The 264,383-nt window shown below is 38.2% G+C and overlaps 13 protein-coding genes, 2 long non-coding RNA genes and 1 other non-coding gene across 21 annotated transcripts; 10 read left to right on the forward strand and 6 right to left on the reverse strand.

Moving 5' to 3' along the window:
• The first annotated feature begins 7,102 nt into the window (after positions 1–7,102).
• LOC136251155 (alpha-glucosidase 2-like) lies at positions 7,103–15,775 on the forward strand. 2 transcript variants are annotated; one of them, XM_066043546.1, is made up of 14 exons: positions 7,103–7,229; positions 7,337–7,427; positions 7,669–7,747; positions 8,903–8,989; positions 9,792–9,901; positions 9,976–10,084; positions 10,134–10,327; positions 10,376–10,503; positions 13,235–13,418; positions 13,474–13,591; positions 13,642–13,743; positions 13,805–13,928; positions 14,323–14,491; positions 15,391–15,775. In XM_066043546.1, the coding sequence occupies exons 1-14, from the start codon at positions 7,187–7,189 to the stop codon at positions 15,638–15,640; spliced, it is 1,788 nt and encodes a 595-aa protein (XP_065899618.1). In that variant the 5' UTR covers positions 7,103–7,186; the 3' UTR covers positions 15,641–15,775. The 2 variants fall into 2 exon arrangements, with proteins under 2 accessions (XP_065899618.1, XP_065899619.1); XM_066043547.1 differs by lacking the exon at positions 14,323–14,491 and having other exon boundaries at positions 15,391–15,551.
• Positions 15,776–23,851: 8,076 nt separating this feature from the next.
• Positions 23,852–46,280, forward strand: LOC136251157 (uncharacterized). The gene is made up of 4 exons (XM_066043549.1): positions 23,852–24,079; positions 33,977–34,037; positions 42,825–42,986; positions 45,957–46,280. The coding sequence occupies exons 1-4, from the start codon at positions 23,969–23,971 to the stop codon at positions 46,181–46,183; spliced, it is 561 nt and encodes a 186-aa protein (XP_065899621.1). The 5' UTR covers positions 23,852–23,968; the 3' UTR covers positions 46,184–46,280.
• A 4,649-nt stretch (positions 46,281–50,929) lies between these two features.
• Positions 50,930–57,964, forward strand: LOC136251158 (uncharacterized). Its single transcript, XM_066043550.1, has 4 exons — positions 50,930–51,181; positions 55,585–55,645; positions 56,085–56,246; positions 57,665–57,964. Exons 1-4 carry the CDS (start codon positions 51,071–51,073, stop codon positions 57,889–57,891), a joined length of 561 nt encoding a protein of 186 aa, XP_065899622.1. The 5' UTR covers positions 50,930–51,070; the 3' UTR covers positions 57,892–57,964.
• Positions 57,965–58,845: 881 nt separating this feature from the next.
• Positions 58,846–70,205, reverse strand: LOC136251160 (serine/threonine-protein kinase/endoribonuclease IRE1-like). Its single transcript, XM_066043552.1, has 22 exons — positions 70,042–70,205; positions 69,871–69,982; positions 69,709–69,815; positions 69,588–69,660; positions 68,128–68,262; positions 67,061–67,103; positions 66,629–66,687; positions 66,087–66,146; positions 64,909–65,095; positions 64,739–64,820; positions 63,961–64,440; positions 63,128–63,260; positions 62,913–62,991; positions 62,614–62,743; positions 62,489–62,548; positions 62,339–62,438; positions 62,044–62,237; positions 60,654–60,795; positions 60,174–60,301; positions 59,672–59,795; positions 59,253–59,320; positions 58,846–59,197 (listed from the first exon to the last, which is right to left on the reverse strand). The coding sequence occupies exons 1-22, from the start codon at positions 70,117–70,119 to the stop codon at positions 59,018–59,020; spliced, it is 2,754 nt and encodes a 917-aa protein (XP_065899624.1). The 5' UTR covers positions 70,120–70,205; the 3' UTR covers positions 58,846–59,017.
• Positions 66,192–66,275, reverse strand: Trnal-cag (transfer RNA leucine (anticodon CAG)). The gene has a single exon. It is a non-coding gene; the product is annotated as a tRNA-Leu (tRNA).
• LOC136251159 (testis-expressed protein 2-like) lies at positions 70,184–77,039 on the forward strand. The gene is made up of 4 exons (XM_066043551.1): positions 70,184–71,714; positions 71,812–73,478; positions 73,629–73,749; positions 76,820–77,039. The coding sequence occupies exons 1-4, from the start codon at positions 70,236–70,238 to the stop codon at positions 76,916–76,918; spliced, it is 3,366 nt and encodes a 1,121-aa protein (XP_065899623.1). The 5' UTR covers positions 70,184–70,235; the 3' UTR covers positions 76,919–77,039.
• A 1,205-nt stretch (positions 77,040–78,244) lies between these two features.
• Positions 78,245–97,394, reverse strand: LOC136251163 (trinucleotide repeat-containing gene 6C protein-like). Of its 4 annotated transcripts, none has more exons than XM_066043556.1 (10): positions 97,259–97,394; positions 96,577–96,608; positions 95,782–95,825; positions 93,639–93,684; positions 93,461–93,572; positions 82,485–83,599; positions 82,268–82,318; positions 81,849–81,906; positions 79,516–81,635; positions 78,245–79,257 (listed from the first exon to the last, which is right to left on the reverse strand). In XM_066043556.1, the coding sequence occupies exons 3-10, from the start codon at positions 95,820–95,822 to the stop codon at positions 78,751–78,753; spliced, it is 4,050 nt and encodes a 1,349-aa protein (XP_065899628.1). In that variant the 5' UTR covers positions 95,823–95,825; positions 96,577–96,608; positions 97,259–97,394; the 3' UTR covers positions 78,245–78,750. The 4 variants fall into 4 exon arrangements, with proteins under 4 accessions (XP_065899628.1, XP_065899627.1, XP_065899630.1 ...); XM_066043555.1 differs by having other exon boundaries at positions 79,516–81,725; XM_066043558.1 differs by lacking the exons at positions 93,461–93,572; positions 93,639–93,684; positions 95,782–95,825; positions 96,577–96,608; positions 97,259–97,394 and adding exons at positions 83,971–84,064; positions 84,271–84,447 and having other exon boundaries at positions 79,516–81,725.
• On the forward strand, positions 97,319–105,555 carry LOC136251162 (serine-rich adhesin for platelets-like). 2 transcript variants are annotated; one of them, XM_066043553.1, is made up of 7 exons: positions 97,319–97,460; positions 99,773–103,645; positions 104,153–104,224; positions 104,538–104,659; positions 104,875–104,949; positions 104,996–105,072; positions 105,227–105,555. In XM_066043553.1, the coding sequence occupies exons 2-7, from the start codon at positions 99,779–99,781 to the stop codon at positions 105,409–105,411; spliced, it is 4,398 nt and encodes a 1,465-aa protein (XP_065899625.1). In that variant the 5' UTR covers positions 97,319–97,460; positions 99,773–99,778; the 3' UTR covers positions 105,412–105,555. The 2 variants fall into 2 exon arrangements, with proteins under 2 accessions (XP_065899625.1, XP_065899626.1); XM_066043554.1 differs by having other exon boundaries at positions 105,154–105,487.
• LOC136251165 (RNA-binding protein with serine-rich domain 1-like) lies at positions 105,426–106,954 on the reverse strand. Its single transcript, XM_066043560.1, has 4 exons — positions 106,810–106,954; positions 106,542–106,721; positions 106,311–106,488; positions 105,426–106,262 (listed from the first exon to the last, which is right to left on the reverse strand). Coding segments are annotated over exons 1-4 (1,002 nt in total). The 5' UTR covers positions 106,812–106,954; the 3' UTR covers positions 105,426–105,620.
• LOC136251166 (large ribosomal subunit protein uL16-like) lies at positions 106,812–107,557 on the forward strand. The gene is made up of 2 exons (XM_066043561.1): positions 106,812–106,947; positions 107,002–107,557. Exons 1-2 carry the CDS (start codon positions 106,933–106,935, stop codon positions 107,482–107,484), a joined length of 498 nt encoding a protein of 165 aa, XP_065899633.1. The 5' UTR covers positions 106,812–106,932; the 3' UTR covers positions 107,485–107,557.
• On the forward strand, positions 107,518–146,343 carry LOC136251164 (endoplasmic reticulum lectin 1-like). Its single transcript, XM_066043559.1, has 14 exons — positions 107,518–107,714; positions 107,761–107,877; positions 116,441–116,524; positions 126,113–126,190; positions 126,246–126,536; positions 127,498–127,580; positions 128,849–129,029; positions 144,207–144,296; positions 144,343–144,402; positions 144,519–144,566; positions 144,624–144,670; positions 145,921–145,998; positions 146,059–146,134; positions 146,197–146,343. The coding sequence occupies exons 1-14, from the start codon at positions 107,565–107,567 to the stop codon at positions 146,260–146,262; spliced, it is 1,449 nt and encodes a 482-aa protein (XP_065899631.1). The 5' UTR covers positions 107,518–107,564; the 3' UTR covers positions 146,263–146,343.
• Positions 146,344–147,289: 946 nt separating this feature from the next.
• Positions 147,290–148,652, forward strand: LOC136251167 (uncharacterized). The gene is made up of 2 exons (XR_010698962.1): positions 147,290–147,624; positions 148,374–148,652. It is a non-coding gene; the product is annotated as an uncharacterized lncRNA (long non-coding RNA).
• Positions 148,653–149,560: 908 nt separating this feature from the next.
• LOC136251168 (uncharacterized) lies at positions 149,561–160,160 on the forward strand. The gene is made up of 5 exons (XM_066043562.1): positions 149,561–149,616; positions 149,668–149,763; positions 158,636–158,839; positions 159,039–159,290; positions 159,780–160,160. The coding sequence occupies exons 2-5, from the start codon at positions 149,668–149,670 to the stop codon at positions 159,870–159,872; spliced, it is 645 nt and encodes a 214-aa protein (XP_065899634.1). The 5' UTR covers positions 149,561–149,616; the 3' UTR covers positions 159,873–160,160.
• Positions 160,161–161,354: 1,194 nt separating this feature from the next.
• LOC136251169 (carnitine O-acetyltransferase-like) lies at positions 161,355–200,510 on the reverse strand. Its single transcript, XM_066043563.1, has 14 exons — positions 200,358–200,510; positions 182,064–182,366; positions 177,970–178,088; positions 173,461–173,514; positions 173,254–173,413; positions 163,923–164,109; positions 162,717–162,910; positions 162,567–162,667; positions 162,387–162,518; positions 162,221–162,343; positions 162,022–162,157; positions 161,908–161,970; positions 161,713–161,856; positions 161,355–161,657 (listed from the first exon to the last, which is right to left on the reverse strand). Exons 1-14 carry the CDS (start codon positions 200,376–200,378, stop codon positions 161,442–161,444), a joined length of 1,953 nt encoding a protein of 650 aa, XP_065899635.1. The 5' UTR covers positions 200,379–200,510; the 3' UTR covers positions 161,355–161,441.
• Positions 200,511–209,393: 8,883 nt separating this feature from the next.
• Positions 209,394–231,563, forward strand: LOC136251171 (uncharacterized). The gene is made up of 4 exons (XM_066043564.1): positions 209,394–209,516; positions 218,663–218,875; positions 227,585–227,842; positions 231,222–231,563. Exons 1-4 carry the CDS (start codon positions 209,439–209,441, stop codon positions 231,402–231,404), a joined length of 732 nt encoding a protein of 243 aa, XP_065899636.1. The 5' UTR covers positions 209,394–209,438; the 3' UTR covers positions 231,405–231,563.
• A 9,605-nt stretch (positions 231,564–241,168) lies between these two features.
• On the reverse strand, positions 241,169–242,650 carry LOC136248601 (uncharacterized). Its single transcript, XR_010697772.1, has 2 exons — positions 242,305–242,650; positions 241,169–241,809 (listed from the first exon to the last, which is right to left on the reverse strand). It is a non-coding gene; the product is annotated as an uncharacterized lncRNA (long non-coding RNA).
• Between the last annotated feature and the right edge of the window lie 21,733 nt (positions 242,651–264,383).

Genomic DNA, 264,383 nt, shown 5'->3' on the forward strand with positions numbered 1-264,383 from the left:
GTGGCTGGCAGCATGCTATGACCCATACACTTAAAGCATGTAAATAATTTAACTGCATGTCTTAACAGTCAAATTCAGTGAACCAGTTATCACATTTATGTTTCATATATTATCATCATTCCCATGCATTTCATTGATACTTTAAGTGCATTAAAATCATACTCTAAGAATCAATGAATACTGTTGTATGCTATCCAGCTGAGATTACCAACAACAGCTGAGATTACCAACAACAACTGAGATTACCAACAACAGTAACACTGAAGTTAGGGCAGACAAGTGTAATTGCTGGAAAAAACATGAATCTAGCAGGGGACAGTCTAGGATTTTGCAAAGGGGGTGCTAACAAGGGTATATTGCTTTAAGATTTGTGGCAGGGACTAAGAAAAGTGTTACTATTTCATACAACGCATATGGAGTAGTTATGCTCTATCTAAGGCACACCCCACATGTAAATTTTGATCCTTCTGAATTTGGCAACAATTTTGACTAATCTTTATTCGGCAAGCATATACATTGTGAGCTACTCCATGTTAAAAGAAAGTGATTTTATCATCAGCTTCTATAGCAGTGGTACTACTAAAGCTTTCACTGTATAAACGCTGCAATGTGATCTACATTCAGTAAAAGTTGATTTTCAATAAGTCTGTAGTGGTGTAACCCCCATTTTTATTAGCTAATTCACTAAAATGCAACTGCAACCAGCATTATCGATCTATGTTGCAGCTGTTCTCAATGATGTTCAATAATTATTTCAGCAAAGGAAGACGATACCCTCTAGAAACACTTATAGTAGGTTTAATTTTTTCATACCGTGTTGATTCTAGAGCATTGGTAGCTTAGAATTCATTGGGGTGGTGAACCAACATACTTCAAATGCATCTGACTGGAGTACATGTATGCCATTAGAGTGCTCTATTAACCTTTACGAAATGTAGCAGTTAGCTATAAACCCAACTTAAAAACATATGCATACGTAATATTTAACTTCAAGCAATTGAAATGGCAAAATGTTTGGTACAATTTTGAGATAATAGTGCATGTTAAGAAGGAGCAGTTCAATTTCAGCTCACCAAATCATCCTTTTCCTTACATAATTTAAGAGTTTTAATGAAATCATTTTGGGTGTTCTATTACAGTAGTTGGCTGTTCTATTAGAGTACTTAAATTTTTAGCAATTCAGTTCAAACCTCACTTCTAAAATGCAATTAAGACCATCTCTTATTCTAAAGAGATTATCCCTTTCCTTTTCCATATTTCCATTATAATGCAATCACATACATCTGTAGCCTCTACAAGTTTCTAGATATTATAGTAAAAGTAATAGAGAAGCACATGAACCCCTTAACACCACTCTTGTCTGGTGATTATAAAAATAACAATAATGTCAATTTTATACTGCTGTAAATGAAATGCAACACAATGACTGATGTACTGTGTACCATGCATGTATATGATGGGTAAACAAGATGATGCTTTACTTTGACATGAGGCCGCATAAATATTTTTGAGATTGATGATATGTTTCAGTCCATATAATATACAATATGAATTGTATAATTTTCATCAATAATTTTATTATGGGGAGTATCAGACAGCAGTTCAATTAAACTGGTATGTACCACTTTTTCCTGTGCTTCTACAACAGAGTCATATATAGACATTTATCAGGCAAATATCATGATGCATGGCCAACCATAATAAACCCTGCATGACAAATTGTCAGATCAAAATACAAGGAGGTTATAAGGTGTCTATAATGAAGCATTGTCAAATAGCAGAATAATTGGACAACAGTTATTGTATATCTACGTATCAATGTACCATAGGAATTCCCCGATATAGCTAGTGAATTTTATAAACAACAGTATATCAGTTTGTGTGACTGGGATTTGAAAAATCATAATTGTAACTGCTCTTCAAATATTACAAAACTTTTATTTTCTACTGTAGTTACACAGTAAATTCTACATGCATCTATGATGTCTACATCATGCCTTCAGCCCATGCAGCATTATGATTAGCAATAACAACAACCAGCTAATGCTATACAGTGCACATATGATGGACTTACCATTGACTTCCTTTAACTTCCATCTCTGTTGTTTACTAGTTAAAATGTTAATTCACAGGTATTTATATAGCATGTCAATGACTTCCAGGAATCATCTGTGATTTTTATACCACACGTAGCTATACCTCCTACGGTTAAAGGGACCAGATTGATTGCAGAGGTGCCACATGTACGTATCAATGTACGTAGCTGAATCCAAGTATAGGTAAGACATGCAGTGCTAGGATTCTTCAGTGGATAAACAACCCAAAAGGAATGATGTAATAATCACCTCGGCCCTGAAGGGTGTTTATCCACTGAGAATCCTAGCAATGCTATTTAGATAATAGCCCCTGTAACTGGAATTTCATTAGTAATCCATGCACAAAGTATGCAATTTGTCTGTCAAAATTTGTGGCTAGGTGTCTTACCCAGTAAGACACTGGGAAAGGAAATTTAACAGAAACGGTGGAATTGGCAGAGACAGCTAAATTGTCTTTTCCAGACTATGAACAACCTAAGAGCACTATAGCTACATAAGTAGCATGAAGACTAGTACTGTTAACACAATGTAGCTAGCTATAACTCACCAAAATTCTCTTGGAGCACCAATTTCACCAGCGTATAACTTGCAGCTCAGCTTTGTTAGACATAATAATCCTTGAGCTGCTCTTAAACTGTACATAGCTTTATTGATCTGTCACTTTGCAGCATATCGTATTTGAAGCATATGTAGCCTAGCCAAAGTACATTATCAATGAATACACATAACCATCTACTAGAATGTTTTTAAAGTTATTATTATTATTATTGCTTACTGAGCAGTCAGCCCTGCTGGTGTGCTCGGGAATCACGTAAACACAAATACATTAGGTACAGCAATTACATTGGAGTCTAGTCATAAATAGATCAGTATCTGCAATTTCAGGTGGTAGTACGTTCCAGTCATTCACTGTTCTTGAGAAATAGCTGTTTTGGTATGCCATGGTGGATGAGGTAGGTGAGATAAAGTTCTCATGAAATTAATTGCCACTCTGTGTTGCAAATGTGCATGTCATCATGGTCTTCTTTCAATCACGTGAGAATGTTGGCTAGGCACTTATTGTAACATGCCCTTTGAATACAGTGTGCCACAAGGTGACAGATTAATGAGGCTATAGTTTAAGAGCAAATCAAGGATTATCTATTATGCCTAACGTTGTGTCTATGATGCTAAGATGCTAGTTTTACATTGGAGAAATCAATGCTCCAAAGAGCATACGCTACAATTGTGGTGAGCACTTTAGATGAAACCACAAGCAAATAATACTGATCATCAAATTAATATTTCTATCCAGAGCTGATAAACCAAAAAAAAGAGCTCTCACCAGAAGCTGCAAACCAGTCCAATAATAGAACTTGATTTGTAAGTGTAGTGTGATTACTGGGTAGGTGAGTGACTGCACATGAGGTGAAGGAGAACAAGACATTTGATACAGTTAGTAATACTTTAGTATAGGACAATAGGAATAGTGTAACAAGTATTGGTAGAGCTCTACGTTCTGTATTGTAGTGGAGTATCGACTTGTTGTGATGAGTAATATAGCAATGAAGATGAGGCAAATTCGGAATACTAGCTAACTGTAGCCACATTTTAGTATAGTCATCCATTCCATTGTAGAAACATGTTTCAATTCCTAATTCAAGGTTACCAATTGAAATGAATGCATGAATCACTGATCTGTTTTTTTGGATAAAACACTGAAAAGTTGATACCAATAATGTTTGTATACAACAGTACACTGTAGATTTCTCATCAGTTGTGGTAAGACTTAGAAAACGTTATAAACTAATGCAAGCCCAGCTATGCCAATAGGTATAATGATCAACAAATAGATATATATTTGAACAATATTTAAAACCAAACACAGTACTGTGACCATGTTGGCATTGTCCATACAACACATCAAACCTGTTAAACTGACACTGTGAGTCAGGTGTGGACAGGTTGAGTTGCGATAAGTGAGGTAGACAGTGGTCAAATGGACAATGTAGGGAGACATGGTAGGAGTGTTGTTGATAGTATGAGCAGATATCCAAGTGTTAGCAGCTGCAGGACGTGGTATAGTTTGCTAATCAATATCCCAAGTAGATGTGATGAGAGGATGGGATCACATTGACAGCATCCTTGTGGATGTAGTGAGATTCCTTTACGACAAGGTTGTAGCAGGATTGTGTACACCAATGGCACATTACCCTATTCAGTATATCAGTTATAAATATACTGATTGTACTGTCCTTAGTAGACCGTAGGACTAGTGCGAACAACACAATACACCAATAAGTAATTTGAATCACTATCATTGAAAAACTCTGAAAAATATAGATTACAACTACATTTATATACACACAAGCAATTACACAATTTAGATTACATCATAATCATAAAAATTTGTCCAGTCACTACACTGATGATGACTTTCTTGCTGAAAAAGAACTATTATATTTTCAAATAATCATTTACAAAAATTATCATACACTGATCCACGATATTGTGGGTGGAGCTCAACTTCAGCATTTTTACAGCTGAAACCTTCACAAGTAAATAAACGGTTCATTCATTTTATCAATACTTCTGACTCAATTGATACTAACAATATCTGCCTGTGCAATTTCAGTGAAGAATTTGACTGCACACAAAAGGAAATCAGACCTTACTTTCCAGGGCAACTGTAACCATAAGCTTTACATTTGTCCCTTCAGATGATTTTAAGAATAGTACAGTAATACTAAGAAATATTGATGATTATTTCACCTCACCATTTCTGTGCAACACAAATGAGAAGCTGGTTCAGATACAAATGGAAATAAATAAGTGTGAAAATTTTACCTACTTGATTAAGCACAATAGAACTTGGTGTACATTAAGGCTATTAGTCGAAGCATTTCCACCATGGCCAATGGACAGAAATGAATGTGGCATGTCAAAATATAGCACATAAGTGAAGGAATTGAGAGTAAAATTTAGTGTAACCTTTTCTTTTAAAAATATTGTCTCAGTTGCAATAAAGTGTAGTGCCTCATTGTACCCAATCACATTATATTATGTATTTTAGGCTGCGAACTTTCATAATGATTACTCTTTTAAAGGTGAGGTTTACTTGGTGTAAATATATTATGACTGACAAAGCAGTAATTTGAGATAATGTGGTGTTAGTAATAAACACTGCAACCTGGTATCGTCTATGGTACATTTTGTCATTATAGAATTTTTGACAAATGTTATGGAAAGTACACTTGATAACAAAAATCAATGTATGAAAGTTTACATCTGCTTTGTTATCCTCATTAAATATTATTACAAATACCGTAGTTTATGGAGTTTTACTAACATAGCGCTGGAAGGTGCAGTGCAGAAACTAAGTCAGAAGGAATCCATACCATAGTTGAGATTTAATTAGTTCAATAGATTTCTTTCAAGAACTTTATGAGAGCAACCATGCAACAACTCCAAGAGTCACTTGCGAGTACTACTGTAATAGCAATGTAGTTTTCACATAAAATTGTCACACTGACATGACAATAGCAATTAGTTTGCACCTTTGGAGCTGAATAGCAGCTCGACAATACAGAATAGAAATTTTACAGTTTAGGAGCTTTTTTTCTCTGGCTGAAGAGTTATTGAATCGTACATGTCGCATCTGCATTACAAGCACAGATGTAAAGATTGCAATTCACAGGCCTACATTTTTGCCCATAACTCACCCAAACCGTTGACAAAAAATGCTGAGCTCAAAAGAATACCAAGAGATACCCATGACAATTGAACAAGCTGTGGGAACCTTGCCAAAAGTACAACTTAAGAAACCACCTAGCTATGAAGTGCAATAATATACTCACCCATACAGTTACAGTGAAGAGTACGGGGCAAAGGACTCAAAGGATAACCTTTTAGAGAGATACAACAACACTGCTTACCACTTAGGAGCATTTTTACTGCCCTTAAGGAACAGCTTCAAACTTTTTAAGCCATACCACCCTGTTTCCTTCCTCCATGTCATCCACCTTGATTCTTCATTGTCCTAGTCAACCATGGCGCAACTCACTACAAAACACTACAAGGAGAGGAGACTCTTGAGAAAGCTGCTTAGTCCATTGATAAGGCTTTGCTAAGGCACTCATTCACTAATGCATGCACAATCAATTCACATGACAGCTAGGTAACCGACACTGCTGGATCATGTTGTAGAGAATTAACTGTACCTATTTATTAGTAGTATATTATGTAATGTATATGACATATATCATCACATGTTTTGAAGACTTTAATTAGAATGCTAGTAGTTGGATCCATGCATGGTCGGTAAACGAGTCAGAGTCAGCTGCTGTCAGGAACGAACCGTATCACCCTCTACCCAACACATTTGAGGCAGCTTTTATAGTCTTGCTGAGCTGTGAAGCTGAATCGCCATTCCATTGTGCCATGATGAACAGCTGAGAGGAGAGCCACCCATCAATTAGCTAACTAGGTTAAACCCCAGCTTTAATCAACAGAAGTTCAACAATGTAACAATAGGATCAATTGCGCCAATTATGCTGGCATAATTTCGAACGTAATAGGCAATAGCATCAACATTATGCCAGCATATGAGACCAGATTTTGAAAAATCACTCTTAATGTCACATTTGAAATACACAGGAATCTCTTTGCTGCATCGCCATTAAAGCACTTGTGCACTTATTTCACAGAATTTATAATTCAAAATACTGACTAATGATTCTAATGATTCTGAAGCTGATTGGCAGTTTGGAATGCCACATTTTGATCATAAATATTTGAGTTATAAATGCCACAATGCTGTGTGACAGGTGGCAATAACAAGGTTTTCAGTCTCACAGGAACAAAATTTGTTAGTGCTTGCACACAAGGCAACATACAATACTCGGGGGTTGTACCTCAATAAAAGTTGTATCGATGTAATCTGCAGTCAAATCGGTAATGAGCCCCACAGCCAGTAAACTATAAAAAAGGAAACGTCTCCACGGATTACGGACTGGCTGCGCCCGCCTCTTCATCTGGGCGCGGCGCCGCGAGGCTAGTAGATTATCGTATATACACCGCATTTAAGGTACGAGAATAAATCTGGAAATAAGATGATATTTTCGCTTGGACTAGGGATTTCTCTTTTCATTATAGGTGAGTGTGTATTCACATGTGTACACCTTTCTAAGCGATAAAACCTAAAAAGAAAATGGGCGTGGCTCTTACGCTTTACTTATTAATATTTTAATGTCATACCTTAGTTGGTGACTGCAGCAGCCCTACTGAGGAATATGTTGTTGCTCCGGCTATACTGGATCCGGCGCCATATCCAGAATGGGCTCATTACCACTGGTGGGTGTTTGTATAAAAAAGTTTGAGTGTATAATCATAGATACTATAGCCGTACAGCTATATAGTATCTATGGTATAATGTATTTCAATCTGGTGTCTGTGGTACATGCTCGAACCTATATAAAAGCGTATAATTAGGTGAATGAGTGTGGTATAGCTACAAAACCAGCTGATCAGTAGCTACACATAATGAATGTGTTATGGCAGACAAAATCTATATACTGGGGTTATTATACTGCAGGGTTTGGCTGTCTCATGACAGAGCCAAACAGTCTTCCATGATTGAATATGTGCAGGAATACATGAAATATGACATTAAGGTAAGTGAGTGTATATGTCTCTATTAATGATGATAAAGAAAAGGAAATGACCCTGTTGGCAATAGCTACATGCATATTAGCTTTCTCTCTCCTTTTCATGCACTTTGTGTTGTTTACAGTACAACTGCCATACCAATTGTGTACCGTACATGGCTAACACCACATGTATATAAGGCAAGTAAAACCTTAGGAATTTAATACCATAACACAATGATGACCACCAGTGTCCAGTCCTATGATGACCAGTGCCTGATACAATGAGAACAGTATATACACATACAGCTGTGAGCTTTGTTTACAAACATTGTTACATGCTATTAACGATTTGTTTGGGTAACAACCTGATTAAGCACCAAGTTATACTCCAAATGGCTACATTATCACTAAGCTTGAGCCAATTATGCTTTTGGACAATGCTCAAAAATCAAGTCTGTTATGCTTTCAAAATCAAGATTATGCTCAAGAGCTGACTGTTTTATTAGAGTATATTAGTATTTCCTGACTGTTGTAATAGAGTGACTGCACTATTAGAGTATCTCAATCTTATTCTACAAAGTGTAGTGTTTCATTTCTTTCTTTTTTTGATTTGGTTTTTGGCATTGTGTGTTTAAAATATTGAAAACTGTCCTATTATACTAGCTTAAAACTTTTGCTAGTCTATATTGTGCTCGAAATTATGCCAGCATAACTTAAACAGTACAATGAGATGCAATACAATCATTCAAAACAAACAAACACAACATGTATACCATACAGTTAAGCTTGAAGCCTTTATGTCAAGTTATCTTACCTTAAGCTTATGAATAATCTCAGTGGTACATATTCCTGCATGCACTTAAGAGAATTTCATGTGATTTCTGACTCCCCATTACTTACATTTTCAGTAGTACTCTTGTATAGGTAAGTCTTTAGTGGGATAGTCATTACAATTGCTTATTATTTTACTGACCAAAAATTAAAGATTACTGAGTGTTTAAATACTGTAAACCATACTTTAGGTTCTACATGGGGTTATAATTGGGTACTGCATATTTTGTTTAGAGTCTTAGACACCTTTTGTAATGCAACAGCATACACAGTTTGCACATAATAATTACTGTGCTAATAATGTATGTAACACAATGATGTATAATATTGTATGGATGATATACGTAGGTTGGAGCAGTGGACATTGACTCTGGTTGGTCTACAGGCTACAATAACTTCATATTTAACTCTAAATATCCAGACCCACAAGATATGGTATGAATGCATGTAGTTAATAGCTGGGGTATGTTCTGCATGCAGTGAAACCCTTGTTTAATATGGAGAAAACATATAGAGTTGATACTTTGCTGAAATGTAGCAACAATGTTAACAATTAATGACATAGCATGCCATATAGAGGGAAAGTTTGATGGAGGTAAACATCAGCGAATAGCAAGCTAAATAAATTGCAAAATAAAATTTGGCAAATTCAAGCTCAATGTTTAGATATAAAGATGCTAATCTGAGGCACTACGAGTAATTGGGTAAATAAGTAAGTAATTGGCAGACTAAACTTTGGAAAATTTGTAGCAAATTGCCAAATTCGCCAAAATTTTCTTCGCCAAAGTTTTCCTCTATATAACAAATTACTCTCCCACAAGCATGTTTTCAAGGTAGAAGTCCTTTTAAGTGTTATGTAATGCTACTATACAAGCCATGTACAAAGAAAGTTGTATTTATGTTAGTTTCATTTAGTGGATTTGGGAGGACACCTGAATGGTGACCTGATCTATAAAGAAATCAAAATAGTCTAATAGAGTAGTCAGAGACCTTTTAACACTATAGTATTGGAAATACCATGTGCTTGACAGTTCTATGTACAGTCTAAGAACTTTTTATCTGACAACTGGAATTTGGGCCTAGATCTATCCTTGACCTTTAAAATAATACATTTGAAATTAAATTGTTATAATTAAAACTGTTATAGAGATATTCTATGGAGTTTCCAACTATTTGTTACAAGAGATTTTAATGTAGAACACTACTACAGTTTATGACTATTATTATGATCCATCAGGTGAACTTCTTCCATAACAACAGTATTGCAATAATACTGTGGGCCACATCCATGGTGGATACTGACTCTCCAAATTTTAATGAGTCCTACAATAAAGGTTACTTCATAAGGTAACTATATTATTAGTAAAATAAGTTGAAATTATAGTAAAAATAGACAATGTCATGGTTACCATATATAATAGAGATGTATTTGGCAAGCAAGTGATTTTCAGTTGGTGGCATGGTAAGGGAGGATTACTGGATTACACCAACAAAGAAGCAGTTGAATGGTGGCATTCACAGATGGATGAGGTATACTGTGTACCAATCCACTGTATATTATATACCTACCATATGCTAGGCACTAAAATATGGTATAGATGGGTGGAAATGTGATGGCACTGATCCATATATACTGGAGCTGATTGTTGCTAAAGGGAAGTCTGGTACAGTTACCAGGAAGGAATATTCAGATTATTACTACACTGACTTCTATGAGTACACACGTACCAAAAATGGCAACAACACACTCATCATGTCTAGATCTGTGGATGGGTGGGTATATGTTTTCCACAGTTGTGACATATGGTGCTAACAATGCAGATTTGGTCCCATATATCTTGATTTTACGCCAAAGAAGTTTACGTTTGCTGGATGGGTAGGAGATGCAGACCCCACCTTCCAAGGATTAGAAGTTGTTCTTAAGAAGTACTTGCAATCTGCTTGGGCTGGTAAGCTGGTTTTTAGCTATATATATATTGTTTGCAAAATTCATGTGACTGCATGTGCAATATTTTACTGGTAGGTATGATTAAAATTAGAAACTTTGCAGGATCATCATGTGGCTGAAAATGTACACTAGGTGTTGATGACCTCCCTTGTTTCATTGTTTTACTCCCTTACATTTGTTGGTTTATAGCATAATTTCTGACTGGTGAACCAACACATATCCCATCAAAGCAAATAATGGCACTTGTCAGTAGTAGTGTTGTTTTAGTAAGGACTTTCAGTTTTAGTTATAGTTAGTCAGTTTTGTCAATAATTTTAATTTTAGTTTTAGTTATAGTAATTTTTCCCTGTAGTTATTGATTTATTTATGGTTATAGTCTCCATGTTGTTTTGGTTTTAGTTATAGTTTTAGTTAAAAATGTGAAAATCTTTTAGTTATAGTTATAGTTTTAATAACATTTATAAAAACATTTTAGTTTTAGTTATAGTTTTAGTTGTGCGTAAGAAAATTTTTTGGTTTTAGTTGTAGTTTTAGTTATCTTTCTCAATTCTTTTTAGTTTTAGATTTAGTTTCAGTAAATTATTCTGTTGTTTTTTAGCTATAGATTTAGTTTTAGTTAACTAATACATATTTGCCTTACTAAAAGTACTTTTAGTTTTAGTTATAGTTAACCAAAACAACACTACTTGTCAGACAAGGTCAATTGATTGCACCCTAACTATCGCTTACTGGACACATAATGTGGCCATTCATCTTTGGTTTCATCTTTGGTTTCAGCTTTGTTCCTCCCAATTATAAATGAAGAACAGTATACCTCCGTAATCACATGGAGATTGCAGGTAAACACACACCTTGACTATCAATTATTGAGAAGTGAATCCACTTCCTTTTCAGGTATGATCTACCTGTTGGACAGAATTCCAAGCAAAGAACAATATGAGAAGTGCCTCTGCAATCAATCCAGGCACTGCAAAAAGTATGTACAATTCTTGTCAAAGTTGAAACCACCATGAATGAACACCTATGCAGTACGAATATAATAGTGGAGACACAAAGTAGGAGAAAAGTAACTGCACGATGTATGATGTATGCGCTGTAACTGCTGCACTAGACAAAAATGGTATGTCTCACATCAAACAGTGCAGAAATCAATCCTGTAGCCTTAAACATGGTTGAGTTATGTTTGGCTGAAGGCATCAGCCAGTTAGTCAGTAGAAAATTAGAAAATTTACAGAAACTTGTTGGAAAAGTTAATTTAGAGCAACTCCAAATGGTTTGGGTTACTCTGAAGGAATATTATATCTAACAAGTCCTGCCAGGCCATCATGAAAGAAGATTGAGACTGGTGTAGAATGATACTTTGGCCTAGATCCCTAGCTTACTGTACAGTGCTACAATAACATCTATAGGCTTCTGTGCATGTATGTTGGTGTATCTGTGTGTACATGCACATTTACATGTGTACAAGTATGCATACACGCATGCATATGCTTGTGTGTGTGTGTGTGTGTGTGTGTGTGTGTGTGTGTGTGTGTGTGTGTGTGTGTGTGTGTGTGTGTGTGTGTGTGTGTGTGTGTGTGTGTGCACGTGTGTGTGTGCACGTGTGTGTGTGCACGTGTGTGTGTGTGTGTGTGTGTGTGTGTGTGTGTGTGTGTGTGTGTGTGTGTGTGTGTGTGTGTGTGCACGTGTGTGTGTGTGTGCACGTGTGTGTAGTGTGTGTGTGTGTGCACGTGTGTGTGTGTGCACGTGTGTGTGTGCACGTGTGTGTATGTGCACGTGTGTGTGTGCACGTGTGTGTGTGTGTGTGTGTGTGTGTGTGTGTGTGTGTGTGTGTGTGTGTGTGTGTGTGTGTGCACGTGTGTGTGTGTGTGTGTGTGTGTGTGTGCACGTGTGTGTGGTGTGTGTGTGTGTGCACGTGTGTGTGTGTGCACGTGTGTGTGTGCACGTGTGTGTGTGTGCACGTGTGTGTGTGCACGTGTGTGTGTGTGCACGTGTGTGTGTGCACGTGTGTGTGTGTGCACGTGTGTGTGTGCACGTGTGTGTGTGTGCACGTGTGTGTGTGCACGTGTGTGTGTGTGCACGTGTGTGTGTGCACGTGTGTGTGTGTGCACGTGTGTGTGTGCACGTGTGTGTGTGTGCACGTGTGTGTGTGCACGTGTGTGTGTGTGCACGTGTGTGTGTGCACGTGTGTGTGTGCACGTGTGTGTGTGCACGTGTGTGTGTGCACGTGTGTGTGTGTGTGTGTGTGTGTGTATGTGTGTGTGTGTGTGTGTGTATGTGTGTGTGTGTGTGTGTGTGTGTGTAGCTATGTAGGTGTGCAAGTGTGTATGTAGTGTACTACGCATATAGTATGGTATACAAGTGAGTTTTATGTCTGTCTCTGGTGAAACTGGTATTATTGCATATTTGTAAGCATTGAGAAATAGTATTCCAATACCACGGATTTGTACAGTCACTTCCAGCCATCCCCAGGTTGACCAGAGCTCCATCAATGAATACCTCAGACCACTCATACGGCTTGCCACAGAGATTGTAAAAAACACCCAGCAAAGCAGACCAGGAGACCGCTTACGTACATGTGCCTCTGACTGATTTTCACAGAGAAATTTAACACATAATAATGCTTTGTGTTTGTGGTGAAAATCATACTTGCTGTCATGGGCAATTAGACCAGTTTACCAGACCCATATGTAGTGTTTATAAGTCTTATTAACAAAGATGTACATGTACAGGTTATCCAAACTTTGGTTCAGACATTGGAGGGTACAGGGTGGGTAAAGGAGATCTTGGCAGAACTAAAGAGCTCCTCATCAGATGGGCTCAACTTGGTGCATTTTCTCCACTGATGGAAAATGGCGGCAACCAAGAGCACAGACCATGGATCTTTGATAACCAAACACTTGAAATTTATAGACAGTATGCAGACCGTCATTTCAATTTAGACTTTTTTTACATTAAATGTATTAAACAGATATGTTGATATACACTACCAGCTGATCCCATACTTACTGACTACTGGATCTGATGCATATAGACATGGTACAAGCTCTCTCACCCCACTTGCTGCTCACAATAATTTTATTGAGAAGGTGTATACGCATTACGTTTGAATAAACTTAATTACACACACTTCTTTCAGTATATTGATGACTTTGTTCCTGAAACGTACAACTACCTACTGGGCAAAGACATCTTGGTTGCTCCAATCCACACCAATGACACAGATAATCATCCAGTGGAGGTTATAGATAAGCTATCCACCCATAGTTGCACACACATAATGATGCATATCTGTTGTATAGGTGAAGTTCCCCAAAGACAATAACTGGATCAGTTGGTGGAACTCTTCAGTCATTTATAAAGGTGGAGAGACAATGAAATTCAAGAATATACCACTGGAAATGTACATGGCATTTTGCAAGCAAGGTTTGTATGTCTGATATTGTGACTTGTAACATAGTTTGAATTCCTGAATGGATTCTTGCCACTATAGCATAACCGTCAGCTATAAAACATTTTAAATTTTAGTGTGTTTATATACCATGATTGCTGTTAGAATGTCTACTTACTCTTTAACGCATTGAAGTAATGGACAACTCAAGTACAAACATATATTATAATTACTTTGTGGTAAGAATTCATATAAAATAGAGAGACCCTATAGTATACGAGAGTGATTGCTCTATTAGAGTATTTGATTATTTGTAGTGTATGTATTTCACACGCACTGGTTAAGTTTTTGTATCCAAATTGTGTCCATTGAACAAATATGGCTGGTGATTCTTTGTGGTAGATACAAAGATAATTTACATCACTAAAGGTACAATAATACCACTACGTGTGACTGAGATGACACCTCATTGGGGGCACCATCATAATCTCATTGGTCATTTGAGACTGTTACTTCACACACCTCCAGTGCCAGTGGAGTCACCCATAGTGACTGAAGTGACTGAGAGTAACGGACATGGAGTGGTGGCCAGCTACTGGTAAAACATTATTTCAAATAAACACAGGCACTATATATATATTACGACTTTATATAACCATGAACAAGCAAACACAAAATTATATCAGTATAAATTGGCTTTGGTATCAGATCAGTAAGTATTTTTCTGGTCACTAGTTATATCATCTTCATTGCATCTGTAGATAAGAACAATGATTTGTGTAAAAACAAACTTCAAACCCAGTTTATGGTTGGCTTTGGATATTTAAAGTACAAAAAGAAGTGAAATCCTCAAAACGGCCAAGCTGTATAAAAAGGTGCAGCCTCCAAAATGCCTGGATGAAACAAGTTGTGAAATCAAAGATGGCGGCCACGAAATGTCAGCAATGATGTGGAGGATAATAAATTTTAATAATGACCTTTGTGCACTAATAAAATTTATTATCATCAACATCATTGCAGCCATTTCATGGCTGCCACCTTTGATTTCACTACTTTTTCATCCAGGCTTTTTGAAGGTTTTATACAGTTTGGTGTTTTTGCGTGGACTATATTAACAGCTACAGCAGTGTGCATGCTGCTATATGGTATGCAATGCTGCTTGGAGTAACCTTGTAGTTTTTTGACGTTACTACTAGTCTAGACTATTATTAACCTTGTAATTTTATCACTATTGATGGACTTAAATTCTGATTTTTCTTTACTTACACTAGTAGCTATTATAATTAAAAGGAAACTTAGTGTAATAACCATCGGTGTGACTGCTGCTATTATTGGAATGGACCCGGCAAAAGGCTAGAGTATCAGTCTTAGATGATATATAACTGTTTGCTTGGACTGAGCTTTAGATCCATTAAATGTATGTATGCACATTGATGTATATACATACACATACCCAAGATGAACCTTTGTTTAAATACATATACATGTTCTACACAGGATGTCTGATGACTCAGTGTTATACATCAATGTGACAGCTCACAGCATCATGAATGTAGTCATTGAAGTACACAATACTCCAGGACCAGTTGATACAGTCATCATGCACACCACTACTACACTACAACAAGTCTGTCCTGATATGCTAGTAAAGGAGGGAACCTACCATTATTGTATTAACACTAGTAGTGTATATGTCCACCCACTAAGCAATGTGTTAGGTACCTCCCTAACAATGTACTTTAAGTGAGACACTTGACTGTCCTATATTAGCTCTGTACTTTTCCTAGGAACACACATGCCAAATGCATTAGTTTCTTTGCACAATATTTTGTGGTGTTGTATTTGCTGCTGCTGTTGTATGAAAATCTATGGTATAGCTATGCACCAGAACTACTATTGTTGGTCAGTGTTCCTAAGAGCAAGAGTACATAATATTTATATGGGAGCCCCATATAAATATTATGTACTCTTGCTAAGAGTAACCAATGTACAAATGATGAGGTGAGAAAATATAATCACAATTATAATCAGCAAGAAGTACATGTACATAATATACTATATAACATCTAGTGGAAAAATTCTAAATCTCCATCCTTTTGCACATGTGTAATAACAGCATTGGACATCTTGAGGTGAAGTAGGACACATACTCTTCAGGGATGGGCCCAGTTCAGGCAGTTCTTGCAGTGGTGTTTTTGTATATAGACCATACACAATGAGGGTAAACACGTATACACAAACTGGGCTCCACACTTCCATTTCTCATTGCTCTCAGCAAATCTCTCATTGATGTTCCCATGTAAGGTCAAAATTTGTATCTACATGTAATGACCTATAAGCCATAAACGCATATCATACCATCAGGAATAAATAAGACAATGAAAAGTGTTCAGATACGTGAAGGTGATTTATTTATGATCATGCAAATAGAACATTCACACTTATTGTAATAGAACACGCCTTTGACAAAGTACTTTAATAAATTCAAGTGTGTGGGAGTGTCTGCTCAGTAACAACTACCATACAGCTGTACAGAGCGGCTGCACTACTATATACAATAAATTAGTTATCACCCAGCTGCAGCGATAACTTACTTATCACTCCACTCAAACTAGTTCGTGACATCATAATGACTGCGAATGGTATTGCTTACCAATGGAGCAATAGCCAAATATGGAAATATTACAAAACAAACACCAGTACAGCACTTATACAAATGCTAAATCTTACAATATAATATGGTTAATCCTTTACACAGTGACATCATACTATTGTGGTGGTTTAAGCAAATGTCAATAATAGTCAGTGTTAATTTTTGGTCCAGTCATTAGTCCCAGCAAAGTATGATGAAGAACCAACAACCTCTGGTCTATCTTGGAGTAATCCTCACACACCACTTATCAGTTCTTGCACACCACTCCACCAAACCCAGATAAAGGCGAATCATACCTGGACACTGCTGCTTCGTAAATCATCCATCACTATAGTTTATAGCCTGTATATCTCTAGTAGCTACAAAGTTAAGCTGCATTTAATTAACCCACGAAACTATGTATTAACCAAATCAAAACTATTGCAAAATCCCATGTGAAATGCTGCAATTCATCAATGAAAACTACGTTTAAGTCATTGTTGCTTTTCAGTCTGAGATCATGAACTGCCATACTATCTACATTGTGTAAACACATCAAACTTTAACACAACACAATTACACTATTTCTACACACATAAGTAAATCTTGCTTGGTCTCTGTAATGAGCGCTCTTTGAGTGAATAGTGGAGCTACCCCTGTAATAAGACCACCTGGCCGTATCAAAGTATACAAATCCTAAACCCAAGTGTACTTTGGTGACCATGTAAAGGTAGTCCCAAACCTGTACTTCATGAGTCATGACCTCATTATAATGAGACCATCTTATCATTCATATCAAGATATTCTATTATTACATTGGTATACCGGTTTCTGGTCCCCCACCCACACCAAAATATTAAAAATCTCTAGATTAGTCATGTCATACTCTACTTAATGTCTATCCTGCTTATTGGCACATGTTGCATTGCTTTCTGGTACGTATTATTGTTGCTAATTGTAAGTGACAACCTTAGTATCTAGATTTTTAGAGTTTGTTTTTAAGAAGCCATTTAGTTTGTATTTCATGATTGGTGTCTAAATTTGTCAGCATTTGGAGGTTTTTATAATACTTTGTTGTATATAAATAATGCATGTTTTATATATAGCCATGTTGACATTGTTTGTCGTATATAGTTGTAGTTGTTGTAGGAGGCCATTCATGGTTGTTATTTCACACTATGGACCTTGGAAAGTAATGCCCCTGGCATTTATTTAGGACAGGCGTTCATGGCTTTTATTTAATTAGGACTGGCATTTATGTCAAGTTATGTAACAACACATATCGAACTGGACAAACCATTTTATCCTCCTACTACTTTTAGGTTTCCCAAGAGGACATAATATGGTTTAAGGAATCACTCTTGCCAACATTCATGGTTTACAGAGTTTAGCGCCTGATGCAGTGCTTTGCCACCTTTGCCAGAACACTATCAGGGAGGAGAAAATACATAGGTCTGATCAAGCTTTTATAAGTTTAATATTAATGGATTAGGTGGAATGTATTTCCCTACTAACACCAAATATTGTTCCAGTCTACTCAGCTGTACTAATGGCCTGGTGTCAACTGGGGAAGCACCCCACCTAGCTGTAGCATCAATGGGTACCTGGGAAAGCAAATACATACACACACACACACACACACACACACACACACACACACACACATACATACATGCTATATACATAAATATATATGTACCATGAAGTCACCTAATTTCGAAGGTGCATATCTCATAAACCATGGCTGGCCATGGTATATTTTATGTACCGTGGTTATAGTACTGTTGGTTTGGCCTAAATTGATTATGGAAATTAATTAATTAATGATCGCACAAACGGCTATGATTTGCCATGAAAAGCAGCTCATTGTTGCTTAAAGTGAGCACTAGTGTAATAGCTTCTTTGCAAGTGTTTCAGCATATTTTTAGCATTATAGATCTCACCCACTTTTGAATAGCATGAGACAACCACTCTACAGTAACTCTTACCAATCTATAGAGGATTGGCTTTAAAACACATGTTACATCAGTCAGGGGACTTTTCCAGGCATTCATGCCAATAAAGGTAGTTACAATGCACTTGCTCCTAACCCATAATTGAATTTTCCATACAATAAATTCAGTGGTTAGCCTCATATTGGGTTGGGTGATTGGTCACTTGTCACAGGCAGACAAGCTATTGATTGGGTATCATCTGCCCTCATGATATGAGCATACGCACAGGGCCTCCTCCAGCCTCCAGCAGCCATGCAAAACACAGCTATTTCTGCCCAGTGAACCAGCACTGGGATACCTGTGCATCACTAGGGCACTTAAGTCTTGTGATTTATGTACAGAAGTCTTGTGCAGGCAAATTCTCCTGGGACAGGACTAGAAACCCGCAGGAGGACTGTCCAGGTCTCACAGTGAGAGGGTACAGAACCCTATGTTCCCCAATACTGCTAAGTGATACAAGGACAGTTATGTATGCATGTATGTACAGTGATCTGACATAATGAATGTCAGCACGTGACCAGCTAAATTGTATCAAGTTATATTTTTGTGTGTCTCTGCAGCTGGTTATGTAGCTAGTTTTCAATATCCAATGGTTGTAGACAACAGTTATCATTAACACTTTGCATTTCATAAATGACAGTACTCTCTTTTCAAATGTCTATCTGTGCAGATTTTGATTATGTCAGACCAAGGTGAAATATGTCTGACTATTTTTGAATTTGTTCCGACATTTTGTCAAGACAATGTTAAGTCATAATTTCAGGCTCTGTATGTATGTGTTCGTGTGTGCATGCGTGCGTGTGTGTTTGTGTATGCACATGTGCACGGGCGGATCCAGGAGCTGGAAAGGGGAGGGGCACAAACAGGCTAAGTTGTAGGTGGTTGGGGAGAGCCAGATTCTCTTGTTAGTTGCTGCATTTTGAAGCAGCAAATAATCACCTCTTAATAGTGTCTCACAGTTGATTTTTGCCATTCTGGCCTTTTTGGATGGTTGTGAAGTCTTAAAAGCTATTTAAAAGGCTCTGAATATCTTTTTAATAGCAATACGATGATTACTTTTAGAGGCACTTAGTATGCACGAAGGTGCTGGGTGACAATTTTACAGCTAGTTTGACTGGTTTGCTTTGGTTTCAGATTTATGCTAGTAAAATGTGCACATTTTCATGAGTTAATAAACTGATCTTGCCTGACACAAAGTTTAGTAGCTATTTTAATCAGAAGCATGGCTCAAGTGGCATGGCTCCTCCACAAGGTGGGGGGGGGGGATTTGCCCCAAATGCCCCATGCTGGATCTGCCATTGATGTGTACATGGATTAAATTTAAGCATAAACTACCTTCCATTATCCTCTTTGCAGGAAAGCTGCATTTGCTGAGTTTCACTGTTACTGCAAATTTGATACTATTAGGGAGAGGTAAATATGTGTCCTGAGTTGTGTGGTCCCAGTTTATGGTTTGTGTGCGCTGTTACATGCATTGCTATCATTGTATAAGTTCTTAAAATACAGTTATTGAGTTTCCTAGTAATATTTTTGTTGCAGTTTGTGCACTGTCAGTAGTCCCCAACACACATAGCATATACACTTGGTTACATCACCTCAATGACTCACTGTTAATGTATTTGTGTTGTACTGTTTATTACCTCAAAAGGTTTGTACTTGGTATACACTGTAATACACAAAGCTTTTTTTCTTCTGTGAAGTGTGATGGTGTTTCAATGTCATGCTAATGATATAATTATTCACTACATGATATTCCCAGCTCATTTTGATGTTCCAATTTTACAGTGTCTTCTCATTTTTAGGAGTGTGAAGAATGATTGCTGGGTCAGTGAAATTGTTTTATATGTCTCTTAAAGATGTTTTTGAAGACCGTGATGATAGCTATGAGAATACCGTTTGCCACACTCTGAACACTTCAGTGCCACTGACTACCGACAAGGTTCTTAGTCTTGATTGAGTACTTGTTTTATTAGTACTAAGCTAAATTATTCACTTATTAAATGTGCTCAAGTATAAAGGTACTAACATACCCTAGAGCAAGAAAGTTAGCTAGCTTACTTATGAAGTAGAGAAGCCTCTGAACGGATCGTTCTTCGTCATTATATGAACTTGTCAATTTCATGCCCCACCCCCCGGATGTCCCCACACCCCCGGGCGTCTCCACACCCCAAGTGGGGATTTGACATTGCTTCTTGTCCCCACCCCTGGGGCAATTGACAGTTGTCCAATTCACTGACTGATTTCGGTAGTTGCATTTCTAAACAATAAAATCGCATTTTACGAGGTAAATTCAGCACTAGTCGCATGCATGAAATATGCGCTTAGTCATCCTTGAGGTGTTGTCAAATCCCCTACTAGGGCCTGAGTAGGGGGTGGGGGACATAGTGGGGATTTGACAGCCGATTTTGCCCCAGTAGTGGGGAATTTGACACCACGATTTGTCAAATCCCCTGTATTCCCCTAGTCTGGCGCGGCCGCCCCTTCGCAAACAGGAAGGGTCTGGAGACTCTAGCATAGTGTACTTGTGCGAATGGAATGTAATTAGTGGGAGAGACGTGGTTTTCCGTAATTAGATTGCACCATTATCGTTAGTCATTGTGATATTCATATCCAGTGGAACGTGGCAAGCAAAACAGAAGCCATAGTTTGCCGCCTATCAAGTTAGCCCAAAACGGATATCCACGTCACTAAATGAGCAGGCAAGCGATTTGATTGGACGCACCAGTTTTCGGTAAGTTCGCACAAGTACACAATGCTATAGAGTCCCTGTTCTATACCATATGCGTATTTTGTACCATACGCGTATGGTACATACCATATGCGTATACGCGTACGGTACAACCATACGCGTATGGTACGGAAAATCGTACCATCTGAGTATAGCTAACCTGGTATGCGTATAACATCAAGCAGAAGGTTTTTGCACTGCCGTACCTATTGACTACCCCGGATGGCACTCTGCTTTCATTTATTTTAGGGGAAGAGGGAGGGGGGAGACGCTAGTCTCGCTTAGCGGTTTCTGTTCAGTGAAGATCGAGAATTCGAGATATTCTAATAGAGCAATCATATTTAGCTATTCTATTCTCTAGAGCTGAGATGTATTTAGCTTTACTGCGATTAAGATATAATTTGCTTTACTGCATGATGCAAATTAACCACCTTGTTGATATCCCAGCAAATCCATTTCTGACACCCATATCCACTCATAGTACCAGAGGTCATAATATGAGATTTATGCAACCAATGACACGGATTGATTCTTATATGTACTGCTTTTTCCTTTTGGCAATCAAAATCTGGAATGATCTACCCCAAAATGTGATTGACTCCAATGATATTGATCAGTTCAAACAAAAACTAGCTATTATTTAATTTGTATACTTGCATGTATGTTGTGACCTGTGCACTATACTCTATAGTAGAGGTCTGCACAGTATTACCAATAATAATAATAAACCTATTTAAAATAAAGCATTCCTTAAAATAAAAGAATATTGATGGCATGATATATTGCATGACTACACTGTTAAAATGAAGAGTAACCACAACTCTCAAGGAGTTCCCAGTGTAGGGAGGATTTAACACCCCTGGAGAGTAACCATTACTCCAAAGGAGTAACTGGGGAGTAACACATGCTCTGAAGGTGGTGTCACTTACTCTTCAGAGTAATGGTTATTCTCTTCAGGGTGTTGGTTACTCTCCATGGGGTGTTAAATCCTCCCTACAATGGGAACTCTTCAGAGTGGTGGTTACTCTTTATTTTTAACAGTGCATGCTGGAGAATGCATGCTGATACAATAACATTGAGGGAGGTAGGAAAGAGATATATAACTGTAGAGTCAGTTTGCAAATTAATGTAAACCTACATGGCTGTAGCTTATAGCAATATTAGACATGCTATACTCTAAGACTGATGTGCATATGAATTAATTGTGCAATAATTTTTTTTTAAATTGTAGTTTGCTGAATCTTTGCTATTGAATGAGGCATGTGCATTGCCTACTGAGATGAAGTAGGAAACATAACATGGAAAAGATTTTATAGCGAGTTTATGAGGTCTAATGAATAATTCAGTAATGAATGTATATTATCTAGCATTGTTTATTTGTGTGTTGTATAGCTACTCACTACTTACTGTCATGCTTGTGGATGGGAAGGCAATGCATGTTTAGCTACTCTTATCTGAATGTACTCTTTAAAGTTAACAACATCCACATTAATTTTGCTTTAGGTCCAGTGTGATGAATGTGAGTGGTGGTACTATTTACAGTATGTATAAACAAGAAAAGTATGTAAACAAGAAATTGGATCCTCAAAAGAAGAGTGTACATAGTACAGTATATCAAAGCCATGTTGCACAACTGATGACACTTACGAAGTTCATTCAGTTTTCAAATTATTAGCTTTGCACAAGCAGTATATGTATAATTCAGTTAGAACTTACTAGCTACCATGCATGTTGTAATTGCTCTCCTTGCTTATTTACCCAATTGTGTTGTAAATTGTCAGATATCCACACTTATAATTGAGTATGAGACCATGCATCTGCATGCTTCTGATAGCTATAAAGTAGCATACATGCACAGTACCATTCATGTGAAGTTCTGCAGACAAAGTGAGATAATGTACATAGGATTTAGGTACATCAGTATAGGACTATATATATATAGTGGGAAATGCATGAGCATGGTAAGGATAAAATGCATGTGTGTGCTGATGAATAAATCTATAGTTACAGCTCAGTGGTAAGCAGATTATTATGTTGTGTTCTAAGTTTGCTCAGCTAGAAATGCTTGTAAAGACAGCCCATTGTAGCTAGGTGATGGCAAGGCTAGAAGACACTGAGAAAAGGCATAATACGCATACGGTACGTACCATACGCGTATGTCTATACCGTACGCGTATGGTACGGAAAATCGTACCGTACGCGTATGGTATGTATACGCGTATGGTACATACCATACGCGTACGGTACAAAATACGCATATGGTATAGAACATCCCCAATGCTATAGAGTCCCCAATGCTATAGAGTCCCCAGACCTTTCCTATCTGCGAAGGGGCGGCCGCGCCAGACTAGTATTCCCCCACCACCCCACGGGGGGGGGGGGGGGGGGGGCATAAAATTGACAAGTGCATTTCGGGTGGAGCCAATGATGGCTTGCAATCGTTGTTCGCATGAACGTCTTCGAGGTGAGTAATACTGTAAGTTATACATGTTGAGACCCATTATAACTTCTCGCGGGTAGGTTAATCAAGATCACATGATCGTTGCTAAGCAACGTTTAGGGCTTCAACCCGCATGTGTGGTGATCACGTGATACGCGTTTTTTCGTATTGGTATAAATTTGTCGATTGAACACGTTTCTGAGATCGGTGAAGTTGGATTCATATTAAAGTTAACAACTCTTGATCTCTGTGAAGTTCATGTAGTCTACCCCTCGTTCACTATGTACATTGTCACTTGGCTGGTTGTTGTTCTGGGAGCTACACAGTTTGCTTTTGCTACTGACACTGTTCCAGAGCTGCAATTTGCTCGCTACGTTGGAAGGTGGTATGAGGTAACTTCATATTAAATGTGTTTTAGTAATATCTTGTGTCATAGATGTACTAGAGCACAAGGGGACCACACTTGCACAAGACTTTCGATCGTCAAAATTAGGCTTTGATTGCTTGACTTCACGTCCTCGAGTCTTGATCGTCTACCGTAAAGGCCTAGCAAATTCCCGTGGTGCTAGCCTAAATGGCTTTCACAGGTGCTTGATCGCCACTTTTGCGGACATTTTGATCGCCACTTTTGCGAACATTTTGATCGCTTGATTCGTAGTAAAAAAAGGCCCCTTGATCGCTTGATTGAAACTTGATCCTGGTAGAGCTTCAACAGACAGTATTACTGAGTATAGAAGTGACTACCCCCAGCATTGTTAAATTGTACTCATTCAATGGTTCTCTCTGAGGGTTGGCAATGAAAAAAAAACCTCTATGAAATGAACCACTTCTAACTTTACAATACAAAAATGTGATCAAACCCAGAAACCCGTTGTCCATTATCTTACAGAGTACAATTTACAAGTGTGTGCGTTGATTGTCACAAAGGCTATGGGATGGCATCCACAGGTTTGCTCCACTATCCCCTCCTTTAATTAAGAGCATGTCCTCATGTACATTACCAATCAACACTGTCCTCAGCACCATCACAATACCAAAGGGATCTGTGGTGATTAGTCCTAAGGGGATATCATGTTCCTTGTAAAGCTGTATCGTCTTTCTTGGTCTGTTTCCTCTGTTATCACCCACAATGTGAAGATTTGTTCCTGGGTGCAGTGTTGGAGAGGTCAGGGTCTGAATTTGTTGATGGTGAATTTGTGACTGTTTGATCTTCTTGTAGAGTGTTCCTTGCTAGGTAAGATTGAAATGTGCTACCTTGCGCTTTTGCCTGCCCCTATAGTACAGCAGTGTAGCCCCCAAAATTGGCAATATTGTGCACTTTTTCATAAAGCCATGAAACTTTCCACATAAATAGTGCTCCTCATGACATGTAATTTTAGATATAGTGCCATCGCTGATTTGACCTTTGGTGACCTTTACAGCAATTTTTGTACAGAAAATTGATCATTTTTGTCTTTAACTCCCTGAGGCAGTAATTAACTTGTTAAAACATAGTACCAAACAAAAGATCTTGCTGATAAAAACAGCTTGGTTTTTATTTGAAGTCAATAGGTGATTTCATTACAAAGTTATGATCATATTTATTAGCTGCAAAATTTGATATAATTTACCTGCCCTCGAGGTGTGAATTACCTGTGGGTAGATAATTATGCATAAATTTATCAAATTTTGCAGCTAATAAATATGATCATAACTTTGTAATAAAATCACCTATTGACTTCAAATAAAAATCAAGTTGTTTCTATCAGCAAGATCTTTTGCTTGGTACCATGTTCTAACAAGTTAATTACTGCCTCAGGGAGTTAAAGACAAAAATGATCAATTTTCTGTACAAAAATGGCTGTAAAGGTCACCAAAGGTCAAGGTACTATATCTAAAAGTACATGTATTGAGGAATACTATTTATGTGGAAAGTTTCATGTTTTATGAAAAAGTGAACGATTTTTTGGTTGTGCCACTATACTACTAGGATCTTGAATTCGGTATACCACCAAGCCTAGCTTCTTCACTGCTTTGTGTGGACCTGTACAAGAACAATACAACTTATGGGCATCACCTCTTGGTTTTGTAGCCTCACTAAATCACTTATGAACTCTTTCATCATACACATCTTTCTGCTTGTAACTGCATCCTGTAAAGACTGACCGAGGGTCCACACATATTGGTTAGCATTTCTGATCTCACTCACAGGGGTCCTGAACATCAGGTCTAGGGGAATCCTGGTTTGTCTTCCAAACATATATCGATTCCTGTTCACTGGTGTTGTGCACAAAATAGATTTGAGGTGAATTATCCTCCCAGTCTCATCCTATGTACGTCATTCACTACTGTGGCCAGAGTTGGGGGTAAAGCGTTACATAATAATATTACTTTTACAGTAACGAGTAATATAATGCATTACATGACAAAGTAGCGAGTAACATGTAACGGATATTGCATCCGGAAATTGTAATGAATGTGTAACACATTACTTCCTTTTAAGGTGCATTGTATCTAGGCACATGGTGGTTGATTGCATTTTAGGCAGATAGCAGATAGCGTTATAGGCATGAACAAAGAATGATAATGTATGGGGAGTGCCCTTGAGGCCAAGATACAACAACAAAGTATGTATTTGTGGCTGAACTACACCAGAGAAACACATGTCTCGCTTGTGTCACTTGTAGTTGTAGGCTGGTAGCTTGTATTTAGAAGGTTGGGCTTACTTTATAGTTAGTAACAAACAAATGTAATATGTAATATTATTACTAGTTACAGCCCTCAGAGTAGCTAGTAATATGTGATTTACTTGTTTCAGTAAGTAATATGTAACCATCGCGAGCTACATCGCGTAAAAGTAACGAATAACTAGTTACACTTTTAGTGTAACAACCCCAACTTTGACTGTGGCCAACATAGAGATGATGGTATGGTTTAGTCTCTCCACAAGTCCATCTGACTGGGGATGGTAAGGAGTTGTATGGGTTTTCCTAATCCAGAGGATCTTGCTCAGCTCCTTATCTCCAATTCAAACTGAGACCTCATGTCTGAATGTAATTGGTCTGGTATAGAAAATCAACAAAGCATATTGTCTATGAAGGTATTAGCTACTGTTACTGCTCCCTGATTTGGGATTGCAAATAGTAAGAAGCTACAAGGATATAATCATTTGTTTTCGCTTTTGCTGGATGGAAATGGTCCCATTATATCTGTGGCTACAGTCTGCAGGGGGTAGCCAGCTCTGATGTTTTGTAGTGGCCCTCACCTATGTTGTGATGGGTTCTTCCTAGCAGCACAGCTTTGGCACAAGCAACACCATTCTCATGCATTGGAGGAGTAGCCAGGCCAGTAGAATCTCTCCTTGAGGTGCTTAAAGGTTTTGTTATCCCACAAAACATTCCCTCATGTGCCTCCTGCAAAATGTGATCTCTTTTTCTGAGACCTTGGAACAACGAGTTGTTGGTGGAAGCTCTGCACTGGTCTTCAACCTTCTGGCATAGTTGGCCATCTTGGACAAGCAGTTGCTCCCAGTACTGATACAATTGGCGTGCCTCATGACTCATCCCTGCTAGTGTTTTTGTCTGGCCGTTGATTTACCTGTCGGAGAATGGGGCCAAGTGTGTCATCATTCAACTGTGTCATGTACATTCCTTTACTTCCTGAATGGTGGGTGCATTTGCCACTGGGAGGGATGTTAAACTGTCTTCTGCTGAGCTGAGTGCTTGTGTTGTGGTGTTGGCAAGTAGGGCACTCACTAGTCAACTCTGGGTGATCAGTCATACCCAAGTCTACATCAAAACCATATATATGCTAATAATTGTTCCTGCCCATTTTTATGGATATGAGCAAAAATCTGTCAAAATTTATGACATGACTATATCCCAAGCAGAAGGTATTTACTCTACTAAACTCACCATTTAAAACTAGACCATCTCCATCCCCTGAAGTACAAGTTAATCTAAAGAGGGTTGAATTTTTCATTGCTAAGCAGGCAAAGGAGGAGGGTTTACCTTTTAGAATTTTGCCAGCATGTTGAAACATCTATTTTGCTGTCAGTTAGTAGCTCATTCAAAATGGGAGTCAGGTACTAGTTTGTGGTTAGCAGTTCATTAGGAAATTGAGTAGTACCCGTATATATATGGCAAGCATTATATTTGGTGAATTAGGGAATAAAGTATACAAATAGAAAATTTGGTGAATAGCTGCTTCTCCATAGGAAAAGTATATCGGTGGGGTCTTGTTTTGATGAATACCACTAAATTAAAGTCCTTGCCAATCATACAGTACTTCATTAGGGATTCAGCCAGGTAGAAGTTCATTAGGATTAGGGTTCAGCTTACTAGAAAGTGGTATACTGATGTCTTATGAACTTGAAGTGGCAGTTGGGTTGCATCTAAGAGAGTTGTGGCTAACCACCAATCAGCAAATTACACCCACCATTTTCCTTAAGATGCAGGCAACTAACATCTTTTTTGAAACACTATTTCACATGGACACCCAAAATTGTGGTTTAATAACCCACATTTAACCCAGTTTCTGCTCACAAACAATCATCAGATGACGATGTCATAATTGTCTTCTAAAGGGCTCTGTCTCAAAACATCTTATGCACAGATTATTTAAGCAGCGTCATACAATATCACTGTATCATATTATGTACATATGAACAAAAGTGGTGTCAAATTACATTAGAGTCGCTATGGAAAACAAGCTTACTTTAGTGAGAAGCCAGGCAGTGCCTAAAGACCACTAATGTGTAGCAGTGCTATCAGAAGCCAGCCTTGATGCACACACTAATACCTGATGTGATATCCTGCTTGTATGGGTGTCTCATTGTATTTCTTGTTCAGTTCACTCCAAATTGATATCTTGTTTTCTATCCACTGCCCACATGGTTATTCTAGCAGTAAATTAACTGAATAGTCCATTTCCACGCAAGCTAAAGTATTCATGGTATGGTAATGAATACTAATTTATTACACGTTGTGCAACATCCGGTGTCCTTTGGGAGGCCTTAAAATGTATTGAAACCTATGGGACTAAGGTCTTTAAACTTCACGGGAGTCCAAACCATACCGTTTATTCTTATTATAAGAACGTACTTTTATAGCAGCCACTATACTACAACGATGACGTGAAAATTGGAAAGATATGCTTGTTGTGATCGAGAAATCAGCGATCTTGTGTCAAATGGTAGTGATATCTTAAGTTTTAAAGGCTGCATCTTTCCTAAAGTGAGGTAGTTTTACTCTTATAAGTATAGAGGATCATTAGGCAACAAAACATGCCCACTAAACCTACTGTAGCGGGTGAAATAATCGCCTAGTATTGATAGAATCACAGCGATGAAAGATCGCCTATTTCAGCGATAAAATTTTGCATAGCGTTGTTCCCAGCCTTGTAGAAACGTAGTAACAAAGTTTATCTCACTAAGTAGACTTTCTAGATGCTGAAAACAAAGTTACTAGAGTCTTCTGCCATGCTAAAGTCGTTTCTTTCCGCTTTACAACACAGCAAATCTTCACAAACTATATACCATCGTGATGCTAACAATCTGAAGATTACAATTTCGTTCTCATAATAAGAATAAACGGTACAGTTTAGGTTCCCATGAAGATTTCTTACCTCACCCCCATAGGCTTCAATACATTTTAAAGGACACCGGATGTTGTGCAATCGCAATTATTAACCACCACATTCCTTAGCCATTTGAGCGGATTCTTGCTAACATTAAAGTCCATGGAAAACAGTAAAGCCTTACAAGAAGCCAAAAAGTGCACCACTTACACAATACTCTGGTAGCACACCTATAGACCACTAATCAGAAGTCATCCTTGATGTGATGTTCTACTTGCATGGGCACCTCATTGTATTTCTTGTTCAGTTCACTCCAAATTGATGTCCTGTTTCTCATTCGCTGCCCACATGGTTATTCTAGCAGTAAATGAATTGGAGCTAGCTGTAGTCCAGATTCTTGCAGGGTGGCATAATGCCAACTAGTAAGTGATTTTGTGATGTAGTTTGTGATGGAGGGACATTTAATGCATTTCTGTGTATTACAACATATTAAGTTGGATTAGAGACCAAAGAATAAAACAGTAGGAAACAAGGGAATAACAAAAGGTAAGGAAGGTTGCTCATACCTACAGATATACTAATGGACATTTTAATCCCTGTACTTCAGTCTATAAACTGTGACTGAATTAGGGATCAAATGTCCATTGGTATATCTGCAACTGCACATGACAGATCATTTTTAGTACACTGTTCTGAGCACTGTTCTAGTTATATAGTAAGATGCTGGAACTAGCATCTTTGAAGTATAGCTAAAGAGGTAATAAAATGATGCAATAGAAACTGAAGGTTTCTATGCATCATTCTTACATGTCTTCTGAAGTGGCTTATACTTTAAAAAAAAAAACACCTTTTCAAAAGGTCACTTTAAAACCAAATCATATCTGGGTTGAACCTCGAAGTCATATAATGTCATAAGCAGGTACAACCCTAGGGTTGAACTGGTTTAAGTGAGTTGCAGTTTTACATATTAGAGTAGGTTCTCTATTCTCAGACAACTCTCTGTATACAAGTTACAGGTTTTGGCAAATTGAATTTGTCATTTTTGCGATTGAATCCATCACTATTCCAAATTGAATTTGTCCTGTTGGCAATGAATTCATCCTGGCAATTGAATCAGTTGCTTTGGCATTAGAATTCATCCATAACAAGATTAGCACCTGGTGAAAACACAAAAACAAGATGTAGCAGCTGCTCTTGTTCAGGTACAACTGTAGTAAACTACTCTTATAATTCTTCATTAATTATTATTTAAATAGCTACATAACATTCTAATGCAACAGACTACAGGAAAGAATTCATAATAATATAAAGGGGCTCTTGCTACAGGTATTGAAATGAGGGAAAGGGACAATGGGAGTAGTAGGGAAGGGTGTTAATGGGGAGGTGCAGTGATTGGTAACTAATACCCTTGAAGCAATTGGTGAAGGAGTTGACAGTGCGGAAGCCAGAAATACACTGTGCTGGGTAACTGAAATCATTCCAGTAATTTTTCTGCTACAACCTCTTCAGCAACTTTTGCAACTGTGCTTGCCATTGGCAGTGGATGTGGTCATTTGTTGACAAGCTAATTAATATGCCAGACAGCTCTATCAGCTTCGTGTACAGCCTTCAATTACCTAAAATGTAACACCCCATGGCAAAAATGAGCGGTTGGTTCCTTGGAGGCAGTTTAGAGTGGCGAGTACCCGATAACCCATGTACATAGTTAAAAATATTGGATCAGAGTAGGGATTGTTTGTTTTACTGTGTCTGTGCAAGATAGTAAGTGAAATTATCAAAGAAAATCTAGGCACTATCTCCCATCCTATCTTGAAATACCGGGGTGTTTAATAGTACTGTTCTACTGAAATAACTTGTTAACTGCGCTAGATAGGCTTTTCATTAGAACATGGTATATATGCGTTCTTTACACTTTGCTGAATCATATTTCCAATCCACAGAAACATTTTAAAAATATCGATCCATAGAACTGTGGAGATTAGGACACACGACAGTGTGCTGTGCAGCCAAAGAGAAAGCCAATGCATCCAGGCATGTGACAGACAAGTGTGTGTATATATATATATACAGGAACCAAGAAAACATGACTTTCACGTAATTGTACCTTGATAATGGCTAAAGAGAAATAGCCCATTTTTCCTGTGAAATATTCCTCGGGATGGAACATCTTTCATACCAAATTTGATAGTTAAACCGGTGCAGCTGTCTGAAATACATGCCTTCAAAGTTTGTCTTATTTTATTTTTAGCTTAAAATCAGTCTGTAGATAGGCTAACCATCGTAGAACAAACCTTTTGTGATTGTAATGACTGGGAGTTTTAGCTAAGGAAAGCAAAAGCCACATATGCGAAACAAGCTCGATTGAGATACTCTAATAGAGCAGTCAATGAAAAGTTTTTTTACAACGTGCATAAAAAATGTTGAAAAAATATTTCCAAGGTTTGACATGACTTCCACTCCTACATTCCCAAACCCTTTACCACTCAGCCACCATTGTCAGTTACTCATGTCATTTTATTTGTACCTTTTACATGAAAGTTCTGGTTTACTATACCAGAATGGTATTGCTTTATAATTTCATAGATCTATCAATGGAAATTCTGTGTGCTTTGTATTAGAAGTGCTCAGGAAAAAATGTGTGCTCTATCAGAGTGCTATAAAATATTAACAAATAGTTGAATAAGATAGACTACATATGAAATAGATGTAACAATCATGAGATCGAGAAACTCTAATTGAACAGTCGATGATTATAGATAGTGCGATTTGTTGTCGTGCTTACCAGCTTAACTGTCTATGCAAAGTAGTCGAATTTTCTTGCACATATCAGTAAACTATCAAGGTGCTTGCATATACAGATGCAAAAAGAATTGATATCTTATCAAGCTGTGACAAAGGGGTGCATGTGGCTTTCCAAAAATAGGCTAGCATGAAAAAGATATCAAAGGCGGTGGCCAAGAAATGGCTGCAATTATGTTATAACGTCAATTGCTTTGTTACATGATGTTGGCAGCCAAGAAATGGCTGCAATTGCTTTACAAAGTAGTTGACATTGGTGTAGCTATGTGAAGGCATAATATTATGACATCATTTATACCGGTTGGCTTTCATTCCCAACCAACTGGTCTTGCACTTCAGTAACTGCTCAAGGGGCCAGTAAGATGATACTCCACACAACCTCTTAAATGAACACCCCTAAGATGTGCAACAGGTAGCTAGTTTAAACAAATGGACAGACATGCACAGTGTCAAGGAATTTGTGCCAAAAAGCTGAACTAATGCAAATCTTAGATGAGTCCTTTACTGTAGAGAAGTGTATAACTGTCTATACAGAAATGTCACTGCAATGAAATCCATCCACAAAAGTAAGCGTGATACGCTGCACCTCAGTTTCCTACCAATTGCATAGAAACATCAAAACAAAACCGAATTAACCACTTCTTCTAGCAGCATGGTCTTTTGCTACATAAATTCACTCTTTAACAAGTAGACAATGAAATAGTCAATAGTTTTGCTGCATCAACCAGCTAGGACATGGAGTGCATAGAAACAATTTTAGAATGTACGATTGCTATTGGAGTACTAGCCTATCCCAGGTAACAAATATATAATCTATGCCCTATCAGAGCAACTACCTCTCCAAAACAACACCTAAATTTTGACCGATGGCAGGTAAAAAATATCTAATCCAAAACAGCTAAGCTGTGAAAAAAGGTGTGGCTTAGGTTAGTATGAGAAAGATGTAATATCAAAGGAGGTGGCCAAGAAATGGCTGCAATGATATTATAATGTCAATTACTTTGTTGCAATTGAAATATTTTGGCAGCCAAGCAACAAATTTGTTTGCCAAAGTGAGGGGATTGAATTTCCAAAACCTGTATGGAGCCAAAACCAAACAACTATGATAAAGTTTCTAATAGACTGGTCACCATTATGAATGGAATCTGAACCCAGGAACCTCCAGACCTAAGTACACCAGGAGTCATATACTGAACCATTGCTGCCAGCTGTCCATCCTCACCAATGAAAGTTTTGGTCTAAAGGTTTTAGTAAGTAGTAAAAGGCTCTAGAAATGATAAAAAAGCGTAAGTGAGAATTGTAAAAGTCTGTTTGAGCAACTGAATGAAAAATATCCTGCAAAGCAGGCTTTGGGGTTTGCTAATGTAGTTACAACTATAATGTTCACGTTGAGCTGAACCCTTAAAAACAGTTAATAACTCATGGATGCAATTACACACGATCCTGAAATTTGGCTCATTTGTAGTACTGCTTGACCCGCTAAAAATATTTCAAAATCTTTTTGTTCAAATGTTTGACATAATATTTATGGCCGATCAAAATTTTCACAATACATTTCCTATGGGGAAGCCATATAAATACAATGTCCATTACAGCCCTTTCCCAAACTTGTAATGGAGCCAAACTGTACGTGTCTGTTGCTGACACCTTTGCTGTTACCAATAATCATCTGGTTGGCTGAAATGTTAACTCTGTTGAGAAAAAATCCACTTTTAATTTTTAGCCATTTTTCAGGATTCAGCTCAACGTGAACATACTATAACCTTCATAAAATCTTAGATAGCAAGTAGCTGCAGTGATCTTCACATATCTCTTTTTACATTAATTTTGTTAAAAGGATGCACCCATTTTCACAGCTCCGGTTTAGATTTAACTCTTACTGCTACCATAAAATTTTATGTTATTTATTTCATGCTGTACTTCTCTGTACACAGGTATATGCTGACCGCTACTCAAATATGATCCATGGGAAGTGTATGTGTGCTCTTACCGATAGTAAGTTGTACATCAGTGATTGTGTGTTGTTGTTGTGTGTGTGTGTGTGTGCGTGCGTGCGTGCGTGCGTGCGTGCGTGCGTGCGTGCTTGCGTGTGTGTGTGTGTGTGTGTGTGTGTGAGATGCCAGGAGCTTATGAGCTGCCGAAAGTGGCGAAGGAGCATGAAACTCGGTTCCATCACAATACAAATTACGTCACGTTTTTGATTAAATTGCTACGAGTATCACGCACAATTAGTATACGTCGTCGATTAGTGAGATTTTGCTTTCTTTATATGGAAACTAGTCGCTAATGAACTTGTATTTTGATGGCACCCAGCCCTAAGTTTCATGCTCCTTTGCCACCTTCGGTGGCTCATAAGCTCCTGGTGATGTGCATAGGTTTAGAGCTGGAGCCTAGAAATAAGCCCTATTTCAAATGGTGTCACATAAATTTTCTAGTTTGGGGACTCCTATTTTTGAGTATTGTTACCAATGGCAATTGAGATTCAAGATTTGTATTGTGACTAACAAACAAGATATCGCAATGAGACCTACCATAATAATATATCTATAGTATTTGTACTCAACTTGGGAAACCAGCTGAAAATTTTAACCCAGCGTTACAGAATGAACTTTATACCCTCATAACCATAACTATACCTGCTAGTTTTAGGGTGACATCTTCTTTCAAGATTGAGTAGCCAATTGATTCATATTATGCCCCATTAGAAGGCCTATACTGGAATATGCAGTTACATATACAGTGTGGTCACCACATTTACACCATCAGATAAACAAGATGGAAAAAGTGCAACAGAGTTCAACTTGCTTTGTTATGAATGACTTTTTGTATTCAGTGTAAATAACTTGTTAAATCAACTTAAGTGGCCATCACTTGAGAAAAATTTTTAAAGCTAACAATGTTCTACAAAATGTTGCATAGACTGGCTGAGACCAGAGGAGGGTGGACACGATATAAGCGCTAATAAAAAGTATTACGTTTAATTGAATATTTCTAATACCAAGACTAAAATGAAGTGATTAAAACTATTTAGCAACAGCCACACTAATTTATCTTGTGCTTCTTGTGACAAACGGAAGAAAATGAGTACAAAGGTATCCTATTTCCTGCTTGATTCTCCATGAGGACACGCTAGCAGCGTCTGCTTTCCTTTCTTTAATTCCATGGGAGTGAGCATAGGAGGCACATAATACCTTCTTCGACAATTTTTGGGTTCGAGTACAAGCTTATAAGATGTCTCTAGAGTGCAACGCATCAATTCCACCGACAAACTTACTGCACACGTGATCCTCTATAAATTCAAGAGCGATTTATGTGCTGGAAATAGCGGGGAAGAGTGGGGCAGACCAGCGAAATATACTAAACATCCAGCACACTTTCGATTGGTACTTATTTAAACTTTGCTGAAGGCTTAGTTATACTTTTAATACAAATGTATGCGCTCAAGTGCGCGTGTCCACCCTCCTCTGGGCTGAGACTTCTATAACTTTCACATCCCAATTATTGACAACCCGTGGACACAATCAGCGTTTTGCAATTCCTTTCTCTGAAACTGAATCCTGATTTTTACCCACAACCATCAAATTATGGAATGAATTACCCCAATCAATAGTTGCACTGGACTACCTTAACCAATTTAAAGATGATTTATCGGCTCACCTCTTCCCCACTGACTATAGCTACTAACTGACAGTGTATAATTATCTGTGTTTTTATACTCATCCTGTGAGTTTTATACAGTAATAACAATATGTAGAACTCATGCTTGGATACGTATGTTAGAATTCCTCAAATCCATTTGCAATTTTTGGGATATTTAGTGGTCAACAAGCAAACTGACTGCTCTATTAGAGTACATTGATTTGTGTACAGAATTTGAACAGCTGAAAAGAGCAAATATATATACATCACTGATGGAATAACACAAGGGCTTGAAATTTGGCTCATTTGTATAGCTAATTGATCCACTACAAATGTCAAATATTTCCCCATATGTGAGACAAAACCAAGCTTCCACACACATCCAATTCTTAGACTTTGACCAACTGTAACTTGACCTGCCAGCATGCTATTAATCTGAAATTTTCACACAATGCTTCCATAACATTACAAAATGACAAATGAAATACTATAGAAGAAGATGGCATATGTACAGTACCATCGTAGGATTTGCAACAGCGACATCATTGCAAACAATGCTGAATAAACAAAATTTTAGCAATCTATTGGAAGCATTTCAGTTCATCACACTTATGTGCTTGCTTGACTAATAATGTCTAGGTGCCATGAAGGTATTGTGAGGCTGGTTTCTGCTCAGTAATTTTTTTTGAGAAAATGCAAGCCTCCATGATTCCTACACAGTACAACCATACTGTATGATGAAGTCACTGTTGCAAATCCCAATATGGAGCTGTATATAGGCATACCCTTCGTATCCTTCAACCCTTTAAAAGATAATGAAAAATTATTATAACTATCAGAAGGAATAAAGATGGGAAAATCCAGGGGGGTACACAGACAACAGTAGACAGCAATGTTCCAAACACTGTTTCCAACTGCCCTGGCCCCATCCACCCTTGCTCCAACACTAAAAAGACAACCAATACTGAGATGTTTAATCTGAAGAGATATCCAGTGATGTCATTATCCTTGGTAGTATGGAGACCTTAAAACATTTGGGAGGAGTTTGGTAAGAAAGCTGGGTATTGCCACAGAAGGAAGCATTTTTGAACAAAGACTGAACCATAAGCAGATCCAGGGCCATGCACAATTGCAAGGAGTAAGTGCATCCCCCTCTAAAATATATTGACTTGACCATTCAATAGACATTAGAGCTATTTATGTTACTTTAACTTACTAAATGATTTTTAACCAAACAAAGATTGAGATAGTCTGATAGAACAGTCAAATACTCTGATAGAGATAATCTTCCAAGTGTATCCCATTAACAAATATTTCCTTAGGAGGCTAAGTATGCACATGGCATGGTGCATGCTTTTATACTGAGCAGAGTCTGTCCTTTGTATACTATCATATCGTACTGTATAGTAGGGACCACAATGAGCAGAGGCTGTCCTTTGTATACTATCATATGGTACTGTATAGTAGGGACCACAATGAGCAGAGGCTGTCCTTTGTATACTATCATACAGTACTGTATAGTAGGGACCACAATGAGCAGAGGCTGTCCTTTGTATACTATCATATAGTACTGTATAGTAGGGACCACAATGAGCAGAGGCTGTCCTTTGTATACTATCATATAGTACTGTATAGTAGGGACCACAATGAGCAGAGGCTGTCCTTTGTATACTATCATACAGTACTGTATAGTAGGGACCACAATGAGCAGAGGCTGTCCTTTGTATACTATCATATCGTACTGTATAGTAGGGACCACAATGAGCAGAGGCTGTCCTTTGTATACTATAATATGGTACTGTATAGTAGGGACCACAATGAGCAGAGGCTGTCCTTTGTATACTATCATATAGTACTGTATAGTAGGGACCACAGTGAGCAGAGGCTGTCCTTTGTATACTATCATATGGTACTGTATAGTAGGGACCACAATGAGCAGAGGCTGTCCTTTGTATACTATCATATGGTACTGTATAGTAGGGACCACAATGAGCAGAGGCTGTCCTTTGTATACTATCATACAGTACTGTATAGTAGGGACCACAATGAGCAGAGGCTGTCCTTTGTATACTATCATATGGTACTGTATAGTAGGGACCACAATGAGCAGAGGCTGTCCTTTGTATACTATCATATCGTACTGTATAGTAGGGACCACAATGAGCAGAGGCTGTCCTTTGTATACTATCATATGGTACTGTATAGTAGGGACCACAATGAGCAGAGGCTGTCCTTTGTATACTATCATACAGTACTGTATAGTAGGGACCACAATGAGCAGAGGCTGTCCTTTGTATACTATCATATAGTACTGTATAGTAGGGACCACAATGAGCAGAGGCTGTCCTTTGTATACTATCATATGGTACTGTATAGTAGGGACCACAATGAGCAGAGGCTGTCCTTTGTATACTATCATATGGTACTGTATAGTAGGGACCACAGTGAGCAGAGGCTGTCCTTTGTATACTATCATATGGTACTGTATAGTAGGGACCACAGTGAGCAGAGGCTGTCCTTTGTATACTATCATATCGTACTGTATAGTAGGGACCACAATGAGCAGAGGCTGTCCTTTGTATACTATCATATGGTACTGTATAGTAGGGACCACAGTGAGCAGAGGCTGTCCTTTGTATACTGTCATATCGTACTGTATAGTAGGGACCACAATGAGCAGAGGCTGTCCTTTGTATACTATCATATCGTACTGTATAGTAGGGACCACAATGAGCAGAGGCTGTCCTTTGTATACTATCATATGGTACTGTATAGTAGGGACCACAATGAGCAGAGGCTGTCCTTTGTATACTATCATATGGTACTGTATAGTAGGGACCACAGTGAGCAGAGGCTGTCCTTTGTATACTATCATATGGTACTGTATAGTAGGGACCACAGTGAGCAGAGGCTGTCCTTTGTATACTATCATATCGTACTGTATAGTAGGGACCACAATGAGCAGAGGCTGTCCTTTGTATACTATCATATGGTACTGTATAGTAGGGACCACAATGAGCAGAGGCTGTCCTCTGTATACTATCATATCGTACTGTATAGTAGGGACCACAATGAGCAGAGGCTGTCCTTTGTATACTATCATATAGTACTGTATAGTAGGGACCACAATGAGCAGAGGCTGTCCTTTGTATACTATCATACAGTACTGTATAGTAGGGACCACAATGAGCAGAGGCTGTCCTTTGTATACTATCATATCGTACTGTATAGTAGGGACCACAATGAGCAGAGGCTGTCCTTTGTATACTATAATATGGTACTGTATAGTAGGGACCACAATGAGCAGAGGCTGTCCTTTGTATACTATCATATAGTACTGTATAGTAGGGACCACAGTGAGCAGAGGCTGTCCTTTGTATACTATCATATGGTACTGTATAGTAGGGACCACAATGAGCAGAGGCTGTCCTTTGTATACTATCATATGGTACTGTATAGTAGGGACCACAATGAGCAGAGGCTGTCCTTTGTATACTATCATACAGTACTGTATAGTAGGGACCACAATGAGCAGAGGCTGTCCTTTGTATACTATCATATGGTACTGTATAGTAGGGACCACAATGAGCAGAGGCTGTCCTTTGTATACTATCATATCGTACTGTATAGTAGGGACCACAATGAGCAGAGGCTGTCCTTTGTATACTATCATATGGTACTGTATAGTAGGGACCACAATGAGCAGAGGCTGTCCTTTGTATACTATCATACAGTACTGTATAGTAGGGACCACAATGAGCAGAGGCTGTCCTTTGTATACTATCATATAGTACTGTATAGTAGGGACCACAATGAGCAGAGGCTGTCCTTTGTATACTATCATATGGTACTGTATAGTAGGGACCACAATGAGCAGAGGCTGTCCTTTGTATACTATCATATGGTACTGTATAGTAGGGACCACAGTGAGCAGAGGCTGTCCTTTGTATACTATCATATGGTACTGTATAGTAGGGACCACAGTGAGCAGAGGCTGTCCTTTGTATACTATCATATCGTACTGTATAGTAGGGACCACAATGAGCAGAGGCTGTCCTTTGTATACTATCATATGGTACTGTATAGTAGGGACCACAGTGAGCAGAGGCTGTCCTTTGTATACTGTCATATCGTACTGTATAGTAGGGACCACAATGAGCAGAGGCTGTCCTTTGTATACTATCATATCGTACTGTATAGTAGGGACCACAATGAGCAGAGGCTGTCCTTTGTATACTATCATATGGTACTGTATAGTAGGGACCACAATGAGCAGAGGCTGTCCTTTGTATACTATCATATGGTACTGTATAGTAGGGACCACAGTGAGCAGAGGCTGTCCTTTGTATACTATCATATGGTACTGTATAGTAGGGACCACAGTGAGCAGAGGCTGTCCTTTGTATACTATCATATCGTACTGTATAGTAGGGACCACAATGAGCAGAGGCTGTCCTTTGTATACTATCATATGGTACTGTATAGTAGGGACCACAGTGAGCAGAGGCTGTCCTTTGTATACTGTCATATCGTACTGTATAGTAGGGACCACAATGAGCAGAGGCTGTCCTTTGTATACTATCATACAGTACTGTATAGTAGGGACCACAATGAGCAGAGGCTGTCCTTTGTATACTATCATATAGTACTGTATAGTAGGGACCACAATGAGCAGAGGCTGTCCTTTGTATACTATCATACTGTACTGTATAGTAGGGACCACAATGAGCAGAGGCTGTCCTTTGTATACTATCATATAGTACTGTATAGTAGGGACCACAATGAGCAGAGGCTGTCCTTTGTATACTATCATATGGTACTGTATAGTAGGGACCACAATGAGCAGAGGCTATCCTTTGTATACTATCATACAGTACTGTATAGTAGGGACCACAATGAGCAGAGGCTGTCCTTTGTATACTATCATATAGTACTGTATAGTAGGGACCACAATGAGCAGAGGCTGTCCTTTGTATACTATCATATAGTACTGTATAGTAGGGACCACAGTGAGCAGAGGCTGTCCTTTGTATACTATCATATCGTACTGTATAGTAGGGACCACAATGAGCAGAGGCTGTCCTTTGTATACTATCATATCGTACTGTATAGTAGGGACCACAATGAGCAGAGGCTGTCCTTTGTATACTATCATACAGTACTGTATAGTAGGGACCACAATGAGCAGAGGCTGTCCTTTGTATACTATCATATGGTACTGTATAGTAGGGACCACAATGAGCAGAGGCTGTCCTTTGTATACTATCATATGGTACTGTATAGTAGGGACCACAATGAGCAGAGGCTGTCCTTTGTATACTATCATATAGTACTGTATAGTAGGGACCACAATGAGCAGAGGCTGTCCTTTGTATACTATCATATCGTACTGTATAGTAGGGACCACAATGAGCAGAGGCTGTCCTTTGTATACTATCATACGGTACTGTATAGTAGGGACCACAATGAGCAGAGGCTGTCCTTTGTATACTATCATATGGTACTGTATAGTAGGGACCACAATGAGCAGAGGCTGTCCTTTGTATACTATCATATGGTACTGTATAGTAGGGACCACAATGAGCAGAGGCTGTCCTTTGTATACTATCATATGGTACTGTATAGTAGGGACCACAATGAGCAGAGGCTGTCCTTTGTATACTATCATATGGTACTGTATAGTAGGGACCACAATGAGCAGAGGCTGTCCTTTGTATACTATCATATAGTACTGTATAGTAGGGACCACAATGAGCAGAGGCTGTCCTTTGTATACTATCATACAGTACTGTATAGTAGGGACCACAATGAGCAGAGGCTGTCCTTTGTATGCTATCATATAGTACTGTATAGTAGGGACCACAATGAGCAGAGGCTGTCCTTTGTATACTATCATATAGTACTGTATAGTAGGGACCACAATGAGCAGAGGCTGTCCTTTGTATACTATCATATAGTACTGTATAGTAGGGACCACAATGAGCAGAGGCTGTCCTTTGTATACTATCATACAGTACTGTATAGTAGGGACCACAATGAGCAGAGGCTGTCCTTTGTATACTATCATATGGTACTGTATAGTAGGGACCACAAGGTGTGAGTGTGACCCATGAAAAAAATTATAAAATGGAATTTTCTACTGACTAACTGACTGATGCCTTCAGACAAGCGTAACTTGATAACAGCTAAGGCTACGGGCTTGATTTTTCACTGTTCGACGTCGCTTAGGCCCAAGAGGTGCCTTTTGGCATACCGCAGTACGTACAATGCATTCTTCATGGACTTACCAGTGTCCTCTTTTGTGTCTCATTCATCATTGCTGACGGCGAAAGGTGTCTATTTGACGGTAGCACGTGATGGCTTCCATTCATAACAGAAATTGTCCATATTTTCATAGTGGCTACTTTGACTGCAGAGGTGCTTTTCGAATAGTTCTTGATTTGTAATGCTGCGTAATGGGTTGAATATAGCTGACAACGAAGCATAATGGGTATCTCACTTTTCAGACAATAATTGACAACTGGGGTGCGCGGTGCCATTTTTTCTTTTGATGCGGTATGCATGGGTTTACCAGTCATAATAATTTTATTTTACAAAAAAAGTTAACAAACAAGTACACAAAAAATTGGAATTTTCAATTGGAGTAGGGACCACAGCACATCAATAAAATGTACTGAAACAAGCTGGAGTAGTGCACAATATTAAATCACAGTAAAACAATAAGAAGTGTCATATCCCTACCGTGCATTTCCATTGGGATATAACACTTCTTATTGTTTTACTGTGATTTAATATTGTGCACTACTCCAGCTAGTTTCAGTACTTTTTATCGATGTGCTATGGTTCCTACTCTAGTTGAAAATTCCAAATTTTTTTGTGTGCTTGTAAATATATGACACAAACTATATAAAGTAATTAATGGGGTTAATGATGACTACTCAGAAAGCATAATTTATTTGTATACAAACACTTCTATATATCTTTCCAAAATCTGGATCTGCCCCTGTGACCCTATCAAATTCATAACTGCAGTCCTGAATGTCAGTTTGTATTTGCCTTCCTCCTGTAAACCCTCTCAGTCTGTGTGTGTTGTGTATGTGTGTTGTGTGTGGTGATGCATTCAATTGTGTTATTCACTTACAGTTGGTCCACGGTCCAATGATTCAGTTACTATACAGAATTTTTGTCGTCTGAAGTCTCCTGATGGAAAGCTAAGTACCATCAAGGGATATATTATCAGACCTGATGATAAGGAGCAGGGTAAACTGAAGCTTCATCTCTCTGGTAACCCTGTTGGCATGAATTGTAAGTTATGGGTATATTGACAGGAAGAAAATGTGATTTTCACACATGCATAGCTCCATGATCCATTCTCAAAAGTGCATTTGTGGCTGCCCTACACCTTTGGCACCCCATGTACTAAATTTAAGCGTGCTTTATAAAAATCAAATGAATAGCTTGAAATATGGTCTACTTTAAGGATGCGTTAAGTCACATTCATTGGTGCTGTATCATACAGTACGATAGTACTGCATAGTAGGGACCAGGCGTGGCCCACAAAATGATATCACCCAAACAACAGCCACGATTTCCGAGGCACTATTGGTGAGGTAAAACTAAGTCCAAACAAGCTTTCAGATCGACCCGAAACACTTTCAACAAGTTGCTATGGAATTTTTAAAATAATCTATTTAATGGAATTTTCTACTGACTACCTGATGCCTTCAGACAAGCATAACTCGATAACGGCTAAGGCTACAGACTTGATTTTTTCACTGTTTGATATCGCTTTGGCCCAACAGGTGCCTTTTGGCATACCACAGTACATACAATGCATTCTTCATGGACTTACCAGTGTCCTCCTTTGTGTCCCATTCATCTTTGCTGACCACGTAAAGTGTCAATTTTGTGATAGCACATGATGGCTTTGCTTTGTAGCGAAGATCATTCATATTTGTCATAGTGGCTATTTTGATTGCAGAGGTGCTTTTCAAACAGTTCTTGATTTGTACTGCTGTGTAACAGGCTGAACATAGCCAACAAGGAGGCACACTGGATACTTCACTTTTCAGATGATAACTGATATAATGGAAAGCACGGAACCATTTTTTTCTTTCGGTATGCGTAGATTGTAGAGATGCTTTTCGAACAGTTCTTGATTCGAAATGCTGCATAAAGGGTTGAACATAGCTGACAACGAAGCATAATAAATACTTCACTTTTCAGACGATAATTTGGGGCACGTGGTGCCATTTCAGATGTGGTATGTAGGGCTGAGCGATACTACCGTTTTAGCGATATATCGTGATATTTTGAAAGTGTCGATATCACGATATTTTAACTATCATGATACCATGCGTGTACATTACTGTCATTAAAAAGCCATTTGTTATGCAGTACCAGGCTCAAGAATCCTTGTAAGTCATAACCTGGTTACCCCTGCAGAGAGGTGTGAACACCATAACATAACTTCAAAGCATGTGTTACAATAACTGTTACTGTAAACAAGGTTGACAGTGGCTAGTTTGATGCTTTTGAAGACTTCCTGCAGGAATACTGAGGAATACTGAGGAATACACTATGTAGCACCAGCTATGATTGACATATTTGTAAGTATCGTGAAGTATTCAGTATTGTGAATAGTGGCTTTAGTATCGATTGTGATACTAAAATGGCAGTATCGCTCAGCCCTAGTATGCGTGGGTTCACCAGTCATAATAATTATTTACGAAGAAAAGTTAGCAAACAAGTATACAGAAAAATTTGGAATTTTTAACTAGAGTAGAGACCATAGCACATTGATAAAAAGTACTGAAACAAGCTGGAGTAGTGCACGATATTAAATCACAGTAAAACAATAAGAAGTGTTATATCTCTACTGTGCATTCCATTATGGTATCTTGAGCGCAGTAGGGATATAACACTTCTTATTGTTTTACTGTGATGTAATATTGCGCACTACTCCAGTTTGTTTCAGTACTTTTTATCGATGTGCTATGGTCCCTACTCTAGTTGAAAATTCCAATTTTTTCTGTGTACTTGTGACACTTAGTGCAATGCTTAGTATAATTGCTTCCAGTCCCATTGCATGGCATTGTCACTTAGATCCTTACCAGCACCACACCACAGAGAAGTGGCTTCTAATATGCTCAATAAATAACTCTCACTTGCTAAACACAATAGCTCCATAGTCGCAAACTAAATCTTGGGGCTTTATGTAGTCACAAAACCAACACCTCAGTTGAGGAACAAGCAGTTAGCCACTTAATTTTGCCCTTGGCAGTTCAAATAGTTGAAGCTAGCAAGCTATGTTTGCAGTATGGATATGTCTCAAGTGTACTATAATAACAACTCACCTCTTGCTACTTGACACTTTTTTCACAGCTTGTCTGTTTTGGTACAGATGTCATTAACTGTGACCTAAATACAAGTGGGTGAATTAAACTGAAAGCCGTTCTTGGCTTTAAGGAAGGGCAACAAGTGGCTGGTATTAATCAACACTATAAGATGACTCCTGTCCTTGTTATAAAAGCCCTTCATGGTAACTTGGCAGTATTGGTTAGGTATATACACACCTTCAGAGCGACCCAAAACACTGCTGATGAATTACTACAGAATTTTCATTTCTTTATTTAGCAGAATTTTGTACCAACTAACTGATGCCTTCAGCCAAGCACAACTCAGCTATGGTGAATGCTACAGGTTTGATTTCTTCACTATTTGACATTGCTGACATCCTAAGTGTACCTTTTCACCTATAATGCAGCTAGAATACAAAGATTTACCTTTCTTCTCCACTATTGTTTAGGTGTTGATTCATGGGTAGCATGGTAATGGCTTCTTGTACATTGTCTGTGTAATGTCCATAGTGTCCATAGTGAGCGGATAAATTGTAGAGGAACTTCTTGTACTTTTCTTTGTTATAACAGAATAATGGACAGAACATACTTAGCTAAAAACAAAGTGAAATAGCCACTTCACTGTTTATTGATAGTCAGGGTGTGCGTTTAGTCTCATGATTACTTTTATATGAACAAGTCTGGTGTCATTCTTTCATTTGATGCAGTAGATGCTGGTTTCAGCAGTCATAAATCATGTTGCAATAAAAAGAAACAAACAAGTACCAGAAAAGCCGTGAAACAAGGGAGATGCAGTGTTACTCACTAGTAGACATTTAATCCCTACAGCAGTCATGGCTATAGTATTGACAGGCCATGTATGACTGAAGTAGAAATTATAGATATCCGGCTTTTTTTTTTTTAATGTTTCTTACAGATTGGGTCATTCAACTTGGTCCTCCAACCTACAATGGAAGCTTATACCAATACCATGTGATCACCGACGGCTCTGATCGCAACATGTTTGTGATGGTGAGAAATGTCACACTATTCAAAGAGAAGTTTGAAGCTACTGTACTCCAAAAACTGGAACAACAAGGCTTCAACAAGTCTTACAATAAACCAGTAGCAGAATATCAAGGAAATGACTGCCAGTATCCATAAAGTTATGGACAATGAAACATTTACTATAGTATGTAGACTGAATTTAATAATCACTGTTTGCAGTAGTTAATTGCTGAGAGTAAAATAATCCATTTGAGTGACAGTTCTATAGCTCCCATGCAATATTGCATAAAATTAACATCCTGGGACTAACTACTGTATAGCACAAAAAATTAGACTACTGAGTATTTTAATGAAATGCTTCAACATTTGTATTACAGAATACACTTAATGTAACATTTTAAGGGAGAATTTTTATAGTAGAGCAGCCAGCGGCGGAGGAAGTAGTTGATATGAGGGGGGGCTGGGCTGACCCAGACTTATTTCTATAGTTTGGTAAGGTGAGACCAAAAAAAAAAAAAAAAAGTCACAACCAACTGACAAGAGTTTTTCACCTCACCAGCTACCATTTCTAGTTGATAAACTACATAAAAATCCTTACATAGCTCGCTACACACTGACTACTTTATTAGAGTGACTGCTCTATTAGAGTATCTTGATCTTTATCACGGTTTTCAGCCCCACTCCAAGAAAGATAATTTTGGTGTGATATCATTCTGAGGGGGGGCTACAGCAGACCGAGTGGGGGCTTTAGCCCCCCCCTTTCCGCCACCTATGAGAGCAGCTAAGCAACAAATTTTGATAAAGCTGTTCACTTTGTGAAAAAGCACCAAATTTTCTGTGGAAGTTGAGTAAGGTATAGTAAAAGTACAATGCCACATTAAAATCATTGCCTTAGGTTAATGGCAAAAAATTTAATAATGACAATTCAGGTGATATCATTATTCTTACCTTGAATACAGTTGGCTTTTCACAGTAAAACATACCTAGATTTTCAGTCAAGATCTATTGTGTAGCATCCTTGTTCCTACCTTGGCTTTTCACAGTAAAACATACCTAGATTTTCAGTCAAGATCTATTGTGTAGCATCCTTGTTCCTACCTTGGCTTTTCACAGTAAAACATACCTAGATTTTCAGTCATGATCTATTGTGTAGCATCCTTGTTCCTACCTTGGCTTTTCACAGTAAAACATACCTAGATTTTCAGTCATGATCTATTGTGTAGCATCCTTGTTCCTACCTTGGCTTTTCACAGTAAAACATACCTAGATTTTCAGTCAAGATCTATTGTGTAGCATCCTTGTTCCTACCTTGGCTTTTCACAGTAAAACATACCTAGATTTTCATTCATGATCTATTGTGTAGCATCCTTGTTCCTAACCTTGAATACAGTTGGCTTTTCACAGTAAAACATACCTAGATTTTCAGCCATGATCCTTTGTGTAGCATCCCTGTTCCTACCTTGGCTTTTCACAGTAAAACATACCTAGATTTTCAGTCAAGATCTATTGTGTAGCATCCTTGTTCCTACCTTGGCTTTTCACAGTAAAACATACCTAGATTTTCAGTCATGATCTATTGTGTAGCATCCTTGTTCCTACCTTGAATACTGTTGGCTTTTTACAGTAAAACATAACGTAACATACTGTGTAAAAGCCAACAGTATTCATGCACTATAGCTAGATCGAACCTGCATGGCCTAGCTATACTGCATGCACTGACACTAGATTACCTAGGTTATAATGAATCCTGCATGTTGGCTAGCTAGCTGTTAAGAAACTAAACCATTCTACACACATTCTATAGATCTATATACACGTACACAATATGATTACTGACTCAGTGTTGGGAGTAACGCGTTACTTATGCAACGCATTATGTAATATTACTTTTGTGGTAACGAAATATGCTATAAAAACAGGTAATATAACTCAAGTTACTTTGCTTACAAATGTAACGTGTTACCTAAGTAATATAGTTACTGTAACGAATTTAATATTATTACTACAAGTAACGAAGTTACTAATCTCGTTAGTAATCCGTTAAGTAACGCCTAGCCACAACGAAGTAATGAAGCCTACTGAATGAAGCTTATTCACCAGCTTCTTACTTATAACCAAGATTTGCACATTGTCCAACAACCCAATCATGTCACGTGATAAAGTGGTAGCTTCACACATGACAGCTTAAGGCTGTGGACACAAAGTAATATAATATGTAATATTATTATAGTTACTTTATTTTTGGGTAATATGTAACTGTAACTAAATAGTTCAGTTGCAAATAATATGTAACTAGTTACTTTTAACAAGTAACTTGCCCAACACTGATTACCGTATACATGAAACCTGTCTAATCAGGTCACTGCATGCATAAAGAGGTCACCTGTCTATACTGGCCATTATAAAAATCCCCACATGTGCCAACTGTGTACAAAGTGACCTGCTTAATGCAGCCACCTCCTTACTGAGGTCAGAAAATTTTGTCCCTATATGATGACCGGAATATATAGACAGGTAGAACAACACCTGCAGGAAAGCAGAAGAGCTATATTAGATGAGGATAAAGTTTCACACCAGCAGCTTTTCTGCCACTGCATGCATGCATGGTGTTGTTACTTGATTCAGATTTAGCTACTTCAGATTTAGCAGATATATGCTGCTAACATGGTGATGCATGGTGTTGTTGCACTGATGCTTAATATCATGCATATTCTTAAAGAATTGTGATCATAAACATCGTCAAACATATGACCTAGCTGTGTTCACATCCCATAGTTTTATATGGTTGTACATTAACAAAGACACAATTGATATTGTTTGCAAACTGACAATAGGTTTCTTGTGCCCCTCCAGTACATACAGAGGAGACTGAAAATTACAAACATTGATAATTTGTACCTTGTGTTCTGCACATGCATCCATAAAGAAGCAGCCATGCAAATGCATCCACTAATTCTCTGCCCAGTGAACTAACACTGGAATACCTGCATGTGCTCCACCCAGGCACATAAGTCTATGCAGGAAAATTGTCGGACTAGTAACTCACAGGAGGTTAACACAGATAGAGGCCGTGGAACCCCAAGTCCACACTGACCCAACACCACTAAGGACAGCTGGGTTCCCAGGTCCCAGCAATACAGCTAGTATTGTGAGCAAACTTTCTTGTCAAGGAAACAGCAACAACAGCATGAGCTAGCTGACATCACAAGAGCATCAAACCTTGAACCTCACAATTACCAAATTGGTACTCTAGCCACTCACTTGGCTATGTTACTTCACCTGCGGGAAAGTGCAGTATAAGCAACAGCAAAAAGCAGGGATTTGTACTCATCAAAAGTTCTAATCCCCATCTTGTCCCATACATATATATACAACATTCAGTACTTGGTAAGGCTACTTATTATTAATTTTATGTATCAGATCCCCCACCCGCATTGCTATGTCTCACTGCCTAAATTTGGTTACTATTATGAGTTTTCACCGGTATTTCATCATCTCAATGTTTAATAATTGTATAGAAGGTATAAACTAACTTGCTTTCATAGCTAGGCACAGAGGAAGGAAGGCTAGATGGGCTGAAGACCAATCCCACTGTCTGACTTTAACCTCGACTTTTAACCCTTTCACTTCAGAGTCTCAATAAGTCAAAATCGAGATACTCTAATAGAGCATTCAGCTAACTCTAATAGGTGTATGTAAATTAATTGTAATGACGAAATAAAGATAAATCACGTGAGATATTAAAATCCGCGTGTCTCTCCAACAAGGGAACTCAGTTCCAAACCAAGGGTGGTATTAGTGAATAAATAGCCACCCACCCACATTAATTGGTTTAAGCTAACTTTCTGATCTGAATCATAAAAATTAACAATAAGGCCAAATCAATCATATATTGCTTTCCCACTATAGTGACCTGGCAGGTCGAAAAATAAAAATTGTCAATCATTCAGCTGTAACTGTTAGAGTTTAATGACTGCCTTATTAGAGTATCTCAGGTGCAGAAGCTAAAGTCCTTCCGAAATAAAGTGATGGAGCTCCATTTCCTTCCCCTTTGCTACCACACCTGTTACTGCTTGTGCAATAGTAAAGAGTCCACAGCCATATTCAGGGACATAGGTAACATGAGCCCTCTTCAAAACCTGTTAAAAAGATCGATATACTCTAATAGAGCAGTCAGGTATACTCCCATATAAATATCCATATAAAGTTTTTCAACATTAAATGTAAAACTGAGCATACTGCTGTAGCTTTAGTGTGCAGTGTTTAAAGATATAGAACTCCAGTAATTCATCGCTTGTGTTATGCAAAATGCTACGCATATTTGTAGTTATAATATTTTGATTGTAAGTCATGACATTTGTATCATATGCCAGTGAGATAACTACCACTTACAGATTACTATATGTGTCTCTATGTGTTATGCTGTGTTTCCACTAGGTAGTTTTATCTAGTACTATATAGCTTCATCCCAGGGGCACTTATATGCATTATAATTAATGTACTTTTTGCATAAAATATAGCAATTTGCTGAGTTTTGATTCATTAAAATATTGAAAGTCTCTCAGTGTATATAGCCCCCAGCTTCTGGTAACTCAATATTGCTGTTGGAACCCCCTTTCAAAAAAATCCTGGCTACGCCCCTGCATATTAACACTTTTTAAAGAGATCACGTGATTTACATTTATTTTTGCAAAACACTGACCCGCCACATCCGTGAAACATAATTTGTCATGGCCTAAGTAAGTGTCCTAAATTTGATTGAATGTAACCATATAGCCATTGTCATGCATTAATATTGATAAACCTTTCACTCACTACGTTAGACTTGAGTTACAGGGTAGAAGCTAGCCTGAATCACTTGCGAAATAAATGATGCGGTACAGCCGGAGAAACACGGTTTTCATGTGCGGGGATCACGTGATACACAGTTTCCTGGCAAATTTGTGGTTGAGCAAGTCCGTACAGAACGAGACCACTCGTTGTGTAATCCTAGGTGAAGTTTAGCCTCTTGATCTCTGTGAAGTCATCTACCCCTCGTTCACTATGTACATCGTCACTTGGCTGGTTGTTCTTTTGGGAGCTACACAGTTCGCTTTTGCTACTGACACTGTCCCGGAGTTGCAATTTGCTCACTACATTGGAAGGTGGTATGAGGTAACTACAAATTAAATATGCATCATAGATATAGATAATAGACTACACCACAACTCGCACAAGGGATAGTCACTTCCACACTGCCGATACACTTGCTACCGCGAGGGATAGGTAACGGCCTGAAATTTCGTAGGTCACCTCTGAAAATATTGCCTGAAATTTTGCACATTTGAAAGATGACGATCGAACAGATGTAACGAGAATTTACGGAAATCTAAAATTACGGATTTTGTAATTTGGAATTACTGAATTTTACGGTGAATTGAAATGTTCACAAATTTCATAGATGATTTTGGCTCGTTACCTACCCCTTGTGCTACAGGGATCAAGTGATCATCAAAAAAATTAAGCCTTGATTGCTTGATTTCACATCCTCGATTCAACCGTAAAAGCCTAGTAAATTGTCTATTTTTTTATAGACTGACATCGATGTCAGGACAAAATTAATATCAATGTACAGCTTTTTATGCACAGAATTCAAAATTAACGAGGTAACACAAAACTAACACCAACATGTACAACTAGTTAAAACAGATAACTAACTACAAATAAAATAAAAATTACCGTAATACAACTTAATTACAAGTACAATTATGAAAGGGGGGAAATCAGTGACTTTGCACTGCAAAGTCCATTATCTTAGTACAGGGCCGTAGCCAGACTTTTATCTGGGTAGGTTCTTTTAGAAGAAAAGTGGACCTTTTTATATGACATGATTCAGATTATATTATGGTGTGCGCACCAACTAAGGGGGTCTGGGGGCATGCCCCCCCCCCCCCCCCCCCAAGAAATTTTTTGAAAATAGATACTAAAAGGTTGGATTTAGTGGTATTTCAGTCAATAAAAATTAACAATTTTGTTAGGTAAGCTGAAGACTAGCTGTATGGATGATATCTGGAAAAATATCTCTACTGCTACTATACTAATTATACCATCTGCACATAGCATGTGTCTAAATATAATATTATATTGAAATATCACAGTGAATAAGAAAGGGAAAGATTGAGCACTCTGCCATGATCAACAGGGGCAGTGGAACAGAACAAAGAGTGTCTTAAACAATGAAATTTACACATTGCATGGAGTTGAAGCATGGGTGCTATTCGTGGGCTCTGCATGGAGGGACTTGTCCACTAAAATCTTATATTTTAATGAAAGCTCGGTTTAGACAATCTACATGTAACTTAAGTAGCTTTTTAAAAAAAATGTAATTGTGACTGCTCTATTAGAGTGATTGTTCTATTAGAGCGGTTGACTGCTCTATTAGAGTATCTCGATCTTGCAATGCATTTAATACAAGCACTGAATGAGTTACTCGGAGCACTTAATTTAGCTTTTTATTAAAACTGTAGCTAATGGACTTTTCCTCCTGAAAATTGGACTTGTATACTAAAATTGTGAACCTTTTTGGTTAAATTATGAACCTTTTTACTGAAATTGTGGACCTTTTTTCCAAGAGGGCGGTTCTTCAGAACCCCCCGAACCCCCCCTGGCTACGGGCCTGTAGTATCATACATGCATTATTTGTCCATAAGGAAACTGAAAGTTGTTGCAACAAATTTTTCCAGGCTTGTTTGGTAACTTGACCATTTCTGGCAATCGTGTGATCAGCAATGGAGTGGAAAGTATGAATCACGAAGGGTGACCAAACACCAAACGTTTCTGCTACAAGAGGGATAAAATGACACCCTGCCTCCTCTACAACATCTTGATGTCTCCGATCTTTAGCTAACTCCCCAGCTGCAGCAACAACCCTAGCACTAAAAGAAGAGTAAGAAATATGACAAGGCTGGGTAGTGCATGAACTGATAAATCAAAGTAAGCAGGATGACCATACTGAAAATCAGGATGGTACACATCACCTGGACAGCTCACAAGGAATACATTCCTTAAAACTCCCGGGTGACTTTGGGACAGAGCACGACAGGCAATATCAACTAAAGCGTCATAACAACAAAATATCATGGGAACATTCTAGAAGGTGGTCACCAAATTGGCCAATACTGTATAGTAAAAAACTTTGGTGGTAAAAAAGTTTGGCAAAAGCCCACTATTGCAAAATTGGCAAAAAAAAAAACTTTTGTGAATGGGTCTTTACCTTTAATTTTTTTTATAATCTATGATAGAACATACTTCAACGTAACTACCACGTGCTATACCGCTTGAATGCAACTTCGCTACACGTGAGTGTGGTTAATTAAACAACTCACCAATGAAAGGGCATGGCAGCCATTTCAATTGAGGGTCTTTACCTACACTTCTGCGTAGCGACGTTGCATTCGAGTAGTAGCTACCGTACAAGTGTAAGCATCGTTGGCTGGTTGCATGTCACAAATTAAATATTGTACAATGATACTGGTGGAAACTCATAATAGTGATCAATGTGACACAAATAATTAACAATAAGTGGCCTTATGTGATTTGATTAGCAAGTATTATATTTGACAAATCTAATAAAACATATTGGTTTGGTGAAGAGATCATAGGCAAAGTATATTGGTGGAGTCTTATTTTGGTGAATGCTGCTAAATTTTTCTAATCACCGAATTATAATCCTCACCAGTACTTCATTAGGAATTCAAGTGGAAGTTTTTAGGATTAGAGTTCAGCTTACTAAAAACATCAAACTACATGTTAGAATGACAAATCATGGAGGACTATGTTACACGAAGCCATAGATATGCAACACAATATTTCTTGCCGGTTGTGCCTGTATTTTGACACCTTCAGAAGAGTAACCACAACAGTTAATTTTACCACATTTTGAAAGATTTAGTCAAGAAAATTTAGTGCTTTTATCACAAAGTTAACAATTCTTGCAAAATTGTTGCTTAGCCGCTTAACTATTTTTTACAGCATGAGCACAGTCAATTGGCATACATGATGAGGGCATGCCAGCAGTTGATGAAGTCATTCCAGGAGCAGTGATAATTCTTCCTCTTCAGCAACATTCACAACTGGCTACTTCGCCATTGGTGATGGATGTGGTCACTTGTAAACAAGCTTATTAACTTGCCAGACAGCAGTATCAGCCTCATGTACAACTAGCTTCAATTATCTCAAATGTAACACAGTCCATGGCGAAGATGATTCATCAGTTGCTTCCTGAAAGGTGGCTGCTATCCAATGACCCACCCACATAATTGGATCATGTTTGTTGTTTGTTTCACTGTAAACTTGTAAGATGTTATCAAAGAAAATCTCAATGCCAGTCCTCATCCGATACCAGGAACTTTAATCAGTACCGTTCTACTGAAATAACACGTGTTAGGCTCTTGAAACTTGCTTAATTGCCAGCTGTGTGGATTAATTAACAATCTTTCATTAGAACATGGTATAGAAGTGATCTTTGCACTTTGCTGAATATTATTTCTGATCCACAACAATGCTTGATAAATCAATCCATAGAGCTGTGGAGATATTGCCATCAATCAAAATTTTGATCACCTAGTATGCTGTTTCGGAGAATGTACTAGTCCATTGATGAAGCAAATCTATTGACTCTACTTTGTTGTGTGCTTATTTAAGAGTGATTTTAATTACCAGAAAGACCATACTACTAAAACGAAGCAGTTAATTCAGCCTTGTTTTGATGTTTCTATGAACTTTGAAGTGCAGCGGATCACACCTACTTTGTGGACAAATTTATTGCAGTAATTAATGTTTCTACTTAGACAGTTATGTACTTTTTCTACAATAAAGGACTCATCTAAGATTTGCATTAGATAAGAGTTGCTATTAGCAACAAGAAATTTTTTGTGGATCTGCCAAGCTGAAGTACTGGTACTTTTTATATTACAAAGTAATCTACTGTTATTAAACTTTTGCATGAGTGTAATATGGTGACACACAATTTGTGATGGTTTTTACAAGTCAAAGAAACCACTCATTCTGGATGATGATGTATTCAGTGGTACTATAGTACTTATAGTAGCTGGTTAAGAAGAAAAAAATTAATTTGAAGGTGCATATCTCAAATTTGGAATAGGAAGTACCCTACCCTGTTGGATTTTTCACAACAAAAACAGTTGATTTCCATTCAGGCACTATTGAGTAACAGTTGTGTGGCACTATTGAGCAACAGATGTGTGAATATGATGTTTTCTAGTTTCTGTAAAATACACACTTGTTTGTCGCACACCCACACTGGCTGTACTTGGCCACATGACACACTATTATGTGTCTTGATTTTGACCACTTAATATCTTGATTTTAACCACTTAATATCTTGATTTTAACCACTTCATATCTTGATTTTGACCACTTCATATCTTTTTAAAAATTTTTGAAGGCTGCACCCGCTGGTTTCGATTTAACTGTTACTGCAACCATAAAATAATTATGTCATTTATTTCACTAGCTATGTATATAACATTCTACTGGTGACACTTCTCTGAACACAGGTATATGCTGACCGCTACTCAGATGTGGCTCATGGGGAGTGTAAGTGTGCTCTTACTGATAGTAAGTTATACATAAGTAACTCTCTGTGTGTGTGCGTATGGTGTGTAAATAGGAGTCATCTGAGGCTAGGGGGTTTAGAGCCGGGGCCCAGAATTATTTAGTGGTCAACAAGTAAACTGACTGCTCTATTAGAGTATTGCAATGGCTGCTCTATTAGAGTACATTGATTTGTGTAGGATCATAAACTAGCAGAACTACCTATGGAAATCAGCACTGTCACTGATCCCTACAACTCATATTTAATGATAATCATTCATAATTTATTAGATATCTCTATACAAAAACCTTTCCGAAACCTGAATCTGCACCTGTGTCCCTATCAAATTAGTCCTGAATGTCAGTTTATATTTTCCTTCCTCTCCTTAAAATAAATTCTGTACGTGTGTGTGCATGCATATGTGTGTGTTGTGATGTATTCGATTGTGTTATTCACTTGCAGTTGGTCCACAGTCCAATGATTCAGTTACCATACAGAATTTTTGTCGTCTGAAGTCTCCCGATGGAAAGCTAAGCACCATCAAGGGATATGTTTTCAGACCTGATGATAAGGAGCAGGGTAAACTGAAGCTTCATCTCTCTGGCTTCCCTGGTGATTTTAATTGTAAGTAACCATTAATGCTAATAATTACAGGTAGGCATATAGCAGGTGTGTAGTTTAGTGTGAGCTACCAGGTATCAAGACACACAGTAGGCCAGAAAGCTGGCATACCACACCAAGGGTATATTGACAGGAAGAAAGAAATCACAATGTGATTTTCACACATGCGTAACTAAGTATTTACTCAAAATTCTTTTGATGTAGTAAAAAGAATGTATACAATTAACAAATTGACTTTGTTTCAAGGCAATCAAGTTGTGCATTTGTGTTTTGTAAAATGTGCAAAAAGAAACCCTCCCCCCACCAAAAATAAGCTGATTTATAATCATTCACTTTGATTCCTTAAAAATAAATTAGAAATTTTCCTTCTAATTGTCGTAATTTGCATGTGTAAGGTCTCTATTTCCATATTGCTCACCCTTCAGGCCTTCAAAGTCTGTATTGCCCATCAGTGTTGTGTTTACACTCATATACAGCACACACTTCATACAGTACACAAGTCAACCAAACCCAGACACATCATCACATTCCTTTCACAAGACCAACCACTGCAATGTTTATGAAACCATTCAACAATTATGACACTTAGCACAATGCTCAGTACAATGCCATTATGTAACTATGGCGAATTAACCTAAAATCCATTGAGGAACAAACCAGTTCAAACAGTTGAAGTTAGCATAGTTATGTTCGCGGTATAGATAAGTCTCAAGCATACTAATAGCAACTCACCTCCTGCTACTTGATATATTAATTTAGTACAATACACCAGTTAAGGCACCACCAGGTCATGCATGTAATATGAAAATTAGCACTTGGTCTCTAACTATGTAGCACTCAGCTTTGCCTCACCTCTCCTGTGTACTGTTTTTTTTTTTGTTTTTTTGTTTTTTTTCCATATTGCACTCATGTCAGTGTTTTATCATTATAGTAGGGGTCATGAAGGTTAGCATTTTTAAATCACCCATAAACCAGTCTCACTTTTTACACTCAAGCCCAAACGTGCCTTCAGAGTGACCCTAAATGCTTTATATGGATTTTAAAATCAGTAAAGAGAATTTTCTAACTAATTGATACCTTCAGCCAAGCATAACTCGACTATGGTTAATACCACGGACTTGGATTTCTTCACTGTTCGATGCCGCTTAGACACAAGACATACCTTTTCGTCTGGTGTCAAAAAGAAGCTCCATTACTGTACAATTATCACTCCTCAATTTGCAAATCTGTTGAGGATGCAATCATGATGACTCAGACAACAACAGCAAGAACATGAACCTACATCAAAACTACTTTCTAATACATTCATAAATCCCCTTATCCACTAACTTTTTATTACTCAATACCAAGAGTTCATAATATAAAAAGAGCTTTTATATTACAAACTCTATATCCAGCTAACATTCTAATGTTTGTTACAGATTGGGTCATCCAACTTGGTCCTCCAACCTACAATGGAAGCTTATACCAATACACTGTGGTCACCGACAGCTCTGATCACAACTTGTTTGTGATGGTGAGAAATGTCACACTATTCAAAGAGAAGTTTGAAGCTACTGTACTCCAAAAACTGGAACAACAAGGCTTCAACAAGTCTTACAATAAACCAGTAGCAGAATATCAAGGAAATGACTGCCAGTATCCATAAAGTTATGGACAATGAAACATTTACTATAGTATGTAGGCTGAATTCAATAATCACTGTTTGCAGTTGTTTTGAACGATAGCTCTATAGCTCCCAATATTGTGTATAATGGACACCCTTACTGTATCGTACAAAATATTAGACTACTGAGTATTTTGAGGAAATGTGTCAGTATTTGCATTACAGAATACACTAAAATTTTAAGGGAGGACAAATTGCATAATATTATTATTGTCAAATTTATCGACCATAGATAGAATGCTTTTGGATATTTGAAATGTATACCACTTTTAAGGTAACTACATGTGTTATTTCTTGGCAATTAAGCATGCATAATTTATATACAAATACTGACTGTATTTAGTCCGCCTGTTTTGGTGTTGAAACTAATAGTCCAAATATTTTACATAAGCTCAAACAAAAACAGACCACAGCCTACAATAATGAATAACATTATTTGGAGTGATTTGTAGATTTGGGGTCCATTTTGTCTCATTATAGGGAATAGTTGTTTCAATACTGACTAAAGACGGGCTTCATATAGATAGTATTGGAACACCTATAGGTAGTATTGGAACACCTATAGGTAGTATTGGAACACCTATAGGTAGTATTGGAACACCTATAGGTAGTATTGGAAGTTTGAAACACTATTTTTGCTGTGATATAAGTATGCAGGTTGTACCTTCAAGCATAATTCATGCATTACCATCAGATAAAGCGTGTACCATATCCATTAAATCTGTGTGACAATTTCAAGTGTTAAGCTCCATTATATATGGTTTATCATGCTGAGATGGTTTCTTTTTTTCAGTGTCCTCTGTTCCCTATTTTTTAAACTACATAGTTATAGTACAAGCTTTAAGTGACTGCTCCACTAGAATATAAATAACGTGTCAGTAGGTGATTTCCTGTAACAAGACAGCATACATACCTGTTATCCTCATAATCTCCACATTCCTGTGATAGATTTAGATTTTAATGTGAACAACACATAAGAAAACAATTTGCCTGGCAAATACAAAAATGGACTCTACAAATCAGCCATAAGATATGTATAATACAATGTACAAAATTACTGATGAGATGAGAAATTATAATTACAAAAAAAATCACATGTAATAAGACACTATTTAACATCTGGTGGATAATAACGTTGAAAAATTCTCTCCTTTCTACAAATCTCCATCCTTTTGTAAGTGTGTAACAACAGCATTGGAAATCTTGAGGTGAAGTAGGACACAAACCCTTCAGGGATGGGCCCCAGAGATTGCTTGACATGTTCAGGTAGCTCTTGGTAATGGTGTTTCTGTACAGGATATACACAATAGGATTACATGTATACACATAACTGAGCTCCATACTTTGTTCCTCATTGCTCTCAGCAAATCTCTCACTGATGTGCCCATGTAGGATCTGAATTTTCTCAAGTCTACAAGTAAGACAACATTATTGTCTGATAAACTATGAGCCATAAATGTATACCATCAGAAATAAACAAGATAGCTAAGTATGGTGGAACCTTCACTATATGAACAGTCGTAAAAGTGTTCAGATACGTGAAGCTGGTTCATTTACTATAAAGGTATCAAGTTCAATTACTCTAACAGAACATACATGCTTACTCTAATAGAATGCACACCCTGTTGACTGAACAAAGAGTTATTGACTAGTACCAATAATCTACTTCAAGATGTGGATGATTACAGTATGAGGTTCTACTGTACATCCTCACAGATGGATTATTCCTTAAAGTGCTTACAAACTACAAAAGCGTGGTCACCTTGTCGAAGATCCTCCCCGATGTTGTTTCTCCAGTCACCTCTCACAACTGCAATCCCTCCAGCCTCAAGACTCTGTACAACTGGAGAAGTCATTGGCTCCTTCTCGATACGATCACTAACATCCTGTGTGTGATGGGAAATATGAATACACTGAATAGTAACAATACACCATTATGGTTTGTGCAGGTGGCTCTTTATCCACAACACAAAATGGCAGTATTCGATACTAAGATAGAGGCATAATATAGCTATTCCTATAAGATGAATGTAGTATTCTTAAAATGACACTTAACCCATGAAAATTTCTTATTTACAACCCATGAAAATGTCAGTTTCAATGCTATGTTTAACCCACAAAAACCTAGTTCTAATGCTCTACTTACTACCTTTATTTACCCGTAAAAAAAGCTATGCATTAATGTATAAAAATTGCTATGTTCAACCAACAAAAACTGCACTATAATGTATAAAATGTAACAATATATTATGGCATTAGCATACCTGAAAGAACCCCAGTTGTTTATCAGGAGCCCAGAACAGACAGTGGAAGAGTATCTCGAGGGCAGTTGGTCTGAACAAATGATTGTTACTGATCATAGCAGTGATGAGATCACGAGCTGCCATACTATCTACATGGAATATACATACCAAGCTTAAACAAATCATGATTATTACTGTTATATCATACAGGTATGTAATACAGTGGACTTGTTCTCAAGCCCCATACATTGGACACATCTGTAATGAGGAGTCTCTGAGAGATGATCCCAAGTTCCTTGGGCATTGGGTTTCTACAATAAGCAAAAGTACATCAGTAGCCACTAGCCACTTCATTATAGTGACCGTGTCAAGTACTACAAGTAGGTCTCAAAAATGGCTAAGATATACTACATGACCTCATTAATATCACCATTGTGGATATACTTTTAGTCAGAGATGGTCCATTAATGAGTTTTCTTATCACAAACATGCACCACTTACAAGGTCCTGTTAGTAAATCAAGTTTGGCATCACCAGCAATGATGTTGGCCTGTCGTTGGAACGGTGGACCAAATGGATGGTGTCCTCCAGTCAACACATAGTAACAGAGACAGCCAGCTGAGAATATGTCTACTGCTACTGTCTGTTGGTAGAATAATATACAATGATGTCATACTAAACAGTGAAACTCCTATCTTAAGTAGGGATTCCCCCGAAAATGATGCGCCGCCTTTAAAAATCATCCTAGAGACATCTTATGCCAATGAAAATCACCTTTACGGAATAATATTAATCCATCTATCATGAAATGCAGCATTAAAAACAAGAAAACACTTACCAGTGACCGGATATAGAATTTTTTTTAAATCTCCAAAACTAAAAATTTCATCTCACTCACTCACCCAAACGAAGCAGCGCACGGTCACCATTTTACGTCACAACAGCAAACTCACCAGTGGGATGTGCCTTTTAGAGTTCTGACGAGTGTACGCCCTGTGTGCCTTGTCTTTCCTTTTATCTTCATTCAGGTTGGTTGTCTTCTTCTTCAAGCATCGAAACCATACTGAGGCATTAATTTTCCATATCAACACTTTTCTGTAGACACCACAAAATTATAATTATTTCATAAAACGCTTATGCTGCTGAAAGAGCGGGGCACTTATAATTTCTATTGTTGCATGTCAAACATTAAGGCTGCTGAGTTGTCACTCCGACTTTTGCCAACACCTGGACTGCAATTGACGAAGAGATTTACTGAATAGACGGACTGATACTTGATGGCTTGTTCCTCTGAACACATTGACTCAGCCACTCAGTGCCGGATGGCAAGATCAGCGAGTGACTGGATAGTACGTGGACCATCGTACTAAGACAAGTCATAGATCTGAGCGCCACTACTACTGTGATCAAGGGTAAGCTATGCACGCTACTACGGGCCTATGTGCTTCTAGTTTTGGCACAGTATGTACTTTAATGAGCTGTACAGAAACTTAATGGCTAGCTCACAAGTTACACTGTAACTAGCTGTGCTTCAACAAAAAACTAAATAAACTAATATTTTTAATTTAAAAATGAAGTAGGGATCTATGCAATAAAAAGTTGTGAAACAAGAGATGAATGATGGTATTACAGCATAGCTCGGTGAGAAAGTCCCTAGTTTGGCATTGAGTAAAATACCATCATTCATCTCTTGTTTCACTACTTTTTATTGCATAGATACCTACTTCATTTTTAAATTAACAATTTTTAAAAATACTAGTGAGTACTTGAGTGGTAATATACAAGATATTAAACAAAACTGCTTTATCTCAGGTTTGTACATTGATGCCATAGTTACACATGTACTTTCAGCCAAATCAGTTTAAAAACATGTACATAATTATGGACTTACCGCTCGCATCTCATTATTCAAGATTTCTGGAGCTATCCATCCTTCTGTTCCAGTGATTCCAGACTTGATAGAGAAAGAACCTTGACCTCTTGGCAGTTGTCTACACAGACCAAAGTCTGAAATGAGCGCCCTCACTTCTCCCCGATAGTTTGGCTGAGACAACAGCACATTTTGTGGCTTGATATCTCTATGAACTGTGGAACAAGAAGGGAATAGATATAGTTTAGTGGAGCCTTCTTAAATGACACACCCCAGAAAATGATTTAATTGGTCCCTACATTGTATATACCCTTACCGATGCCAAGCGAGTGAAGATGACATATCCCTGCCATTGCTTGATGTAGTAAAGTGAGCTCCCCAATCTGTCGTCTGTCAAACCTCCATCCTTCTACATACTAAAGAAATGATGAGATGGACATTGGTCAACATAATACACTTAACATACTTCATGTAAAGTAGCCTGACATAACTCCAGTGCAATGTAACGAAATGTGTTATCTTGTTCCTAGGGAAAACAAAGAACATATTATGTATGTGTGTGCACAGATGGACAGACGTTTGCACGCATACCATACAGAAGTATCTGACCACGTTGGGGTGCTCATCAGATTGTCTCAACAAATCCACTTCTCTATCAGCCAGTGTGAAACACTCAGGTAGTATCCTCTTGACGGCAACTTGTCTCTTGTCAAACTGACCCCTATATGTACAACAATACTGGTGGAGTGATATATATAGAATATGTATCTAACCAGTGATATATATAGAATATGTATCTAACCAGTGATATATATAGAATATGTATCTAACCGTAGCTGTACTCTGTTTACTTTACTCCCCCCCCCCCAAATTCCTCTCTTTACCCTTACTTAAATACTGTTGTTCCTTGACTGCCACGACCAACAATCTCTTGAGTGGAGAACTCAATCTTCCCAATAGCAACTGAATCTAAAGAAAAGTCAGCAACAACAAGTCACTTGTTTAGTTACTATATGGAAATGTGGGGAAACTGATTCATAGGACCACCTCTAGCATAAACAAATATGGTCTCAGTATTGAGGTGGTTTATTACAGAAGTTCTCACCTCCTGTCTCACCGTCTTCCCTGTTGACAGAGTCTCCATTAGCTACACTAACACTGTTTGTTGATGAGTTGTTGTTCCCTACAGATCCATTGTGTGAACTAGTCTTAGTGTTACCTCCACCTGTGGACACCACCTGTAATGACATGTAGAACTAATGACATGTACACCGATACAACATTATGGCTGACTTTAGCTATAAAGGATTAGAGTACCAAAATTTTACAATTTAATTCATATAGCCACCTATACATACTGTCATTGTCCAAGTGTATGCACATTATCTGACTACTTGTAAGTCTTAACAATATCTTACAAGAGAACACTGCAACTTCATTAACAAATACAGTCACTATAACAAACATGCATACACTGGAAAGAACCTTTACATAAGACCACCTCTCTATAAAGGCCAACTTAAAATTCCCTAAATGAAGAAATTCACACACCCATCCACCCACACCACACACTAGGGGTGGGCAATTATTCAATTATCGTGATAATCGTGATTATTTTATTGGCAATAATCGACATCGTATACTTTTCATTGACTAATGATAATCGAAATCGGCAATTATCGTGCAATATTCCTGATAATCAGAGAAATATTTGTTAATTTTCAGTGTAATTTTGCCATTTTATTAGCAATTCATGATGTGTTTAGTATTTTTTATAACAAGAGTTGAGTGGACAATAATCATGATAATCGTTATATTTGTTTATGACAATAATCGTATAGCAAAATATCAATATCGCCCATCACTATCACACACACACACCACACACACACACCACACACACACACCACACACACACACCACACACCACACACACACCTGTACAACTTTGTTTCTGTTGGTTATATGAGCAACAATAAAGGCAAGAGCACCAGACAAGATAATGGTTGCTATGGAAAATATCCACAGGGAACTGGAGTCACTCGTTTGAATGTAAACTGGTTCTTCTCGATTAACCAGAATAGTTGACTGTGGAGACATGTAACGCTTAAATGGATTGACACCAAAATGACTGGAATGAGGATCAGAATCCATATCTTCATCTTCTGAGTCAAACTCAATACCAAAGTCAATACCACCATTCATAGGTTTTCCAGATTTGTCACTTCTCACTGAAGATTTTGTATCAACATCATTATCTTCACGTACTAGAGGTATTATTTCTATACCAGAGTCAGGGGGTAATACATAATGACCCAGGTCTGACACTGTTGACTCGTTATCATCACTGAGTGAAGCCTTGTCACTCTCAGTTTGTTTATCTACTGGCTTAGGTCCCTCCAGCAATGGCACCGATGACTGAAATAATAAGAATACATCAGCGTACCGGTGATGTAACAATAAAGTAACAATAATGGAGAGGCTATGAGGAAAAAGTAGTATTTAAAAACCCTTCTTAAAATTTTCCAAACTTGGTTTTAGATTCAGTTACGTGTACACAATATATCATATCATTAGCCATAGTCACACACACCCAGTGCATACGTGTACATACAACTTGTACTATTTCATTACAAATTTTATTTATACCCAATTTTGAAGTAACAACACATCTAACCTGTTATAATAAAGGTACAATATTATTGCAATGACTTACTTCACTGCTTATACCTCCTTCCTCTATCAGTGATGGTAGAGCGTACACAAAACCATTGAGAGCTCCCACATACAACGAAGACCTGATGATGTACAAATCCATTACAGGATTAAAATAGAAATATCAATACAGCAGACCATTGACCACATTCAGCTAACTATTCCACTCACTGCAAGGTGCTGTCTGAAGCTTTTAGAGCAGAACTGGCTGTCTTAATGGCAAGAGCTGTGGACCCCGTAATGATGTCAAGGGTCTTACGAGCAACACTGGTCACTGGAACCTTCCTCAGTGCCTCTCCCTCCCATGAGTAAATGGCGACAACAGGAGAAGAGTAAGACTGCTCCCACAACTTTTGACCTAACAGAGTAAATAAACTAATGTAGGATGCTACTAAAATTTTAAGTAATAGTTATACCATGGCTGTAAGGGATTTTGCTGATATATACACTCAAAGCGCGTGGGCCGTAGGCCCGAGGGCTGCAGGTGTATATGTCAGCAAAATCCCAAGCAGCCACGGTACAAGTGATATATATCACTTGGGGCGCACTCACCTAATAGGTGAAAGAACTAACGAGAACTCATCCCATTTGTTTTATACAGTAGCATCTGAAGATCGATTGTGGTTTTAATAGCGTGGGCTAATAGCCATCAAAACGTTGTCCATACGTTAAAACGTCATTAATACATTACTATGCTTCAACACGCAATGTTAGAAAACTTGCGATAGTGGGATGGAGTTTATATTGTTATCATTTTTGTACTAAGTTAAGCCAACTAACTTCGCTATTGGGACAGTAAGTAAGTTATTATATTAAGTTAAGTACTTAGAACTGTAAGTTACTAACCTATTTCAACGTAGCAGTAGTAGCTTTGCTGTTCCATGGTCTGTTCAAAGGCTGATACGCGGTGGGTAGAAATACGCATCCACAATCGCCCAAACAATTATCTTGTGCCTTCATTATCCTTTAGTAACAACCAACTACTCTATCTTAGCCTATGTACTAAGCTTAGCAACCTCTACAAAACCGAGTCCCACAATACAAAGCTCTATGTCGCTCAATATAACGAGTCAAAGCGCATCGATTCTTTGAACTGGCTGGGTATCAAGGTCATTGGCAAACCGCTTTCCCATGATATTGCCCGGGGAATATGCGAGTTAAACACCGAGCGGCGCCTTTGAACGCCCACGCTAAAGTGGTATATGAGTACCTATAATACATACATTTATAAAGCTGTCCTAGGCCTAACATTTTAATGACAGATTTCTCTCTTCATCCTTAAATAACGTTGAAATTTAAATGCTAAAATTTTGCTACGCTGCAACAGAGAAGTCATACACAACACAAACCTGTTAATGAGTCCATGGTCAGCAGAGCTCCATCTGATGTCGAAGCAAAATGAAGCATGTCTGCAAAGTGGAAGAAAACAAAAACTTGAAAAATGAAAACACAAATGTCAGAGGTGGGATTCGAACCCACGCCTACAAGTGTAGACTGCAACCTGAATGCAGCACCTTAGACCGCTCGGCCACTCTGACACATGCACAACACATTTCTTACAAACTATTATTATGTCAGTGCACTGCTATACTGCAACACCAACATGTAATTATTGAAGAACCGTTTTAGACAAAACAATATAATATACTTCTTGTACCAATTACTTAGGGATACACCCAGGCTTCTCATACATAGGTCCTAGTGGATAGCAAGTACAGTATGATTTGATAAAAGAAATAACAACATCTTCAAGGAACATTTGACATGCACACTATTCAATACAATGGACAGAGTATACCCTGTACATGCTTGAATCCATGTACCCTCTAAAAGTAAAGCACACTGAAAATGGCTACAGAACTTTAGTACAAGCCCAACAGATAACTCTCACCTTGGCTGTATCGTTCGGTCACAGAATTAGCGGCATATTCAAAATATGTCACGTTCCACCTGTAATGGACAACATGTAGAGTATACTGCTACACAACACTAAAGTGCCTAAAATTCTCCTGTATTGTAGCATGTAGAGTTACAATGAATGCTAGGTGCATCCAATGCACCTTGGAGGAATTACACTGCAAGAGCGATACATTTTTTTTAGAGTTACAAATGATTTCTTGGTTAAATTTTTGAAAAGGGATGCTGCACTGTAAGTTAAGTATCCATACAGCAGCTATAAGTATCTGATAAATTGCTAAATTTTCAAGAAAGCATTTCTGTTTGCAAATATTTCACAAGTTTAACCTTCAAAAATACCCGTAGCACCTTAGTACTGCACACTGCATACTACTAAACAGAAATTATTATTTTTAATGCTACTCACTTCTTTTCTCCAGTCTGAGCATCAAACATTGTCACAGTGTAGGCTACACACAGGAGGACAATAGAACAATGTAACTAAAATACACAAATCATACTTTGAAATTTCATTGCGACATGCATGCACAACACGTACATATGCATAAGCATAGTAAAAGCAAACTATTGCTGCCAGCTGACCACTACTCAGGCACTTGTTTTCCTGGAGTAGGACTAGTAACCGGCAAGAGTCCTTCAAGTCTCACAGAAAGAGGCAACAGTTCCACAACCACCCCAACACTACTAAGTGAGACAAGAACATTTGCTACCCCAGTTGACATAAGCCACCAGGTCCCCACTATACAGCTGGATAGAGTTTCTATACTACATAGCATCAAACCTGGAACTGATTAACAGGCCAGCGCGGCCATGCTGCCTCACAAAGGATTTGATAGCAAACCACTGTAAAGTGGTGTCCTTCTGCCTCACAGCAGACTGATTCGATGAATCATTACATGCATAGCCTTACAAAGCAAAGCCTATGGCAGCTATGCGAAACACAGCTATTGCTGCCCAGGAACCAGCACTGGGATACCTGTACACCACTCAGATGCTTAAACCTTTTGCAGGCAAATCAACCTGGGGTGGGGCTAGGAAGACTCCCCAAGTCTCACAGAGAGAGGTTGTGGAACCCGAAATTTCACAACCCCCAACACTGCTAAGCGAGACAAAGAATGAACAGTTGGACATTTGCCTCCCCAGGTACCATTGATGTTATAGCTGGATGGGCTGCTTCCCTGGATGATATATATAGCTGGGTAGACTGGAGCAATATGAATAAAGTATCTTGCTCAAGGAAACAACAACACCAAAAATGGCGTAACAAGGCTCGAACCTGGAACCTTTTGTGAGATTGAAAACACACACACACACACACACACACACACACACACACACACACACACACACACACACTTACGAGAAGGGTATTTATGCTTCTACAGCATGCAAGCATATTTAGACCACCACAAGACAGTCTTACAATCGCAAATTGTCACACTACAGTTACAAGCAGTACAAGATTATCCTTACCACTGCGGCCAATGTACAGTGTTCTAGCTAGACTGGTTAATATGGGACAAGTGCCCAGTACTCCATCGGGAGTAAAACTGTGCAACTTCACACCAGTAGTCGGGTCAACAGCAAACCATTGGTCACTTTTACGTGCTACGAGTAGAAACAGACAAATATTTAGACATGCACATACACAAGTACACCATTTCAGTTACACTACAATGAGTTGCCACCTACTAAAAATTATAAAATTTAATCAAAAGGAATTTTCCTACCCTACTAAAGGTGAGTGGAGAGGTGAACAATTTCCTATCAATTAAATATTCACTAGTACATTAAAAAATTATTAATTTATAGGGATCCAAGCGATAAAAAGTAGTGAAATAAGCAATGAATGATGGCATTACAACATAGCTCTGTGGGAAAATCCCTGCAATGGCATGTTATATGAAATTATTTGGTTCATTGTCAAAGTAGGGATTTTCTCACGGAGCTATGCTGTAATACCATCATTCACTTCTTGTCTCACTACTTGTTCCCTAACTCATTTTTAAATTAATGCATTAATTTGCTTTTTTGTTGTAGCTACAGCTACATATGATATGCACAATGTGACTGTTTTATTAGAGTATCTCGAGTGGGCTTCAGCCAACTGGACTATACGCTATATTTAAGGGGTGTGATCATGACAATGCCTTGTTTTTCACTGTGCTACCAATAAAAAGTGTGTATTAATGATTAATCACTATAAGTACAGCTAGATCATTAAGAAGCATGTCCCTTAATCGCTTTGGGCCAGCTGTACTAGATCGTAAAGGGGCATGTCACTTGAAATAAATTTGTGCCATCTAAGTGTTGATACGGAAAAATAATGCCTCGATACGGTTTCCTAGCATGAAGAAAGGCTACAAGATAAAAAGAAACACAAATCAAGCACTTGTCGGAACTCCAAAAGGCACATGCCACTGGTGAGTTTGTTATTGCGGCAAAAGTGGTGGATACAACGTGTCACTTAGCCTCTAGCCTTGTGACTGTGGTCAGGCTGGCAGACCAAACATCGGGTTTGGACGATTTAAAAAAAATTCAATATTATGGCTTATATGGTTTTCTTTCTATGTTTAATTATTCGACTTTAGATACACTTAAGACTCTTCTATGTAATTTTTGCCCCTTAAGATGTTTTGGGTGGTTTATAGAGGCGGAATTTTGGCGGGCACCACTCAATATTGGATCCCTGCTGTTTGATACGGCATACATGCATACACCTAGTACAGTCCAAGCCCTCACTGGAGCTCAGCCTGAAGTCCAGGTAGCTCTAAGTAGGACCAACAAAAGACCTGGTATCTGCTACACCACTGATGAAAAATATATACATATTCTTCAGTCAAGCCATTGAAATGAAATATTATCATGTGCTTTTATGTGTGTATACACCATTAGGTTACACCTTTTAAATTCAATTTATATACATCACTCACCAGTATAAACGGTCCCATCACTGCTCTGACATGGCGATGCCTGCACTAACTCTGGGATAGTTAATGGCAGTTTCTTTACAATAGAAAATATTATTAGATACTTTATGCTGCAAATGTATACCTCCAAATTGTCTCCGTTCATTGACAATGCATACAATGTCCCATCACGAGGATTTGGGAAGAATGGAGGAGATGGTTCCCTTGTTGTAGGGGTACCTAAAATTGGATCTTGAAGCATACAAACATGCGATTAACGGACTAGGGTGGTATATATGGTTCTCACCTTCCTTTAGAGACCATATCACTCGACCCGTGCGCTTATTTACAGCGGTTAATGTTCCATCTAATGTAGACAGCAACAAGAACGAGTGTTGGCTTGATTTTGATAATGCGTGCTACAAGAAAACCGCGCACAACACAATACCATCATAGCTAGCTACACGCAGAAACTTACGCGTAAATCTTCATCAGATGAACCGTAAGAAACTATGAACAAAACTGTAAGCAGGGAATTCCACATAGCGATCTTCATTGTATTAGGATAAGCGAGATTAACTACATGACTCTCAATTAAAATAAACCACTGACGTGTCCTTTAACTCTAATTAAAACACACCATACAATATAATTTTATTATTGAGTATTGTAATGCCTGGCAAGCGAGGGAAAAAGAAGAGCCAAGATAGGGATGTGTCGTTTCACTTTCATAGTGGAGGGAGTTTAGAGAAAGGGGCTTACTTAAGCGAAGGCAGGAGTGACAACCCAGTGTTCTCCGACGAGTTTGAAGAAGACGAAAGCGGTGCCGAGGCGCCAGTAGTTGAGACCACCTCTAATATTGTCAGTGGTACACGTGAAAAAGACCAAGAGGAGATACAAGAATTGCTTGAAAGTGCCATAGACGATGTTACGATAGATAAAAGATATTCTGAACACCCTCTTGGGGGTGCCAGTAGTGACGCGTTGTTTGAGATGGAATACGAGCCGAAAATTCAAATCGTCAGCAACAAGGATAGTCAAAGAGAAGCCCCAGTTGAAACAAACCGTGTTAAAGAATTAGAATATGAAGAAGATACTATTGTTAAACCCGAGCAACCATCAGATAGTGATTCTGATGATTTCTTTAATAACAAGGCTGATGAAAGAGACACCACTCTTCGATTTAATGAAAATGATCGACTCTTGGATTCTGACGATGAAGAATTGTTTTACTCTCTTAATAAACCACCAACTAGTAATAATATTAGTGATGAAAATGAGATTGATTATAGTGAGGTGAAGACCAATGCTTTGGAGAAGGACTTACCAGCAACAGAAGAGGAAAATTTACCTATCAATCAAGTACATGACAATTCTGTAATTCCATCTGTACAAGTAAATGACTTTGAGGATGAGGAAGATAGCAAAGCTTTTTCTGAAGTAGACACACATCCGTTAATACCTACAGAACCAGGAGAAGTTGAAGACAAAGAACAGACAAAGGACGATACCTCACATGATAAGTGTCACCAAGAATTGCCCATGTCAGAAGAATACTTCACTAAAGTTGTAGAAGATCAACAACGGAATGTCCCCCCTCGTCAGAATATAAATAAAAATGTATCAAAGAGGAAAGTCCCTCCTCCAAGACCTCCACCGCATATTAGGAGAGGACCAGGTGTAGCAGTTAGGAGTCAAGATGAAGTTTCTAATGTGCCACAAAGTAGCAATAGCCACACAGCCCTACCAACAAGTTCTAAGAATGTCATAGTGACAAAAGAAACTCAAGAAGCAGTTTTACCTCTTCCCATTGAGAAAGATGAAAGTGCCAAACCCTCTGGTGAATTAAACGAAGAGCAAATATCTACTGAACTTTGCGAAGACAACTCACTTTCACTGCGGTATTTTGTGATTTTCGTAGTTATCGTTTTTCTCTATTATTCACTCAACTTTTCGTCCTACTTGGCTGGTTTCATGACAGGATTTTTGTTGTTTTTTGTCACAACTGCTGGCAGTTTTATCCTGTATGTTAAACACCTGCAAACTAGGCAACATCAAGAAAGAGAAGCAATCAAGAAATCAATGGAAACATCCAGCCAGGAGTTTATTTCTCAGCTTGGAATGGATTTTGATGAACTTATTTTTATGAAGGTAAATGTGATGTACATATATCAGTTATATAGCTATGGTTTTTTTTTGTTTTTGTTTTGAGTCAGTTAACCATATGTATCTATCATTGTATTTACAGAATAACAAATTTGGTGTAAGATGTGAGTATGACTTTAACACACATCGTAGCAGTGACATTACTCCTGCTTATATCAAGCTTGAGGATTTTGTTCTTACCCTCTCAATTAAGAAACCAAGTGCTGATGAACCTCCTGGAAGATTTTGGCACTTCTGGACACAGGAGAAAGTCAGTGATCGCACATTTAAGGATGCTAATGCAAGTGTGAAACAATTTGACATTAAAAAATGTAGTATTACACTAGTCCCTGAAGATATAGCACAAAACCGCAAGCGTCGCTGGGGCAAAAAATATCCCATTTGTCTCCAATTTGATAAACAGGTCAACCACAAGAGGCAGTACACCATGTACCTCTTCTCTCCAAATGCGAAAGACAAAGAGTTCTGGTATCGGCAGATAAAACTGTCTTCAGAAGGACACACAAGGCAGAGTATTATTGAAAAACAAGAGAGGTTCTATGCTTATATGTTTCATTACATGCCACAGAGCATCGCTGAAGGGGCAAATAGAATAGGTAGAAAAGGAAGAAGAAAGAAATCATCACTCTATGATAGTTCTGTGCATTTCAGTATGAAATCTGTTGATGAAGGAAATGAAGAAGTTGAAGAAATGAGTACTAGTGTTAGTATTACTAAAAAGACCAAGCTTTCCACTGCTGCTACAGCTGCATCATCAAACATGGGTGGGAGTTCTGCAACAAAGTCAGCATTGTCTATACCTCCTACTGTGCCAGATAACATGGATTGGTTGAACACAGCTCTTGCCCGCCTCTGCTGGGACGTATGGAACGAGGACCACTGGCTTGAGTGGATTACCAAAAAAATCCAACGCCGCATTAGTCGCATAAAGACTCCATCTTTCATGGAACCACTTTCAGTTTCTGATGTCAACTTAGGCAGTGATATTCCTGTTGTGAGACGGATCTATGCCCCTCCATCTCTTGACTATAAGGGTGTTTGGATATACCTGTTTGTCAGGTATAAAGGTACTTTCAACATGACACTGGAAACAAAGATGAGGCTTGGTAGAAACTCTAAAGATGAGTCAGAGTCACAGCAACCAGCAAAGCCGTATGTGATATCTGGTCGTACCTCCTCTGGTATAAAGAGTTCCTCAAGAGGAAATGCATCACAAAGCAACTATTCTAATAACTTAACAGTTCAAGATGGCGGTGTTGATGCAGATGACACAGATGCTTCTAATACTCTCAGCAGTTTGGAGAATTCTACAGAAGAACCACCACCCAATTCACGCCATCCATCTGCACCACGTTCTATTCCATCATCGTCATCATCCTTATCTTCTGCATTATCACAAAACTCATCAAAGCTGGCTGGTGATTCACCAGATAGTGAAATAGACAGTGGATCAGATGATGACGATACATCAGCATCTTCCCTTAGTAGTTTTCCAAGCATTCAAGCAACTACGTCCATTGCTACTTCAACAAACACTGCTTCAGCTCACTCACACAAGTCAGGAAGGTGGACGAGCATGTTTGATCGAATTAAGAACTCTTCCATAGTCCAGAGGGCTGCTAACTCTCGGCTGGTCCGCATGGCAGCTGATAAGGTGTCCAGTTATAATCTCTACCTCACTGTGGAGGTGAAGAGTCTGGAAGGATATCTTGCTGTCAATATGTCTCCTCCTCCGAGTGATATGATCTGGTTAGTAGTCTATTGTTGGGTAATGGGTGGCCTTTCCTATGTGTATAGTCCTTAGTTGCTATGTCATAGCCAAGGCAGTAGGTATAGTACATGTTTATATCCTCCATATTATTATGTGATCCATTGGTGTTACTGAATTGTTCCACACAGGTATGGATTTCAAGGGAAGCCCATACTAGACTTATCTGCTAAACCTAAACTTGGTCACAGAGAGGTAACCATCCACTACGTTACTGAGTGGATAGAGAACAAGCTCAAAGAGTTAGTTGAGGTAAGCCTATACTAGCAAAGTGACATACAATATAATCCTTTAGACATCTTGATAATCAGGGTTCTTGACAAATTGAAATGTGACCGGATCTGCAAGAACTTCACACGTTCACACATTTTTCAAATTATTTCATCTTCTTTATTTAGATAGTTATAGGAATAGTCAACCAAAGTTGCAGCCCTAGAAGCCAGCAACTTGCTTACCTACAGCGCTACAAAGTGGTAACAACAAAAAGATAGATTTGTACAGTGATAATGCTGAAAATAAATAAACTACAGGTGTTTAATTAAGCGGTCATAACTTACGAAAGCAGTTTTCTATAGAGATGCTATTTTCACTCCAGGAACAGGTCCATTGCTAGTAACTGTGTCTTCCAGGTCCTTCTTATGACTGGGGCAGAGGAAAAAACTTGAGTAAAAATGAGAGTGAACCATTTGTCCATTGTCCGATGCAAGGCAGACTAATGCTCATATCTTATGTATTCTTGGGAAAACAAAGGTTTTCAAACTTCTATTGCTATCGGAACATGATGCTGCCACTGTTTTTTTCTGTTAGCACCTTCCTTCATTGCAAAAACAAGTGCTCAAAAATTTTACAGAATGCTAATTCATAAATATTTCACCCATTGTGTTTAAAGGCATGTCCACACGAAGTTGCATTAGGAACCAGATGCAAAAGGAATTCAGGCAATGCGCATTGAATCCATGTTCACATACATTATCACTTAATGTGCATTTTTGAATTTACTAGTGTGGTAAATAGATAACTAAACGGTTGAGAAAACACTCATTGGCGCCAACTGAGAAAGTTTTAATGATAGAATGAAAGAATAGTTTATAGTAACGTTTGTTTTTGTGTTTATAACGTACCGCAAGAATTTCTATGAGTAGGGTGCGAAAGACTGCTGGTGGTGGCATGGGATCATTGTTCTTTCAAACTCTAAGAACTAGCTACGATGATGAAGCACTGCTTAAACACGTTTTTGTGCTTATATCACACCGAGTGCTTCTGTATTTCTACCTCTGTTGTTTACAAAGGTCACATGCAAATGTGTCAAGCCCTCTCATGTGCTTTGCAATGTTATGACGTTGATGAGTAATATTGAATTATGTAAGGAATGATTACAGAGTTCACTATTTAAAGACCTAGTATTTATTCTAGGGCTGTTAGGGGGGGGGGGGGGGGGGGGGACTTTCTCCCCCTAAAATCTCAGACTCACCCCCTAAAATCTACTACACTATACTTTAGCTTGTTTTAAAAAGTGCCTTCAGATTTCAATCTCAGAATGTTTACTACAGTATGTAAAACTTTCCTAGGTTAGAAATTACTGACACAGCCTTAATTAAAATGCTCTCAGGTTTAAATCTCTAAGCGTACTGTACACTTAAAACTATTAAAAACTTCCTACTTAAAGTGATGGCTATATGTGATAGCCTATTTCTTAGTTGTTTCTATAAATAGCATTCTTAGCTCTCAAAATTGTCCTTAAATTCAATCTCATTTTCTAAGCCAGATTGCTTCCAAAATACAGCCAGCAAAATACCCCCAGATTTAATTTCAGAAAGCATGATTTTGAAGAAATTCCTTGTTTTTACTATAATTGTGGTATATTACAATTATGGCCAATACAATGTCTCATAATATTTGTGATTCAACATACACAGTACACTACTAATAAATAATTCACATGCATCAATTGTTCTAGATATTACATCATTACAACACTCATGCATCAAGCCCTACAACCATATGATCTGAATCTCAAAAATCAACACTCGGGATACAGCTAAGTAGTTTGGAACTATTCAACTGCTTTACATAGTTATGAACTTGTAGCTACTTGTCAATCACTAGACTTTCACCTGGTCACCTCCCAAATTCCTGATTCACCCCCAAAGGTTATTTCGTGTGTAATTCATGTCATCAGCAATATTGGCTTGTTCCATATTTGAAAACATGCGGAAACACTTGTGAATAAGTTATAGCACTGGTTGTGGTTCACACTTTAGCCCAACCTCATAGGATCACTTTCTGTCTGAGTGGTTTTCATGGCCAAATCCAAGTCTGCATACTAGCCACGCGATCTGAGGCATGAAAGTAATAGTTGTATTATCATGGGCTCAAGTGATTTGCCTGATATGTACACACAAGCATGAAGGTTGCAGGCCCAAGGATGTGGGCGTGTGCAAATCACAAGGGCATGTGATACAACTGATATGTGCCATGCCTATTGCAGGCTAATAGCCCATGGTGGGTGCCATTCAACATCAAATAAGCAAGAAAATACTTACAGGCAACTGGAAAAAGTAACAATAAAAAATCACGAAAACCCATATTTTGGTCTGCTTGCCTCATTGCCTGCCTGACCACAGTCGCAAGGACACATCCGCCACAACAACAAACGCACAGGTGGAATGTACCTTTTGTGGTTATGACAAATGTCTGTCTTCTGTGTTTCACCATTCAATTAAATGGTCATCTTCATGCCAGAAAACCATACCAAGGCATTAATTTTTCGTAGTAACACTTTCCTTGAGGGAGCATATTTAGATGCCACAGAACTATTTGAGATGCTAAATGGATTGTAGTATCCTTGGCAGCAGGGCTTATAAAAATGATTGCAATGGCCCCCTTAAATGATCAGAATGGTCAACACGCCTCTCTAATAATCAATGCTGAAGCCATGGCTTTGCCCCTCAATGATCTGAAAAACTGTACCACGCCCCCTAGCTTAATCTACTGTGATACTCTAATACAGCAGTCATGACCACACATGTACTGTATAACTATGCTCTTACAAAAAAAGTTAATAAACTAGTGTAATAAAATATTAATTTAGAAATGAAGTAGATTTTCCAGTGATAAAAAGTAGAGATAATGGTAGCTATGAGGGAAAATCCCTACTTGGCATTGTAGCAATGTGGGACATTGAAAAGATGGTGAAAATGCCAACTTTGCCACATTGCTACAATGCCATAGCTACTTGTTTCACTACTTTTTATTGCTGGAACCTTATTACACTAGTGTATGCATGTATGTTCATACATATTCACTAAGTTCCTTTCTATAGAAACAACTGGTGCTACCGAACATGGAGAGCATTGCTATTCCAGTCTTGAAGTCAGCAATACCAGAAGACTCAGTTAAATTGTTAACTTCACCAAAATGATATTAAATTGTATTTAAAATATTTGAATGAATATATGTGTTTGTTATAATTTGTATTTAAATTGCTGCATTTTGTATTGAAGATACATTATTCTATTGCTAATACTTTATTAATAGAGCAATCACATCAATTTTGTTACCCACTTGTGGTTGAGTTGAAACCATTTAACACCAATGGGTTACATTAGCAATTCATAGTATTTACTTACTATACACAAAATTAGATATTCATAAATGTAACAATTAGAAAAATCCACGGAACCTATAAACTTGCTGCCATCCTTATCCATCATCCACAATAAATTCTGCATGCTTTATGCTAGCTACTCTTATTGTGATTTTACTGTGTAGAAAGTATAGGAACACAGGTAATTATATGTAAATAGAGGAAGTGGTGTGATGATAATACTCATTATTAACATCATCCAGTTTAATGAAAGAATTGGGTAAAAAATTCCACTAGAGGGTAAGAAGGAATTAATATGTATCACTTCTGGCAAAAGGAATAGTGAAGTGCTGGCTGTGTTCACTGGTGGATGGGTAAGGGCAATTGCAATGTCAAGAAGACCATGTAAAGCATTACCAGTATTAAAAAATTCAATGTTCAAGCCAAGTTGCTAATAGCTCTTAGTAATTGCGTGTCACAAGATCGGCTTAACCATGTTGATTTGCATTTTGCTACAAGTACTGAAAAAACCATTAATATTGGCCTTTAGCTGTGAAATCTCGGCAGATTGATCTTCATTGGAAAATTGATTGTTTAGCTATAGAGCATTGGCTTTATCATCACTGTCTGTATAATATTTATGTTTCTCCATCGGCACTGCTCCTTTCGTGATATATCAACTTTTTCAAACAAAAACTGCTCAACTTATCATAATGAAGGAGTTTGTATCTCCCACAATACATTATTAACAAACACAACAAGTGGATGTTGGACATATCAAAAGCTGATGATCCATCAACTTTTTCTTTCATCAATATTTCCTGTCGTATGGTGCACAAAGAAGTTAAAAGGTGTGAGTGATCTGTGCGGCTAGTGACCATTGTTACTAATAAAAATTTATACTAGCTAGGACACACACACACACACACTTCTTGTTCTTACATCAACTGACAGAAAGTCCCTTGGAAAGGAAGACAATCCAAATGCTTCACCACACTAATTATTCAGACTACTACAAAGCCACCTTGAGTGGGAATGAAAGCCAAAAACTATAAATATTGTAAGATCCCACATTTATCAGTATACTCACATACCTAGTTGTAAGATAACCATTCCTTAGCAACAATGGAAAAGTGATCTCAAGATCAGTATGTCTATATATCACAAATACACAAAGAGGTATTCAATAATAAATCCAAACACACATAGTCAAATTGTACAAGAACTTCCAAGTTTTGCTATATACACAACACACAATACAATAACATGTAGAAAGATGAATAATACTGTAAACAAAGTCGACTCTAGTTCATAGTTACAATAATGAAAAAGAAAGTATAACGGCAAATAATATACAAGGAACACACACACATTTACCAGTAGAGCTGAGAAATAATATTTTGCACGGCAGAAATATGTGGCTATAATTATACACATCTTGAAAAATTACAATGTACATTTACAAATTAAACACAAAAATTCTCTCACTACCAAATAACGAAATGGCATCCAATAGCCCTATAAATTGAGTGATACTGCTGACAGTTGACAAAAAGGTAAAACATAAACACACTAAAGTAACAATCTGATAAGAAACTTATGACACACACAAAGAGTCATGTAGATATTAAGCGGACAACATTTCTAAAATAGTAGATCTATCCAGTTCAAAGTAAGCCATTTGGCAAGAATGTAGCCATTGAGGGGCTGGTGGCAAGATTACTGGTCCCATCACTGTTGTTTAACGGATCATTTGACTGAGACCATGGTGCAAACAGGTCACCACCTTTCCAAGCAGCTGCAGATGGTACATCTTGATTAGGGGCAATATCAAGAGGAGCCGTTGCAGAAAACCATTTTGAATCTGAAGCAGATGGCTTGTGGCTGTCTTCCCAACATTCATCATTTGTTGCTGGTGCAGTGAAGGAAAGAGGAGGAGGGCTGCCCTGTCGAGGACTCATTGAGTCAATGAACTCTCCAATATCACTATCTGAAGCAAAATCAACCACAAGATTGATCCCATGGACACCGACACGTTCTAGTTTTATCTTGGCTTCCATCGCTTCTGAAGAACTAGAGTATCGCACTAATCCACTCTGCATCGTTTCATTCATAAAGAAAGTCTGGACTAAACCATTCTCAGAGCATAGGTCCCTCAGTGTTGATTGATCAAGCTGAAAAAAAAAAACACCACAGTAATTTTACATACAATATGATTACGTACAGTTACACAATATCTTTTGGATGCCATTCCCTACCTGATCTTTTATGAAACCCATCACATTAAACAGGCAGGGAACCACAAAATGCCAATGTTGAAAGAGGAAGGAAACCTCAAGTATACACATTAACACAGCCAAAAACAATAACACCAGTGTTTAACTTGAGTAGTTTAAACAATAACAAAGCTATTCTTAACATATAATGTTTACCTGAGGTGGTAGATTCCTGAGGACCAACCAACATGATGGTGAGTTTGAGGGCAGTTTAAAAATGTGAGCTTTCTTGCCAGCTTGCCATTCAGCAAATGTAGGATCAGGGCTAGTAACAGACACTGGACTGTGTGGGTTATCACTCCACAGTGACTCGCCAAATCCTAAAGGAGCTGTCAACTGTTGGTCAACTGCTCCACTAAGGCCAGCTATTGATGGCGGCTTCTGCTGTTGAACTGGTGGTCGGAGGGAGTCAAAACTACCAAACTTGCCACCATCCCATCCTCCTGTTTGTTGATGTCTCACAGTGGATTGAAGAGCTCCTGTACTGTGATAAGTCCCCCCAAGTGTAGGACGGTTAGGCTTGTTCATACCTCCTTGATAATTGAAGATAGGCTGTTGGGGCACTTTCTGCTGGGGCTGCATAATAGGTACAACTCCAGGTGGTACCTTTCCTGAAAAACTGCTGCTCTTCTTCATGTTGTGTGGAGAATATGACTGAGTCTTCATAGGGAAACCAGTGGCGGCCATTGGTCGTGGTGGGGGCATGGGTTGCTGTGGTAAATTAGGAAAACTGCCAAAGCCATTGAACGGTGGCGGAGGAAACTGTGCCATTGGTAAACCTTTCTTGCTTGGTCTGTAAGCTCCCGGAATATTTGCTGGTGGAAAATTTCCTTTGCGAGCAGCAGCAGCGGCGGCAGCATTGTTCCCCAACTGAGCAAACATTAAATTATTGATGGTGCTCTGTATTTGTCGAGTGCTAGGAGGTGTAAACTTGTTCCCAATTGGTGGTGGTGGTATTCCTGGAGGTCTTACTGCTGCCTGTGACATCGGAGCCATCCCAGAAGGCAACGCAACTTTAACTGTAGTATTGGGTGGCATTGTGAATGGACCTGGAAACTTGTTGGCTTTCACTTGAGTTTGACTTTGCTTGGGAATGTTTGCATTGGTGGCAGAAACACTTTTGATACTACTACTGAAAGGCTGAACAGTGTTTGATTTTGATGAAGCATACAACTGGCTTGGCTCTGTTGCCTGTGATCGTGGAACCCATGGCTTTCCCGGCTGAAACTCTGGTGGAAAATTGTCATCATCATAACTGGCAACAGATGGCAAAGTTGAAGCGGTGACTACTGTTGGTGCTATACTACTACTACTACTTGTGCTTGTAGTTGTGAGTGACGCTGATACTTCTGATACCTGAATGTTCTCTTCTTTGCCAGTATCTTCATTTACTGATGGTGTTATCTCAATAACCTTTTCCTCAACGATTTCATTCACTTCATCAGTCTTGCTATCATCAAATGGTTTTGATTGTTCAGTAAAGTTCTCAGTTAATGACACAGCTTCCTTCATTGGATTGCTACTGGTTTCATTCTCAGAGGTAAGCATTTCAGCAACCTTATCTTTGCCTTCAATTTCCTGATCTGATTTTTGATCTAAGGAATCCAGAACAACTTCCTTGTCAGCATCGGAGTTTACAGCCGCACCAGTGGTAGCCTTGCCCACCTTGGCACTAGATTTTGTTCCATTCCCACTACCATTAGCATTGTTAGTTGACAGTTGTTTCAATAGCACAGACTGCTGGCTGTATATGACAATCATTGTGTTGACTTGTTGTAACTGCAAAAGCACTTCTTGTTTCTGTTGCTGAACTAGAGGAGGTGGTAAGCCAGATATCATCGCAGACGTATCATTGAGAATAGACAGTTTCTGAAACAATGTCTGCTGCATCTTTGTCAAAAACTGAAGGTGATAGTTCACCAACTTTAGATGTGATAGCAGTTGCTGCTGCTTTGGTTGGCCAGCGGCACCAGAGGAATACTCAGTCAATAGCTTCGCTGGCAGCACAGGAGGTTGTAGCATTTGTGGATTAAACTGTCCCTGAACAGAAGGCAGCGACTGCACAGAAGATGTAACAGCTTGAGACAATGATCCTGATGACAAGGGTACCGCTGCATTTAGTTGAGATGCCAAACTGCTGATGCTGCTTGTATTAACAGTTCCAGCGGTTGTGGTGGCAGCACTTGAAACAGACATTTGAGTAGTCGTTGATACTGCAGTACTCGGTGTCATCGATGTCTTGGCAAGCATGTTAGCCAGTTGTGCAGTAGTAGCCGCTGTAGTGGTGGTAACAGATTGGAGAGTGGTAAGTTCAGCAGTCGTGGACAAGTTCATTTCTTCAGTACACTTAAGGGCCAACAGGTCGCCTACAAAATAAAACCCAAAAAATAATGATACGGACCAAACAACCCTACTACAGTATCTAGACCACAGGGTGCCAGTTAAGGAGTACGTTATTAATAGTGTATTTAGTGTGTGTAGTGACTTACCTAATGCATGCTCCAGATTGTGATTGTTCACCTTGAGGACTCTCTCACAATCTTCTTTCTGTGGGTTAGTTAATAATAAACAATGAACTAGTGTCACTTTACATCATGTTACATTACTACCACTAGTACCACACCCTACACATACCACTCATAGCACAGACAAAGAGCTAGACCACACCAAACATACAAATACACACCACAAATACACACTACACACACACACACTACTACTACTACTACTACTACTACTACTACTACTACTACTACTACTACTACTACACACACACACACACTAAAGTACACACACACACTAAAGTACACACACACTAAAGTACACACACACTAAAGTACACACACACTAAAGTACACACACACTAAAGTACACACACACTAAAGTACACACACTCTACACTACACACCTTAAATCCCATTTCCACAAGAGTCTGAACATGACGATTAAATATTTCAGTCTGAAACAGTAACAACATGTAATACACACAAGTCACAAACTGATAGGACAAATAAGGAATGGAATCCAAACACTACAGCACCATCAAAATACACAACAATAATATGAAAGAGCTACACAAATTCTCACTATCAAAGGCTTCAAAACACTTAATATGATATCATTACCTTAGTGGGTTTCCCATTTACAGTGCACCATCCTTCAGAGTCTTCGCCATTTTGTTGTATTATGTCAGCCCAGGCAGTGGTCTTTGTAGAATCACTCCAATGATGTGGTACCCCTGCAGTGACCCCAGTGTCCCAGCCATTAATCCCATCAAGTTGGTTCTTAATCAGCATACGCTGCTTCTCTCTACCATAAGGTCTAGCCCAGTCTGAGGTACCATTGTCAACAGGATCAGCATTAGGGCTGGGCAGGTCGCCCCATCCAGTAGGTTCCTTGTCCATTCCAACACTGTCCTGAGTATAGATACTGATATTTTTGGGTTTGTTACTTGTACGATTGTAACCGCCCATTTTGTCTCCTCTATTGCTGGTGGATAGTTTTGAGTGAGGGTTGCCTAATTTTCCTTGATACATTCGATTGCTGTTCATGTTGCTACGTTGGGGAGATTGAAGACTGCTGCTACCAGAGCTGCCTGTTGAAGAGACGCTATCTTTTGACGTGCTTGTCCACCGTCTGTCAGAGCTATGCACTTGCTTTAAGGGGTTCCCGAATGGAATGTAACCAGTTTCTGCTACCCCCTTGGAATCTACTGTAGAAATAATGTCAGCTACTTGGGGTATTTTTGGTGATCGGCTAAATCTAGGTGACGCTAAACTAGCCATGGACATATGTTTAGGGTCAACCTCCTCTGAGTTCCAATTCATGTCTGGAAAGAATGCATCGTCTTTATCAACTGGGTCTAGTTCAAATGTCATTTCAGTGTCTAAGTGTTTACCAGAAGATTCTAAGTCTTGAGGTAGGCTCCAATTAGAATCAGATGTGACATTGTTCATGTTATTGCTACTATGGTCCATCCAGGCTGTACCAGTGGCAGAAGAGCTGCTCTTCACATTGCTACTACTACCAAGAAGTGGCCATTCTTTAGACTTGTCCTCTCCATTCAATGACAACCCTGTACTGTTCAAAGGTGTCGTGTTACCTTCCACAGCAGCCTGCCAACTGTTCATACCACCATCCATTTTACTACTACTATTCCACCCACTGCCTTTGCCAGGTGCACCCAAAGACCAACCACCATCGTCAGATGTCTGAGGATTCTCCCAACCTCTAGATGAATCTACAAGTTGACAAGAGAAAAACACACATAATACAATTAGCCTCCCTAAAATTCCTACCAGCAAAGATCACTCATTACTATGCTAATATCATCACTGTATAAAACACATTATTGTACCTGTACTTAACTCTATAATACTATTTTAATAATATTTTACCTGGAGTACAATATGGTTTACAGAGGTCAATACCAGTTTTCCAACAGATAAATCATCCATAAGGCTGTAATTTTTGTCTGTTAATTATTTTGTAATGGAGTATATACTGTAGCTTAGTAATAGGGAATAAAGCTTGCAGAACACACACAACATCAGTAACCAGTCTAAAAGAGTAGCTATTTTAGCCAGAAGGCTGTGACATGCAATAACTTACTCCAACAAATGTTATGGTGCCACGAGGGATTTGGGAAAGATCCAGGAATTGCACTAATCATGACACAATACTGTTGATGATGCTAATGCTTCTTCTACAAGTGACCACAATTCAAACTAAACTATCTTCTCAAGTCCATTAAATAGTAACATATATTAAGTTATTAAGTAATCTGAAAGCTCACACTGAAAGTCAGCAAACAATTCAATACCTTTGTTCAAATGTATAACATAAGTGATCTAAAGCTAAACTGAAACAACTTCATCAAAGAAGATATCTACGAACAATCACTCATTCTACCTGTGTTCACTTTCATCACATCAATACAACTTATAGCCTTCTCTCTACGCTCACTCACTCTACACAACCACACGACGACAGCTGGCAAAGAATTGAAAAGAAAAACTAACCACCAACTGATAGTGCTTATAAGCATCCCCCACAAGTGCATAAATGGCTTCACATTTGTAAGGTTTGTCAGCATACAAAGAATAGCGGTGAAGCCAAGTTGTGGTGACGTGTGAACATCCACTTAGCAACACCAGGGCACAATGTTATCACCTGACACCAAACCTGGCCACAAGGACTGCCCATGAAGTCCTTATGGCTAACGAAGTCCTTATGGCTAACAATGAATGTGATAGCTTGGTTGAACAGGTGTAGCTTGTGGTCGAAGCACGGTAATAAGATTAGAGCTGTGTCCTTACACAGAGATGATGGGGTACAGTTTTTCTACTCAATAACGGGATGTTCTAATATAAAACATAAATAGTGACATATCTTTTAGACAGCATGACAGTGCAACACATCCAAGCCTTACAAAAAAGCCACTATATTTGCTGAAATCATTTTAACAACACATTAGTAGACATGGATTAGCAAGCAAAAACTATGTGGTGTCAATCCTTGTCACAAAGATCACCTATTAAATACCAGCACTGTACACAAGTCCCAAACCTCTCCAGGAAATGGTTGGTATGTGTTACAATAAAAAGATTAATGGTTACTAACCTCAGTCCGAACCCACCGAATCCCACATGCATACCGGCAAACCACCAGAAAAACCCCAAACACCATAGCCTTTTCCTGTAAGCATCAAGGGTTGGTAGTAAGCCATTAAAGATTAAAAAGATACAAGTGCTAGTTAGAGAAAAATGCTTAACAATTATACAAATGCCAGTGATTCTTTGTGTCTTGTTCACAAAGTGTCATTTTATGTCAAGAGACTTTTACACATCGTAGTGACCAAGTTTGGTAGTGTATCAATTCACCAATGCAACTTGAGAACAGTGGTACTAGAATACCATCACACACAAGTGCCGACTGAATTATGACAGAATTACAAGACATTAAGACAGTAGATAACATTCCAAATACTGCAGTAAGACGGTACGTAGCTAGCTTGTTAACGCTACATTACAACAGCATCTCAGGTAGAGTACTAAACTAAGGATTGTAGCAAAGAACAAAGAGAGATACTCTTTCAAGTTAGTGTCATTCAATGCTGTAAATTCTAAACTACAATGGGAAACATAGTCCAAACTATCCCACACAATAAGACAATGAAACATTGCTACAATAGCTACGAAATGTGAGAATGTGATTTGTGTACGATGTACACAAGTATCCCATAATATCGTGCAACACATGAAAGCAAAGATAGAACAGAACATTAATTGAAATACAACCTATCCACTTCTCCTCCTAGATCCACATATGTGAATGTATGTAACTGTAACATACATGAGTACATTATTGTGTTATGCTGACTAGTAAATCAACAGAAACTAGCTAGTACAATAAATATAAACTACATTCCTCTGACAGCACTATAACACAATACATAGCCCATCATGGTGTGAAGATGTCACTAATGGAACTAACTGTATGATGCTCACAGCTTCATATGCAATATGTGATCACCAGTGCTTATTAGAAGAAACAACCAATTGCTTCACAAAACAAATCATTTTCAGTTGATTACACTACAGCCGAACAGTTATTGGTTACATACACTGATACATGAAATCATTATCTCCTAACCACACACAAAATCATAAAGTCGACATACAGGTGGCTATGAAGGGGGCTACAAATAAATAACAAACTAACTATCCTACTTACCAAGTGTAGACAGACACAACCCATTGCAGTATTCATTGGGGATAGCACATTGTTTGGGGGACAACCAACTATCAACAGAGTGATCATGACCTTACCCTCACACACACACGCACGCACGCACGCACGCACGCACGCACACACAGAGTGTGCAATCAATTCAATTTCCTACATCACTTCATTCAATAAGACTGATGTACACCATATCTAATAATAGAGCATATGGCTCCTTGCTACTGCTGCCAATGACGTATGACACCTAGTAAGTGTTGGGAGTAAGATATGGAGTACAGTGGGACACCTTGAAATGTCGATACTTTTATAATCAACACACTTGTCCACAGTATGACTTGTATTAGTGTACACACACATTTAGACACCTGATACACTTCAGTGTGATCCCAAGGTACTTGGAATAGAGGTGATTCACTGTATTTAACTTACACAAAATTTTACCTTCCTGATTTAAACTACCTTCAGTCATACACAATAAAACAGTTTCAAAGACATGACAAAAATTTGATATTACTATGACAAATAAGCTGCTTCATTGTTAAGTTGTGCAAATGGTGAATCCATCTATGTAAGCATTCTTGGGAGGAAAATGATTATAAAACAAGTTCTCATTGTTGTATTATCAAGAGTACATAATATTTTATATGGGGCCCCATATAAATATTATATACTTTTGGTATTATGATATACACATAGTAGTTTGTGGGGATTGATGATACGTAGATTACATAAGTAAGACTTCATCATGATCAGTCACACATGCATACAGTTATAGGCAAGAGTTCACCCTTTCACCTCTTCAACCGGATTTATCCAGTTTGGTGCAATAAAAGGCGCTTAGAGTACAATTCTAATGCACCACTTCTATCATGCGTTTTATAGTACGATGTGCTTACATTGAAACGGGTATGCCCAGTTTCTGGGATAACTGGATCCTTCACGCACTATTGTGGGTTTGTTACATAATACTGCAAAGCTTTTCTTGTTAGAAAAGACAACTGTCATGAATCCTTGAGTGGATAGTCACGTTTTGAAGTCCACTGGATTGTTATTGACAGGCAAGGATGACCGTCGGACGTTTTTCAGAAGTGTGGTGTGATTCACTCGTGTGCATATACGCATGCGTGATACAAGATCTTTATTTTATTTATTTATTAAGGCTTTACAGCACAAGTGCTGAAGGTCTGTAGGATACCTGGTCCTACAGCCTGTTTAAAGTTGTTATACATAAAGTGTGTTTGAAAAGGTGGAATTTGGGATAAATCTTGAAGAAACCAGCCGAAGAAACGATTGCTTAGTAAGGAGACTGTTTAGAATAGTTGTATGGACTGTAATACTTACCAGTAACAACTTTATTTGTAACTGACTACTTATTTAAACTGCTTTTACCGTATTTTTAAGTTTTGTTGTCTTGAATTACTTAGCGTTTTTATTTACGTAAACAAAAACAACCTAGTCGAGGTCCTTAGTCTATAGCGATTACTTAGAGGTATGGTAACAACGTACTATAGTGTACAGTGAAGCTTGTATAGCGCGATTTGGTGCAGACTGTAGGTCCACTGGAAAATTCAGCGGTGAAAAGGTTTTAAATAAATTATTAATTAATTAATAGAGGAGAGCTCTATTCTATTATTACAGGTATTATTAACCCTTGACTGTAGGTATTGTGATAACTGTATTATTTTCTAAATCATACAGCTCCTCTGAAAGACAACACAATGAAATATGTCATGTCATGCCACCAGTGGTAATAGACAATACACACTGTTGCCCTTGGAGATTGCATTAGTAAACCCAAACGTAATTCAATTATCCCCTTAATGCACTAAAGTCACCATATGGCAAGTTTGGCTTAGAAAGATATGCTGCCAACTGTGAGCAATCCTGTTTCTGAAATTATCTAATCCCTCCCAAACAACAGTGTTTATTGTATCATTTTAAAATAGATATGATAACATTTCAAGTTGGAAACATAGTCACTGATAGGGTACAATTAGACAGATAAGCACTACAGTATAGCATACAAATAAAAAAAAAGACGCTGGGTTGAGCCATCTGTAAATTACATACTAACAGCTGAGGCTACGGGCTTCCTTAGACATTGCTTCAGTCCGACAGTGGCATACCACGTACAGTAAGCCATCATGGACCAACCTTTCTCCTTTTTTGTGTCCCAATTCTCTTCACTGACAGCTCAAGGTGTCAATTCACGGTAGCATGTGATAGCTTCCTGTAATGGTATTTGTCCATATTTTCCACAGTGACTGGATTGATTGCAGAAGTGCTTCTCATACTGTTCTTCATTTATAACGCTGTGTAACAGGCTGAACATAGCTGAAAACAAAGCGTAATGGCCACTTTGCTTTCCAGCAGTAACTGAATAGTTGGGGTGTACGTTCAGTCTGATGCTATCCTTTTTTTTGAAGCAGTGTGAGCGGGTTCACCAGTCATAATTGTGTTACAAAAAAAAGTAAACAAACAAGTACAAGGAAAACTAGCCGTCTGAGTACACAAGTGACACTCTCTGACCATGGGTCCGCCATGACAGTGAGCACTGCACGCAGTAGGTATTTTTTAAGTAAAAGATAGTGAAATCCCTTGTTTCACTACTTTTATATCTATTACCCTAAAATTCCTAGTAGTGGTCAGTAAAGTGTTTGATTAGGTGAGCAGTTAGTAAATACGTACAAAGTTTAGTGTTTAGCAAAGCACAATTTTAAATTCACATAATTCAGCTGTTGAGGGGACAGTACCCTATATCCTTTGTACCATTGTACTGTGAACTGTTACCGGATCATAGTAATACACTGTGGTTTTGTGTATGAACTAAACAAATTACATAACCCAAAAAAAGAAGGTACTTCAAAGCATTCGTACCAGCAGGTACACACATACAAAGATGTGCCCATAACAGAGACATCACTAATGGTAACTTTAATAATTCAAATGATCACCACGACAATTTTATTTGCCTGCAATATAGACACAGTGACCACAGAACAGTTTCTGTTAGAAGATAGAAATTTACTGTAAGTAATCACAAACCATTAATCATTGTCTAGCAAAAGTTGCCTGCTAGCTCTTTCAACCTTTATGTAGTAGGCAAGGTTTAAAATCCATTCTATACAGAGAATTCTAACAGTTCTATTGTTAATGTTTGCTATAAATCAACTGCTTGACTATCATTGATGTGACAGCCCATTGGAGAAAACAGTCAGTAGTAACAAATAGACTACAATGCACATCTTTAAAATTAAAAACTTGGAAATGATATTACAAAAACATAACAATGAAGCAATCAAACAATCTACAGGTATAATAAGGCTACCAGCAAACTTCAAATTGTCAGTTCAAATGGTGACTGGATTATGGAAAGTTTGTTGGATTAAGATACAACATTTGTCTTATAACAAAGGTGTCTGGATTTGTCTGAAAATAGAATTGCCTGTTTGAGGATCATTCGTTTTCAGTGTCATAAGAATGCAAACCATGTATGTGGACACCCAATAAGTGTCATTAACTGAAGACGGCAAGAAATGTAACATGTAGGTTTCTTGGGTCAAACAACACTTACTCATTGAACACTCCAAAAACACTGCACGGTATGCCAGGAGTATAACCCACCTCAGGTCCCCATGACATATGCATAAACATGGTAGACACTTATTAGGTCACAGGATGAGCTGGCAAAGATGCAATCCTCAAACACATTACACTAACATCATGTGACTGGCTATCTAACTTAAGGTTAATAAACAAGAATACTGTCACATTAGTACATTTAGTATAGCTACTTATATCTTTGCTTCATCATTGACTATAGTAACGGCTATAAATTATTAGCAAAACAAACAGGTTGTTACTGTCATACAACACCTTAATTTTAAGACTGAAAGAATGCTCATAACTCAAAGGTAGAAATCAAAATGGTCAACCCATAGGCTTAGCGATATTGTAGATATGTAATTTTAAGACTATGAAAGAATGCTCATAACTCAAAGGTAGAAATCAAAATGGTCAACCCATAGGCTTAGCGATATTGTAGATAAGTAGCAATATGATCAGATTGCTGATATCAGCATTTGGTCTCAATAGATATGTTTTGGCTTCTTGCCCAGTCACAAAAATGTACTAGTCATTATTCCTACAACACAAGTAGTAAGAGCCACTAAGTGTCACCAATTTATGTAGTTGTGTAGTATGCCATGTAACACAACAAATTGTACTACACAACAATGTACAAATACAATAACTGAGGATGCTAAGATGACAATCATGGTGTAATTACTGTAATACAGGTTGCTTGCAAATGCATTTGAACAATTTGCACACATGATTGTTCGAACACGTGAGCTTTTTTCTTTCAACCAAGCTCCTTTAATAACGCAACTACATTTTAAGTCTTCTTAGATCGTTAGACAATGCCAGAGGCATACTGAGGTAGTTATTCAACATTATAGAACTTTGCGTGGGCGAGATCAAAGGGAAAAGTGTACTTTAAATTTCATAAAGTACACTCTGAGCCGGCCAACTGCTTCATTGACCACAAAGAGTGCTTTATTGCACCGCAAAGAGTGCTTTATTCGCTCAATAAAGCACTCTTTGTGGTGCAATAAAGCACTCTTTGTGGGCAATGAAGCACAGTTGCTCATGTGCCTTAGCCTACAGGGCTTGCGCCAGTACGACTAATCACCCAAGCCGGTGAAGGCTGATAGCCTCGCCGCGCTGAGTAATCAATCACCCCAGCCAATACGAGTTCCACCACTGGATTGCTTTTATAGACATACCTAAATGCTTCGATGATGGGTGGGAGAAGGTAACGTTGCTGTTAAGTTTGTTAATGTAAACGGACAAGTCCTGGAGATATCACGGAAATACTTCACCATGTGACTCACAATAGAATCGATTGTGGGTTGCGAGCAAAACCTGCCAAAAGACGCGATGAACGTCTACTATGCCAAACTATGGTGAAATACGCGTGAGTTACTAGTTTGTGTGCGTTCAGGCTGCTAATAGTTTGTGCAACGTTTGTTAATTACGAGTCCTAGTGTATGGTGAAGCTACATGACTAGAAAGTTCCATAAATCATTTAAAGCATAGCCTTGCTCGTGCTATATGAAAAATAAAGTACTCGGCGCTTGGTCTCGATGCTAATAAAGCACTCGGCTTCGCCTCGTGCTTTATTAGCATCTCGGCCGCGCGCCTCGTACTTTATTTTTCATATAGCACTCGCGGCTATGCTTTAACATATACTTAAAGCACTGCATGTAAGCATTCACATGATCACGTTTGAAAATCACGTATGCGAATTGTTCAATTGCATCCGCAAGCAACCTAAAATTGGCTGTACACACATCAATCACATACATTCGTGACACGTACTCAAGGTACAATTAATGTATACAAATGTACATAAAGTTGTGTTATGTGCGTGCTTAGGGCACACACTCAAACACACAAATGCATGCACACACACCTAACATAAAAATTGTATGTCACACTACACACAAAGTTTGAAAACATCAAATAATTACTACAGTACAAGTAAGGCTGTGCATAATTCATTACACAAGTGAACCAGATGTCAGGACAATATTATGCTATTGATGCAGACATCAAATAATTTCATCAGTAGTGGTCAATACTGGGTCTCCATATAATTGAACCAGAGTGTAGAAGGAATAAGCATGTCTGAAGAGAATGGTTTTATGGTGGAACAACAATTGGACTAAGGTGTAGGAGGAGACTTTTTCTAAGAGGCATTCATGTACGACTTTGTGAAGTGTTAGTACATTCCAGCCTACAACCATTGGTGTTTCTAGACCAAGCACAATTTGTATATGTTAAAGCATAGCCTTGCTCGTGCTATATGAAAAATAAAGTACGAGGCGCGCGGCCGAGTACTTTATTTTTCATATAGCACGAGCAAGGCTATGCTTTAAATGATTTATGGAACTTTCTACTCGTGTAGCTTCACCATACACTAGAACTTGTAATTAACACACATTGCACGAACTACTAGCAGTCTGAACACACACAGACCAGTTTAACAAAGTAACTCACGCGTAGTTCACCATAGTTTGGCATGGTAGACTTTCATCACGTCTTTTGGCAGGTTTTGCTCGCAACCCACAGTCGATTCTATTGTGAGTCACATGGTGAAGTATTTCCGTGATATCTCCAGGACTTGTCCGTTTACATTAACAAACGTAACAGCAATGTTACCTTCTCCCACCCATCATCGAAGCATTTAGTTATGTCTATAAAAGCAATCCAGTGGTAGAACTCGTATTGGCTGGGGTGATTGATCACTCAGCGCAGCGAGGCTATCAGCCTTCACCGACTTGGGTGATTAGTCGTACTTGCGTGAGCCCCGTAGGCTATTAGCCTACACTAAGGCACGTGGGCAACTGTGCTTTATTGCCCACAAAGAGTGCTTTATTGAACGAATAAAACACTCTTTGCAGTGCAATAAAACGCTCTTTGTGGTCGATGAAGCAGTTGGCCGGCTGAGAGTGTACTTTATGAAATTTAAAGTACAATTTTTCCTTTGATCTTGCCCACGTAAAGTTCTATAATAAAAAATAAAGTGCCACTTTAGGTATTGTGAGCTAATTGTGAATTCCGTCATTATCCTTACAGCAATGTTATAACAGGAAACATGGGCCTCCTTTTGTTCAGTAGTGTACTTGTATTAATGCTGATAGCTGTATGATCCCAACAATGTATGTAACTGAGTACAAAAATAATGATGGTCCTTAAAACTTCCAAGATGGTGCAAATGCAGGTACGTACATGTGTAACTGATTTGGCTAAGTACAAAGTTATATTGTATTGTAAGAAGAGCCCTCAGGGATCTCATTACATGGTCACTAGTGCCATCTCACCACAAGCTAGCAAAACAAAATCACCACCATCACCAGTGTTGGATAAGTTGTTTACTTACAGAAATATCCAATCAGTCAGTTGAATACAGTAATGATTAGCATGTCTCTATTGATCATGGGTCGAATGAAATGGACCGAACAATAGATACCACATGTGTCAACAAGACAACAGAAGAGTGACTGTCTTTGGAGTCATAATTCTCTGGTAGAAACATACAAGCACGTCAGAAATCTTTATTTAACAAAGGGATTTTGAGTTGGACAGTATCTTGCAGCAGATAACTTTCATAATCTTATTTATGTAGGTATGCCTGCAAATTTAATATATACATGTGTCCGATGATATATTGCAAAGTCAGTAAAATGTAAAAGTTGATGAATAATATTCAAATACTGCTCTCTCTCTCTCTCTCACGCATGCACGCACGCACTCCAAAAACACACTACACAACACACTTCAACTATACCTGGTTCTTTGCTAGTGTCATGAGGTTTCCTGTTGGAAGGTGATGTTGACTGGGTTAGCCTTGATGAACCACCATCTTTGACTGGCCTCAACTGGCTATAGAAATGACCGGACTATATAGCCCAGGTGAAAAAAACAATGTCAGAACTGCCATCAATACCAACATGTAATGCACCCACCTTGGCTTTCCCCTGAGCAGGAGCCTTTGAAGCATGACCATCAGAGCTACATGAGGGAAAAACAATGGGATTACAACACACGCAAGCTCATTCATATAGACTTGTGTACACAATACTACACATAGCAGAGTAACACAACAATACGCAGTAAAACCGCCTAATCAGGTCACTGTATAATAAGGTAACCTAGTTAAATTAAAAACCCCAATTGAATGATTAAGATATGTACAAATTGACCTGCTCACCTCCTGTATATGGAATTTTAACCATATTCACTGTACATCTGGATGTATGCAATAAATCTGCACGTACAACATGTTCATACATACATACCCATATGTGACCATCTCAGTGAAAAAACCCATCTAGTTCACACAACCTCTGAAATATTTTTTAATTTCTCAGTATTATCTGCATTGTTCAAGAAATGGTTCACCAAAGTTTCAGCCTTCTGTGGTGAGTAGTTTTGGAATTACAGCGCTAGAAAGTAGGAAGAACAAGGAAACTGATTTGTACAGTGACTATACTAAAAATAAACTACAGGCGCTTGCATTCGCAGCCATAACTTCCGTTCGGATTAGTCTACAAAGTTGGGATTTGGCTTACAATGTTCACCATGGATTGGCAGATCAACCAAGGTATAGTTTTAGCCCTGCAGTCACTTGCGCATAGGCATATGAAGGCGGTTTTGTTGAAGAAACGGCGACTATTTTGTTTATGTCTACTGCATTGTAAACAAATGCACGTGACACACAAACTATTGGGGCTACAGAAATGAAACAAAGATTTTTGAACTACCAATGAGTAGGAGAATAAGATAGTGTATAGTTTTAATTGATTTGAATCTTCCTTCTTTGAGTACTGGCCCGATAAAAACTTGCATATTTTTTCTTGTAGCATGTGTAATTTTACGAATTATTTTTAAATTTCAATTTTCTCAATACGCATGCTTGTGCGAACTAGACGGGTTTTTGCTGAGACAGTCACATATATACCCACAGGTATACAGTACATCATTGTAAATGATCTGCAGCAAGTGTGCATATACACACAAACAAAACTGCATCATGTTCCCATGTACTAGAGGTGCACCGATATGACTTTTAGCCGATATTCCGATAACCAATCAATCCGATAAACAAAGCCAATCCAATATGGTGGCATAGACCTCTTCTCTAACAAGTTACATTCTAAATTCATTTTTAATCAACAGTTGACATTACATAAACAGATGTTACTTGACATAAATAGATGTTTATGTATATCTGTATCTACTGATTGTTTATATAGGTTACCGATCCGATACCAACAAGGTCGATATAGCCGATAACTGATAGCTGATCCGACAATTGGTGCACGTCTACCATGTACATGTATAACCAAGAGCAAGCAAACTAATCAATAATGGAGGCAAAAACCACATCTTATACTTAATTTTGTACAGGTAAGATAATCTCAGTCATATCTTATTCCAATGCAACAAGTACCCAAAACCACTAGTACCACCATTAAGGTATATTATCACACTCTTTCCCTATTATATCATTACATGTTGCATCCTTGGTATATCTAACATATTGCGAGCTGTTCATATTTTGTAAATGTATCATCATCATGAAGTGGCTAATAACACTATAATGCGTTGGCATATGGTTGCATGACCAAACATGGCATCCAGTAATGACATCCAATAATAAGTCATGAAATTCATTTGTTACACTCATAAATTATGTTCCTAATATATTGAGGCAGTTGAAAGAAGGTTTGTAAGGACTCTTGTATAATGCCAAGGTGATACACATAAAAGATTGAACTCTCTTTTGAAATCACAAGATGTTTGATGATGCATGCATGACCATAATCACACTCCAGCATTTGGACAGTCACTTTCAGTACAACCAGTTGCAGATATGTTTGAGTGTCTGACTGACTTGTAACTCTTCACATGTGTGCTACTACAGACAAGAACTGTGACAGCAAATTTACCTTTGCTTTACAGATAGTATTTGCATAGAAAAGGTTTAGCAGTACAGCAACATAAAGTCATTACCATATGTGGCAAACAAACAAATGGATACAAATGATCAATTAGGTGGTGTACACTTCTAATTATAACACTTTCATAGTGGAACTGAATACTCACCTTTTGTGATGAGCTTTGGCAGTAACAGCTGCTTCATCCATTGCCTGTAGCAACATGTGCAATAATATGGAGTACATATTGTACCACACACACACACGCACGTACTACACAACACATACAAACGTATGCACGCCACAACACACACACACTACACGCACGTAGGCACACACACACGCGCGCACACATACACACTCACGTACGCATGCACACGCGCGCACACATACACACACACTCACGTACGCATGCATACACATACCACACACACTACACAAAGTTACCAAAAAATTCAAAGTTATCAAAAAATTCAAAGTTACCTATTACCACAAAGTTATAAATCCACTAACTGTAATAATTATATAGAATACACTCAAGTGTAGCCATTTACACACAACCATACACAACACTGTACCAGTGTACACAACACAAGTGTACTTGTGTAGCACATTGACCACAAGAAATGGGACCTCTTAGTAACAAATAAAGAAGCAACAAACTTAGGACATCAAAAGCTTGGTATAATATACACCCTGTGTCTACACCCTGTGTCTTAACCACCATATACTAATAGGGAATACAGGAATGATGCAACACTAAGGACACTCAAGATAGCACAATACAAAAGGTTAGTTCAAGCTAACTCTCCAATGTTGTGAATGGTGTAAATTGTCATGTTAATTTTAGCACCCATCAACACCCTACCCTCTAACAACATGGTGACAAGAAGTGGTTTAATATGTACAAGTATGAAAGACTTCTTAACCAGCAACAAAACAAATAGTTGCACAAAAGTCTTACCTAAAACCTTCAGTATCTCAACACCATCCCAGCTAAATGTGTACAAAACAAAACTAATAAGACATGTCTCTTTTAAATTCACAAACAAAACACTGAAATAACTTTTGTGATGTTAATTCAAATGTGTGCGTATGTGTGTAGTATCGTACATCCATAACAGCACCAACACACACACACACACACACACACACACACACACACACACACACACACACACACACACACACACACACACACACACACACACACACACACACACACACACACACACACACACACACACACACACAAACGTACAATACTGTCAAGTACATATCCACAAAGGTACGTGCCTTGGCAATACAAACATCACACTATACACTACACAAAATATGTTGATACAAAGTTCAAGCAACCAGTCCCGCGCTTTCAATATGAAAATTCAGTTCAACGTACACCAAACTAACATCACCTACCCACTAAGCACCATTAACAGGTTATTCACTACAAACTAACATGGTCTTGTTTAAGAAGGAGGCTTTATTATCGTGTAATATCGAAGGAATGTGGCGATATTAAAAATAGCACATTTATATTTGCGAAAAAGCCCCACAACGGAACAAACATTTCATACACAAAATCATACAACCCCACCACACACTACACTACAACACGATAGTATGGTTATCAACAGATGTCTTACCTCAATCCCTCTGTGAAGAAGTGTTGTTTTTTCTGATTATTTACACACGCGTAATGGCGTGCTCCACCGGAAGTTGCTCCCCTTTTAGCTCGCGTGATTACGTTCCTTATCGACCTTTTTGATATCAATGAGACAAGTACCGGCCTTCTGGTTGATTAGTTGAATTCGTTACTGTGACGTTGTGAGTCCTAGCAAGCATCAGGTATAGCTGGTTTTTGCAATAACGTGTAAATAATGTCGTTTTGTTTTATATAATGCACACCTATCATGCAAGTTTGCTAGCCACGTAAAACAAAAGTAGATGAATTGCAGTGCTGTCTTGTATGATGATTAGGCAGCTTATCATGCATGACTACAAGTTACGGTGCCATGGCTCTCGTTACTAAGTTACTTTTTTGGATCCTTCGACCATATAGTGTTCCTACAGGGGCAGATGATTCTAATAACATTGTTTTATCAATCACTCATATTGTGTTTACAACTTTGAAGAGTAGGTGACTGGTTAGTTTGTTGGGTGAGCTATATAGCAGTCTTGTTCAAAGAAATTTGCAAGTGAACAGTTCTACTTGACTATAATGATCCCCTGACAGTACTTTCTTTTACCATTGTAAATTGTTTTCTTCAGTTATTGCTTGTGAAAGGTGGGCATAAAAAGGTAAATTCATGCAATATAATATTGGTCAGTTCCAAGAATTTTCATACTTATATGGATATACAGTATGGTAGTACTGTGTAGTAGGGTTTGCATGAATTAATTGGACTTTCCTGCCAAAAATATCACCCAAAAGCCTCAGTTCTTCATGCCAGTATTGGTTAGGCATAATCAAGCACAAAATACCATCAGAACATCCTCACACTCCTCCTGCTAGTTTCTATGAAATTCTACTAAATGGCTGACCTAGCCAGGCATAACTTGTCTTTGGTTAATGCTATAGGCTTGTTGTCTTCACTGTTTGACATTTTCCGCTAACCGCAGCAGCTACAGTATGGATTTACTACATTTCTTCCACAGTATTGGTATTTAATTTCATGATCAGACAACTGTGAGACTGATTTGGATATTGTAACCTAACAACATGTACATAGCGTGTTGAAACTGACCTAGATATAACTCTTGTACCCGCAAAGAACTTTTGGGGAATGTGTGTTTATACACAATATGGACACTGGGGTGACTTAATTCTTATAGCCTAAAACAACACATTGTTCAAAAGTTTGTTAAATGAACACTGTCTCCATGTTTTGACTTCTTGCTGCACCTTTAATTTCGATTGTGCGTTTACTCACATGAGTTATATATGGCCTGATAGAAAATTTTATGACAAAACGAACAGAACTTGTTGCAAGATGATCACCATCGAGTTACGGATGATTAATATTAAGGTATGTAAAGGGTTTGCATGTTTCCTTACCGAAAATTTACTTACTGGCTAATTTTGGCCTCACCATTTTAGCGTTAGGGTAAAACCCTAGGTATCATTTTAATCCTTGTTGCATCACAAATAGAAGGACGTAAATTACTTAGCCATAGGATGGATGCTTCGAAAGTTACAGCGCTTTGTGTAAGGCATGCGTATTTCTGGCCTATGGAGATTAAGGAGATATAAATAAACCCTGTGGTTATTAAAATTAGATGCTACGTACTACTTTAAAGACTGTTTGTTTTTAATGACTCTATCAAGTAGACTGCTAAAATTGTATTTCATAATCTCATTGATTGGGCTTTATCACTACTGATCCCTCATTCTCAGTAATGAGGTTTCACTGTAGAATCAGCCCCTTATATTGGGATATTTACTGTATTGCATATTTACAGTCTAAATCATGAAGACCTACCTTAAAAATACAGTTGGTCCCATGTGAATATAATGCCTGGTCCTGTTTAGTTGCAGAGAACTCCTTTTCAAATATTGCTACACTTGCTTTGTGTGTATTCTTATAAATTAGAGCATGTGATTTAATGACAGCTCAGTTATTCTTCAAAAAGAAGCTAAGAGTTTTATGGTGTTTGCAGTAGTATATAAGCAAAATATATTGAAATGTGTCTGACTTCCAAAGATGGATTTTTATACTTTTCTTGGCTTCAATTCTTTAGTATTGGTAGTGGCTGATGATTTCACTACAAGTTCTGGTATCAGAAGTGTCGGTAAAAAGTGGTATCAGTACACCTCTAATTACAGCAGGAATAAATGATGCCGAATAAATTCTGGTTTTAACTACTCACTTAGTTCAGTAGTTTCTAGAGTTCTATGCAATATCCGTCTATGGATTTCCTTTCAAAAACACCAAGGGGTGTCAGTGTACACCATTGATTTTATGAAGTTGATTGCTAGGGAATATGTGGATATTCTGGTCCCATATATAAATACCAGCGTCGTATAGTAGCCAGTCTTGTTTAGTGGCCAGGTAAATTTTGTTTGTGAAATAAATACTGGAATATATAAGACTTGGGAGTATCTTATTTGGGGACTTTTAAATGTATGTTGGCCTTGAGATGACGTATCTTCTTTGCAGGTCACAATGGATATTAAATTGTATGAAGGTAAATCACTAGACTGTTTTGCTATTGGTAACACACTGGGACATGTCACTGAAACAATATTGTCTATTATGCCACCTACTACCAATAACCTCTTGTATGAGCAAAGTGCCCCTATTCTTCATGATATTTATATTGAGGCTAAAGGTGCAGAGGGACAACAGTATTTCATTGAAATTGATCCATATTTACAAATAGTTCGTGCGGTGAATTACACTGTTCCCATAGTGAAGCAGCAGTCAGTTTGGAAGATTAGTGGCTCACACGTTATCACTGAAAAGCGACCATTAGCTGTAAAAGATATTTTAAAGCTGTTTGGAAAGGAGAGTGTAAATGTGTTTACAGCGGCACATGGAGAAGTCCTGAAGCTGTTGTATGATGGAGTGTGTTTTGTATTTAGTGTAGAGGATAATACACCACCAAAAATAAACTCTTTCGAAGTTATTGAAACACTTAAATCACAACTGACAAGCATTCGTCTTATCCCAACAAAAGATTCCCCTCACTTTAAATGTCTCATTAATAGAAAATTGTTCATCAAACCAAATGTTGATCTGTCTCTGTACAATCTTGTTCAAGTTGGGTTGATCTTTGAAGAGAATTTCAATCGTGTCATGGGAATCAGTATAATTTTTCCTGCCACCAATGATGTGACTGCATCAGAGCACGAGGAGGATGCCTCTTCTAAGAGACTAAAGAGAGTTTACTTTGGTCATAGTTGTCAGTGTGTTCTGCAGACCCTTGGTAGCCCGGACTCTGTCTACTATCAAGAGAGGCCAACAACTAAGCTGTTTCTCTATGATGATCAAAAACGTGTTAGTCAACAATTTGTGTACAACTATCTGTGCATAGGTGTAGACATTGTATTTGATACTGGAACTAAGCGAGTGAAGAAATTCATTTTTCACACTAACCTTCCAAACCATGTTGAGTTTAATGCCTACAGTAGGTGCTTTTTTAAGTTTGGAGTCTCTAATGAGAAGAGATATGCAAAGAAAGGAAAATGCTTTCTGATTCACCCTGGGATTGATTGGAAAGAGGTTGAGAATTTTTTTGCTGGTAGTCAAATGCTAACATTCCTGTCCAAGCTTCACCGGAATGAGTCAACAAATGCACTTTGTCCATTCCCTTTGTCGTCCACGTGGCTGTTGTTCAATCAGCTACTGTTTGAAATTACACCAAGCAATAACATAGCAACTGTCTATGTATGTTCTGTCCCTGGTGATGAGCACCTTGCTCTACAGGGAAGGGATCGAGGTGTGCTGGTAGAGACAAATTTTCAGGAGGAAGCTACAGAGAACATGACTGAAGACCAGATGTCGTTATCGTTGAACGATGGCCAGACACATACCAGTGATGTTACTCCATCTTTGCCAGAAGACGATAATAACAAACAGTTGTCTACCCAAATTCTCTCTCGTGCTGACAGTGCTGAACCGACTAGCATAGATCCTTTAGAGGAATCAGATAATTTCTTTTCATTTAAGGAACAGAACGACAACACTCAAGATGACCAGAGAGGAAAAATGTCAAAAGAAAAACCTAAACAACCTTTGTTACCTTATCCATACCCATTTCAAGCCTACCACCCTACCAAGCGTAGTGAAGTGTATTATTCCTCCAGCAATGCAGTGATGACTTGGTCACAGCAAGCAACTACTTTTGGGAAGGAAATGCAGTGTATACACATTGAGGTGGTGACAGAAGAGGAGAACACTTTGTGTACAGAAGCATCATCTGACCATGTCTTACTCCAGTCAAATCAGTGGCAGGTTAGGGTGTACACCAGAGAGGAGCAGGAAGCTATGGATGCTGCTGCTATCGCTGTCAAGGAGGAAGAACTCCGTCTTGCTCAACAACAAAAAGACGAAGAAGACTTTGTATGTGACACCACAATGACTGTCAGCAGTCCACCACCATTAAACATAGAGTATAATTCGATTGCTTCTGAATTTGAAGAGATTTCGTACCCAACAGAAAGCAAATCTCCAATGATTGATGAATCCACTTCGGATCATGATCACAATGAACCGGATGAGAAGTTATTAGAAACAGAACCAACTGGAACACAAGAAAGTATTGTTATAAAGGACGAAGTTGTGCCCAGCGAGCCACCACTAGAGAGTAGTCAGTTAGAAGGAGACTCCATTGATGATGGTATTAATGAAAATGAAACACAGTCACAGTTAGTTTACAAACCTCAGCCATCAAGAACTGCTGCGTCTCGTACCAGGGGAATTATTAAAACTGTCACTGTACCACCAAAGGCACACCTTGAGAATCCTTCCAGAAAGAAGAAACCCAGCTCAGAGCTGGCTAAGAATCTAGATGGTGTGCCCGGTTCACCACAGAATCAAAGGCACAGCAAGACTTCACCAAAAACAACTACCAAGTTTAACAGTAGTTCCACAGCTACAAAAGTAGACCGACGTAAAGTGCATTTTTATACAGATGAAAAGAGTAAGGCTATTGCCAGCAGCTTTAAGCCCAAAGAGAAGATTGAGATTGTCAAAAGGGCACACAAGGATGGTACTGCTTATCTTCATCACCATTTTAAATCTAGCCAATTATCTGCCCTCTTGCAACATGATGATACCTCTAGTGATGACAGTGTGCAGAGTAAAAGGCCAAGTGCAAACCTGCCAAGCACGTTTAACAGGATATTTGCTGCTGAATCAGGTCAAGAAGTGATGAAACCACAACCAGTTGTGAGCAAGTTGGACACTCCTTTTGCTACTGAACACAATTCAACAGTGTTTACTGATCAAAGTGATAGTCCATCCCAAGGAGAATCACCATCTCAAGGGGAATTATCTTCACATCCACCAGTTGATGACCAGGTCAACAGTGTTGTTGATGCATCAGATCAAAGTGATCAAACTAGAAATTTGGATGGTCATAATAGTGATCAAAAAGATCAGGCTGATAAAGATGATGGGCAGGCCAGTGATCAAAGTAGTCAAACTGGTGATCATAATAGTGAGACTGGTGATCATGATGGTAACCAAGACAGTCAAACTGGACGTCAAGACAGTCATACAAGTGATCGAGACAGCCAATCTGGTGATCAAGACAGTCAAACTGGTGAACTAACAAGTCAAGATGGTTATCATGGTATTCGTATAGGTGATCAAGATAACAAAGCTCCTGATCAGCAGCATGTGACCTTTAGTCAAGAAGATCTAACCAGTCCAAACTCTAGTGACCATCTTAATCAAACCAGTGATGTTCAAAATCAGAGTGATCAAGCTTCCAGTTGCATAGATAATGATGAAGATAGTGAGATACACAAATCATCATCCCAGTCCAGCAAAGAGCAGTCAACAACAGACAGCAGTAATGTCAGTACTATGACAGAAACTACTGCAGAACCAGCAGCAGATCAAACAGACACTATTACACTATCAACTAAATCATCATCACCTACTAACAGTATCGGTGATAGTCAGCCATCGTTGGTAGACGCTATTAACTCAACATCAGAAGATGAAGTACATGCTAGCAGTTCAACTCAGTTAACTGTTGATGCGACTTTGGAGCCTTCTGATAATGGCCTTAATTTATTAGAATCATCACAGATAAATGATAAGTCAGATAGTGGCAATAGTGGCAATACCCAGGGGACACTTCTCACAACAATGGGGAATACCCTAACTGATAAGGACAGTGTGATGCACAATGACACTCCAGTTACTAGTGAGAATGTTCCCTCAGAGGATAGCAGTGAGGAAGATGGATCGTTAGGACATCATTCTTCCGATGATGATAATGAGGGGCAGCAGCTGGTGTCTCCTAGGAAACAGTGGTCCACATCTCAACTAGTGTCTTGTCCAGATAGTCTCAATCAGGTATGTTGTACTAGATGAATGTGTGTAGTAGTGTTTGTTTCTCATCGCATGTTTTCATCTGAAGGATGAATGAGTTTTGTTTTCATAGCCACAAATATGTAATTTTCAAAATGTTATATATCTCAAGCTTTCATACATACTGTTACACTTCTATCTGGAACACTTAGTCATGGTGTCATGGTGCCCAGAATACATAGAGGGGTAATTACACTGAAAAAGTCCATATTGGAAAAGTCAAGTCTATGGTATAGTGAAGTGTCCTGATTACTGGGGTGTACCATATAATGGGTTAATTTTGAAGGGGAACTTTCAAAGGGCAGCTGGTAATTTTGAAGGTCGTGAGTAGCGGTGAAGGTTCAATCTTGTGACTTGTAAAATTACTGGAATATATTCTTGGAAATTGTTGACCTTGTTATCACTGTAGTGGATTAGTAGTTTGTTTGGTGGCAAAAAAATTTTTCTTGACCTTTACATACTGTACAATGGTGCTTGATTTAATTCTTATAGGAGCATATAGTATTTGAGCATCTACTGGATGGTCATGATGATGTGTGTGATACACTGGAGAAGAGGATTATGGTTAGTGTGTAAATGTGGTGCACGTGCAGAACATGAAATGTTAGACCAAGGTCCCATGTTGAGTTGTTGATTGTGCTTTAATGGTTCATTACATTGTTAAGTGGGAAAACTCACATACCTAGGTTAGGACTTGTCACCTGTGAAACATTGTATGGGCCTCTTGCAAGGTACTAGTTGAAAGAGCCAAAGTGTCCGACTGCCTAAGGCCCAGGTAGCATCAAGAGTTAAATAAGCAATTGTTAGTGGCAAGAGTTCATATTAAAACTATTATGGTAAAATTGTCTCTTGATGTACTAGTGGCTATTGTTTACAGTTCCTTGGTCGGGTGAAGAAGTGTTTAGAGGATGGAGATGCGCTTACCACACTTGACCTTGATGCTTGTGACCACTCCCTGTTGGTTGATGTCTTATCAATGATGTGTTCAGCTAGTGACAGGTCAGTTCATAGGAGTCTTATCTGACCAGGCAGTAATCACCATCACCTGTTACACTATTCAACCTGGTGTGTGTGGGGTAGAAAGTGCTACTAAACATACTTGGCATGGTCATGGAAGTATTTTATAGCTGTTTGGGACCTACTCAATACAATCACTACAATATGAGATACTTGGGTCACAAAGTACTATGTGATGTGTGTTTGTCCCACACCAGGGTACTATCACTGGAGGATATGGTGGAGTTGTTAGCACATACTAAACCATTACTGTCATCTAGCAACAGTGACCGGTTAGTCCAGCTGTGTTACCGTGTGATTTACATGTGGTTCATACAGGGATATAGACACTGCCATACTGTTGGCTGCTCAAGTGGTCGATGCTCATGGTCCTTTGTTGAACAGATACAAGGAAGGTGTGTGGCACTAATTTATTTACTGCAAATACATTGATCAATGTGTGGGTTAGGTTTAGTGTTTTCCCTTACTTTCACTAGCAAATGCAGAAGGGATAATTTTAAACAAAGTGGCTATGTTGGGTATTGGTATTAAAGTTATCACTTCCTCCAGGACAAATGAAGACCGACTCAATTGAATACTCTCACTGCCAACGATGTTATGATAGGCTGGAGGACATTGCTCAACTGGTTGAAGTACTTGTTCACTCTGGGACTACAGGATCAGACACGAACCACAAACTGAACAAACTAAACACCAAATTAATCAAATTGTTTAGGAAGCTGGAAACTTCCTGATACTTGCTGAGGTCTTATAAGGGTGTTAATATTGTAATAACTTCTTTGTATATTAATATATGGTGCTATCACACTATATGAGGCATGGTGCAAATGTAATGCTTTTTTTTTTAAATTGTGCAAGTAGTGTTTTTATACATTCAATTCAATACACTAATGTATAACAACACAGTTTTTAAACTAATACAACTAGCAATAATATAATACAACTATCTTGATCCAGCTGAGCCTGATCTGCTACGTCGCCGATGTCTACGAGTCCTTGGGCTAACAGATCTTCTTCGTCGTGGGGACCGGGACCGTGATCTTCGACTGCCTCTCCAAGATCTTGGTGGAGGTGTGCGTCTTCTAGCTCTTGGTGGTGGCGAACGTCGTGGCCTCTCTCTGGGTGGTGGTAATCGAAGAGGTTGGACTAGTTGCACACTCACTTCTTGCCCATCAACCCAACCACCATTCATGTATTTGAGAGCATCTTCAGCTTCCTCTGAAGTCTCATAATCAACATAGGCTAATCCTCGTGATATACTGTTGATGTGTGGTACATCGATAGACCTCACTTTGCCGTAGTTGGAAAATATTTCCTCCACGTGTCCCTTGTTGACATTACGAGTTAACTTACTGACGCATACCTTCGTTGGTTTTGGAGTTGGGCTTCTTTTCCTTCTCTTAGGAGAAGCTGATGGTGACTTGGAGCGCCTCTTCTGTGATGGCGAAGGTGACTTACTGTAACGCCGCTCTGGTGAACTTGACGGTGATCTTTCTTTTGCGCCTGCTTGAGCTTTCTCCTTTTCTTCTGGCACTGATGTAGTCACCTCCATTTCAACATGAGCAGGTGACTTTGTTTTCTCTTCCTACATGACTAGCAAATAGACAAGTTCAACGTAACACAATAAACTTACTCCATTCTGCTTTGTCTTGGCTGCTTCAGTGCCATTTTTAGCTTTACTGCTGGCACTACTCGCGCTGCTACCGCTACTACTGGAAGAACTGGAGGAGTCACTACTACTCGATCTGCTGCCGCTGCTCGCAGAGCTACTACTGCTACTTGAACTACTGGAACGGGACGAACTGCTAGAACTAAAAAGGGTGGTGCGAGTTATTTAGAGTGTAGGCGCCAGAGCTAAGTGTACCTTTTGGAAGGCGACTTTCTAGGTCGTCGGCCTCTATCTCTTTCCCTCTCTCTTTGTCGCTCCCTTTGCCTCTCTCGGTCACGATCTCTGTCCCTGTCTCTTCTATCTCTGTTGCTGCGAATTGGGCTTCTGGATGGCGGTCTCCTGCGTCTTCGTTCTCGACTCCTCGACCTTCCACCCCTGAGAGAAGCAGCAGGTTAATTTACTTGCGATCACCACAAATATCATAGTTATGAACGCTAGCAAGCATACCACAAGCATAGCTTACATGATGGCTGAGAATTCGAGGGATGAAAACTGAAGGCGTTAAAGTTAAAGTTTTACTCCTAGTTGAAGCGCACTCGAATGTTACCCCGCGCTTTACAACTAAGCACAAGTGAAGATTTCAAGAATGTTTAGTTTCCGTGTGAGTAATGAAGACTGAAGTATAGATATCTTAAATAGTGTGTAATTATCACAGATTTTGTACAGAAGTTATGTGACAGGTACAAAGAAGTCTGGTTCATGGATACGTGCACGACCTACACCACAAGTCACTGTTGCTGGTATTAATGAAAAAGTAGCTAAAAGATTCAAGTACCTTATCTACTCCACCACGGATGGCCCTATCAAGGCTTGTGCTATTGAGGCTGCCCGTGTAACACTAAAGAGAAACAGCAAGACACCTGAAATGTGGAAGATTGAAGCAGATACCCCTGTCACCAGAAAGCCCATCGGTTCACGAATGGGAAAAGGAAAAGGGAAAATTGATCATTACATTGCCAAAGTGTCAGCAGGTTCACATTTATATTTCTTCAACTGTTCCGATGAGTTTGTTGCCAGATATACTTGTAGACAAGTGGACTATAGGCTACCAGTGAAGGCCAAACTGATAGAAACACAGACATTGCTAGAAGGCCAAACTGCTAAATCTGCTAAATCCAGTAAAAGAACAATCAAGTGAAAAATCATAATTAAGAAATACATATTTATAAATACATTTATGAATTTACAATTCGATTGCGCTTTATAAAGAACCAAGTCATGTTGCGGAGTTGCTTACTTAGTAGTTTCATAATATATTTACTCATAGTTAGGTCATACGGTGATTCGCTAGGTGTATTCGATGATAGCGTGCTGTTTGATGTGTCTTGGCCTGGTCTACTTCCAGAAGATAGCCCGCTGACGATTGAGGTAAAAACAGTTAATTGCATGTGTTATTATGGGGTCTATTGTGTAGCAGAAAGCTAGAGGAGAAGGTGTAGACATCACAGATGATGATAGCGATCCGTTCATAATGACTACTCTGAGAAATGAGAAGTACCAGTGTATGTATGTGCCTGAACGAGCTGATGAGGTTTGTACTATGTTATTAACACTACTAGGTCTAGGTACTGGACTAAGTGAAGGTGAAACCCATAACAGATAATGTGTAAAGCATCAAATATATTGCTATATGTGGAATAAATCACTCGGGGCAAGGTCTTGAAACCAATAGAGTGCTCGTCTCCACCTTGTACTTGACCATACTTTCATGCTATATTCCATGTATACATGGTGCTTTAACTAATACTTATAATGCTCACTTTGTACAGCCTTAGTATGTATATAACTGTGTGCTTCAGTGAAACTTGCTTGACATAGATACTGTTAAGTTATTCTGAACAGTTTATAAGAGGGGATACTTTGGGACCTTAGCTAAGCATCTGGATTATGTCAGTGTCTTCGGCACTTCATGAGTATTCCGTGCCGTGCTTATTTTCAAAACATTTAGCCAGCAATATATCAAATCTAGTTCTATCTTAAGGAAGGTCTAGCTGAGTAGTCACATCAGTAGGTTTGTTAGTAGCAGCACTAACCATCTGGATTATCTTCTTCCCTAGCCAAGGACAAATCTAACTAGGAGTAATCACTTTAACTTTGTGTTCTTTCTCTTTCTTCATCATGTTTGAACAGAGAGAAAGCTACTGTGTGAAGCGAGAAAAGTCAATCATTGGTATTACGCATTACTGTGCAGTGAAATGAGTAGGGCAGCAAAGTGCTAACAAACTCTGTAAACTGCATCATTTAGACTATAATTAAGAGCAGGGACTTCCCTGTAGAGTGGGGCAGTGCCAGTCTACTGAAAATTCTTTTGATGTAGTAAAAATAATGTATATAATTAACTAATTGACTTTGATGGTGGTAGCAAATTGACAGTTGTACTGCTCTACTTTATTATTAACTCGGATATGATTTCCCATGGAGTCATTCATAACATTAGCAAGTATCTAATTTTGACTGTCATTTGATTGTACACACTCCTTGAAAGGAGGGGACAAAGCCAAGCACTTCTGCTGAGCAAGCCAAGCATGTACTAAATCTTTCAAACATGTTTGAGACTATATTGGCTAGGTCTTCTAGCCCCTTAGCCCCACACCTATCTTTCCCCACCTGAGTACTTTATGGATGGGATACTGATAAAAATGATGGCTTCGTACCAAATTACATCCTAGACATGGGGCTAATATACTCTAATAGAACATTTAGGTACCCTAATAGAACAGTTCAGACAGGAACCCAGAAGCACCATATGATGCTTATGGGCTGGTGCTTTACAATAGTGTGTTTCTAATAGTAGTCTTACTTATACAACAAGAAAATGTTCTTATCCGGTATTAAATCACTTAAGGCCTATACCTCTCAGTTCAACAACTATTGATGGCAGAGAAAGTTGTAAACGTGGAGGGCTGACCTCTCTGGCAGCAGGCTACTTCGGTCGATAATAACTTTATTGCACGAATTTTTAGTGTTACTATGAGTGCTTTTATAGCTTAATAGTTGTTTATGGGATGGATATAACAATACAAGCCATAGCAAAACTTGTACATATGAATATACGCAGCATGATTTTTCTTATCAAATGGTATGGTAGTACCGATTTCCCAGAAAATTTCACACGCCACCCAAAATTCCGCCTTTTAAAAATCACCCTAGAGACATTTTACGTGACGAAAATCACCTTTACGGAATAGTGTTAGTCCATATACGTAAAATAAAACAGCATTAAATATAAAAAAACACAGGTGGCATGATATAGAATTTTAAAAAACATCGCCAAAACTCGAGTTTTAGTCTCACTGCCTGCCTCACTGACCACAGTCGCAAGGCTAGAGGCCAAACAAAGCAGCGCACGACCACCATTTTACGCCACAACAACAATCTCACCAGTGGGATGTGCCTTTTGGGGTTCCGACGAGTGTAGGCCTTCTGCGCTTTGTCTTTTCTTTTATCTTCAATCAGGCTGCTTGTCTTCTTCCTCATCCAACAAAACCATATCGAGGCATTAATTTTCCGTATCAACACTTTCTTCAGCAACATATATAGACGCCACAGAATTATTTCAGAGCTGGATTTCAGAAGTGCTTCAGTCCCAGTGATATACTAGCTAGATATCTGCAAGTTCGTGATTGAGATCCTGTTCACGATAGGTTTGCAACCACGCCCATCAATAAAGATCTAGGTGGACTAATAGCAATAGAGTACGGGGACCACACCTCTTAACAATCTAACTGTTTACTTAACAGTAAACAAGATGACCTCACCCCTTATTGGTCTAGCTAGCTGCACACCTCTTAGCTGACTCGAGATATACTCTAATACAACAGTCATGTATGATATTCTAATAGAACAGTCACAAGTTACATTGTAGCTAGCTGTGCTACAGCAAAAACTAAGCAAACTAGTATTTTAAAAATTGTTAATTTAAAAATGAAGTAGGGATGAATGATGGTATTACAACGTAGCTTAGTGGGAAAGTCCCTACTTTGGCATATTTTGCTCAATGCCAAAGTAGGGACTTTCCCACTGAGCTATGCTGTATTACCATCATTCATCTATTGTTTCACTACTTTTATTGCATAGATCTCTACTTCATTTTTAAATTAACAATTTTTAAATGCTAGTAAGCCTATAATATCGCAATAATATCGATTTTCGTGATAAATGCTTCCATGATGTAGCATGGTGCACTTTTTCAGTATCGCCCAACCCTAAGCTATGCACGTGTGACTGTTCTATTAGGGTGACTGCTGTATAGCCTTCACCTACTAGGGTGTGTGTCACTATTTCATATTTTGTGCTACTGTAGGCCAATAATAATGGGCTGTGTCATCGTGATAGATTGTTAAGAGGTTTGGTTTTGGTTTCAGTGCTCGATTAACCAAGATTGCATTTAAATTAATTGATAGGCGTGGCATTGAATCTATCATGAAGTTACAGGTATCTACCAAGTGTAAATATTTTAATAAGTTTACAGCATCTAAATATTATGCTGCTCAAGGAAAGTGTCGATAGGGAAAATTAATGCCTTGGTATGGTTTCATTGCAACAAGAAGACGATCAGCCTGATTAAAGATAAAAGAAAAGACAAGACGCAGAGGGTACAAGCTCATCGGAACCCCAAAAGGCACATACCACTGGTGAGTTTGTTATCGTGACATAAAATGGTGGCTGTGAGCTGCTTTGTTTGGCGTGCAGCCTTGCGACTGTGGTCAGGTAGGTAAGCAGGTAGGCTGGTAGCAGTCAGATGAAAATTCGAGTTTTGGTGATTTTCCCTGTAAGTGTTGTTGTGTATATAATGTTAGATAAGCTAATATTATTCCATAGAGGTGTTTCTAGATTTTTTAAAGGCAGCATTTTAGGCCGCCTGCGTCATTCGCGCATCATTTTTGGGGATCTCTACTTAAACAGTACTGTTGATATTTGAAAATCTTTTTTCCAAATGCCTGACACAATATTTACAATCAATCAATATATTTCCTATGGGAAAGCCATAGAATTATTCATTACAATCTTTTCCAAACTTCAGCCAAACCACACATGTCTGTGGTTGACACTGTTACTGTCACCACTGGTTGGCTGATTTTTCTTGTAACCACTTTTCATTTTTAGCCATGTTTTAGGATCCAGCCCAACTTGTACATACTATAATGCAGCCCATTTCTGCTAGCACATTTAAGTGCTCAGCCTCTGCACATTGCCTTTGTAGCAAGTAGCAATGTAAAACACTTTAATGAGAATTTTATATAGTTGAAGCCTGCAGCTATACGATTACTAATTCTGACATTTCATGTTGGATCAGTGCCGATACTGATACTAGAATATTGGTACAATCCTAGTCAGTAAGATTGGGTGATAACGTGGTGTACACGTACCAGTGAAATGATACATAATATTGTTTAAGGATGCTCGCTGATATTTGAAGCCGTTTAAGTGTCAGCCCAGAAACCACATGCGGCTATTGCATCATAATTGGCATTACTACGCATACTTGTAGTATCCGTGTTAAGCGGACATGTTTTGCGCCAGAGAACACGAGGAAGAATAGCATGTTTTTTCGCTTCAGAATCGTCACTGAAGTGTTAGCAAATGATTGTCTGATGGATCAACAGTTACACTAACATGAATTAATCTAAAAGTAAGTGTTATTTAAGGCAACAAGTGTGAACGCACTTTTCGCTTGTAGGCAACATGCGTTCGTGCCTTGTTTTCTCGAGTGATAGGGTATGCTGGTAGTTAGTGTTAGTATTGTAATTGTAAGCTGCTTATGTAGGGGACAATGTTACCAGCTGGAATCACAAGGCGTTACAAGCTGCTGATGATGGCATGCCTAGCGTAACCTATCCGAGAGCGACTTGGAGACTCCAGGCTGAGCAAAAAGCTGTTCCTGTGTGTGAAGAAGAGAAAACAGAGTTTTTTGTGTTTAGAACAGCGTTTATGACATGTTATTTTAAAAAGTTGGTGATTGCGGTCAATAGGAATTTGTGTGGTTATTGTATCAATAATGTTGGGCGCACGCAATCTTTGCACATGTTTACTAAAAATACAACTAGTTTTTTAGTGATGGCCGTGAAGGCTTCAAAGTTTGTAGGGAGATTTGCTGATAAATTCTCCAGAGGTCTATGTTTAGATTTTGTCCGTAGCGTTATGGCTTCATGAGTTACGGCACCGAGAACATGAGGTTTTGAATGGTGTAGCACACTTTTAGTACTAACTTAAGTTCTATGTACGCTGTGTACTAATACTAAACATAGAGTTGTGAGTTATAAGCTGAAGTTTGTTCAACGTGGTTTCCAGTGCGCTACTGTGAAACATGGAGGACTAGTTTCGATTTAAGCGCTTCATAAAGAACTACGCATAGTTATAAAATGGTATAGGCTAGAAGAATTCTGTTTGGTTTGTGTTGAAGAGAAAGAGAAGCACTTCCAACGTAAGTAGCATATGGATTCATTTTATACATTATGTGAGTATAAGCAACAATACAAAAAGTGCATGTTGTATGGCTTCAAATAGCCGTGAGCACCCTTAAATTTTAGTGAAATAGTATCGATATTACCAGCACTAGTAATGTGACATCATTGCTATTATTGCAGTTAGGCCACATAGACTTAATAATTAGTTTCTCATCCTCATCCATGTTGCTGTTTTCCTTACCACATCAATTACTTCTTTGTGCTATATACTGAAGGCTGAATGCAACTACTGTGTTGTTACAGGTACAGTAATAATTAAGTTTTTGTGGCCTTGGTGATATTGTGAACAATGAAGTTGTAGATAATCATGATACTCTAATGTTGTTATTATATTACAGAGCCTGAAATTATGGACAGACATCTGCCATTTTCTGACCATTTTTGGCTAATGTCTGAGCACTTTTAGATTTTTTTTGTACAGTACTATTGAGTATGTCTGACCAAATAGCAGGATTTGTCAGATCATTTCCAAAACATAATTTCAGGCCCTGATATTATATTTATTACTGTGCAGCAATCAAAAGATTATAACGCACAGGTGTGATCATAAAAGTTACTTAAGTTATTACAAAACTCTTTAGGGGTAGAGGAATTAATTACATCAGCAGGGAGTTGGTTCCATAATTTGATGGTTGATGGGGAAAAGGAAATTTGTATGCATCAATTAGAGTCATTGGTTGGTGATAGTAGCCACTCCTTAAACTTGAAAGTTTAGGGGTAAGATCATCTGTAGGCACAATCAAATATCCGTTAATTATTTTGTAAAAAGTACTTAATTTAGCTTGGGTTCTTCTTGCCTGTAACAATGGTAGATTAAGAGAAGACAACATGTTAGTAACACTTGAATATCTTGAAAAGTCATTAAAGCAAAATCTAGCAGCAGTTCTCTGAATTGATTCTAGCTTGTTTATATTCAACAAGGTGTGGGGATCCCAAGCAGACGCAGCATATTCAATGATTGGACGAACCATAATCTTGAAACAATTACATTTAATGTGAGTAGGACATTCGCGTAAGTTATGATACAAAAAGTTGTTTACTTGTTTGGCCTTGTTGGTAATCCTTTGGACATGCTCATTCCATGAAAGGTTGCTTGAAATTGTTTCGCCAAGGTATTTGGTATGAGCAACTTGGGCAATAGGTACAGCTTCAATGCAGTAATTAAATACAATGGGGTTTTTCTTATTGGTAACTCTCAAGAATTCACATTTGCTGGGGTTAAACTCCATCTGCCAAATACGTGCCCATTGTGCGAGAGCATCTAGGTCTTCTTGTAATGCATGACAATCAGATTCAGATTTAATGTAGGAGTAGAGTAATACATCATCGGCATACAACTTTACTTTAGAGCGTACTCGAGAAGGTAAATCATTTATATACAATAGAAAGAGCAGTGGGGCTAGCACTGTGCCTTGAGGAACTCCCGATGATACTGGGGTTGGATGGCTCTTTTAGTTATCTAGTATGACATATTATGATCTATCGGTTAAGAAAGATTTAAGCCAAAGTAGTAGTGCTCCATGAATTCCATAATGGTGAAGTTTTTGGAAAAGGCGTGCATGAGGTACCTTGTCAAAGGCCTTACGAAAGTCTAACAGAAGGACATCACATTGACTCTTCTCATTAAGGCACTTGGCAAAATCATTAATGGTGGTGATCAGTTGTGATTCACAGCTTCGTTTCTGTCGAAATCCATGTTGTCCATCACATAAAACTTCATGGTACTGTAAGTGTTTGGTAATGCTGGAATATACAATATGTTCTAAGATTTTACAGCAAATACAAGTTAAGGATACTGGCCTATAATTGCCTGGATCGGATCTGGCACCTTTTTTAAAAATTGGGACAACTGCTGCTGTTTTCCAAATGCTTGGTAAAACACCTTGGTCTAATGACGCTTGAAAGATAACAGTAAGGATTGGTGCAATCTTATATGCAACTTCTTGTAGGAAACGTGTTTGAAGGTTATCAGGTCCAGGTGCTTTGTTCTTAGATAATAGCTGGGCTACACCATCTGAATGCACTACAATCTGTGGAATACTAGATAATGTTTCACCACTTAGGTCTGGGATATGAGATGTATCTTCGTGGGTAAACACGGATGAAAAGTAGTCTGCAAGTAAATCTGCCTTTTCCTGTGAGTCAGTATAGGTAAATAGAACAGTCAAACACTCTAACATAACAGTCAGTTACTGATGTACTCTGTATTTACACTTTCGAATTGAATCAATAAGTTGAATTGTCAACCACATGAAAAATAATATGATATTTAGTACTATTCTGTAGTACTATGTATATGCTATTAATTAATTTGTAGTCGTAGTTGACTGTTCTATTAGAGTATATGATTGCTTTACTTGATATTGGCACAAATTATTCTAATACATTCACCCTAGTATGCAATTTCTACATGTAAAGTGTAAGTATATAGTTTTTATCTTTTAGGTACCTACTGGCTTTTTGTATCTCAATAAGGTGTCAGTTCCCAGTCGATTTTTTAGTGTAAATCTTGTCCTAACCATGGCCAAGAGGTTCCTCTTCAGATCCACCTATCACATGCTAGTGCACTTCAAATGGTACCTACTGTACTTTGATTAGTGGCCACAACACATTCTTAAAATTGTAGTATAAACACCATATGGCTATTATGTCCGTACAGAAGCATTATTGTTCTTAAGTTACTCATCTGTAGATATGACAGAGATGAGAAGTCCTGTTAGTAATGGGAACAAGAATGGTAACATCATTCTTGTACATCTTGTGTATTGAGGGTAGTGGAATTTGTTGTTCCTTTTAATGCACATTACGGTGCCATATAAAGGGAGTACTTACGAATACTAGCTACTTGTAACTGTATGTGACATGCTTTTTGTATGAGCAGTTTGTAGCTACCTCTTTAAAATTACAGTAATGTTACACACACCAAAGTACCCAAGTGTGCTGTCCCTGGCACAGAACAATATCAAATTGCCTGTGTCACTTCTTGATGACAAATGCATCATGTGAGCTGATAAAATAATAATGGATCACATGATCTTAGCAATTACTCAAGTATCGACTTTTGCTGTTGAAATATCAAAATCCTTAGTGAGTATCTCATAGGTGTAGCGCGATATTATTAGATAGGGGGACTCTAGTTTGGTGTTGAGCAAAAAAAAAAAAGGTCAACACCTGCTAAGAATGGCTGCCCTCCACCAAAATAATAAAAGTTTGTATCATTGATAAAGCATGTAAAATCCTTATTCACAACTTCATAGTTTGCTACACTGCTTCTCTGAATACTGTGACTGCTTTATTAGAGTAACTGACTGCTCTATTAGAATATCTCAATTTTTTGAATTTACAATCAGAAAATCGCAAGGCCCCTTGCCCCCCTGGGTTGCTACACCTATATCTGTGTACTTGCAGTGTATATTATAGCCTTCTTGTCATGATTGAATTACTGAATATGTGATTGCTGACACTTTATTTTATGTTGCCTTCCCACCCTTGAATAATAATGCCTCAAATATTCAAAGTATGCTTTAATAGTAGCTGTACCATTTAATCATGTACACACATACACACATGCACACATAGAATGGTTTATGATGGATACATGTGCTTTATTTGTGTGTTACATTGTAGTCTGATAGTGATGCTACAACTTCTGATGCTGATGCTATAGTACTACTAACCCCACTATTTTCCCTTGGACAGTGTCTTTATCGGGTATGTATGTGTGTAGTGTGTGTATGTGTGTGGTAACACTCTTACAGATATCTAGCTGGTAGGATAGTGACTAGTAAATAGAGTAATTCACTTGTCCAATACAAACAGCTATTTTAGCCCATTGTACTGTATAGTGTTTTTGTGATTGTCACAAATATTTCTGTAGAACACTTAAAGACCAATAGTGGGCTAGTTGACTAAGGCAACTGTGTGTCCCCACCTGCTTAGAAGAATTTTACTGTAATTGTTCAAGGCCGGGAAATTTCTTACACCTTCTTAGCAACTGGGAATTCTGTGTCATTTGGCTGACCTGACAATGGCTTGTTGTGTTTTCCCAGATAAATTGTCTATTTGCTATTTGTTTCATAATGTTGTGTACAAATGTGTTCTCATTGTTTGTATCAGTTACTGTGACAGAAACTGTTATGGTAACCAGTGGGATTTTAAGGTGGTGTTGAAGTAATTATGTAAAGTCATTTAAACAAGCGCCTGTTTCACCCACCTAACCAGTGGGATTTGATTTTAAGTAGCCAGTGGGATTTGATTTTAAGTAACCAGTGGGATTTGATTTTAAGGTGGTGTTGAAGTAAGTCATACAATTCCCATTAAACAAGCACCTGTTCCACCCACATGCTTAATTGAAAATGTTTAAGTGCTAACTAATAGTGCGAATTCTACAGGAATTTGTATCTAACCAACCTAAGACCATCTACATTACCAGATAAAATTGTTCGAGATAGATTGATTTCTTTACAAGGATACATACTGCGTAAATTACAGCCTTCTCCGTTTTATTTCTCTACAATGGAGCAATGCAGTGCCTAGCTGTTTGACTTACAAACATTTCTTACTTTGTAGAAAAATATGACAGAGTCCGAATTGTGTATAAAAGTATAACAGCTTGAGAAAATACATCTTCACGGCTTCCGTGTAGGGTAAAACGCCATGGAAACAAAGATCGTGTGAAAAATCTTTCTGTAGCCTTTTAGAGGCACACTTTCCCAATGCCTGTACCAAATTTTGATGGCCTATGGCACGTAATTTTGAAGATATTAGCAGGATAGTGAGACTAGTCGACTGGCAAAGGCATGCTCCATATAGCACTAATCACAAGACAGCAGTGTGTTCGTTCGCCAGTGATTTAACCAAAGTTTTGACAACTGAAGCCTTCTACACGTGTGAATATCATTGCTTATATCAACAGCAGTAGCCCAGAAGTCTGATGAAGTTAGTTCTTTCAGGCCCTACAATCAGGTTTGAAACAGTTTACAGTTTTCTGGGTTTGTTTGTGTATGACCACCATCATCCGGTTCAATTAACTTTGTAAGGCTTCTTCAACCCCTGTGGCAGTTATCTGGAAGTCCTGGTTTTGAAGCCAAGGCCATACGTTCTGCCACAAAAATTCATTTATTATGCCATGTGATTAGTGTTTATGTAATAATTAAAATGGCAGCTGAGGTACTAAGCCCATAGCCTTGTAACAAGAAGAAATTTGTTACTATAGTGAGAGGACATTCACTAAAGTAAGTAGAGTAGTTTAGAACCTTTGTTCACTGGGATTCGCGAAATTTATGGTATGCGAAAGTGTTAGCCACAACTTTCTGCGTCAGTTTTTTCTTGTATACTAGTGAGGGAGACCTCTGTATTAGCGTAAAATAAGCGATTGGTTATTGTAGCAGGGCCGCATGTCGAGAAAAAAAGATTTTTGTACTGCCTGTCGATGTTACAGCAGGTTTTAGGTCCCTTCGCGGTGGCCAATAGGGTTTCAAAATCCCATAGCTGTGTTTCAGCCTGGCATAGGCTGAAGTTGTGTTGATTGTGCCTTGCTTATGCTGCTAAAGAATAGATTACACGTTTTACTTCGCCATAATGTGCAACAAGCTTTGCGTAAACTGATGCCGAAAATATTTTTGCATGCTCTTACAATTGGCTCTATAGCGTTATAGTTCAGCATCTAATGGCCGTACAAATCATCATGTAAGTAGAGGAAGAGTTGGTCTACGATGTAACGGTATTTGCTTTCTCATAGCTCTACAAATGTGTTTACAACTGAATTTTAAAAATATCCTTCAAACCGGAAATTGTGAGGTAACCGCCACCTTAAAACTGTTGTATTAGGAATCAAGAAGATTTGCAGCTTTTCTGGCTAAAGATATCGCCCTAAAACCAGCCTCACAATATGGGCTTTGGCAGTATTGGTTAGGTATAACTGAGCCCAAAAGTTCCTTCAGTGTGGTCCAAAATGCTTCTGATACGTAGGTTTCTGCAGAAGCTGTAAAAAATTATTTAAATAAATTTTCTGCTGACTGACTGACTGACTGATTTATTGATATTTGGGGTGCGTGTTCAGATGAAACATCAACTCCAGTGACGTTCTTTATTTTGATGTAGTTTGTGCAGGTTCACCAGTAATGTTACAAAGTTCAATTACAGGGATCATGGAAAAAAAAAGTTGAGAAGCAAGGGAGGTTGCCTACACCTGCAGATACGTATATACTAGTGAACATTTAATTTTTCAGTTTAGTATGTATATCTCCAGATGTAGGTGACCTCCGTTGTTTTGCTACTTTTTTCTATGATTGCTAATCGAACTTAAAATTCCTAATTTTCCTTATACTTGTTAAACTAGATGTGTGCCCTTTGGTTGGGATGATCTTGTCATATCTGCCCACACATTCATGTGAACAAACCAGCTTTAAGCTACACAAAAGCCTGTGAATGAGATAAAGGCTATATATTTACGGATTGTATTGAATTCAGGTTAGCCTCCTTATAACCCATTTTTGTTGGAGGGAGGTGTGGAGAACATTTACCAATGTGTAGTTAAACACTACTATACATGTACAGAAAATACAGCACGAAGGTGTTTTATAAGTGTATTGTTCTCGTACTTGGAGTGTTCATCTTGATTGCCTGAACCACTTCAGTTTTCGGTGATCAAATTATAATCTATTCAGTCGTAGAACAAACTGGCAGGATTAGTGCTCACTTTACTAAAATAACTATAATAATATTACATATTATATTACTTTGTGTCCACAGCCTTAAGCTGTCACGTGTCAAGCTACCACCTTATCACGTGACATGATTGCATTGTTGGACAATGTGCAAATCTTGGTTATAAGTAAGAAGCTGGTGAATAAGCTTCATTCAGTAGGCTTCATTACTTCGTTGTGGCTAGACGTTACTCAGAGGATTACTAACGAGATTAGTAACTTTGTTACTTGTAGTAATAATATTACTTTCGTTACAGTAACTATATTATTTAGGTAATGTGTTACATTTGTAAGTAAAGTAACTTGAGTTATATTACCTGTTTTTATAGCGTATTTCGTTATATTACTTAGTTACCACAAAAGTAATAATATAACGTAACGCGTTACTCCCAACACTGGTGGTACTACTTATCAATTGTCATTATAAGAGTTGTGGTGATACAATTGGCTATCATCAGACTCAGAATTCTAAACTACTATTGATTGTACATGTTTTCAGTTCAGTCGATCACAGAAAAAAACTCTATTCTACTCACCATCTCAACGTATGATAAGACAGTTAGAATTATGTGCCAAGAAACAAGGCCATAAAGCTGTTGTCTAGTTACTGTATTTTACAGACCTCATAAACTCTATCATCAAACCACCCATTGATCCAATCTGGTATAGTGCTGTGAACCAGAATGCAAAAAACTGGTTATTAACTGGTATTGTCTAGGTCAGCCAATTAGTGGTTAAGAAGCCTTTAAACTGGTTTTTCCCACCCACTTGGTAAACCATAAATTACCCCTGTTGACAAGTGTTAACATCATAACATAACCTCAAAGCATGACAAGTGTTAATCTCATAACATAAATCCACTCAAAAACAGCCAAGCTGTAAAGTAAGAGTGCTGCCCTCAAAAGCACTCTTTTTTACGGCTTGGCTGTTTTTGAGGGGAGTGTATAAACAGTGGAATGGAATACTGGAATGGTGGAATCCTGGAATGGTGGAATGAAATTTTTTAAAGTTCAATATCATTTTTTACATCCAAATAAGTACAACTCCTCCCCTTATGTAAGCAAATAAATAGGACTCCCCTTGAAGTCAGCTTTTTTAGCACAATTCACCTCACCATAGCCAAAGTTTACCAATATAGCGGTGTAAAGTCAGTTATGAACATGCACAATAACAGTTTATTGAGAATACCAAGAAGACACCTGACTTAACCCTTGTTCCCAAATGATAAAAAGTTAGCTAGCTAGCTGATTGCATGAATGCATTGTAAAAGTACATTTACTATATAATGAAGTATTCATTTATTTATTATCAACTTTATCAGTTAGGCACTGAAGGGCAAACACAGAAGGCAGAGCCTGTACGAGGTGTTTTCCACTAACCTAGGAGCCTAAGCAAAAATCTTTGGGAAAAGTGAAATGCGACTATCTTGTAAGCATTTATAATGAGCCTTTTCCACAATTATGTCAGAAAACAAAATTTAAGCCAAAGTTCATTGTGGCAGTGCCACATTGCACACTGAACTGAACCACAGTTAGAAGTAATAAGTATTGAGTTATAAGTCATACAAGTGTTATGGTGAGGAAAAGTTTGCCAAAAGAGCTGACTTCAAGGGGAATCCTATTTACTTGCTTACATAAGGGGAGGAGTTGTACTTATTTGGATGTAAAAAATGACACTGAACTTTTAAAAATTCCATTCCACCATTCCAGTATTTCACCATTCCAGTAGTCCATTCCACTGTTTATACACTCCCATTTTTGAGTGGATTTATAGCAATTTTTGCAAAGTGTGCGAAAAGAAATCGAAGCCCCCGTAGCCCCCCCTACGGCAAAGGAAAAAAAAACCGAAGAAATTAAAAAGGTTAGTAGAATTATGTATTGCTAACAAATTGATTAATGGACTACCAAGAAAACTCTTTATCAAACTATGCAGAGCAGTGAAAACACTCTGTACCAGAACATAGGTTCCATCTAAAGAATCACGGTATGGTAATGAATACTAATTTATTACATGTTGCACAACATCTGGTGTCCTTTGGGAGGTCTTAAAATGTATTGAAACCTATGGGACTAAGATCTTCACACTTCATGGTAGCCCAAACCATACTGTTTATTCTTATAAGAACGTACTTTTATAGCAGCTACTATACTACAACAATGACATGAAAATTGGAAAGATACCCTGTGTTGTGATCGAGAAATCAGCGATCTTGTGTCAAATGGTAGTGATATCTTAAGTTTTAAAGGCTGCATCTTTCCTAAAGTGAGGTAGTTTTACTCTTATAAATATAGAGGATCATTAGGCAACTAAACATGCCCACTAAACCTACTGTAATGGGTGAAATTTATTATTTTATTTATTAAGGTTTTACAGCACAAGTGCTGAAGGGTCTGTAGGACACCTGGTCCTACAGCCTGTTTAATAATCGCCTAGTATTGATAGAATCACAGCGATGAAATGTCTCCTATTTTTGCGATAAGATTTTGCATAGCGTTGTTCCCAGCCTTGTAGAAACATAGTAACAAAGTTTATCTCACTAAGTACACTTTCTAGGTGCTGAAAACAAAGTCACTAGAGTCTTCTGCCAAGCTGAAGTCACTTCTTTCTGCTTTACAACACAGTGAATCTTCACAAACTATATACCATCGTGATGCTAACAACCTAAAGATTACAATTTCTTTCTCATAATAAGAATAAACGGTACAGTTTAGGCTCCCGTGAAGATTTCTTACCTCACTCCCATAGGCTTCAATACATTTTAAAGGACACCGGATGTTGCACAATCGCAATTATTAACCACCACATTCCTTAGCCCTTGTGTGAAACTGGGCTATAGAGCTGAGAATTAATTTCTTTTTGTGTGTATCTGTTTTGTTATTTATTGTGAACTTAACTGAGTGGTAATTATATTACAGGTTTTTGCAATTGAATTCGTCGCCTTTGCGATTGAATTCGTCCCGTTTGCAATTGAATTCGTCGGTATTGCAATTGAATTCGTCCCGTTTGCAATTGAATTCGTCGGTTTTGCAATTGAATTCGTCGGTTTTGCAGTTGATTAGTCGGTTTTGCAATAGAATTCGTCGCGTTTGCATTACAATTCGTCATAAACAAAACGGCTCCAAGAAACCAACCCGTTCATTAAGAGATGAACTATTTATGCCATGGAGAGTTACACTTGAGACACTAGAAGGTAATTGAAGCTGGTAGTACGCGAAGTTGATAGCTGTCTGACAAGTTAATTAACTTTCTCGCGAGTGACCACACCCATCGCGAATGGCGTAGTAGAGTTTGGAATGTTGCTGGATAGGCTGTAGAGGAAGAATTATTGCCTTATAAAGAGTTGTTTACTACCGTTGTACTTGAACAAGTTCTTGTAGCAGCTGCTACATCATGTTTTCGTGTTTACTCCAGCTGCCATTCTTGTTACGGACGAATTTAACTGCAAAAGCGACGAATTCAATTGCAAACGGGACGAATTCAATTGCAACAGCGACGAACTCAATTGCAAACGGGATGAATTCAATTGCAACAGCGACGAATTCAATTGCAAACGGGACGAATTCAACTGCAAAGTCGCCGAATTCAATTGCAAAAACCTGTAATAAACAAGCTAATATCACTGATTTCAAATGGTACAGCAGGCATCTGGTTCACTGAAATTATTTTCGTAAAAACGTGTGTGTGTGTGTGTGTGTGTGTGTGTGTGTGTGTGTGTGTGTGTGTGTGTGTGTGTGTGTGTGCGTGTGTGCGCGCCTACCTATGTTTGTTTGTCCGTACGCACCCACGTGAGCAAAAACGTTTAAAATGATAAAAGCAGCCAGCAAGTAAGAATTGAAAGTTCTGTATTAAACTTCCACACACATAAACTTGCTTTGAGGTGGTTTCTTCTCGGCGGTCTGAAATACAGGTATGGCGACTCTTCATATTCTTCTTGAACAGCCTTCCCTTTCGGTTTTATAGACATTTAACAACTTTAAAACAACACTGAAGACCTCTTAGGTAACCAGAGGTAGCATATCCTTCGGGTTAAAGGGGGGTGTTACCCATACTTACGCGAATGAAAATGAAGGGTAGCCTCGAGGCTTTCTCTATGCAATTCACACGAGAAAACATGATAGACACACTATGAAACAGTTGAGAAGATACTTTTGTGCGTAATTTGTGGTTTAAAGTGGTTTATTATAGTTACGCTTCCTTAGCAGTGCATAGCAACCCTTACAAAAATTTAGTCTTGTACAGGCATGGGATTAGTTGTTTTTGTATGTTAGCAGGCCTGTAACTGTGAACAACAGCCCTGTGTTGCATTTTATATATGCCTCTATTATAAACTGGTAGTAAGCATAGTCAAAATATGTGGCAGGCCTGTAAAGATTCGTTCATTTTGAAGTGTGGATGTAAAGGCCTGTACTAACTGATACAGGCCTGTAAATGCTGCTGCATTTTGAATCCCACAATGAAAAGTTTACTTGTTAGCAAGATTATAAATGCAAAATGAAATCTTTAGTATAATAGGAAGATGGAGAGGCAGAGGAGGTGGACATGCGCACGTGAGCGCATACATTTGTATTAAAAGTATAACCATAGATAATAGAGTACTTAAAAAGGGATAGGAAACGCAATAAGGGATAGGAAACGCAATAACGTGACATCACAAAATATGTACATTTCCATTGGAATTCCGTGTATTACATCACGAACATACCCGTTACGCCTGCTACGCTTGTATCAAAGAGAAACAAATTGTTGTAACGACAGAATTTTGCAACCAACAACTGTGAAACTTCGCTACAATGAACTCTAGTAAGTAATCGAGGGAACTAGGATGGCACCAGCCCCCAAGGAAGCCACGCACCGGCTATAAAGAAGCGGCATGGCATGGAGGCACAATGAGCGAAAGAACGACAGCGCGCAACAATCGCGGCCAACGCGACATGCCCCGCCACAAAACCCACCGCCCGAACCCCCCCGCCAAAATCTCCCACAAAGGCCCAAATACCCGCTGTAGTCTGTTGAATTACCATTTACGCTGCTTAGAACACCAATCCCCATGCCTGAGCACATAACCATCTTGTCCTTTCAAGTCACGCGTAACGGAAATCAAACCAGAAATCGCTTGCGTTTCCTATCCCTTTTACTCTATTATCTATGGTATAACCAAGCCTATAGTGAAGTTTAAATGAGCACCATTCGAAAGTGTGCTTCACATTTAGTATATTTAGTCGGTCTGCCCCACTCTTCCCCGCCATTCCCGACATGTAAATTGCCCTTGAATTTATAGAAGATCACGTGTGCAGTAAGTTTATCAGTGGAATCGATGCGTTGCACTCTATAGACACCTTATAAGCTTTTATTCGAGCCCAACAATCGTTGAAGAAGGTATTATGATATACAATAAGCCTCCTATATGCTTGCTCCCATGGAATTAAAGAAAGGAAAGCGGACACCGCTAGTGTGTCCTCATGGAGAAACGGGCAGGAAATAGGACACCTTTGCACTCATTTTCTTCCGTTTGTCACAAGAAGCACAAGATAAATTAGTGTGGCTGTTGCTAAACAGGTTTTATCACTTCATTTTAGTCTTGGTATTAGAAATATTCAATCAACAGTAATAATTTTCAGTAGCGCTTATATCGTGTCCACCCTCCTCTGATGGAGAGGCAAGTTAGCCAGTATGATATAATGTATAACTGCTCTCTATACCCAGGAATGGTACATGTACAACAGTATAATCTAGAATACAGTACTGTGACAGGCTAGTGACATTACAACATTGACAGGCTTGCAGAAGGCTGATAAGAGGCAATAATTTTTATAAGGGAATGTAATTACTGCATTACAAAATAATTCATGAACTATGAAATACGCTAAATTACAGTATTAACAAATTCTAATTATCTAGCTGTAATAACTATAAACTAAAATTATATGCATGACTAATTAATTACCTATTTAGTTAGTATTAATTGTATGGGCGCCTGGTTTTTAGAAGTAGTACAACATCAAGTAAAGTGAATGGACCTTATCTGCATTAATCTCATGACATAAAAATGGGGACTTTGTTTCAGAGGGATACAGGGAGAGATAGCATTTTGCTATCATAATGATTACATATTCCAGCAGGGGCAAAGGTGAGGCATACATACTTGCAATACACACACTATTTTACACAGCATCAATTTGTTTTCTATATGGACCTTATCCCTATTAGTGATGTTATAATTGACAAAATAACTGTGTGGGGACTTTATGATGCAGTAACAAAACTAAACTGTGTTTGTAGCTTTCACAACATGGAACAATTGGATAACAAAGGTAACAGACTAGTACGCTTGTTGTGGTGATGCAAAAAATAGGCTCATCTGTCTAAACCAGACCTAACTTATGATATGGATACAAAATAGTGTGTGTATTATAAGTATGTATGCCTCACCTTGCCCCTGCTGGAATATGTAATCGTTATGATGCTATCTCTCCCTGTACCTCTCTGATACAAAGTCCCCACACTATCGCTGTCATTTTTATGTTACGGGATCAACGCAAATAAGGTTCATTTACTTTGTTTCACTGTGATACTGCTCTTATTCCTGATGTAGGTGGAGTCATATTGGTCATATGAGTTATGTCTTGGGAAGCATTTGAGACAGTATCATGAAGAGAGGGGCCCAGGACAAGTAAGGATAAACTAATCTCTGATCTTCCTTTTATTTTATTTTTATTTCACTATAGACAATTAAAGTCACAGAGTACTATTTAGGAAAAGTCGGAGTGCTGGAAGAGTCTACAAATTTACTGAATGTTGAAGAGCCTATAAATAAAGAAGGAACAGAGGGTGAAGAAGAATTAGAAGATCTAGAGGTTGACAGGAGGACAGAAAATTTTCCCACTTGGCATTATGATGGTAATGAGTATCCTTATCATGCTGTAGAGATGAGAGGAGGAACACCATGTGATCTTAAGCATAATGAACCACGATTTACACGCTTGCTGTTTATATGTTTAGAAGATGTCGTTGCTGAAGTAAGTTGTGTGCGTTTGTCTATGTGTAAGTGTAGTGTGTGTGTGTGTGTGTGTGTGTGTGTGTGTGTGTGTGTGTGTGTGTGTGTGTGTGTGTGTGTGTGTGTGTGTGTGTGTGTGTGTGTGTGTGTGTGTGTGTGTGTGTTGTGTGGACACTCATTATTTGATTATGTTATGGCATGGCAAAGAACCAGTGCAGCATGACTAAGAGCCACTGAAGGTACACTGTAGGTGTTAGCGGAGGTGTGACATGTAGCATTGACTCCCAAACTGTAACCAATAGCAACTCTCATAAACATAAACTTATGCATGCGTGTATAATAAGTTTTCTGAAGTACTTTCAAGCATTGAGTTCCTATTATCAGCTGCCCCCACTGCAGTTGCTAGGGCAACTGTGACCAGCTGAGGGAAAACCAGTTGTTTTCATGAGATTTAGTTTTGCCATGAAATAGACTGGGTAAAAATACACGTGCCACATAAAAATTTACATGTTTTTATTGTCTATACAGTATTGGTTTCATGTGTCCAGAAAATCTTTATTTCTTGTTCATAATTACGATGAAAGACATGTGAGTTATGGGTGTTTATTTACGATGCTGTAGAAATAGAGTTTCCTGTCATTATTCCTTTGTTGAAACTTGAAATGATCTTCCTCTTTGCATATACCCCCAGAAAAATTTATGAAATATAGTATACCTTGATGGATTTGCCAGTTCATGATTGAGCCACTTCATAGCTTGTTGTCAGTCGTGAGTTTATTAAATGCCCATATTTTATTTGCCGTATTGTTGCTTTACAAATCAAAATTCTTGCTGTTTGCACTATACTCCAAGGCTTCACTTCGGCAGTTCACTGCTTTGTAACTATAGATAACAAAAATACATTTAAATGGAATTTGGGGATTGTGCAAAAATGACTGGGTTTTGCTCAGCCAATCACAATTATTGTTTTTGTTTTGTTGCAGTTGATTTACCTGAAGGAAGTGACCACTTGTGAATATGAAGCTGTTGTGGCCACCAGTGCATTATGCTTTAATAAGGTGTACAAGTAAGTCATCATCCATTATCATGTAGTAAAGGTTCTGTAGAACTATATTACACAACTTGTTAATGATTTAGTGATTCATACAGCATTAGAAACACCATAGATATACAGGCAAGTACCTGGGATTGGAATCATCTCATGTGAGCCCATTAGCTTCAATACAAACACGTTTGCCAGATCATTGTTACCCCCTTCGAGAAAGGCGGGATAGTGAAATACGCCATTCACAATACGTTTCTGTAAAATGTTAGTATGTGAGAATGTTTGTTTAGTTGTTGGTAAGCCTTCCTCGTGAAATGGGGTTGTTAATTAGCAATAGGACCTGGTTTGTAGGTGTGTCTCTTGATGCGGCTGGTGTGTCTCTCGATGCGGAAGGAAGCAGACTTATAATGCACAGCAACTAACTATGAATCTTGTAGGAAGTAGTCACAAGAGTACAAACTAGTCTTCTGTATGATATTTTCAAAGTTATTATTACTTCTGGTAACAATGATCCAGCACGAAAAACCGGATGATTCCGATCCCGGGTACTTGTCTGTATATCTATGGAAACGCAATATTTTTTTGTACAAATTCTTACAAAGTGCAAAAAGCCAGGGTAGCTATGTATATACAATCCTTGTGCTGATATCAATATCACAACAAGCTCAATGTTTTTTTCCAAGACAAACACGATGTTATAAAAGTTTGCATGAATTGTTATCCAACCAGTAGTAATACTCACCATTAGTTTTCTATTAGTGCCTCTTACTGAGACTCATGTCAAAGGTGTGCATTTAATAACTTCTTGGCTGTTCTCTGGTAGCAACGGATTTTTTTCCATTGGTGTAACATGCTAACCCATCTGAAACCAAACTCTATTAGTGGCCACACAGTAGCACACTGTTATTGCCACCCAGCGAACCAGCATTTGGGCTATAGTCAGTAAAAGGACAAATCTTTCTGGAGAGGACTACTGCATGAAGATCGTGCCTTTTATCACAGATAGAGGTTGTGTCCATAAGGATCCCAAGTGAGACATGGACAATTGGGCATCTGCTTTCCCATTATACATGTACAATTAGGTAGATTAGAGCAACGTGAGCAAAGTATCTTCACAACTACCCTCTCTCACATACATACACACACATGAGCGCGCACACACACTACACACACCACATACAAACACATACACAGGCAACACTACACGCAACACACTTAGTAGACACATATACAGAGATACGCTACACACGTACTGCACACACTCAGAATTTAATTGTTGTTTTATGCAGGGTTCATCAAGAGCAAGCCTACAACATCAAATGTTTTGCACTTGATGATACATCTGCACAGCCTGCCAGTTTGGTGAGTCATTTAAAGTCACTATCACTCACAGCTGTCAAGGAGAGAGGAAAACATGCTGGTCAGCAGGAGCAAAGCCAGCATCCAGTAGACTTGGACATACCACTTAAAGTATGTGTATATAATAGTGTGTGCTTGTGTGTGTATAGTGTGTGTGTACTCTGTGTGTGTGTGTACTGTGTGTGTACTGTGTGTACTGTGTGTGTACTGTGTGTACTGTGTGTGTGTGTGTACTGTGTGTGTACTGTGTGTGTACTGTGTGTACTGTGTGTGTGTGTGTACTGTGTGTACTGTGTGTGTACTGTGTGTACTGTGTGTGTACTGTGTGTACTGTGTGTGTACTGTGTGTACTGTGTGTGTGTGTGTACTGTGTGTACTGTGTGTGTACTGTGTGTACTGTGTGTGTACTGTGTGTACTGTGTGTGTACTGTGTGTACTGTGTGTGTACTGTGTGTACTGTGTGTGTACTGTGTGTACTGTGTTTGTGTGTGTAGTGTGTGTGTATGTGTACTGAACCATGTTTCACACCCTATTTCATTATAGCACCCTTCTGATTGTGGGATTTATCAATGATCACTTATGTATATGTTAAAGCATAGCCACGAGTGCTATATGAAAAATAAAGCACTTGGTGTGTGGCCTCAATGCTAATAAAGTACTCGGCGAATAGCACGAACAAGGCAATGATTTAAATGATTTATGGAACTTTCTACTCGTGTAACTTCACCATACAATAGGATTCATAATTAATACACATTGCATGAACTATTAGCAGCTTAAATGCACACAAACTAGTTTAACAAAGTAACTCACGCGTAGTTCACCGTAGTTTGGTATGATAGATGTTCATCGTGTATTTTGGCAGGTTTGGGTTGTAACCCACAATTAATTCTATTGTAACACATGGTGAAGTATTTCCGTGATATCTCCAGGATTTGTCCATTTACGTTAATAAACGTAACAGCAGCGTTACTTTCTCCCACCCATCATCGAAGCATTTAGGTATGTCTATAAAAGCAATCCAGTGGTAGAACTCGTATTGGCTGGGGTGATTGATCACTCAGTGTGGCGAGGCTATCAGCCTTCACCAGCTTGGGTGATTAGTCGTACTGGCATGAGCCTGCACCTACGTAAGGCACGTGGGCAACTGTGCTTTGTTGCCCACAAAGAGTGCTTCATTGCAATAAAGCACTCTTTGCGGTGCAATAAAGCACTCTTTGTGGGCAATAAAGTACTGTTTGCCCTAAAGTATACTTTATGAAATTTAAAGTACACTTTTCCCTTTGGTTTTACCCACGCAAAGTTCTATAAGTTATAGTTAAAGCATCACTGTGCATGTGTATGGAACACGTGGAAAGTACCATGCAAGGAGGCTTGTCGAGAGGTAATGCTTTAAGTGTTAAATTTTACTTCTTGATTGGTTGTCTTGCTCAGATCATTCACCTCGACTGCCCAAGCTGCTCCTTTTTTCGTTAATCAGTAGGCTTGAGCCTATTGTGCTCAAAATTTACTGATTATTCCTTCCAGCACTTTCCTCGTATTATTCTTATTTTAATTCTCGTATCTATCCTATCATTCCCACATTATTCTCTTACTTTATACCATTTCATTAGAGTATATCTGTCTTTTAGAGGTTTTCAACTTGTACTTATAGATACAATAATTTCAACAATTTCTCATTCTTAGTAGCTCTGATATTTATTTAAATTAAAAAAAAAAGAGTTGTGCCACCTATGATGTCCAATAATTCTAAATTATTCCTGCAAATCTATATATAAAGCTAAAAAGCCGTCTGTCTGTCCATCTGTCACGCCACTTACTCACCAAACTTGGCATGAATTGACACAATCTGTGCTGATAATGAAGCACTCATCATCCGGCTACTCTAAGATTGTTGTCACGAGTTCATGCGTACTTCCGTTCGTTCTCTGCAGTGCGTAGAAGGCCAAGGTGTAGAGAAAACTTGAGCAACATTCCTTTGAATATCACAGCACATACTGTTCAAGTGTTAGAACGCCTGACTAGCATGTAAGAGGTCGTGGGTTCGAATCCAAGTGTTGGTAGATTTTTTTTCTTTCTACTCAGTACCTTTTTGTGCACACCTTTTAAAAACACGACTTAATTAACTCTTAATTAGCTCATTATCTATAGGCAGCTTGCATGATTGGACAGATACTACTGTGCATCTGAAAATGACAATACTGGAACTATGCAGATACCATAGTTTACACTGAGGAACTACGTCTGACTTGGCACAACTGTTTCACTATAATCCTGCTTACATGCTTTCACTCTACAGGATCATACATTACCTTAATGGTCAATTACACTTCACTGCAGGTGTTTTAAAACTTGGTTTTTGTATGGCAAGCGGTATTATGTGTCACTGCAACATCAGAACTGAAAATGCATAGCATTTGACAAGTTCTGAACCTTTGCTTACCATGCAGTAACTATATAATTGCAAATTGTGTTGGCTTTAAATTATGCCCAAGTTTTTGTGACAGTCAGTAAGGTAAACATCATGTAGAAACTGAAACTGTACCATGTGTACACCACCTGTAATGTAGGTATACTGTATATACAACTGCCTTAGCTCGCATGCAGTTTAACTAATTAGTCTTGCATGCTCATTATTTCACTATATGTACTGCATAAGGATCATGTACTTTAAAGCACTATTGACATGTATGCTACACAGCAAGTATAGGACACTAACATTTATGCTTGGTTCCCAATATATTAATTATTGTCGCATTAGTTGTCCTGCATGTAAAGCAGCGATGGTTTTGTTTGTTCTTTACAGCACATTGAAGTCACTGGTAGGGAAGACAATTGAACTACATTCCTATCAAAACCACAAACAGTAAACTTTAGTGTTTTACATCATTAATTTCAGTGGGAATCTCATGCTCTTTAAAAATGTGACATCACTATGTACTCTACATAGCGACATGAGCAGTGCTGGTGTTTAATGCTTGGTCCGGCATTAAAATGTTTAATGTGGAGATGGTCTTGCACATAGGGTAGGTACCAATGCTAGTATCCTATAATTCCAGATTTATTTCACAAAATTAGTTACCTATAATTCTCAAAATTATGCTGTAATGCAAGCCTAATGATCAGACTATCAGTGGTGTTCGTATAATATAGGCCTAATGTATTTCATGGACTGGACTCGTGGACTCACAGTTTCTTAGCAAAAATCCAGGAATTATCTATCTCTTGCAACACTAGAGACACCACTATTGAGCTAAACTACCATTACTGCTTTTCCTTACAAGTAATAAGGTCACACACACACACACACACCAATTTGTTAGAATATTTACAAACATGTGTACTCGTGCATACTAGTAGCGATAGAGGCTGGTGTTGTAGTGTAGAACCTGATTAGTGAACTGACTATCTGGCACATTAAAGCCTGACTTTGAAGTACATATAACATATAAGATGACATAATCTTTGTGACAACAAAGGCAACTTTCCATTACTATCTCAAGTGGCTTGTGACATTTTAGCAACCACCGCTCTGGAAAGAATATTGTCTTCTGGTGGAGAGGTGACAAGGGAGGAAACAAAACCGTATGACAGACAAAGGTCTTCATAGAAACAAGGAGTATATTGTGTAGCTATAATGTTTCTTAGATCTTTGATTAGGTCTTACTTCTCAATTCTTATACACATAGTTAGTGATCAATTTTTTGTAATAGCAATGAATATGTACGTAAGTATGACAAAGTATATATTCTTAGCAAAAGAATTTTAAGTAAAGTAGAGTGGTGCTGCACTGCTCTACTATTTTGGGAAGCCCCTGAAATGTTTTACGGGCTGGATATGCAAACTGGACTCACAGACTGAGCTGGAAACAGCTTCTTAACAATAATCCAGGAATTATCTATCTCTTGGAATGCTCCAGGAATTATCTATCTCTTGGAATGCTGAAGACACCATTTATCAAGCCAGTGCTCTTCCTTACAAGTCAGGAAAGTCGTGCATGCACTAAATTATTACAAATATCATATGACAGTAGTTGTGCTATATCGTTTTTCTGTGATCCTTAATCGAACATACCGTAGATTCTCTAAAATTTTGGCATCTCTAAATATTCGGCAATCCCTGTGCTTTGAACGTAATGTGCTCTAAATTTTGGCAAGCGCAGGAATGTTTCTAATTATAAGCGCACTAATTTTTCGGCACTTGGAGTACTGTACACAAGGAAATTTTGACGTCAAAAAAATTAGACGAATTCAGACTTCAGCAGATTTGACGAATAAAATGTTGACGAAAATGAAGAAATTGTAGGCAAAACCTGTACTTTTAAGGGCGCTTATAAACATTTGACAAATTTAAATTTAACGAATTAAACAGATTCGTGATATTTTTTTGACGTCAAAATTTCCTTGCATACGGTACTAGTTGACGAAGGTCTCTTGAGTACTGAGGATTCCCAGTGACCTCACACAATATGCTACCTCGATGCTGGATGAAGCACAAAGTGTGAAATTGTTCAGGGAACGTACCCAACGATATCATCGTGTGACATCACGGCTACCACAAAACGATCTTCGTTTCTGTTCACAGAACAAAATCTTTCCTGGCTCCACATCTCCTTGTAACATGATAAACCCTCAGATAACGCTTTGTTAAGCCATGGAACACTTCATGCAGCATCTGGTAGCAAGATTTATCACGAGATCATTTAATAATATTATTGATTGTGGTTTCTATTTTTATTAATAATAATAATTGGTGAAATCCTTAATATTAAGTATGGGTGATTGTATTCAAAAGTGATGTAGTAATGACATTGACCATCCCTCCTGGATAATTTAGGCAATCATAGTACATAGCGCTGCGGCCAAGTGAGCTTTATGGTATCGTCAGCTCCGCCTCAAGGCGTTCCTGTTAGTCCCTGTAGAAAGAAATCCAGAAATTAAGCAGTAAACGGATCGCAAATAACATAGCCATGAAGCGTGCAGACTGTATTAGGGGTAGATCCCTAAAAATTTGACAATAGCACCAGGTTGGTACATTTTTTTCCTAATTGTTCGGCCAGACACAAACGGAATTAATTTATTTCTGCCAAATTTTTAGGGAATCTACAGTAAATTCTAATTTTCCTTATTTACTTTTTATAACATTATTATGACTGGTCATACCACATCAAAGAAAGAATGGTGCCATAGTTAATGTTTTCATCTGAACATGTGTCCCAACTGTCAATTACTGACTCAAAAGCGTGAGGTGGCTATTATGCTTCAATTCCAACTATGTTCAGTCCGTTACACAGCGTTTCAAACAAAGAACAGTAGGAGAAGCAGCTCTGCAATCAATCCGAAATACCCATTTACAAATGTAGGAAAGCCATCACATGCTACCGTGAATCGAATCTGCTGTCAACAAAAAGAAATGGGACACAAAAGAGGACAAAGGTAAGTCCACGATGTGTGTATTGTACGTACTGCAGTATGCTACAACTGTTGGGCTGAAGCGACGTAAAGCAGTGAAAAAATCAGGCCACTAGTCGTTATGTTTGTATGAAGGCATTAGTCAGTCAGTCAGTCAGTCAGTCAGTCAGTCAGTCAGTCAGTCAGTCAGTCAGTCAGTCAGTCAGTCAGTCAGTCAGTCCAACCAGTTAACCAGTCAGTCAATCAGCAGAAAATGAAATATAGAATTTTGTAACAGCCTATTGAAAACGTTTAGATTACACTGAGGGCGATTTTGGGCTCAGTTATACCTAATCAATACTGCCAGGGCACCATGAAGGTATGTATTGTAAGGCTGGTTTAGGGGTGATATTTGTGGCCAGAAAAGCCCAAATCTTTACTATCCCTAATTTCTAGCCATAGAACAAACTTGTAGGATTAGTTTGGCTAGTTTTAATGATTTACAATGTCACACATGGGGAGTAATCAGCTAGCTAGCTTTCTATCGTTTATTTCACAGCTGTTAAAAGTTTTTGTTTTGCATTCCACCATACTTTTTAGTGATGTACTGTGTTCACTACTGGTCCGATACTGATACTTTACCACATAGGCATTACTCACAAGAAACATCTAACAATCCATAAATGTAGCTCGGTACAGTTTCCGTATGGCTTCACCGTGAAATTTGTAGGGCCTGAAACAATTAAAGTTACCATAAAGCTCCTTGTGCTAAGCTACTACTAACAGAAATCAATGAAGTATTTTGTTTTATAACAAGCAGGAACTCTTTGGTGGGATGCGTGCAGTGTGAGTTTCAAATTTAATGCTTCAGAGTGAATACTTCCTTTGCACTTGGTACAATAGTAGCATTGGATTCACTGTTAGACACCATTTACCAGATTATCTACCATTGTGCGGAGCTACTTTTCTTATCAGGTCTTTAGTTCGTGCTTAATTCTACCCATGTCACACGAAGATTTGAAACGGCTGTTAAAACCAGGGGTGGGCCCAAGCTGGCCAAGGTGTGCACAGTCTGGCTGTGGGCACTTGCATGATTTTCTGAAATTGGTTTGGCAAAAACCATGTGTCTGTGTGTCATGTCTGTCCAACATTTATGTGAGCAAACAGGCTTTGAGCTACAGAAAATAGACCATCATTCAATGAATGAAGTCTGTTTGTGTACTGTATTAAAGCTTGACTGTGTCAAGGCTTGTAATGGGAGTGCTGGCGATCTCGTTAAGGTGGCGGAAGTGTATCTCCGCTGTGAGCACATCTAACTGTGTATGCCAAAACACTTAACACCAGATGATACACCAGATGATACACCAGATGATACACCGATTCTTATATTATTCCTACGATGATTTGTACAGTGATGGCTTGATGTTATAAGCTGAGCATGCTTTCAGCATCACTTTACACGAAACCCATGTCAAGCTCTACTATGAATCCATTTCCAATAGTATATGCAGGGTGCAGTGAACATCATTTAACTATGTGCCAAGTAGAAACAATGCTAAAAGATTTCAAAAATTTTGAAAGGAGCCATAAGCCACTATAATATTAACAGGCAGTGCAAAAAACTTTTTCGTCGACATACTACTCTATACCTACCACTAATTACTTATATTACACAGCAACAGAGGTCTCCCTCACACAAGAATACAGAAAGTGTTTCAAACTCTCTAGCATACCATCCTAAACTACTGGCTATTAGAAATCTTATAACCTATATCCCACAAATATACATGGTTAGAGATTATCAATGCGGGCTCATCTTGTACTAACGCAGTAGCGACAGTGGTGATAATCCTTGCTGATGTGTTTCACATGTAGAGAATAGATTGTAACAACCCCTCAGTACCAGCTCTTGTGAAATAGTAACTCTCACAGAATGCTATGTTGAACATGCGCTGTGAAATCCGCATTGATTATTTAACAAGATGTAACTCGTGCAATCGAGCACCCATTCCACAATGGCTTGTTGTAACAGGCCCAAGTGTTGATGCTACAGTAGTTGTCGACAGGCTAAGTAAGGAATGTTCCCTTGTATAACCATCATGCTGCATTTAGGTGTTTAGCAGTAGAGCTGTTTTTCCTGAGCTTAGTGTGAGTTTTGTGCATTCTGTAGTGCCAGTGTTGACGATAATATGTAGTAGGAACATGAACACTATTAAGATTTACTGGTGGGGATGAATATCACTTGGTGTTTGTTTATAAACTTACTTCAACTAGTGTGAAACAGTCTCATAACATAGCTCCGAAGATGAAATAGTATTCTTTACAGCAGGAACATAGGTCCATGTTGTCATGGAGGAGAGCGTTTTTCTTGCTAGCACTCGTATCAGGATTGTGTCAAGACCAATGATTTAAAACAAACATGGCAATTCATACAATAATTAGTAATTGTCATAGTTTCATAAGTACAATAAAGAATTATAAATCTGTTAATTATCAAGTCCAGCTTGAACTCCACGACACATGTCTCCTTGTTGTTAGTTCTGGTAAAATTTCCTGTATAGTGAGAAAGATGCAGTGTTTCAAAAAAAAATAATACCGGGTGACTGCTGACAGCCGCTTGACCACCAGCTTTGTAAAAATGGACGGAATATCATAGTTACTGAGCAGATCACAATTGTCGGTTATCTGGTTAACTGAATTGAATGACATTTCCTGCACTTTTTATGCTGCACCTAACATGTAAGCTACAGCTACATACACCTTCAGATTGACCTTATAGTGGCCATTGTAATTGGCACCAAATGATCATATCTATAGCAGAATCCTAATACAAATTTAATATAAGTAATAACTGCAACTTCAATGTGCTAATTTCTTCAGTCATGCATGAGTTGGAAGCTGTGTGGGTGAGATGTAATCATTTCATTGAACTGGTCCAGTCACATGTTGTGCATCTCGATGATGTAATGGACTGGGAAGGGAAGCCATATAATAGTTCTTAGTTCGATGAAATGATTTAGCCATATGTGGTAGTTTGATGAAGTGATTTACATCTCACCATACAGACAGTTAGACATACATGCGATAAGTTAATATGACAAATTATATTTATGATCCATGGTATGGTGTCCACTATTGGGGAGGTGTTATTGTAGTGCCATATGTAGGTACTTTGTTGAAAACTATATCAAGCCAACTTTGTTTACTGATATAAGTCTGATACTGCCATAATAGAGCCGATACTGTATCGGTATCAATACAGCACTAATGCTTTTCTCATAAGAGCCCTCTACAAAGTTGGTAAGCCAGAGGACATTGGAAGTGTAACAAGCATTATGAACATTTTTTTCGTGTTAATTGCATTTTTGAGATTGCAAGGTGGGGTATAGCGTGAAGGAGGGCAGCAACATTGAACAGGGCCGCCCACAGGGGGGGGGGGGGGGGGAAACTGGGGCATTTTGCCCCGGGCCCCAGCCTGAAAGGGGCCCCAGGAGGCCCCATGAGGGGCCCCCTGAATACCTGTTTAAAAGATCGATATACTGTAATAGAGCAGTCAGATCTAAATACTCTAATAGAGCAGTCATAGTATTCTTCAGAGGAGCAGTGTAGCATGATGGGTAGTTATTGTCATTGCCAGCAGGTTGTGACCTTTTTTTTTTTTTTTTGGTCTTCACCTTACAACTTGGGTCAAGGGCCCCACTTTAACTCTTTGCCCTGGGCCCCTTAATTTCTCTGGGTGGCCCTGACATTGAATGGTGGCCTTGATACTCATTTCTATCCTTCTTCATGGCAGCCAATTGTTGATATTGTTCGTCTAGAGGCTTTCTTCATCTTTTTAGCCTCGTGTGATCACCAACTAGGGCGCACACTATTACTGTCTCAGTGAAGTACGCTGCATAGGGTGACTTCTTGAGTGTTTATTCATACTGTTTTCTAGTGCTGTACACCTACAAATTTTTTGTCACTGGTTAATTGAATAACTGATTAATTGGTTTGTTTGTATATTGGCAGACATAATGGGAGTCAACAAGCCTGCTGGAAGGTTTAGGGTGGTACCAAAGTGACCATCAACATCCTGTCTAGCAATAACAGCTATTACAATCACATATTTACACATTCTAGGTTATGTTATGATGTTAACACTTGTCAGCAGGGGTAATTTATGGTTTACCAAGTGGGTGGGCAATAACCAGTTTAAAGGTTTCTTCACTGGTTAATAGGTTTCTTCAGTGGCGTAGCCAGACTTTTCGCCATGCCTGGGCAATGGGTGGGCAAGCCATTTCCCATGCAACACACGTACACATGCCCATCTTCATATGGACATCAATATAACATTTAAAAAATGCATTATGTATCATCCTACACTACTGCATGCAAGATGACTAATATCAAACTAATAGAAGCGAACGCCTAGCTAGCTATTGGCCTTCTAACATATTACATACATTTAGCTACATGTGTCTTAATACCAGACTACAAAGATTCTTGAATTAAAGCACGAGGCGCTCTATCACGTGATGACTATGCTCTGCCACTACAGTTGTTAGCCTAGAAAAGTGGAAACAAAAAGAAAAGAATTGCTGACTGAACAAGTACTCCATACTGTTTGAACTGAACAGTATCCACACGGATAGATGGGTGCTAATTTCACAAATACCTCTAGACTGCTTTGCCTCCCGAGTTTTTACCACACCAATAGCTACCGTGATCACTTAATCAAATGTAAACCGTCCATTCTTTGTCTTTCACTCCTTACGACAATGCTGCGCGGTTTTTTGTAATCACGTGATCTTGCTTCTATTTATTGCCTCCTCTACTTGTGCATAATCAAGTTACTCGTAGGGAAAATCCCTTGGATAACCCATCTCTGTTTAGCCAAAAAGAAGGAAACCATCGGCGATAATGGCACGGTGAGTGTTGTATAAGTTGTGCTATACTTATTCTTGTACAGTGACTAGTTAAGTAACTTTAGCAAAATCTCGAGCTATCCAGCCCACGTCTTTATAATTACTCTAGGAGCTGATGGTGGGGCAAAGAAGTCTGATGCCCGGGCAATGCCCTGGCTTGCCCGGGTTTGGCTACGCCACTGGGTTTCTTCACTGGTTAATAGGTTTCTTCACTGGTTAATAGGTTTCTTCACTGGTTAATAGGTTTCTTCACTGGTTAATAGGTTTCTTCAAGTTAATAGGTTTCTTCACTGGTTATTGGCTGGGGTGTCACTAAAAAGAGGAATGGGAAATTAGGAAACCGGAAATGAGGAAATGGGAAACGGGGTATTTCTCTATAGTGCGTTTTCGTCATATTTGCAGTATTGCTATTAACTGAGGGCGTCTCAAAAGCCGTCAGTGAAGGTACAAGCTGGACCGGGCGAGCTGGACACAAAGTCGAGTGCATGGTCGAACTCGAAACTTGATGAATGCATTATTTGGCGTCTACACTACAGTCAGTGCGATCCTGCCAGGACTGATTGAAAGCAGCTCTTCAAGTGTTCTCACTAACATTGGACTCATTCTTCTGGCGTGTGATCTCATATTTGTGTAGCTACCTCCTGCTGTGATTATACTATAGTGTGGTTCAGTACTCCGCTACCCAGTGTCAGTTTGGCACTAATCAGAGATTATGATTCATTAAGAAAATTATGAATTAAAGCATATGATAGTCACTAATGGCACATTATGCATGGTCACATACGTAATATGATTATATGTACATGTATGTGACATTATATGCTATCAGCGTAGCCTGGTAGTATAGCTTGGGTAGTGATGGTGTCAAGACACCAATGTACTACCAGTATATGTTCAGCTCCCTATGCTACTGGTGCTATCTATCATAACTGTATGGTGGGCTAGGGTAACTTATAGTGTTACACCTTGCAATGTTTGTAGTAGCTATAGTACATGTGATCATGATGGCCGAGTGTAAGAGATTCCTTTGGCATTCTACCATATACCACTGACTACTTCACCGACCATTACATCTGATAGTTACAACATATATCAGTAGTGACAGGATTAATTATTGATTTAACCTCACAGTAAGCGGTTCTTCCTTACCAGAGTGCACAAGTAGCTACATACACAGTACAAAAACCAACAAAGGAATATGTAGCTAGCTATACAATTACAACTACAAAGAAAAACAAGACATGTACATAACAAGCTGATTACAGGAGAACTTGTGATCCTGGGTAGAGTAATCACACAATAATAATCACAGCAGGAGGTACACACAAATGAGATCACATGATGGAAGAATGAGGTTGAGTTTGCACAATGCTGTACTGAGAACACTTGAAGAGCTGCTTTCAATCAATCTTACTCATTGCCAGTCACTCTAACTACCTCACTAACTACTAGCAAATACTGGAATGCCAAACAATGGATTGAAATACTAAGTTTTGACCATGTACTTGGCTCTATGTCCAGCTTGCACCATCACACTGATGGTTTCTGACTCCCTCACTTGCTAGCAATATCGCTGATACGACAAAAATCCACTATAGAGAAATACTCCGTTTCCCATTTCCTAATTTCCCATTCCTCCTTTTAGTGACACCCTATTGGCTGACCTAGACAACACCTGTTAATAACCGGTTAATTGGACACCAGTGTACAGCACTACTGTTTTCTCAAGTGGGGCTCCTCTCTCTGTCTTTCTAGCTCATCAACAAAGGTACCCATGGCCTGGCGCGAGATCTTGCGTGATTTATACGTAGCTCAAGTTTTGAAAAACTATCTTATTCAGTGGGGCTTAACGGGGCTTATTGTGTTCCCATTGTAACTGAACTCTCTACGAAGTAACTTCTTCTAGCTGATCTTTCTACAGGGTGATTTGTTTGTAGCTGAATTCTGTACAGGTGATTTCTTTGCAGCTGAGCTCTTTATAGAATGGTTTCTTTGTAGCTGAACTCTCTACAAGGTAACTTCTTCTAGCTGATGTCTCTACAAGGTCACTAGTTTGTAGCTGAGCTCTCTACATGGTGGTTTCTTTGTAACTGAACTCTCTACAAGGTGACTTCTTCTAGCTGATTTTTCTACAGGGTGATTTGTTTGAAGCTGAACTCTCTACAAGGAAACGTCTTCTAGCTGATCTCTCCACTGGGAGATTTACTTGCAGCTGAACTCTCTACATGATGGTTTCTTTGTAGCTGAACTCTCTACAAGGTAATGTGACTTGTTTGTAGCTGATCTCTATACATGTTACTTGTTTCTAGCTGATCTCGTGAATTCTCTTCAGGGCGACTGCTCTATTAGGATGACTGCTCTATTAGAGTATCTCGATCTCGCACTTGCTGCACCAAGTTGGATTTCGTGTTATAACTCCGTGGCTTTGAGTCTGATTCTTCTACACCATTGATGAGCCTTTCTAAGATGATTACTCCATCTGTACAACAATTTTCAAAGCATTACCCCAAGCGGTTTGTCTGGTAGGCGTGGCAAGCAGTCGTTTTTTTATTAGCTAATCTTGATTGCATAATTGTTACACACTGTTGGTTTTTTCGTTCTATCTTCCTGGTTTTTAGCTCGATTTCTTTCAAACCACAAAAGGTTTGAGGTTCAATAGTTAACCTATTCACCTGCCGATTTTCAGCTTCTTCCCATACGTGGTTTACCCTGTAGGCGTGACAACATATTGGTGTTATTTTTCATGAATAATCGCTCATAACTCTTTGCCTGTTTATTGTATTCCAGCCAAAGTTGGTACCAAGATGCACCTTTATACCCCCCTTCTGTGTGCCAAATTTCAAGGCAATCGGATATGGCGTTCGCGTTTTATAGCAGTTTTTGTAAGTGTGTGACAAGAGGAAGAAAAAAAATGAAGAAACTAAGCCAATTTTTGAAGTCGCATATCTCGGGAACGCGTGAAGCAATTTCGCTCAAATTTGGAATGTGTAGTGCTGACGTTGGAGAGCATGTCCACAGCAAAAATCGTCTTGTTTCATCAAGGAAGCACAGAGCTACGGAGGTGCAAAAATTGCGTTTTCTTTCTTCCTGTCAATATACTCACAGGTGTTGCGCGCCGGCTTCTTGGGCCGCACGACACACTACTGTGTGTCTTGATTGTGCACTACTCCAGCTTGTTTCAGTACTTTTTGTTGATGTGCTATGGTCCCTATTCTAGTTGAAAATTCCAAAAAAAAATTTTTTTACATGTGAAAAATGCATGATTTTTGTGCTATGCCACTATATTATAGCTCCAAACAATCCAAACTGATAACAAATCAACTACCACTATATTCTACTACACCAGACATACCCCAAGAAACGCTACATTTTATACATGCACATCAGAAATGGACACTGTCTTTGTCACTCCTTCTCACCATACCAGAGGTGAGCCATACGGTTTAAGAACCTATTTCAGAAGGGTGCTGCTAAAAACTAAGTACCAACTGAAAGCTTTTCTTATGCTGAATTTAATAGTGTAATCAACCCCAATGGTTTGACCTCAGTATACACAATCTATTGGAGACCTTGTCACATGATAAATGACTTGATGTTCGAAAGTGAGAACTGCTGATAATGAAGTAAAGGGTGTCCAGGGAGCCTTAAGGCCTATCAAGAAGCTATTTTTTGTGATAAAAGAGTATACAATTTCTTTCCGATGGTGCTTATTATATAGTTACACAACGGGCACGAGTGCTCTGCCTGATATAAACGCATGAGCCTGAGGGACGTCAGGCCCAAGAGCAAGTGCATTTATACACAAGTGCACATTGTATAACTGTTATGTACCACTCACCTAATAGGTGGGGAGAGTCTCACAAGACAGCTGTAACACTTATAAAGGCCAGGTTTCTGACATTGATTGTGGGTAACCAAGGCAAACATTGTGATGATGTTCCCTCTACAGTACTGCAGCCACCTGAGATATTGAAAGCTAGTACTCTACGGGATAATTATATCACTAACCTGCATTTGCTGTTCGACTCTCATCATATAGTGCTCAGCATGCCAGCATGATCACTCAATCACCATATAGACTAAGCACCAGACTAATCGCCATAGTGATTCTCTCAAGTGACAAAAAAAGCAGCTAATAGACGGTTTAAGTAAACAAAACCTAACTACTAAATGATACTAGTCTAATCCTTACTATTCACACTGGCTAAACTCGAACCTGGTGGCATGACTAAAACTGGTTACCACAATTGAACATAAAGGTGAGTATTATTTAGAATATAATAGTTTTATTGAGTCATAGTCGAAGTGGACTACAGTTTAATCTGGGCTCAGATGGCACCAGACTAGTAAGGTGTATAAGTACATTTTTATATATGTAGACTAGAATTGTGGCCACCTCGTCGGCTTTTTCGATCACCATTGGCTGCTTGGTAGTATTGGTGATGTTATGGCCCTCAATCAACCTTTACATGTCAGGCTATAAAAGAATTTGAGTGATCTGTGAGGTGTCTTTCCACCTATTAGATGAGGTGTCATAGTGGTCTTGGCCGCCGGCACTTGTTCATTGCTGCACAAAACCGCAGCCAGTGCAGTATCTGTATATTGCACTGTGGTCAGTGCATTATAACTTATAATGCACTCGTTGCGGTCTGCAAAACCGCAAGCAGTGCGTTATAAGCTATAATGCACTCGCTGCAGTTAGCAAGAGTGCCATATACAAATGGCACTGGCGGGACCTTTGAACTGCCCACGCAGAGTGGTACATTTTGTGTTGTACCTCTTCTGCCAACATACTTAAAAAGTAAACTCCAAATCTTAACAACTATAGGCATAGTGACAAAGGTACATGTATTCTATTGCACACATTACAATCCAGGTTGGGCATGTCTATTATCTGTGGTTTAGTGCACACACGTGTAATTGAGTGTTTTTGTGTACCATCAAGTGTTATGATTTTCTTTTTAATTACCTTCTGTTTACTTGTTTTGTAGACATTGTTCACTGCAGCTCCTCAAGGACCAATGGAGGCAGATCCTAAGCTGGTCCAACAGTTTCTCTCTGGGGAATACTGTATTACTGGAGTGAGTTGTATATCTGTTGGCTGTTGGTCATGTGACATCATGTCAGGGCACCGGATGGTGGAAACATGAATTTTGTTACGAGAAGCATGTGAAGCAGTTTCATAGGGTAAAGCACTGTCAGTCTATGTGTAGTGTGTCTGTGTTGTGAAGCTGCATGTAGTTTGTGTGTGTTGAAATTCAAAAAATTCTCACCTGCAAGTTTCACAGTATTTGTGATTTTAGGATGCCCACGGAAAGACAGATGTTTTATTAGGCAGGTGGAATAAGCAGGTGAGCAAGGGTAATTACTCCATAGAAAGAAAAATAGCTATCATTTTTTTGATGTAGAGACACACTAGTTGGATATCGGAGAATACTAAGAAGCTTTCTACTACGTATGCTGCATAATGAATGTGTTGTGGATGTACTTGTGTGTGGTATATATTAGGAAGGTAGCCTCAATGGTGATTTAGGAAACTTGATTACTGGCTCACATACACACAACTTGCGCACAAAAATGCACACACTAACTTGAATGAAGACCACCTTCTCATGGTGATGTATTTCCGCTACACATGCATGTGCGCATACACACACAGATGCATACCTGATTATAAAGTTTAATGTACAAACACAATATAATGGCATCCATCATATAGTATGATTGTACTGTATAGTAGGGACCAAAGGTTTGGGCATAGCCCATGAAGAAACATCACCCAAAAACCAGCCTCACTTTCCCTGGTGACGATGAGGCAGTATTGGTAAGCCCAAACAACCCTTCAGATTGACCTGAAACGCTTTCAATAAGTTACTACGGATTTTTTTTTTTTAACTTATTAAATGGGATTTTCTACTGACTGACTGAGTAACTGACTGGCTGATGCCTTCAGACAAGCGTAACTCAATAACAGCTAAGGCTATGGGCTTGATTTTTTCACTGTTCAACGTTGCTTCAGCCGGACAGGTGCCTTTTGGCATAGTAATGCATTCTTCATGGACTTACCAGTGTCCTCCTTTGTGTCCCATTCATCTTTGCTGACAGCAAAAGGTATCAATTTGGTGGTAGCACATGACAGCTTCCCTTTGTAACGGAAATCATCCATGTTTAGTATATAGTGGCTACTTTGATTGCCAGAGGTGCTTTTCAAACAGTTCTTGATTTGTAATGCTGTGTGACGGGTTGAACATAGCTGACAACGAAGCATAATGGATACTTCACTTTTCAGATGATAATTGATAGCTGGGGCGTGCAGTGCCATTTCTTTCTTTTGATGTGATATGTGTGGGTTCATCAGTCAAAATTGGAATTTTCAACTAGAGTAGGGACCATAGCACATCGATAAAAAGTACTGAAACAAGTTGGAGTATTAAATCACAGTAAAACAATAAGAAGTTAGTGCTAATCCCTACTGTGCATGCATTTCTATTATGGTATCTTGAGCACAGTAGGCATATAACACTTCTTATTGTTTTACTGTGATTTAATGTCGTGCACTACTCTAGTACTTTTTATCGATGTGACTCCCTACTCTAGTTGAAAATTCCATTTTTTTGTGTACTTGTTGCATATAAACTTTAAGGAGGTGGTTATGCTATGCCTTTAAAATTTCCACTGTATTATATGTGAATTATTATTAAACAGTCAGGTAGTACACTATTACACTGGTGGAGATGTCTGTGATATCACCAAACAGCCCAGAGAATGTCAAGTAAAAATCAAGTGAGTATTCCCCTTTAGTTTTCAGGAAACAAGTTATGACATTCTTTATTTCTATTATAGGTGTGTTAAATCGATGCTTCAAACTCAAATTAGTATTTTCATTCAAGAGCCATCAACCTGCAAGTACATCCTTACTGTAAGCAAGCTCATAATTATGTAACCCAAAAGTTTTTGTCTATTTTCTTGTTTACTTGTCAGGTTGAAACTTCATTCCTCTGTCCACTAATAGAGAATGCTGATGAACATGGAATGCTTAGATCATAATTTGTTTTAGCAGTTTTCATCATTTCTATGTCATACATATTTCCACTATTTAAACTGAATTATCACTTGTTTCCATCTCAAGTGGAACTGCAAACCACCCAAATTTTTAAGACATTATAAGAGATTCGTTATCGTACCCTTGCACTTGTACCAGTTTCCCACACTCCCAACTTGGAGAAAAACTGGTTAAAAAGTACTGATGGTGATTAACTACATACCACTACATATACTTGCATCACTCTGATAGCTACTTTTTGTGCAATTATTATTTTTTAATGACATACCTGAAAGCAGTGGGTTAACTTTTTTTTTTTTGACAATGATAATAAATTTTTTTAAAAACTTAAACAGTGGGCAGAGAGGCTAACTCTGCCCAGTCCTGGGATGATGGTATTGTTGCCATTACGGAAGCAGCATTGCCATGTTGAACATCAATGGCAACCTTCTGAATCAAAAATTGGGTGGCCCTATTATCACCAACTGTTCCATCACCCGGGAACCTATCCGCCTCACTAATGAGCATCACCCCTGAAGCAGTTGGGTTTGCTGACGTCAGGACAGAGCAGCTACCGTAGGCGGGGAAAGTTTCGCGAATTGCACTCTACTTTGTATGCCGGCGTAAAAGTTTCGCGATGCTGATTTTGCATTTTATTACTGTCCAAATACAAGCATGTAGAAGCTAACCGGCGTAAAAGTTTCGCGATAGGCCAATGAAACTTGATTACCAGTTTCTCGCTCAGATTTTTGAAAATTTGGTGCGGGCGGGCGGTTATTATTCATTATTTTCCAAAAGCACAACACACATCCAAACATGACGATTTCTGTCAAAAAACAGTGAGATCTACACTGATTATTCTTGCATTAAATAGCTAAAGTACGTTACTAATCTATAACAAGTGATTCTTCCATTAGAGTATAGCTGATTGCTCTATTAGAGTAAAAGTGACTGTTCTATTAGAGTATTTCGATGTGAAATACCATAGATAATAGACACCCCACCCACACCCCACCCATGGAAATACCAATAATGAAATTCCATGCGGGTGTATCAAAAGCATGCGGGAGATGACGCGAAACTGCTAATCAAGTTTCATTGGCCTTACCATAGATAATAGACACCCCACCCTGGATTGGAAACTCTTAAGCGCCTACCAATGCATTCTATAGAATACCTTTGTCACTATGCGCGTTTCGCGCCTATAGTTTTCATTGGATTGTTTCTTCTCTTGAGGACGTTGTGAAGTCTTGCAGTAGATTTGCATTGTCTTTCTTTGTTCTAAGAAGAATTGTTTCGCTAAGAGGTAGCGTTAATTCCGTGGGCACGGTGGGGAGCAGCGATGAAGACTGGCAGTTTAGTGACGCGTATGTGTAAAACTCTTCTATGTTTCTTAGAATATGTGTTATGATTTGTTGTTAGTTCTATTCAACTAGTGTAGTGGTAGTGAATTTATTTGATTCAATATCAGTTTGGATGGTTTTTTTGCACATGTAGCCGCCATAGTTTTTACCTTTTATCTACACTATGATTAATCCAAATATCTTTTCATTATAGAATATAAAAGATACTCTTATGGTGTATGTAGTGGGCTATATAAAACTTTAGCAAACTGCTTACGTGTGGTAATACACCTCCCCACCAAAGTGGACCCCATACTGTGGGGGTGTCTACTGCCGGCTACAGTAGCTAGCAACTCAGCACAGCAAATACCCTACAGTTCTTTCACTATTAGCTTATACTGTAATCCAAGTATCAACTCTTGTGTCATATGGGAATTATGTGTACTTTAATTCACAGTTTATTGTTGCTTTGAGCACTAGGCCAAGGTCATGCATCCAGTCATACAGCGGCTATGATTGCCTTCTCTTATAATGTGACCTCAGTGTAAAAACGTATTTCACAGTATCAATAATGCACTATTATACAAACATGTAGGTATATGCTGCTATATGTATGTATAGGTAGCATAAATGTTTGATGTAGGAAGAAATGAAAGTCAATAAAATTAATTTTAATGAATACAGCTACAGGCAAAATTGTCAAACATCAAACTCTTCAAAAGATTCACCCATTACAGATAGTTGTTAACACAAATTTGTTACTTTCCTTACAGAGGAATCCTCGTGTCAAGCATTTTATGGCATCTTTAATGTGGGATATAAAGGTTGTGTGCTACTCATCATTGAATCGGAGTTTAACTGACCCAGCTACCAGTGCACTACCAGTCCGATATTAACCATGGAATCGTTTACATCTTATACCTGTGATTGAAATAATAAAATTCAGCCAATCATTAAAACTGAAATTACATTATATTGTATTGACACTTTGAAGTTATGTGTTTATTTTCTGTTGCTTACTAAATATGAATATGTTACTTGTTTGAAATGGATTACTTTAACATTAATCATAATAATATATAATGCATAGGTTGTAGTTTTGTTATTGCATGCAGCATCTTCATTGCAATCAATGGCAGAACAAAGATAACAGAATTGTTTGTTCATATATTTAAGGCTGCTGACAGTCTAGCTGTAAGTTAAAAGGTACATCTTCATTATAGCTATAGCTTATAAAATTATATAAATACACTATACCATTGAAGTATACATAAATATGCCGCGTGATTGTTGTTAGTACATTTCACAGAGCATGCAGAAATAAATAACAGCTAACTAATCTATAGTCATGCAGAATCATCATTGTTATTGACACTAACTCTCCTTGAAAAACTGTACCCTTGCAGTCTAATTAGAATCATACGACAGTCTACATTGCCCACTATATATGGTAGTTAACACCATTTTTGGTCTTCCACTGACTAATCAGACTACAATCATCTATTATTTATCCTGTCACCAGTTTTATTGTCACATCAATTTGTGTGATGAAATGTGAAGTCAGTTGCTTTGCCTGGAACTCCTATATATTACATCATTGGGTGGTCCAGGATGTCCATTTTTTGGTCTTTTACCACTAGTATATAGATTGCTAATTAAATATAATTAATAATTACATAAATATATCCTGTTCCAAACAATTAACTATGACCTTACCCTTTTAACTCACAGTTATATCATTGTGTAGCCTATAACAGTGTGGCTGGCACCATTCTATGAATCATTGGTAATTTATCTTGCTAATTGACTATATCATTAACAGTATGCTGACACCCTATTTGTAAATAGTTACAAATGCACCTAAGCGAATATGTTGTATGGATTCTTTACTTGTTTTGTAGCTATACATTGATGATTTTTTGAGGATGTATATATACGATATTTCCTTTCTTAAGTTGCAGACTGCATCTTTTAAGAGAGATACAAGTTGAACTACTTCTTTTGCCTATTGTGAAGGTATGTGGCTATATATATATGATACTATGTATTCATTGTAGACATTTCCAGATGTCTGGTAGTGGTCAGAAAAAACGCAGAGGGCCTCGCAGCAAGAGTTGCATTGGTAGAAGATTTAAATCTCATCCTAAAAAGCATTTAGAAGAGGTACACAGATTTGATATATATATATATATATATATATGCATCATATAAACACAGTGGTTAGTACATACTTTCTCCTTACAGGATGCAATAATTAATCTTGGCTCTTTTTGCCAGAAGCTCAAGACAACTGTTTTACCTGAGCAGTGGTTTTATACATATCACAACAGTGAAATTCAATGTTTCCAAGTTACTCGTATGCTCTCACATATACCACCAATGATGTTTTCACGACTGCTTTTAATAAACGAACAGTTCACATGGCAAGTTTATGCTGCTGACCATTTAGTTCCAATGGAAAATGAAATTTTAAACCCTTACCCTGAGAAACTCTCTCCTACCATATTACCTAAATTGATCCAGAAGCTAGACAACGTTAATCTTTGCCAGGGGAATTATGACACGATTTGTCGAAATAGCCAGACTCCGCAAGTGCAGATTTAAGGTAAATGAGGGTAATTCCGGACACTCTTTGATAAAAGCGATCTAACATTGGACTCACAACGAGTTGAGACAAACTCTAGGAATCGGTGTAAAGCCTATCTTATGGTGCATCTGCAGTACAAGTTTCGTTTCGATACGATGAACTGCTGAGGAGTTATGAACCAAAATTTAACAGCATGTAAAAATGCAAAGTGCGGCTAATTCCGGACACTTCGAAAAACAAGCAAGTAGAGCCTTCCACAGGTTACCAATTCTCTTTTACAAGTATGCAGACTAAAGTACCACTCATCTGCAGCTTATAAATCAAGTAGAAAGTTCATACCATTTGGGAGAAAGCAGCAGTGCGCATTTTTAAAAGTTTATGTAATTCGCGAATATTTTCTTTGTATTTCAACCGAACAGCTGCTGATAAATCGACTGCCACTCCGCCTGTGCTGCATGGATTCTTACGGTTATTGGTGTGCAATTAGCTGAGGGTATGGTCTTTCTATAAATCTTTGAAAATCGAAAATATGAGCTTGGGCTGACAGGTTAGATTAACATTTTCAAAGTTTTTGAACAAAATTACCCGTGATTGCGATACAAATTCGCGTAAAACTTCGCAATGGAATAACGGATTCACTTCAATTTTGGTTTGTAGATAGGCCATAGGACACTGCATTAGCATACCAAATTATAGGCCGAGGGATTCTACCATTGTTGAGAACGATCTAAGTGTCCGGAATTAGCAGCTGTCCGGAATTACCCGCACTTACCTTATATCACGTGCTGGCCAAATAGTTGCCACTTTAGATGAAAAGGTCTGCATCAATGTAGATGGGGTATTGTACTTTTCTACAGTTCGACATGTGAAGTGTAGTATTCTTATAAGCAGCTCACTTGTTTGTAACATTTGTTTAAAATACCGAGACACACTACGTGCATTATTTTCCAGATTTAAAATAAGACCCACTGTGTTAAGTATGCATACAAATGTTAAATGTCTCAGAACCCCTCAGAGAGACGTGTACATTAAATCCCTCCAGCGATCTGTCATAACAAAAAACCGCCAGATAAAACGGTTAAAGAATAAACTGAAAAAGATGGTGAATTCTGATGCATGTTCAGAACAAGATGAAAAATTCAACTCTAGTATAATGGAAGTTGTGTGGGGTGGGGTGTCTATTATCTATGGCCTTACTTACTGCAATCACGAAACTTTTCCCACGCGTAATTTTCCCCGCCTGCGGTAGGTCTTGCAATGGGGGGGCGACGCCGCTTTAGTCATAAATACTATAGTATCAATTAAAGGAATTTAGTACAAAGATGATGACCAAGGGACGCGATGCCGTTGGCTATTCAGCAAGGAAAGATTCAAATTTGTGCAGCTTTCCGCGTCGCTGGAAAATTTCACTGCCTTATTTCTCCATTGTTGGGACTGTGAGTTACATTTAAATTGTGTAACTAGCTAAAATATTTATAATAGTCCAAATGCCTCAGTTTGAAGCATAGACGACCCTACCTATTTTTGGAGGTTACGCGTATGTTGGCAGTCCATGCGATGTTTTGTAGGTGAGCTGTGTTTCTTAGTTTTTAGTTTGCTAAACTAGTTCTAGCTAGAGACGTGGGGGTGGAAGTGAGTACCCTTAGCTTAGTTCCGGATAATAAGCTCTTATAACTCTGCCTGGGTAAGGGTTAGTCTGGCCTTCGTTCTCTCAGTAATCGAAGAGGTGGCCGCGTAGCCTGTTGAATCTACAGTTATTTAAACCACGTCTTTCGTACGTAGTGACGAATTGATGCCACAGTAATTCCCGAATAATTTGTCTAATCATCACGAAGACCTATTGATTAATTTAACATAGCTACATTCCTGCGCCATGTTTGTGCAAAAGCCGTAACACTAGGGCAGCTGATTTGTAATTCTAACAAGTAGTTAACGAACTAGCCAGCCATTATAATTATGGCTATCAGGAGTTAATTATTAACTCTTGTGGCTATATTATAGGCATATAGCTAGCTGCTGTAACTATCATCAATATTTCACTAAGGTCATACATTTTAAATGCACGGTAATTTTCATTGCTCCATATATAGCTACAGCTTAGATATTATACCCCCCTGGATTGGAAACTAGTAAGTGCCACTGGTTACAGGTTGGTTCGCGCCCCCTTCAATAACAAGACAAGTTTCTCTGGGTGAACCAAGACTCATCACTGGTAAAGGGTTCTTTCTCAAGATGTTTTGGAAGCCAACAGCGAGTTTTGAGGCAAATTGACTCTTTATTGTGCGTATGGTAGAAGCGAAACTGAATATATACGAGATCAGATGGTTTGGACACATTCAAGGAAAACACTGAAACCCTGTACACTACGCCCATCGCACTCAGACCATACCATGGAGCATTATTTGATGACATCATAGTATAAATTGCAATACTGTTTAGAATCACAGAGAGAATGTGCTTCCAGTTTTGCCAAAAAATACCATTCCAAAAACCTGCCAAAGAAGTTATGGGAAGGCATATTATTTAGCCGAGGCAATTCTTTATAGCATAGTTAACCTTGTGATACTTTCTTTTTCTACCTACAGCACTTAGTTTAGCCAAGACTGACAAGTCATTCTCTTAACAAAACAAAGTCATTAATGCCACCGTTCTGCTGTAACAGGATCAAATTTGTTGAGGCGAGAAACCAGTCTAATTAAGGACACTGGTTCTTGTACAGTCTATATGGATGCACGGCGCAGTTTCCAATCCAGGGGGTATATTATCTATGGCTACAGGCAGCCATTCTTGTGTAGTCTACATAATTTAATATGAAACTGTATATTTGGGCATTCTCGTGTGGCCAGACTGCTTTTTCTCCGCATGGCACTTATCGATTGTAATTTCCTCTAAAAAAAGTCTGGAACAGTTAGTATAGGCAACTCATTTCTAACACCTCCAACCACCATGGAGGGTGTTAACAAATTCCAACAAGTCTTTGCCCACAATTTGGCCCACAAACATCCTATAAATCCATGCTTTTCAACAGAGAGATTTTGTGCCAGCACAGACACCGTAGAACCTGTTTTACTGGCAAGTACTGTGATGAGAGTTGACTGATTCAGAAGAAGAAAACAAAACAGTTTTCGAGTGGGACTCAAAACAAAGATTTATAACACCCCCAACCACCATGGATGGTATTAATGAATTCCAACAAGCCTGCATCCACCCACAAGAAATCAATATTTGAGTTAGAAACGAGTTGCCTATACTGACATTCCTGGCCCTTTTCTCCAGAGTGGCACTTATCAACAGAGTTAACTAGTTACTTTTGTAGTTAAGTTACGTGATGCATTATATTTAAAGAGCCAAATAACATGGTTGCATCTCTTGTAGGGCCATCATTATTATATTAAGTCAAGTCATTAAGTTAAGTCCTTGAAATAGGTTATGTAATCCTAAGGCTGCAGTACATGTTGCTGTCAGACCTTCAGTGCTGGTCACTGTAAAGTATTAATAATAATAATATTGCTTGTTTCCCATCACCCAATGGAGCGAAAACTGATGCGGGTGGGAGGTGATTATTGAATAGTAATTATACACTTGACTCTTGTTATTATTTTTATTGTGTTCCATGATTCAGGCTGTGTAGCAGATGGAGTTTTTAGTTGAAACTGAGCTGAAACTAAATGGTCACTTGTGAGCAACTAATAATGGTACTGTGAGGTCAATTATTCCCTTGGTAAGAATTATCTGAGTGTAATTTTTTAACATGTTTTTCAAAAGTAATTATAACTTAGGTAAGTCAAAGTAATCAGTAACTAGTAAATATTAGAGTAACTACCTCAACTTTGATATCACACACACTGATTGGCTCTGCTATTATCATTAAGTACGGTAGTACTTAATGGTAGGGATCGTCAAGGTTCACGATTTCCCGCCAAAAAATTACGCACCAAAAGCAGACTTGCAAAACCATCTCGGCGATTCAGCAGTATTGTATTACAAAAGTGAAGCACGATTTCGCCTTCAAAATGACACGAAATGCATCCTATGAGTTTCCACAAATTTTAAAAAAAATTCTATCTGATCGAATTTTCTAGTGACTGACTCCCTAACTGATGCCTTCAGCCAGGCCTAGCGGGAAGATGGCAACAGCTACAGTCCTACTTCTTGCATGAAAACGGCTCGCTTTGCCTATAGATTAAACCTTTCCTACACCGATAGAAATACAATCCTTGCGCTAGGGTCTTACCTTTCATCGTTCTTTAATGTCGCCATCGTCCTGGATTCACTACAGGTAGTGTTAATAACTCCACAAATGGCTTCAATGTACGGCGCCGTCCGTTTCAATAAGAGTGCTCGCTAAATAGAGTAATCATAATCTTCGCGGTAAAATATTCGAATACACGTGGTTGAAAGTTCGAAGTTGATTTTGAGCAGGAAGAGCGAGCTGTTCACAATCGGGAAGCTTTGTACGTGTAAGTGAATATATGTAGCGACTTATATCTTTTGTTTCTGGCAAAGTTAACCGGCTAAATTAATATTGCTTGCGTTTGTAAACGCATTTCTTTGCTGTAAACAACGTATCTACCTCAAGTATTTGAGCGATATTAGAAATAATTCGTAGCAAAATAGCGTTAGCTAAGGGTATTGTGGTTATTTTATTTTATTTTTTTTCATAAATAAATAAATAATTAAAAAAAAGGTCACAACAATAATAGCAAATGAAGCCATACTGAAAACTACAACATACTACTACTTATTACCTAACTATATACTTATTACTACCCATACGTACTTAACTTAACCAATGTCAAAGTCAGGAAATTCGTCCTCAGCAGTAAGCGAATACTGGCGGAGTATCATTTTTGCATTGTACCTCCACAAAGTCACAGACAGTTGCTGGAGAAGTTGGCGCCTAGCAAACTTTCGTGGTAAACCGTTTCTAACAGTTGTTCTGTCAGCTATGGATCCTAAAATTGATAGGGCATATGGTGACCAAACACCATTATTGCTTTGTGTGTTTTCTCTGAGGCAATATTGGGTGCGGCAATGCCTTCGAAGGAAGCGGCGCGGAAGAGTAGAAAGAAGGAGAATAACAGGGCGTACTATGAAGCTCATAGAGAGTCTATACTCTCAGAGAGAAAGGACAAGTACAGCAGTGAATGCCGATCACAGCGTCATGCTAATGAGTACTACAAAAATGTAACAGCGTCGCGTGAGAAATCAGCTGAAAGCCACCAAAACATCATTTAACAAAGATTTGGCAAAGTCTCGCATTGAGTCAGCGGAAAGGCAAAGGGAATACTACCATCAAGACTTGGAAAAGTAACTTTAGTGTCCTGTGTAATAGAAACTGCATGCACATAAAAGATAAGATTCATGCAATGTTTGTAAAAAGTACACAAACAAGTGGAACAAAAAATTAGGAATTTTCAATATGAGTAGGGATCAAAGTAATAAAAAGTACTGAAACAAGAGAGATTATCTACCACTTGAAGTCATGCTAGTACACACGTAATCGCTACTTCAGTGCCATTATATCTTAAATCTTGGCAACTGAAGTAGCGATTACGTGTGTACTAGCATGACTTCAGGTGGTAGATAATCTCTCTTGTTTCAGTACTTTTTATTACTTTGATCCCTACTCATATTGAAAATTCCTAATTTTTTGTTCCACTTGTATGTGATAAGATATTATTATCTAATTTATCATTGAATTTACAGATTTGCTCTAACTTGTGAAATCATAATAACTGTGAATGTTATTGCTTGCCAATGGAACAAATATTCAAATATGGAAATTTCATTAACTACTACAACACTTATATCTGTCAGGTGTCTTCTCTGTGATCACTTTTTATACCCAGTGTTAGGTGGAATGGCCAGGGCTGAACCTTGCAAAAAAACATGTAAAAAAGGTTAATATTTACACAGTCACACTATCATACAGTACGATAGTACTGTATAGTAGGGACCACATGGGTGTGGGTGTGGCCCATGAAAAAAATCATCCAAAAACTAGCCTCACTTTTCCCTGATGATGATGAGGTAGTATTGGTTAGGTAAAGCTAAGCCCAAACAAGTCTTTAGATTAACCTGACATGCTTTCAACAAGTTACTACGGAATTGTAAAAATTTATTTAACGAAATTTTCCACTGACTGACTAAGTAACTGACTGACACCTTCAGACAAGCGTAACTTGATAGCAGCTAAGGCTACGGGCTTGATTTTTTCACTGTTGATATCACTTCAGCCCGAGAGATGCCTTTTTGGCATACCACAGTACATACAATGCATTCTTCATGGACTTACCAGTGTCCTTTTCTGACAGCAAAGATTCAATTAGGTGGTAGCATGTGATGGCTTCCCTTTGTAACAGAAATCAACTATAGTTTTTATTTTATAGTGGCTACTTTGATTGCAGAGGTGCTTTTCAAACAGTCCTTGATTCATAATGCTGTGTAATGGATTGAACATAGCTGACAATGAAGCGTAATGGATACTTCACTTTTCAGATGATAATTGATAGCTGGGACATGCACGGCGCCATTTCTTTCTTTGATGTGGTATGTGTGGGTTTTGTTTACCAATCATAATAGTTCTATTTTGCAAAAAAAGTTAACAAACAAGTGTACAAAAAATTAGGATAGATAACACATCGATAAAAAGTACTGAAACAAGCTGGAGTAGTGCACAATATTACATCACAGTAAAACAATAGGTGCTATATCTCTACTGTGCTCAAGATATCATAATGGAAATGCACAGTAGGGATATACTGTAACACTTCTTATTGTTTTACTGTGATTTGATATTGTGCACTACTCTAGCTTGTTTCAGTACTTTTATCGACGTGTTATGGTCCTACTCTAGTTGAAAATTCCCATTTTTTATGTACTTGCACTATTTCAGTGCTTCAGAGAAATGTCAAGAAACAGTCTATGTTGATTTTTGGTCTGGCCATCAGTCCCAGCACTGTACACTGATCCTCCCTATGGCTCCATCAATCTGTCTTGGAGAAATCCTCACCACTTATCAGTCTTTTTTTCCTTTGCATGCCATGTGACACCACTCCACCAACCCCAGTCAAAGGCAAATCATACGTGCTTCATATATAGATCATACTTATTATTGTGTCTCTTGACCTATTCCTAAACTTTAAATAGGTAAATAAGAAGTTTGACTTCCTCAATCTGAAGCCAGGCACAGAATGCTGAATTACTATAGTGGACCATTTTTGGTATGCAGTACTGGCGATGCAGGATGAACCAAACGCAGAGTTAAGGTGCCAAAGTCGACGCTCATCAGATCCCGTGTTCTCTAGCAGCTACGAAGTATCTGCACATCTGGATGAAATCTAATAGGAACAGGGACTTACTTTAATATCTGTACACTCTTGTACACTCAACCTTGGCTCCACCTTATAGTCACACTAATATCTTCCTCATTCACATAATTGAAAGCACAGTATATATAGCTGGTAGCTATGTATAATAAAAAATTATTTCCGTGCATGCAAATGAGCGTTCATTTAAGGAAATTTCATAAACTGAATCATGATTCTTCTAGTAGGTCACTAAAGTAATAAACAGCACTATGAATTATGCTAGTACTATTTAGTGATGCATGTTACAAACCATTTTGTATGCATACGCTTACATTATTACATGCGAAATAATTTGCTTGTTAGTGTATTGATCATTACTTTAACAATCATATTTAAGAGGAGATAAACGTGTGCATGATTATGAGTTCAAACTGATGATTCCTGCTAGTATATTTATAGTTCCTGTTTTAGTTTCTAACACTTGTAACAACTACACTTTACACTGGCACAGATTACATGCAATTAACTGCAGTTATTAACTAATACCAAGAGTAAATAATGGAAGAGAGAGTATCCAACTGCCATATACTGCATCAAAAATGAGCACATCAAGTAGAGAAGCCATCCTGTAGTGCTATCAAAGTAAGTGTTGAATGAAGTAATAAACACCTTCTAGCTCAGACTGTTTGACTTCAAATCATGCGCCTGGACACTTCAAACAGTCTGAGCTAGAAGGTGTTTATTACTTCATTCAACGCTTTCTTTGAAAGCACTACAAGATGGCTTCTCTACTTGATGTGCTCATTTTTGATGCAGTATATGGCAGTTGGATACTCTCTCTTCCATTATTTACTCTTGCTAATACTCTCTCTCTACTTTTTCCTTGAAAGAAAAAAAACATCTGAACTTTTTGCATTGTTTTAACGGTTCAGAGTATAAGCTATACAGTAAAACTTTTTCTAGTCAGGTCACAGTATAATGAGGTTAAGCTTGCCATTGTAAGAATCCATGTTTTTCATTTGTGTGCTGCTTCTGCTCAATAATGCTAAATGTGACAGGCATAGACAGGTGTCACTATAGTTAACTGATTTATGTAATTACCACATGTGTACACTCCTAATTTGCCATTATGCAGATCATTGCTACCATGGCCACTCTAATGATAAGCTACTATATGGTGTACAGAGGTAATCAAAACCTTGGCTTGTGCTTCATTGAAAAATATCCTGGCATCCGTCAAGCTTGTCTACTGGACATGACAAGTGGTGTAATGGGAACTATACTAGGTGTCCTCTTTCTGTTTGTGGAGTGTGCCACTGCTCAGATCAAACAACAAGATGTGAGTGTCTTATGTGCACCATACAAACTGTACACATGGTAATACACTTACAGTATAATGACATTTGACCTATTGTAAATTCTAGTGTGTGCAGTGTGTACCCATACTGTACTGCAGTACTTGTATATCAGTTTGGAAGCTTCTTTTTGTATATTGTGATTATAAATTGTGGATCATGAATAGTGTTTCCTCTATGTAGTGGAGAACTGTTTTCTGTGCTATTAAGATTTGTTCTGCTACCATTACTGCTGCTATGCTTGTGGCTGGGACCATTCAAGGGATAGTGGCATTTGCTGACTTTTGTGATGGCAACGAATATCACTACAACAACAATGTTGAATATCTCTACTACCTCAAAAACTGTTATTTGTCATCAGCCAAACATACAGTTGGTGACGAGGCTGACTTTGTTACTATCGTTACTCTGTCAGGAGTTGCTACTTTGTGGTGGGTAAGTAAAAACTGTATACATTTTATCCCCATAAACACAGGGGTGGATCCAGGGTTCATCAAGAGGGATGCATACTTACCAGGGTAGTATATTCATGGAGTATGGTATCACAGAATTATTTTATATGGAGTGACTGTTCTATTAGAGTATTTTACTTCTATAGCATTTGACTGTTCTATTAGAGTATCTTGATTCTGATTTGGGAGGATAATGGGATGAGGACATGAGGCCATGTCTACTATCATTGGCTGGTTTAAAAATATTACAATTATAAATTCTACTAAGGTGTGGTCAAACCACAATTACAGTGAAGAGGTTGATCATGACACCTATTATTTTATAGACAATCATTTTGTCACATCAATAAGAAACACCTAAAATTTCTGGGGGGGGAGGGGGAGGATAATCTCGATAGGTAGTTGATTTTGTAGCGTATACTATGTAGCTGTAAAGTGCAATAGTTACAATTGTTATCTCATTTCTTAACAGATTGTTCTTCTTTTAATTGAGATCATTCGTACCTGCTTGGTGCACCCAGAGAGACCAAACGGTTTTAAATATACATCAAAAGTTAATATTTAACTGTAAGGCTATGAGTTACACAATTTGCAAGTATAATTATGTACAGTTAGTGGTATTTATTATTTTATATAACTGCTTTCTCTAAAACAAGATCAATTCTATAAAATGTCTTTGTATGTTACCACTAAGGCTAAAAGGCCAGAGTTGGGTTGCTGTAACCATAGTTACAGATAGTCATTACTTTCATTTCATACAATTACGTTTCTGTTCAGGTATAGCCGGTAATTATAACTTGTTTGTTAATTTTTTGTAACATGTATATTCTTATGATTATTCTACATACTCACATATTATACTTCAAGAAAGAACTACGTGCATTCTGCCAAAATTCCATTACAAGCAAAGTAGCCATGTCACCTGGGTTTCAGTTATATTGTTTGCATGTTACACAGTTCAAATCATGGAGAATAGTGTAGAATATGTGCTGCATTCAACCCATTCAATAAGGCAATATATATATGTAACATGCATGGAGTGAAAATTGTGGAATGCTCCAATGTTTATAGCACAAGATATGAACAGTATGAAGTGTTGCAATCGCTGCAAAAACTAAATTTTCAGTCTACTATTGTAACTATTCATGTTCTAACATCATTACCTCATCAAAACTGGTTAATTCATGGCGAATAACACCAGCTGTCATCGCGTGGTTACTTCCTTATGGAGCATGTCTGGCCAGCCACACAGTCATCTAATAACCTCATTTTTGGATTTCCAGGATTTAATGGTACAGGGATAGGGACCCGCCGATTATGCTCATAATTTTACCTATTATGCTATGTTGCACTGCTCAAAAATTCACCTATTATGCTTAAATTAATGCTCAATATTTACCGATTATGCTCAATGTTCATGCCTTAGTTCATATGCTTTGCTACTAGTTTAACACTATATAGAAAACAAAATGAGTGGCTGGAGCATAAATAATAAATTCTTGCTGCATGTAAAAGAAAAGATCGATATACTCTAATAAAACAGTCAGTTTGATGATTGTTCTATTAGAGTTACTGACTGCTCTATTAGAGTATATCGATCTTATTTTGCGATTGTCATTTTCCAGCAAGAATTTATACTATCGTACAAATATTTAACCTATTATGCTGGCATTATGCTCAATGCTTTTAGGTACCTATTATGCTCAAAATTATGCCAGCATAATCGGCGGGTCCCTAACCAGGGAGCTAGGTGCTACTATTAAAACTATGATACTTTTTACATATCCCACAAGTCAAAGTAACACTGGTAAACAAGGTTATAAATACATCTTGCATTTTCTGACACCTCAAAGTCTGAAGTTTAGTGTTGTGAGCATCAAAAAGCATAAGCAAATAAAACTGCAATTGTAAGGTTGCTATAAATGATTCAGTCACAGTACCAAAGTCCATTATGTATTCGTTTGCACAACAACCTTTACCATATGCACATTACATCACAAATGTAGCTACATCCATCATCTACTCCTGTTGCTGATAGGCGCATAAATAAAAAATATGCTGAAACTTTTAAAATTTCACAATTATTTGTCTTGCACTAAACAATTACACACTTTAAAACAATGTGCAGTTCATGCTACAGTTTTGCCTTTGGAACATTGTTGAGGACATTCCTCATTTCCCTTAATGATTCCTTTAAGGCAGTGCCAAACTTGGCTGAGTCAGTTCGTGGGCATTGCCAGAAGGATGAAATTGAAATGAAGTATTTACTCTTCATTGAGTTGTAACAAATTCCATACCCATCAGGCACAACTGCTCCAAAACCAGCAATTACCTCATGCTCACTTGGTATCTGCATGTATATATACTTACAGTAACTGGGCATTTCAACCATAGTTTTACCTTACCTGACTAGTGGACAGGCAAAAATGATAGGCTTTGGAATATGTGGGATCTTTGTGCAGTGACGGTAATTCTTTTAACAATAATTCTTCTCTTGCTGAAAGCTTTAATCCTAGTAGATGCCGATCAAAAGCTTCTCCTGACATGGCCTGCAAACAATATTATCGACAAAAATATTGTACGTCCAATCTATTAGTTACCTCAGCTGTATAATTATGATGAGCTTTAACACTACCTACAAGTTTTGAAGCTCTCTTGGCATCCTATGAGAAAACACAATACGTGGATAAGAGGATAATAGCTAGCTAGCTTACATTTGCAGTTGGGTCTAACATTACTTTACAAAATTCTAAGGCTTCAGTGGTAGATCCTCTAATAGTGTCAGTTCTGCCATATAAAAACTTCCTTGTGGATGCACTTTCATAAGTTGCAGTCAAGTGCCCATACATTCTATATGCAGTGAAAAAGAAGTCATTTACTAAATACTAGATTGAAAGAACAGTAGCTCAATACTTGTAGTAGGTTAGCTGCAATGCAACTTGCATGAAACAATCTGGTGATAATCTCTGTGATTTCACATATTCTTTACCAAAATCTTCAAACACAACATTTTGGTGGTCACAATCAGACACAGCTCTATTAGAAAAATAAATGTTAAAAATATACCAGTATACATTACCTGTCCATATTTACTATGGCAATTTCAATATCATTGGCACTTCCTAAATTGATGTTCCATTCCAGTTGCTGAGCATGAGTGAGCTGCTCATTAGAAACTAGTGAAGTATAGGTTAACAAATCATCCTTATTCCTGTGTGTTTCAAATCGTATCTCCCATATCTACAATATTGATACATACATCTTGCAAAGCACAAAAGCATTGACTTGTGCAGATACAACTCCATCAGCTGCTGAGTGCTCTATGTTAGATCCATTACTTCCATCTGGTGCTACGAAAAACTGTGTAAAAAGAAAATAAAAATATCAATAATTTCAACCAATTGCAAACCTGCAAAGCATGGTCAAACCATCGATTACAGCTGTCATGAGCTGAGCCATTCCCATGAAGACATCTGCCACTCATAATTGACATTTCATCAATGGTAGCAGGAGAATGAGGGTCTATGCTGGGATGTGGTGAATCAAGGGAAATTATAAATTGTGCCCTCTCTATTACATCAAGGCTGTTCCTGTTAACTGCATCTGTCATGAAATATGAATATGTGACTGGATTTTGGAAAACCAGTCTTATACATAGAAATCCACATTTATATTTGTCACCACTCAGTAAAGCACTTATACACCTGTTAAAATATTTCCACAGAATTTCTTGTAATTCAGCGTACTGACTACTGCTCTAATCACTGTATAGAAGTTTGTAATGCCTTATGTTGTAAAATGTGACATTAAGACTGCTTTTCCAAAATCCAGTCACATATATAATTATACATGCAAGCATATGCATATACAAAATACCTATTTATAGGGCACAAAACCATTGATAAATATAATAGTTACCATATACATCCATATTAAAGCCGGGCTCAAATATATGCTGGATACTTTGTCTCAAACTACAGAATACACACCTGGGTCCATATAGACACTGGGGTGCCAAAACTAGGCTATATTTCTAATAAACGCCGGAGTCGTGTGAGCGTATATACTGGATAAACACACTTCATATTTCATTGTTGCAAAGTGAAGATTCCAAACTGTAAGTTGATTATATAAGTACTCTCAGCACCACTTTGTTCACAATCACCCTTCACCTCATGTGCTCTAAGAAATAAATGCCTGGGCCTGAATAGATGCCGGGCTTGTTTACATGCCAGGTCCAAAATCACTTATAGGAAATAAACACCTGGGCTTTTATACAGATAAATATGGTAATTTATATATCAATTGATACAAACAGTTATATACATCTGACAGAAAGTGACGACTTTGGGTTGCTATATTGAACAAGTCTAACCTCTACAGAGGTCTGGGCTCTATATAGTATTTATATTTCATAAATGGTTTGGCATACAGTACCTATCATATAGTACGTTTGATGCTATTTTATAGACCCATAGTTTTAGACATAGACACAGAAATATATGGAACACTTAGGCTTTCCACATGGGAGCAGCATGTGATGCATTGACTAAATGGCATACATGTATAGACATGCCCAATGGATAATAAAGAACTGATGAATAACATTTTATACCTGTAATTAATCTCTCTCTGGCTTTGTACCAAGTATTTCTGTGTTCACTAGTCAAAATGCCCACTGGGTATTGCGCCTTGACAGGAGTACTGTTCACTATACTGTGTAGCTGTTCCTCTATGTGTTGAGCAGGTACAAGACCATAGCTACCATCACACAATTGGCATAGTAGGTCCAGTGAGAACAGCTATATGAAACACACACATATCAAATAGTACTATTTAGTAGGGTTCCTCCTAAAGTGACATGCACTGAACCATGTCTAAAAACCATCATGGTTATAACTATCATGCATGGTGAAAATCACCTTTACAGAATAGTCTTACTCCATTACAGCATTAAAAACAAGAAAACACTTACAGGTGTTGAATTTTAAAAAATGCTTGCCAGCCTGGCAGATCACAGTCGCAAGGCTAGAGACCAAACAAACCAGTACATGGCCACCATTTTATGCCATGGCAGCAAACTCACTGGTGGGATGTGCTTTTTGTAGTTCTGATGAATGTCTTCCTTTAGCACTTTGCCATTCCTTTTATCTTCAATTAAATGGTTGTCTTCTTTATGCCATAAATAATTTTTCCAAACTTCAACTCGTATGCTAATAAAATAGCTTTGGCTATACCTACACCTACAGAACTAGAAAAACAGAACCTGCAGAGTAAACAATAAAGAGAAGTGAAAAGGAGCCTACTAGGGGGATAAATTATGAGCAGTGGACATCCTGGACTCAGCAATTATGAAGTCAGCCAGAGCAGAGAATGTAGGGTGTCTGGAGCTTGATCTGGAGCCATGAATAGACATGATGGAAGACCTAAGCAGTGAAAATTTCAAGGTACAATGTAGCCAACCCATGGCTGAAGGGTAAGGGTGTTCCATCGGGTAAACAAGATATTGGCTAAATGTTTGTACACAACAGTGGTAGCTTTTCCCGTTCCACCAGATGTTGAAAAAACCACAGAGTGAAACACCCTCGCTCCACCTCTCGAACCCTTTCCTCATATGTATGGCGCTTCTCTTGCTCAGGCCGATATGCAGCACTCAATGTGGATGAGCTTTAATCATAAGGAATGAAACACATGAACATCAAAAATGCATGTTGATGTTGATTACCCCCCCAAAAAAAAACAAACAAACAAAAAAAAACAGCAGCATAGATATCAAGACAGACACCAGTAAGTGGTTGGAGATAATGCTCCATCAACATTGGATACAGTGAAGTCATGAATGTTGTTATATCGGATGGTAGGAAAGGCACCGTGAGGGCAGCTAAATGCATGTGAAGTTGAAATCCTACAAACACAGTGAGAAGGTAACCTAGGAAGTCTCCAACCATACCACAAACAAAGAGCATCAATAAAGGCACCTTGTGCAAAACCAACCCATGCTGCTCAATGGAAAGAGAGGTGAGCCAGGAGGAAGAGCCTTTCTCCTGCAAGCAATCAATAATGTGTTGTAGATCTGAAGGACATGCACTGGTGATGAATAGACTTAGCAGCATCACTAAGTACCTGTTGCTTGTTCTTAATCAGACCATGAAAAATTGCCTGCTGATGATCTAAAACATGGTGTGAGAGAAACAAAGACTGTTGTAAAATGCACCAAATGATAGGACCAGCGATTCATATAGAGAACTACTGAGGCAGATGCGATCTCACAGGGATTAAAAATACCAAGGCCTCAGGGAGAGCAAACAATGACCTTTCAACATCATTAAGTGGATGGGGAACTAAAATGATGTAGAAATTGCATGATGGTGAATTACATATTCTAAAGGGAGGAAAGACTCAGCAATTCCAGGGGTAGTGCAAAGAAAACAAATATCCATTTTGATGAAAATCCATGAGTGAATGCTGAGTAAGATGTATGGGGCTGTGTCAGGGCAAAAGAAACCAGACTGCTCAGACCATCAACCCACTGCTCAACACAGTGTGCTGTGTGTGTTCCTGTACAAACTGCATAGAGCCAAGAGCAGTACCAAGGTAGGGGTGACCAGTTGAAGATACCTGTATGCCAGTGCCAGCAAAATCATCTTGAACATGTTCCAAATGTTCATTCTTAACAATTAACCAAGTCTTCTTTGCATTTGTAAAATGACAATCAGTGGATGAGAGACAATTCCATCACTGTTGGAGTTGCACCCTTTGCCATATCATCAGCATACCATACTTGGCAAGAGAGGCCAGACAATTGTCTTACAAGACGAACAAGACTGATGGCGTACATTGACATAGCCAATGGATCTCCTTGGGTGGTGCCCTCATGTGACTAAAGTGTGTTACCATAAATAAATCGGGCAGCTGCATTACTATAACTCTTAGTGAGAGTGATTGCAAGTGGTGGACACAAGTGGAACATGTTTAAAAGAGCAGCACATCTATTGAGGGAGTTGAAAGCATTAGAAGCATTCACTAACAATAGTCACTATCCATGAAAATCTCCCACATTGCATGAATTTCAACTTCACAACCACCACGCTGACAAGACAGCCTGAAGCTTATAAAACATCAGACTTCACCACACGGAGAATGGACTTGACAGTTAAGCAACATGAAACTTCCCTAAATTCCGATAGGACAAACCTCAGTATTCTTATCAAGAGCAATCAATCTATTGGTTAATAGAGGGTGCATTAGGATCAACAAATACTGTAGCTATTTTCCTATCAAACAAAGTAAGTGAGTGGCACAAATCAGTGGAGGTGGAGAAAAGGTTTAGTCTACACTGGAAAATGGAAAATAACTTGAATAATAAACAGTGACTTGGGAAATAATAAACAGTAACTTGCCAATTGTAAGGTTGCCCTTTGAAGGTTAACTTTTGTCATGGTATAAATAGGGCAGTACAATAACACTAGATCGCTCTGCTAAAAGACCGCAAAGAAACTCAACAAGAAGTTTTATTGAGAACAGGTTTCTACAAGAAGTTTTGCTGAGGATTTGCTGAAGAAGAAGAGAGACTGAACTGTTTATTGTTGTTATTTTTTATACTACAAGATTATTAAATCATTCTTAAATTTAAGTCTTCTTGAAACCAGGAGGCATTGTGGAAGTATGTACACAAACGTCACTATGAATAGCATCAAGCCCAGAGGCCCCTGCTGCTCCATCTACATGAATTACAGTACTACGTATCACATGTTTATCAAGGCAGTCAAAAATAACAGGATGTGAGCAGTCAAGAAGAGGAGCGTCAGACACAACAAGAGCTTCTGGAACAACAGGTGATGGAGCAGGTGCTTATTATCAAGTTCGTTTAGAATAGTAGAGTCACCAACAGAGGCAGATAAAGGAAGGAAAGAGCCCCATAAGCAAGTGCAGTGCAGCTTTCTGAAACATCAAACAAGCAAAAACACGAGTGTTATCTTCATGAGTTTTAGTTGAATGAGTATGATACAAACAATTCTGAATAGTACCACCTTCAGCCACCACAGCATTGATATCATCCGCTAACCAAAGTGATAGGTATCTTTCCAAACAATGAGCATGGTCATGAGGCTAAGATTTCCAGAAGGGACATGCCAGGAAACCATACGAAGGCATTAACTTTCCTTGAAGGAGTGTATTTAGATGCCACAAAACTATTTGAGGCACTCAACGGACTGTACTGTATAATTTTATCACCCAGACGACCTTTCCTCAATCGTGCTTATTGAGTTTAGATCATAAACGAGCATTGGAAAGGATCAATAAACGTGTTTGAGGAAGGGCCTGGGTGATGAGACTATGTACCGTATAGTCTAAATATTTTAAGGGACAAAATTTTCAAGGTTGAGCAATGTTACCTAATTTAAGCAGATTTGCAAATTATCCAGACTACATGGAGGTAAAATATTTCAAGGATAAAATTTTCGCTGTTAACCTCCAATACCTCAAAATCAGCCTTTCTCCCTTGAAATATTAAGGTTAACCGGCAGTATTTGGTAGCAGCTAGGCAGCGCTTTTAAAACAATTGCCACTCCCCTTAAACAATCAGAAAGCACCACAACAATGATCTAGGTCTGTAGGAAACAAGGAATTGTGCCATGCCCAATAGCTTGATCTACTGCGTAGCTGAGTGGCGAGATCAAAATACTCTAATACAGCAATTATAGTCATACATGCATTTCATAGCTATGTTCTAACAAAACAAGTTAACAAACTAGTGTAATAAATAAATTATTAATTAATGAAATATACATTTTTAAAATATACATACATAAATATACACCCAGAAACTCACAAGCACAGCATATAAGATGCCAATGCAGTGCATCATCCTCAGAGCTTAATCTCAAGCGTAAATATATCAAGACACATGGTAGTGTGTCGTGCGGCCAAGAAAGCTGGCGACCACACAGTGAGTATATTTACAGGAAGAAAGAAAACAGCTTTTTCATGCATGCATAGCTCCATGGCCCCTTCTCCAAAGCACACTATTTTTGCATTATAGCTGTCCCCCAGGTAGGGTACGCCACACAGCAAATTAGATTAAATTCGCAACAGCCATTTGCGAGATATGGGCGTCCAAAATTTCATTTTAATTTCTTTGTTTTTTTCTTCTTATGCTGTATTTTCTTCTTTTCTTCTTTGATTTCTTTTCGCATATAAAGCAAAAACTAAGCAAGTGTAAAATCGTGGGATCGAGATACTCTAATAGAGCAGTCACCATGGGGTAAAAAAGGTGAGCAAAAAAATGTCGAAAAAAACTTACCAGAGTTCGAACCAGGGACCTCCATACCTAACACCTGCATCCTTAACCACTGAACCACTGCTACCTTGACTGATCACCTCACTTAATTTCTGCTTTATAAATGAAATTTCTAGTTGAAATCTGCTTATAGTCAAACGTTTGTAATTTCATAGATCTACCAACAGAAGTTCTAGACTGTTCTAGAACATTCTATGTATGTTCTATTAGAAGTCCTCAAAAAAATGTGCACTCTATTAGAGTATTACAATAATATTATCAAATATTGAATTAAATCATGCAATGAAATACATTTATAAGTCTGTCTTCAATAATCATCATTGTATCTACATAGAAAAGAAGAAATGTGAGTAAAAACAAACCTCAAAGTCAGCCATAGGCTGGTTTTGGGGCCTTGTAAAGTACAAAAAGGAGTGAAATCCACACAAAAACAGCCAAGCTGTGAAAAAATGGTGCAGCCTTAAAAAGCCTGGGTGAAAAAAGTTGTGAAATCAAAAGTGGCGGCCAAGAAATGGCTGCAATGATGTTAATGCTAAAAAGTTTAATAATGGCTGTGTGCATTGTTAAAATTTATTAGCATTAACATCATTGCAGCCATTTCTTGGCCGCCACCTTTGATTTCACAACTTTTTTCACCCAGGCTGTTTATTGATTGTAAGTACAAACCACCAAGAAAATGTTGGTGTTTTGAAACAGGTAGGAAGATACACATTAAGAGAATACAGTTTTATATAGCATAGCATTGGTACATGCAGGACTGTCTTCACAATAAATGTTTTACTGAATGGAACATAGACCAAGCATTAAAATACCAGCACCGCTCATTATGTAGCATGCATGGTGATGTCACTTTTAAAAAACATGAGGTTTCCTTATGCCATCCTGCAAGTATACTGAAACGATGTGAGCATGCAGGTAAGCTATACATCAGTGCTGCGTGAACTTAGTTTAGACAACTGCATGTTGTATAGTACCACACAGGTGAAAACTATGTGGTGCTAGCAGTAATTATCATGAATGTTGTACATGTAACACCATTCGGATTCTACATGACCCTCAACTAATTAAGGGAGCAAAACATCAAAGTTGTTTGCCTGTGGTTTTGATAGGAATATAGCCCAATTTTTCAGTGACCTGCTTACATGCGAATTTATAGCCAACACAATTTGCAATTATAGTTACTACATGGTAAGCAAATGTTATGCTATGCACTTGAAGCTTTAATGTTGTAGTGACACATATACCTCTTATATGTATAGCTGTACAACAGTGTAACTCAAGTATTGAAACATCAACCATCATTTACGTGTACTATGCCAATGCACAAATTTATTTCTCTTTGTTGTCAGTAGTATTGTGCGATATGGCAAATTTTGTATATTGCTCTCTTCTTTTATCATGGTATGATAAATGATCATGATATACAAATTGCATGAAGTCATGGTAATAAAGTGTTAGTATTTGAGTATAAACATGCATTTTCCTGTGCAAGTAAGTCTGTTATAAAGAAATTAATACTGTCTTGAGCATCATTTTCTGATGAAATTGCTACACCATCATATTATATAGTTATACAACGGCCACGAGTGCTCTGCCTGATATAAATGCACGAGCCTGAGGGCCGTTAGGCCCGAAGGCAAGTGCGTTTATACAGGCAGAGCACGAGTGCACGTTGTATAACTGTTATGTACCACTCACCTAATAGGTGGGGAGAGTCTCACAAGACAGCTGTAACACTTATAAAGGCCAGGTTTCTAACAACGATTGTGGGTAACCAAGCCAGACGTTGCGATGACGTTCCCCCTGCAGTACTGCAGCCACCTGAGAAATTGAAAGCTAGTACACTATGGGTTATATCACTAACCTGCATTTGCTGTTCGACTCTCATCATGTAGTGCTCAGCATGCCAGTGTGCCATATAGACTAAGCACCAGACTAATCACCATAGTGATTCTCTCGAGTGAAAAAAAGCAGCTAAATAGACGGTTTAAGTAAACAAAACCTAACTACTAAACGATACTAGTCTAATTCTTACTATTTACACTGGCTAAACTCGAATCTGGTGGCATGACAAAACTGGTTCCCACAATCGAACATAAAGGTTAGTATTATTTAGAATATTTTTGTTTTATTGAGTCATTGTCGACGTGGACTACAGTTTAATCTGGGCTAAGATGGCACCAGACTAGTAAGGTGTATAAGTACGTTTATATATGTAGACTGGAGTTGTGGCCACCCGCGTTGGCATTTTCGATCGCCATTGGCTGCTTGTAAACATTATACGTATTGGTGACGTTATGGCCCACAATCGACCTTTACATGTCAGGCTATAAAAGAATTCGAGTGATCTGTGAAGTGTCTTTCCACCTATTCGGTGAGGTGTCGTAGTGGTCTTCGCCACCGGTACTTGTGCTATGCTGCACAAAACCGCAGCCAGTGCAATATCTGTATATTGCACTGCGGTCGGTGCATTATAACTTATAATGCACTCGTTGTGGTCTACAAACCGCAACCAGTGCATTATAAGTTATAATGCACTCTCTGCGGTCTGCAGCAATGTAATATACAAATTATGGCACTGGCGGTGCCTTTGAACTGCCCACGCAGGGTGGTACATATCACAATATAATATTAATTTTTTTATCACGATTACAATATAAAAATTAATACATCACGATAATAGATATAATTGGTATATTGCACATCACTAATTATGACAAATGAACTAGTACATACTTCATTAAAAGAAAGAATGGCACCAGGAATGCCATAAAAGCAGAACATATGTCCCAACAATCAATTACGTAGCAGAAAGGGAGGTGGCCATTATGCTTATTTTCAGCTATGCTTCACCTGTTACACTGTGTTTAGTGTTTTTCTAGTATACTAGAACTAGAACTAAAAGTAGTTTTAGTATAGCCTTTTCTTTTTAGTTCTAGGAACTAGAACTAGACTATAATTCCATTATAATCTATTTTAAAAACTGGAACTATACTAGAAAAGTGTTGTTTTTAAGTTTTTGAACAAGAACTAAACTAAAATTAATAGATTTGTAGTAGAAATACTAGAACTTTAGTACTGCAACTACTATATACTGCAACTGTTGTTTGAGACTTAGCAGGAATCTGATTAATGAGCTGACTACCTGGCACATTAAAGCCTCACTTTGTAGTACATATTGATGACAATTACAACCTTGTAACAACAAAGGCAACTTTTTCAAGTGGCTTGCAACATTTAGCAACCACTGCTCCATTGAAAAGAATATTTTCTTCTGGTGGAGAGGTGACAATGGGGAAACAAAGCCACATAACAGACAAAACTTAGAGAAGTCTTACATAGAAACAAGAAGTATACTGTTTAGGTACATGTAGGATGTTTTTTTTTTTCGTTTTTAAAAAAATCTATTATTAGGGTCTATTTCTCAAAATGGTATAGGATGATAATTCTAATTCACATATAGTTAGTGATCAAGTTTTTGTAAAAGCAACGAATAAGTATGACAAGTATGATAGCATCAGTACTGTACTATAACTAATACTTACTAAATTGTAGGTACTATAGTACTAACTAAAATTGTTTCAGCCGTGGATACTAAAACTAATACAAACTATTATTGTTTCTAACAAGGAATACTAGAACTAATACTAACTAAAGTTGTTTTAAACAATGAATACTACTAACTTAAAATTTTTCTGACAACTGAACTAGAACTAGAACTGTACTAGAATAATATACCTGTAGTAGAAAATCACTAACTGTGTTACAAACTAAGAACAGTATGAGAAGCGTCTCTGTAATCAATCCAGTCACTGTGGAAAATACTGGAGATAAGCAGCCACAGGGAAGCCACATCGTGCTATTACCTTGCATTGTCAGTGAAAAGAACTGGAACACAAAGGAGGACAAAGACAAGTTCATGATGCGTGTATTGTATGTACTGTGGTTGGTGAAAAGGCACATCTTGGGACAAAGTGACGTTGTACAGTGAAGAAATAAAGCCTGTAGCCTTATCCATTGTCAAGTTATGCTTGGCTGGAGGCATATTCAGTTAGTTAGGCAGCATAAAATTCTGAAAAAATTTAACATTTCATAGAAACTATTTGGAACGGTTTGTGGTTAGACTGAAGACATTTTTGGGTTTGGCTGTGTGAACCAATGCTGCCAAGCTGTCATGAATGGAATTTGAGGCTAGTTTAAGGGTGATATTTTTGGCTGGAAAAGTCAAGTTGTTATGGTCTCTAATATACAGTACTACCATACTGTATGATACTGTAACACTAATCTCGAGTACTATTAGTAAATGTAATCAAGCCCAAAAGTGCTTTCTTGCAAGATCCAAAATACTACATGTAATGCTTCTTGATCATGTAATCTATTTCTAGTCATAGAACAAAGTGGTAGGATTAGTTTGGCTAGTTTAACAATGTCACACATGTGATCAATGGTGCTGTCTATTTTCATAACATCCCCTACTGTATTTTCCCAAGTGTACTGTATTTTCACAATTATCTGCAAAACTGTACTGTATGGGTAGATACAGTACAGCTATGTGGCTACTTGGTACTGTATGGAAAATACAGCACATTGTGACAGTTTAGCCCTCTCACGCAAAGCACAATGTGTACTGTGATGTTAAACTCACATGACCATTATGTGCAACAATAATGTGACATGACTGATCAACAGGAGATCTTCTCTGAGTATCAACCTTTTCACCTGGTATTCTGCAGCATGACAACAGGTTTACATACTGTGACATGCACACTGGACCATTCTTTGTCTCTTCTGGATGAAGCATGGCACTGAAAGATAAAAATCCCCAAACAAAGAGCATCTGTATAATATGTACCTTCTGATCAGCAGTAAATACTTTGCAACAGCCACGATGGTTTTAGTAGCATGTCTGTAAAATGACATGATATACGGTACACATTATGCAGTATGGTATAAGTAGTACTGTATAGTAGAAGGGTTACACCTTCTCATGAAAATGTATTGACCAGAAACCAGCCTCACAATATCTGCATGGCACCTTTGTAGTATAATCAAACTCAAAAGTGAGACCCAGAAATGCTTTCAATGGCTACGATATTTAAAAAGCAACAACATATTATTGAAGGCCTTCATATATAACTATAAACCGCCTGCATTGTTGCCTGAGTCAGCCAGTGTCTGTGATAGCCTGCAAATAGTCTCTGTAGTCTACAAGGTGAATAAACAGTTCACTACATGTCTGTATTTCAGATTTTAATAACTTTAGCAATCAATCTGGCAGTAAAGGTATGCCATCATTTGTCACAACACAGTGCATTATAGGCAATTTAGTGACACAGGATGAAGCATGGTATGGGAGTATATAGGAATCATTAATATTCTTGGTTCCTACGTGTTGAACAAAGCCAGTGTTTTCCCGCTGTGTTTGTTTCCATTTACTGACTGTCTTGCCTTCAATGCCAGAATAATTGGAAAGGTTGAACCTCTCTCAACTAACTCCAGAAAAGTTGTTGCAAATTGCGATACCAGCAAGTAATATTTCCATATTATTCTATATGCCCCCATCAAGACCCCAGTAATAATCACAGGTAATTACAAAGGCAGTTTACGTCTATATGAAAACCATTTAGTAGAATTTTCTACTGACTGATTGATTAGTTGACTGACTGAAAACTTACTAGTGTAAGTAGATGTCCTTTTGGTATGTACAACGCATGCATCATGACTGGGGGAATTGTGTTTTAACTATATTAGGGAGAAAAAGTCAAAATAATGATTTCAAATGTAAAATGGCCATAAAGATATAGCTTCTAGGAGAAAAGATAAATTTTTAATGTAAAAATTGCTGTAAAGAAACCAAAAGTCAAATCTGTGATGGCAATGCATCCAAAAATAAATGTCATTGGACGTATAATCAATGTATGTGTCGGGTGGGTGGGCGAGCTGGCTGGCTGGCAGGCAGGCAGGCAGCAGGCAGGCAGGCAGGCAGGCAGGCAGGCAGGCAGGCAGGCAGGCAGGCAGGCAGGCAGGCAGGCAGGCAGGCAGGCAGGCAGGCAGGCAGGCAGGCAGGCAGGCAGGCAGGCAGGCAGGCAGGCAGGCAGGCAGGCAGTCAGTCAGTAAAAAATCCATTGATTTAAAAATTTTTGGAACAATGTATTAGGAAAGCATTTAGGGTTGTACTGAATGCACTTTTGCAAGGGCTTTGTTATACCTAATCAATACTGCCAAGGTGCCAGGATGGTATTGTGAAGCTGGTTTTTAGGTGATATTTTTGGCCAGATAAACGATTATCCCTAACTAGCATTGGTACCTGTCCTACGTACAGGACTGTCTCCACATCAAACGTTTGAATGCTAGAAACAGAGACCAAGCATTTAACACCTAGTAGCTATGTAGCTGAGCATACATGGTGGAAAAACGTGAGGTTTTCTTATGCCATCCTGCTGAAAGTAATGATGCAAAAAACCTTAAAGTTGTTTGTCTATGGTTTTGACAGGAATGTAGCTCAATTATTCAGTGAGTCTTCCCTACCAGTGCCTTCGACATGCTGTAAGAACAAACAAAAGCATTGGTACCTGCTTTACATGCAGGACAACTAATGTGACATAATAATGCATTGGGAACACATTAATAGTACATGCCATCTTTTAACTATGTATAGTGAAATAATGAACATGCAGGGTTAGTTAAACTACACTAAGGCAATACCTACATGACAGGTGGTGTACACATAGCACAGTTTCAGTTTCTGCATGACGTTTACTTATACTGTCAACACAGAGAAATGAGCTTGTGCATAATTTAAGCCAACACATGTACAATTTGCAATTATAGATACTGCATGGCAAGCAGAGGTTCAGAAATTGCACTATGCTATACACTTTAATGTTGTAGTGACACATAGCTATACTACTTGCCATACAAAACCCCATGCAATTGTTTAACAATAAACGATTATGACCTTTAAGGTAATGTATGATCCTTCAAGCAGATTTAGATCTAGAGTGAAAGGATGTAATCCGAAATATAGTTGTGCCAGGTCAAACACAGCTCCTAGCATGGTACTAGTAATATCATTTTTCAGATACACAATAGTACCTGTCTAATCATGCAAGTTGCTTATTTTCTACAGCAGTAACGAGGTAAATCAATATACAGATTAAGAGTAAAAGAAGCTTTTACCTATACACTGGACAAACACACAGATGGACAAATACATTGGTGATTTGCCTGCCCTACCACAAAAGTGTTATAAGAATTCCTATGATGTAAGGAAGTCTATGTGCCAGTGCTGAAAAACTGTGAGTAGAAGAGTTTGTGGATAAAAAAACATGGAACACAAAAAGGTACATTCAAAAAGGTCCTACAATTAAAAAAAAAAGAAGGGCTATGACCTAGGCAGGGATTGAACCCAGGTTGATTATAATCACTTGGGGTTAGGGGAGGTGTACAAATTACCACTATTTTGTCCGTGGTTTTTCACAGGAATGTAGCTCAACTTTTCAGTGATCCTTCCCTACACCAGTGCCTTCATCACCCTATCATACGGTACAATAGTACTGTATAGTAGGGACCACAAAGGAGTAGGCATGACCCATGAAAAAACATCACCAACCTCACTTTTCTCAAACGAAGATGAGGAAGTATAGGTTAGGCAAAACTAAGCCCAAACAAGCCTTCAGATCGACCCGAAACGCTTTCAACGAGTTGCGATGGAATTTTAAAAATAATATTATGTAATGGAATTTTCTACTGACTGATTGACTGAGTAACTGACTGACTGATGCCTTCAGACCAGCGTAACTGGACAACAGCTAAGGCTACAGGCTTAATGTTTTCACTGTTCAACTTCACTTCGGCCCAAGAGGTGCCTTTTGGCATACTGCAGTACGTACAATGCATTCTTCATGGACTTACCAGTGTCCTCCTTTGTGTCCCATTCATCTTTGTTGACATCAAAAAGTGTCAATTTGGCGGTAGCACAAGATGACTTCCTTTCGTAATGGAAATCATTCATATTTTTCATAGTGGCTACTTTGATTGCAGAGGTGCTTTTCGAACAGTTAATGATTCGTACTGTTGTGCAACAGGTTGAACATAGCTGACAACGAAGCGTAATGGATACTTCACTTTTCAGACAATAATAACTGGTGCGTGCCCATTTCTTTCTTTTGATGCAGTATGCATGGATTGCAGGAGTGCTGCTCTTGATTCGTAATGCTGTGTAACGAGTCTAACATAGCTGAAAATGGGGGTACTTCACTTTTCAGACAATAACTTGGGCGCACGGTGCCATTTCTATCTTGTGATGTGGTATGCATGGGTTCACCAGTTATAATTATTTACAAAAAACAGTTTACAAACAAGTACACACAAAAATTTGAAACTTTCAACTAGAGTAGGGACCATAGCACATCAATAAAAAATACTGGAGTAGTGCATGATATTAAATTACAGTAAATAAGAAGTGTTATATCCCTACTGTGCTTAAGATACCATAGCGGAAATGCACAGTAGGGATATAACACTTCTTATTGCTTTACTGTGATTTAATATCATGTACTACTCCAGCTTGTTTCAGTACTTTTTATCGATGTGCTATGGTCCCTACTCTAGCTGAAAATTTCTATTTTTGTGTACTTCTATGCACTGCAGAGAACGAACGGAAGCACACATGAACTCGTTGTAATAATCTTAGAGTAGCCGATGATGAGTGTTTGATTATCAGTACTAATTGTGTCAATTTGCACTGAGTATGTATATGGTGAGTATGTGGTGTGACGGACGGACAGATGGTCAGACAGCTTTATATATAGATATACAGTACATGCCACTCTACTATTACAAAAAAGATAACAAACAAGTGCAAGGAAATAATGAGAAAGTTACGGGACCATTACAATAAAAAGTGTCTAAACAAGGGAGATTATCACCTGCAGTGCAAATTAATTTTAATCTTTAATCCTTACTTTAGCCATGGTTCTTAAACATGGTGTACTAAGAGTGCAGTGTATTTGTATGCCGTAATTATGCAAATACACTGTACGTATCACCATATGAAATTTGGCATGGAACTCAGCATAATAGACTGCCTAGTATACATACATGAGCCTGTACATACTGTATGTTCAATTATGTGATTTCTGTTTCATTTTTGTTGTGATTTATTAAAGGCCCGATTATTTTCACACCACACTTTGCCATTCATAGCACATTTCCAAGCCAAGTTTAATGCATTAATGTACAGTGTAGCACCCAGTCTTTTAACCTTGTCCACCCTTTATGTTTATATGTACCTATTCCCTATATATATATTTAATACCATGCATGTACAGATATATTGTATGTAAAATCACTTTCTTACCTAAAAAATGAATCTTGGTCAGTAACATGATACATTGGATGTGTGATGGATGGATTACTGGTGATCACTACTGACTCCCTGAAGCCTAAATAAGCCTCATGATCCCACCACTCCTTAAGCTAAAGAAACACAAATCAAAACACATGAACTAAGTATTGTACCATCTTTTCCATCAATATTAATATTACAAGTACACAAAAAAATTTGTAATTTTTAACTAGAGTAGGGACCATAGCACATTGATAAAAAGTACTGAAATAAGCTGGAGTAGTGCATGATATTAAATCACAGTAAAACAATAAGAAGTGTTATATCCCTACTGTATTTTGAGCACAGTAGGGATATATAACACTTCTTATTGTTTTACTGTGATTTAATATCTCCAGCTTGTTTCAGTACTTTTTATCGATGTGCTATGTATGGTCCCTACTCTAGTTGAAAATTCCTTTTCTTATACTTGTTTGTTAACATTTTTGTAAAATAAAATTATTATGAGTGGTGAACCCACGCATACCGTATCAAAAGAAAGAATAGTGCTGCGTGCGCCAGCTATCAATTACCATAATTTGCTTTATTTTCGTGCAAAAAATTTTCATGATAGAAATTTTTATTGTAAAAATATTTTCGTATGATTTACGTGATTGACTGCTCTATTAGAGTAGTTTGATCTTGTATAAAAATTTTCGTGCAAGAAATTTTCGTACAAGTGTTTGCATACGAAAATTATTTTACAACAAAAAATAAAGCAAATTACGGTATCGTCTGAAAAGTGGAGTATCTATTACACTTTGTTGTCAGCTACGTTTACCCTGTTACAGAGCATTACAAATCAAGAACTGTTCGAAAAGCACCTCTGCAATCAAAGCAGTTACTATGAAAAATACTGATGATTTCTGTTACGAAGGGAAACCACCATGTGCTACTGCCAAATTGACACCTTTCGCTGTCATCAGCAAAGATGAATGGGATACAAAGGAGGACACTGGTAAGTCCATGAAGAATGCATTGTACGTACTGCGGTATGCCAAAAGGGACATGTTCAGGTGAAGCAAAGTCGAACAGTGAAAAAATCAAGCCTGTAGCCTTAGCCGTTATTGAGTTTCGTTTGTCTGAAAACATCAGTCAGTCAGTCAGTCAGTCAGTCAGTCAGTCAGTCAGTCACTAGAAAATTCCACTTATATATATATATATTTATTTAAATTCTATATAAAGCAACTTGTTGAAAGCGTTTCGGGCCAATTTGAAGGCTTGTTTGGACTTAGTTTTACCTAACCAATACTACTTCATCATCATCAGGGAAAACTGAGGCTGGTTTTTGGGTGATGTTTTTTCATGTGTCATGCCCAAACCTTTGTGGTTCCTACTATACTGTATGATGCAAAAGATTTAACTACATTGAATGAATTAAAATTAATGCTTATAAATTAATCTGTGAGAGTCAAACAACATGGTAATAGTGTTTCCCTCCTAAAATGTTCCCCTTTAAAATGAACGATGCTTGCCAAAATACCATCATAGAAAAGTTGCAACAAAAAAATCACACAGAATAGTCTTACATCAAATCAAGCATTAAAGTTAAGAGTACACTTACAGAAAGCTTAATTTAGAATTTTAAAAATTGCCAAAACCCAATTTTTGGTCTGCCTACCTACCTGGTTGCCTGCTAGTCCACAGTTGCAAGGCTAGAGGCCAAATGAAGGAGTGTAACGCCACCATTTCATGACACAATAACAAACTCACATGAGCCATATGCCTTTTCTGGTTCTGAAGAGTATCTGTCTTCTGCGCTTTGCCTTTCCTTTTAACTTCAATTACATGGTTGACTTCTTCTTCATGCATACCGAGGCATTAACTTTCTGCGTTGACATTTTCAGGTATATTTATTTAAGTGCCATAACACTATAGAAAGTGCTTACACTACTGTAAGAGGGAGTAGATAGTCTAGATACATATAGCTACACTTATAAAACAATGGCATAGTGTGACCACACTGTTAAACAATCACAACACACCACCATGCCCTTAATTATCATTGCTGTGTGATCACGCCCCTTAATGGCCTATCTGCAATCAGGTACAGTTTTGCCATAGAAAGGAAAGAAACAAGACATACATCTTATCTATTGTGTAGCTCACTTGAGAGAAGCATCGAGGCAATCGAGATACTCTAATAAAGCAGTCACAGCCACATGTATATCACAGCATCAGGACACATGATAGTGTGTTGTGTGGCCAAGTAAAGCTAGTGTGGACGTGAAACAGACAAGGAACCAAGAAAACGCCATTCCACACATTCATAGCTTGATAGTGCTTGAACAGAAATTAACCAGTTTTGCTGTTGAAACTTCCCAGGAGTAAGGCACCTCCTATTCCAAATTTGAGTTGAACCCACCCAGCCATCACTGAGATATGCACTTTCAACATTCATCTGATTTTATTTTCTTTTTAATCTTCTTATTATGTATTCTTGATTATTTTTATTTTCGTACACTTTAGAAAAGCACAATAACTCATACATGCTTTAGTCAATTTACTTCAAATTTAGAGGGCAATACAGCACATTTACAGTCTAATTTTCATACAGATTGAATTAAGAACAAGGGAATGCAATTTTGAAAATTTGTAAAATCAATTTGTTGTCACGTCTACGGGTGATTTTTCTTGATGGAATAACTTGAAAATCGGCCTGTACGTGAAGCAACTGTTGAAATGCAAACATTTTGTGGTTTGAAAGTACTGAGAGTATTAGCTAAAGAGAAATAAAGATAAAACAAAAACCAAACATGTGAAACAAGTGCAATTGAGATATTCTAAACGAACAGTCACCAAGAAGCAAAAAAAATGTGCAAAAACAATAGTCAGTTGTTGCTGTACACTAATTAGAACAGAGCATGTGTAACTGTTAGTTGTTACTATTACTATTGACTGTGTTGTAGGTATCTGTAGAGGAAGCACCACACATTAGTTTACCTAAACCGTTTACCTCAGGAGATGTTGTGGAGTGGCTTCAGTGATCTAACATCTGTTGTATGAATGCATGGGATAGAGAAAAGAAGCCTTTAACTGCCAACACTTTTAGAAGGTGAAGCTCTTGCCATATGGTTCAAACTAATTGAAGCACAACAGAAAGACTACGATGTTACCAAAGCTAAGATCACTGATGCCATTATGCCATTGTTTCATTAGCTGACTTCCACAAGCAATTGCTACTGCCAGAGGAATCTCTGTTGTATCAGGGGGAGTAGGATAAGCACACATGAATTCACATACAATAGTATTGAGCAAACTCTGAAAGAATTTCATATGAGCCAATAGTCTGTGTACAAATAGTAGAGGAAGGGGTGCAATGGAGTGCAATACATATTACAGTTCTATTTTGTTTGTTGTTTGCAATGGTGTGATTCTCGATAAAAAAACCCCATCTGTTATGGTGAAAAGGGGCTAATATGGTGATGATGATGCATGGCTGTCACAGTTTTCACACTGACAATAACAGTGATTATAAATGATTATAATAGGATCATTGATGTACGATCTGGTACTTCAAACAGGTAGTGTCACCGCATTTAATAAAATAGCACTTCATAGTGCACGTGAGCTTGAACGTGTCATGACCTACCCCTATTCCCCTCCCCCAAGAGCGTTGCATTTTTACTGCAGCAGTAGCATCACCGGTGCTGTTGTAATGTCCAAATACTGTAAAACAATAAGAAGTGAATATCCCTACTGTGCATTGAGTGTAGCACAGTAGGGATATTCACCTCTTACTGTCTTAATAGTATTTGGACATTACGTACTACTCCGATCCAGCTTGTTTCAGTACTTTTTATTGCAGCACTACACACTGTCCCTACTTTAATTTAAAATTCCTAATTTTTCTTATATACAGTATGTGATGAAGTATGTGATGAAGTAGGGATTACACGTCCACTGGCATAGCTGCAGCTACGTATAGATGACCTATCTTGTTTTATTGCTTTTTATTCCTATTCAAATATATTATTGTAATGTTTTCCATATACTTGAGATAGAAAAAATAACGTTTGCATGGAATGTACATGTATTATATAATCAAGATCATAATAACCACTTACCCAGTTATCATGAGTTTTAGCTCTCTCCTCCAATGCCTTTTGAAGTCTCTCCCCTTCTCCACCAAATCTACCAAACTTTTCTACAATATCAGTTGTTCTTAGATATTCTGCATCACTGACAATTGGTCTAATTGCTTTCAAATATTTATACAATGATTTCTGAAGACATGGCACGGGTAGTTTAGGCAAAGAAGACTGACTTCTGAGCATGTCTGTCTTTGGTCCTTGTGGACGGTATGAAACAATAGTGGGCAAACAAGTTTGTCTTGTAGCCATACTTCTTATGACATCTTTTGATACCAACTACAGCAATGTCAATAGCACATGCAATAACACAGGCAATACATGCCTTGCAATTAGAGCTGAGTGATAGCACAACTATTACTGTTCATGATTGATAGTAACTTTTATATCACGATAGTGATAGTATCACAATATTACTAGCAGTTATAAAAGACACTCAATCTCACATCTATGATCATGACACACGAATAATCATCACATATCTGCTTTTCTAACACTCCATTGTTACGTACTACAGTTGTAATCTTTGTGGTGCACACTCTACTGGAATTTCACAGTTATCTCAACCTTGACAATATTATGTTTGCTTCTTTTTTGACTATGAATAATTTATCATGATCAGCACGATAGCATCATGATTAGCACGATAGCATTATGATTAGCACGATGGAATCATGATTAGCACGATAGCATCATGATTAGCACGATAGCATCACGATTGTTGCTCACTATCATGATAATCTCAACTATTACTCAGCTCTACTTGCATTGTATAAACTTAATCAATGTGCACATGCATGTTTGTACATTATTTCAGTGTTTGAAGTTTTTGTTCCATAAAGCCAAGCTAAAGCAGCATTTTTACTGTACATATGGATTTAAATAACATACAATAATCCAAGCCTCTCTACTAAACGTAAGTGGGCAGACACAGTTATATGGATAATTGGCCATATGGTATATATAGTATATTAATGAATTTAAAAATGAAGTAGGGATCCAAGCGATAAAAAGTAGTGAAACAAGAGATGAATGATGGCATAGCTGGGTGGGCATGACATGTTATAACAATCATTTTGTTCAATGCCAAAGTAGGGATTTTCCCACCAAAGTATGCTGTAATACCGTCATTCATCTCTTGTTTCACTACTTATTATCGCTTGGATCCCTATCTTTTTAAATTTATAATATTTAATATACTAGTTTGTTTAGTTTTTTTGTTTTTTTTTATCGCATACAGCTATAAACGTGTGACTGTTCTATTAGGGTGACAGCTGTATAAGAACATCTTGAGTCAGCAGGGAGTGTGTCACTGTTTCATATTTTCATTGTGCTAGTATTTTGAATACAGCTAAAAAATATAGGTCAATAATAACGGGATGTGTCATTGTGATCAAGTAAACTTGTGTGGTTTCAGTGCTTGATTGTTACAACTAATCAACCAATGAATAGGCATAGTATTGAACCTATTGTGAAGTTACAGGTATCTACTGAGCGTTGAAATAAGTTTGTGGTGTCTAAATATGCTGCTCAAGGAAAGTTTTGACAGAGAAAATTAATGTCTCAACATGGTTTCATAGGATAAAGAAGGATGAAGACCAGCCTGATTGAAGATAAAGGAAAGACAAGGTGTAGAGGGCACACACTTGTCAGAACCCCAAAAGGCACATCCCACTGATGAGTTTGTTATTGTGGCATAAAACAGTGGCCATGTGCTGCTTCATTTGGCCTCTAGCCTTGTGAGTAGTCAGGCAAGCAGGCAGGCAAACAGGCAGGCAGGTAGACAAAAATTTTGAGTTTTGGTGGTTTAAAAAATTATATTTGGTTGAGTGTCTGTAAGTGTTTTCTTGCTGTATTTGATGTTAGATGAACTAATATTACTCCATAAAGGTGATTTTCATCTTGTAAGATGTTTCTAGGATGAAATTTAAAGGTGGCATATAGGCAGCACATGTCATTTTTGCGGGGATCCCTACTTTAACAGTACTACTGTACTGTCTGATACTGCATGGAAATACAGTTGATGTCAGCACTTTGATCCTTTCCACGCAAAGTGCAATAAGTTAAGCTAAAGCAGTAATAATGTACAATAATCCAAGCCTCTCTAATCATGCAACTGCAACGAGGACACTACATATACATGATATGTAGTGAGTGCACTGAGGTACAGATAGTACAGGGGGCAAACAGTAAAGGGTCCATTTCAGAATATTGTCACTTCAGTGATACGTTGTCATCAGCCTCCTTCTCCTCTCAATCATTCATCTGTAATGACCTTGAGAAAGCCTCTATTTTCAGTGAATAAATCAGTTTTTACTACTGAAGATCGTACAAATCTATCATCTCTGTGTGAGTCCATCCATTTCTACTCGCCTAAATTAATTGACACTATCAAGTTTACACTAGACAATGTTTTTATGAAGAACTTGTCATTTGCAAAGTGATAAACCCTACGGCTCTGATAGTATTCCAGCCCATCTGCTAAGAGTTGATGCAGACTTTATTTGTTCACCTCTATCATTTTCCAACTCTTCAGACTCACTACCTAGGGTGTTAATATTGTTCCAATTCGTAAAACAAGTGATAAACACTTTCCTATCATCTTATCAGTCCCACCTCCATTGTTTTTAAGGCTACCTTGCTAGGCTTTTGATTCTGTCCCACATCAGCGACTGTTACTTTGACTTGAGAATATTAGCATTTGTGGCAATCTTTATCATGGTTTGATTCTTTCTAAACTCTAAAATATTAATGCAGCTTTTCTGAATGGCTGCCTGTCAGATCTGGAGTTGCAGTTTAGTAGATGGAACTACAGAATCAGCTGTAACTACTAAGCCTTCAAACTAAGAACTTAATTGGTCACTACTCCATATCAGGAGATCTTTAATTTTTAATCAGTCTGACCCATATGCATGTGATATTCTACATAACAGAGTTGCCATTTCATTTTCATGATATTTTCAATTTTCTACCACTACCACTACTATTAGATCACATCCAACAGTGACTTTATGTTGACTATCAATCTTCATTGTTACTCATTTTTTGTCAACACTTCCTTCCTTTGGAACACCATTCCTCTCCACATCCTTACAGCTATCAAATTCTGTTTTATTTTTGTGCAAAGCTTATATTAACCTGTTCTGTATCTTTTGTAGCAATCGTTTATGGGTTGTGTATGTATGTTTGTATGTTTTGTGTGGAGAGTGCCCTTGCAGGCAATAGCTTCTGTGTATATAGATATACCCATGTCGTTGACAAAAATTGATAAACTAAGGCCATTCCAAATAAATTCTCTGTTTCCCATCCTGGACTCAGGCATATTTACATGTGGGCGAGCGGTCCATTTCCATTATTCCATTACAAGATTGGCAGCTTTTCAAGCCATTATTTGCCTGGCACAACCATACAAAACTGCACAAAAGTATGCTAAGCTTGTACTTTCCTTTACAGTAACACAAATGCAAATCTGTGCCTTGATAGCACAACGACACGTGAGCTGACAAGATCTCTTTTATTGAGCCTGTACAGTATGCAAAGAAAATACAGTGGAACCCCTCTTAACGGACACCCCCTGAATGGCGGACAGCCTCTTTATAACGGACAATTAATAAAGTCCCAAATGCAACTTCCGATATCTGTGTGTATTAATTCCCCCCTCAATAGCAGACACCTCTCTATTCTGTAAACCGGACAGTGCACAATTCCCAGATATGGCAAACACTACAGTACAACACCTCGCTAATCGCGGACATAAGTAAGAAAGGTTCATTGCCAGTTACAACAATCAGTCGAACTAAATTATTCAGAATGCAGAAAGCACTGTCTCTGGGTGTATTAATTGCCTATTCTACAAAGTGCTAAAGTTACGAGAAGCCATATGAATGCACATACAAGTACTACTGTTAATCATAATGTTCTTACCCAAGCCTTGGGCAATGGATGGAAAACAAATTATTTGGAGTGGCCTGATCCTGTAATCTAATCTCGAGTCAAATCTAAACATACAGTAAGCCTTGGGGGCGATTTATTTTGCTGGCTATGGTATACATTTGCACCAGAACTAAGAATTTTAATACAATTTTACTGGCTCTACATAGCAATGGTAATCGCAAATGAAAACAAAACTAAACTGTGGTCATCTGCTAACACCGAAAATGTTAGAAACTTTTATTATTACTCCAGACCTCACCCCTCTTTAGCACAAAAAGAACAGAGTTTGAAGACAACAGTTGGCACATGGTTGTTCAAAATTAAGTCTAGTAGGGACTAGGTCTAAGCATGTATTGCAAATTGTTATAAAGTGTTCTACAAAGTTTCAACAGGTGAGGATGAGGTGTACTTAGTGAATTCTTCACAGAGTAAACCAATTCTGTTCCTAATATCATCAAAATCAGCTTGAGGCTACAAGTAAATAGTTATTTTGCAGGGGTGAGACAAATGGGCTGATACTAACGATTTAACAAAGAGTGCCTCATGATCACTAATCCCACTTACCACATCACTAGTGAGGACCTGTCTGTAATGGAGATATCAAGGGTATTAGAGCTCCTTGTTGGGGTACTATTAATTTGGATTAATGCATTGTCAAGTAGGAAATCCATACTGAGCGAATAAGAGCGACCAGATATACATGAGTTGGACCAGTCAATATCAGGTAGATTGGCATCTTCAGTGATCCACAAAACTGAGTTTGGATGGTTTGGTTAAGTTGATTGCAAAGTTCTTCTAAGTAAGCAACATCAGTGGAGGGAGGACAGTAAATAGAACAGGCAATAAGCGAAGAATGATCTGCAAGTGGGATTTGACATGCTACTAATTCAGAACTAGAAATACTAAGTGGTACTAAGGGCATTGCAACAAGTAATAAAAACTCCTCCACATCCATCAGGGTGATCTTTATGGTAAACTGTATAACGAGAAGGAAATGCTTCACTTGTTAGATTTCAACCATAATTCAGAACCAAATACAATATCAAGGTGGTGAAGACCAAGTAAGTTCATAAAGGACTCTTTCCTTGCTACTAGAGATTGGCAATTTAGTGAGACAGCAATGTAGCTTCAGATGAAGGATCTCTGTACAGTTTCCATTAGCTGAGGGAGAATTTACAGGGGATGATATCAGGGGATCATTAGGGGGAGGGGAAATTCATCATCAGTGTGGAGTATGATTATCTGGCCCTCCACACTATCTTTCCATCTTTTATCACATACGTACAAGTACACAGAAAAATTTGGCATTCTCAACTAGAGTAGGGACCATAGCACATCGATATAAAATACTGAAACAAGCTGGAGTAGTGCATGATATTAAATCACAGTAAAACAATAAGAAGTATTATATCCCTACTGTGCATTTTCCATTATGGCATCTTGAGCACAGTAGGGACACTTTTTATTGTTCTACTGTGATTTAATATCGTGCACTACTCCAGCTTGTTTCAATACTTTTTATCAATGTGCTATGGTCCCTACTCTAGTCGAAAATTCCAAATTTTTCTGTGTATTTGTTTGTTAACATTTTTTGTAAATAATTATTATGACTGGTGAACCCACGCATACTGGATCTAAAATGGCACTGCACACCCCAATTATCGTCTGAAAAGTGAAGTATCCATTATGCTTCGTTGTCGGCTATGTTCAACCGTTACATAGCAGTACGAATCAAGAACTGTTTGAAAAGCACCTCTGCTATCAAAATAGCCACTATGACAAATATGGACGATTTCTGTTACAAAGGGAAGCCATCACATGCTATCGCCAATTGACACTTTTCGCTATCAGCAAAGATGAATGGGACACAAAGGAGGACACCGGTAAGTCCATGAAGAATGTATTGTATGTACTGCGGTATGCCAAAAGGCATCTGACAAGCTGAAGCGACGCCGAACAGTGAAAAAATCGAGCCCATAGCCTTAGCCGTTATTGAGTTACGTTTATCTGAAGGCATCAGTTGCTTACTCAGTTAGTCAGTCACTAGAAAATTCTGTTAAAAATTTTTTTTTATTCCGTAATAACTTATTGAAAGCATTTTGGGCCGATCTGAAAGCTTGTTTGGGCTTAGTTTTACCTAACCAATACTGCCTCATCATCATCAGGGGAAATTGAGGCTGTTTTTGGGTGATAATATTTCATGGGCCACGCCTACTCCTTTGTGGTCCCTACTATACAGTACTATCGTACTGTATGATACAGTACTAGTGTACTGTATGATACTATTGTATTGTATGATACATTTTCAGTTTTGTTCAACTCAAATTAAGTGCCTATCTAGAAGAAGCAACGAGATTACAATCATGCTCATGAAACAAATGAACCACAACACTGGACCAAGTATTGTAATCTTAATAAGGAATGTCAATGAGAATTGTTTTGCGTACAATAAACGTGTATCTGATATGGTGCATAGATCCAAGTAAAAATACTGTAACTAAGAAATTATGGTCTTACATCAAAAGTAAGAGGTAAGATAACATTTGTGGTATGGATCTATTTAATTTTCAAGGTGAAACTTTCACTGACTCTTTGGCTGCAAATATTACTTTTCATCAGTACTTACAAACAAAGACACCTCCAGCTATGGAAGGAGATCTCTTTCTTGTGTCAACCCATTCAAGTCCACATTGAGGGTGTTGCTGAATTATTAAATCATCCAAACCCCTGTAACTTTAGACCTATTTCACTCACCTGTATATGCATTAACATAATGTCTACTCAAATATTTTGAAACATTTGCATATATATGAAGTTTTGTGAGATGAACAGCATGGTTTTCGTATGAATAAAAACTGTGATATCCAGCTAATTACCACTGTAAATGACTTTGCTGAGTGTCTACATAGAGGAGGTCAGTGTGATGTTCTAACTCTCGACTATAGCAAGGCATTTGATAAAGTCCGTCATGCCTGTTTGTACTAGAAACACTCTCATTTTGGAATTTGTGGACCGATATTAATTTGGCTCCAAGCTTTTCTAATAAACAGATTTCAACATGTTGTAGCAGACAACATGACAAGTCATTCGTGCTACTCATGTACTTTTGGGTGTGCCACAAGGAACTGTCCTAGCTCCCCTATTCTTTTTAATGTATATATCAATGATCTCCTCTTGTATGTTCATAACAGAGCTTCTACAAGTGGCAAATTCCTTTCAACCCCTCTAAATGTGAATTTTACAGATTACAAATAAAAAGAGTCCTATACTTTACACTTATGATATTGTAGATTCTTCCATCAGAGAAATCACAATTACCAAGTACCTTGGAGTATTAATTGATCATAAACTTCAAGGAATCAAGACACATGGTAGTGTGTCGTATGGCCAAGAAAGCCGGCGACCACACAGTGAGTATATTTACAGGAAGAAAGAAAACAGCTTTTTCACGCATGCATAGCTCCATGGCCCCTTCTCCAAAGCACACTATTTTTGTATTATAGCTGTCCCCCAGGTAGGGTACGCCACACAGCAAACTTGATTAAATTCGTAACAGCCATTTGCGAGATATGGGCGTCCAAAATTTCGTTTTAATTTCTTCATTTTTTTTCTTCTTATGCCGTATGGGGGTTACGGGGGCTTTGATTTCTTTTCGCACACTTTGCAAAAATTGCTATAAAATGCAAACGTGTAACTCAATTGCCTCGATCTTTGGCACAAACAAAGAACGTGTAACGATGGATTCACGTACCAAGTTTGTTGTAAATCTGAGTAATATTCAAGGAGTTATGGACGTTTATTCACGTAAAAAAGATCAAACTTCTGTCACGGCTACAGGGTAAACCAAGTATAGAAATAACTTGAAAATTGGTGTGTAGATAGGCTGATCATCGTAGCAGTGCCTTTTGATAGTTTGAATAGCAATAGAGTTATAGCGACAAAGTTAAAAAGCAAAAACTAAGCAAGTGTAAAATCGCAGGATCGAGATACTCTAATAGAGCAGTCACCACGGGGTAAAAAAGGTGTGCAAAAAATGTCGAAAAAAAAACTTACCAGAGTTCGAACCAGGGACCTCCATACCTAACACTTGCATCCTTAACCACTTAACCACTGAACCACTGCTACCTTGACTGATCACCTCACTTGATTTTTGCTTTATAAATGAAATTTCTAGTTGAAATCTGCTTATAATCAAACGTTTGTAATTTCCAATAGAAGTACTAGATTGTTCTAGAACATTCTGTGTATGTTCTATTAGAAGTCCTCAAAAAAATGTGCACTCTATTAGAGTATTACAATAATAATTATCAAATATTGAATTAAATCATGCAATGAAATACATTTATAAGTCTGTCTTCAATAATCATCATTGTATCTACATAGAAAAGAAGAAATGTGAGTAAAAACAAACCTCAAAGTCAGCCATGGGCTGGTTTTGGGGCCTTATAAAGTATAAAAAGGAGTGAAATCCACACAAAAACAGCCAAGCTGTGAAAAATGGTGCGGCCTTAAAAAAGCCTGGGTGAAAAAAGTTGTGAAATCAAAGGTGGCGGCCAAGAAATGGCTGCAATGATGTTAATGCTAAAAATTTTTAATAATGGCTGTGTGCATTGTTAAAATTTATTAGCATTAACATCATTGCAGCCATTTCTTGGCCGCCACCTTTGATTCACAACTTTTTTCACCCAGGCTTTTTAAGGCTGCACCATTTTTTCACAGCTTGGCTGTTTTTGTGTGGATAATCATATACAGTACAGTATTGAAACCAAGTCACTATTGCTGACCTGGATGACCCGCTGACCCAGATAGCAATCCAGGTCAGACCCGGATGTGACCTGGATTAATTAAAAGTGAGGCATGCACCAAGAGCTACGTTTTGACTAATGCGTTAAGCACAAGGCACTATCAGACAGTACGGTAGTACTGTTTAAGTAGGGTTTGCATCAAAAGTGACGCGTGCCGCCAAAAATACCGCCTTTAAAAACCAGCTTAGAAACTTCTTACGCGACAGAAATCACCTTTACAGAATAGTATTAGTTCATCTAACATCAAATGAAACGTTAAAAACAAGAAAATGCTTACTGGCGGCTGGATATAGAATTTTTTAAAAATCTTTAAAACTCGAAATTTCGTCTCACTCACTCACTCATCACTCACTCACTCACTCACTCACTCACTCACTCACTCACTCACTCACTCACTCACTCACTCACTCACTCACTCACTCACTCACTCACTCACTCACTCACTCACTCACCACAGTCGCAAGCCTAGAGCCCAAACGAAACAGCGTATGGTCACCATTTTATGCCACAACAATAAACTCACTGGTGGGATGTGCCTTTTGTGGTTCCGACGAATGTACACCCTGTGCGCCTTGTCTCTTCTTTTATCTTCTGCTTGTCTTCTTCTTCATCCAACGAAACCATATCGAGGCATTAATTTTCCATATCATCACTTTCTTTAAGCAGCATAATAGATGCCACAAAATTATTTAAGGTGCTTAGACTACACTACTGTACAGAGGTACCAGTACTCTAAATAGGTCACAAGATCACGCCCATTCTTTATTCTACGTATTATCGATCTATCGATCGAGACCATGATGACCACGCCCCTTTTACGCTAGCTGCATTTGTGACCACACACCTTCAAGTTGGTAGGCTGATTCGAGATACTCTAGTCGGTTGAAACCGCGATGACCACAACCTTCTTGGGCAAGCACACACGACTCGAGATACTCTAATACAACAGTCACCCTAATAGAACAGTTGGATGTTTATAAATAGCTGTATACTTTAACAAAAAAAACAACTAAACAAACTAGTATATTAAAAATTATAAATTAAAAAAAAATGAAGTAGGGATCCAAGTGATAAAAAGTAGTGAAACAAGAGAAGAACAATGGTAGCTATTACAGCATAGCTCAGTGGGAATCCCTACTATGGCATTAGCTAAATCCCTACTTTGGCATTGAACACAAAATAATTGTTATATCATGCCAAAGTAGGGATTTCCCACTGTGCTATGCTGTAATAGCTACCATTGCTCTTCTCTTGTTTCACTACTTTTTATCACTTGGATCCCTACTTCATTTTTTTAAATTTATAATTTTTAATATACTAGTACTTAACGATGTTAGTCAGTGGGCATGATTTTGCAGAAAGCAAGATAGGTTTCCTGGAAGAGTGTGTGGCTTTGCATATACCTAACACACCATAATTAAAAACAGTATGACACATTCCCGATATAATGTGGGCATGGTTCACGAAAAAGTTGGCCTAGACCATACCTTGTACAATTGATTAGTGGGCATGGCTCCACATAAGCCAGCAGACAGCTATGAGCATGCTTTCATGCATACCTTAGACTTTAATATCACTGATAAACGGGTGTGGCTGCATGTATGGCTGCAGGCAGTTGTCCGAAAGTGGACATGGCTTGCAAAAGAAGCTGGGTTGCATCAGGACTTGACTATGATGCATTTATACACTTCCATACCGTCCAAGGAACTAATTAATTTGCTTCACATGTGATCCAATCCAGGTCAGACTCGGATAATTTGTAAAGCGAGTCAAACCCGGATGACCTGGACAAAATGTGATCCGGTTGACCTGACCTGGTTTCAACGCTAATACATGCAGTATATTGCAAATAAGGCTGTGTAAGTAAATCATTTCTTGTGTAATATGAACAGACCTGTAACATTACTAGCATACTCATATAATTATTATTGTATCATATATGTGGTTTGTGTCTCACAGGATTTGTAATTTTGATGGTTTTAAGTGTGAACACGTGTTGCGTGCTGGTGTAATTGACTAATGGAGTGGTTATTACACTGGTAGCAGAGGATGGCTGAACTTCACATCAGTTTACCTAAGCCTTTTTCTAGCAGAGATACCAAGGACTGGTTCCAAAGGTTTGAAATATGCGTGACGGTGAATGGGTGGAAGGAAGAGGACCAAACAATCAAGCTACTGACATTGTTGGAAGGGGAGGCTCTGATAATTTGGCTATGCATACCAAACATCACGTCACAGCAGTACAGGAATCTCTCCATACTTGCTACCGTATGGCAAGGATCTACCTAATCTCTAAGGACTTAGCCAGCATGCCTATGATTCCCTGTATTATCCTACTACACTCCAAGCTAGATTAGCGGAATTACAGGATTTTGTCCATGCCAACGTAGCACAGGCAGCTGCTAACCAGAAGTCTTTTTATGATTAACATACAAGTTTACCATCCTTTAAGCAAGGAGAGCCTGTGTGGATTTCTGTACCAACTGTAGGCAAGTTGGACCTCAGGGAATGGGTTTTAAAGTCTGTTGAAGGTCTAGAAATTTATGATGGTAAACATACCAAAACCTTTCATATTAACAGACTGTGCTATTGTTGTGTTCCAGGCCTAAAAGACACCACCACCCATGCTAAGAGGGATGATGAAACTGATGTTAGCACTAGAGACGATTGGGGAATTGAACACACAACCATGCCAGCAGCTGATGATGAAGATGCTTCAATACTACACTACCCTCAAAGACATCGACGACTACCAGAGAGATATCAACCTTGATGCTTGTGGACAAGGTTAATCTGGGAGGGGCAAGTGTAATATGATCAGATTTGTAACAATACTATTATTGTATCACACACTCAGTTTGTAAACATACATAGATTACTGTGTCTCACGTGATTTGTAATTTTGATGATTTTAAGTGTGAACACGTTTTGTGTACTGCAGATGTCCTTGACTAATGGAGTGGTTATTATACTTGTATTGTAATTGTCCCTCATGCGTTATGTTACAAGTCAATGGTTCATCCAATTCCTATTCTGTCTGAGACATCCACACTAATGTAAATATTCAATGGCTTGAATTTGTTCAAAGACATGCTGATAGATTTTGCTTGAATGATTTTTCACCATAATCTCTATGTTACAGCCTCTAGACCTGCAGAGTCTCAAATCCCAGGGCTATAGCCAGACTTTACATGGGTAGGTTCTTTTAGAAGAAAAGTGGACCTTTTCTGTATGGTATGATGCAGATTATGCATGATGTGTGAAGGCATGCTGAAACTAGGGGGTCTGGGGGCATGCCCTCCCAGGAAATTTTTAAAAAAGGTACTAAAAGGCTGAGTTTAGTAGCATTTCACTTAATATAAATAACAGTTTTTTAGGTAAGTTCAAGACCAGCTATATGGATGTCATATCTCTACTGTTACTGTAATTAAGCCATCTGTACATGAATGTATCTGAATATAATGTATTGGAATGTCATAGTGAATAAGAATGGGAAAGATTGAACACTCTCTAATGATCAACAGGAACAGTAGTGCAGCAGAACAAAGAGTGTCTTAAACAATGAAATTAACACATTACATGGAGTTGAAGCATGGATGCTATTACATGGGTCTGTATGGGGGAACCAACTTTTTATATGAAGGCTCTAGTTTAGATTATCTCACTATGATTACATACAGCTTTTAAAAGAAAATGTAATTGTGACTGAGTGATTGTTCTATTAGAGTGGTTCACTGCTCTATTAGAGTATCTCGATCTTGCATTACAAGCACTGAATAAGTTACTCTGAGCACTTATTTAGCTTGACATATCAAAATTTGTGTAAGATATTCCGGATTTCCAAATGGGTTACACCTGTTTTGTATAAAATAACACCGTCTTCTAAACAAGGCGCCATAACTTCCGTGTACTCTGGTTGACAGACATGAAGTTTGGTTTATCAGATTTCTTGATGAAAGGCGATTCGATTCATGTGTAAGTTCTTTGTGTAGTAAAGAAGGGGAAGCTAAAAAGGAACCTTGTACCGCAAAATTTATGTGTTCAGAATGCCCATAAAAACACGTGTTTTTCAATATAGCTATCTCTGTAAACTAACCTGTTTAACAATTTGCATGGTTGGAGTCTTATTAAGTATCCTTTGCTATGTAGAATGATACCAAATTTAGCGAATTTGGTTGAGGATAACAACTTGTAAATTGGGATTCTCCTGCCGAGATAATTAAATTTTCCAATAGGTTAATGTATGGAGTGCGTATTATGTCATCATCAGCAGTAAACAACTGTCGCTATGGCAATATTTCCTATTTGTACGGTCAGAATTGGATAGAGAAATTCAAGGGCTTTCTTTTATTGTATGGTGTGCTGTAGAGATTTTGTGAGTTAAAGGTTGTAAATTAGTGTTTTTGTATGTAGTGTAAAATAGTGTAAAATACATGTATTTTGCATTGGACAATGAATGACAAGGAATGATGAGATTGTATAATCAGCCTGTTTTACCAAGTTGAGGTTTCAAAAAAGATATTAGATTTAGTTAATGCATAAATCTTAATTTTTAAGAGTTTAATCCAGTGTTTTGAAAACTTTTAATGTTGACCACCTGAAAATGTTTGATTTGGCAAATCCCATACATATGTTTTGATATGATATTACTACTTATTAGTGGTATTTAGTGAACTGTAGCTAATGGAATTTTGCAGGTACTGATGAAAGCCGGAATGAAACGGAACAGAATAGAACCAATAGGTGCTCATGCCAAGTTTAAAAATCGCTTTAAACAGACTATGCACTGTTTCCAACTTTTGTGCTAGAATTAGTTTGCTTCTACTATAGACATGCTAGAAGTCATTTGCTCGACAGCTCTATTTAACGCCCACTGCAATAATGCATTGCGCAATCGTCTAAGCTGAACAACGATCATTTAGCTAAGCTGTTAATCTATTTTTTGCAACCACTGTTAATATAACATACTGCAGTTTGCTAACTCTCGTAAATCGCTGCCAATAATGGTAGAATTATAGTCACTTCAGAAAACTATTATTATTATTATCAATTTTATCCAAAGAAAGGGTACACAAAAGGCTTATAGCCTGTACAAGGTGGTCCCCAAAACACATACACAGTACAAAAAGCAATACCGAAACATTGACTAAAAAACTATCTACAAGCAAACAAAAACAACAAACAAACAAACAAAAACAACTATCAGTATACAAAAAGCGACACTTGCACTAAAAAGGCTTGAATACTGCTACAACATGAAAATATTACAGTAATTTACCTTTCGGGATGGCAAGGAAGTACTTTTACATCAGAATTAAACTAAACTAGATGGATTTTTATTTACACATTGCCACGTGGTGGGAATTTAATAGAACTTTTGAGCGAACGATTACTAGCATACCTATAAACAAAGGCAAACTAAATCTAGCACAATTCCAGTTATTGTGTGACAGTTGGACGATCTGTCAAAAACAATTTTAAACTTGGCGCGTGCCCCGATTGATTCCATTCCGTTCTGTTCCATTCTCCGGGTACCCGAATTTTGCTGCTGAAAATTTGGACTTCCATACCAAAACTATGGACCTTTTTATCCAAGAGGGCAGTTCTTCAGAACCCCCTGAACCTCACTACGGGCTAGTCTCACATAGCCAGACCCTATTTCTCTGCGCGGCGCTTATCGATTGGAAATTATAAGCGCCTGCTCCGAAAGGGTCTGGGGACTCTACAATAGAAAAGTTCTGCAGGCAAACTACCCCTGGGTAGGTGAGCGTTGATTGGCCCTAAACCACTTTCAGAAGAGGTATGGATGACTACAGTAGGCTTCATCCTCAGCTATAGGCAAGGCTTCAGCCTGTTCAAACTTTAATTACAACCAAGGTAAAACTGAGTTACTAAATTTGCTTGAAATGAGTGTAATCATGTCTGAGATATGTCACGTGAATATACTGAGTCTCGCATCCAGATAGCAGGCTCGTGGCATAGTCAATACAGTACTACTACTTTCACCTTGCTTTATATATATCAGCTACATCTGCCATTTTCTCTGCGAGCTGTCTGGAGGTGAGACTGATCATGCAGCTCACACCTCAGGCATGATTACGCTCATTACAAGCAAATTTTATAGCTCTCTTACCTTGGTTTAGAGTTTGAACAGGCCAAAGCCTTGCCTATAGCTAAGGATGAAGCCAACTGTGGTCATCCACACCTCTTCTGAAAGTGGTTTAGGGCCAATCAACGCTCACCTACCTAGGGATGATTTGCCTGTAGAACTTTTCTATTGTAGAGTCCCCAGACCCTGGTGCTTATAATTTTCAATCGATAAGCACCGTGCAGAGAAATAGGGTCTGGCTACACAAGACTAGCTATGGGCCTGAATCCAGAAGGAACATTGTTATGTAATGGAAATTTACATATCCCCTCCAACTCCTTGATCCCCAATTCAAAGTATATTTTACTAGACTAGAATAGACTCTTTTATAGGTCACTCCTTTTCCCTTTGCACTGTTAACTTCCTCCCCCCTCTATAACTAACTCCCCCACCCTTAATCAGTTTTGTAATATGATTAATACCTGTGCGTTATGATCTCTTTTGATTACTATACAGTAACGAGAAGCAAGCTCACAATTAAAACGTTGACCATGTGTGCGCTAAGGTGTGGCACTTTATTACATCATTAACGACTAGACATTGGGTGACCTGCAGTTCGAATCCTGGGGTTGGAGGGATTTTTCCTTACTTTGGCCCCTTTTCTGTTACACCTTATTCAGTCAGTAAGTCAAGTCACTAAGTCAAGTCACTAGGTCTAAGTCCTTGTAGGTTAGGTAATCCTAAGGCTGCAGCACATGTTGCTGTTAGACCTTCAGTGCTGGTCACTGTAAAGCACTAATAATAAAAAAAAAATAATAATAAAACATCACATGAAAATGGCATTCACCATTTTTTGAGGGCAAAAAACCTGCACACTCAGTGCTAGGAAAACTTTTTCAATGCTCAGGGGTGATGTTAATTCCGCGAAGGAATCGTACTGAGAGATAGACTAGTGCTATAGATGCTTTGCAAAACCACGCTTTCTTTTTAAAAACCATAGTAACTGAGCTGCCGCCATTTTCATTGGGGCCAGTGTACATAGCGGCGTATAGCATATTCCTTCATACTGCTTCGCAGCACCGCTGTTTAGTTTCTTTTGGAAAAGGAGAAGTGTGTTTTCGAAAATGATGAAGTGTTGGGTGAACTGAGCTTGGAAATTGACACCCAGCTGCTGGTCGTAGAGAATTGAAAATCTGGCCATTGTGGAGAAAGTCGTTTCGATTAAAAGTTTCACTCTCCGCAACTTTGTTATCAGACAGAAGTAGTGAAAACTTACTGTGAGTGTAATTTACGACTCACAAATACTGTCTTCTGATATTCAATGTGTAGATTCAAGCCACTGAGTCCCCCCTCCCCAGTCGGTCACACTGGACCATGACTTACCCTCGCCACTAGTACTAGCCAGCTACTGTAAGAATATTGGAATGATTACTCTGTTGTACTTGCTGGAAATAAGAAAAGCCAGGAGCACAATACATTAAGTTCGACATTGAGAGACTATCCAGAAAAGAGGAAGAGCTACATCTTAAGTTATATATTCAAAGTGAAGTGTAAAGCTGTTCATGTATAGTGTGGTGAGTATACATACCCCTCTTGCTCTCACTTATCTGAAGATAGCATGGTGTATCAAGTATGACAGACAAGACGTAGTGTGGTACATCAGTAGACACTAGTACTTGAGGATATGATTTTTACACAATTTCTATACTTGCATCAGTTTTAGTTGTGTCATCATTATGCGTATGGCTATCTCTGTACACTCACAAGAGTACTAGCTATGTTACACACAGTACACAAAAAGGAGGGAATTACTAACTACTTTATGTGTTCAGTATAGAAACAATTGATAATTCCACAGCAGCTACATGAAATGAGGATGGCATTGGATGGTGCTGTTGTTTGCAATATCACTGCTTGTCAGTGCTGCTGACACGTATCTTTGTAGATCCCCAGATACTGTTTTCAAACAGCTTACAAGCTGATAACCTAAACTGTATGCAACATTATGCATAATTATATACAAATTTTTCTCTGATATTAATTTGATTTTTCATTCAAAAGATGTATGCATATACCGGTATGTGGAACAGAGGTCTTGGTGAGCCACATTGCTTACATGGTAATGAGTTCTCTTGTTTCTGAAATTGAAAAATACACAATGTGTATGCCACACACCTTGCAGAGCAGTGCTTTTATGTATTCATTCACCTACTGAGGATACTGTCTTCTCAGTTCAGGTATGTGGAACTGAGGTCTTGGTGAGCCACATTGCTTGCATGGCAATAGTTCTCTCATTTCTGCAATTGAAAATTCACACTCCTTGCAGAGCAGTGAGTGCTTTCATGTATTCATTCACCTACTGAGGATACCATCTAACTATTCTTCAGTGATGTTTGCAGCAGCTGAGAACACAGACCAGCACTATCCTTGTGCTGACTGCAGTCATGTTTTGCCGCACACTGTTCAACCCTGATAACCAGCTGCGCCCTGTTCAACCCTGATAACCAGCTGCGCCCTGTTCAACCCTGATAACCAGCTGCATCTAATTAGAAACACTAATTTTAAAGCTCTGAACACTCCCGGTCTGTTGTTCAACAATACTACTCTGCTTGAGGTGCTGTCAACATCGAAGTTCAATGCTGCGCAATTGCAATTATTCGTACTAGGCAGATGCTAGCAGCATCGTGGGGCGAGCCTGAAGGGAATACGTAAGTGTTTTATATTAGTATAGGTCATAATTGAATGTTGGTCTTATTATCTAGCCATTCATGCTAATGGAAGATATGCACATTATATAAAAGTATGGGGTTGAAACGTGGTTTGAGCACCAGTAGGAAAAAGGACAGGAAAAGCACAGGTAATGTACCGTTCACATTGGAATTCATTTAAGGGATTTTCTCCTCTGGAAGTGTCGTAGTCTACGCCGTTTATTTTTCCGTGACATGGTCGATGACACGAGCATATATGGAAGTGCTGTAATCTACGCCGTTTATTTTCCGTTACATGGTCGATGACACGAGCATATATGGAAGTGCTGTAATCTTCGCCGTTTACTGTACCGTGGCATGGAGTATAGTGGGCATTAATTCGGTAAGTTTTCCGATTTCTTTTGTAATTGTTTGCGCATGGTTGATGACACGAATTTACGTGGGCGACTCGCTAGTGTGGGGCTCGCTCAGGCTCGCCCCAATGAAAATGGTGGCCGGTCGGCTACCATAGTTTTTAAAAAGTGGGCGTAGTTTTGCAAAGCGTCTTGCAATTATAAAGTATGTTACTAAGCAAAAGTACATAACATGGCGAGTTATTCCGCTTGGGAAAGCTTTTGCAATACAACTCTCGATACTTTTGCCAAGGCATTTACCCCCGAAATCCCCCAACATATTGCTGGACCACGCCTCAGCGCGCACATGGTCATGCACTGCACGATACATATAAAACTGGTACCTTGAATAATTTGAAACTCATATCCGTTACAGCAACTTGTAAGCCGCTGAACCCAATCAATCAATCAATTGACTCGATCTACGTACACACCCACGAGATGGTAGTGCCGCCAAGGCGTATCACGTGAACAATCTTAATAAGGAGGAACGCAGCCGTCAAAAAGGACGGTTTTATTTTCACGAGCAATTTATGAGATGGGAAAAATCTGAAAATGGTCTTCTAGACGTGCTACGTGGATAATAGAAATGCCGTTCAACCAGTAAACTTCACACGTGCTTTATTTATTTAAGACATGATTTATAAAAGCTAGCTATACTCAGTAGTAAATTTTGAAGCGAACAGATTAAAACTATATCCGTGTTAGAATTTGACATGAATTTAACTGCTCCCGATGTGGAAAAAGGAAGGAGTGCACAAAATCTCAGTCAACGAAAGTGAAAAGGTTTGTATGTAGTATGCTATGAAACGATCCTGTACTGTGATGTCATAGTCAGAGAAAAATGCGTTTATGGTTGTTTTAATTTGCCCTACTACTATAGATTTGGGATTAGTCAATTTCCCCACCTTGTGCCCCTGCTATCCCCTTTACATATCTTGTATGGGACACAAAGGCAGATATTCATCAAAAGGCAGGCTAGCATTATTTTGGTTACTTATAATTGTGCAATATTATGCATACTCAAAGTATCCGTGTTAGGTAGCCATGTTTTTGCCAAAGAAATCAAGAAACAGCTTGTTTCGTACAGGTTATATGTATATTTTTCGGACAGCTCACTCAGCACTGCTATGTCTACAACATGTGTGCAAAAGCATACACGTTGTACAATACTAATTGCATAGTATTGCATGATGTGTATCCCCGTGGATGGAAACCCTGTACTAACGATGGAGAACCCCATGGTAAAGAGGATAAAATTCCATCAAGTAATTATTATTTTTAAATTGTAACAACTTGACAAAGACATTTTGAGTCAATCTAAATGCAATTTTGGCTTGATTTTGCACAAACAATACTGTCATGTCATTGTGAGGGGAAATCGAAGCAGGTTTTTGGGTGATATTTAATCATGGGCCATTCCCACATCTTCATTGTCCCTAGTATACAGTACTATCATGCTGTGTGATAATTGTGATAATGACGATTGACACGAGTAGGTCTTAATCATAGTGTACTACCCTGCCAATCAGTATCAAAATGGCTATAACATCAGCTTTGATTCAATGGAATACTAGAGAAGTTACAGTAGTATTGTATTGCAGAGTTTATTTGATCACTTTTGTAATACTCTAATATTAGAGTGCACATTTTTTTGAGGATTTCTAATAGAACACACAGAATATTTTAGATTTTCCATATGAAAGTATAAACTGTTACCATTGAGTTGTGCAAAATTGCATTTTCTTCTTCCTGTAAATGTACTCAAGGTGTGGCACAGCGGCTTTCTTGACATTGATACTGTTCTACCTACACTGCCTTAATACTAAACCAAAAACAGCCAAGCTATGAATAATTGGCTAGTGTGAAGAAGCTGTGATATTGAAGGTGGTGGTCAAGAAATAGCTTCAGTGATGTAAACGTAATCAAATTTTAAAAAGTAACATTAAACACAATTTACCACTGTAAATATAATTGACAAAAGTTGACATGCAGGCATAGAAGCCTGTGTATGGTTGGGATTAAACAAATTAGAACCCACAATTGATAATATTCAATACCAGTGATGTAGCCAGTCCCTCAGGAATGGGTGGGCACACTCACCCACACATTTCACCTCATGCAACTAACTAACACAAAATGCCAGTCCATTCTTAGTAGACTCTACATACATTTGGTGTTTTAAAAGTGTATAAATGTATCTAGCTAACTATGCTGCTGTTCCTACAGCTCATTTCACTAGTCTAATGCTACTGCATGATATAGAAGCTAGAAATAAAACTAATTATATAACTTATTATACCTCCTTGTCTTGTTCTCTTTTAACTCGTCTGTACTTGTATACAACTATTTATACTTCAGCCTGACTCTTGAGATTGTATGGCTTAATTCAGCCACCAATTGCAATTGTTTCGTCTCCAACCCACTTGCTTAACACCAGAGAATTTAATTTTCATCTATCATTTTAGGTCACTTAACAAAAGAATCCGTCCTGTTACTTATAACTCTACTAGCATCCTGGACATGAAAAATAGGCCGAAATTAATATCCCCTCCTTCCTTGTGTTTCTGCCTAAAATTTGGATCACATAATGCTCTGCATTAAATAGAAAGCATTAAAATTACTTGGGTTGATGTAATTATTGAACTTATCTCAATACAAGTTGTTGATTTACAATGAAAATATTGTGCTGCTAAGGTATGCACTATACTGTACTTATCTCTTGTTCGTACCAGCAATAGGAACAGGCTCAGCTGTCCTAAGGAAATTTGAATATGCATGCATGTGCCCACTCTTGGCTACGTACATCACTGTTCAATACTGTTGCATGTGCGCACATTGATCATGCAGTTGCTACTCTCGTGGCAAGAGGTGCTACTTGGAATTACTTGTGCTGAATCCTGTCACAGGGATTGAATCCTCCATAAACATGCCAAATCACCCACCCTCCCTTGTCTATGTACTAAAGTTGCCAAACCCTGACTTAACTAAGTCATGCATGCTCATGCAATAAATAAACACACTTGGCAACCCAGGACATAGGCAGCACAGTCAGTCTGCTTGATGACTTAGAACTTGTTATAGCAATAGAGATACAGCAGCTAGCTTCCTGACTAAGGAAGATGTAGGGCTGCTCGATTTAATCCCAAACTATATAGCACTAGCATATCCCACATGCATGTAGCAGGAGTACATGTGGGCCAAGGATGTTAATTGACATTAATCAATGTTTGTAGTGTTTCTTGACTATAATCTTTTATACTATATCTCAGTTTCTGAAGAGATGGCTTTTGAAGCACCAGTGATTTACAAAGCTCTGTTATCAACTTGTCAAATAAGTATGTAGGTCTGCTGGATAGTGTCACATACTCAGACCACTGCCATTTTGTGCATGAGAGAGAGCTTTGTTATCACTCTGTCTAGACTTTTGTCTTTGCTTTGTTTGTGTTTAGTTTTATATTATACTTTGTTGTTGCTACTATTGCTAATAACTGCACTGTCATTGTCCAGGTATATAGAAATCATACTATTCTATTTCTTGTACAATGCACACTCAGGGGAGGATCTAGGATTTATAAAGGGGGGGGCTAACTCAAAGTACTACTCTCTTGGGTGGAGGTGTGCAAAGCACACCTCCCAGCATGCTTCACATGCTGGAACTAGAGGGGTCTGCGGCATGCCCCCCCCCCCCCCCAGGAAAATTTTGAAATACAGATGCTAAAATACTGCAATTTGGAGACATTTCCACATAAAATGCATATTTCTGCCTGTAGATATTTTATATACCGCCTTTAGATATATATGGCTCTCTGCAGCATTTTCTAATGGAGAGGTTTGGGTAGGTTCATACAGCCAAGCACATGATGCACCCTATCACAATTGCATGCATGCATAATAATGTTGAAACTGAAAAATTTTGAAATTTGAATGATACGAGATTGAATCTGAGAGCATTTTCAATGGAAATTGTGTACCTGAATTAAGCACACTGGTACCGGTAATGGCTACACAAGTAGATGAACAACCCTATTAAACAGACCAATGCACTTCATTGTATGTATAGGCGCAGGCAGATTTGGAAAAAATCCAAAACAGAACTAACTATTATGCTAATAATGTTCTATTAGAGTAGTTAGGTGACTGTTCTATTAGAATATCTCGATCTTGTACGCCTCCAATGCTGATTTGGGTCCTTGTTGCATAACCTTTAGCATAAATCCAGTGATAATGTCTTGGAAAGATGTTGGTTTATGAATATTTGTATATTAGCAAGAGTTCATAATATAAAAAGAGAGGAGAGTGTCCTACTACAGTATAGCCTGTATAAATACATCTCGAAGTAATGCAGTAAAACTTTGATTTCTTTAGGATATCATGTCAACACATAAAGTGTTAAGGAGTGTTGACAATGCCATCAGTGGACTGCTTATTGAAGCCATAACTACAGTGGTTATTGAAATTTAATGCTGAGTGTATGCCTGACCAACTAACACATTGAAAGTGACTATAGATATTGCATCATAACTTCGAGATACCCATACCGGTATACAGGCTATATTGCAGTAGGACACTCTCCTCTCTTTTTATATTATGAACTCTTGATATTAGTGATCATATAATCAAGAGTTCATAATATTATAGGGGGGAGAGTATCCTACTTCAGTATAGCCTGTATAAACGCATACTGTGAAGTTATGATGCAATACCTTGAAGAATTACAGTAAAACACTGGTTTCTCTAGGATATCACTTTAACACTTTGAGTGTTTATAATACCTCCACTGGGTTGCTTATTGAAGCCACTGTACTGCTACCTTTGTCGCTATTTGCTGAGCAAAAGCCTGACCAATTAACACATTTGAAGGTGATTATAGTGTTGCATCATAACTTCACAGTACACGTTTATACAGGCTATACTGAAGTAGGATATTCTCCCGCCCATAATATTATGAACTCTTGATAAAAATTATATGCTAAGACAAAATTTCATTATAATCCTTAGCATATTGATCAAGTAAAGCCTAAAAGTGAAGGGGGGGCTACCCCCTAGATCCGCCCCTGACACTTGTCTGTCACATGCTTTCTTGGTTGCATGTAGGGATATACAAACTTGATCTTTTTGCAGAGCTCATGGCAACTGCAGCAATTTTACTAGTGCTGGTAGTTTGGACCTCAAGTTGACAGTAAAGTGATTACAGTTAATATAGTGATGGTGACATTAGTGTTGAATGTTATGTAAATGGAACATGTCCTTGTAATTCTCTTTACTATGCTTTACAAAATCTGACAAGCACGTTATTCCATTGGAAGCATCACATCAGAATCAGTTACACTACACACTACCACTCCAATAGGATCAGGAAACCTACACAACATTACAATAGCTGGTAATGGTGCTACTATTATGTGTAACAATAGTGGAGGTGTGTACTGTGAGTCATGCAGTGATGTCATCAGTTATATTTACAATCAAGAATTATGTGTTAAGTTTTGTAACATTAACATATACTTATGTATGATTATTCTACTCAGATTTACCGCATCAAGGAAAGAACCAAGTGCATTGTACCTATCTGTATGTACTATTACAAACAAAGTAACCATGTCACCAGTGGTGTAACTAGACTTGTACCGACACCAGGGCCCAGTGCAATAAGTTGAAGTCGTATTCACAAGTAAAGCTATTACAGTAGTGGAATTATCGAAATGATAATTATTTCTAGAGGCACTTATGCCGATAACCTGGTAGTTTGAAGGGATTTTACTATAACAAAAGGTAATATAGCTGTTTTGCAGCCAAAAATGTGTGCTGTTGTCAAGGTCTCGGTCGATTATTTGGTTAAATAGTCTTTTTCTACTACTCTATTGCTAATTCCGTGGGTGTGACTTGATTGCTGACACCCGGGCCTGGGCCCAGGTAGGCCTGGGTTTAGTTACGCCACTGCATGTCACCTCAGTTTCAGTTATATTGTTCTGTTCATGCATGGGGAATAATGCAGAATATGCATACACTCAATAAGGCTGTAGCATGCATGGGGTGAAAACTGTGGAATGTTGCAATGTTTACAGCATGATTACTAGTCACTATTTAATTACACGTTGGAAAGTTGCAACTAATTGCAAATATCACAGTTTCAAGAGATATAACTACTTAGTAGCTAAAAAGTAGTGTGACTAGTGTAGTATTGATCTAATTAAGTTACTCTGATCATTCATATGTACTTTGTAGGACACTCCAGGATTAGCTATAGTATTATACTACATGAGGGTATGTCACCCTGCATATATGCATGTGGCTCCATCAGAAGGGATGCAGGCTAATGGTTGTATAGTCACTTTCTTTCCGACTTATTTTATTCATAGAAGACAGTATCAGCTGTGATTGGCTGTTCTTTAGCTGTCCCCTGGTACACAATATTTTTCGGCTGGTTAGGCTGGAGCAATGAGTTTCTGTAACTTTTCAAACATACTTGATATAACCAGGTGTCCTACAGACCTTCAGCACTTGCAGTAAATAAATTAATTTACAAGGAAACAATAGACATTGAACAGGAAACTTTGTGATTGCCATGCAGGCAATACCCTGCCTCCCTCTATACTGTCTATAGTAGAGCAGCTCAGCAACAATGAAATTATTTGTTTTTTGATAAAGCACCACATTTTCTGTGCATGGAAGTTGAGTAAGGTATACTAAATAATATCATTTGAAATACAGTGCCACATCAAAATCATTACCTTATAGGGCATGTTTGAAAACTTTTAAACAAGGATATAAGCCCATCTATAGCTGGTCAAGAACCCATACAAGTGCATTTATAATCGCTGATGGCTCTTCTATTGATCAGCTTTTGGATATGACGGGTTCTTTGAACATGATATGTTTAGTAATTTTAATGGCACCATATGTAATATGAAACAAGCAAATATTGTACCAAGTTTGGTACTTTTATCAAAAGTGAACATTTTTTGCTTAGCTGCTCTACTACTATCACACTTTGTTACAAATCCTATGATGTATATTAGGCTTATATATTGCCAAGCTGACAAATAAAATGTTTTCATGGAAGCTTATGCTGATGAAACATTCAAGACCTTTCAAATTTTAGGCATATATGTGACTAGATTTGTGAAAAGAGGTGTTCTACATCTATGAACTTGGAGGACCATAGCATATAGAGTTTAAAAAAAACATACCAAACTATTAAGCTTAAGTTGATGCTCACTACTGACCAACATTCATGGTCAGTTACTTTTCTCATTAAGACAGAAAATCAGAATACGAATTGTCAAAGTTGGTAACTGTGAAATTGAAAGACCTCTTTTGGAAATCCGGTCACATATGTGTAGCTGTTCCAATATCTGTTTTGTGCATAGTATTCATCCAGAACACTGATGTGGTTAATGACCAAATTATGGAACATCTTATGGACTGCAAACCTAAATAATTAGACTTGTTACCAGAAATATATACTGCTGTTTTGCTGCTGCTTTGCTGCTGCTTTGCTGCTTCTTTTACCACTGTATGCTGCATGCTGCTTTGACATAAAGTGGCCATCTTATATATCTCTCTCATGCACCACCCAATTGCAAATTGTTCAAATTGTATGTCAAATTGAAGACTGTTATCACTTGCAAGTTGATACTTGTTGATTAACCTCAAATTATAGCAAGTTCATATGTTATTCTGTTCCAAAGTTATATAACTATTTGTATGAGATACAAAATACATTCATGCTTTGATTCATAATTCATAGAGGGTAGAGAATTTCTGGGAACATGCAGAAGGTCTTGGGGTGCAGACCCTATTTTTATTTATCATGATACCTCAAACTTTACTATTATGACTTTTAAACATGCAGCAACTATCTAAAGTATGAAGTTGGTTAAGCTGTCTGCAGTCAATAAAAGCTGATTGACTACATTATGGTTTTAATGTTATATGATGTTTCAGTATTAAAAGCCTAGCATAGAAGTATATATGCATGCACTTAGTGGTAAGATAACTGCTGAAAGGCTCAATTCTAGCAATCAAAGATCAAATACTCTAATAGAACAGTCAGTGTGCTTCATGCATCCTTTGCCATCACAAGTGACATGCATATATACCTTATCTATCATGCAGCTCTACACCTAGAAGAAATATGTACTTTTAGGGGACTTAGCTAACCGAGTTGGGGTTTAGTCCCTTGACCATTTCTTTCACCACCAATGATATACATGGTTTACTGTATACTTGTGAATTAATTATGTGTAATGTCTTAAATATTTTGCTTGATTACAGAAGCTCTTGTAGCATGTAAACTTTTATGACCAAGGTACATGTATATCATCTCTTTCAAGAGTCAGCAGAAGTGTGACCTGACATTGAAGGTTTAAGTAATAAAAAAGTGATACAGTGACAAAGTAAATTGTTATTATTACTATACAATGTGCATATAGTTATAGTCAATAACTATTTCAATGTCAGTATGCATACAATTACTACAAAAATTTGCATAAATAAGTGAAGTTGCTTGAATTTGATCACCATGTGACACATGTTATAGCACAACATCATGAGTACACTGTAACTACAAAGTTCACTATTAATTTAGTTAATAGCTAAGCATTCCAATGGTGCTATTTTCTACAGGTAAATTGACATTAACGATTATTGCGTAAAAAGCAGATCCTACATCCCCAAATCCTGCAGCTTCTGGGGATGCAGACCCCCTAAAATTCTATAATTACAGCATATGGTCATGCCGTGCCCTACTTGTCCCCCCTCCCCAGGCCCTATAGAATCACCATTGCATGCAGTATCAAGAAACAGATTATATCCATGGCAGTCTACATGTACATGTGGAAAGTAAGTATAGATATCATATTACGTACAAGGTTCAGCATATATAGTGGTGGTGATTCTAGAGCTGAGTTGACCGCATACAGAAAAGGAAGATGCACAGCATAGATGATGCATGTAGTGTGGTTTTATAATACAATGGGGGTCTGGGGGTGCAACTCTCAAAAGCTGCAGGATTTTTACAATTTACGTAAAAATCACACTAAAGTTGAATATAGGCCGTTTACTCAAAGTATCTTCCGAACTTTTTTTTTTTTTGGGGGGGGGCACAGCCTGGGGGAAAAATGCCCTAGTTGCTCCCCCCCTCTTTGCACCCCTGGATATTGAACTTTATGTTTATCCAAGTTCCCTGTTGTCTTACATGGCTACCTGGAGGACACTGAGTGTGTGCAAGAAACTTTTCAGTAAAAATACTTGTGTTTAATTGCTAAAAAGCTATGCGTGCACATGTAACCTTATGTACTTAAAAGAGGAGCCTTTATCCCGGCTTTCATCACTTTGCAGGTTGTGACTGTTTTAGAGTAAATCCGTGTGGGCAACAACAGTTATTTCACGTGATATCACGTGAAATAATTATAGTAGTGATGGCACCTCGAGTATCTGATGTTTGTGGCCGTTTCTGCAAAAAGAACCCGCTTCCTTTTTGTTCCGTAGTGGCATTGGTGAGTCTGATGTTATACATATGTTAAAATCTTGTGTTGACCGCTCCGTTTCCTGGTTGGCGTGGGTTCACCAGCTAGTGGTAACTATTCATCGAGCTATTCATCCAAACTGTTTAGTTATAATATGATTACAACTGAATACTGAGTTTTTGGGTGATATGTCTGGTTGGTGCTTATTTTATGACATGTAAACTGTTTCATGACGGCACAGGCCTGATATTCATAGTCCACTCCAAATCTCTGCCCTCGAGGGGTCCGCAATTACGGGGTTTTAGATCGACGTGATTCGGATACAACTGATTTTGTGGTTTTCTGTCGTTGATTCCTGTGATTCTGGGCGCTAATTTTATTGATTCTCATTTCCAAATAAGGATACAAACATAAAAATACGGAGAAACAAAGATTTACAGGAATATTTAACAAGTTTGTGATTCCTGATTCCAGAATCAAGTCAGAACCATCGATGTGATTCCTAGAACTGCGGACCCCTCAGTTTTCCTGCACTTGGGCATATTTGCATGTGGGTGGGTGGTCCATTTCCATTATAAGAGTGGCAGCTTTTCAAGCCATTATTTTCCTGACACAACCATAAAAAGCTGCACAAAAGCATGCTTAAGCTTGTACCTTCCATTTTAACTTTTAGTTGCAAAATATCACAAAAGTGAATTTATGCCAACTTGATAACACTGCTGGCACGTGAGCTGACACAGTTACAAGATGGCTTTATACAGAATGAATAACTGGAAAATAATGGAAGAATATGGAATAATGAGTTGACAGTAACCAGATGTGGGCAGTGGATGGGAAGCAGAAAATTTATTTGGAGTGGTGTAACAGGACCATGTGTGATTTCGGGCACATCTTGTAAAGCTAATGGGACTTCAGATTTTATTAAATTTTATGGGGAAAAGAGGGCAACTGCATTGAGCATTCCAATTCTTTATATAGTCTACCTTACAGTACACTTCCTTCACACCAGCATCAAAATATTGCCCTCACAAAATTCATTATTTTTTATTCCCAAGAGTTATAGCTATTGTGTACATGTGATTTTATCATCACATCACAGAAGACCTTGCCCTATGGTCTATAAACATTGCTCATACTCCAGCAGGACATCAAGATGTCGATGAAGAACTTAAATATATTTGTAGATATTGGTGATCACATTGTATTGTATTGCTGAAGAAACCCTATACCATCCATGACATTTCCTGTGTTCATGTTGTAGTGTATAATCGTGTACTTCTTCATAGTTGATACGCATTGTTGGGCACAAGCCACGTAGCATTGTATACCAAACACTATCAAGAATGGGTTAAATGATTCATTAAAGAAAGAGGTTTCATGCCCTATGGAAGAAGATCTTGCTCCTTCAGCATACCACTAGACAGGTTATTTGTGGATGACTACCCTTCTTATAGCTATCATGTCTGTGTCTTGTTAAAATTTCCTTTGTAAGATCATGTAGCCATCATGTCTGTGTCTTGTTACAACTTCCTTTAAGATCATGTATTGTAGCACAGCCAATGAGACAAACAACAACAGGATGTTGAAAACACTTGTTTGCTATTAATGAGAGTAGTACCTTTCTTAGACATATCCAAGGTTTTTGATTGTGTCAGTCATGGCCTATGAAGTTGGCATGTTGTGGTATGTTATGGCAATTAGTTTGCGAGTTAATTATCATGTTGTGATTAAACAACAAGTCAGTATGCTGGGATTATCACCTATCTAGGTTGAGATACCACAGGGATCAATATTAGGCTCATTCAAGTGTTTTTATGAAAGACTTGCCAAATGTTGTGCAAAATTGTGAACTAAATTTGTATATAGATGATATGGAATACACTATAGCAATAATCATACAGTATGATAGTAATGTATAGTAGGGACACCAAAGGTTTGGGCGTGGACTAGCTTATCCCAAAACCTACCCCTCACGATGACATGACAGTATTGGTTGGGTAAAGTCAAGCCCAAAAGTGTCTTCAGATTGACCCAAAACATTTTTGTCCAGGTGCTATAGGATTAGAAAAAAACAGAGCCCGTTGATCTGTTCAGTTAAGCGTAGCAGAAAATGGTTATGGCTATGGTGCTACCTCTTTCATGGAAATGTTTCAAATTCACTTAGGAAGAAACCTTTAGCATATTGATAGCCATATAATGCATGCACTATTGTCTGTTACCCTTCTGTACCATAGCGGCCATCAGTCAACCACTCCATCTCTGGACATACACATCGTTACACAATATTATTGCCCCACATGCTCTCAAAAGTTCAGTCTATTGTAGACGAAATGCTGCCTGCTACCTACTACCAGGAAACGGACGGTATGCATAAAGTAAAGAGTATAATATTATATTATAATGGGGGAGGGAGAGTGTCGAACTGTGCTATAGACTATGAAAAATCACTGTTAGATAGTGCATGCATGGGGAATGTTACACTATATAGTATCTGGCCAGCAAGAGTTCAATATATTGATCAATATCTTACGCTGATCAGATCCGCATGGAATTGCAATGGCTGAAACCTCATCTAGATGTTCAGTTTCGTTAGGCAAAACTGTTGAGGTAGGGGGTGGCGACCTTGATGAAAGCTCAAATGAAGATTTCACGTGGATATTCATGACAACCCAGGGTATAGCACATGTGGGAACTGGATGGATTTGTCAATATTCCTGGTGATGTTTGATTTCCAGATTAGCTGCCTGTGTCTTTCTCAAGTTTCTCTGCGCGATGTGCCATACTTTTCTCAAGTACTGTCAGTAGCTTCAGTTTCTGCATGTGTATGTGCGCATGCATGTACAAAGTGTGCTTGCTGCACTTATAATAAGTCACCAATCCACACAAATCACCGAGTAATTTGAATGATATCATAGTACTTTATGGACTCATTTTTTACAGCTTGTAGCGCAGTTCGATACTCTCCCATTGTATACTCTTGGTAAGGTATATGTACAAAGTAGACTACTGTCACTGTCAACTAGAATGCTGCAACCTCGTGAACACTGCAACTTTGTGTGCACAGGTAAGTGAATACCCCCTCCTGATTAGTCTGGTGGTCTGTATCAATAGTAGGTGTAGCTGGAATGTAAGTACAGGAAAGTTTAAATCTTGTGTATTCATTGCTTTGTGTAAACTTCTTAACCTTAGTATCAAGTAATCCTATGTTTGTCTGTACGCACCCATGTGAGCAAAATTGTTAAATAATGGTAAAAGCAGCTTTTACATAAGAAGTAAAAGCGAAATGAAGTCTGTATTAAACTTCTGCACAGGTAAACTTTGCTCTGAGGTGGTTTCTTTTCGATGGACTGAAATACGGGTGTGGCGACTTTCCTCAGAGTTTGTAAACTACCTTCCCTTTGAGGTTTTCAGGCGTTTAACAACTGAAAAACAATGGTGCAGGCCTCGCACAACACCAGGAATAGCCTATCGCTTCAAGTTGAAAGGGGGTATATCCCTTACGTACGTGAACAAAAATGAAGAGCAGCTTTGAGGATTTGTCAAGAGAATTAGTGGGAAAAACACAATAATCAAACTATAAAACAGTTTAGAAGATGCTTCTGTACGTAATATGTTGCTAAAACGGGCTTGTTTAGCAAATGCTTCCTTAGCAGTGCATAGAAACGTAATTGAACGAATTACAAATATTTCATAAATTACGAAATACAAGAATTAGCTAATATTATTGCACAACTCAAAACTACCCTATTGTAAAATAGTAATACATAGTTGGTTAATTCATAATAGCATATACTATCTATGGTTAATTCCAGATGAAGTAGCTAGCTGCATGGCACCTGGTTTTTAGAAGTAGTACATCAACTTGTTGTATCAACACTTTCTTTATAGATGTGTATATGCATTGCTAGAAAATTGTTCTAAGCACTTATAAGAGGGAGTAGATGACTGCATCTATAATGATTGACTTGTTATAGAAACACAAGTTGATGTGCTACTTGTAAAAGACCAGATGTCATGCAGATAGCTGGAATTAATCAACATACTATCATTTATTTTAGCTTATCAGCTTTTGTTTTGTTATATGGAATTATCAATTGATAAGCTTGTAGTTTGTAATTCGTGAAATATTTTGTAATTCTGTAATTATGTTACTATTATTTATTTTACTCAGTCTTAAAAGGGGTAACTCTCCAGCAGATGAGCTGTGGACAAGTTATTCCAGGGACCCTGTACTCTCAGCATAACTTAGCATTCCAACCAACTTTGTTGACTGAAAAACACAGAACAGTGAAAAGTGACAGTTTTTATAGTGATACAAAATCATAACTTTAAAAATAGTTACCAAATGCAATGTATGGGGTAAACAAGATGTGATGTAGCACATTATCCTAGCATGGTACAAGTCATATACTGCATCGTGTAATGTAATAGTTACCCAGAGACTTGTAGTACTTTTCATTAGTAGTGGCCATTTCCAGGGTCCTTTCTCTGCTACTCTAAAAACCAGGCGCCATGCAGCAAACAAACCCAACTGGAATTAATTAACAGTGTACTAAACTAATGGTTTGCTGTTACATACTAAATTGAATTATCATAGTAATTTGTATTTTGTAATTGATAAAATATTTTGTAATTCTGTAATTACATTGCTAATTATTGTTAAGGAGGCATACCTTGAACAAACTTTGTAACTGTTTTATGCAAATTCTCCAGTAAAAGCCTCAAAGCTGCTCTTCATTTTCATTTGCATATATATGGCACGCCCCCTTTTCAACTCGTTATACCCGATATCCTAGGAGGCCAGCTGTGTTGTTTTTCGGTTATTTGGTGTCTGTAGAGCCCATTGGGAAAAGCCTTCATCACGTCCTTATAAACTCGCTTCACTGTTTTTAGCAAATAACTTGCTTCACAGTTAGTTTTAACTTTATCGCTGTTTTTAGCGAATAAAGTTTTGCTCATGTGGGTACAGAAAGACAAACAAATGTACAACCAAACATACTTACACACACACACACACACACACACACACACACACACACACACACACACACACACACACACACACACACACACACACACACACGCACACACACACACACTTTTCGGAAAACAATTTCAGTAAACCAGGCGAGCGCCCACAGCCAGCCTTTGACAGGCTGTGGGCACACGCCTGGTTTATTTTACCTGGTAGCAAGAGTTAACACTTTCTGGAGACCAGCTGCATTGTTTTTCAGTTGTTTGATGCCTGCAGAGCCCATTGTAAAAGGCTTTGTTTAGTCACAACATCCCCATAAACTCACTTCACTGTCTGGCAAGAAATAGTTAACTTGCCTTTACCCAAAGCTTACCTGACTAGAAGTTCAATACAGGCTCTATGTGGTCTTCATTTCTCACATATAGGTTGCCAAAGTTTGGCTCACGTGGATGTGGACAGATGGAAACAAAATTACACACACATTTGTTTGAAAACAATTTCAGAAAACCAGACGTGTGCCTATAGCTGGTCGAGGGCTGGTAGCCTGTCTGGCTTAACAAATAGCACAGTAGCTACATCCACCAATGGTCTGTGACATGAAATTCCTCCACCAAAATAAATCTGCAGATTGAGATACTCTAATAAAGCAGTTTTCCTAATACAACAGTATATTCTAATAGAACAGTCTTTCTATTCTATACCAAAAAGTAAACAAATTATGATATTCAAAATCAATTTAGGAATCCAAGTGATAAAAAGTAGCAAGACATGATGGTAGTGTTGAGTGGTTTCTTAGATGGTATGGTATTGTCAACTTGACAGTATAACTAAACTATTGGCATACCTTTGATGTTATTTTAAGACCTATGTTTCTAGATATAGACACATAAATAACTTGTAATTTTCACTGTTGTGTTGGGAGGCTGATTGCACTATATGTACAACTACTCGTATGTAGTAGTTATATCACATTCCCTCATGATTTGCCTAATATGTATCCACAATCACAAGGGAATGTGATACAACTGATATGTACTATGCCAATTGCAGACTAATAGTCCATGGTAAGCAACTAGTTACCCAAGCCAATGTGAGACCAACCACTAGATTTATCATACGGTACCGTAGTACTGTATATTAGGGATCATCAGAGTTGGGGATAACGCGTTACAAATGTTACACGTTACATAATAACATTACTTTTACAGTAACGAGTATTATAATGCGTTACATGACAAAGTAGCGAGTAATATGTAACAGATATTACATCCGGAAATTGTAACAAGTGTAACGCGTTACTTCCTTTTAAGGCGCGTTGTATCCAGGCATGTGATTGATTGCATTTTGGGTCCAGACAAGACTGGGAATAGATAGGCATGGACAAAGAATGATATTGTATGGGAGTGCCCTTGAGGCCAAGATACAACAACAAAGTATGTATTTGCGGTTGAACTATACCAGAGAAACGCGTGTCACTTGTATGTATTTGTAGGCTGGTAGCTTGTATTTAGAAGGTTGGACTTGCTTTATAGTTTGTAACGAACAACTGTAATATGTAATATTATTACTAGTTACAGCCCTCAGAGTAGCAAGTTATATGTAACTCGTTACTTTTTTCAGTAAGTAATATGTAACTGTAGCGCACTATATCACGTAAAAGTAACGAGTAATATGTAACTAGTTACATTTTTAGTGTAACGACCCCAACTCTGGGGATCATAAAGGTTTGGGCTTTCTGGTCAAAAATATCACCCTAACACCAGCCTCACAATGTCTTAATGGTGCCTTGGCAGTATTGGTTAGTTATAACCAAGCCAAAAAAGTACCTTCAGTACGACCTGAAATGCTTTCAGAAAGTTGCTATGAAATTAAAAAAAAATTTTTTTAGTGGAATTTTCTGCTGACTGACTGATTGACTGACTGACTGACTGACTGACTGACTGACTGACTGACTGACTGACTGACTGACTGACTGACTGACTGACTGACTGACTGACTGACTGACTGACTGACTGACTGACTGACTGACTGACTGACTGACTGACTGACTGACTGACTGACTGACTGACTGACTGACTGACTGACTGACTGACTGACTGACTGACTGACTGACTGACTGACTGACTAATGCCTTCAGACAAGCATAATTTGATAACGGCTAAGGCTATAGGCTTGATTCTTTCACTGTTTGACGTCGCTTCATCCATACACATGTTTTTTAGCATATTGCAGCATGCATCGTGGACTTACCTAACTTGCCTTTGTCCTCCTTTGTGTCCCATTTCGTTTTGCTGACAGCTCAAGGTGTCGAGTTGCGATAGCTAGCATGATGGCTTCCCTATGGGAATTGTCCATATTTTCCATGGTGACTACAGAGGTGCTTCTCCTACTGTTCTTCATTTGTAATGTTGTGAAACGTGCTGAACATAGCTGAAAGTGGCTCTTAAGAGTCAGGAGTCAGTAATTGATAGTTGGGGCACATAAATTGTCTGTATTTTGTGGTGGCTGGATTTATTGCAGAGATGCTTTTCCTATTGTTCTTCATTTGTAGCACTGTGTAACAGGCTGAACATAGCTGAAAGCGAAGCGTAATGGTCATTCACTTTCGAGTCAGTAATTGGTAACTGGGGCATGTGTTCATACAAAAACATTAACTTTGGCACTCTAATTTCTTTAGATGCAGTATGCGCGGGATCACCAGTCATAATGTTACAAAAAGTAAACAAACAAGTATAAGGAAAATTAAGTTTGATTAGAGATCATAGAAAAAAAAGTAGGAAAACAAGGAAGATCATCTACACCTGCAGATATACTAGTGGACATAATGTTTTACAGATTAAATGTCTTATATCTGCAGGTGTAGGCAACCTCCCTTGTTTCCCTACTTTTTTTTCTATGGTCCCTAATTGAACTTAAACTTTCTAATTTTTTAAACCAGGCGCGTACCTGGTTTACTGAAATTATTTTCGTAAGTGTGTGTGTGTGTACCTATCTACCTATCTATGTTTGTCCGTACGTACCCACATGAGCAAAATCGTTAATAATGGTAAAAGCAGCTTTTACGTAAGAAGTAAAAGTGAAATGAAGTCTGTATTAAACTTCTGCACAAGTGAACTTTGCTCTGAGGTGGTTTCTTTTCGGCGGACTGAAATACGGATATGGCGACTTTCCTCAGACTACCTTCCCCTTGAGGTTTTCAAGCGTTTAGCAACTGAAAAACAACGGTGCAGGCCTCGTACACTACCAGGAATAGCCTATCGCTTCGAGTTGAAAGGGGGCGTATCCCTTACGTATGCGAACGAAAATGAAGAGCAGCTTTGAGGCTTTGTCGAGAGAATTTGTGGGAAAAAACACGTTAGTCACACTATAAAACAGTTTAGAAGATACTTCTGTGCGTAATATGTTTAACAAACGCTTCCTTAGCAGTGCATAGCAATGTAATTGAACGAATTACGAATATTTCATGAATTACGAAATACGATAATTAGCTAATAATGTTATTGCACAACCCAAATTACCCTATTGTAAAGTAGTAATACATAGTTGGTTAATTCATAATAACATATACTGTCTATAGATGAGTTAGCTAGCTGCATGGCGCCTGGTTTTTAGAAGTAGCACAACATCAACTTGTTCCTTTACTTGTTGTGTAGATTATGAGTCAGTAGCAACTAACATTGTGACTACATTTAACATGAGTGGGCAAGTCCTACAGGTATCATAGAAAGTTCAATTAAGCGATACCTTAAACAACGTTTCTCAACTCATAGGAAAGTAAGGGTGATAAATCGCTTTCTTCTGAGTGCTATGGGATACAAAATCAGACACATGCATGGTTTTAATAAACTTCCACAATTGAGTTTTATTTAAAAAACTGGTGGTACTGCTCACACATCAATACATTTAAATGTACCACAGCTTTAGTTTGAATGATAAGATACATACCCAGAAATTTGCCCTTGAAGTCATGTTACACGTACTGTAAGTAAACTTACTTCATGATGTTTTAGCTATTAAAAGGTTATGTTTTAGAAACCATAGTAGTCAGAAAAGTTAGATAGTATGAAAAACAGACACTGTGGTTAACTAAATTGTCATATTGCTCAGCACTGCGCAATGATATGTGTAGCAATGTGGGAAAGTCCCTACTTTTAAGTACTCAGTTAGCTTTGTGGTAATTGTATACTTTCTTACTATCCAGGTGCTTGGAATACTGACCACATTTGCTACCCTACTGATCGGCTATTACTATGCATACAATGACAATACAGCAATTGGACTTTGTTATGAGCCGGAATATCCTTCGCTACGACGTACCTGCCTGCTTGACATGACGGGCAGTGTGCTGGCTATGATTATTGCTTGTCTGTTGTTGATACTTGAGTGTTTTTCTGCCTACATCAACCAGAGAGATGTGAGTATTGCTTCATGTGTTGCCACAATTTTGTGCTATTAAGTTTCTACATGTCTTAAGATTTTGAATACAGACAAAGAATACAGTACATAAAACATAATTGCTTGATATGGATATTTGGTGGATTAAATCACTAAAGTAAATATTTGATAAAATTGTGAAAAAGGTATGGCCTTCGACAGGTGTGATATCAGTTGTGGCTGTCAAGTAAATTTACAACACATTGATATTAACATCACTGCAATATCACATTTGACATCTCACATCACAGGTTTTAAATCAAAGACTATACCCATTTTAAACCATGTGACACAGCTGTGCACCAATGAATAGCCACAGAGCATGTACCTGATGTGATGATTGTGGTTTAGTTTCACAATTATGAAGTGCTTCAATTTGAACAGTGAGCATGACTTAAGTGGGAGTACCACCTAATGAAGTTATATTAAGGGAGAACACAATAGAGAAAATATAAAACAACACAAGAAGACACTTCTTTGTAAACTCTACTAGTATTTTAAAAAATTATCAATTTAAAAAATGAGGTAGGGATCTATGCAATAAAAAGTAATGAAGCAAGAGATGAATGATGGTATTACAGCATAGCTCGGTGGGAAAGTCCCTACTTTGGCACTTTCATTTTTAAATTGACAATTTTTTAGTTTGTTTAGTTTTTTGTTGTATCTCAGCTAGACTTGTGACTGTTCTATTAGAAAATCATAAATGCATGACTGTTGTATTAGAGTGACTGTTGTATTAGAGTATCTCGATCAGACAAGGGGTGTACAGCTAGCTACATCTATAGGGTCTTGTTTTCTGTTAATTAATAACTAGATTGTGAAGAGGTGTAGTCTCCGTACACTATTGCGATTAGTCAACCTAGATGGGTGTGGTCGTAAACCTATCGCAAACTAGCGCCCACCCTTTTGTGTGGTGCCGCCAGACAAATTGCGAACAGGATCCCAATCGCGAAGTTGCAGATATCTAGCTAGCATATCTCTTACAGTAGTGCCAGGACTGAACACAAAAATCTCAGAAATAATTCTGTGGAGTCTAAATATACTATTGAAAGAAAGTATTGATACGGAAAATTAATGCCTCGTTTCATTGGATGATGAAGAAGACAAGCCGCCTGATTGCAGATAAAGGAAAAGACAAGACGCAGAGGGCCTATACTCATTGGAATCCCAAAAGGCACATCCCACTGGTGAGTTTGTTATTATGGTGTAAAATGGTAGCTGTGCGCTGCTTTGTTTAGGCTCTAACCTTGCAACTGTGGTCAGTCAGGTAGTGAGACTAAAATTCGAGTTTTAGCAATTTTTTAAAATTCTATATCCAGCAAGCGTCTTGTTATATTTTATGCTGTATTGTATGTCATATGAACTAGTACTATTCCGTTAAGGTGATTTTCGTTGTGTAAGATGTCTCTAGGCAAAGATGGAATTTTGGGTGCCGCATGAAATTTTCGGAGTGATCCCTACTTAAACGGTACTACCATACCATTTGATAACCAAATGCATAAAGTCATTAAGTAAATTATTATTGGCTATTAGTAAACAGATTAAGTACTATTTAACAGAACTTTAGTACAAACTAGATGCCTGTATTTTCAGAAGCATTACAATTGGTTTTATGTCTCTTTTTTTGGTTTGTGTTTGCAAGCCTCAAGTCTTCTTTTCTTGCCTTTGCCTGTCAATTTTTAAAAAAAAACTGATATATAGTAGAACCAGTTAAGACTTCATGTGCTGCATAACAAATCTCCTCCAGCCTGATTTGCTGGATGTTCCATTAGGGGTATCTTGATTGTTTTTGTTGCATTTGTTTGGTTTTTGTTCATTGATCTTCAGTGGGAGTTTAAGATGGATAATGTCTGTGAAAAATCCAGCTAGTTTTGGTAAGCGATTTGTCCAGTAGATGTGACAAGAATCAATCGTAGCATAAGTGACCTATTATCGAACGGTACCTATTATCGAACATTAAAATCACGTAACATATTCGGAAGTTTACAATATTATTCCGCATACTCATAAGGTGTTTATGTGGAGAATTCCAATAGTGTAGCCTATTCTTAATGAGCTTTCCATCCTTTAGGGTTTATGTGTGGACATTACAGCAGTCTTGATACTCATCACCACCGATGAAGAAATGAAGAAAAAGAACACAGGAATCGCTGTGAAAGGACTAGAACTCAAGTGTGACTTTGTCGATTCGCGGTATTGCAATGCATGGCTTCCCTACAGTACGTTTGTAAACAATTGTCTGTATTTTCCATGGTGACTGGATTAATAGCAGAGGTGATTCTAACACTGTTCTTTGTTTGTGATGCTGTGTAATGGGCTGAAAATAGCCGAAAACGAGGCATAATGGCCGCTACACTTTCGAGGCAGTAATTGATAGTTGGGGGCATGCAAATCGTCATATTTCGTAGTGACTGGCACTGTTTTTTTGTCTGCAGTGCTGTGTAATGGGCTAAACAAAACTGACAGCTAAGCGTAATAGCCACTGCACTTTCAAAGCAGTATTTGATAGCCGGGGTGCGTGTTCAGATGAAAAAATTAATTCTGGTGCCATCCTTTCTTTTGATGCGGTATGCATGGGTTCACCAGTCATAATAATGTTACAAAAAAGTAAACAAACAAGTTTAAAGAAAAGTTAAGAATTTTAAGTTTGATTAGGGATCATAGAAAAAAAAGTAGGGAAACAAGGGAGGTCTCCTACACCTGCAGATATACTAGTGAACATTTAATCCCTAATTCAGTCTTGGTCTTGGGTATAGACTGAATTAGGGATTAATTGTTCACTAGTATATCCGAGAGTATATCTGCAGGTGTAGGCGACCTCCCTTGTTTCCCTACTTTTTTTCTATGATCCCTAATCGAACTTAAAATTCCTAATACTTGTATTGTAAAATTCAATTACGTGTAGCAATTGTGCAATCGAGATACTGTAATAGTACAGTCACTCTATTAGAGCATTCTGCTATACGTAATGCACAACCATTTAGAGAGTTAAAATCACCCTGTAAAGAGTTCAGCTATATTGCAAATCACTCTGAACAGAGTTCAGCTACATTAAAAGTCACCTTGTAGAGAGTTTAGTTATGTTACAAGTTGTCCTGTAGAGACTTCAGTTACAAACAAGTCACCCCTGGAGAGTTCAGCTATGTAACACACTCAGAGAGGCCAATTACTACTGTAGAGAGCTCAGCTACATTGCAAGTTACCCTGTAGAGAGTTCAGTTATGTTGCAAGTCATCCTGTGGAGACTTCCAAACAGTTCAAGTACAAACAATGGTGAGGATTCAGTACCAAATTTTTGTTATTGCCATTAGCTTACCATCACAGCCATTTCTTGGATGCCACCTTGGATATCTCATCTTTTTCACTCTGTATCATACAGTATACGATAATACTCTATCTAATCAAAAACAGCCAAGGTGTAAAAAAGGGTGTGGCCTCCAAAAAAGCTAGGGTAAACAAAAAGATGGGAAATTAAAGGTGGTGGCCAAGAAATGGCTGTGATAGTAGGTTAATGGCAAAATTTTAATAACGACAATTCAGGTGAATTTGTGTTGCCTCTTCCAACTTTCACTAGGATTCGGCACCAAATTCGCCTGAATTGTCGTTATTAAAATTTTGCCATTAACCTACCATCACAGCCATTTAGGAAGAGGCAACACAAATTCACCTGAATTGTCGTTATTAAAATTTTGCTATTAACCTACCATCACAGCCATTTCTTGGCCGCCACCTTTGATTTCACATCTTTTTTTACCCTGGCTTTTTTGGAGGCCGCACCCTTTTTTACAGCTTGGCTGTTTTTGATTAGATATCACTTCTTTTTGTATATTCATACCTAAAGCCAGCCTATGGCCAGCTTTAGGTATTTATTTTAACTTGTCTTTTTCTTTACCATAGAAAGAAGATTATTAGGAAGAAGATTTAAATGATTTGTTTAGCTACATGTACATTTAGGCAATGGTGTTGATTGATGATAAAGATGTCACACAGTTTGCAGCTGAATACTCTACCGGGAAATGTGTATGTAGCTGAAAGTTCTACAGGGAAGTAACTGTACTCTTTGACTACATGGTGAATGGTTTGTAGTTGAACTCACCACAGGGTGGCTTATTTCTAGCTGAAACACTATATGAAATGTAGCTGAATTCTCTCTTGTTTCTAACTGATCTCTCTATAGGGTGATTTGTTTCTTATCTAGCTGACATTTCTACAGGGTGATTTGTTTCTAGCTGATCTCTACAGGGTGAATTATTGTGTCTAGCTGATCTTTCTACAGGATGACTTGTTTCTAGCTGGTCTCTCTACAGGGTAACTTGTTCTAGCTACACTCTCTACAGGGTGACTTGAAATGTAGTTGAACTCCCTTCTGGGTGACTTGATCAAGCTGATCTCTCTACAGGGCAATTTGTTTCTAGCTGATCTCTCTACAGGGCTGCTTGTTTCTACTGAGCTCTCTACAGGGTGACTTGAAAAATAGTTAAATTCTTTGCAGGTAACAGGGTAACTTGCCTAACTGACCTCTCTACTGGGGGATTTGTTTTTAACTGAATACTGTACAAGGTGATGTATTTCTAGCTGTTCTTTCTACTGAGAGAGATTTCCGTAGCTGGACTCTCCATGGGATGACTTGAAAAGTAGTTGGGCTCTTACATGGTGACTTGATCATGCTGATCTCTCTACAGGGTGCTTGTTTCCAGCTGATCTCTCTATAGAGTGATTTTTTCTAGCTGATCTTTCTACAGCGTGATTTGATCTGACTTATTTCTAGCTGAACTCACAGAGAACAGCTGATGTAAATGTAATGGTAAACCTAGTTTTCATGGACACTGCCTATGAAAATTTGACACTGCCGATGAAAATTTGACAATTCATGGACATTGCCTATGAAAATTTGACAATTAATGGCCACTGCAAACATGAAATAATTTGTCAGTGCTATGAAATTTCCATGAAATCTCCACTTTTTGTCCATGAAATGACTTTCATGGCACTTTATGGAAATTATTTTACTATTCATGGATAATCCATAGGTGTTTCATGGCACTGTTCTCTGGTAGTGCTACATGGTGACTTCATTCTATCTGACCTCTGTACAGGATGACTTGTTCCTAGCTAATCTTTCAACAGAGTCATTTGTTTCAAGCTGATCTTTCTACAGGGTGAATTGTTTCTAACTGATCCTTCTACAGGGTGATTTATTTCAAGCTGATCTTTCTACAATGTAATTGAAATGTAGCTAATCTCTCTGCAGGCTGACTTGTTTCTAGCTGATCTTTCTACAGGTGCTGATTTCTGTACAGGGTGACTTCTTACTGGCTGAACTCTCTACAGGGTAACTTGTTTCTACCAGATCTCTCTACAGGGTGATTTGTGTTGAGCTGATCTCTCTACAGGTTGATTTCTTTCTAGCTGATCTCTACAGAGTGAATTGTTTCTAGCTGATTTCTCTACAGCATCCAGCTGGACTCTCTACAGGGTGACTTGTTTCTGGCTGATCTCTCTACAGGGTGATTTGTTTCTAGCTGATCTCTCCAGGATGAATTGTTTCTAGCTGATTTCTCTACTTGTTACTTGCTGAACTCTATACAGGGTGATTTGTTTCTGGCTGATCTCTCTACAGGGTGATTTGTTTCGAGCTGATCTCTCTACAAAGTGATTTGTGTGATTTGTTTCCAGCTGATCTCTCTTCATGGTGACTTACTTATATATAGCTGCATGAACTCTCAGTACATAGTGGACTTGTTTCTAGCTGATCTCTTTACAGGGCGGCTTGTTTCTACTAAACTTTCTATGGGCTGACTTGAAACGTAGCTGAACTCTCTGCAAGATGACTCGTTTCTAGTTGGTCTCTCTACAGAGTGATTTGTTTCCAGCTGATTTCTCCATTGAGAGATTTTGCTTCTAGCTGATCTCCCTACTGACAGTGTGTGTGACTTGTTTCTAGCTGATCTTTGTACAGGGTGATTTGTTCTAGCTGATCTCTGTTTGCTTTTAGCTGATCTTTTCCACAGGGTGACTTGTTTTTAACTCTACAAGGTGATTTGTTTTCAGCTGATCTCTCTACAGGATGCCTTGTTTCTAGCTGATTTATCTACAAGGTGATTTGTTTCCAGCTGGTCTCTCTATAGGATGATTATGTAGCTGATCTTTCTACAGGGTGATTTGTTTCTAGTTGATCTCTCTACAAGGTAACTTGTAGCCAGCTGAACTCTCAACAGGGTGACTTGAAATATAGTTGAGCTCTCTTTAGGGTGACTAGTTTCTAGCTGAATACTCTACTGGGTGATTTGAAATGTGGTTTAACACTTTGTAAGGTGAATTGTTGACTTGTTTCTAGCTGATCTCTCTACAGGGTGACCTTTTCTTAGTTAATCTCCATACAGAGTGACTTATAACAGTGTTACATTCTCTACAATACATAGACGAATGCTTTAAGAAGTAATTATTTGATTCTTAGCTGACTGCTCTATTAGGGTGAATGCTCTATTATAGTATGTTCACGTTGAGCTGGATCCTCAAAAAAAAACATTAAATAACTCATGGATGCAATTACACACAATCTTGAAATTTGGCTCATTTGTAGTACTGCTTGACCCACTAAAAATATTTAAAAATTTTGTTGTTCAAATATTTGACATAATATTTACGGCTAATCAAAATACATTTCCTATGGGGAAGCCATATAAGTACAGTATCCATTATAGTCCATTCCCGAACACCGTACGTGTCTGTTGTTGACACCTTTGCTGTTACCAATAATCATCTGGTTGGCTGAAATGTTAACTCTGTTGAGAAAAAATTCACTTTTAATTTTTAGCTGTTTTTCAGGATTCAGCTCAACGTGAACATACTATAGAGTATCTCGATCACGCACTTGTTACACCTAGTTGACTTTCGTAGTGTAACTCAGTGGTTTTTCATCTGATCCCTTGTAAACTACTGAAAAATCATTCTAAAATAATTATTCTACCTCTCTACCTATTTTCAGCTGATTCCATTAACTATTTGCCTGGAAAGCGTGATGAGTAATACTAAAAACTCGATCATGCGATTTTTACACATGGTTGGCATTTTTGTTATAACTCCATGATTGTTAGTGCGATTTCTTTCAACCACAAAAGGTTTGCACTACAATAGTTACTCCATCTACAGACCGATTTTCGAGTATTCTGTTATGCAGTTTACCCTGGAGTTATGACAACAAATCACCTTTGGAGTTTTGAAAAATTGTGCATAACTCCCTTGTTCTTTGTCTAATCTCTACCAAAATTGGACCGCAAATGTACAGTATTATGCTCTTACTGCCCTCCAAATTTTAAGTAAATCGACCAAAGCTCGTGCGAGTTATTATGATTTTTCTAAAGTGTGCGAGACAAAGAAGAAGAAAAGGATTAATAAGAAAAATACGAAGAAAATAAGACAAACTTTGAAGGCGTGTATCTCAGTGATGGATGGGCGGATTCACCTAAAATTTGAAATAGGAAGTGCCCTACCCCGAGGGAGTTTCCACAGCAAAAATGGTTAATTTCCGTCCAGCCATTATCGAGCTATGGATGTGTGAAAATGGCGTTTTCTTGGTTCCTGTAAAATACACACTTGTCTGTCGTGCGCCCGCACTGGCTGTACTTGGCCGCACGACACACTATCATATGTCTTGATATTAGGGATCATGAAGGTTTGGGCTAAAATATCACCCTAAAACCAGCCTCACAATGCCTTCCTGGTGCTTTGGCAGTATTGGTTAGGTATATATAACCAAGCCCAAAAGTGCCTTCAGTATGACCTGAAATGCTTTGCTACAAAATTAAAAAAAAAATGTTTATACTGCCCGACTGCCTGATGCCTTCAGACAAGCGTAACTCAATAGCAGTAAAGGCTATGGGCTTGATCTTTTTAGTGTTTTGGCATCGCTTCAGCCGGACAGGTGCCTTTTTGGCATACCACAGTATGTACGATGCATGTTTCATGGACTTACCTGTGTTCTCTTCTTGTATCCCATATATCTTTGCTGACAGTTGACATGCGTGATGGCTTCCCTACGTTTAACGGGAAGGGAATCATCCGAGTTTTCTGTTGTGACTGGATTGATTGCAGAGTACCTAGTGTTCTTTGTTTGTATGTGTAATGGGCTGGGCATAGCTGAAAATGAAGTGTAATGGCTACTTTGCTATTTCAGTATTTGATAGTTGGCACATGTATTCAGGCAAAAGCAATAATTCTGGCACCATTCTTTCTGTTTTAATGTGGTTCACAAGTCATATTAATGTTACAAAAAAAGTAAACAAACAAGTATAAGAATTTTATGTTTGATTAGGGATCATAGAAATAAAAAGTAGTGAAACAAGGGAGGTCGCCTACACTGGCAGATATGCTAGTGAATATTTAATTCCTAATTCAGTCATGGGTATAGGCTGAAGTAGGGATTAATGTCCACTAGCAGGTGTAAGCGATCTCCGTTGTTTCATTATTTATTTCTATGAACTCTAATTGAATTTAATATTCTTTAAATTTTTCCTTATACTTGTATGTATAGGTGTGTGTGTGTGTGCGTGTGTGCGTGTGTGCGTGTGTGCGTGTGTGCGGTAAAGCACGTGTGCATTAATACATGTATGTGCGTACATATGTGTCGTAATGTATATATGCATATTGCTATTTTGTCATTTGTTATCTGCTTTGTTGTTTATTGTAGTGGAGGATTGCATTCTTCGTCGTCAAGCTGTTCCTATTGGTCATCACCTTAGTGGTACTGATCACTGCTACTATATACGGACTAGTGACATATTTAAAATACTGTGATGACACCGAAAAGTGCAAGTTTTCTCATCGAAGCGATGATGATGATTATGGAGGCTACGGCTATGACTACAATAGTGACCAAACTAAAATAAATAAAAGCGTTGATTTTGTTGTTATTGTTATTATTTCAGGAGTTGGTAGTGTGTGGTGGGTAAGTGACTAGAGAACTTCTAAATATATGTGTGTATGTGTGGTGTGTATGTATGGTGTGTATGTATGGTGTGTATGTATGGTGTGTATGTATGGTGTCTATGTATGGTGTCTATGTATGCTAGTGTTACACTGATAATATTGGTGTTGAATCTAAGCTGATGTTTGTTATTATACATACTGTATAATAGAGATGAATGTAAAGGTCATGTTTTTCTGCCAAAAATAGCACCCACATGTACAAACCATCCTCATCTTTCCTCCCGTACTGTTGAGCATACTTTTGTCCCATCAAGTCACATGATAGTGCAAGTACATCCAGTGCAAGCGTATGACATAAGTGTGTTTTTACAGGAACCTAGAAAATGCTATATTTTTTTTTGCTTGTTTATCTCAGTAGTGTGTGAAGGAAAACTAACTACATATTTTCTGTGGAAACTCCTTTGGGGTGGGACACATCCTATTCTTGATTTGAGCCACACTGAGATACACATCTTCAAAGTTCTTATGTTCTCATACTTTTCTTTCTAAACAAAGTCGTAATGACTTGCATGCGTTATAGTTGATTTACTTCAAATTTGGAAGGCAGGAAGAACATTTTACAGTTATAATGCAAAACCTACTATGTGTAATCAGTGTGCGATCAAGATGTTCTAACAGTGCAGTTGCCTGTTAGAGTGTTTAGCAAAGAGTTCAGCTATACTGACGAGTCACTCAAAACAAGTTACCATCTAGATATGTTGCAAGTTACTTTGTAGACAGTTCAGCTGCAAATAGTTCAGCTGCAAATAGTTCACCCTGTAGACAGTCCAGCTATGGTAAAATATTAACCCTACAGAAAGTTCGACTATGTTAAAAATTCTGTAGAGAGTTCAGCTACATTGCAACTAGAGTTTGGTTACATTACAAGCTAGTTCTGGCAAGTGAGGGTCTAGCCACACTATAAGTCATCCAGTAGAGAGTTCAGCTATGTTACAAGTCATCCTCTAAAGAGTTCAGCTACATTACAATTGTAGAGAGTTTAGCTACCATAGCAAGTCACTCTGTAGAGAGGTCAGCTATGTTATATGTCACCATGTAAAGGTTCAGCTACAAACAAGTCACTGTGTAGAGAGTTCAAGAAGTTATCCAGTAGAGAGTTTAGCTGCATAACAAGTGACCCTGTATAATTATAGGGAGTTCATGTAATAATTTTATATTTGTGGTTTTTTTATGAACATCAAAATAGTTCAAATAGACACATATGTATATATATATAGACCACAAATATAAATCTGCACTCTTCCTCATTCCTGTAGTAAATATAAATCTATACCGAAACAGCCAAGTTGTGCAGCTTCCAAAAATGCCAGGGTTAAAAAAGTGGTGAAATTAAAGGTGGCAGCCAAGATGTTATTTTGAGTCTTAATGATCACACTCATCATTAAACATGACTGGCATTAACATCATTGCAGCCATTTACTTTCTTTCACCCTGGCTTTTTGAAACAGAAATTGTCTAATTTTTATATCACAATTACTACAATTGCATGTCTTGTATTGCTCTTTGTAATTAACATTTTGTAGTAGGTAGGAAAAAAGAGTGAAATGGATCAAGTAGCTTGCCAGATAGTAGGGTGCATGTTGAGATGTAATTAATTTGTAATATCTGGCATTTTTCTTCCATTTGATGTGGTATGCACTGGTTTACTGGCAGTTGCGTTACAAAAAATGTTTTAAAAAGTTAACTAATGAGAATTAAGAAACAAGGGAGGCCACTTATTTATTGTATTCAATGTTTCCTTATATGTGTATGTTAGATACCCATAGGAGGTTTTTTAGTAGGTTGACAACCCGAGGACATGGTTTGGTCGCCGAGGTGTGGCATCAATTAGTGACTGAGGCACAGCCTAGGCCACTAATCAATGCCCGTTGAGGTGCCTAACCATGCATGAGGGTTTCTGTCTGTCTGTGAATGCTATCCCACTAGGGACCTGTGAGATTCAACCTACTAAATAACGACAGTGGGTATCTAACCTATTTAGAAAGCAGCTCGTTACCAGCACTGACAAAAGAAGCACAGAGTCACGCTAGGTAAGATCCTTTTCAGTGTGTTTGTGTGTGCTGACGGCTCAGTGGTCAATTTAGTGTTGTTTTAGCAGCTGTTGTTTAGTTCCAAGGCTTGTTTACTAGCTAATACTAAGAAGCGAGAAGCTTTATAACAACTGGTCACGAAACGACAAGCTTTATTACAACCTCTATTACAACCTCGATTACAACGTGACAAACTTTATTACAACTGGCCACGAAGCAAATTACAACTGGCCACGAAGCAACAGGGTTTATTACAACTGGCCACGAAGCGACAAAAGTTGCAAACAGGTGCAATAGCACAGCTGAAGTGTGTTGATGGCCTAATTAACTTGGCAACACCAGTAGTTTCACTGATGGCTAGCTAGTTTTGAATTGTTCAGGTAGCTGTAATATACATTGAGCAGCTGACTTGTTCGGTTTGACAGCTAGCTTGGTCAAGTGCTGGTATGGCTGATGAAGGTAAAAACCCAAATTTTACTAACCATACAACCACTAAATAAATCAGTGACATAGAAAACTCTTTGAAGTGTTGTTGAATTTACCATAACAGTCTCACGTGACAACAGGTCTCTAAATGAAACTTAGAGCCCTAACCTCAGGTCTCTAAGTGTATAAATAACCTCATTAACTGTGTCAATGTCAAAGAGAATTATTCATGATGCTTTCTAATCTCTTAAAGGACCCTCCATGTAAAGGACACTGTTCATTTAACCTCCATATTAAACATGGTTTCTGAGGTTCCTATCTACCAATATAATTATACTTGCGTATTGAGTTATGCTTGTCTGAGGGAATCAGGTAGGCAGCATTCCATTGAATGAAAAAAAAAAACTTAATTTTTGTGCTGATCTCTCTATAGAGTGATTTTTAAATATATAATTTGGATGAAAGCATTTAGGATCATACTGAAGGCACTTGTGCACTAGGTTATACTGAACCAATGCTGCCAAGGTGCCAGGAATTGTGAAGCTGGATTAGGGGAGATACTTGATGTTATAGAGTAGAATGTACTGCAGAGTATCGGTTGTTTGCTGAATCATTAGAACTCTACATATTACATTTTAAGATCCTTTGAGTATTTCCCTAAAGGTTGTCATCCTCAATTATTTAAAACCATTTAGCAATCTTGTCTGTTAATTTCTGCCACTGACAGTGTAGAATTTAGAGTTTATTTGTAGTTGTTTAATTTGCTGTGCTATTATAGGACCACAGGTTATGAAATTTTGTCTAAAAACTCTTAGACTAAATAATTGTTGTTAATTTTTAGCTACATTGCAATAGCTGTTAAGTGTGTTTGTGTCTTCACAGGGCTTGTGGTTACTTGTTGAAGGCCTACGGACTTTTCTGGAAGTTGTAAGCCCAGAAAACTACCAGAACCTTAGGAATGCAGATCAACGTCCTTTTGCAGCTGATGAACCCCATCATCCACAGGAGCTGTCCACATACAACTTCACTCCTGATTATGATGAATCTGTTAACTATACACATTAGTGTGTACTGTGTACATATATCATAAACTTGTTTTTCCTTTTTTGTATATAGTATCCATACAACTCCATCTGTAGGCCTCATACAATTTTTTATAGAAATTGTGAAACTCTCTCAGTGTCATATACTCATTTTGTTAATTAATCAGTTTTGTTTACAATATTTGTTTCATTTTATAGCTACAGCAACTAGCTATACCTTTCCAGGGGTGTATGCAGGAATTTTGAAAAGGTGTCTCCACTAAGCTAAGTGACTGTTATATTAGAGTAGTTTATGTAGCCTGACTACTTTATTAGAGTATCTTGATCTTTTCACCAAGATCATAATTCAGAATAATGCTATAAGTGTTGCTGTCATGTGAGAAACTGTTATTTAACTAAGATAAAAGTTTACAATGTGTCCTGTTCCACGATAGATTCTGGAAACCTGAAGTTTCATTTTCTCAATGTTTCAAGTAGTGTGTACAATCCAAAGGGGTTTCCTGAAACTCCCCCCGGCACGCCCCTGCTTTCAGAGAGAGAAAGTATATACCGGTAGCTAGCATAAAATGTTTTATGTCTATTTCGAAGTTAATACACTGTACATTTGGTCAGACTGACTACAGAAAGACTACTTGGTGTAGCTATACTTGAGTCACTAGCATGGATGGTCCTAGTCTGGTCACTCTACTCTACATAGAGTTGTAATTATGGAATGTAATTAAACAGTGACATCACAAGAATGGCACGTTTAACAACCATCTATTTCTAGAAATAGGTTAACAAACAGCTGTTAACAACCAAAAATATACTTTCCATATTTAGGCAGCATCACGAATACATCAGTTCCAACTACAAAGCCCTTTACTACCTCCGTGAAAATTTTGTTATTTTTAACAACTTTCTTTTAAAAAATTTTCAATTTCAAGTTATTACATTTCCAACATGTAGAACTGTATTGGATCTCTGCTTTACCCCACACCCAGACCTGGTTCTCAATTGTACAACTTTACCAGGCTTGAGTGATCATGAAACAGTTTTAGTAGAACTTTCAACCTTGATTTTTCACAGCATGCAGGTGCCAAGAAAACTCCATCTATACAATAAAGCTAACGGGGATATAATATGTGAGTGTATGGCTAACTTATCTGAGGAATACTTTTCTTTAAACCAATTAAGATCAACATAGACCTGTTGAAGATAATTGGAAACTTTGAAAATTGTTGAGCATGTTCCATGTGAGTTACTAGGTGTTAGGTCACACCTCCCTTGGATGTCAGCTCCTCTGAAGAGATTAATTCAAAGAAAACAACATATTTATATATAACAGAGCAAAACGCTTTCAACGTAATTCAGACTGGCAGGAGTACAGAAACATAAGAACACTGTGACAAGTTAGAAATCTTACATGTCATCAACATAAAACTTCCCTCTCAAATATTTTATCTAATTCTGACAGCAGAATACTTTTTTGGAGATATCTTAAGTCAAGAAAGCAAATTAAAACAGTATAGGTGTTGGAACATTGAAAACCCAAGATGGTAATACTGTTACTGATCCTCATGATAAAGCAGAACTTCTTAACAGGCATTTTCAGTCAGTCTTTACAACTCAAGACTCCGATCACATTCCAGACAAAGGTCCATCTCCATATAAAAAATGTGCATGTACACCACCTGGTCCAGGAGATTTGTGGATTTCACAGTTATACAGCAAGTTGTAAACTCCTTGTGTGGTTATTTCTATGTCAGGAATTGATGTGAAGGCTACGGCCACTGAAATTGCACCAGTTTTAACTCACCCATTTCAACAATCTTTTTCAAATGGAATTTTACCATTGACTTGGAAGCAAGCTTATGTGAGTCCCATTTTCAAAAAAGGAAGCAAAACTGATCCAAAGAACTACCACCCTATATCACTAACATCTACTGTTTGCAAAACAATCTAATCATTCTTGTGAGTCTCAACTGCTTTTTACCATTGATGACTTTGCCAAAGCATTACATCAGAAACTCCAACTAGATGTAGGCATTCTAGATTTCTCAAAAGCTTTTGACAAAGTATCGCACCCCAGATTATTATACAAACTAAACTATTATGGGATTCAAGGCAGTATGTTAAACTGGTTGAGAGCATTTTTATCTAACCGAACACAACAAGCAATAGTAAATGGATCATTGTCCTCCCAGTGTAATGTAACATCAGGAGTACCCCCAAGGCTCTGTCCTGGGCCTGGCTCTGTTTTTAATCTATAACAATGACATTGTTGCTATTAGATTGTTTGCTGATGACTGCCTTATCTACAGAACTATTCACTCTCACGAAGATTGTGTAATCTTACAAGAAGACACCTTAACCAAGTAGGCAGATAGATGGAAGATGATGTTTAATGTATCGAAATATAGTATAATGCAAATAAGTATGGCTCTTCACAAAAACACCTTTGTCTACACTATGAACGACAACCCACTAAGTCTTGTTACAGAACGCAGATACCTTGGAATACTGATAAATGACAAACTGTCGTGGTATCCCCACATCAATCAATTGTGTTACAAGCCAACCAGCTACTAGGGTTTCTACAATGTAATCTACGAGGCTGTTCATGAACACTTAAGGAACATAACTACAAACAATTGATTTTACCTACAATAGAATACTGTTCAGCTATTTGGGACCCACACCATCAGAATGCCATCCACCAACTGGAAATGATTCAACACAGAACTGCAAGATTTGTATTAAACAAACCTTGGAGACCAAGATAGTGTATCAAAGATGCTAATGTATTTGAACTGGCCTTCCCTTCAAGATCAAAGAAAACATCCTTGCTTCCTTTTACTTTATAAAAGCAGTAAGAAATCATTTCAAAGTTCCACTAAATTATCTACCCTGCCAAGCATACTCCAATACTCGAACTCAACACCCTTTTAAGTATCGCCACTATCAAGTATCTACTGATGTATATCATCATTCCTTTCTTCCAAGAACTATCCCTGAATGGAACAATCTCCCTATTAGTAACATTAATGAATTAACTCTAGAACACTTTAAAGAATATAATCCCTATCTAATCTGCTATTATAATTGTATATTAGCGTGTTACTCTTACAGGGCTTCGCTAATTATTATTACTACTGCTACTACTACTAATAGTAATAAAAGTATGCCCTATTGTCAACTACAAGTAGACTTAATCATGCTGCATCTTCACAAAACTTCGTGACAAACTCTTCTACATGATAATTCCCTCAACAATTCAATCTGATTGGTGTTACCTGTTTTCTGTAGCACGCTACAAATTTTGAATGCTAGAGTGACCAAACCCTTCCTCTTTTTGTGGAAGGGCAGACGCTTCCAGACTATTATCAGATTATTATCAATTTTGTCAAAATGACAATAATACAAAAAGACATGCTTGCAAATGTACTCCCTACATAAGCATACATAGCTATACATTAACATTAAATGAACATGGCATTTGTGATTACAAAATAACTTCACAAAAACAAAACCTTGTATAGTTACACTAATATCAGAAAAGATAACAGCGTAAGGCCAAACAGAACAGAGTTGACTTCTTAATCTGTAGGATGGCATAATTATGGTGGCTATTAATAGAGTTCCAAAATAATGGGCTGTTTATGTTTACAAAGAACGATATGAGTTAATAGTAGATTTAATTAGCCGTAACTATGGATAGAGGATGAGTTCTGGTTGGGTTTTCAGATAGCTGATAATATTCATACAAAGGTAATGAAATTCTGTGGTAAAGACTGTCATGTAGCTTCATGGGAAATGGAATATTTGTGGCATTGCTGGATGGTAGGCCAATTCAACTCTTGGATGCAGTCATCAGATGGTTTGCCCCAGCAATGAGACAAGGGATTCCACCTGCTGTTGGATTATATTCCCAACAGGCAGCCCTACATTGAATAGATTCCAAAGTGATTGATGCTATACTAAGCAGAACAGGCATATTCCAGCACAGGGAAGACGATGCATAGGTACAGATTTAATTGATGTTTATTTATTTGGGGGAAAAGGGAAGACAGCAAAGCTGAGTAAGCCCTATTATAAGTGCTGTAGCTAAAGTGTCCAGTTCAATTAGTTGTGGTGGCAGTGAATTCCATTCCCGGATGGTTCTTGGAAAGTGACTTGTCATGTAGGTAGTGGTGTTTGTTAGTGGCAAAATCAAGTGAAACGAATGATGATGTCTAGTGTGTCTGGAGGTGAAATGGATGTATTCTGGTAAGGATAAGCCAATTTCTCCAGTGCATTATTTGATATAACAAATTAAGCCTCTGTTGCTTCCTTCTGTTCACCAGTTGAGCTGTTTCAGCATGGCACTAACACTACTGTGATAACTATAGTCAGATAGAATCTATCTAGCTGCATGCCTCTGAACCTTTTCTAAAATTGATATCTGAGTCTGATGGTGCAGGTCCCAGACACTGCTTGCATGCGCAAATAAGTAGATGCCTTGACATGTGATGAACACTTGCTAAGATGGCGTTTAAGAAAGTTTAACATCCTTGTAGCTTTGTTAGCAACGTTTCTAACATGGGTGGACCACGTCTAGCATAACTCCAAGGTATAAATGATTATGTGTTAGAGATAAAATGGATCCATGAAGGGAATAATTTGCAATCATAGGATTCTGGGACCTTGTACATCTCATAACAGTGCATTTACTAAAGTTGAACCTCATCTGCCAAATGACTGCCCATTGGGACAGAGCATCTAAATCCTGTTGAGGTAGGATAGAATCTTGTTCTGTTTTAATATATAGCACGATACAATAAACAGTCATCTGCAAAAAGTATTAGCTGAGATGAAATGTATTCTGTAATGTCATTAGATATAAATCAAGAACATCAGCGGACCCAACACTGTACCCTGAAGTACTCCAGATGACACAGGGACTGGACACTATTGCTCCCTAGCTACAACTTGCATGCTGACTGATCACTATTTCTCCCTAGCTACACCTTGCATGCTGACTGGACACTATTTCTCCCTAGCTACACCTTGCATGCTGACTGGACACTATTGCTCCCTAGCTACAGCTTGTATGTTGACTGGACACTATTTCTCCCTCACTATTGCTTCCTAGCTGCAGCTTGCATGTTGACTGGACACTATTTCTCCCTAGCTACGCCTTGCATGCTGACTAGACACTATTGCTCCCTAGCTACAGCTTGCATGTTGACTGATCACTATCCCTCCCTAGCTACAGCTTGCATGTTGACTGATCACTATTGCTCCCTAGCTGCAGCTTGCATGTTGACTGATCACTATTACTCCCTAGCTGCAGCTTGCATGTTGACTGATCACTATTGCTCCCTAGCTGCAGCTTGCATGTTGACTGATCACTATTGCTCCCTAGCTGCAGCTTGCATGTTGACTGATCACTATTGCTCCCTAGCTGCAGCTTGCATGTTGACTGATCACTATTGCTCCCTAGCTGCAGCTTGCATGTTGACTGATCACTATTGCTCCCTAGCTGCAGCTTGCATGTTGACTGATCACTATTGCTCCCTAGCTACGCTTTGCATGTTGACTGATCACTATTACTCCTTCGATACACTGTAATTTTACAATTAAATTTATTCTTTGGAAGAATTATTATTCTAGATACGCCACTGCCAGGTCATCTGCTGTTAATGTATTTACTGTAAGTACCATGTAGTAACCATTAACATGCAATGAACTTAGCAAGGAAAGTCAACATACAAAGTTTAGCTATATAGGCATGCCTATATTGGGAGCAATGCCTGTGTAGTCAACATGCAGGGCGTAGCTATATACATACTTACATAGGGAACACTAATAACCAATGTGTAATTAAGGTGTAGCTAATGAACTGTCATTCAACTAAAAAGCTGGGGGAGCAATAGCGATCAGTCAACATGCAAAAGCAGTGAAGGCAATGCATCAGGACTGGTAGCTAAGTGGAAATTTAGCAAATGTCTACAGCTTCTGGCCTTGGGGTTGTAACTCCAATGTGTCTTTTTCCTTTCATGTATACATCCCACTGGTTAGTATAAACTGTAGATTCTGAAAATCATAGCCAGTAATTGCTATCTATATACTAGTTTGGTTCATGGATATTCATATTCTGTGAGTGTTTCCATTGGCAATTTGGTGTTCATTGATATTCTATTAGTTTTGCTATTAGGCTTGCAGATGTTTTAGTGGTAATAGCATTCTACGATGAAGCCAGATTCACATGTTCATTTTGTATTGAAAGTAGTACGTGGTATATGCCCAAGTTAAAATTAAGCTCAGGAGACATCCCACACCCTATACTGTATTGTATTGCCAAGAAAGTAGTCCTGTGTCCATGATAACAGATAGACTAGATAAATTGCAATTATCTTCAATTAGCTAGCTGCTTTTTTAAACAAATGAAGTACTCTATACTGATAGTATTACTGGTGGCAGCAGATTGATTGGCTATTTAAATTCACAATAATCGACAGAAGCCATTGCTCCCTTTTGGAGTACAAAAAACAACAAACAAATCACATGTAGTGGTACACAAAATACACGATGTACAAAAGCAATTAACAGACACAACAATAATACATGAAACATCAAAGTGTAGCTTATTATAAAATCATTATAAAAGTTTGCAGTTCCTTGAGATTATCTGGTAGTGCAATTTTCACCAACAGGTGGCCTGCTATCGAACGAATTGTTAGGTATATGTTAGAAGGTATTGAGTGAGATTTACAAAGTACAATTTAGTCCTTATAAAATGAGTGCTGAATGCCTCTGTTGGGTGAAAACATGAACATCATCCAACTACATACAGAATCTTAGTAATTGTTCACATTTAGTATGCCATTGTAAATGGAGGTAGTACAAGATGATGTTTCTTGAGCTGATACATATAAGCAATGAGCTCCATGCAAGATTATGAACTATATGTGAATAATTTTGTTGTGTCAGTATATGAATGTACCCCATACTGGCAGAGCATACCGTACAGCGGAAAATTTTGGCAGGAGAAAATTTTGGCGAATTTGGCGAGTATGCATGGATTCGCCAAAATTTTATTCGCCATTTTTATAAACACTGAAAGTGCAGTAGACGCTGTTCATCGGTGAGTGAATTAATTTATTCTGTGAATACTGTTACAGCGGTGAGTGGTTAATCTTCCGCAAGTATCCACAGCCAGTATTAGACTAATAGCTCAGGCAGATGGGCAATTCACTCGAGCGATTCGGCTCAGTGCCCATCATGTGCAAATGCCTTGCCTCGCTTGCCACATGCCAGCGTTCCAGTCTCGATTACTGACTTTGCACGTTGTTTTTATTTCAGCTAGCTATTTACATAAGAGTGCGTCGATTCGAATCAGAGGCATTGAACTGTAGTACTTTGTACGTAGACATCGCAAAGCTTCGTCGCCAACGCTGTCAGATTAAAATTGCATGGGCAAAGTAATGCCATGCATTCACCAAAATATTATTCGCCAATTTCTGCCAATGATCATTTCGCCAAAATTTTCTCCCGCCAAAATTTTCCGCTATACGGTAAATGGCAAGTACATGCATGATTCAAGCAATAGGTATATAGTTTGACAATGCTATCAACAGGGAGTGTTTAAAATGACAAGATGACAATAGTATTATTATTTGTACACACATTGGATACTTGATTATTCATAGCAGTTGAGTTGGTTAAACCACATAACACAAAATCGTGATGCATTAAGTTTCATTCAATTGCTCATGAGCCAGTAATTGTATCTGATGTAACCTCAAAAGTAGACCCAGTCACCCAGAATAAAAGAGAGTCTATATTTACAGTGTAGTAGTAGTAGTATGATTTGATGATGACAGATCTAGATGCACTGATCAGGGACGGATCTAGGGGGTGGGCTTTGGGAGCTGAAGCCCCCCTCCCCTCTTAACTTTTAGGCTTTACTTGATCAATATGCCGAGAATTATAATGAAATTTTGTCTTAGCATAATTATATGATCACTAATAATACAAATACTCATAAACCCACCTTATAAACATCTTTCCAATGCATTGGATATGTACAAGATTGAGATACTCTAATAGAACAGTCACCTAACTACTCTAATAGAACATTCAGTGTAAGCATAAAAGTTGGTTCTGTTATGGAATTTTTCCAAATCAGCCTGCACCTATAATTATATACAATGAAGTGCATTGGTCTGTTTAAAAGGCTAGTTCATCTACTTGTGTAGTTATTACCAGTACTGGTGTGCTTAATTCAGGTACGCAATTTCCATTGATAATGCTCTCAGATTCAATCAAAATTTTCCAGTTTCAACATTATCATGCATGCAATTGTGAGAGGGTGCATCATGTGCTTGGTTGTCTGGACCAACCCAAGCCTTTCCATTAGCAAATGCTGCAGAGAGCCATATATATCTAAAGGCAGTATAATATCTACAGGCAGAAATACGCAATTTATGTGGAAATGTCTCCAAATTGCAGTATTATTTTTAGCATCTATATTTCAAACTTTCCCTGGGGGGGGCCATGCCCCTAGTTCTAGCATGCTACGCACACCTCTACCCAAGAGATTAGTACCTTGAGTTAGCCCCCCCCTTTATACATCCTAGATCCACCCCTGTGCATGGAAGAGTGTTGATGACTTGATGTAGATAAGGAGATGCTAAGGCACTTCTTGTTGTGAAAACCCTTCATGATAAGAATTGGCTATCGTATTTGCCTCTATTATGATTCTGGTACAGCAGAGTTTGACAACACATGCAACCATTGTTGCAAAATGTAACGGTCAGGTGAATCATGCCTTTCCCAAATTTAATAATAACAATGCATAAAGATAGAGAAGTAATAGTGTCCACTGTAACCAGTAGTATAATATTATAATATATCTTCTGCCATGTTGATAAGCTCTTGCATGGTGACTAGGGCTAGTTGAGATATTGTAGATAGGTATTGTAGCTTGATAGCTGCATACATACATATATATATATGTACAAACTTTTCAAAATACTTAAGCACCAGCTGCAGCAGACACACAAATTCAACTGGCCTACAATTACTGAAATCATCAGATGATCCCCCTTTGTGGAGTGGTTTTATGTGAAACTATTTCCTTGTGATCACCATCCCACTAAGGATCACCATCCCACTAAGGACTGACTACTAAAAGACTTTGTAATAGGGAGTTATAATCTTGACAATCAAACCCACTGCATGGCCCTATTATGTGATGCATAGCTAGCCATATACGTATATTTTATCACAGTGGTGTCATGGGGATGTTAACAATGACTATTCTTGACTAACACCCTAGACATCATGACAAGTGGTAAATTCTTATTATAGCACATGCGATCGAGCCATCAATTGACTTTGGCAATAGCCATCAGAAGTACTTTAGAAGTTAAGCAGTACTTTGCTAATCCAATGAATTTTAACCATACATTTTCACAAGGTTTCTTTCACTACCAGGCATGGTGGAACCACCTCCCTTCCCACTTTAATGGCCAATATAAGCAGTTTATTATATGTGTTTGTTAGATAAATTGTAATTTTCTTTATTTTTATTTTCTATTATTTTCATTATATTTTTTGTGCATGTGCGTTATTGTATTTTGTGAGCTTTAGTTGTTTTGTAGCTACTTTTTTTAAACTCTTGTAAGGAAGAACAGCTATAGTTAATTGCTGAGTCTAAATAATAAATCAAATCAATCATGTACAACACAAGCACTGTTAGCAGGAGCATTCTCACGCGCAAGCTGGATGCTGCTATTTAGCCAGGAAGACCGTGAAGAGTAAACACAACAATCAGTATCAAAGTTTAGCAACACAACACAACAACTACAAAGTAGAAGTACAAGCCAAAAAGAATCAAAACTACAATGAACAATAGAACAAAAAGATGTGGCCTATTACACAGATTAAAATTCCTATACAAAACCACGGTAGCTAAGAATCAAGGTATGAATAACTAATATATACAGCTAATATGCACATTGAGTCTAAGTGCGTGCATGTGTATGCATACAGTTCAAAAAGCATATGATAGCATTTACTTGTTTGTAATTACTAGAGTTATAATTGTCATTGTCACAATACTCTCCTCTCTAGTCTCGAGCGTCCAAAATCCTTGATGAGTGTTTGATCTACCTCATCAGTGAGTAATGTGGATTCTTCCTTGACTCAATGTTGCCACTTGTAATCTGTCTTGCTCCAATCGGCATTTATTGGATCAATGGAATCAATCAACAAACTAACATCATTTCCATTTTTATTGGGCTATCTTGTTGGGAAAAGGATTCCTCACCTTGGCGGCCACCTTCTGGTACAATTCTATCTTGCTGAAGGGGTTCTTCATCTGGGCACACTATCCACTTGATCATGACTGTTGCATGTGGCATTACTGGGGACACTCAACGACCCTTCTTGACTAGTACCTGACATCATGACATAATTGTGGTAAATTCTTGGTCTCGTCAATACAGGTTGTATTTTTTCTTTTGTCCTTTGGTCAGGGAAAAAAGATAACCTGGTAACAGGCTACAATAATGATACTCATGGATCCATTATCAGGTCATTCAATTAACAGAAGTTAAAGCTGCTATGCGACTAGCTGTTGGCTACGTTACCAGACTGTCCTTTTTCCCGACCAAATGACAGAAGAAAAAAAACAGTCTGTGTTGACGACTGAGACTAATACAGTCTTATTAAAGCACACACACGACACAATCACGTAATTGTCACTGCATACCATATAGCCAAAATATTTTGAGGGGGAAAATCAGCTTTTGTGGCTTTGGGTTACCAGCAAAAACTTTATCCTGATTTAGATTTCCATGTAGTCTAGGTCTTATACATTTTGGGAGTTTAGGTAACATTGACCCTCAAAATATTTAGGCTATACAGTATAAGAGGTAAAGTAAGAACCTCACCAAAACCATTGTATCATACACATGGGCGTATCCAGGGGAACCCTTGAAGAGCCTTACGTCTGTTACGTAGATCAGGTACTTGATAAATGAAGTTGCCGCAAGTTTCTCTTTAATTCAGTAGGGTTGCCGCAAGTTTCTCTTTAATTCAGTAGGCTCAAATCAGTTTATCAACCAAAGATCACTTAGCCATGGCGGCAAAACACTTATCTGACCTCGTTTCACCTTCACCAGCGACATTTTCACATAAAATAGGCGCCTCTAAAAATAATTATCGTTGTGATGTTGGAGGTGCTACAATTGCATTCTAAAAACGTAAATTGGGTTAACCTTTTTTGGAGAGTGATTATTTACAATAATAAGCTAGACTGAAGTTGCGATTACCATGTTACAGCATAGATATACTAACCCCAGGCACCTGGGGTTAGTATATCTATGGTTACAGAGTGGAACCCCGAGTATGATCACGTGATGATTGATGGGGTTTATTATTTATTTATTTTAATACTTTTTAATGCAGTTCAGGACTGCATTAAAGGTCAGTGGGTAATAGATACCCACTGCCAAAGAAGCATACATACAATACAGTGCAATAACTAATAATTACAACTGTTAGTTACTTATAATTACAACAGATAGCTAGAGCGCCAATTGAGATTCGCCCCCTCAAAGCTGTTTGAGCTTTGAAGGGGCGAATCCAGGCTTTTAAAGGGGGGCTCATGGCGAGCTGTCCGCAGTTCATCTATGAGCTGTTGAGGCAAGTGTCAGTGAGAGAGTTAGAGTGTGCACTACGGACGTCAGTGAGGCAAATCGTTGAGGATGACGTTGAGGATGGGAGTCAAGGGGATGCAGACGGCCATTCAAATGATCAGGTATTAATGCGCATCACTCATACGTACATGTGTTACGTTTGACTTGTGACATTTTGAAACTTAACGGTAGCTGTCACATTTTCGTCCTTCACTACTAACTTGGAACCAATTTAGCACTTTTCACTGTTGACTTTTGAGTTTAAAGCCAATTAACATTTATCAATTCTTGTCCCCAAAAGAACACTCAACTAGTGCAGGCAGGCGGGCGGTTAGTATTATTAATAGCTAAAACCTTATTATTTTTGAAAATCATCAAAGCACTGCAAAAATCAAGCACCAGATAGCCAGTGTTAGGAGTAACGCGCTACTTATGTAACGCGTTACGTAATATTATTACTTTTGTGGTAACAAAGTAATATAACGAAATACGCTATAAAAACAGGTAATATAACTCAAGTTACTTCACTTACAAATGTAACGCATTACCTAAGTAATATAGTTACTGTATCGAGTCTAATATTACATAATATTATTACTACAAGTAACGAAGTTACTAATCTCGTTAGTTATCGTGTGAGTAATGCCTAGCTACAACAAAGTAACGAGGCCTACTGAATGAAGCTTATTTACCAGCTTCTTAGTGATAACCAAGATTTGTACATTGTCCAACAACACAATCATGTCACATGATAAAATGGTAGTTTTACACGTGACAGCTTAAGGCTGTGGACACAAAGTAATATAATATGTAATATTATTATAGTTACTTTATTTTATGGGTAATATGTAACTGTAACTAAATAGTTCAGTTGCAAGTAATATGTAATATGTAACTAGTTACTTTTACAAAGTAACTTGCCCAACACTGCAGATAGCAAGCTGGCTGCCTTAGTGAACCATCTGTAGGGTCAAACAGCCTGCAAAATGATTAGCTTTGCTTGTGAAACTCTAATAAACAATAATGTTTGTGTGCTGAGTTATGATAACCTCATAGCCAGTATCCGAGATTTTTTAAATAAAAAATTCTCTGTATATTCCCCAATAGAACCCTGGCACAAAATAATAGTGCGTGTTTAACTTGGGATTGCTCCGTCATCAGAGCTCCAGTGGGAACAAAAATCACTATGAGGTTTGTCCACATGCTGATCATCATGGAAATCTTAGTTTTATCATGTGCGTTACATATGAGTGGGTTTTGTGTCCTTTAGTAATCTTTTAAAGCCTTGTATTGTATGTAAAGTACTTTGAAACTTTTTAAAAACTTACTGTTGGATGGAAGGTATTCTTACTTTGCTCTGGTTAGCAATTTTCAGTTACACTCCTTTCTCGAACTTTTCAAACACACCTTAAGTAGCTAAAGTCTTTGAGCAGGCTGTAGGACCAGGTGCCCTACAGACCTTCAGCACTTGTGCTGTAAAGCATTAATATAAAAAAAATAAAATTTACTGATGGTTGTGTTACCAACTCAAAAGTACAAATCACTTCAAAGTCAACATAGCAATGCCATAATTAAAACCACAACTCCACCTTGTATTGTTGCATCATTGTCACTCCTCCACTTCAGTTGTTTACCTTAGTGGTGTGCGATATCAGGATTTTTATTTCGATATTATATCGATACGATATTGGGGTAAATATCGAAATTTCGATACAATTTTCGATAATTTTTAATTGTGTGGGTGGTGTAATTGCGTGGGCGGCCGATATTTATAAATATGCTTGAAATACAATTTGCACACAAACTATTGCATAAAACTAATAATAAGCCTAGAAAACTGGCAGACAAGTTTTTAAAGTGGCTAGATAGTACAGAACCAACCTTCATTTCTAGCGTGATTGTGCAATCACACACTAAATGCTGTAGATTTATCAAAATATTCTTCGATATTTCGATAATTATCGCAAAATATTACCTTTTCGATAAATATCGAAATCTGCTAAAGCAGTATCGAAAATCGGTGCGATAACGATATCAACAAAATTATCGCGAAATCGATATTTTTTGATATATCGCACATCACTAGTTTACCTGTATAAGTTGGTAACTTGATCTTTTTGCTAGCCACTTGCCTATGGATAGCCACCATTGTTTACAAGTGTGCAATAAGTCAAACATACTTACTCACCACAAAGCATGCAAATATCACTGAGATCCCATAAACCCTGAAGTTATTCTCATTACATGTACAAACTTGCAGCTAGAAGCAACTGCAGTTTCAAGGCAGTCCAGGTTGCTAGATGGCTTCCTAATTTAATTGTGCCATTTTTTCCCTTTAAAATGTATGGGGAGCCCTGGAGAAAGATGTATCTTTTATCAGCTTTAAAGCACTGTGCATGCCAATTGCAACCCAACAAACTATATATTTCTGAGATTGGCAATCAATACTCTATCTATTGCGCATATAAAAAGTCCATTTATCCAAATTTTAAAAATAAGGCTGGAATGCTTACTCATAGGCAAACGCTGGAGGCACACAAATTACAATTAAATTTCCATATTTTTAATTATTTATAAATGCCAAATACATTAATATTTACCAATGCGGATGATAAAACTGGACACAGGCGGTGACAGGAAACAAACTATTAACAAATGCTGTCCTAACTGTGGTTGCAGACTGACTTATACTGAGTGCTTGTGTATCACCCCCTAGATAGTAGGACCAAATTTATAGCACCCACAAGAGATTCTCATTATTTTATTCTTTGCTTCCTGTTACTGCTTCAATTTTTAGGTAGCTGCACCAAATTGTGACCTACTGAGTGACTTGTTTGCATTTCCTTGAACTTCTTTTTTTATGACTTTTTTGTTGTCTAGAGAGAAAACCAATGGGCTATTAAAGTTTCAGACTTGTACTTGAGTTATAGTGATGGGCAACAAGAACAAAACAATTGATTTGTATAGTGCCTATACAGGAAAAACTACAGGCTCTTGTTTAATCAATCGTAAGTCTCGAGCTCAATGGGCTGCAGAGTTTGGACTTGTGTCATTCTATTCACCATGAACTGGGACATTCATCAAGGTATATGCTTCATGGTACAGAAATGAAACTCTGCATGAAGATGCGAATACAAATCCATTGGCATAATTATTAGATATTTCTGGTGTCTCCAGTGTTGCAAGAGATGGATAATGCCTGGATTATTGTTTAAAGCTGTTTCCAGCTCAGTCCACAAGTCCAGTCCGTGTATGCGCTAGTGTCATGACTTATAAGGAAGAGCCAGCATCAGCACAGCTGTAGCTCAATAGTGGTGTCTCTAGTGTTGCAAGAGATGGATAATTTCTTGGATTATTGCTTAAAGGCTGTTTCCAGCTCAGTCCGTGAGTCCAGTCCAGTCTGTGGAATAAAGTAGGCCTTTGTTGGAAGGGTTTGAGGGTCAGTCTGAGACATATTTGGTCTAACCAATACTTCCAAGTTGTCATGAAGGAAAAGTGAGACTGGTTTTTTTAGGTGACATATTTGACCAAAAAAAAAGCCCAAACTGCATGCATTATCCCTAATACTATTATACAATATGCTATTCCAGTGATTCAGTCCACTGTTTGTACCTCAAAAGTATTGGCATGGGCATGCCCAGTGTAATTCTGACCATATATAGCAATATATATAGTGATCCATTGTCAGTTAGTAGTGGGTAACCACTAGGGATCTGCAATACATATCGATACAGCAAATAAGTATCATGATACGATACTGTACTTAGGAAATATCGATATATCGAAGTTTTCTAGTAGAACAGGTAGTGATTACTCTATTACTGCAACAGTAATCTAAATACTCGAACAGAAAGCCTACCTGTGCTATAAAATGCAACGTTATGAGAAGCTATGCCAATACGCATTTATAAGTGCTGCTGTTACTATGTTATGGCTTCTTACCCAGGTCTTCTAAAAACAGTAGCTGTTATCTTGACAACTTACCAAAATGCAGAGAAATCTGGACAAGCCCTTGTGGGAGCATGTATTAAAATAAAATGTTTGTGGTAGCTAATTGTCTGGGTGGTGTAATAGAGGCAGGCATCCAGGTAAATGTGTTTTTAACAGCAACTCTGTTTTCCATACTAAAAATCATACCAGGAACACACTATATAGCTATTTGTCACATCATGATCATGCAGTATAACTATTACTGTAGTTTAGCAGCATTCACTGAATAAAGAAATTGTATACATAATGAATGTAGAATCAGTGTTGGTTCTTTAAGGTACAGAGTTACAACTATTAGCTGATATGCCAGTCATTACTAGCTATAACCACTTTATTATTATAGTATCGAACAGTTTATTGATGGTGATGCATGATACACAAAATGCACTGTATCGCAGAACACTAGTAACCACTACAGTCATAATATGCTTGTCATGTAAATTGTGGGAGGGTTTTCCAGTACAAGAAATGTTGTGTAAGCAGATTACAAGCATGTTCAGGAATTGTGATTCTTTATTTCTGCCTCTTCATACTGGAAGAGAGTCCATTTAATCATGCATCAGTGGTGTCCTGATGTAATGTAAATTGAAAATGGGACCATTGACAAGTGTACTGATTATTGTGTACTTATAATTGTAGTGAGGTGGATTTAAATGTGTACACTAATATAAGTGGGACCATGGACAAGTGTCCTGAATATCAAGGTGTTTACTTTCAGAGTGTCCTTTTAGAGAAAAGGCTTATTGCCATTGGTTTTATGGTATATGGGACGGTTATGTGTTGTAACACATGCAGAGTGACATTTAAGTATTTTGTTTATGTGCATAACTTTAAAAGCTGCTCAGTAGACATAGCTGCCACATCAAAGTACACAGTATATTTATGGTATAGTATATAATTATGAAGGTGGCAATGCTGCATTTTTTAATCAAATAGGCCTGAAGGAATCAAATACTTCTTGTCTCTTGACCAAAAGGAGAAGTGACTTTACAATGCCTGATGGACATTTTGATATCAAATATATTATTGTGTTGTTAGTCATACAGTACTTTAACTTTAAGAGGTGAACTGTGGAGACCCTCTGAGAAACGATCCTGCTGCAGCTTGGAGGGCACGTCAAGATTTGAGAAGATATCTGGAATACTTAAAGATGATGTTACCTACCATGCCACATAGCATTGATACTCTGTTGGGTATGACAAGTGATGCTAAGGGTTGTGCATTTGGGGATGATTGTTAACATGCACACACCCTGACCTGCCATTTGAAACTTGTTTTTTATAGTATGAACGATTACTATAGCTAGAGTGATTTGTATTGTATATTACAACAAGAAATTCCTTTATGTTAATTTGTATTATATACGCAGCTAACTACTGTCTGTACCTGAATCTGATTGTTATAATATGCCATGATTACTTGTTTTGTTTTGACTTACTATGCAGTAAATACCTTTAAGGTGTGGGTATAGGAAATGAGCAATACTAAAGTAGTATGGAAGTACTGTTATAGTAAGGATCGTAGAGGTTTGGGTTTTCTTGCACCAAACTATCACCAAAAAACCAGTCTTACTGGTTAAGCACAGCCAAACCCATAAATGTCCAGACTGATCCCAAATCCTTCCAACAAGTTTCTATGATTTTTTTTTTCTGATACGTAACTAACTGGTGCATTCAGCCAAGCATATCGCATATCTTCTCTATGCTTCTATATTCAACATCGCTTCAGCCTGAGACATACTTTTTTGCCAACCTCAGCAGCTACAATGTGGAAAGGAAAGGAAAGTTCATGTAATCAGCGAGAGCTACTTAATACAACGATATTATGTAATCTACATCACAAGTGAAGAAGTGCTGTTGGCATTACTGTGCTCCCTTCATCATTTAGTTGTCCAAACTATTGATGGTTTAAGCGATTTGTGCTCTATTGACTGTGTTTTGAAGGCATCACTATTGAATTGAAAGGTAGCTATCACTGTAGGGGAAAATTTATAGTGATTTCAACTTCCAAATATAGAATTGTAAACCTGCTAATTTTTATCACAAGTTTGATAGGCAACCAGGTGGATTATAGTTGTGGCAAAAATTCAAAGCTGTGACAGTCCATTTTTGAGAGGTGTACGTCTAGATCTTAATTCTGATTGGGGTTCCATATGCCAGCTGTACTATAATCAGGCTCAATCAGATGATCGACAAAGTTAAAGTTGCACTATAGCCAAACATTTTACTAGCATTGCTCGAGTTCAACATACTCATGATCACGTGATAACTAGTTCAACCGCCATGGCAAACAGACAGGACAAAATGATTTCTCTGCAGAGGGGTTTAGTAGCCTACAAAGTAATGGCTAGCCAGGTACAAGTCAAAAACCTACGACGTATTTTTGAAATGTCAGTTAATTGGGAATTGGTTGCTATTGTCATGGACCTTAATTGCCTTTCATTCAGGATAACGATGCAATATGGCTCAGGGCTCCTGAACGCATTTATTTTCCTAAAGAAGACGGTAAATTTGAGCTGCAGGAAGATATTTCTTATGGGACTTTGATCGTAGAGGTACCATCTGAACATATCGTGCTCGAGAATGCAGCACCACACTCTTCCGGTCGTTATATATGGAGCGGAGCGCGAGCTACGAAAAGACCAAGACCTGTACGTGAGACGGACAGTGATTCAGATGTGGATAATAATAGTGATGAGCATCAGGACGCCTCAGAAATTCTAAGAGAATTAAAGGATTTACGATCGGATTGCGCACAAGAGACTCGGATGTATAAGGTAAATGCGGGTATTTCCGGACAGCGCACAATTCCGGACACTTTATGTATAGCACCCAAGAATGAATCAACTAGAACACACTTTTCGATTTTTATAATCCCTATAAGAATAGCTATTCACACCAGAAATTTCAAGGCAATCCGTTGTTTCGTTCCTGGGCTAGCTTGGTAAAGGTGCCAAAGTGTCCGGAATTGTGCGCTGTCCGGAAATACCCGCATTTACCTTACTCACCTCGAGACTCAGCTGTCCGCTACATTAATCAATAAAGTTGTACAACAGAAAGCACATCAGCAGGACTATAGTAGGTAGACTATTGCTTCATTACATAGATTATAGGGTGATCATGGCAAATCAGCATGCGTGTCAAAAATTATAGTTGGACTAGCTAGCATAACTCTGATGTATACATGACAAATTATAAGAGCAAATTAAGTTTGGTATAGCTAGTCAATACTGGGAATGGATATCACTTTAGTCTAAGGCATTATACCAGTAAAATACGGGAAGGGTAGCTGACATTAGCTCTAGAATTTGCATAGCATTCCACAGGGATGGTAAACTGTAATAATACTGTTATGGTATGTTTAGGGAGTCTGGTGGCATGCCCCCCATAGAAGAATTTTGAAAAATTGGTGCCACAAGATTGAATCTAGTGGCACTTTTTGCAAAAAGTATTGTTTCAGGTACAACATACATACAATGAATCCTTCTACTACATTGTATATGATGTATAGCTGCCAGTTTGGAAACCATGATGATATTCTATCTCGTGGTACACTCATGACATCACACAAGGTAATCATTGGAGGAGCTCTGCCCTCTCATCTGAAAGTTGGGGGGTTCTAGCTCCTCTGGCCCCCACCTTCTGTCACCACTGTTGCAAAGTTTCAGTAGCAAAAACGTTTATTGCTGGCATATGATCTAGTATAGCAGAAATAAAACTGATGCAGTTGTTCATAGAACAGTATGTGCTGTAATTCAAATAGGTATATGTTAAAGGAAGGAGCCTCAAATTTATTAAACGATCTTTGTGTAATACAACATTGGATTCTTTCCAAGTTGAATATAGAAGATGATTGGTTTGGTACAACAAATTAGTCCTAGTATTTTGCAGTGATTTCTTTGTGATGAAGCTTATAGGTATTCAGATAAAATAGATTTTTTAATGAGAATTGACATAGAACAATTTCTGGTTAAACCAAATTGAAGGACTTTCTGAACAATTATATTTTTGTTAGTTTCTGAGTAGGGCTGAAACAAATACTTGAGTACTCATTAAGGACTTTGGTACTTGGATAGTAAAATTGGTACTCAAGTACTCGTTAAAATCACATGACCCATTTCACATTATGTATTTTGCCCTCGGGGAGTGACACAATGAAGATTTATAAAGTTTGATTGGCATAATTTCTTGTCAGGAATACTGACATCAATACTTTAATACAGTGTGTGTATTGTTGTTACTTGAAAATGCTGAAACAGCTTAAAGTCAGTATAAAATGTGTCAAATGGGTATGACTACAAGTAGCTAATATTCGTGAGTACTCGAATACTGAAAAAAACCATGATCGTTTCAGCCCTACTTTTGCCAAGTATTTTGATTTAGTTGGTAATATGAATTTGGACAATAGTTATTTACACAATTTTAATTGCCTGGTTTTGTAGTGCAATACACAAATGGTTTATCAGTCATCACTATGGCAACATGTTATCACATCCACTCTGGTCTATGCAGTCACTCCTACTGATCAATAGGGGTATTCTGTACTCTGAGCCTGTCTTTTCTTGTACAATTCAGTTATAAAGCAACCAGGCACATGCCCTGCAGCTGGCCAAATTATAGCTCAGCCTTTAGGCCATGCTTGTAAACTTTAAAGTTGATAAACAGTGTAAGAAAACTATTCTGAGTCATCTATCTAGTTAGTATAAAAATATAAATCTTCCTGCAATGCTTTTTTGAGTATTGGAGGATGATAAATTAAGTTTATGTCAGGTTACCTAGTATGTTAGCCTTATTTTTAGAAAGGAGATCACTGATTATTCCCCATAACAAATGTATAATGTATTACCCATATAGCACCTACAGATTTTTAAAAAGGCAGCAGACTGTAACCATCTATTTATAGACCAATAATTTGCATATCTCAAGTCATTAAACTTGTAGAGTCAATAATTACGGAACAAATGTGGAAATTTCTTGACCATCACAAGGTACCCTAACCAGCATGGATTTGTGAAACACAAATCACCTTTTACCAACTTGCTAGAATGTCACAACAAATGGTCAGCCACTCTTGATTCTGGGACATTGCGATTATTTTAAAGCTTTTTCTGTCCCACATTTACAACTGATCAGCAAACTATACAATCCTATCATCAGTAGACATGATCATGAGTATATAAATGGTACATACTGTACCAGTCAGTATCTCAAGATTGAGATGCCAGGTAGAATTTACAGTAGACAGGTAATAGCTAGCTAGTAGTCAGCTATATACGCAGTAGTGATCAACAAAGGTTTGTATAGTTAGCAGTTAGGTGGCTCAGTAGTAATGGTGTATGCAAATTGAAGCCAGGTAAATATTGAACGTACGGTACAAGCAAGCAACATGAATCCAACACAGCCATTCACATTATGGTGGGGCTTGCTAAGGCTCGAATGTTCTGGTATGGTTTATAGCAACTATATACAGTTAAATTCCACTGAGCTTGGGATGCAAACAAAGCTGCATGTAAGAATTGTGCAGTTAAAGTAGTCTAAATTGATATACAATTGCTACAACCTGCAATTTAAATCTATACGCATGTTGCAACATTTTATCTTCACCAAAGAAAGGAAATGTCCCTATCAAAGATTTTCTGGTCTAACTCTATCTCATTCATACTTCGTATTTTTCTAGAATGTCTCCTTTAGAGAGATTTAATGAGTGGCTATTTTAGTTAGTTATACCAAGAGTTTATCATTATTTATGCATGGGCGATTGGAAAGTGTCTAACTGGAGTGCATCCAACAAAACCAATGCTGCAAGTACCACCTTAAGCTTCTCCTAGAACAAAAAGCTTGACTGGCTTTAACAATCACATAATCAATGTCATCACTTGTGATCTCTATCATCAGTAGGAGGATATACACATGCACAATCCTACCTAAACTTGTTATAGCAGTGATTTTGTACAGGATGTACACACTCTCCTTCATAAAAAAAACATTATGAACTCCTAATTGGCTACGCTGATAAAAAACTCTATACACATATATTCTAGTAGACCACATGACTGTTCTATTAAAGAGTATTTTCCTTTGGTGGCTAAACCCCTTTAAAACAGAGGGCTCTTTCTGTGTGCTGATGTCTCAACATAACATAAATATATATAACCACCAAAACTTACCAATTGTGATAGTATAAATATGATGTCATACAGCGTTGTATATTATAATATAGGCCAGTCTCAAGACTTCAATATAGTAAAGCTCAATGAGAAGTATATTAATATCCATTGCATGCGATTATTACCAAATGGTTCCAGTCAAGATTGCATGTACATATATATCTGTATGCATGCAGGGATGAATCTAGACAAGGTTTGCTAATGACCACACATACATCAATGAAATAAATCTAATTGAGTAGTCATCACAATTGGTTCTGGTGTCTCGCTGAATTTTCACCAGCCTGACAGCATTTAAAGTGAACCACAATTGCATAATGGGGCTACCAGTGCAAAACACTGGTAAACCTTCAGGTCTGTAATTTAATCGTTCAAGTCCTTTAGCTTAATTTTGTTTATTGATCTGTACAGTCCTGTACAGTATTAATAAATAAAGCATAAATAAATAAAATAATTATTTAATTATGGTTATTGTTGTCCAGTGTATTTTGTCCAAGGTGCACACAACTGCATGTAGGGACCCGCCGATTATGCTCATTATTTTACCTATTATGCTATGCTACACTGCTCAAAATTTTGCCTATTATGCTTATTAAATTAATGCTCAAAATTTACCTATTATGCTTAAATTATGCTTAGTATTTATACCTTAGTTCCCATGTTTTTCTAGTAAATTGCACTTTATGGGAAAACAGTAAGTTGTCGAAACACAGACTCTAAATCCTTGCTTGTCAGATAGCATGACACAGAAAGATAAATATACTCTAATAGAACAGTCAGCTGTCTGATTATTTTCTGACTGTTCCATTAGAGTATATCAATCTTTTCCTGTGATTTGTATTTTGGACGTGCCTTCTATTCCACACTTGGAAGCATTAACTTCATAAAGAACTACAATGAAGCAAATAAAGTTGTGTATGGTTTCAATTTTACTGTACTGACAGCTATAAATTATGATATGGCTCTGCATGTGTAGATCAGCTTGTCCTTTATTAAGGATTCTGACCTACTTGGGTTTAACTTCCATTCTCAGTGGCCTGGTATAACTACCTATCCTCCTACTTTTTTTAAACTTTAATGTGGGCTTCAGTGGGATAGAAATACATATTATCCGTATTTTATTTGACATACCGTACGCAAGGAAATTTGACATACGAATCGGTTTAATTAATTAATTCATCAAATTTAAATGTCAAATGTTTACAAGCGCCTTTAAAAGTACAGGTTTTGTCTACGATTTCTTGATTTTTGCCAACATTTTATTCGTCAAATCTGCTGAAGTGTAAATTTGTCAAATTGTTCATACGTCAAAATTTCCTTGTGTATGGTATGTTAGTCTGGCATAGCCAGACCCTTGCATATGCCATGTATGGTGTATCAAGAAGAGGTTCCAAGAAACCCCTCTTTGGAAGTCTTAATAGGACACTCAAAAGTACTTGTATAACTAGTGTAATACTTCACCTACCTCAGCACTTCTATTCTTGATAAGCACCTCTCAAAATAATTATCTATGAGATTGTTTTAGCTTGGTAAAATTGCTGAGGAGCAGAGGCGTAGCTAAGGGGGGGAAAGGGGGGGAATTTGCCCCCCCATCACTAAATGATTTTTTTAAAACCTTCGTCACAAGTTTACCAGTATTAAACTGACACGCAAATGACTGTAAATTATGTACACTGCTACGCGGTATCACCAGGGGTTGCTAGTGAATGCGCACACACAACATTCAACTCGCTCGTGAATCCATCGAACGAAAATATTAGAGACATACTTCTATATTTAGCCTAGATTACTCGCGTGATAGAACATTTTTGAATCTAAAAAGAGTGACCCGCTTCTCCGCGGCAGGAGTCACAAGTGACAAAGGAGACCAGATGACGCTACGAACCTACTGCCTACGAGGTGATAAAGTGTTAGCTAAATAAATGTACCAAGTTTATTTTATCGAGTCGATCACACTGGACCTTTGTACGTACGGCAGTGCAGTCTGTTTTTACTTTGTCAGTCAGTCAGTCAGTCAGGTGGATCAGTCAAGCTCACAAGTTCTGCTAGCAAGACAGGTGGGATTTCGTGCAATACATGGCATTTCAATTTCGCCTAGTGAAGTGAGTACGTCATCCTGTCAGCAGTGTACTAGGACTGCAGCACAGGCTGTGGCTAACGTAAAGTAACCTGCACTAAAGTATTAGCTCTACCGGACTGTGGATGACTTTGTTGGAGTACAGTTGTGGCACGTGCGATGATGCTCGACGAATATAGCTACCTCGATTGGAAGCAGTCAGTACTGAAATAGTTACGTAGCTAGTTCTTTAAGCTGTAATAATACAACACTGTATGTTGGCTAGCCCACCATTGGGTCATTAGTCTTTTTTGCAATCATGAATGATTTTGAGTGTTTCGTGGGGGTATGCCTGCCCCTCCATCACCTTCGTAATAGTTAGACACTCGCAATAGGTGTCTTCGAGGATTTAAAAACCTCAGGTTTTTAAATCCTCGAAGACACCTATTGCGAGTGTCTAAGTGTTTTAGACAATGGCGTAGAAGCAGTGAGTTAGTATAGAGAGTTCCCATTGTAAACACCTAGGGTATTTCAGCGAGCAAAGGATGTGAGGTCGCACAAGCTCGCGCGCAAGCCATGAAGCGCGAATAACTGAAGATTTGTAAAGTCGATAAAAAGTATGTTTGAGGCATTATAGATACGTGTGAATGGCAGCAAATGGGAATAGCCAGTGCCAACATGGCTGTCTTGCATGGTCTACAGAGCGTACTTTGATATGGCGAAGGCCACAAACTGAATTAATGGCTTGTACCACGATGGTCTATAAATCCGCTGAACTACCCACGACAACAGCGTACCTGAGTGTAATTTCTTTGTAATAATCTGCTCGCAATCGCTTGGTGTTTACTGATGTGCGAAATACTAATTGTCCACAAAAGGCTAATTGCATTACTGTAGGCCACATTGTGGTTGTAAACAACTGTCGGGTGTCTTACCAGTAAGACACCTGATACCAGGTTTCTTCGCAAATAAGAGACCTCCACACATCAAACGAAACGCTGCATGCCATTGTCTAATGGCTAGCTACGCCCCTGCTGAGGAGTGATATCTTGCCACAACTATAGCCCCTACAACTACCTGAGGTTGATATCTAGACTCAGGTATGAACCGCCACGCTGAAATAATATAAATCCAGATGTAGTAAGACTAACTCATGTGATTACTTATTATGATTATGTCATTAATTATATAGCCAATATTTGAAGTGTTGTACAATAAGTAGGCGCACGTGTGTGATTGAGAGAGAATCAATAATTGTGAATCATTGTGTATTGCTCGCCTGCGTACGATTACATTGGCGTTGTCGGCAACGTTTCTCGCCCTCGTCGAGTTCCTCTTCGTCAAAGCTTAGAAACCGTGGTACCGTGGCATAATACGGTACCCTGTAAGGCGAGTGGAGTTTATTGTGTGGTTCAGTGTGTTGGCCATTTGTTTCGTCTATAGGGGGCTCAGGGAGCGGATTGAAAGGACTCAGCCTCAGTGTATCTGCCGTTTGTAGAGAATGGCCAGCAAACCCGTAGTTTTACCGGAGATCTTCCAGGGCAACACCAGTTGGGACGATTGGTTGGAGCACTTTGATCGAGTAGCAGCTGTGAAAGATTGGACGGCCAATGCAACTAAGCTTAAATGGCTTAAAGTCCGCCTAACTGGTAAAGCCGCAGCAGCGTTGAGACGTCTTCCGGATGAAACAAAGAATGATTATGGAGCTTTGACTGAGCCCGGGCGCTCAAGAAACGTTTCGAACCAGCGAGCAAGAAAGACTTGTATATGGCAGATTTGCAGGTCAGAAAGAAGCGCAAGGACGAAGACTGGGCGTCCTTTGGTGACAGTTTGCGTCTGTTGACGGAGAAAGCTTACCCAGGTTTACAAGATGAAGCACAGGAAGTGCTAGCTCTCAATCAATTCTTAGCACAATTGGAACATCCACAGATAAACTTTGCTGTGAGACAAAAGCAGCCAAAGACAGTTGACCAAGCTGTACAATACACTATGGAAGCTGAATCATATTTGAACTCATACAAACGGACCACTAATGCTATGGTTCCTACGCATCCAGGCCTAAAGGATCCTGATCAATCAGTAGCAGCTGCAATTAATAGAGAAGACTCACAGTCAATGATGCCTGCAATCATGAGGAGGCTGGAAGCAATTGAGATTCAATTAAAATCAGCAGCCAAGCCTAAGAGAAAGTGGGATAATTGTAGTACCACAGCACCAGGTAGACAAACCCAAGCAGCTGGTCAGCCTTCCAAGTCAATTGTATGTTTCAAGTGTGGTCAAGAAGGCCACTTTGCACGGGGCTGTGCAGCTGGAGTCACACAGCAGCAGCAACATACTGTTTCTAAACAGCCCATGAATGCAGTAACCAAAGCAGACAATAGTGACAGTAAATCTGACAAAAGTGACCAGTCAATGAATACAGTGATCCAAAGAGACAACAACACCCCTCCTACTGAAGATTTGATTCCAGTGAGCTTGTCTACAGTCACCCCTATTGACTACAGTCTGCTGGGAACCGTTAGTGGCATACCTGTGAAATTCCTAGTGGATACTGGAGCTGCAGTGTCCATTCTGAGTAAACAGGTTTGGAATAAGCTAGCTCAGTAAGGGGTAGGTTCCCTAGACACAGTGTCTGGCAAGAACTTGGTGGGTGTGGAAGGGTCCCCATTGAAATTGTTAGGGATAATCACTCTACAAATTGTGTTTGAACAGCAATCTTTTGATGTGTGTTTCTTAGTTGCAGACTTCCTGACCACTGAGGCTATTTTGGGCCAAGATTTCCTGAGGAGGTACCACTGTATTGTTGATGCTGGTAAAAGTCAGGTCACTTTTCCCAATGTTGGTATGACCTTCAACCTTATTTGTCCAGCAGGGACCTCTCAGATTGCTCATGTGAATGTTGTATTGACTGATACTTTCAGAGTTCCAGGATGTAGTGAGATAGAAATAATGGCAGCAATCCCAGATGCTGCATCAGAGGGCACTTGGATTATTGAAGGCGATGTCATGAAGCGGAATCCATTGTTGGTAGCCAGAGCATTGGTGACGCCTACTGATATGGCAGTCCCTATTTGTTTGCTTAATCCCAGACCTGAATGTATCACCGTGAAGAAGGGCACAGTGGTTGCACACATGGAACCAGTCCAATCTCTAGACACCTCATTTGTTGGAGCATGTCAGTCATTGTCATTGACATCAGAACATATGGAAATCAAGAAGCAGTTGATTGAAGGTATGTTAATGAACCTTGGCACACATGTAACTAATTGTCAGCAACAAAAGTTGCTACAACTATTGCTGGAGTTTGCTGATATTTTTGCAGTGAATTCAGATGATATGGGTCGTACTGGTAGGATAAAGCACAAAATTTATACAGGTGATGCTCTTCCAATCCGCCAGCCACTGAGACGCGTGCCACCCATCAAAAGGAAAGAAACACAAGAGCTGCTACATAAGATGTTACAGAAAGATGTCATTCAGCCTTCCTGTAGCCCTTGGGCTTCACCTGTTGTTGTAGTACGGAAGAAAGACGGTAGCCCACGATTTTGCGTCGATTATAGAAAGTTAAACAAGGTGACAAAGAAGGACGCCTACCCGATTCCCAGAATCGATGACACTTTGGATACCCTGGCTGGGTCTTGTTGGTTCTCTACTTTGGACCTTATCAGTGGCTACTGGCAAGTTGAACTAGCTCCACAAGATAGAGAAAAAACAGCTTTTTGTGTACCAGATGGACTGTTTGAGTTTAAAGTGATGCCATTCGGGCTCAGTAATGCCCCGGCAACTTTTCAACGACTCATGGACATGATTTTGTCAGGACTCAAATGGAACACCTGTCTAGTGTATTTGGATGATGTGATAATTGTTAGCCGCACATTTGAAGAGCACCTCCTGAGACTAAGACAAGTTTTCCAAAGGTTCAGGGAAGCAGGCTTGAAATTGAAACCAGCTAAGTGTTTATTCTGTCAACCAGAATTGTGTTTCCTTGGCCACATAGTGTCTGCTGATGGAATCAGTACTGACCCAGCTAAGACTGCCATGGTGGCTGAGTGGCCTACACCAACTTCTTCTAAGGATGTTCAGAAATTTTTAGGCCTAGCAAGTTACTACAGGCGATTTGTGCCTGGATTTGCCACAGTAGCTAAACCACTACATCGATTGACAGAGAGAACAGCTCAGTTTAGGTGGTCACCTCAATATGCCAAAGCATTTGATGTACTGAAACAGCGTTTAATCTCAGCACCAGTTCTGTCAATACCAGACTTCACAAAGCAATTCATATTAGATACCGATGCCAGTGAGTCAGGCATAGGTGCCGTTCTATCACAGAAGTACACAGATGGTTCTGAGCATGTTGTCGCATATGCCAGCAGAGTGCTGAGTAAACCAGAGCGACGCTACTGTGTGACCAGGAAGGAGCTCCTGGCAGTTGTTAGTTTTATGAAGCACTTTAGACCCTACTTGCTGGGAAAGGCGTTTATCTTGAGGACAGACCACGGTTCTCTCACTTGGTTGTCCAATTTTTGAAACCCTGAAGGTCAGCTTGCTAGGTGGCTCGAAGCCCTCCAGGAGTATGATTTCAGCATTGTGCATCGGCAAGGCAAGCTGCATGGTAACGCCGATGCCATGTCCCGTAGACCTTGTACTCAATGTGGAATGAATAGCCACTGCAACTTGGAGGAAACTGCTGTAGCACCAGTCAGTCAACGTGAACAACTTTTATCAGCATATTCTATGGATGACCTGCGGAGACTACAGATGGAAGATCCATCTATTGGCTTTGTACTACTGGCAAAAGAAGCAGATAAACCTCCCTCCACAGATGTCACTAAAGGGCAGAGTTTGGCAACAAGACGACTGATAGAAGTATGGCCATGCTTGCAGTTGATCAATGGGCTCCTATATAGACAGTATGAAGATCATGTAACTGGACAGGTAGTGGCACAGTTGATTGTTCCTCAGGTACTTCGAGATGCAGTTTTGGAGGAGATCCATGGTGGAATTATAAGTGGTCATTTGGGTGAAGAAAAAACCTTGCAGCTAGGGTTCCACCGATACAGAAAAATAACTACTGATCCGATACCGATACCTAGAAGCAAATTCAGCGACTTAAAAAGCGTTTTTATTGGCCAGGTCACTCTAAAGATGTAAAGAATTGGTGCCAAACATGTGTAACGTGTGCTTCACGTAAAACACCTGTACCAAAAAATTGTGCACCACTGCAGACAATCAAAGCAGGTTCCCCAATGCAAATTATTGCCTTAGACATTATGGGCCCCCTTCCTGAAAGTGCAAACAAAAATTCGTATATTCTTGTTACTGCAGACTATTTTACACGTTGGATGGAGGCGTTTGCCATTCATAACCAGGAGGCAGTTACTGTAGCTCACAAATTAATTGATGAAGTATGTTGCAGATTTGGGATTCCAGAACAAATCCATTCGGACCAAGGAAAGCAGTTTGAAAGTGCACTGATCAAAGAATTATGTAAAATTTTAAACATCTCTAAGACAAGAACGACACCATACCACCCACAGTGTGACGGGTTGGTGGAACGTTTTAATAGAACTTTACAAGATATGCTAGCAACAACACTCCACCATCACCCTTTTGACTGGGAAGATGCCCTTTCTAAGGTATGCTTTGCATATAACACAAGTGTTCATACCATGACAGGTTTCTCCCCATTTTATCTAATGTATGGTAGAGAACCACGATTATCAGTTGACATTGTTTATGGGACACCCACCCCAGAGCACTTATCAGTTGCCAGCTATGCTCGCAAGACATCCAAACTGTTGCAAGAGGCATATGATCAGGTACGGCGTCGTTTATCAGCTGGACATGAACGGCAGAAACAGATTTATGATAAACGTGTTCATGGAGAACCTTTTAAGGAAGGTGATACTGTTTGGCTCCTTGATACAGTGGTAGAACCAGGACAGTCTAAGAAGCTTCACTTGCCTTGGAGAGGTCCTTACAAGATCCTACAGCAGATTACGGATAGTGACTATCGTATAACACCCCTGTCAGGAAGTTCAGCTCCAAAAATTGTTCATTTTAATCGCTTGAAATTGTGCAAACCTGATACTCGCTATGCACAACAGCCCCCAGAGAATGATGAACAGACCTCTCCTCTGCTTTCTCCTAGTGATGCCACGGCAGCTTATAGTACTGTTGGGGACAACCTTGAACTAGTCGATGATGACGCTACAACACAGCACCGACCACCCAGAGTTCGCCGTCCCCCTGGCCGTTATGATGACTTCGTCTCCCATTGATTTCCAGTACGGGTCGTACTCTGCAGAGGGGAGCAGTGTAGTAAGACTAACTCATGTGATTACTTATTATGATTATGTCATTAATTATATAGCCAATATTTGAAGTGTTGTACAATAAGTATGCGCACGTGTGTGATTGAGAGAGAATCAATAATTGTGAATCATTGTGTGTTGCTCGCCTGCGTACGATTACAGACTTCGCGCGGGCTTCGTATGGAATTAACCCTTTTAAAGTCTGGATTCACCACTGCTTGACCTGTTGATAGTTTCCCGTTCGATCCCTCATAGCAATCTTGACCGACCAGTCGATATTTTGTGTTCTCCGGGGTCACTTTCCAGCTGGATCACGTGCGTCGATCACAAAAGTTGCACCTTCCTGAAGGGGAGGAGAAATCCTTTTTAATTACAATTACGAATGGCAACAACGTTTTATATACAATTGGTACATTCAGCTCGTTCGAACCAATGGAGCCTTATCACCAATTCAACAAAATTTGGTAATTGGAATTACCGAGAAATTACAAATCCAAAGGGTCCAATATTCGGCTAAAGCGTTGGCGGAAATATACACGCACCATATATGCACATTTTTTTTCTGTCTTCTCATACACCATAGTAATTACCTCTTAGCATCAGCAGATTACCTTAACATTTTCACTGACAAATTTTATTAATTAATCAAAACATATTATACTCATGATTATGTGCTTTACAATTATATACACAATAACAACAATAATCATATAGTAGTGTCTTTTGGTGAACATTCACTCAATTATATATGACACGGATGCACGCCAGGTTACATGGCACTTAATTAGGCCTAATCAGCGTATCATTTGATATATCAATGAATTTTTGAACATTGTGAATCTTAACAATACTGATGTGGGAAGTGATGGTAAAGTGAAGCAAATTTGAGAAAAGAATATTCAATATTGTGTATATACTTATTGTTGTACTGACTTGATGTGGCTCAACACAATTTACTTGTAATTCACTCATGCACACACCATATAGCTGTATAAGTAATATTAATTGTTTTTCAGGCTATATAGGACTATCGAGTCCTGTAAACCTTCAGCTTTTATGCTGTGAAGTTCTATTAAATGTAAGCCATTATTTACTGGTAGCGGCCCAACACTGTATATTGATGGTACGAGAATATACTCTGTCAGCTCTCAGGTAATATGGTCATGCTTCTGACCATGCACAGGAATCATATAATCAATTAAGGGTTAGATCAGAGGTTCCACAAAGGTCTGTTGTTCTTACTTTATATTGATGATCAGCACAGTGTTGTTAAGCACTCAAAGTATATATGCTGATGATGGTAAGCTCTACAAAGAAATTAAGTGAAACTGATTGTCAACTATTACATGAAGACCTTGATTGCATTCGTAATTGGGCTAAGAAATGGCAGCTCCATTTGAATTCTCAGTTCTAAATGTGAGGCCTTTTGTATTTCAAACAAACATAAGGCAATACCTTTCTCTCCATTGTTTTGGAAGTCTACTGTCAAATATTTAGGTGACATGTTCCATTCAAATCAGTTTATCATGGTCTGAGCACGCAGTGTAAGTTTGTGCCAGCCAAAGCTAGCAAGTTGTTAAATTTCCTTAGACACAGCCTATGGGGTGCTACAACTGAAGCCAAGTCTATGGTTTACAGTTAGAGTATATGTGCCTGGAACCCTTACATTGCCTCAAACAAGGCCACACTAGAAACTGTTCAACAGTGTGCAGCTTGGTGGGTATGTGAAAGTTGCTGGTCTCTTCACACTTACCTGTTGTTATATTCTGGTGTATTTACTGCTGTTTTGATCCATTATACGTATAGCAGCTTCAGTGATTGTAATTTTGATCAGAAACTATTTTATAATTTCTCTTTGTAGTATAGTGATGTCATTGTGTTATATAATAATTATAATCCTTAGTGCTTACAATGTGACAAATAAAGCTGAGCAGTGTCCAAACAAATCTATTTTAAAAATAATGTTGCTCTTACATTGTGTTATCTGATTGTCATGTTTCCAAAGTATGCATGTGTTAATTGTGATTTGTGATGCCAGTACTTACCATGTTATATAATATTACTGATTTTTCTAGTTATCCCTGAAAATGCATTAGGTACCTGTGTATACTTAGTGTTACACATTACACACAGTTTTATTTGTGAATCACTTGCTTTATTCATGTAATATTCTGAGTGGTCAGTCTATAAAGAAGTGGTCACATTTGAGAGGTTTACCTAGTTCATATGCTGTCCTCCATAAAATAGATATGTGGTGAAAATTTCATGTTGTTATTAGTTTCCTATCTAGATTTATGACACTTTGAATATTGTGTTTGGTGCCATGCAATATACATAAAAAGCATTGAAAATGCTGTACTGTCAACTTCTTTTCCTTATATCTTTTGATAGGAACCATTGATTGAGGTGGGGTTTGTACTAAAATTACCCTGAAAAAAGCACAATATTTGTCATACCAATAAATGTATGCAATGTTAATTATTTAATTTAGTTGGAAACCTCTAATTATATTAGGGGCTTTTCTTAGGGTTTCACCGATACAACAAAATACCTACTAATCTGATACCGAGTAGTAAATTTTCACCAATACAGATACCGAATCGATAATTGCCATACAATTTACACACCTCTCAAGTTAGCTTGTGTGACTGCTCTATTAAAATAATTATTTTATTGTGCAGTGACTGTTTTATTAGAGTATTTCGATCCGGCTTTTTTATGCAAACGTAGTACAGTAAGTATAGCAGTTGCTCAATGTTTAACAACGCAATTCCTGCACCTTTCCTGCTAGAATAATGTTCAACAC

The sequence above is a fragment of the Dysidea avara genome, chromosome 3, assembly GCF_963678975.1.
Source record: "Dysidea avara chromosome 3, odDysAvar1.4, whole genome shotgun sequence".
In the NCBI taxonomy this organism is placed as follows: domain Eukaryota; kingdom Metazoa; phylum Porifera; class Demospongiae; order Dictyoceratida; family Dysideidae; genus Dysidea; species Dysidea avara.

Bases quoted from the DNA above. Each gene is read 5' to 3' on its own strand.
- LOC136251155 (XM_066043546.1), top strand. From the start codon at position 7,187: ATGATATTTTCGCTTGGACTAGGGATTTCTCTTTTCATTATAG. The intron at 7,428-7,668 runs GTGGGTGTTTGT...ATTATACTGCAG, and splicing joins GAATGGGCTCATTACCACTG to GGTTTGGCTGTCTCATGACA. The intron at 10,504-13,234 runs GTAAGCTGGTTT...GTACATGTACAG, and splicing joins CTTGCAATCTGCTTGGGCTG to GTTATCCAAACTTTGGTTCA.
- LOC136251157 (XM_066043549.1), top strand. From the start codon at position 23,969: ATGTACATTGTCACTTGGCTGGTTGTTGTTCTGGGAGCTACACAGTTT. The intron at 34,038-42,824 runs GTAAGTTGTACA...ATTCACTTACAG, and splicing joins TATGTGTGCTCTTACCGATA to TTGGTCCACGGTCCAATGAT. The intron at 42,987-45,956 runs GTAAGTTATGGG...TGTTTCTTACAG, and splicing joins TAACCCTGTTGGCATGAATT to ATTGGGTCATTCAACTTGGT.
- LOC136251158 (XM_066043550.1), top strand. From the start codon at position 51,071: ATGTACATCGTCACTTGGCTGGTTGTTCTTTTGGGAGCTACACAGTTC. The intron at 55,646-56,084 runs GTAAGTTATACA...ATTCACTTGCAG, and splicing joins TAAGTGTGCTCTTACTGATA to TTGGTCCACAGTCCAATGAT. The intron at 56,247-57,664 runs GTAAGTAACCAT...TGTTTGTTACAG, and splicing joins CTTCCCTGGTGATTTTAATT to ATTGGGTCATCCAACTTGGT.
- LOC136251160 (XM_066043552.1), bottom strand. From the start codon at position 70,119: ATGAAGATCGCTATGTGGAATTCCCTGCTTACAGTTTTGTTCATAGTT. The intron at 69,983-70,041 runs GTAAGTTTCTGC...GTTTTCTTGTAG, and splicing joins CATCTGATGAAGATTTACGC to CACGCATTATCAAAATCAAG. The intron at 64,441-64,738 runs GTAAGTCATTGC...TTATTATTTCAG, and splicing joins AAGGAGGTATAAGCAGTGAA to TCATCGGTGCCATTGCTGGA.
- LOC136251159 (XM_066043551.1), top strand. From the start codon at position 70,236: ATGCCTGGCAAGCGAGGGAAAAAGAAGAGCCAAGATAGGGATGTGTCG. The intron at 73,479-73,628 runs GTTAGTAGTCTA...TGTTCCACACAG, and splicing joins CCTCCGAGTGATATGATCTG to GTATGGATTTCAAGGGAAGC. The intron at 73,750-76,819 runs GTAAGCCTATAC...TCCTTTCTATAG, and splicing joins AGCTCAAAGAGTTAGTTGAG to AAACAACTGGTGCTACCGAA.
- LOC136251163 (XM_066043555.1), bottom strand. From the start codon at position 95,822: ATGGATGAAGCAGCTGTTACTGCCAAAGCTCATCACAAAAG. The intron at 93,573-93,638 runs GTGGGTGCATTA...TGGGCTATATAG, and splicing joins CTGCTCAGGGGAAAGCCAAG to TCCGGTCATTTCTATAGCCA. The intron at 81,726-81,848 runs GTAAGTCACTAC...TTTATTTTGTAG, and splicing joins CAATCTGGAGCATGCATTAG to GCGACCTGTTGGCCCTTAAG.
- LOC136251162 (XM_066043553.1), top strand. From the start codon at position 99,779: ATGGATATTAAATTGTATGAAGGTAAATCACTAGACTGTTTTGCTATT. The intron at 103,646-104,152 runs GTATGTTGTACT...TAATTCTTATAG, and splicing joins GTCCAGATAGTCTCAATCAG to GAGCATATAGTATTTGAGCA. The intron at 105,073-105,226 runs GTGTGTGGCACT...CACTTCCTCCAG, and splicing joins GTTGAACAGATACAAGGAAG to GACAAATGAAGACCGACTCA.
- LOC136251165 (XM_066043560.1), bottom strand. The intron at 106,489-106,541 runs GTACACTTAGCT...CACCCTTTTTAG, and splicing joins AGAAAGTCGCCTTCCAAAAG to TTCTAGCAGTTCGTCCCGTT. The intron at 106,263-106,310 runs GTAAGTTTATTG...CTAGTCATGTAG, and splicing joins CCAAGACAAAGCAGAATGGA to GAAGAGAAAACAAAGTCACC.
- LOC136251164 (XM_066043559.1), top strand. From the start codon at position 107,565: ATGTTGCGGAGTTGCTTACTTAGTAGTTTCATAATATATTTACTCATA. The intron at 126,537-127,497 runs GTAAGTTGTGTG...GTTTTGTTGCAG, and splicing joins TAGAAGATGTCGTTGCTGAA to TTGATTTACCTGAAGGAAGT. The intron at 127,581-128,848 runs GTAAGTCATCAT...TGTTTTATGCAG, and splicing joins TGCTTTAATAAGGTGTACAA to GGTTCATCAAGAGCAAGCCT.
- LOC136251168 (XM_066043562.1), top strand. From the start codon at position 149,668: ATGTCTGGTAGTGGTCAGAAAAAACGCAGAGGGCCTCGCAGCAAGAGT. The intron at 149,764-158,635 runs GTACACAGATTT...GCCATTATGCAG, and splicing joins CTAAAAAGCATTTAGAAGAG to ATCATTGCTACCATGGCCAC. The intron at 158,840-159,038 runs GTGAGTGTCTTA...TCCTCTATGTAG, and splicing joins CTCAGATCAAACAACAAGAT to TGGAGAACTGTTTTCTGTGC.
- LOC136251169 (XM_066043563.1), bottom strand. From the start codon at position 200,378: ATGAGTTTCAAATTATTCAAG. The intron at 162,668-162,716 runs GTTTGCAATTGG...CTTTTTACACAG, and splicing joins GGTTTGACCATGCTTTGCAG to TTTTTCGTAGCACCAGATGG. The intron at 162,158-162,220 runs GTATTGAGCTAC...CACTGCATATAG, and splicing joins TTGCAGCTAACCTACTACAA to AATGTATGGGCACTTGACTG.
- LOC136251171 (XM_066043564.1), top strand. From the start codon at position 209,439: ATGGCACCTCGAGTATCTGATGTTTGTGGCCGTTTCTGCAAAAAGAAC. The intron at 209,517-218,662 runs GTGAGTCTGATG...CTTACTATCCAG, and splicing joins TTTGTTCCGTAGTGGCATTG to GTGCTTGGAATACTGACCAC. The intron at 227,843-231,221 runs GTAAGTGACTAG...GTGTCTTCACAG, and splicing joins GAGTTGGTAGTGTGTGGTGG to GGCTTGTGGTTACTTGTTGA.